We start from the raw sequence: 235398 nt of genomic DNA, 5'->3' as shown, positions 1-235398 counted from the left end.
GCCTCTCACTGTTGTGGCCTCTCCCGTCGCGGAGCACAGGCTCCGGACGCGCAGGCTCAGCGGCCATGGCTCACGGGCCCAGCCACTCCGCGGCATGTGGGATCTTCCTGGATCGGGGCACGAACCCGTGTCCCCTGCATCGGCAGGCGGACTCTCAACTACTGCGCCACCAGGGAAGCCCTGGCAGGCAGATTCTTAACCACTGCGCCACAAGGGAAGCCCGTGAATGTTTTTAATATTACTGAACTGTACACTTAAAAATGGCCAAGATGGTGAATTTTATGTTATGTGTATTTTAATACAATTTTTTAAAAAGTCAGCTCTAGTCAGGCCACTCCCCTGCTCAAGTATCAGCTGGTTGCAGAGCCTGGAACTTGCACTGAAGGTCATTACCATGTGGCCAACTGGCCCCCTGGATTCTGGCTTCCTCTGTTCCTCACCCTGATCCCTGGGCCCTGCTCTAGGCCAGGGCGGACACTACTGGAGGAACTCAGAGAGTGGCTTTAGAACCAGTGAATGCATGTAAACAAGCAAGTACCTGGCCCCTGCCCAGCACCTGGCCCAGCGGCCAGCCCTCAAGCCCTTGGCCGCCCCGCACCCTTGCTCCTGTCACCCACCCCCCTCCTCAGTGAAAATCAGGAAAGAAAAAAAAAAAAGGTACCCAGAAAAAAGAAAATAATAGAGACGTACAGCTTGATCTCTTTTTTAGACGGTATATTCATGGAGAAAGTTCCTTCAAGGTGTTATTCAGCAGTTACTCCCTGGTGGTGGAAGCTTCTCAGATTTTTACTTTGTAACCATAGGCACCGTTTGAACTTTTTCAAGGAGCATATACATACAATACTAGGTTTACAATGAAAACAAAGAAACCAAACCAACAAACAAACCAACCCCTCTGCAAATGACTCCTTGTTCAAGAAGTCTTTCCTGACCCCTCACTGAACTCCTCTGCCCTGTGCCTTTCTCATGACATTGAATAATTATGGTTGTAACTACTGTAAGTAATGGGCCAGGCACTAAACTCTCCAAATCTGTTTCCTAATCTGTAAAAGGGGGGATAGTCAGAGATCCCATGGGATAGAATTGCTGAGATGACTCAAGCAAATAATTGCATGTTAAATGCTGACCATAGTATCTGCCACAATAAGAACTCAATAAACTTTTGCTGCTGTTACTATTATTACAATTTTCTCTAATTCCAAACAACCATCCAAGGTAGGCATTATCAACAATATAAATAATGAATTCTCTTGCTTCATTTTATATGAGGTAAACCCCTCTGTAATGCTTTCCAAGGGAAGACAAGAGGAAGGAACCAGCACTGAGGAAAGACAGAGAGTACTAGGCAGCTTACTGTAAGAACACATTCATTCTGGCCGTCGTTGCTGCTGACCCGGGGCAGGTTAGAGCAGCTCTCGAAGTTTTTATAAAACGGAGATAATAATATCGCTCCCCAACTTGTATGGATTCAACGAGACGACTCATGTAAATCACTTAGCACCGCTGCTACAACTATTGCCATTTCTGTTGCTGCCCAAACTATAGCCATTAATTATCCTCACTACAATTCTGCGAGGTGGGTAAGATCACCAACGTTTTTAAGACGGAAAGTGGGGAAACCCGCGCTCCTGTCACTCCGCAGACTTCCACTAGAGGGAGGCCGAGGCAGGGGATGCGTGAAGGAGCCAGGGCTTTGGGTAGCTTTGTAAGCCGGAACAAGCAGCAACAGTGGGGAATAAAAGCAAACACTGATGCTCTTACTGAGTAAGTGTGAGGCCCCAGAGTTTTAAAAGTACTAGCCAGAGGGCTTCCCTGGTGGCGCAGTGGTTGAGAGTCCGCCTGCCGATGCAGGGGACGCGTGTTCGTGCCCCGGTCCGGGAAGATCCGTGAGCCATGGCCGCTGAGCCATGGCCGCTGAGCCTGCGCGTCTGGAGCCTGTGCTCCGCAATGGGAGACGCCGCAACAGTGAGAGGCCCGCGTACTGCAGAAAGGAAAAAAAAAAAAAGGACTAGCCAGGGCTCCATGTCTTTCTCCCTATCTCTCTGGTCCTGAAGTCTGTCCTGCCCAAGGTCTCTTGTGGTCTTCCCTTCTCTCCCGATGACTCAGCTCACAGTGACACCTAAATCCGCCCCCTCTCATCCTTTCTTCTCTCCATACTTTCTCTCCCTCACCCTCATATTTCTTTCACTCCAGTAAGTGAGAGACGATGCCGCCGAATCCCACCCTGGGGCAACTCAGATTTCTCCTTTAGGCTGAGCAGCGCAAATAACATGCACCATTCCCTGCTGCAGAGCCTTAGATCCACGGGCTCTTTTGATTCTCACCAAGATAATTCTGGTGATGACCCCTGTCTGGAGCCCCGCTCCTTCCTCTCCCCCCCCCCACACACTCTCCAAGCCGTAAGGGCAGTCCCTACGGAGAACCTTCTGGCAATGTAAGCAAAGCAGTCCGGCGAGCTGGGGCGGGCTTGAGGAAGGAGCGGTGCCCTTCCGGGGGCAGGACCCGCAACCCCGACATTTAGAAAGTTACCACTGCTGTATGCTAAACACAATTTTAAATGTACCAATAGTTACTCTTTCAGTCCTGGATTCTATTCGTAAAAATTTCTGTGAACGCACACTATTTCACTTCTAAATGTCTCAGGCAACAGAAGGCATCACAGATCCTTCAGATCCACTGAGGAAGCCCTGTGCTGTCCATTTAGCAAGAGGACATTTCAAGAGGGGACATCAGGCCCAAGTGGATTCTGGCCAGTTTGGTCCCCAGCCTCCTAAACACTGGAGCCCAGTGAGAATCCAGCACAGGAAGTTTGGTTCTGTGAGCAGAGCAAGGAAAGGGCTTTTTTTTTTTTCCAGGAGGAACAGCTATTCCTGTGTTGGTTTGCAAAGATCACATCTACACAAATGCCACTGCTGCAGAAGAAGGAAGACACTCGGCCTCACGAGGAGGGTAAACCCATTTACCGTCTTGTCTACACCAGGCACAAACCGGGGGTGACTTGCTCTATTACTGGCTTATGTACTAGTACAGAGACATAACCTACTGTGCTCTAAGTACAATTCTATGAACGCACGTTATTTCACTTTCTGAATGTCTCAGACAACAGAAGGCACGCTATTTCACTGTGAACGCACGCCATTTCACTTCTAAATGTGAAGTGGACATTTAGAAGTGAATGCATGCTATTTCTGTGAACGCACGCCATTTCACTTCTAAATGTCTCAGACAACAGAAAGCGTCACAGCTTCTCTACCTGCAGAATGTAGAATCCCGAGTGTTGCTCTGAGATTTCACACACCCTCCAGAATCCCCTTCAGATTTCTGAGTGTGAAGGAAACATGATTAGACACAAAGCTGTGCAAACAAAATGTTCTCAATGAACAGGGCTTTTCCTTGAGGTGGGCTCTACTATTTGGGCAAATAAAAACACTATGTTCTTTCTAGAAAAGTGAAACCTTGATGTATTCATCAGTTATGTTTCTGCTGAAAGTGGCAGAAATCTGACTCAGGCTTGTCAAAGGGCAAGTCATTGTCTTACTGAACAAACTAAAGAAAAGCAGGGGAGCAAGTGAACCTCAAGTACAGCTAGAACCAGGGGCTTGAATGCAACTAAGACTCCCCACCTCTTGTTTCCTCTTGTCTCTGTATTGGCTCCTTTTTCAGGCCAATTACCTGTATAAGCTGTAACCTTGCCATGTCTAGGTTCATATCTCTTATCTCCGCCTCTGCTCTTCCCTCGGTTCAGCCTCGTCTCTGTGTCCCAGTCCACCCACCTTTCCATGCACACTGGTGGCATTCTCCGGAGTCCTGGTGTGTTGGGCAGAGTCACCTGTGGTGTGTCATGGATGTTTCCTGGTTGCAGATGGAAGGGGGGAGAGACAAAGGCAGCTTTTCACTCCTCCGTGTGGCTGATGTGCCTCCTCCAGGTCGCAGTTTTATGTCCAGAATCAGCTGATTCTGTTCAGCTGGAAGCCTGGCTCAGCTGCAGCCTGTGGGGCCCTAGGGAACCTCCCCTGACCCCTGACCCCGAAGTCCTGGGTCAACATCAGCGCCAGAAATTAGATCTGAGTCCAGGACCACAGGGCCTTTAAGTTCAGGTTGGGAAGTGGCTGGAGGGATCCAGACAGCAGGTCCCTGTCTATTATTAGGTCCACGGAGGGGAAGAAGAGGCAGGACACTGGGGTGTCCCGGGCTCTGGGGACTGGGGAGGAGCGGAGAGGACCCTTGAGGCTTCAAACGGTGGCGGATTTCATGCCTGGACAGGAGGGGCCATGCTTGGTGTCCTTGGGTACGGTGTTGGGACGCCTGGGTCCTGTAGGGCTGGGGAGGGGGGAGGTCATTTTTGTGTCTCAGGGAAATGTTAGGGGGACCCCCGGGCCCAGATTCATGGCTGATCTCCTTGTCCCACTGTGGTCTCCAGGCTCCACTCCATGTCCTGTCCTCTGCTCTCCTGTCCTCTGCTCTCCACCTCCACCAGCTGGGCCCATCTTTTTCCAAAGGTCTTTAGCCAGTCTTTTTGGCACAGTGGTCACCGCTGTCTTAGCTCACAGGGAGACGATGTCCAGGTAGCCCCGGGCTGTGAGCTGGGATGCACTCTCCCTTCCTTGAGTCTCCCTGCTGCCCCCAGCACCATGTGTGTGTGGGGTGGAGTGAGGACTGGGGGTGAGGTTATTTCTCTGGAAGAGAGGAATTCCTTTAACCACCTCCCCTCTCTCCTTTTCTCTTTTCTCTTTCTTCCAGGTGTATTTGAGTTATACCATACCTGTAAGGACAGGAAAACACCGAAAACATAAGCATAGTTTACCAGCAAAATAGAGAGCTGACACCTGTGTACTTATCATCCAGGTGAAAAACAGAGCCTCTACCAGCGCCCAGGCCAGAAGCCCCTGAGCCTCTCCCCACACAGACCCCACCCTCCCCGCATACGTGTCCACTGAGTGACCCGCCCTGCCCCCTCCCCACCCATTCCTCCCCCTCCGCTCCTGTTGGCCTCCATCCCCTAATGTCACTGTTTCCTTCCTCTCATCACTTCTCACTTCTTAATAGGCTGTTACCTTGGGGATTCCCTCCTCCTCTGCCCCCTTTTCCACCCCATCTTAGGGATGGAGGTTCCAGAGTTGATTCCTTGGAGGAAGAGCCTATACCCCTGTCAGCAGCCGGAAGAAGTGACAGGGACTTGGGGTTCCAGGTCCCACGCCAGGAGGCTGAGGACACCCAGTATGTTTGTGGGGTCCACCCTGGACTGGGGAATCAGCTGTTATGGCCTTGAGATCTGATCCTCCCTGGGGCCAAAATCTTTAGTCATTTAATGGGGAGAAAAACGTCCATGTCAGCGTGTATTTTGGGTAACAATTCAAACTTCAAACTTGACACTGGATGGGATGCCAACTTGTGTGCCCAGCCCTGGCCTGCTGCTGGGAGCCCAAGGAGACCCTGGGCAGGTGGTAAGGAGCTCAAAGGGGAGCTCAGGTCTCCTGTCATCAGCACTGTGGCCACACGGGGCGCCACCACTCTGCTCTCTCCTATTCAGCACAGCGCGGGAGAGGATGGGCTGTGGTCTGTCAGAAAGAGATGGCTGCCCTGGAGGCTGGACAGCAATGGGGGGATGAAGATGCCTTCTGAGCAGCTCCTGGGGGTGAGGCAGAGATTGGAGGGGAGGAGGGCCCTGGAGCCCTGCTGTGTCTGAGGTTTCCATCTTTTCTCTCCACAACTCCTCTCTCCAGCTCATTCATGAAAACACCCTGGAAAACTCAAAGTCAATAATTGTTTCTTCCACTCCCTGTTTGTTTCTGGTGGATATCTGAAAAAATATATATTTTTAAATTTTACTATAGTTCGAGATTTACAAAAAAGTAGCAGAGTTAGTAGAGAGTTCCTGTAAATCCCACGCTCAGTTTCTCCGTGTTAACATCTTACACCACCATCATACATGTGTCACAGCTAATGAAGCAATATTGATACAATATTACTAAAAACACCCGAATTTATTTGGATTTCATTAGTTTTTCTTTTTCCTGATCCAGGATCCTATCAAAGACACATTATATTAAGTCCCAATCATGTCTCCTTCAGGTTCCTGTGGTTGTGACAGTCCCTCAGAGGTCCCTTGTGTTTGATGACCTTGATGTTCTTGAGTATTCCTCAGGGATATTGTAGAATGTCTCTCTATCTGAGTTGGGTTTTGGGGAAGAATACCACGGAGATGAAGTGACATTCTCCACATATAAAGGGTATATACTGTCCACTGGAATGTCACTAATAAGTTCACCTCATCACCCAGCTAAGGTACATTTCCCAGGTCTCTCCTTGTGAACTTCTATTTTTACTTCCCTACTTTCTGTACTGCAGCCTTTAGAAGGAAGTCACTACGTGCAGCCCACACTTGAGGGGCGCTCTGCTATAAACTTTGGTGTGCCGGGGTTTGTGCATATATAAGTTTTCAGATGAGTTGCATGAGGACTAGAGCGCTCAGTAGACTGGATGGAGGGTCTATGTGCAGCTTTATAAGAAACTGCTGACCATCATTTCTAGGGGCTGTGCTGCTTCGTATTCCTGCCCCAGTGAGTGAGGGTTTCTGTCGCTCCACATCCTGGACAGCACTTGGTATCACCAGTTCTTGGATTCTAGCTATTCTAATAGGTGTAATGATACATCATTTTTTAAAATTTACATTTCCTAATAATATATGATGTTGAGCATCTTTTCATATGCAGTTCCATGGATAGATCTTCTTGAAGAGGTGTGTGTTCAGACTTTCCTTCATTTTTAAATTGTTTTCATATTATTGAGTTTAAGCGTTCTATGTGTATTCTAAAACAAGTCCTTCATCAGATATGTGAATTTGCAAATAATTTCTCCCAGTCTGTGGCCTGAGCTCTTTTACTGACATAACAGTATTCATTAATGCAGAGATATATTTGGGGAGAAGGAAAATGAGAAATTGCCAACCGCAGTGGTTTCCAAGTAGAGGACTTGGGCAAATGGGGGACGAGAGGGAGAACATGAATTATTTATTTTGTATACCCCTGAGTACCTTTTCAGTCCCCTTCTGTGTAGGTAAATATGCTTTCAAAAATTACATTAAAATCCCTTGCACTTGTAAAACACCTGACAGATCCTCTTAAGATCATGCATTAGGACACACATTCTCTACTTTGGCACCCAAAGTCTTTTAACTGAGCTATTCTGCCACAGAAATTCCATTACTGGAGAAGATGGGCTGGATTGTAGGGAGCATTCTGCTCACTGAAAATAGCTGAAAATGCCATGTAAAATATAAAAACCATCTTAGAAGCATCAAAGAGGTGACAAGGTCCTAATAAGTGACCACCCTGAAAAAAGAAGGGAAAAATCCTGCTTGGCCTCCAAGGAAAACACGGTCCTGAGAAAAGGAGAAAAGGCTGTGTGAGTTCACTGCCCAGAGCTCAGGCACGGAGCCCGGCACGTCCAGCTCTGTGCCCACAGCTCTTCACTTTTTCTGCCCACTTGCCTTCCTTTTAAAAATTTAAGCAAAGCTTTTTAATTCTTATCATGATGTATATGTGTAACGTATAATATAGGATATAATGTATGTTCACTGTAAAGCAAGTAATAAAGTGTCGAAAGTGATAAATGACAAAGTAAAAAGAATGTAATCCTCACATTTGCAGATATTTTGTTGCATTTTTCTTTCGTTTCTTATACATCCTCCTGTTGTTGCCCAAGAACTGGAAATTTCTCTAAGCTGAACAGCCCAGACCTCAGTGGCCCCCACCCTGCACTCTGCAGATGCCATTTCCCAGTCAGCTCACCCTCACACCCCTGAGAGGGCGATTTCTCATTTCCTCCTTTCCCCTCAGACCCCTCCACTCATCCCTCACTCCCTGTTCTTAATGATGAGCTTTTCTTTTTTAACTCAGAAAAAAAAAGCACTCAGGTGAGAATTACATCCTCCTTCTCCACTATTCCCACATCTGCACCTGTATCTCACCTTCCCACCAGTGATGATGGATGGTCCCCTACTGTCTACGCCTGCCCCTCAGCGTGGGTACAGGATCCGACTCCATCCTCCCCTGTGTCATCAGTTTCCCACTCTCTATTGCTCCTTCATCCCTGCCTACAAACATGCTGCAATTCCTCCCATTAAAATTAATCAAACAAAAATAAATAAATCAAAACAAAATTCTCCCATAAACATCCACCACTCTGTGTACAGTTTCCTTCCAACTGCTGCTCCATTTCTGTGACTCTTCTTAACAGAACAATTCCTAAGGCCAAAGGCCATTCTCTAATCTACTAGGTTGTCTTTTTTATTTTTAGCTAATGGATATGTGCACATAGTTTTAAAAAGTAAAATACTTCTACAAGACTTGATATCTAGACCGATGTCCCCAATCTTCCATGTCCCCCATCTCTTGAATCTCAGAGAGAAGCTCTTTTAGTTCTTAAGCTGGTTCTCTAATTGTTTCTTCTATGTCTCTAAAATGCATGCCTTTAATACTCCTTTGCTTTCAGTTTTATGTATCATCTTTAGTTAATTGGTTTTTCTTTCACACACCCCTGTCTTCCCAAAATAGTTATAACTTACAATTATAAATCTATCAGTTTTGTAATTTTGATTAGCTCGCTGTGCAATATTTGCCTTATGATGATGACGGAAATGCTAGTCACAAGTGAGCATTTAGTAGACTGTGATTACTTTTCTTGAATGGATATTTAAGATTTCGCTGGAATAAATAATGTCTTACTTTGGTTGTACTGATTTTTTTTTTTTTTTTTAGTTTATTTGCCTGCTTTGGGTCTTCATTGCTGCATGTGGGCTTTCTCTAGTTGCAGCGAGCGGGGCTACTCTTCGTTGCGGTGCGCGGGCTTCTCATTGCAGTGGCTTCTCTTGTTGTGGAGCATGGGCTCTAGGTGCGCGGGCTTCAGTGGTTGCAGCAGGCGGGCTCAGTAGTTGTGGCTCACGGGCTTAGTTGCTCCGCAGCACGTGGGATCTTCCCGGACCAGGGCTCAAACCCTTGTCCCCTGCACTGGCAGGCGGATTCTTAACCACTTCGCCACCAGGGAAGCCCCATATTGTACTCATTTTAAATCATTCTAAAACTCTGCACAGAATCTAAGTCTTTCTGAATACATTCAAGCACATCGGATATTCCACCAACTTCACTTCTTTGCACAGACTCTCCCACAGCCCTCCGTGCTGCCACACGGAGACTGGTTCCCTGCACACCTGGGGCAGAGCTGACGTCCCGGATCTCCTTCTCATTCTGGGCAGCCCTCTGCCTCTCTCTCCTACTGTATAATTTTACAAGGCTTCCCTGTTGCCTGGATCCCATGTTTCCCTGCTGTTGGTTTTCTCCATCATTTCCCCCGCACTTTGTCTAACAGTATCCTGAAGAAGGGAACATGGAAAGGAAAACATTGTAACTCTGAAATGTCTTAGGCTACCCTAGGACTTACTCTCATCTTGACTCAATATAGAACTCTGTGTTGGAAATACTGATTTTTTTCCTTAGAATTCGGAAGGCATTGCTTCACTGTCTTCTAGCCTCCAGGCCCATGTTTTTTGCCTCTTGAAGTTTTCAAGGTCTCTCTTCTTTTCCATCCTTTCTGCAATTTCACTGTGATGTTTCTTAGCATCTGTCTGTTTTCATCTACTGCAGTTAAGAGTTTGCTTAGGCCATTTCAGATGTAAATTTTTGTCTGTAAACTCCGAGAGGTTTTCTTGAAAAATTTTTTTTATTATTTCCTACTCTCCCTTATTTTTGAAACTGGTATTGCTTACTCACTGGAATCTCTTGATTGATAGAGGAATATTCTTATAGGTCTTCTCTCCTCCTTGCCATTACTTTTCTATTCCTATTACTTACTGTGAGTATGACTGTAATTTTTCAATTCATCTACTGAATTATACACTTCTATGACATTATTTTTAATTTCAAAGAGCCCTTTTTTGGTTCTATGATTGTATATAATTGTATAGAATTCTGTTTTGTTTTATATACCATATATCTTTTACATCTTTCAAATATTATTGCTAACAGTGGTAGGGGAGCTGTCAGGTCTCTTGGTTATCTACTTTCATGATATCATGAACTTCTTCCTCACAGCACTTAGCTCAGTAGTGATTTACATTTATCTTTGTCATTTCTGTCCATCTCCCTCACCACAGTGCCTGTCGCACATCATCCAGGTCCTAACTGTTGTTCTTCATTTTTTCTCCAGTGTCTCCAGATCCTGATTGAAGGTGGCCTTGAAATATACACTCCTTAACCTCTCTGAGTCTCCACTTCTGTGTCTCCTCTCTCTGAGTCTCTCTCTCTGTGTCTGTACAAAGGGATCACATGTTGGGTGCCTCATGGGTTTGCTTTTTGTTTTAATTAATTAATTAATTTATTTATTGGCTGCACCAGGTCTTCATTGTGGCATGTGGGATCTACTTCCCTGACCAGGGATCGAACCCGGGCCCCTGCATTGGGAGCTTGGAGTCTTAGCCTCTGGACCACCAGGGAAGTCCCCTCATGGGTTTGCTTTGAGGAATAAATTTGACCCACTATGTAAATCACATGGCATTATTGCTTTAATTCTTATTAAGTGTTCCCCTATTCATAGTTACCATCATTACAATGACTATAGCATTAGGTTGTTTCCATTCTTTGCTTTTATAAACCACAATTCAAGAACATCCTTGAATATATATTTTTGAGAACATGTGTGATTATCTTCGCAGGATAAATTTCTGAAAGAGAAATTTCTATGTCATAATGTAAACATATTGAAGGCAACCCTCCTACACTGTTGGTGGGAATGTAAATTGGTACATCCACTAGGGAGAACAGTATGGAGGTTGATTAAAAAAGTAAACATACAAGTACCATGTGACCCAGCAATCCCAATCCTGGGCCTAGATCCGGAGAAAACCATAGTTTTAAGAGACACGGGCACCCCAACGATCCTGGCAGCACTATGTACAATAGCCAAGACATGGAAGCAACCTTAGTGTATAAGGACAGATGAATGCATAATGAAGATAGGATACATATACACAATGGAATATTACTCAGCCATAAAAAGGATGAAATAATGCCATTTCCAGCCACAAGGAAGGAAGCGAAACTGGAAAAGACAAGTATCCTATGATATCACTTATAGGTGGAATCTAAAAATGGATACAAATGAACTTCTTTACAAAAGAGAAACAGCCTCACAGACTTAGAAAAGAAACTTACGGTTACCAAAAGGGAAAGGTGGTGGGCAGGGAAAAATGAGCAGGTTGAGATGAACATATACACACTACTATTTATAAAATAATCAACAAGGACCCACTGTATAGCACAAGGAACCCTACTCAACACTCTATAATAACCTATATGGGAAGAGAACCCAAAAAAGGACATATATACGTCTATGCATAAGTGAGTCAAGTTGCTGTACACCTAAAAAAAACAAAACACCCCGCAACATTGTAAATTACCTATACACCAATACAAAATAAAAAAAAAATTTAAATGTAAATATACTGAAATTGAGACGTTTTGCATACTGACCTTTAAAATTTTTGTACCAGTTTTCAATCCCATCAATCTTTATGACAGTATATTCTCCCTAAATTCCTGTCAATACTCTCCTCATACTATTATCTTTGCCAAGATGATAGATTTTAACTTATTCCCATTTCTTATTCCAGATTTGCATTTTTCTTTACATTTATTTGTTATATATTTGTTTGACATTTGCATTTCTTATTTTCCAAATTGTTTTCTAATACACTTTAATTATGTTTTGTTTGGGATTTAGTTATTTTAAACACTGAATTCAGGAAGGACAAAGCAGCCTCCAACATCAGAAGCTGGTCTGACGTTTACCTTAGGCCTCAGCGTTGCCAGAAGCTGGGCTGGTGCTCACCACGCAGCCGTGCTCTTCTCCTGTTGGACATATGTCACCCCACAGAACATCAACATCAGACAAGGACACCTGAGACCATGATACGGTGTGACAAAACAAGACCACAACATCATTTTGTCCAAGCACAGACCAAACAAGGCAGCACTATGCACCTCACAATGTATCAAACCTCTCCCTGTGCTGATACCAGCGACCACGGCTTCTTTCCAATCACAGCTGCATCCTCACTCTAGTCTTTCCTCCTTACAGGGAAGATTCACCGACATGCCCAGTCACAGAATTGCCCCCACTTCCTGACAACACCCAATGTAGAGTGAGCCCCTCCTCCATTCACCCTCCTCAAAATCACCTAACCAGTGCCCACATCCTGTATATGTTCTATCTAGATAGGTGTTCTATCTAACACCTCACACTAAGACACCGTGGTCCCCGATGGTGTGTCATCTCCCTCGCTGCATCCAGTAATAAATCCAACTTGTTTGCCCACAGATTTCCTCCTGGTGGTCTTTGGCTGAAAAACATTGCTACCTGTTTGTCAATGGTTTTGTCTTTGAGTTTGATAAGGGCATGTGTTAGTATCTTTGTGAATGTCTGGTTGACATAAAGAAAATTTATGATTTTTTAGCGGTTTTTCACCTTTGGGTCATACAACTCTTCATTCCCCAAATGTAAAAAATTCAAGTATTTTTTTTGTCTAGGAGAGAGGGGTCCAAGGGTGAAGGGAAACAGAACTGATTGAATTTGGGGGGAACGAATAGCAGGAGCAGTCAGTAAAGAATTCTAAGCTGGTGGATTCTAAGGTTTACATCTCCTGCTTTATCATTTCATAAGTATGTACAGGTCCTGCAAGGTATTTGATATCTGCTGTGTTCAGTGAATACTTTCTCTTGGGCTAAGTGAAGACTTCAGTGTCTGCTTATATTTACCAGGTTAATGAAAAGAACAGCAAGAGCTCAAGGTTATAAAGACAAGAATTAGCCCAGCGATGGGCAGTCTTGAACACATATGACCTTAAGGTTATAAACCATGATGTCCTTAATGTGTGAACACTCTAGTTGTTAAAATACATGTTAATGAAACTTTCTGCGCATGCTGCATTTTAAGGATATATCTAAGACCCACATAGACAAATCCATGATTTCCATGTGAAGGTTATTTTAATATGCATCAACTTATGAGTCACACAGTATCTTTTTGGGGGAAGAGACTGGAAATTAAGAACATTATAGATATGCAATGCCCAATAGGCTAGCTACTAGCCACATATTTAATGTTATTTAAACTAAATAACATTAAGGTGCTCAGCACAGTAGCCACTTCTGAGGTGCTAAATAGCGACCTGTAGCTAGTGGCTACCTGATTTTGACAGTACAGATATAGAACAATTCCTTCACCACAGAACATTCTATTGGACAGGACTGCTCTTCATGTTTTCTGGGCCTCAAGTCAGATATAATGGACCCATGAAATGGCCAATATTATTTCTCTTAGAGATGATGTCAGATTTCTGTCTGGGATATGAATACATACTTAGCTGGTGTGTAACAAAACCAAACTAGGTTATGAGTGGGTACGGTGCCTTCAGGCACAAACTGTTTCCAGGTTCAAAGGGGAAACACCTGTCCCCCTACCTCCCTTCCCAGACTGAGGACACTCTCTGGGATCAATTTCCAAGGGGTGAGTTCTCTCCTAGAGGAGCCCTGGGGGCAGGGCCCTCAGCTAAGTGTGGGGAGGCAGGGAGTCCAGCTCAGGGAGAGGGATTCTCCAAAACGAAGAGGAGGCAAAAGCAAGGGTCAGTTAGGAGATTTTTCCAGGTTTATTCGAACAGCAGTTCTCAGAGTGTGATCTGTGGAACCCTTGAAGTCACTGAGACCCTTTCATGAGATCCATGAGGTGAAACCTACTTTCATAGCATTACTAAGATATTATTTGACTTTCCACTATGTTGACATTTGCTTTGAGGTATAACTTAGCAGTGATGGAGACTACTGTAGCAAACTGCAATATAATTATTTTCACCACAACTTACTTGCAGAAAAAAAAAAAGCAGGTTTGCTTTAAAACATTCTGGTTGATGCATTACAAATTTTTATCTTTCCTTAATAAGCTATAATGGAAAAGAAAATGAAAAAGAATGTATATACACATGTATAGCTGAATCACTTTGCTGTACAGCAGAAATTAACACAACATTGTAAATCAACTATACCTCATTAAAAAAAACTTTAAAAAATACATAAAAATTCTTTTGTTTCCTAAATCATCCTTAAATCCACTTTTTTTTTTTGGCCACGCCCCACAGCATGTGGGATCTTAGTTCCCTGAACAGGGATTGAACCCTTGAACCCAGGCCATGGCAGTGACAGCTCTGAGTCCTAACCACTGGACGGCCAGGGAACTCCCTTAAATCCATTTTAAAAGTACCTTCTAAGATGACATGGGAAGTACCCATCAAGCCCTTCTGCTACATTTCAAAGTACTATGTCCCAAGGAAAATAATTTGTGTGACCTGAACTACCCTCCTCTTCATGGAATACAATGTTTACTTGAAAGAATGAATGACACTGGAAGATCTATATAACTTAGTGAAACAACGTATTACTTTTTTAAAATCTTACCTTAGTACAAGAGACATTCAATGTGCAAAATAGGGTTATGGAGTTTAACGTAACAGAATAGGGAATAGTTAATAATATTGTTTCAGGTCCACTTTGAAAATAACCTTTGAGAAACTACCACTTGTGTAGTTTTCGTTTTGTATCAAAGACTAACATCCATGACTGTCTGAAAAGGTTTTTGAAAATACTACTCCTACATCTGTGTGGGCCTGTTTATTTTCATAGACTTCAATCAAAAGAACGGATTCATTGAAGAAGCAAACATGAACATCCAGGGGTCTTCTAATGAGACAGACAAGAAACAGAGAGACTTGCAAAAATATAAAAATCTGAAAAGCTCCACTTTTCCCACTACCGTGTTTATTTTGGGAAGTAGTTATTTTTCATATTAAATCATGGGTTATTAATATTATTCTAAATAAATTAATTTAAAAGTTTTAAACTCTATTATTTCTACTTTGGAAAGTACCGATAGAAGTAACCACATAAAATTATCTGTGGGGTCGTCACTAGTTTGTAAGACTGTATAAATATTCTGACCACAATGCTGTGAAAATCGCTGACTACACAGTCCCTGGGCCAGGACTCAGGGAGACACTGTGACAAAGAGCTCTCGGTGCAGGAGGGGAGGGATCAGGCAGAGTCCCAGGTCCCGGGAGGGGCAGGCTCTCAGGCTCTCAGGGTGTCAGGCGGTCTCTGGGGCGGGGACGCTCCGCGGGGGGATTCCCAGTCTCCCGGAGTTTCACTTTTTCCTCTCACAACCAGTGTCGGGCCCTCCTGCCTGGACACTCGTGACGCGACCCCACTTCTCACTCCCATTGCGTGTCCGGTTTCTAGAAGCCAGTCAGCGTCCCCGCGGTTCCCGGTTATAAAGTCTCCACCGACCCGCCGCAGTTTCTCCCCAGACGCCGAGGTTGTGGGTCATGTCACCGCGAACCCTCCTCTTGCTCCTCTCCGGGGCCCTGGCTCTGACCGAGACCTGGGCGGGTGAGTGCGGGGTCGGGAGTGAACGGCCTCTGCGGGGAGGAGCGAGGAGACCCCGGGGGTCGGGGGTCAGGACTCCCAGGGAAGGAGCCACGCCTCTGCCCCCCCCACCCGGTCCAGACCCGCCCCCTCACCCCGGTCCCCGCCTGTCCCTCCCTTGCTTCCCGCCCCCTCTTCTCTCCCCACGGGGTGCCGGCCCTTCTCCGACCTCCACACCTTTTCCGTCTCACGAGCCCCTCGCCCCCTCCCCCCTGCCGGCCCCGTCACCTCGGACCCGGGGACCCGCGCCGGGAGGAGGGTCGGACCGGGTCTCACCCCTCCCCGCCCCCAGGCTCCCACTCCCTGAGGTATTTCTACACCGGGGTGTCCCGGCCGGGCAGCGGGGAGCCCCGCTTCATCGCCGTCGGCTACGTGGACGACACGCAGTTCGTGCGGTTCGACGGCGACGCCCCGAATCCGAGGTGTGAGCCGCGGGCGCCGTGGGTGGAGCAGGAGGGGCCGGAGTACTGGGAAGAGCAGACGCGGAACTTCAAGGACGCCGCACAGATGTACCGAGTGAGCCTGGACATACTGCGCGGCTACTACAACCAGAGCGAGGCCGGTGAGCGACGCGGGCCCGGGTCCGGGTCACGACCCCCATTCCCAGGGACGGGCCGGCGTCGCCCCGAGTCTCCGGGTCCGAGGGTCACCCCAACATTGCGGGACCCGCCCGGCCCCGCGACTCGGGAGGAAACGGCGGGCCTTTACCCGGTTTCATTTTCGGTTTGGGTTTAATCGCTGCGGCTGGTCGGGGCGGGGTCAGGGTCTCACACCCTCCAGGGGGTGTACGGCTGCGACGTGGGGCCGGACGGTCGCCTCCTCCGCGGGTACAGACAGTTAGCCTACGACGGCGCCGATTACATCGCCCTGAACGAGGACCTGCGCTCCTGGACCGCGGCCGACGCGGCGGCTCAGAACACCAAGCGCAAGTGGGAGGCGGCCGGTGAAGCGGAGCACTACAGGAACTACGTGGAGGGCAGGTGTGTGGAGTGTCTCCTCAGATACCTGGAGAACGGGAAGGACACGCTGCAGCGCGCAGGTACGAGGGGCCGCGGGGCCTCCCTGGTGTCCCCTCGGGCTGGAGCTGGCTTCCCACAAGGGGAGGAAATGGGGTCCCTGTGGGAACACCGCCCCAACTTCTTGTCGAGAGAGGGAGGAATCCGCCCAGGTTTTCATATTCGGTACAAGACAGTGACTCGCCGGTGGCCTCACTTCTCTGAAAGACAGTGAAGGAATCCAGTCTCTTTGGGGAAGAAGCAGGAAACCATCCCTGAAATAACTGACCAGCGGCGCCCTTTGACCCTGACCCCCATCTTGTGAACCATGACTTTCTCTCTCAAGCCTGTTCTCAGCCTAAGAACATCTTAGGAGGCCTGACTCCAGCTTTTCTGAGTCATTCAGCCTCCACCAAAGTCAGGATCATTGCTCTGTATTCTCCCCTTTACATGAAGCCTCCTATCTTGGCTTTCATCCTTATCATAGAACTTGACAAGGACTGGGAGATCTTCCCAGACCCCGGAGTCCAGGCTGGTGTCTGGTGTTTTTGCTGCTTCTTTTCAAACCTGTTGTGCTGTTCATTCTCAGGATGGTCACATGATGTTGCTTCAGTGGCCCATGAAGGTAACACTAAGTGTGAATTTTCTGATTCTTCCTCCTCAGACCCTCCAAAGACACACGTGACCCACCATCCCATCTCTGACCGTGAGGTCACCCTGAGGTGCTGGGCCCTGGGCTTCTACCCTAAGGAGATCTCACTGACCTGGCAGCGTGATGGGGAGGATCAGACCCAGGACATGGAGCTTGTGGAGACCAGGCCTTCAGGGGACAGAACCTTCCAGAATTGGGCGGCCCTGGTGGTGCCTTCTGGAGAGGAGCAGAGATACACGTGCCACGTGCAGCACGAGGGGCTTCAGGAGCCCCTCACCCTGAGATGGGGTAAGGAGGGACATGTGGGGTGGAGCTTCCTCTCAGATAAAGCAGGAGCCTTTCTGGACACGTTCAGCAAGGTCGGGATTCAGGCCTGAAGTCAGGGCCCCTTCCCTTTCCTCCACAGAACCTCCTCAGCCCACCATCGCCATCATAGGCCTCATTGTTGGCCTGGTTCTCTTGGTGGTCACTGGAGCCGTGGTGGCTGGAGCTGTGATCTGGAGGAAGAAGCACTCAGGTAGGGAAGGGGGGAAGGATCTGAGTTTTCTTGTGTCACTGGGGGGTTCAAGCCCAGGTGGAAGCTTGCCTGCGTGTGTATTGGGCAGCACCACTCAGAGACATTGCTTGTCAGTCTGCAGACTGGCACTTACCCTTTTGTAAAGCACGTGTGGAAATGAAAGACACGTTTTTCACCTTCATAATTCCAGTTGGGGACCAGGTTACCAGCACTTGAAGGTCAGAGAGAGAATGTTCCTACTGACAGACCCCCAGGAGGGAAGAAGTTGATCCAGTCCCCGCACATCTCCTTTCTTCATGTTCCTGATCCTATCATGGATTTTGGTCAGCAGTTCTGGAAAGTTCTCTGTGGTCCAGGACTAGAGGGTTCCTCTAGGATCTCACAACTCAGTCTTCTCCCTGGCCTCTCACGTGATGTTTTCTTCTTACAGGTGAAAAAGGAGGGAGCTACGCTCAGGCTGCAAGTAAGTGTGGAGGGGCTGTGATTCCTGAGACCCTTGTGAGGGTGCAGAGAGGAGGCCATGGGGGGCTCACCCTCCTAAAGTTCCTTCTCTAGTTTCTCTCCTGTGTGTTCTGACCACATCCAGGTTTTGTTCTCCGCTAGGCAGTGACAGTGCCCAAGGCTCTGATGTGTCTCTCAGGCATCCTAAGGGTGAGGCTCTGGAGGGTCTAGATTAGGACGGGGGATGGGGCAGAGGGGATGCCCTGGGAGACGGGGATTCTTTGAGTGGGACATTTGAGCAGGTGGGGGGCTGTCAGAAGGTCAGCACTTACGTGACTGCCCTGAATTTGTTCATGATTATTTTCTTCTATAGTTTGAGACAGCTGCCTTGTGGGGACTGAGTGATGCAGGATTCCGCATCCCACCCCTGCATTGTGACTTCAAGATCTTCTGACTTTCTGCAAACGTCATCTGAATGTGTCTGTGTTCCTGTTAGCATAAAATGAAGAGGTGGGGAGCCTGGCCCACCACTGCCCACCACGACCCCTCCCCACACTGGCCTGTGTTCTCTTCCCTGATGGCCTTTCCTGACCGAACAGAGGCGGGGCTGGGCCGTCTCCATCTTTGTCTTAACTTCATTTTGCGCTGAAAAGTAATGTCTTTCATATCCTATTGAAAATCAGGATCCAAACTACAGCTCTCCCCCTACTATATAGATGGGTCCTCATCGGTCTTGTCCCCCAGTGTTTGGTTGTTTGGGTCTTTTTCCTAAAACTGTACAAATGTTAGATATTTAATCTTTGGTAATATGACATTACAAAGAAATGGCTTCCTTCTGTTATTGTTCAGCTTAGTCATCTTCATATATGCTTAATCATTACTAGTTACTTCTGTTATTTCGTTTCCTTCTGGTTTTTTTTTTTAATTCATTTCCCTTGGCATTATCAACGTCTTTGTTACTGGCTCCTAAGAACTAATTTATGACTAAGGATGTTAACAATTTGTCATGCAATGTAAATGAAATACCATGTTTTACTGCCATCAGTTTACTATGGTGTTTTGTATTTTGGTTGTGTATTAAAATATACTCATGTTGTGCCTTAAAAAAAATCAGGATATGAATTTGTTTTTTGCTATTTATGCCATGAGGGGTTGATGGGATAATAAAGGTGAGGATTCCTAAAGTTTGAGAGGAAATAAATGGAAGCACGGAGACCCTTCCAGATTCCATGTGCTTGCTGTGCTGAGTCTGCTGCAGGTGGGACAGGAGGAGGCTGTGAGGAGCTGAGCGTGGACGCGGCCTGTGCCCACTCCATGCTCACCGCATCGTGGGCTTTGAGGTGGTCACTCCTGGTCACATCTCCTCAGCTCTTTTGTCCTTGTCACTTCAGTAGAACCTTGTCCCACCAGCAGCTGTGATCTCAGAAGAAGTCACCAGGTCAGCCTCGGCTCAGGCCTGTGTCCAGTCCTCAGCCCCTATCTTTTGGGTGTTATTTGTTGTTTCTTTAGAGGTTCTTGCCTGAGTCTGTGTTTTATTCTCCTCTGGGTGTCCCCCACCTCTGACAGCTGGAGGAGTTGTTTGGCCTGTCGTGGTCCCCACAAGGCCCAAGGCTGCCCCTGCACACAGGAGAGTCTGTGGTCCAGAGGTGGATTTTCAGATTCATCCAGCTCTTGCCCTTTGTCTAGGGTTTGATTGTTCTTTCCATATTTCCCCCAACCTTCTCAAAGGATCCAGATTCTGGAATTAGCAGAAAGGCGGGAAACCATAATGTCTCGTCTTAGGTAAGTTCCTGTCGGAATTCTGCTCTGCTCGCCTACCCACTCTCCCTGCCCTTAGCTCTAGTAATCCCAGTGCTGGCTCCAGTACAAACTCATGGACTTATAAAGCAGAGTCTAATTTAGGTTTATATTTGGTTGGAAAATAGGACCCATAAGTCAAGGATCATTGTTTTCTGAAAAGAAAAATATACTTGTGTGAGGCAGTGTGGAGGAGGGTTGGTTGGGGGGGAAGGGGAGAACAGCACTTGTGAGACAAACACCGGCAGCACTGATGTCAATGTGAGTAGATGTTGTGCTGTAGCTGCCACAAAACAGCATTTGGCCTTAGGTCACATTAGTAAAGATGCTGTCTAGAATAGGGAGGTGCTTTACATTGAACATTCACTCAGCTGATACCGGTTGTGTGCCAGATACATGACACAATGTTTTGCATCTAGGAAACTTCACTGAAGTTAAAACAAAAAAATTGCTGGCCTTGTGGAGCATGTATTCTAGTGGGAAGAGACAGACTATGTGCTATCAGCATAGTAAATAAGGAAAATGTTCTGTTACTAGGGGATACGTACAATGGAAAAGATGCAGTGGAGAAGGTGATTCAGAGTGTGAGTATGGGGACAGGGAAAATGGGTGTTTTACTAGGGCGGTCAGGGTGGGCCTCACTGGGAAGGTGACCTTTGAGGAAAGATTTGAAGGACATGAGGAATTATCCCTGAGGATGTCTGGAGGAGGTTCTTTCCAGGCAGAGGGAACCTCCAGGCAAATGCACCAGGGCAGAAGCATGTCTGTGTGTCCCAGTTAAAGTGAGGAGGCCAGTATGGCAGGAGCAGAGATTAATTGAGATGGGATCAGAGGTACAGCCAGACCATGTAAGGCCTGGAGGATGCTGGGAGGGTTTCGACTTTTGCTCTGAGTGGGATGGGCGTTATAAGATTGTTTTGAGCAGAAGAGGGACATGGTATGACTTCTTTCTTTATTTTTTAATAGGTTTTATCTCTCTTATTTATTTAAGCTGAGTTGGGTCTTCGTTGCGGCGTGCTGGTTTTCTCTAGTTGTGGCTAGCAGGGACTACCCTTCATTGCAGTGCGTGGGCTCTAGGCGCGTGGGCTTCAGTAGTTGCGCAGTGTGGGCCCAGTAGTTGTGGCTCATGGACTCCAGAGTGCAGGCTCAATAGTTGTGGCGCACAGGCTCAGTTGCTCCGCGGCATGTGGGATCTTCCTGGACCAGGGATCGAACTGTGTCCCCTGCACTGGCAGGCGGATTCATAACCACTGCTCCAACAGGGAAGTCCCTATTTTTTTTTAATATTTAAATTTTATTGTATAGTTGATTTACAATGTTGTGTTAGTTTCAGGTGTATAGCAAAGTGATTCAGTTATACATATATTTGTTCTTTTTTAGTTTCTTTTCTCATATAGGTTATCACAGAATACTGAGTAGAGTTCCCTTTGCTATATATACAGTAGGTCCTTGTTGGTTATCTGTCTTACACATAGTAGTGTGTATGTGTTCATCCCAACCTCCTGATTTATCCCTCCCCTCCACGTTTCCCCTTTGGTAACCATAAGTTTTTTTCAATTTCTGTTAAGTCTGTTTCTGTTTTGTAAATAAGTTTATTTGTACCTTTTTAAAAAAATTAGATTCCACATTTGAGTGATATCATATGATATTTGTCTTTCTCTGTCTCACTTACTTCACTTAGTATGATAATCTCTAGGGCCATCCATGCTGCTGAAAATGACATTACTTCATTCTTTTTTATGGCTGAGTATATTCCATTGGACTTCACCTTTAAAAGCATCACTTTAGCTGCTGTGCTAAGAACAGAACTGTGAGGCAAGGAGGGAGTGAAGCCATAGGGAAGCAGTGGGAAACTAGTGCAGTGTCCAGGCTGGAGATGGCCGTTGCTTCGACTGGCGTGTGAGCAGTGGATGTAATGGGAAGTAATTAGATTCTGGACACGTCCTGAAGGTGGGTTTTACAGCATTTGCTAAAGGATTAAATCTGGGGTATGAGAAAGAGGAGTTAAGGAGGACACCCTAAAGTTTGGACTATGTAAGTAAAAAGATGGCATTACTCTCACCAGAGATGGGGAAGACGAAGGAGCAAATTTTGGGGGAGAGGGGGTATTATGGGCATTTGGTTTAAGAGATGTTGGAGCTGAGATTTTGTTAGAAATACAAGCCAGGTAGTTGGATTGGCAGTTGGACAAATGAGTCTGGAGTTTAAGAGCAATGTCTGGGCTGGAGAAATAGATTTGGGAGGCGATGCCACATCATGATATTTAAAGCCTTGAGAACTGATGAGGTCTCCAAGGGAGGGAGTGATGGCTGTAGAAGAGGAAGGACAAGGACTGAACCCTGGACTCCCCAGTGCTATGCAATCGGATCAGATCACACAGCTGAGCAGACTGCGTGGTTCTGACACTGTGTCTAGACGGCACAGAGACCCGGGAGTCTGATCTTTGCTTTGTACAGGAAAGCCCTGGACATCTTTTTAAGATTCAGGAAGTCAGAAAGCATGAAATTCTGGGTTTAGAACAAGGTTGGTGTTGATGCTGCTGGTCTTCAGATCACACGTTTTAAAAAATTTATTTATTTATTTATTATTTTTGTCTGCATCGGGTCTTAGTTGTGGCATGTGGGATCTTTGCTGAGCATGCAGGATCTTTCGTTGGTGTTCGTGGGCTCTTTTTTTTTTTTTTAGAGAATTGATATCTTTTTATTTATTTATTTGAGGCTGTGTTGGGTCTTCGTTTCTGTGCGAGGGCTTTCTCTAGTTGCGGCGAGCGGGGGCCACTCTTCATCGTGGTGTGCGGGCCTCTCACTGTCGCGGCCTTCTCTTGTGGAGCATAGCCTCCAGACGCGCAGGCTCAGTAGCTGTGGCGCACGGGCTTAGTTGCTCCGTGGCATGTGGGATCTTCCCAGACCAGGTCTCGAACCCGTGTCCCCTGCATTGGCAGGCAGATTCTCAACCACTGCGCCACCAGGGAAGCCCCTCGTGGGCTCTTTGTTGCAGCGTGCAGGTGTCTCTCTAGTTGTGGCATGAGGGCTTAGTTGCTCCGCCGCACGTGGGGTCTTAGTTCCCCGACCAGGGATTGAACCTGAGCGCCCTGCATTGGAAGGGAGATTCTTTACCACTGGACCACCAGGGAAGTCCCCAGATCACACTTCTGGTAGCAAGAACGTTCGTAGACCAGGATTCCCACATGGCTGTGCATCAGCCTTACGCATAGGACTTGCTGAATAAGCTTTTCCTTGATCTTGTGCCTAATACTCTGAGAAGGTGGTCCTGGGGAGAGGCCTGAGCATTTTGGAAGAAGCCCCACAAGCAATCCTGATGCTCAGCCACTTTGGGAACCACCAAGGTCAGCGACAGAGAGTGGCCAGAGAAGGGTCTTAAATCCACATTTAAAAGTGTTTTGTTGTTTTTTTCAGAAAGAAAAGGGAGAACCTATATTGTCCATTATGAGATGTGATGTTGGGAAATACATGTAGTTCTCTCTACTATGGGGTGTAGTCGGGTGGGAGACTTAGGAAGTGGTTCACAGTTCAGCATAATGAAATCCGTGCTCTCTGAAGTTGTTCTCCAGACTGAGTTCTCACTCACTCTTGGAGCAAACAATAGGATCCAAAATTTTTCTAATTTAGGCCTAAAGTACCATATATATATGATATGGGGGCTCATATCATTTTGGGAAGGCTACAGAACCAGGCTTGAGGCTCCACGGGAACAGAACCCACAGCGTCCACCCTAGGCCAGGTCCCACATAGGAACATTCGCCCCTGTTGCTGGGCACAGATGTCACTGCTCACACAGTGAGCCCCGCATGCTGGACGTGGACCCTGCGGCGAGGACGGCTGTCACTGCGGTTGCTGACAGCTGGAGGTTGTGTAACTCCCACTCACACCAGCCTTGCCAAATGCATTCTGCTCAGTCCCAGCCTCTCTGTGTCACCACATCCTGAGTAGAGCCTGAAATGTGGTCTCCTGAGTGGTGAGGCCTGAGCTCCATGCTGTGTCCACCTGCAAGAATGTTTGGGAAAGTGGGTTTTCCTCTTTTATGGAGGAAGGTGGTCTCTGCGTCCTACCAAGACTCTTTTAGTGTGGAATTCTCCTAATCTAGGAATTGTCCTAATCAGGTAAGGGGGTGGTGAGGGATGGAAAAAGAATGTCAAATTTCAATTCTTAGAGCAAAGATCTGAGACTGGAACTGGATCTGGTACATTGTAGGCACTCGGGTTTGGTTGAAAGAACAAGTGACTAATAAATGACATCCAAGGTAGAGATTTACTTGCTTACTACTCTTACTCTGAATTTCTTTGTGAGCTGGTGAGGGATTTTTTCCTTCACGCAACCAATTTTCTGATTCTCAGACGCCAACTGGGTGTCCTACAATTCAACTCAATTCTGACACGAGCTGCCTGGAATTAGCATCAGACCCCACAGGTGTCAGGGCTCAGTCCCGCAGACTTCCTTTACTTCAGAAGCAAGTTGCAAGCCTCAAGTCCCTGTGTTACCTGCACTTCTGTCTGACTTGACTACAAAGCTAGGGGTTCCCCCCAAGTCTGATAATTTGGTAGAACAAGTCATAGAGCTCAGGAAAATGCTATGCTTACCATTACAGTCTATAGTAAATGACACAAGTGAGCAGCCAGATGAAGAGGTACCTAAGTCGAGGTCTGGAAAGGTCCCGAGTGTAGGAGCCTCAGTCACCGTGGAGTTGAAGTGTGCTACTCTCCCAGCATGTGGATGTGTTCACCAATTTGGAAGGTCTCCAAATTCTGTCATTTTAGGGTTTGTAATGAAAGTTTCATGATGTAGCCATGATTGATTAAATCATTGACCATTACTGATTGACCTCATCCTCCAGCCCCCCTCTCCCCAGAGGTCAGGGAGTGAGGCTGCAAGTTCCAACCCTCTGATCATGGCTTGTTTTTCTGGTGACCAGACCCCATCCTGAAGCTTCTAGGACCTTTCAGCCAAGAGTCATCGTCCTAGCACCCCAAAGATGCTTTTATCACTCAGATAGCCCCTGTCTTTGACCACAGATCCCTTAGAGCAGAAGGACCATAACAGTTAAAAGATGCTGACACATGACTAGAGTCCCATTCAGTCATTAACAAGTAGTCCAGTCCATCTTCCTATCAAGGATATTTACATGGCAAATAAATTCATGAAAAATGGCTCAACATTTTTAGTCAGAGGGGGAATTCAAATTAACCGTAATATGACATCGCTGCACACTGCCCAGAGTTGTTAAAATGAAAAAACCACGCCAAATCAGTTGCTGGCAAGAATTTGGGCTAATTATCTCTCATATATTGCTAGTGGGAGAGTAAATTGATTCAAATACTTTGAAAACGTCTTTGGTGGTAACCAAACATTCACTCACCAGCATTTCCACTCTTAGTTATATACTCAATAAATATGCATGCATATGTGTGCCAAATATATGAAACTATTATTCATAGCGGCTCGATTTGTAAAATCTGGATATAACACAAATGCCCATGAACAGTAGAGGACGAGAAATGTGGTCTATTCCTATAATGGAACACCACAAGAGTAAATAAATTACAACCACACACAGCAATAGGGGTGAGGCCCGGTGACATAATGTTGAGTGAGAGAGCCAGACACAGGGGGGCATCCACTGCATAATTCTTTCCAATCAGAAACTGGCAGAACTCACCTATGTATGGCGTTAAAAATCAAGATAATGATTACTCTGAGGGGTGGGATGGGCAGGTTCCTTTATGACTGAATAGGATGCAAGAGGGTTTCTTGGGATGCTGGAAAGGTTACTTGTGAGTGTTGTTTACCCCAGTGTTCACTTGGTGAAAATCCACTGCACACTTATGAGCTGCCCACTTCTCTATGGGTGTTGTCCTTCATGCAAGTATGATTTTCTTGGATTTTTGAAATAATTCTTTCTAAGAATTCTTAGAATAACATAGAATTCTTCTTACTGAAAGCCCTCAGAAATGCTGAATTGAAAAAAAATCACTACAATTTTTAGAAACTCAAGGAAATACATGCCTGTGATTCAGATATAAAGAAGAGAAGCTAAAGTGAGAGCAGTGAGCCTGGGAGCCGACACAAGAATAGTTTGGGGCTTTTGCCTTGTTGCAGCCGAGAAAGCAACATGGGGCACCAGCAGCTTTACCGGAGCCATCCGAGAAAATTCGGCCAGGGTTCTCGTTCTTGCCCCGTCTGCTCAAACCGGCACGGTCTGATCCGGAAATACGGCCTCAATATGTGCCACTGGTGTTTCCGCCAGTACTCGAAGGACATCGGCTTCATTAAGTTGGACTAAGTGTGAACTTCTCGAATGGGTCATCACGCATATCTACCTTCCTCAGAAACAATACTAACTCTTCGTATATAAAATAAAAATTTTAAAACTTCAAAAAAAAAAAAAAAAAGAACAGTTTGGGGAATGGCCGTCAAGCCAGGAAGTAGGAATCAAAACCCAAGCAGATCCATTGTAAAGCAATTATACCCCAATAAAGATGTTAAAAAAAAAAAATTAAAAAAAAATAAAAATAAAATAAAAACAAAAAAAACCCAAGCAGACTCTCTCCTCAGCATCAACACGTGGATCCAAGAGAGTGAGGCCCCATCCCAGCCCCTCCTCCTGCCCGGCTGAAGGAACGGGGCCCCAGGGTGCATAGCAGACTTGGAGCAGGTCTGCGGTGGACGAGGGCTCAGCCAGAGGTGGAGCGTGTTCTCTCCGTCTCCCTTAGAGGGAGCAGGGCTTGACCCCGGGCTTCACTGGCTCTGTGCTTTCTCCCCCAGGGGCCCCAGCCGTGAACGTGACCCACAGCCAGGACTTGGAGGGCACAGTCAACCTCACATGCTGGGCTTTCGGCTTTTTTCCCCAGAATATCTCAGTGGCCTGGTTTCCAGATGAGGAACCCATGTGCCGGCATGCCCAGCAGACCTCCGTGACCATAAGTGTTCTCCAAGGAGAGGAGCAGCGGGTCTAGTGTCACGTGGAACACAGCGGGAATCACAGTGCACATCCTGCGCCCCCTGGTGATCCTGGGGTGATCCTGGAGGGGGTTGTGACCTTGGGAGGGTCAGAGGCCAAGGTCAGGGAGAGGAGAGCAGGCCTGTGGCTCTGGGGTGCCTGGGTTATATATAATAAGTCCCTCTCTCAGGAGAGACCCTGGTGTATCAGAGTCAATGGTGGACCATCCTGGGTGTTGCTGCCTTTGCTCTTGTTTTTGTCATCGGGCTTTGTGTCCTTTGCTACTCGAAGAAGAAGAAGAAGACAGCATTAGCTGTGGGGAGCCCAGGTGAGAAATCTGGGCGCGGGTGGGGATGGGAGGGGCTCTGCCTGGGATGTAGGGTCCCCCTCGTGTCCCTCTGCACAGATGTGAGAGGATGACAAGCCTCTGTTCCAAGAGTTGGACATTGGGGTATTTGTGAGGGGAATGGGAGCCACGTCTGCTCTAACCCCTTGGTTCTGCCTAAAGCCAGGGCCAGGCTGGGGCCCTTAGTGTCCTGCGAAGTCTTCTCCTTGCTCTGGGTGAGACTGGGTGGCAGTGAGAGTTGCAACTCCCTGCTCCGTTCTGATTTCTGTCCACTCTCAGGCTCATCAGGCCTCATCTAGGGGGGATGTGTTGGATCATGTGCTGGTTGGGAGAGTCTAGAGGTGATCATGGATTGATTCAGAGGGAACCTGCAGTAAAGTGTCTATGACTGGGTTGGGTTAAAAACTGAGGAAGAATTCAGATGGAAGGCGATGGCTCTTATCTCTTCCTGAATTTCTATTCCCCAATTTTTTAGCCCTTCTTAAAAATCCAAGGAAAAGAACCACAGGCTCAAACTAGAGGTCAGTGGATGGTGCTGGAGCCCTGACCGCGGTGTCCCTTTGGGTGGCCCCACTTAAAAAGAGATGTTTACATCTCTGGGAAGGCACAGTAAAATATCTATGATCTGGTGGGGAGGTGTTAAAAACTGAGGAGGAATTCAGACAAAAGTCCTGAAATCTGGAGAGCCTGAGAAGGGGGTATCCCTGAGAGCATACAAGGGTTTCCCACCCAATTAACTCATTTTTGTTGGTCATTTTTTCTTTTACGTTTTCCCCCAGAACTTGTGAAGCTACAAGTCCAGTGATAACACAGATGGCACCAACAGACTGTAATGTCCCCCTTCAGCTGTGAATCAGTCTCCTTGGTCAGCTCCCCACTCCACTGATTCAACTAGGGGAGCTCAGAATCTGCAGCCAGGTGACCAGGATTCAACTCGCTGCTCTGGTCTTCCTAGCACTTTCCCTCTTTTTTTTTTTCCCTCACGGATTAGAAGAATTACATTAAAATTTTTTTTTTAAATTTAGTTTTTTGTTGTTAAAGTATAGTTTGTTTACAGTGTTGTGCCGGTCTCTGCTGTACAGCAAAGTGACTCAGTTATACACATAGAGACATTCTTTTATATATATATATTCTTTTCCATTATGGTTTATCACAGGATATTGAATATAGTTCCCTGTGCTATACAGTAGGACCTTGTTGTTTATCCGTCCTATATATAATAGTTTACATCTGCTAAGCCCACACTCCCGGTCCTTCCCTCCCCCACCCTGCTCTTCCTTGACAACCACAAGTCTGTTCTCTGTGTCTGTAGCACTTTCCCTCTTGATGCCTCCGTTTCTTCATCTGAGAAGTGATGAGGACATTGCAGCACTAACCTCTAGGACAGGGTTTCTCACCATTGGCACCATTAACTTATTGGGCCAGAGAGTTCTTGGCTGTGGGGTGCTGTCCCGTGCCCTGTGGGATGTTTAGCCGTAGCCCTGGCGTCTATCCGCTAGAGGGCAGTATTTCCTCACTTTACAACACCTGCTTCTGCCAAGTTAGACAACGAATAATGATCCAGACATTTCAAAATGTCTCCTGGGGTCCAAATCTCCCACGATTAGGACCCACGGAGGTGCGGCCAGGTCAGGAGCTCTGCTTGCCTGGGTCTCCTCTGGGTCCAGGGCAGGGTTAGGTCAGGCATTTGCCCACCTGGGTAGGTGAGCTCGTCTTTTGCTTTGGTCCAAATAAGGCCTTTGCCCCCCTATTTTTTTGTCCTGAAGACTTCTATCCATCTTTAAAACAAATCAATTCCCCCTTATCTCTGCATTCAATGAATCCTTCCCCACACTTGCTTTCGCTGCCTTCTGGTCTGTATCAATTCAATCCTAGTAATTGGCATATTTGACATATATGATACATGATATTGCCCTAAGTAGAGTTCTGATTCCTTTAAGGCAGAGAATGTGTTCTCGATTCTGCTATCCAGAGGGCCTAATTTAGTTTATTTTACTTTACTTCACGAGGATGTTGCCTCTCCTCTTTAAAATATGGATAGCACTTGAATTACTGGCCACTTCTTTTTGACCACATGGCTTGTGGGATCTTAGTTCCCCGACCAGGAATTGGACCTGGGCCCAGAGCAACGAAAGTACCGAGTCCTAACCACTGGACCGCCAGGGAAGTCCTGAATTATAGGCACTTTATTCCTTCATTCAATGTGCACTTATTGCACACTGTATCAAATATGTGGCATTACATTGTCTCAAGGATCTCATCAGGTAAATAAACTATATTAAAGATGCTGTAAACTGTATACATGTACTTTATGTCCAAGGAGATTCATGTCCTGCGGTCTTTCTAAGGAGTATCTCTGTGTGGTTTCTCATCAATGTCTGTATGGCATTTCTTTTTTCCATCCTTTTACCTTCAACATTTCTGTAACCTGCTACTGACATTGTGTCTTTTGTAAACAGCATATTAGCTATTCATTTATTTTTACCCACTTGACCATCTTTGTCCTTCATTGTAGTGTTTGAGTTCATTTACATTTAATGTGATTACTGACACCCTTGTGTTTACTACCACCTGGCCACTTACTATCTTTTAATTCATTTATTCTCTGCTTCATTGTTTTTCTTTGTTGCCTTCTTTTGGATTATCCAAAAACTTTTCAGTATTGTAGTCTTCTTAATTAGCTTTCTAGTTACACATTCCTTTATTTTTCCATTAGTTACCCTAGAAATCACAGTATTAATTTGAGACTTATTATATGATCACTTTCATAGCTTTCTGGCCTAACCATCAGACAAACCAAGGGAAGAAGAGGCCCTCTGACTCGGAGACGTAATGGGATGGAAGTAGGAGAATCAGATGACAGAGCTGTAGATGCACGCCTGCCAAACGTCAGGCTGCGGGCACTGAGTCGCCTGCCATCCAGAGGGGATGGGTGGGATTGGAAGGACCCTGTGGCAGCTCTTTCCCTTGTTTCCCTCCCCAACCAGGGAAGGCAGGACCCAGTCTACCCAGCGCCCTGTGCATATTCCCTTCTCTCTGAGGCATCGGGACTTTTGTTTCTGGTGCACATGAGGCAGAATCTTCTGGGCACCAGTATGGATTTTAAACACCTGTGAGTCTGAAAGGACGACATGTTTTTGTTTGTTTGTTTTTATTGACCATGGGTTTTTCTGCAGCTCTTTGCTAGCATTTGCCAGCCCCTGTGCCTGGGCTGATTTGAATACTCTTTCTTCCTGTGCCACTTCCCCTTCCAGCCTTCCACCACCCTTGGAAGAGTGGATTTTTCTAATTCTAGCTGTTGTATTTTGTGGACCTGTTATTCTTGTTTTTCTGTGAAGTACCTATATTGGACGTAAGAGGTAAAGGAGAATCTGTTGCTCCTGGTCACTCCCTTTATACCCATCACTGTCTTGTTTCTTGTAACTCAGGTTAGATTTTGGCCTCTTGCTCCACTGCCTGAAGAGCTGGGACAGGAGGAGAGATCTCACAGCCCGATCTGCTGGGTTTTGAGGAATGATTTTCTTTCTTCCCCTTGAACAGGAAAAAGCTTTTTTCACTAGTACATTTAAAGTTCCCCAACTATACGGAAGTACCAGTTTTGGACAAGTGCCACTCCAACGCAGAATGGTTGGAGAACCTGAACTTTGAAACTCTGGAGGTCTGAACTTTACTGTTGGCCATTGCTGGGTCTGTCTGGTATTTCCAAGGAATATTGGGTGTTGTAAATAGGAACTGAAGGGGTAAACTTATTAAACCCATTAAACCTGTGGGGGAAAATCAGTTGTAGATGCAGAGGCATCTGAGGCCTCTTCCTCTTGAACCCCAGCCCCAAAGACCCTCTCCTGCTACGGCTGTACCTGGCCTAGAACTGAGATGCTCCAGACCCAGCCGAAGGTCACCTCCCTGGTCACACCGGGGTCATGCGCAGTGACCTGAGGATGATCTGGGTTCTGAGGCTTGTCTTTAAAAAGGAATCCACTATTTTGCCTGTGCAGTGAATATTTATTACAGATTTTTATATATCATGCCTGTTATTTGCTAGTGCACTCCTGTATGCTTTTAGGAAACTATGATATACCACCCGGATACAGCCAGGAGGGCTGTTGATCAATACTGATTGCTTCTTTTAATGAAGGAGTGGATAGCAGGCCCAAGCTAGACCGACTGGATATGCTGTCACGGGAATGTGAACCCTGAGCTAGTGCAAGAGTGTGAACATTGTGCAGTATTATATTTTTTATCTCAATGGTCGTTCCTTAATGAGACTGAGGACCAGTAGTTGCCGCCCCTGTCCCAGCACTGCCCTGGCCCCCACCGCCCTGAGCCTTACTTCTTCGGCTGCACCTATGAGTCTATAATCTATATCCGTTATTCCCAACACATTCCCTTTTCCCACAGAGTAAGACAGCTTTTGTTTTTTACAAATAACCCAACTGATGACTTCACAAAGTACACAATGCTGTGGGGATGTGACCTCAGATATACAGAGATGTTATTGGAAAATTTTTATCTTAAAAATAGGAAAAATGATGAGTGATTGAAAACAAAAACACATGTTTATTACCTGTTCCATATAATTCCTAGTGTCAGGTGGAACTTGTAGGGTTGTGAAGAGGTTTTCCAAATGAAAATCTAACAGATGAGTATACGTGATCCTTGTAGAATTTAAAGCATATAAGTGAAGGCAAACACAAGATTCGTCAGGAACATAAAACACATGTTAAATAAGTATTCAATGGGACAAGCAGGTTAGCTCAGGGCCACGACTTTTTAGGGGGAAGAACTCAAGGGGAGTTAACAGTCCCTTTTTCCAGCAGGTTAATACCTACAGGCCATGAGCTCTCATGTGCTAGTAGAATCTGAGGGACCCACTCTCATTTACCACCATGACCTTGGTCTCTAGGCTTACGCTCTGATACACATCCCACGAAATGAACATAGGTCCCTTTTAAGTGGTTGTCCAGCCTGTGTTTGTCCATCCTGATTAATGGAGACCTCATCACCTTCTGGCTTTGGAGATAGTTCTTCTTCATGAATATCTGTAGCTATTTCCTCTCCCTTTCACTTAGACATAACCCATGGGGCCATATAGAATAAGCCTAATGTCTGTCATTTTTCCAACATTTATTCTTATCATTGAAGACACACATCTTGTCTTTAATTTCACAGAACCTGCATAATCTCGACATCCTAACTGTTCTTTGTCTACTCTCTAGGTTCTGAACCGCTTGTGGAGCATCACTTATATTTCCTGTTATTCTCATAGAACACGTCACCTGGGGGCTTTGCTCTCTGGCTTCTGGTTGGGTTTGCCATTAGCAGGCACTGCAGGGACCACTGTGTGGGAGGAGAGAATCCAAGGCATCGATGGCCACTCTCTCCTCCAGGGCTGCGCTACAGTAATGCCTGCATTCCTCTCCCTTCACTCCTCTCCCTATCACTTGTTCGGTGACCCCTCTCAGAGGCTACAGCTCTGCTGGGTTCTAGAAACAAATTCCTTCTGCCCTCTAGACTGTCCCTTCAGTCTAGAGGTGGTAACAGCTTCCGGCTTTTTCTGGTTCCGGGACCTCTGCCTTCTATTGCTATTAGCTGCCTACAGCTCTGTAAATAGCATGGTCATTACACTCTCTCCACTTATCTCTTTGATTCGGCCAACTGTTTCCTTCCAGGACCCTACCAGAGTTTGGGCACTCAAAGGGATAAAATATCAACAAGAATTTACTCATATTACAACATTGACCCATCATACTAATGACAAATTTGGCTTTACTGTAATATAGTGAGTTAAGAAGTGCTCTGGTGACAGTGCTAGACGGAAGGCAGGGCAGAGAGGCTGGTAATTAATGTGTGAAATTCAGAGACCTCATGAGCAGCTGCTGCCCTGCTGTCTTCTCTCTCTCCCTCTGTCTCTCTCTATTTCTTCAAAAGAAGAAAGAAAAACATGGAGCAGTGCCTCCAAATTTCAGCCAAACTATTCATCAAGCCGAAGAATAATACACTTTGAAACATGTAACATGTACTTCAAACATTTGCTGATAAGAAACTACTAAAATATTAATTCCACCAAAAGGAGAGAGGGTATAAAACAGAGAAAGTGTGCACATCCATGTTCACTGCAGCATTATTCACAAAAGCCAAGAGGCAGAAGCAAACTGTGCACTGACAGATATATGGGTAAAGATTATGTGATACATACATATAACTGAACATTATTCAGCTTTAAAAAGGAAGGAAATCTTGTCATTTGCTACAGCATGGATGAACGCTGAAGACCTTATGCTGAGTGAAATAAGCCAGTCACAAAAAGACACATACTGCATGATTCTACTTACATGAAGGGTCAAAAGCAGTCAAACTCTTAGAGACACAAAAGAGAACGGTGGCTGCCAGGGCCAGCGGGGAGAGAGAATTGTCGTTTTTGTTCAGTGGGTATAAAGTTTCAGTTTTGCAAGATGAAGAAGTTCTAATGCTCTATTGCACAACAATGTGCATATATTTAACACCACTGTACTGGACATTAGAAAATGGTGAAGCTGGTAAATTTTCTGTTATACGTTTTTTTACTACAATAAAATTAATTAAGCCTAACTCATTGAGAAACAAAACACATTACTTCCTTAATTAAAATGTATTAGTAAGGCCTATATTAAAAAAAGAGAGAAAGGTGTAGGCTACAGAAAACTGGACATACAGCACGGGAGAAAGACAAAGAGATCCTTTCTGCCTCATCTATCATCCATGAGCCGGCAGAATCAGCATCATACTTACTGGATAGAAAACCAAGCTCACAGGTCCCATCCTTGACATCCTTACACAGTCTGCATTTTAGCAGGATGCTCAGGTGGCTCCACAGCACTTTACTTATTTAAAAAAATGTTTATTAGAGTATAGTTGATTTAAAATGTTGTGTTCGTTTCAGGAGTACAGCAATGGGATTCATTTATACATATACGTATATCCACTCTTTTTTTCTTTTTTAGGTTCTTTTCCCATATAGGCCATTACAGAGTATTGAGCAGAGTTCCCTGTGCTGTACAGTATCCACAGCACTTTAAAGCACTGCCCAGATGGTGGTGGAGGGATATCCTGGGAGGGTGGCTCTGCTCCAGATGTAGAAGATTCCAGTCCAGGTGGGAGCACATCAGAAGGGCCCAGGAGGTTATCTCCAAAAAGGAAAAATTGATAGAATGCCCAAAGTATCCTCACTTCTTGAAAGAATCATATAAATATGAGAAACATCAAAGTTCAATTAGTGAGAGCTACATAGGAAAGAATCAGACAAAAACAAAGGCAATTATTAACTCAGGGAGAACAAGAGGTTGTGCAGAAAGTGAGAAGTAGTAGAGTTTACACGAGTGTATTAGTCATGCAAAAGAAAAAGCTGAATGAACTAAACACGATCACTATATAAATAACCTGGGAAAGTGAAGGAATGGGAAGCGTGAAAGAAAGCAATGACTATTAACTATTGCATCAGCCACTATGTGATGCGACAGTGTCTGCGGCAGAAAAATCAAGCATCAGTTCTAACAAGGCATTTTGTTTAGAGACTTGGAAGTAAAAGCCAAAAGAATCAGCTAAAAAATATGGAAAGTGGTCACCTCTGGGAAGTAGAAATTGAGGAGAATCAGAGAGGAATACAATAATAGTCTATTTTATGAGAAAACTAGCACAGATATTTGACCTCTTAATTTACAGATTAAATTAACCACACTGGGAATTCCCTGGCAGTCCAGCAGTTAGGACTCAGCACTTTCAGTGCTGTGGGCCCGGGTTCAATCCCTGGTCGGGGAACTAAGAGCCCGCAAGCTGTGTGGCACGGCAAACAAACAAACCACAAAAATGAACGAGTATGAAAGTTTATGCTTAGTGACAACTGAGTACAACAAATGACACTTGAGAGCTGACTAAAATGCAAGAATACTCGAATGGAAACATGCAGCCACAAGTGTGTGAACGACATCAACCCTGAATAAAAACATGAAAGAATACGTCAGTATACACCTATCTGGATAAATAGATGCATGAATGAATTCTCTTTCCCTGTTACCTTACTGGGCACCCTGTGGACCAGGCACGGAGGGAACAGTACCTGACTAGAGCCCCTCATTATCCTCTTGCTTCCAGGCAGGTCCTGCTGCAGAAAGCGCTCCTGTCAGCTGCCTCGAGTCTGTGGGAGGCGCCCCCTAGTACACTCGGCCAGCAGTGCTTTACCCGGGCGGGGCTAAGGTTGTCCTGAAGAAGAAGAGCACCACTCACCTGTGTGCCCCAAGACCAGAAGTCAGGAAGGACTGAGGATCAGATGGAGAAATCTCACCTCCCCATCTGCCCTGCAGAAATCAGTCTGAACTGGTGGAGATGCTGATGCTTGATTGATTCCTCCACCTTCTGGGTTCCTTTTCTCTCTCACCTCCACCCAAGGGTCCCCAGCAGTCTCATCACCCTAGAAGCAGACCGATCCCTATTCCTCATAATCAGGAGACCCCAAAGCCCTGTCCCTGTCCCCCTCCCGTGATATCACCCTTCAGCTCTGCTCTGCTCCATCACATAAAGGTTACAACTGTTCAGGGGAGATTCCCCCACCCAGGGCCAGCCCCTGAACACTGGTCCCAGGTGCATTTTCTCCCAGCCCTTTGTGCTTTGCTGTGAATCTGTCAGTCACTGGGAGCTGGAGGGGAGAGAGAGGTGGAGAATTTTTAGTGCCGCGTCAAGGCAGAGAGATAGACCTCTCCTTCTCCCCAGAATCTTACTCGCTGTCCCTTCCCAGACACGTGAAATAAAGCACAGACCAGACATGCGCATTTAAAGAGCAATTAAAACTCCTGATGTGAAATTATACAGATATTGCAGACATGAAGTAATGCATGTACACGTGTGACAGGGTGTGAAGGGAGCCTCAAGTTTCCAGAAATCTGCTATTAGTCATTTTGGGAGAAGCCACAGTGAGGAAACTTCCTGATAAAGCTTATTTGTAATAACTGAATTATTATCCATGTATTCTATTATAACATAAAAAAACAAAAATAGTTAGTGACTAGTGTAGTGCAGCTGCAGCCACCTCATATATAGGAACGGTTTTAATCGTCCCCACCACAACGGGAAATAAACACTAGTTTTCTCATTTCATAGATGAAGAAACTGAGGCTTCAAGAGGGAAAGTGCTCAGGGACATAGAGAACAGTCTAGTGGTTGCCAAGGGGGAGGGGGGTGGGAGAGGGATGGAGTGGGAGTTTGGGATTAACAGATGCAAACTGGCATATATAGGATGGATAAACAACAAGGTCCCACTGTATAGCACAGGGAACTATATTCAATAACCTGTGATAAATCATAATGGAAAAGAATATGAAAAAGAATGTATATATATGTATAACTGAGTTACTCTGCTGTACAGCAGTAATTAGCACAGCATTGTGTTCAATAATTCAACTATACTTCAATAAAAAATTAAAAAAGAGGGAAAGTGCTATATTGTAAATCAACTACACCTTAAAAAAATAACAAATAAAACATAAAAATAATAAAATAAATAACAGAACACACACAAAAGGGAAAGTGCTAGTAAGACCAGAAGAGGGAGCTGAATTCAGGGCTCTGGCGGCAGATTCTAAGCTCCTCCCGTCAAACTGATGGACGCAGGGTCTGACAACGAGGACTGAAATCCCAGTTGTGTGAGGCCATTATGGTCACTTGGCTGCATCTGGCATTGATCCAGGTCTTGTAGGCTAACGGCTCTGGGGAAAAGGAAAAACCAATAAATAAATGACCAATTGGCTGCAGAATATTGCTCTTTATTCCTCCAGAGATTCTCCTTCAGTTGCTCCAAAGTCAGGTTCTGCCTTTCTCTGAGGGAAGAAAACACCGCGCCTATTTTGCTACCTTTTCGCCCAGCCCTTGCTGGGCTCCTCCCCTGACTCCCCAACATCATCACCTGTCCCTGCTTCCACCACCGTCCACGACAGGGACAAAGGTCGGCAGGACGAAAGGACAAGATCCAGGAGTGGAAACCCAAAGCCCTCCCACCTTAAGCCCGGACCCATCCCTGACACAGTGCGAGGCTCCATCACAGATGGGTCCCGACTCCGCGTTCCTCCAGGCCTGGGAGTGGACACACACACAACTCCTTCCTCTCCTCCGTTCTCGGGCCTCCTCACCCGCACAAGCACCTGTTCCACTGCCCGGCTCCACCTCAGGCCCTGACCTCCACCTGCAGCACAGCCTCCTGCCCGCCCCCAGCCCTGAGCCAGCAGCTCCTAACTGGAAAGCCCATTGGGAAGCCCAGGTGACAGCAGCCCCATCTAGAAAAACTGGGCTGCCACAGGCCCTGCCCCTGACCTGCCCCTGGAGCACCCCTGGCTTGCAGAGGCCTGGCCTTCCCTGCTCCTTCCTGGTCCACTGGCTCCTGGAATCCCAGCTCCACCCCGAGTGCTGCTGCTAGGCTGAGGCTACACAGTCCCTTCTGCCCTGTTCCAGGCAAGGATTCAACCAGGACCGCCCTCCCTTCCTGTAGGGATCTGCTGCTCAATGTGGATGGGGGGGACACCCCCAGCCCAAGGCTGTACCTGGCCCCCTCTGCACCCTGCGACTGCCACTGCCACCCTCCACCTCCCACAGGGAGCACCCCATTTGAATTCCTCTTTCATTTAATATGCACCGCAAGATCAGTATTGGAGGAAATCCTACTGAGCTTTGCCACCTGAAATCATAAACATTTTTATTGGACATCAAAAATTTAAAAAGTAATTTTGAGAAGTTAGCACATGATCTTCACACTGTTTTCCCAGCAAATGCTCCAGTGACATACAAGACAACCGTTTCTGCTCCAAGGGAACCAGAACTCACGTTCCCTGGGGGTGGGGTGGGTGGGGAGGGGTCGGGGGTGCCCCAGGTGAGAACAGGAGCAACTACAGAGCTGCCTGGTCCCCCGCTCTGGGTGCTGCATGGACAGAGCCTCTCGCTGTGGGGCAGGGTGACTAACCATCCCTGTATGCCCAGGCTGAAGGCCAAATGATAAGGGAATTAGGCTCGTGGATGAGAAACCGCGTCCCCAAGCACGCCAGTGACACAAAGAGGTGGCATCAACAGAAGGAGCTGAGCCTGCACACGTCACCCTTTCACTGTTCCACGCTCTGCCTTTGCTCTTTGCCAAACACAAAGCTCTGCTGCTCTTTTCCTCTCCCCTCAAGCAACCTGATTATGGGGAAATTAGTGTGACCATCCCCTTGTCCAAATCTACAGGGCAGTGACCACCGTGAGCAAGGGAACTGGCTCAGGGAGGGCAGGGTGAGGCCACAGAACGCAGACCCAGTGCCCTCCTCTAAAGAGCCCTTGGACTGTGTCCTGAGGGGCTGGACAGGAAAGAACCTGGAGGTAAGATAAAATCAGTGACCCCAGGTGTCCAAGGATTGGCTGGTCTCCTCTCCCTAAACGGTCACGCGGTATCTGCTCACTACTCCTCCATATGAAGGAAATCCCAGCAAGCATGGGGGCAAGTGATGGGAACTTGAGAAGGATGCAGGCTGGGGGTGACCCAGAGGAATCGAAACTCAGAAGACAGCTCATGGAGGAGGAACTGGAGAGGTTGCAAAACATTTTTAGGTGGGGCCTCACAAGGGAGCATCACAGGCAGGGCTCTGGCACCATCCACTGAACCCTAGTTTGAGCCTTATGATTCTTCTACTTGGATTCTTAATACTGGCGAAAAATTGGGGGAGAGAAATGCAGACAGGAAATCACCTTTCCTCTGAATTCCTCCTCAGTTTTTAACCCCTCCTCACCAGGTCACAAACACTTTACTTCAGGTTCCCTCTGATTCCAGGATCACCTAGACCCTCCCAACCAGCACATGATCCAACACATGCTCCCCAGACAAGCCCTGGTGAGCCTGAGAGTAGAGAAAAAGAGATGAGAACAAAAGGAGCTGCAACCCTCACTGCTGCCCAGTCTCACCCGAGCAAGGAGAGGCCTCGCTGGACACTAAGGGCCCCAGCCTGGCCCTGGCTTTAGGCAGAACCAAGGGGTTAGAGCAGACGTGGCTCCCATTCCCCTCACAAATACCCCAATGTCCAACTCTTGGAACAGAGGCTTGTCATCCTCTCACATCTGTGCAGAGGGACACGAGGGGGACCCTACATCCCAGGCAGAGCCCCTCCCATCCCCACCCGCGCCCAGATTTCTCACCTGGGCTCCCCACAGCTAATGCTGTCTTCTTCTTCTTCTTCGAGTAGCAAAGGACACAAAGCCCGATGATAAAAACAAGAGCAAAGGCAGCAACACCCAGGATGGTCCACTATTGACTCTGATGCAACAGGGTCTCTCCTGAGAGAGGGACTTATTATATATAACCCAGGCACCCCAGAGCCACAGGCCTGCTCTCCTCTCCCTGACCCTGGCCTCTGATCCAGGGTCACAAGCCCCTCCAGGATCACCCCAGGCTCAGCAGAGGGCACAGTGTGTGCACTGTGATTCCCGCTGTGTTCCAGTGGCACTGGACCCGCTGCTCCTCTCCTTGGGGAACACTTTTGGTCACCCAGGTCCGGTAGGCCCCGTTCCCATCAGGCAGGGCACCCCCAGACCGCTGGGCCTCCTGGCTCATGGGTTCCTCATCCCAAAACCAGGCCACAGAGATATTTTGGGGAAAGAAGCCGAAAGCCCAGCATGTGAGGTTGACTGTGCCCTCCAAGTCCTGGCTGTGGGTCACGTTCACGGCTGGGGGCCCTGTGGGAGAAAGCACAGAGCCAGTGAGGCCCGGGGCCAAGCCCTGCTCCCTCTAAGGGAGACGGAGAGAACACGCTCCACCTCTGGCTGAGCCCTCGTCCACCGCAGACCTGCTCCAAGTCTGCTCTGCACCCTGGGGCCCCGTTCCTTCAGCCGGGCAGGAGGAGCGGCTGGGATGGGGCCTCACTCTCTTGGATCCACGTGTTGATGCTGAGGAGGGGGCCGTGCAGGGTGGGCTCCTGGGGACCAGGAGGGAACTTTCTGGGACGGGCAGGCTGGGAGCCAGGGGCGCCCACCCTGGTCTAGGGGCTTCCTCTCCTGCCTGACACCCCTCTTCCCTGGTGCAGTTTCTGTCGGAGGGCCCACTGCTCCCCTGGGTGATCGTCACTGGTGCGGTTCATTCCCCTCCCGACCTGCCCGTCTTTCTACAGTGGATTTAACGGAGCAGGAGATTGCAGGACACCACGCCAGCAGAGCAAATGTGCACCCAGAGGACAGGGAGGGTCTCCGTGTGCAGAGTCACGGCGGGGAGGCTCTAGGGCTCTGGGGGAGAGGAAGGGCCCTGGCCCAGGAGCAGTACCTGTTCTCTCCCTGAAGCCTGTCCAGGATTCCAGATAGCCCTGCAGTCTTCCACAAAGCTCTCCCTGCACGGGGGCCTGGTAATACTTGCTTTGAAAGCCATCTGTGTCCCAGGACTTCTCCATTTCCATGGCCAAGTTCCGAACCAAGGACTGGGGCGCTGTACATCCGTGGGTCTCTGGGTGACAGGAGAGGAGGAGCTCCCCATCATAGTAGCGAAACCTGAAGCCCCAGGCGTGGTTGTCTTCTCGGATTTCACAGCCCAGATCTCCTGGAGGGAATTCACACCTGCATCCCACCCCACCAGCAGTGACTCCTCCAGTCCCCGTGTCCCTCTGTCCTCACACCCAAGTGAGAAATTCCAGCCAGAGGGCCCCCTCCCTGCTCCCCTCATGTCTTCCCAGGGCTGCTGAGTCACGGCCACCCCCCTGCTGAACTCACAGACCCCTATCCTCTGGCCCCTGCCCCCAAATCCAGTGAAAGGCCTCCCAGCACTCTCGGACCCTCCCCACTCTCACCTCCTTTCTCCTCCTGCAGGGCCAGGATTTCTGCTAGAAGCTCTCTGAGGTCCTTCCACGTCTCTGTCAAGTCCTTGGACTCTGTGTCCCACGTCTCAGCTCCCAGCTCGTCTGCCCACAGCCCCCGGGGTTCTACCTGCCTGTCTCACGGTCATAGTGCAGGAAGGCCTGGCCATCCAAGTGTCCCCCAGCGAAAAAGCTGGACTGCACAGATCCATCCCGGGACAGCGCCGTGAGGTTGTAATGAAGACTGTGTGATCCTGGGGAAGGGGGAACCGCAGATGAAAGAGCTTTCCGGAAACAAGTGCACATCAAATGTTTACCAGACAAGTTCTGCTGTCCTGACCTGCTCCAGGACTGAGGATGCAGAACATGCACATGTACAAGGGACCACAATGAGAATTTTTCCAACACAGGGGAAAAAAGAAAAAGAGAAGGGAAGGAGAGGGGAATTGAGGAGTGGAGGGAGGGGTGGAGATGGGCAAACAAGCAGGACAAGTGCCAGGACAGGGAGGCACCGGCTCCCTAAGGGTCCAGGCAGGAGGCCAAGGGGAGAAGCTGGTCTGCAGGGGGCAAGGGAGAGGCAGGAAGACCAGGGTGAGGGGAGGTGGAGTCAGAGGGGAGGGAGGGGCAGTGTCAGGCCCAGGATCAGAGGCATCCCTGGTCAGAGGCGGGTCAGGTGAGATGGAGAGCGAGGGCTGCTGCCCGTGGGGCAGGCTCATCATGGACAAGGTGGGCTCAAGGGAGGGTGAGGCACGAGGCAGAGGGCCCTGAGGGGCTGGGCTGTGGCCCTAAGAGAGTGGAAGGTGGGCCAGTACCCCTGGTGGAGGTGAAGCAGTCTGGGCCCAGAGTGCAAGAGGCATGGTGAGGCCCCAGGTGGGGAGGTGGCTGGACCTGCCAGTGTCCCCTGGGAGAGGTGGGTGTTGGGGGCCTGAGTCAGTGCCATGTGCCCAAGGGTCATGGAGAATTAGAAGGAGGGTTGGCAAGAGAAAATAGAACTGGAAAGCGAAGGTGCACATTGGGAGGGACCTGCATGGTGGGAGTGGTTGGGGGCAGGTCACACCTCCACAGAGGGCGTGGGTCAGGCAGCCAGCACAGGAGGGGCAGGGCTGGGGGAAGACCCCCTGTAGGGAAAGGCCAACTGACCAAGTGGCATCAACAAGGATTTTGGATACATGGTTGATGTAGTGAGAGCCCACTGGGGTCAGTGAACCCAAGAGAGGGTGATGAAGGCCAAGGAGGTGGGCAGTTGGACCAAGGGTAGTATTCCTATTGGGGAGGGAGGAAGGGCAAGGGGCTGCAGAGGAGACAGTGTTGAGGGTGGATTGGGGGGCAGGGGATGAGCATGCCTCAGGGGTGACTCTGGGGGCTCTTGGGTTAGGGTGAAGACAGGAGAGGAGGGGTGCTCTGGTTGAGGGAGGGTGAGGATGGCGTGGTGATTCCTGGGAGGAAGCTTGTGATTGATGAGAACGTGGTGAGGGCCCACGGCAGGTGGACACGGCGTGCGAGCTGGGCAAGGTGCCATGGGGGTAGGTGCAGAGGGACCAGGGCAAGTGGAGTCCAGCACCTGAGGCCTGGAGAGTGGAAGCCTCCAGAGGGTGACGTTTAGGATGCAGGAGTGGGGAAGGGGCAGTGCTGGGTGAAAGGCCCACAGTTAATGAGGGCCAAGAGCTGGTGCCTGCACTGCGGCGGAGGTAGGAGGATGGGTGCCAAGACCGGGGGAGAGGTCCTCCCACAGGGGCTGTGCACTGTGCTCAGGGTACAATTGTCAAGGTCCATCACCACAGCTCCCCCTGGTGTTGAAACTAGTGGGGATGTAGGGAATTCATACTGGGCAAAAGTGAGTGTGGGCAAAAGTCAATCCCAGAAATGTAAGGTCAGTGAAAGCTGGGGGAAGGTAGGAGCCATGCAGGTGACTGATCCTTGCAGGTAAAGACCCATGAGGGACGAGAGGATGAGGGTGAGGACGCCCTAGGAAGGGATCAGAGAACCGCAGGGAGGAGGGAACAGCAGGGAGGGTGAGGGCAAATCCTGAGGGGGCGCAAGAGATGGCAGGGGAGGAGGCAAGGAGAGAATCAGGGGTGGGAACAGGGGCACAGCAGAAAATAAGAATTAACATTGGTGGCGGGGGCAGTGGAGACCACAGAAATCACAGGAAGAATCCCTTGGCTCCAAAATGGTCAGACCCTAACTTCTCTCAGTGAAAATAATGAATAAACAATCTATAATAAGAGTAGAGGGTGTGATGAATTGGGAGATTGGGATTGACATATATACACTGATGTGTATAAAATGGGTGACTAATAAGAACCTGCTGTATAAAAAAATAAATAAAATAAAATTCAAAAATTCAAAAAATAAAAAATATAGTAAAAAAAAAAAAGAAAAAGAGTGGAGTGTTTTCTTTGAGCCAAATTAAGGACTAGCCGGGATGCCAGCTTCCCAGATAACTCTGAGAAACTGCTCTGGAGAAGCAGGGTTTTCAGCACAGTCGTTTTTTGTTGTTGTTGTTGTTTTTTTGGGGGGGTAGTTTTTTGGCTGCCTCGCACCAGAATCTTAGTTCCCAGACCAGAGATTGAACTCCGGCCAACGGCAGCGAAAGCTCTGAGTCCTAACCACTGGACCGCCAGGGAATTCCCCTTCAGCACAGTTTTATAACTTGTCAGAACAAACATTGAACAAGTCAGGGCTACATTTCTCCAAGGTTTAAAAAAAACAAACAGACCAGCACGCACACGTGCAGCACATACTGTATGGCCTTGGCACCTGGGAAGGGAGTCTTATCATCAAAGGTGAACCAGCGTTGGAGTCCCAGGAAGAGGGGCATTTAGTCTTTTGTTTTTTTTTTTTTGCGGTATGCGGGCCTCTCACTGTTGTGGCCTCTCCCGTTGCGGAGCACAGGCTCCGCACGCGCAGGCTCAGCGGCCATGGCCCACGGGCCCAGCCGCTCCGCAGCATGCGGGATCCTCCCGGACCAGGGCACGAACCCGCGTCCCCTGCATCAGCAGGCAGACTCTCAACCACGGCGCCACCAGGGAAGCCCTAGTCTTTATTTTTAACATGGACATTCTTTACTTCTGGTCAATGTGCCCTTTCCTTTAATAATTAAAGCAGATGTACAATGTATGTCTGACAGGCCACAAAGAGGCAAGTTACTTAGCCCAAAATTGAACTTAGTTCATGTATAAGACAGAATGACTTTTCTGTATCTGAATATGTGCAAACATTTTTTGTCGCTTCCCTCAGTGAAAGCCAGGATCGGCCACGGTGCCCACAGCAGTAGGAAATGTGGTTCAGGGCCCTTGGGCCCTTCCTAGAGCTCCAGTCACTAGAAAGAGACCCTCAACTCCAAGGCCTGAGGCCCTTGAGCGCTGCCTGCCTGGAAGCCCCCTGATTCCCGAGGCCAGAAACGGGAAGAGGGCAGAGCTGAGAACAGGAGGAGAGGACAGCGCTCAGGGGCCTAAGAGGGCGTCCCACACACCGGTGGGAAGTGGCCGCCTGAGCGTCGGACCTCCAAGAGCCCTTGATCGCCTCTGACGGGAGCAACCCGGGCTTGGGGGCAGCCTTCCCACCCAGGGCAGTCAGAGGACGCGGATGTGTGAGGAAGAGGAAAGCAGGGAGGGCGGGTGCAGCAGGGGGAGCAGAGGGTGGGAGTCGGAAAGAGACTGAAAAGCCGGAACGTTATTTGGTGGCCACAGGCCGCGAGCCGCTCCCGGCCCCTCCCCGGCCTCACCCCGCCCCCGACTCCCCCCACTCCCCCGCCCCCACTCCCCACCCCGCTGCACCGCAAGTGAGACGGTCCCCGCGACGCTCACCGAATCCCACCCGGACCCTGAAACCGCCCCAGGCTCCCGGCTGAGGACCTCAATGAACGCCACTCACCAGCGGCGGTAGCCGGGAGCACAGAAAGGGCAGCGCCGGCTGGAAACGGTAGGACAAAGAGAAGCCCTGGCAAGCCGCGCGGAGCTGGACAGCTGGGTGGCGCTGTTTCTCCCCGGGAGATGCCGCCTCCTGGCCTGTGGTCGTTTCACTGACCGGCCCTGCTCCGTTCCTTTGCAACTTGCTTCTCCTTCCTCGCCGCTGCGCCTTCTTCCTTCTCGCCTGCTCTCCTTATTCTCCTTTTCTTTCCTTCCACTCTCACCCTCAGCGGTTTAGGGGTTTTAGCTGTGCTGCCCCAGGACCTGGGGATTTTATCGTTTGTGTGGCAGCTTCTAGAGGGCCTATCGCTGAGGCTGAGGTGTGAGGCCGTGATGAGGATGACGGAGGAGAAAACGGGGCCTCCTCTCAGCTCGCTGCCTTGGGGGCTTCTCCGCAGGGACCCCTAAGGCTAACGCCCCTCCTGGAGTCTTAACCACTGGACCACCAGGGAAATCCGCGGGTTGAATTCCTGGGTTTCTGCACCCATCTTCTTAAAAGAGAATGGTATATCTCTTCAGAAGGGACTTCATCCAGGAAAAGTAGGTGGATTACCCTCAGGGCCAGGAAAATACTGATGTTTCTTCTGTTTTAATGATGTTTTCCACCACCTAAACTCATTAGGAAACCCATTGAGGTGAGAAATGTCTCTCATTAAAAACAATCCAGATAACTTCTCCAATAACCACCTGCATTGGCCGTTTAGCTCTCCCCGCTGCTGAGGACCCATCCCCGGATTATCTTCTAACATCCATCAGTTCCGCTCTCTCTGGTGACAATCTGCAGGAACATTTCCATTTTTTTGATGCTCCAGCGAATCTCAGCTCTTCACAAACAAACTAGACCAGAAAACTGCAGAGTCTTGTGCCTCAAGCATTGGCTTGGATTGGACTCAAAGCACTTCCTCTTCAAAGGGCAGCACCTTGAAAACTATAAACCTGTTTTGTTAGTCATGATGGAAAGACATTTCTGGAGTTTCAAGTACCAAATCTACCTGAGGAAAAAAAGTGCGTTGACTCCTGGTTTTGGCAACGTACTACAGTACGTGAGATGCTTTCATTGGGGTAAGATGGCTGTAGGTTGTGTGGGACATATCTGAACTATTTTTGTAATTGTTTTGGTGAGTCTAGAATTATTGCAAAATGAAAAGAAGGAGGAGGAGGAGGAGTGGGGGGAGGGGAAGAAAAGGAAGAAAAGGAGGAGGATGAGGAGGGACATTAAAAAATGTCCTTAATGAGAAATTGAGGACATTCCAGGAAAGGGGACTCTTTATTCCTGAGGTTTGGCCCTAACTCTATTGTGGCTTCTGACCTTAGTAAGCTGGATTAGTGAACATGTCTAATCGCAATGACTCTTTGCCTAGACAAGAGGCACGGTTGTGTAGAAGCCCGCCTCACCATGCCCTGTCACATGTCCCATGAGTCCTTCACTCTTGGGCCTTCAAAAGAGGGGCGAAGTGTCCCTCACCAGCAGGAGGGGGCTCTGAGTAATTCCCATGGACCATCCTTAAAGAGTGATTTTGCCTGGAGTATGTTTCACACTTATCTCCCTCAGGACCCCAGCAGGGCCATTGGAGCTCATAGGTGACTGATGGAGGATTTTGGGATTTAGATCTTGATTAAGTCAACTTTGAAGACTTGCCCAACATCTGGCACGGTCTGGAAGATGACATCAAGGAGGGTATACGCAGAACCCTGGGAATTGGAGAGTTGAGTCACTTGAGAGTCTGAAAGTTCAAGAGCAGCTGCCTTCTCTTGGGCACAAACCAAGATTGAGGGGATTGAAAATACATTGAATCTCCTTGGTCCCCACAGGCACAAGCTTATTTGTGACCGCAGCTGCTTCATTGGCACGAAGCTAAGGAAGCCTTGGGTTTCTGCAGGGTGTAGAGGAGAGCAGTAGATGGAAAGGTGGAGAATATAGGGCCCTGAAATTTATTTGATATCTGCTAGAAATGCGAGGTGCCGCATTCACTAAAAAGTGTAAGGATACCAATCTCAGGATACCAGGGGAAAGGGATAAATGAAGACAACCTGTAATATGTTGTCAGGAAAAACTGAGAGGCATATACATTTAGGAGAGGTGTCCTTATCATACATTTGTAAATGTTCCAAGATGTGGGAATGTTTCAGACACGACTTTTAAAGAAACAACACAGTCTGCATGGATGGTGGAGCTTATTTTTTAAACCCAGTATATGTCTTACTGTATATTATTTCCTAAATGTGTTCTTTTCATTTGACTATTTTAAATTTTTACCAAATTTATACATGTATATAATTTTAAAAGGCAGAAGGTCCTACAAGACTTATAACAAAAAGCTGTGGTCCTTATTACCACTTTCCCAATCTTTAGTTCTCTTTCGCTAGTTGCAAACATTTCAATACTCAGTTGGCTTTTATCTTCCTATTTTTAATAACAAGTTGTATCAGTCAAGGTTGAGTGAAGGAACTAGAGATTATTCTAGGTTTATTAAACAGGAAGGGATTTTACAAAGGCTGTTAGGAGCTTTTGAAATCTTTAGAAGGGCTGAAGGAGCAAGTTCTCAGCTGAGCCTTATGGAATGACAGCCAGAACAATGTAGATATATTTGGTGTTCCTTTAATGGCTTGTATATAAATTTATCACTAATCTGTCACCAAATTCTCCTTCAACAGTGTAGTTTTCCTCTCCATTCAAATGCATGACAATTAATCAATTTTATCTTTTTCTTGGACATAGACTTCTGTAGCCAGGTGAAGTAATTCTCTTTATTCCTGAGGTCTTGGCCCCAAACTCCTGTTTCAGTCTGGACCTGTTGATCCTTTATTGTCCCACATAGGTGCCTCTTGGGATGTTCCTTTAGCATTTGTGTATATATATATATATATATATATATATATATATATATATATTAAAAAAACATTTATATATATATATAAAACATTTATATATATAGCATTTATATATATATAGCATTTGTATATATATATACATAAAACATTTATATATATAGCATTTGTGTATATATATATAGCATATTTATATATACACATAAATATATATACATATGTACAAATATATATACAAATAGTAATATATATATATACAAATATATGCAAATATAATACATATCTATTATGTATACAAAAATATATATATATATACATATATATATAAAATGATACTGTTTAACACCTGAAGGTGACAAATTATTCTGGATTAGACATTTATGTATATAAAACAATACTGCTTAACACCTGAAAATGACAAGAGAAACTCTGGAACTTTTTTGACCCAGGGACAGGAAAGAATGACCGGACCATTGGTTGCCATGGACACTGTTTCCACAGCTGCATTGCTGTTTTGACTGTCATTACATGTAGTTTGAAGGACTGTGCTATGAGAAAAAATATAGCTTTTTCTTGATTTAACAATGATCTAGGCAGGACAGACAATAATAACCCCACTTAATTAATGGATAAACTAAGGCTGAGAGAGATTACACACTCTATAAAGGGGAAGAACTAGATTGGAACCCAGGTTTTTTGACTTTTTCTTTTCTGGTGTCTGTTTTCAGTCTGTAACTCATCTATGGTCAAAAAAGGAGGAACTCATTTGTGGCAAAAATCATCAGACATCCTACAGTCACTAGAACAGAAACCCCACAAAGGTAGGACACCTGTTCACTACTGTAGCCTCAGTGCTGAAGTCAATGCTTGTCCCAGAGCTGGCATTTAGTAAATATGTGTAGAATGAATGAACGGGTAAATGAATGAACGGTGTAGCTGTTTATAAGTAGGGAAACACAGCTCCAAAATGTTAAGCGACTCACCAAAAGTCACTTATCATATTTTATAAATTACAAGACATATGTGGACATATGCTGTGCTCAGTGCCCAGCAAGTGCAAGACAAGGAGGGAGCTGGTGTGTGACACTGTGAGATGGTAATGCAAGCCAACTTCCCCTGAGATACTCCAGGCGATCAATTTCCAAGAGAGGCTCATCTCTCAGAGGACCACTACCCAGCCATTGCCACTAGAGGGCTCATCAAGACATTTAATCAGGAAGATACAGGCAGTCTGGGAGCCTCTTTTTGTTCAGGCCATTTGTCTCCACAGTTTCTTTTCATTGCATTCCCCCCGCCCCCCCCCCCCCCCCCCGTTATCTCTTTTCCCATGCTAGCTCTGTATTCAGATTAAATCTTCATTCATGTCAATGTAACAATTTTACCACATCCAAATTTTTCTAATGCCAGTTTTCATCAATCCTGACATTTATGTTATTTGTCTGACTTCACTAGTGAGTTCTGCTTCTTTTTTTTTTTTTTTTGAGTTCTGCTTTTTAAACACTTGCAGCTCTGTGATCCAGTATCCAACGATGCGTTATACTTCAGCTCCATTCACAAATCGGGTATCAACTGCAAGCAGCTAAACACAAGCAGTGAATACTAATCAGAACAAGGAAGAATGTGTCTGTTGTGGTCTCAGTGTGAGAGAAAATGCCTCTGCTCAGGGGTGCATCTGTACCTCACTTTGCTTGCTGCCCCATGTGGTTACATGACCGATGGTAAATGTCACTGCTGAAAGCTCCATGAGTTTTTTTTAAGGTTCCCAAAGAGGGTGTAGAACACTAAAATATTTCATAACTTTTGCATCTACATGACAGCAATGTCCACGAGCTTCCGCCAGGCACGTTGAAGGCAGAAGCTGTTTATATGGCTCTCCACTGTGTCCTCAGAGCCACACATAGTAACTGGCATATGTGTCCTATGTAAAGATCTGATGGATGGTTAAGTGAATCGTCACACACCATCTCTCCCATGGGTAGAGCAGAGGAGCTGAAAAACTCTCCTGGGTGGAGAAAATCAAAAATACCTTGAAGCTGCCCTGATTCAGGGATGCTGCCTTAAAAACTCTTGGGTGGGGTCCTAAGCCAAAAATGGAGCAACTCTGCTTGTGTCGTCTTCAAATTCTTTCAAGGGTGAGGCCTGAGATGCTGCAAATATTTTAAAAAGCAGAATGCACCTGTCAGGGCAAATTAATGCCATAAATGTCAAAACTGATGACACATTTCCTACTGTTCATTGTACACACAGATGGGTTTATTTGTGTCTGCATGTCCAAAATTCGTTTTCAGGCTGGGGGCTCCCCAAGAATGGGGAGGGTGTCTGGTTTCTCTTGCTTGGCTCAAAACTCAAAACAGATTAAAGGCTAGGTCCAAGGACCTGTCATTGAAAGCCTAGAGAAGAAAAAGCTGAAGGATAAAGGTTTTATGAGGAGGGTGCTGAGCAGTTATTCATCACTTGAGATTCAGCTCTAATGAGGTAAACAGTGAATGAAGACCCGAGTTTAACTCCACCTCTTCCACCTCTTCCACTTCCACTCTGCCACTCTGAGCGGGAGCTACTCTTCGTTGCGGTGTGCGGGCTTCTCATTGCGGTGGCTCCTCTTGTTGAAGAGCATGGGCTCTAGGGGCATGGACTTCAGTAGTTGTAGCTCGCCGGCTCTAAAGTGCAGGCTGAGTAGTTGTGGCACATGTGCTTAGTTGCTCCGCAGCATGTGGGATCTTCCCAGACCGGGGCACGAACCCGTGTCCCCTGCATTGGCAGGCGGACTCTCAACCACTGCGCCACCAGGGAAGCCCGGCAGGCAGATTCTTAACCACTGCGCCACCAGGGAAGCCCCATTGAATTGAAACTTTTAAGATGAGACTATTTTTTTTTTGAATTGAGGTGTAGTTGATGTACAATATAAGTTTCAAGTGTACAACATAGTGATTCACAATTTTTAGGTTTATAGTTATTATAAAATATTGGCTCTATTCCCTGTGTTGTACAATATACCTTTGTAGCTTATTTATTTTATACATAGTAGTTTGCACTTCTTAATCCCTAACCCCTATCTTGCCTCTCCCCCCGCCCCTCTCCCCACTGGTAACTACTAAGTTTGTTCTCTATATCTGTGAGTCTGTTTCTTTTTTGTTATATTTACTAGTTTGTTCTATTTTTTAGATTCCGCATATGTTATAGCATACAGTATTTGTCTTTCTCTGACTTATTTCACTCAGCATCATACCCTCCAAGTCCATCCATGTTGTTGCAAAAGGCAAAATTTTCTTCTTTTTTTGTGGTTGAGTAATACTCCATTGTATATGTGTACTACATCTTCTTTATCCATTCATCTGTTGGATACTTTTGTATCCAACTGATACCTTTGTCAGTTGCTTCCATATCTTAGCTATTGTAAATAGTGCTGCTCTGAACTTTGGGATGCATATATCTTTTCGAATTAGTGTTTTTGTTTTTTTCAGATATATACCCAGGAGTAGAATTGCTGGGTCATATGGTACTTCTATTTTCAATTTTTTGAGAAACCTCCATACTGTTTTCCACAAGAGGCTGCACCAATTTACATTCCCACCAACACTGTACAAGGGTTCCCTTTTCTCCACATCCTGGCCAACATTTGTTATTTGTGTTCTTTTTCTGTGGGGGTGGGGGTCTGATTCATAATTTAATAGGTGTGCAGGTCTGGGTCCCTTATTTCTGCTGCTCACGGGTCCACTGCTCTGGGGTCACGGTTTTCTGCTCAAAGGCATGGATGTGCAGGAGCTCTTCTGCTAGGCAAGTGTTCACAAGACGGTGTCTCTGAAGCAGCGGCTTCCCCTCGAACTTGGCCGACACCACCAGGACCGGAAGCTGGACGCACAAAGGCTGGGAGTCATGTCCTGCATTTCCACCCCCAGGTCCCACTGCAGCTTCTCCCGGCGGTACTCGGCGCCGAGTTCCATTGTGGCAGCCCAACGGGGGCGGCAGCCCAGCAGGGACAGAACCCCTGCTCGGACGCCTGCCACACTTATTTGTGTTCTTTTTGATGACAACCATTTATTTATTTATTTATTTATTATCGGAGTATAATTGCTTTACAATGGTGTTTTAGTTTCTGCTTTATAACAAAGTGAATCAGTTATACATATACATATGTTCCCATACCTCTTCCCTCTTGCGTCTCCCTCCCTCCCACCCTCCCTATCCCACCCCTCTAGGTGGTCACAAAGCACCGAGCTGATCTCCCTGTGCTATGTGGCTGCTTCCCACTACCTATCTATTTTACGTTTGGTAGTGTATATATGCCCATGCCTCTCTCTCGCTTTGTCACAGCTTACCCTCCCCACTCCCCATATCCTCAAGTCCATGCTCTAGTAGATCTGTGTCTTTATTCCCATCTTACCCCTAGGTTCTCTTCATGAATTTTTTTTCTTAAATTCCATATATGTGTGTTAGCATACAGTATTTGTTTTTCTCTTTCTGACTTACTTCACTGTGTATGACAGACTCTAGGTCCATCCACCTCACTACAAATAACTCAATTTCGTTTCTTTTTATGGCTGACTAATATTCCATTGTATATATGTACCACATCTTCTTTATCCATTCATCCAATGATGGACACTTAGGTTGCTTCCATGCCCTGGCTATTGTAAATAGAGCTGCAATGAACATTTTGGTACATGACTCTTTTTGAATTATGGTTTTCTCAGGGTATATGCCCAGTAGTGGGATTGCTGGGTCGTATGGTAATTCTATTTGTAGTTTTTTAAGGAACCTCCATACCGTTCTCCATAGTGGCTGTATCAATTTACATTCCCACCAACAGTGCAAGAGGGTTCCCTTTTCTCCACACCCTCCCCAGCATTTATTGTTTGTAGATTTTTTGATGATGGCCATTCTGACTGGTGTGAGGTGATATCTCATTGTAGTTTTGTTTTGCATTTCTCTAATGATTAATGATGTTGAGCATTCTTTCATGTGTTTGTTGGCAATCTGTATGTCTTCTCTGGAGAAATGTCTGTTTAGGTCTTCTGCCCATTTTTGGACTGGGTTGTTTGTTTTTTTGTTATTGAGCTGCATGAGCTGCTTGTAAATTTTGGAGATTAATCCTTTGTCAGTTACTTCATTTGCAAATATTTTCTCCCATTCTGAGGGTTGTCTTTTGGTCTTGTTTATGGTTTCCTTTGCAAGGAGAATGTTGAATCACTATTGCTGGACAACTTCACCAAACATTCTCGTTTGTAAAGATGGGAGACTGGACGGGAATGTGCATTCGCAGACATTTTTGTGGGAGGTGACAAATGGGCGTAAATCCTGTTCGGGAACAATTCTTTAAGGGGTGTGCTTGCTCAGTTTCCTCAATCTGGGCAGCACAGTAACAGCAGGTGCCAGTTGGGGTCACTTGGATTTTGTACTGCCCTTTAACAATACCTAAAGAAAGACATCCTCTAAACATTGGGCTTTATAAAGAAGAAAGGAGGATTAGATGAGTGTGGCTGGACTCACATGCTGGAGTGAGCTGTATACAGTCACTAAATAGATGACACACATAGATATATGTAGCAAATTATAAGTGTCACAATGAGTATGATGAGTAATATGACTTGGAAGCCAACTACCAAATCTTGTAGTTCAGGATTCCAAGACTAAGGGCGGGATTTCCCTGACTCTTTTTTTTTTTTTTTTTTTTGCGGTACGCGGGCCTCTCAGTTCTGTGGCCTCTCCCGTTGCGGAGCACAGGCTCCGGAAGCACAGGCTCAGCGGCCATGGCTCACGGGCCTAGCTGCTTCGCGGCATGTGGGATCTTCTCGGACCGGGGCACAAACACGTCTCCCCTGCATCGGCAGGCGGACTCCCAACCACTGCGCCACCAGGGAATTCCTCCCTTACTCTTTAAGGCTTCATTTTTTTCCTTGGGATGTTTCTGCAGCATCTTCACCTTGTCGTTTTCTACCTTCAGTACTGTCCAGAGACCAGATGGCCATGCATCTCTCTGTGGGTCCTTAAAGGCAGGAACCATGCCCCCGTTCCTAGCAGCACCTTGCAGAGGTGGCCACATTCTGGAGATGGAGGCTACATGGTAAGATGAGGGAGGTGGACTCAGCAAAGCCCCTGCACTTTTGGCAGAACTGCTGACCCAGAGGGACATGGGTGTCTTGGGGGTAATTAGTATGGGCCAGTTGACTTTAAGAGTTTCCCTTATCCTATGTTCCTTTATGCCACTATCCTATGTACAACCCCAGGATCTGTGGAAGCAGCAAAAAGAACTGAGACTGAATTTCCCTCTAGTCCAACTGGTACTCAATTCATACTTGATGAGTGACCAGTGGGCTACCTCCTGTAGACATGGTCTTTTGGCCTGGGTGTTGGGATGACTTGGATGTGGTGCTTTCGAGAGAACAGAAACCTGTATCCCTCAGCTAGACAGACGGAGATGAACAGACAAAAAGGCATGGAGTGTTTGACCCCTGCTGGGCACTTAATAACTGTGTTGTTAAATGAATGGATTTAGATATGTGACCTAGACTGGAACAAATATTTGCTTTATTTCTTTGATAATACTTAATGAATATCTCTTATATTTGAATTGTACGTATCTCCCCCAAATAGTTTTTATGACTAAACCTGGTAGATAAGTAAAGGCAATTCTCCTGAGGGCGTAATCACGGCCAGAATTAGGTGATACTCAGAGAAGACAGGCATTCTGAGTGTCCCTAACATGTTTATTCCCAGGGCCAGCCACCTTCCTCATCTGGTGATTCCAGGGCTCCAGACTGGGGGAGGGGAGTGGAGGCCTGAGGACAACACACATCATACTTCATGGTCCTTTACAGGCTGAGGAGGCTGGTTTGCTCTAGAACCAACTGTAGCCACTGCTGGGATCCTCTTTATGGTGCCTGCCAATCCATGGCATGGGGATGATAAACAACTCTGGTGGATGGATTTAATGGATGAAGGAAACAATTTTCCTAGGGAGAAAGAAAGTGGTTTGTTTTTAAGACTTGGTTCCTCTCTTAGTCCCGGTGGTTTGTGATTTATAAAGATCTATTCAGCTCATCTCTATGGCTCCTTCCTGTTTACCACTTTCTTCAGATCCTGATACCACTAAAGATACAGAATTTCCAAAAATGTTGAAGTAATATAGGAAAAATAAAATTATTTTGATCAGTGGAATTGGGGGAGGGATGGAAATACAGATAATTCTTTTTTAAAAACTTTTTTTGGTCAAATATTTAAAAGTTAAAAATTTAGCAAGTTTGGTAATACAAACTTTCCTCTTACTTTCTGTACACTGAGTCTTTTGAATCATCTCTCGGTTTTAGTCTCTATAAGAGGTTAAGAAGGTGCCATTGCCAGGACTTAGAGTCCTGGTTTGGAGTGAGAAAAGACTCCACCAACCTGGAGCGAGAGTATCTGACTTTTCATCACGAGCCACATGATCAAAAAGCCACTTGTTTGTGATTACAGTGAAGTCCAGAAGGGCCTCCCTCTACTGATGAATACTGAACGTGATTCATGCGTGTGTCAAGTACATATGAAGGCTTTCATCCCCTTTTTCCTTTTCTTAGCCATCCTTCAGAGTGCCCTAGTTTCATGGTGTGCTTTTGGTGGAATTAAACTGAACACTTCAACTGAATAAAGCATTACTTTCGGCTTAATCACACTTACAAACGGATCCTGCACTGTGGGTTTGCCTCTTGGGGCAGAGGTCAGTGCACAATGGCATCAGTGACCAACAGGAATGAATGAGGTTTTAATGACCTGCATGAGCTGGCTAATCATGTAAGCGCCCCTGCTGAGATTCCAACATGCACTTCATGCTTCAGTCAGGATGGCCCCAAAGGGCCGGCCCTTCCATGTCCAGCAGAGGCCAGAAGTTGAAGGCTTGGATTGTAGACTGAAAGTCAGCAAGAGGAAGTCACAGGGTTGGCATGGAGTCCTTTTATCTCCCTTTTTAGAAACAAGGCCCCTCAGAGACAGAGAAACACCTAGAGCCCCCCTTTGAGAGCTGTCACCCATTGTCTCTCCAAGACAGAGTAGCCCTGCTCATAAAAACCTACCCAATCCTGGTTTAAAAAAATCTTCTGCAGAATTCCAGAGTGGGTAGTAGTTAATACAAAATAACATAATTTCTGACATGAGTGGATGTCCAAAAATGTTTCCATTTTCTCCTCTTCTCTTACCCGACCAATTTCTCATCTTATAAAAATTTCCAAAGTTTTACATCTGTATTTATTTAATAGTTTAAGCCTCACTCCAGCTCTCACCATGTCTTACTATATTTGTGTTTTTATGCTCCTCTTTCTGTCTGCTTTATCTCTCTCCATACTGTCTTTCCCTTCCCTCCTCTCTCCTTTTCCCTCTGTCTCTCACACCTTCCTTTGTCCCTCAGTTCTGCCCTCAATTTTTATGCTTCTTGCCCCTTTTCTTTCCATCTCTGTGTCTCTCTGCGTCTTTGCAGAGCTCTCTCTGTGTACGTTTCCTCGCCTTTGACAATTTCTTATGCCTCAGCTCCCCTTGCCCACCTCATCCTCCTCAGGTGCCCTTATTCCCATAATGTCCTGCACATTTCAGAGCCAGGTGCTCACCACTAGGAAGCCGAATCCAACAAAGAGTGCAACAGTGGTGGCAGCCAGGGAAATGAAGGGGATTCTGATGGGTGTCAGGAGCCCAGGGGGTTTCACTGCGGTTACTGAATCTGTTCCCTCTGGTTTAGTGTCTGGATGTTCAGTGGTATAATCTTCTGTGGTGCCCGGGTCTGGGGTGGTGTAGTCCTCCGTGGTTCCTGGGTCTGGGGTGGTATAGTCCTCTGTGGTGCCCGGGTCTGGGGTGGTGTAGTCCTCTGTGGTGCCTGGGCCCTCAGTGACATGATCCTTAGTGGTCTCTGGGTCAAAAGTGATAGAGTTTTCAGGGCTGGTCTCTGGGTCTTTAGTGGAAACATTTTGGCTTGTTCCTACTCAAAAATAATCTCTTTTAATGTGGATCATTGATGGCCCATCATCATCTGCTTTGCTTACTAGTCTTTTTTTTTTTTTTTTTTTTTTTTTTTGCCGTACGCGGGCCTCTCACTGTTGTGGCCTCTCCCATTGTGGAGCACAGGCTCCAGATGCGCAGGCTCAGCAGCCATGGCTCACGAGCCCAGCCGCTCCGTGGCATGTGGGATCTTCCAGGACCGGGGCGCGAACACGTGTCCCCTGCATTGGCAGGCAAACTCTCAACCACTGCGCCACCAGGGAAGCCCTGCTTACTATTCTTCACAAGTATCTTGCCCATTCAAATGACACTTCTCCCCATATAATGTGATTTTATTTATTTGAGCTAAGGATCATTTGATATTTTAGGTTTAATTCTGATAAAACATTCTACAACATGCACTACAATATGGAGTACCCAGAGCTAAGTCATGTCCTTAGAAGATCTTCTCACCCAGCCTTTGATTCTGCCCTTGGTGGTTCTGGTCTCTTTCCATGGAAAAGTAAGCCTGACTCTTTCTAAACCTCCCTTCCCCCTGGGTTGGTATTTCAGTATCCCGGGTATTCAGACTCCATGTTTCTTTGTGTCACCTCTCATCCAGTTATGCCTGGGTCTCTGGTAAACAATTGAGGCAGGAGCCATGATTTTTATTAGAGATTGAATTCAGGTCGTGGCTTGGTATATGTTTTAGAATGAGGCAGCTCCTGGGTCAGATCTGGGGCCAAAGTGTCAAGATTGAGGGCAGGTAATATTCAAGGTGGTTTGAGGGTAGGAGAAGTCACAAGGGGCTGTGGATGTGGTCTGGTTGGGGTTGATAGAAGCACTGAATTGGGTATAAGTAGAAGGAAGAGATGGATCTTTCCACCTCCCACCACCTCCACCTGCAGGGCATCAGGACTGAGAGTGTTTATCCTTATGAATAAGTGCAGCCCACATGGCATAAATTTTGGGATTTTCGGCTCCTCTGCTCAAAACAATTCCCCCCTACCTGCTGCCGATTCCTCAAATAGGGCTCAAATATTTCATTTCCCAAGGAGGGATGAAATACAGAAAGTTAAGGTCTAAATAATGAAAAGCAGAACATTTCCTTAAAAGAGGACGTAAGAAAGATAATGAACAGGACCATCGGAACCTACTCCCCTGTGACAGGGAACTGGGGGTAGGTACCAGGGTGTGGAGCTCCCCAAGGATGTCTCACCTATTCCACACCTTCTCTCAAGACTGGCCCTGCCTGAGTCCTAAGAGGTTCCTTCTCCAGGGATCCCGGCCCCTACCTCTCCAGACCCTGGGGAACCTTTGCACTCTTCTCTCCAAAAATAGTTCACTCACCCAGTTCCAAACACCGGAACAGAAGCAGCAGCAGGAGAAGGGATGAGGCAGCACATTTTCTTTTTTCATCTCAAGAGAATCCAAATGGGCTGGAACCCAGGATGCTTTTTCCTCCCTCCTTCTCTCTACTTTTTCTATCTCTCCTTCTCCTTAAGCACAGAGTGGCTGTGGGGTTCATATGTGCTGCTACAAAGGAATCCAGGATGCCTGGGTCTTCCTTCCTTCTTTCAGGGAGGAACAGCCTGCTTCTTTACTCTCTGTCAATCAAGGGAAGAAGAATTTGATGCAGAGGAGGGCCAGGGCAGAAGGGAGATGTCATAAGTGCAAGAAGGGGATCTTGGCTCTGCCCAGAGCCCAGAGTTGAGCATAACAGGGGATCAAACTTGTCAGCGTGGGTGGCATCACTTTCTGATGCAGAGCCCTAGATGAAAGCTGTCCACCACACAACGTCTCAGTGCTCAGGGAGGGGCTTGGGCTTCCTTTTCCACAGGTGGGAGTGGTAAGGTTGGGGCGACCAAGGAGGGTTTCTGGCAGGCCTGCCTGGGGGGTAGTGCATGGTGAGAAGAGGGCTAGATGTCAGAGGGCACAGAGCACCTTGGTCCTTAACAGAAAGGAGGAACGTTGATGAGGGGGGAGAAATACCCTATCTCTCTATCTTTTAAAAATGTTTACTTATTAATTTGGCTGCGCCGCACCTTAGCTGCAGCACACGGGATCTAGCTCCCTGACCAGGGACTGAACCCCGGCCCCCTGCATTGGGAGCATGGAGCTTTAGCCACTGGACCACCAGGAAGGTCCCCCAATCTCTATCTTAGAACTGCCCTCTTCTCTCAGTCATCCACCCAAGTCCTTGTCAGTGGCTCATCTCCTACCTGCAGATTCATCTCCTTGCTGCTATTACTTGAATGCCCTCAACCCACCAAGATTTCCTCAGTGACCAGATGAAATGAGTTCACCTCCAAGAGTCCCATCGGGCTTGGAATGAGAATACCCATATTCCTTCCTTTGCGGATTCCCACCCCTGCATCGTTCAAGATTGTCCAGAAAATTATAGCTGCTTGTTTTCATTCAGAGTCAGGAGGTTTCCTGCCATTCGTGGGGCCTCCCTCTTTCCCAGTATCCTCTTAAGTGGAAGAGGAACTCGGGAATTACAGGACGGCTGGAACCACGTTCCCCTCTCAGATGGCGGCTGATTCCCTGAAAGTCAACTTAGTGAATGGCTGGTTTACCAAATTTAATTGATTACTTCAACTACTAATTTTATTTGAGTGGATTAAATATTATTTAGATGAATTAAGAAGGTATTTGTATATATTTAATATAACTAATGAATATATTTTAAAGGACTATCATAAGGAATAGATATTATTTTTAAGTCAGGAGGCACAATTTGCATATAATGAAATTAACCTTTTTTCATGTATAGATCTATAAAGCTTTTTGTTTTGTTTTATTGTAAAATTTTTTATTTTGAGATAATTTTAGACTTATAGGAGAGTTGCAAAGATAGTACAGAGAAATTATAAAATTTATACAATTATAGAAACTAAGAAATTAACTTTGGCATAATACTATTCACTAAATTACAGAATTTATTCAGATTTCATGTGTTTTTCCATTGATGTCCTTTTTCTGTTCCAGGATCCAATCCAGGGTTCCACATGGCATTTATTTATAGGTCCCCTCAGTCTCCTCCAATCTGTGACAGTTCCTCTGTCTTTGTCTTTCATGATGTTGACACTTTTGAAGAGTATCAATATTTTATAGAGTGTCCTGAAACTTTGTTTCTTTTAAAAAATTTTTATTATAGTTGACTTACAGTGTTGCATTAGTTTCTGCTGTACAACAAAGTGTATCAGTTATACATATACATATATCCACTCTTTTTTAGATTCTTTTCCCATATAGGTCATTACAGAACATTGAGAAGAGTTCTCTGTGCTATACAGTAGGTCCTTATTAGTTATCTATTTTATATATAGTAGTATGTATATGTCAATCCCAGTCTCCCAATTTCCGCCCCCCACCGAGACATTTCCCCCCCAGGTAACCATAAGTTTGTTTTCTACATTTGTGACTCTGTTTCTGTTTTGTAAATAAGTTCATTTGTACGATTTTTTTAGATTCCACATGTAAATGATATTATATGATATTTGTCTTTCTCTGTCTGACTTACTTCACTCAATATGACAATCTCTAGGCCCATCCATGTTGCTGCAAATGACATTATTTCAGTCTTTTTTTATGGCTGAGTAATATTGCACTGTATATATGTACCACATCTTCTTTATCCATTCTTCTGTCGATGGACATTTAGGTTGCTTCCGTGTCCTGGCTATTGTAAATAGTGCTGCAATGAACATTGGGGTGCATGTATTATTTCCAGTTATGGTTTTCTCTGGATATATACCCAGGATCATATGGTGATTCTGTTTTTAGTTTTTTGTTGTTTTTGTTGTTGTTTTGTTTTTAGTTTTTTAAGGAACCTCCACACTGTTCTCCATAGTGGCTGCACCAATTTACATTCCCCTGAAACTTTGGTTTGTTTGATTCCTTTTTTTTTTTTTTACATCTTTATTGGAGTATAATTGCTTTACAGTGGTGTGTTAGTTTCTGCTTTATAACAAAGTGAATCAGTTATGCATATACATATGTTCCCATATCTCTTGCCTCTTGCGTCTCCCTCCCTCCCACCCTCCCTATCCCACCCCTCCAGGCGGTCACAAAGCACCGAGCTGGTCTCCCTGTGCTATGCGGCTGCTTCCCACTAGCTATCTTTACTTTTGGTAGTGTATATATGTCCATGCCTCTCTCTTGCTTTGTCTTGTTTGATTTCTTATCACTAATTTGTTTTTGTGGTTAAATCAGGGTCATGACTTATTGGCAAGGATACTGCTGAGATGATGTTCCCTTCTTAGTGCAGCACATCAGGGAGCTCGTGGTATCAACGTGCCTTATCACTGTGATGCTAACCTTGATCACTTGGTTAAGGTGGTGTCTGAAAGAATTCTCCACTGTGAAGTTATTATTTGTCCCTTGGTAATTACTAAATATTTGGGGAGGGGTATTGAGACTCTGCAAATATCCTATTTTTGCTTAAACTTTCATGCACTAATTTTGGCAACCATTGGCGCATCTTGCCTGCAGCTATTATTATTGTGGGTTTGTCCCTCCTTCCTTCTATATTTATGAATTGGAATTCTTCTGTAAGGAAAGTTGTGCCTTCTCCCCACTTTATTTGTGCAGTTATTTACATCAGTGTGGACTCACAGGTATTTATTGTGTTCTGTGGGTTTTGATATAATACTATCACAATTTATTTTGTTGCTCAAATTTTGGCCATTGTGAGCTCTCTCAGGCTGGCTCCAGTGCCTTTTTAATATTCCCCATCCTTTTTTCAAAGTACTTTTCTCTACTTTGGCATCACAAGATGCCCCATGCTCATTTTGGATTTTCTCTGCCCAGGCCCTGGAATCAACCATTTCTATTAAATCTTTTTTCTTAAATAAGCTTACAGACAGTGAAATGCACAGGTCTTAAGTATTCAGTTAGGTGTGTTTGACAGATGTCTATTTACCTGTGTAACTAGCAGCCCAACCGAGATATAAGACATTTCTATCATCCAGAATGTTCCCCCTTCCTAAAAATTCTCACCCCTGTGGGAAATTAGTGATCTGCTCTCTGTCACTGTCGATTAGTTTTGTCTATTCTAGAATTTCAGACAGATGGAATCATACCGTAGGTTCTCTTTTGCGTTTGGCTTCTGTAGAGCTGTTTAAAGCTGTTTTGTTAATAGTATTGCAAAAGGTACATCAATGGCCTTGGTCCTGTTAAGAAGGCTCTGGCAAAGGCCCAGACTATGAGAACCATGGCAAGGGCCAAGTTGATGAAACAAAGGTGAGTGATTCATTTGCCCAAGGAAGGATCAGCAAATGCATGTGATGAGCAAGTGACACCAGAACCCTTGACAAGGGCTTGACTTTCAGCAAGAGTCCAGTGCTGACACACAGGCTTTTTGTACCTGTTCTGAGGCCTGGTTTTTCAGGGACTGCTGAGAGCCTGGCTCCTGGCAGCACAGGCTGGGCCCGCCCTTGCAGAAACTCGCAGCACGTTCTCCCTGCCCAGGACTGCCACTGGGGCTGCGAGCCCACAGGAGAGCAGGAGAGAAAGGAGGTGGCTTACACCTGTCTTCCCAGTGAAGAGCAGACCTGTGTGGCCAGGAAACCAGAGAATGTGCCACGCCTGGGTACAGCCCCATTAGCAAGACCTTCTCTGCTTCACAACTGGTGTGATCACTCCCCAGCCCCCTTGTGCTCTAATCTTGCATAGACTTTCTTGTTGTGCAACACAAACTTGTGAAGTCCAGCATCTGCCTTCCCCCATCTTTCCTGATTCCATTCTTCCGTCAGCCCGGAGGCCTTCAGGGAATGGAGATAGAATGGGGAAGAAAATGGGACAGATATAAAGTCTGGATTTCACTCTAGGGATTTGAGAGCTGGGAGAACACAGGGAAGAGGGGTCTTTAGGATATAAGGAACCTCCATTCACAGTGATAAATAAACACACACCCACAGTCTGGTTCCGCATATATTAGATGCATTTATTTAATAATTCAGTCACAGGACTGTCAGAGGCTGAAGCAGAGCTGGGAGGAGCAGCCCTGGGGGCAGGAGGGGCAGACACTCAGAATCGCAATCCAGGTCAGCTCCCTCTCTGCCCCCGAGGACGGTGATGCTTCTGCCTTCAGGGATGCTCAGGCCACTTGTGTCTCGCAGTCAGCTCCATAGCTGCAGGAGGAGACAGCTCTCCTCTGCAGTCAGTTACAGTGGCCCTTGACCCTTCTGGAACTTCATAACAGCCGTGAGTGCATGGCCATGGGGTGGTAAGAGATCTACGTTGAAGAGGTTTCTTAGGCACAGAGAGTTTCTCTAGAAACAAGAGGCTGAATAGCTTCAGAGTCTTGCCCCCCTCTTCAGTGCTGTCCGATCCCAAGCATCTCCCCTCCTGCCAGCTCTCTCCCTCCTCGTTACTTCTTCTGGTCTCCTTCTTCCCCTCATCAGTTTCCTCTGAATATGTCTTGGCTTTTTGACTCTCTGTCTTGCTGACTCTAACCTGCTGTTTCTGTCTTTCCTGATTTTCTCATCCTTGTTACTCCCACAGTGACTCTGCTCTCTCTAGCTTAGTTCCTTCCTCACTTGCCTGCTCTCTTTCCCTCAGAAAAAGGGTTTCCTATACATCAGGCACTCATGAAATGGAAGAGGAGTCCAGTGAGGAGAATCACAGCCACCGCAACCAAGGCCAGGGTAACTAGCATGACTTCCCACGGCCTCAGGTGTCCGCTAGGGTTTTCCTCTTTCATTGGAGGAGCAGTACTTGTGCTGGTGACACTGGAGATAGTAGCTGTTGTGTTAGTTCCACTGGACAGTGTGGTTGATCCAAGGGAGGTGGCTGTAGTGTTAACATTAAAGTTAAGGAAGGATGGCTGATTAGTTCCACTGGAAATTTTGTTTCCAGGTGTTGTGCTAAGTGCCACATATGAATTAGTACTTCAAATACTCACAATACCTCCATGAGGTAGGAACTGCTACTACCCAATTTTATAGATAGGGACATTGAGGTTTAGAGAAATTAAGCCTGGTCCCAGGTTAGAGAGCTAGCAGGTCATGTAACAGGGATTTAAACCAAGGCAGCCTGACATGAGAGCCAGCCCTTAACCCATATACTACTCCACATTCTAAGTCACATGACCTGGGGAATCACATGACCCAGGGTCACAGGTATTAATCCTTCTCTAACTATTCATGATACTCTTCAGATAAAGAATATAAAAGAGATAGCTGAAGGGCCCATGTGTATATATTGAGCTACCCTCCAAACAGAATTGTACCCTTCTTCCAGAGGACAAATAATCAAGGGGAAATTTGGGAGGGGAAATAATGTGCATTTTCACTATCAGGTAATTCTTATGCACACAGAAGTTTTGGAGCCACCAGGTACAGGATCCCACATGACCTTGGCACCTGGCCTGGCAGAGAACTAGCCACAGGTAGCTGGAGGAGATAAGGTCTCCCAGGATTCCAGGAAGGGACCCAACCTCCTTGCTTAGTGAATCAGAGTTAAGGTGAGGCCCATGCTTTTTCCCTCTATCTCATGCCTCTTTCCTACCTGTTCTGATTTTCCATCCCAATAACAACCAAGCTCTTGGCTTCCCAGATGCCTAAATACTCTCACCTCATCTGTGACTCTATTCTTCTGCTGGGATATATGTTTTCTTCCCCTTACCTATTCCTTTCTTAGTATTATCTGGACTAACATAAATATTGCAAATTTAGGCAGAAGACCTAAATAGACATTTCTCCAGAGAAGACATACAGATTGCCAACAAACACATGAAAGAATGCTCAACATCATTAATCATTAGAGAAATGCAAATCAAAACTACAATGAGATATCACCTCACACCAGTCAGAATGGCCATCATCAAAAAATCTAGAAACAATAAATGCTGGGGAGGGTGTGGAGAAAAGGGAACCCTCTTGCACTGTTGGTGGGAATGTAAATTGATACAGCCACTATGGAGAACGGTATGGAGGTTCCTTAAAAAACTGAACATAGAATTACCATATAACCCAGCAATCCCACTACTGGGCATATACCCAGAGAAAACCATAGTTCAAAAAGACACATACACCCCAATGTTCATTGCAGCACTATTTACAATAGCCAGGGCATGGAAGCAACCTAAGTGTCCATCGACAGATGAATGGATAAAGAAGATGTAGCACATATGTACAATGGAATATTAGTCAGCCATAAAAAGAAACGAAATTGAGTTATTTGTAGTGAGGTGGTTGGACGTAGAGTGTGTCATACACAGTGAAGTAAGTCAGAAAGAGAAAAACAAATACTGTATGCTAACACATATATATGGAATCTAAAAAAAAAGGTCATGAAGAACCTAGGGGCAGGACGGGAATAAAGACACAGACCTACTAGAGAATGGACTTGAGGATACGGGGAGGGGGAAGGGTAAGCCGTGACAAAGTGAGAGAGTGGCATGGACATATATACACTACCAAATGTAAAACCGATAGATAGTGGGAAGCAGCTGCATAGCACAGGAAGATCAGCTCGGTGCTTTGTGACCACCTAGAGGGGTGGGATAGACAGGGTGGGAGGAATGGAGACTCAAGAGGGAAGAGATATGAGGATATATGTATATGTCTAGCTGATTCACTTTGTTATAAAGCAGAAACTAACACACAACTGTAAAGCAATTATACTCCAGTAAAGATGTTAAAAAAATATATTACAAATTTAGATTTAGGGGAAGAGTCCAAAAACTTCTTGTTAATGCCTCTGATTAGGGTTATGGTCAGAGTCAAGAGAGAAACTAGGGGAATTACCTGGCAGTTCAGTGGTTAGGACTCTGTGCTTTCACTGCCAAGGACATGGGTTCAATTCGTGGTCCGGGAACTAAGATCCTACAAACTGCGTGGTGCAGCAAAAAAAAAAAAAAAAAAAGAGAGAGAGAGAGAGAGAAACTTAGTGAGAAATTGAGATGGGAAGCTGGCCTATGGACAGGGAATAGATTTGTTTTGTTTTGTTCAGGGGCATAAACAAATGAGTCAAAGTCAAGAAGGGGCAAATTCTAGAAAAAATTCAATCTGTGCAAGTGTTGAACAGCCCCGACAAGTTTAATTAGAGGGAAGGTGACTGCTGTCAGAGATGTTGGAAATGGATTCTTGCCTACTGTGGGTTATCAGGCATTAACTTTAAGATCCCTTCCAACTCCAATGCATCTGTATTTGGGATTGGTTGATTACAGAAGAAATAGTCCAGACTTATGGGCAGAAGAGTTGTTACTGGGAACAGAATAGAGAACAAATGCTGGGTTGGATTGAAGAGAATAGAGCAAAATATTGGTCCTTACTTCTTTGATGAGAATGAGAGCTAACAGGAAGAGTGTGCATCCCAGGACTGGACAACACTTCCCACAAACACTACTCAAACTTCAAGATTATCTTCTTTTAAACAAAATTACTCACTATTTCCTAAAAGTAATAGAAGATGAAACAACAACCAGCATTCAAGGGAAAATGTTTTTCTCTTCATCTTGAGATTCTCTGCCTTGCAAGCCTGGAAAGGAGCGTTCTTGAGTCCCAGATATGATTAGGCCTAGAAAGGAAAGAAAAAGAACTGAGGGTCTTGAAAAAGAAGAGTCTCAAGCTGGAGATCTGAGACTGGAGTTCTGGGGGTTTTGGTCTCCAAAGAATGGGCCCACAATGGGAAGAAAAACACCAGTAGGCAGAACCTGGGGTTGCAGACTGGGGACGCTGGATGCCTGGTCCCTTAGGATCCCTCCACAGAATGTCACCTCTTTCTTTCTCTTTCAAAGGTCTTTATAGCGTCATCTGGGTTGAGCCGGAGCTGGGTATATGACCTGTTGTTCTTTCAGCTGTGGGCAGGTAACAGAATACCTGAACTCAGAGAGGAGAGGTATAGAGGCCAGGAGATCCGTGAGAATGAAGAGTGACATGGTCGCATTAGGCAGGGCCTCGGGAGGAGCAGGAAGTGGTACAGTTCAAAGGGATCATGTTGTCAAAGTGGAGGGGACTCATCCTCTGAGGCAGGGATGGGGCTAAAAACCTGTTCTAGCTCAAGACCTTGTTTCCTGGAGAGAAGTCCTGAGTAACTGGGATAACTGTGTGGGGGCAGGGTGTGGGAAGGTAGACTTGATGAGCAAACCTTAGTTGGAAGGACACATAAAGTGAGTTTCACTTTATGGGGAATGGGGATGGCGGCCCGGACCTCTGGGTGCTGGTGAGCATGTGGTAGGCACACATCTTGGATGAGGTGGGAAGAGAGACTCACGGATAGACTCTGGGATCTCTGAGGTATGGGAGGTGGGGGTGGGGAGAGTGGGGCTTGGGCTGTTGAGGAGATGGGACCAGTGGTGTATCACTGTCAGTGTATACCTGTTTGCAAGGACCCCAAATTGTTAAAATTTCAGGATTTCTGCAGCATAGCCATTATTAAAAATTTGAGTTCTAATTTGATACTATGTGTAATCAAAACAAGGTGTCTCTACCCCCTCCAGCCATGGAGGCTTCCTGGAAGAGGAACCATTTCAGATTCTTTTTTTTTTTTTTGGAGCACCATGCAGCTTGTGGGATTTTAGTTCCCTGACCAGGGATCAAACTCAGGCCCTCGGCAGTGAGAGCACATAGTCCTAACCACTGGATGCCAGGGAATTCCCCTGAATTCCCCTGAATTTCAGATTCTTTAAATGTTTGGGTGAAAGAATATTCACTGCTTGTGAGGCCTGATGAAAGTGAGCTGACAAGCAGGAGATGAAGATTCATCCCACAGATATTTAGTGATTTCCTACTATGTGCCAGACACTGTACTCCAGTAAACAAAGCAAATAAATTTGTGTTATTTTGGAGCTTATATCTAAGATATGAGAGAACTGTGAATGACTGAGTTTTAAAAGCAGGAAGAGAATGGAATGTGGTAGAAAATGTGGTGTTGGATGGGGAGTGGTCAGGAATCTAGATTCTAGGATGCCCTAGGAAAGGGCTTGGTAGTTGATCTGCCCACTGTCTGCGATAGGAAGTCCCATGTGGGGGATGGATGAGGAGTGTGGTCAGTAACAAGTCAGTATTGGGATCTCAGCACCCTGCTCTAAGGGTAAACATCCCAATAACATTTCTAAGTAGAAAGATGTTTTCTCTACAACCAATTAGAGTTACAGGATTTGTTTTATAGTGCAGGTTTACTCATATATTAGCACTTTTCTCATCTTTTTAGTGGGGATTACAATCTGAACTTCATAGGGTTGTTGTGAAGATTAAATGGTGGTATATTAAAAAACTCACAGAAGTCACTCAGAAGCAAAGTACAATAGCAAAACAAACACAAAGTTTAAAAGATAAGCATTTCATCTGGTTACAACATACATTAATAAACTTTTATTTTTTAGAGTATCTTCATTTCTTAGACTGTCTAGTAATTTTCTTCTTCATCACACAACATCTGGAGGAGACACAAGCAGGGAGGAAGACTCTTCTTAAGGACAAAGTCAAGCTCTGGAGGGCATTGAAGTGACCTGGGTGGAGGGAAGATGAGGAAGCAGCTGCCATAAGAGTAGTCACTGTGCCCATCCCCACGCCCTGTCAAGCAGCCTCCTTGATCCTGGGATTCTGAGTTATGGGGAGAGCCAAGGGAATACATTTACTTGACATCACTCTAAGCCTGATGAGGCTGTGGGTCTTCCAAAACAATACGCTGCCTGAGTAACCTTGTTGGTCAGACATGCAGAGGCTTTCCTTGGTCCTGTCCTTGACCCAGGCCATAACCTATGGCCATTCTCTGGGAACATTCTGGTCTCCCATCTTGACTCACTCCCCCATCATTGTTCTTTGTCTTCTCCTCCATGACCCTTTCCTCCGCCAAGGTTTCCTCCCTTAGAATGTCTCCCATTATCCAGTGTCCATAGCCATGCCCTCTTCAATGACCTCCTCTAAGGTCTGCCCTGTGGTTGTCACTGGTGTGGCCTTTTCCATGGTCTCTTTCATGGCCCCAGGCCTGTGGTTTCCATCATGGCTTCCACAGAAGACACCTTGATGACTCATTTCCACAATCATCTTCATGACTGTGGCTCATTTCATGGCCCACATTGTAGCTTTCTTCATGGCCAAGGCCACAGGCCCCTCCATGGCTCAGTTTATTGTAGAGGCTGCAGAACAACGGACCCAGGCCAAGGTCATGGGTGTAATAAGTGTCAATGTTTCTTAGAGGCAGAAGAGTATCCCTCTAAAAGAGAAAGATGTGGATATTTTAAGAGAGTACTCCTCTCACATTTCACAATCCACCTGGTTGACTAAAATCACAGACTTTCACTTTTTTTTCAGGTATATATCTTTATTTTACTGAAACTGAAATTAAAATTAATAACAGTAAGCAAAGCAAAGCACAGCAAATGTATTGTAGAAGATGTATATTAAAAGGTCAGAGGTATAAAACTGAATGGTTTATCCTTTTCCATATTGTTCCTGCTTCGAGGATTTTTAAAAATTGAAGTATAGTTCATTTACAATGTTGAGTTTGTTTCAAGTGTACAGAAAATTGATTCAGTTATACCTATATATATAATATATACTATATATATTCTTTATCAGATTCTTTTCCATTCTAGGTTATTACAAGATATTGAATATAGTTCCCTGTGCTATACAGTAGGTCCTTGTTGTTTGCCTGTTTTATATATAGTAGTGTGTATATGTTAATCCAAACTTCTAATTTATCTCCCTCCCCCTGACTGTTCCCTTTGGTAATGATAAGTCTGTTAGTCTATTTCTGTTTTGTAAATAAGTTCGCTTGTGTCATTTTTTTAGACTCCACATATAAGTGATATCATATGATATTTGTCTTTCTCTGTCTGACTTAACTTCACTTAATATGATAATCTCTAGGTCCATCCATGTTGCTGCAAAGGGTATTATTTCATTCTTTTTTATGGCTGAGTAATAGTCCACTGTGTGTGTGTGTGTGTGTGTGTGTGTGCGTGTGTGTGTGTGTGTGTGTATATATATATATATATATATATATACCATCTTCTTTAACCATTTATCTGTGATAGACATTTAGGTTGCTTCCATGCCTTGGCTATTGTAAATAGCATTGCTATGAACATTAGGGTGCATGTATCTTTTCGAATCAGAGTTTTCTCCAGGTATATGCCCAGGAGTGGGATTGCAGGATCATATGGTAACTGCCTTTTTAGTTTTTTAAGGAACCTCCATACTCTTTTCCATAGTGGCTGTACCAATTACATTCCCACCAACAGCGTAAGAGGGTTCCTTTTTCTCCACACCCTCTCCAGCATTTATTATTTGTAGACTTTTTAATGATGGCCATTCTGACTGGTGTGAGCTGACACCTCATTGTAGTTCTGATTTGCTTTTCTCTACGAATTAACAATGTGAGCATCTTTTCATGTACCTATTGGCCATCTGTATGTCTTCTTTGAGAAATATCTATTTAAGTCTTCTGCCCATTTTTTGATTAAGTTGTTTGTTTTTTGATATTAAGTTGGATGAGCTGTTTGTATATTTTGGAAATTAACCCCTTGTTGGTAGTATTGTTTGCAAATATTTTCTCCTAATCTGTAGGTTATTTTTTTGTTTTGTTTATGGTTCCTTTTTCTGTGCAAAAGCTTTTAAGTTTAATAGAGACTAAAAAAAATAGAAAAGATCAATGAAACTAAAAGATGGTTCTTTGAAAAGGTAAACAAAATTGATAAACCTTTAGCCAGACTCATCAAGAAAAAAAAGGGAGAGGCCCCAAATCAATAAAATCAGAAATGAAACAGAAAAGTTACAACTGACACCATAGAAATACGAAGGATCATAAGAGATTACTAAGAGCAATTATAAGCCAATAAAATGGACAACCTAGAAGAAATGGACAAATTCTTAGAAAGGTACAATCTCCCAAGACTGAACCAGGAAGATATAGAAAATATGAACAGACCAATTACTGGTACTGAAATTGAATCAGTAATTAAAAAACTCCCAACAAGCAAAAGTTCAGGACCAGATTGCTTCACAGGTGAGTTCTACCAAACATTTAGAGAAGAGTTAACACCTATTCTTCTAAAACTTTTCCAAAAAATTGCAGAGGAAAGAACACTTCTGAACCCATGCTATGAGGCCATCATCACCCTGATACCAAAACCAGACAAAGATATCACACAAAAAGAAAATTACAGGCCAGTGTCACTGATGAACATAGATGCAAAGATGCAAGTGGGATTTATCCCAGGTACGCAAAGATTTTTCAATATCAGCAAATCAATCAATGTGGTACACCACATTAACAAACTGAAGCATAAGAACCATATGATTATCTCAACAGATGCAGAAAAAGCTTTTGATAAAATTCAACCATTTATGATTAAAAAATCTCTTCAGAAAGTGGGCATAGAGGGAATATATCTCAACATAATAAAGGGTATATGTGACAAACTCACAGCTAACATCATACTCAAAGGTGAAAAGCTGAAAGCATTTTCTCAAAGATCAGGAACAAGACAAGGATGCCCATTCTAGCCACTTTTATTCAACATAGTTTTGGAAGTCCTAGCCACAGCAATCAGAGGAGGGAAAGAAATAAAAGGAATCCAAATTGAAGAAGAAGAAGTAAAACTGTCACTGTTTGCAGCTGACATGATGCTATACATAGAAAATCCTAAAGACGCTACCAGAAAACTACTAGAGCTCATCGATGAATTTGATAAAGTTGCTGGATACAAAATTAATATACAGAAATCTGTTGCATTTCTATGCACTAACAATGAAAGATCAGAAAGGGAAATTAAGCAAACAATCCCATTTACCATTGCATCAAAAAGAATAAAATACCTAGGAATAAACCTACTTAAGGAGGCAAAAGACCTGTACTTCGAAAACTGTAAGACACAATGAAAGAAATTGAAGATGACACAAACAGATGGAAATATATACCGTGTTCTTGGATTGGAAGAATCAGTATTGTTAAAATGATCACACTACCCAAGGCAATCTACAGATTCATGCAATCCCTATCAAATTACCACTGGCATTTTTCACAGAACTAGAACAAAAAATTTTTAAATTTGTATGGAAACACAAAAGACCCTGAATAGCCAAAACAATCTTTTTAATTTTATTTTATTTTTTATTTTTGACTGCATTGGGTCTTCATTGCTGCACGTGGGCTTTTTCTAGTCGTGGCGAGCAGGGGCTACTCTTCGTTGCGGTGCACGGGCTTCTCATTTGGTGGCTGTTGTTGCAGAACATGGGCTCTAGGCACACGGGCTTCAGTAGTTGTGGCATGCAAGCTCAGTAGTTGTGGCTTGTGGGCTCTAGAGTGCAGGCTCAGTATTTGTGGTGCACGGGCTTAGTTGCTCCACGACATGTGAGATCTTCCCAGACCAGGGATCAAACCCCTGTCCCCTGCATTGGCAGGCAGATTCTTAACCACTGCGCCACCAGGGAAGCCCACCAAAACAATCTTGAGAAAGAAGAATGGGGCTGGAGTAATTAGACTCCCTGACTTCAGACTATACTACAAACCTACACTAATCAAAACAGTATGGTACTGGCACAAAAACAAACATAGATCAATGGAACAGGATAGAAAGCCTAGAAATAAACCCACATTTATATGGTCAATTAATCTATGACAAAGGAAGCAAGAATATACAATGGAGAAAAGACAGTCTCTTCATAAGTGGTGCTGGGAAAACTGGACAGCTACATGTAAAGAATGAAATTAGAACATTCTCTAACACTATATACAAAAATACACTCAAAATGGATTAAAGATGTAAATGTAAGACCAGCTACTATAAAACTCCTAGAGGAGAACATAGGCAGAACACTCTTTGGTGTAAATCGCAGCAATATTTTTTTTTGGATACATAACATAGAGTAATGGAAATAAAGACAAAAATAAACAAATGTGACCTAATTAAACTTAAAAGCTTTTGCACAGCAAAGGAAACAGATTTTCACTTTTTAAGAGAACCCATTAAATTTTTTTTCTTCCTAATCTTTTTACTTCTCTGTGTCTCTCTTCATATCCATGTGTTATCTTTTATTTCTTTCCTTGTGAAAACATCAAAATAAGGAAAAAATCAAATAAAATAATAACCTCACTGTGTCTATATTCCAATTTACTATGCTGTACCAATATAATGTGGTAGAATTTGCAAAGCAAAAATAAATCAACATCCCAGTGTTCAGGGGATGGGCCACCAAAGAACAGGAATCCGTCATTGTATTACTAAGGAAATGCATGTTTGTGAGACCAGGTATAACTTTTCTGGATGAGCCACAGTTTTCAAATCCAACATATAGCCTTTCAGTTAAAAACATGGATTCCTGAAATTAAAAGATCCTGGGTTGAGTTCTCTGCTGTGTGCCCTTCAGTAAGTTTGTTAACCTCTTTATATCTCCTTGCATATGAAATGTGAATAGTGTCCTTATGTATGAATAGTGTCCTTGTATATGAAATGAAGATAATAATAACACTTTCCCCGTAGTGTTATTGGGGGTATAAAATGAAATACCACATGTAAAATGCTCGCATAGTACCTGCCACAAAGTAAGTGCTTAATGAATATTAGCTACCATTATTATTGCTATTACCTCTTGGTTTTGAATAAGAGAGTGCCAGCATGTTTAGGAGAAAACCAGTGGAAGTGAGTCTGTATGTGGTGCCCTATAATTCGAGGACATTTTAGAGTTTAAAAGGAATAATGTATAGTTGGAGTGGTCTTCATCATTTATACCCTGCCATCTTCCACACATTGTTTAAGGTACCTCTCTATAACAAAAAATGTAAAATAAAAAATTCAGAACAAAAAGAAAATACAGGGCTTCCCTGGTAGCACAGTGGTTGAGAGTCCGCCTGGCGATGCAGGGGACACGGGTTCGTGCCCCGGTCCGGGAAGATCCCACATGCTGCGGAGCAGCTGGGCCCGTGAGCCATGGCCGCTGAGCCTGCGCGTCCGGAGCCTGTGCTCCGCAGCAGGAGAGGCCACAACAGTGAGAGGCCCACGTACCGCAAAAAAAGAAAATACATCGGAATAGGGGAGCAAGTCCAGGTGAAAATCTGAATGTAGAATGCAGTCTGGAACCGGTGTGCGAGGACAGCTCTCTCAGCCTCCACAAGGAATGTTAGGAAGCCTGTGAGCTCTGGCTGAGCTCTGGAAACCTCTGCACCTCATCAGGCCGTTTTTGTCTCCTATCCTCTCTGGTTTCTACCCCTGTTATTCTGCCTTGATATTACTTCCCCTACATTATTCTACTGTAATATTTTTTGCTTGTAAGATTTTTGTTGATCACCCTACCATGCTTCTCTGCACCAAAAGATATGTTTATAAACATAAAAAAAATTTCCTGTGGCTTGTGTTAAATTTCTCAGTCCTCAATAACATTTTGGTGAAAAGTAAATGAAAATGTTTTTCTTATGCAATGTTTTTATCTTTCCTCCAACTCCGCAATGTTTTTCCATATTTTCAAGAAAATGTGCAACATGAACCTTCCCAATATAAAAAATAATAACATAATTTATAGAGTGCTACCAAATGTACTATTCTAGGCTTCACAGCAATCTCATGAATTGAGGTACTGTTATCACCCTCAGTTTTACAGATAAGCAAACTGAGACCCAGGAAAGTGAAGAAATTTGTGGGAGGCCACGCTGAGCTTAGATTTAAAACCGGAAATTCTAGTTCTTCAATCTGTGCTCTTAGCAGGTATGCTGTACAGCTTCTGGATCTTCCTTTCGTCTTAAGATAAAACATTAGGGACTTCCCTGGCGGCACAGTGGTTAAGATTCTGCCCTCCCAGTGCAGCGGGGCCGGGTTCGTTCCCTCATCAGGGAACTAGATCCCACATGCATGCTACAACTAAGAGTTCGCATGCCACAACTAAAGAGCCGGCAAGCCACAATTAATGAGCCCGCCTGCCACAACTAAAGACCCAGCACAAATAAATAAATAGTTTTTAAAAAAGATATAACATTAATCAGGAAGTAAATGTACAACTTATAATGTCTTCCTCCTTGAAAATCATGCAAAATATCCAACTGTGATCTAAACCAGGAAACTCTTGAATGAGACAGAGTTTCTCCTTATGGAGAACGGTGTATAAGCCAGGGACGCGTGCTTCATAGTAAGTTGCTATTTCCCAGCAAAGTTTTTACAAATCTTGAATATTCTAAAATAGGTAGACAGACAGATAAGGGTTTTCTATAGGGTTTGCTATAGGGTTTTCTCCTGGGTTAAACGAGGGACTGCCACTCTTATTATTTCATACTGATGACAGCATACTGATGACAGCTCTGCTTTCATGAGTTGCTCCCCCCAGAAGGATGTATTCTTTGACAGGAGATGAAAGAGAAGAGATTGTTAAGCAGAAATCTTTATCACCCCTGCTACCTCACTCTACAATATATCTGAATAAATAACATCTTAACATGTCCAAAAATTCCCCGTTTATTACACTTCTTTTAGCCCCTAATAGGAATTTATGTGAGGCAAGGGAAAACATGAAGCCCTACTCTGGGTATACAATGACTAAATTAGAAGAGATTTTGAGTTATCCCTTTATTTGCACCCTGGAATTTTTTGCACCTAGGGAAATCCACCATAATAATATAGGAGCTAGAATGTAAAAGGTGGGTGGGTGGCTATAGAAGGAAAGCTAGAAAAGTATAACTAGCAGATGCTTTGACCACAGCCACAAAATACCTATCGAGGTTGAAGTTCTGGAAGATGATTCCCATAAGATATCCCACACCTGCATAATACTCTTTAGAAAGTCTTCATATACCTCCAAGGGTATGGGCAGACTCCATTTAAAGATCATTGCACTAGGCCAACAGTGCAAAAGCGCTTAATCCTGTCAACTTCCTAGACCTCTGCTTGGGTCAAACTTCCTTGGTGAGATGGGGCTTTGTTGGGTTAAAACATGTTTCATCCATGTAAGCAGATCCCATGATAAAAGTTGAGTCATGATGCTTCCTAACTCTATGTACACACTCCAGTTTCTGGGAGTAGCGAGATGTTCACAGTGTAACCATGTCAATTAACCACAAGCTGAATTACTTACTCACCGTGGTTTCATCTCTTTTCATCTCCCACTGTCTCAAAGTGCCCATTGCTGTTTATCTTTGGAATTCAAAATTTTTATTTACACGATATGCCTGCTGGGTACTAATATTTTTACAGCTTTATTGAGATATAATTTATATAGCATATTCTCCTGTTTAAAATAGATGTTAATGGGGTTTAGTATATTTACAGAGTTGTTATTAATAAGCCCTTTCAACTTGCAGACTAAAATCTTTCTTCCCTGTTGTTCTTTTACTTCCTCTGGTCTATCTCTTCCTTTTTTCTCTGTTCTGAATCTTACTACTTGTTTGTTAGTCCTCCTGAATCAATCCTCCAAGTGTCTTCTATTCTCTATGTCAGTGATTTTCATCTCTGGTTTGTTGTATCTAATTGAGCTACTTTCTCCACTTGCTCTTCTAAATAACTAACTTTATTCTCAACCAGCATCTTTGAATTTATCTATTACAATTTTAAACTTGAAAATGCATGTTTTACATTTTAAAATTATCTAAATGGACTCCCTTGCTTTATTTTCACGTTTTTCACATTATGCTTTCCACAGTTCACACCAGTGGGAGGCAACTTTCTAGGGGGTTCAACTCAGCTTCTCTTTCCGGTTGCTGGATCCCTGTAGGTAAGATAATGATGATGATGATGATGGGCCTGTACATGGCTCAGCATGGCCTCACTGACTAGGATCAACCGTCTGGTTTGCTGACACTTGAGAAACCCAATGAATGGTGGAAGGCAGAGCAGTTTCCACTGCTGTGAGTTGGGGTGAACCCACCAACAACCTGCTAATTCTCTCCTGAGGCCTCTGTCCCCGGTGGAAGTCGTGTTACTGGCCTCATGGATTCAGAGCAACCCAGCCTTTCAAAGCAGCTCGCCTCTGTCCTCCAAGACCTGTAGGATCAGAGAGCCTTCTATCCTAGACCATGAAAGGGGTATGTGCAGCCTTTGTGGGAGGGGAATTCATGAGAATCTCAGGCTTTACCCCAGGTGTCTCTGCCATGACCCTCTTGAAAGGAAATCTTAGCAGGCTAGGAAGTGTTTCCCTTGATAAAAACAGGAAGCACTTTCTCTCTGCTTCCAAAGGCAGCACTGAGAGTGAGAGTTATCAACCAACACCTTCATTCTTACAAGTAACCCAGGTCTAGAGCAAATGTAAACGGCCTGGAAACTGTGGCTTTGAGTGACCTCCCTCCCCGCCCCTCCCCCCACCCAACAGCATACCTCCTCCTGTCATGCTCTGGGTTCTGCATGTGCTACAACATAATCTCTACCTACCACAGGCTTAATCCATGAGCCTGTAGGATCTGGGCACCTGCCCTCCCTTCTCATCTCTCCCAATTCAATTCCCCTCTCAGTCTGGGAGATTCTTGGGGGCACAGGGTTCCTGCTTGGGGCAAGAAGCATTAGAAAAAGGGGACAGATATGGATGACGTCTCTGGATTTTACTGTGGAGATTCTGAATGCCAAGTGGATTCTAGCATGGGGTTCTCTCATACAACCGGGAAATTCAGCTCGGCGCAGCAGACACCACTCGTGTGCACACACAGGTTCTCTCTGTGATACAGTTTGTATGTGTTTATTTCTTAGCTAAATGACCAGCAGAGTCTCCTCTTTCCAGTGTCTGGCAAAAGCAAGAGAGAGGGAGGAAGTGTCTTTCCCAATACTGGCAGAGACCCAAACAAAGCTGGGAGGGGACTCCTGGGGACGAATGAAAGGACACTCAGATCTCTGGTCCCCCAGGCTGGCTTCCTCTGTGAGAAATGTGGCTCTCTGGCTTCAGCAGCCACTTAGAGCCCATTGTGGCTCTCTCTCAGCTCCATGGCCACTGAGGATACCGGTCTCCTCCAGAATCCATTAGGGCTCCACCTAGACCGGTGGTGGACTGTGTGATTCCCTCCAGGGCCTGGGCCGAGGTTTGGGCCATGGAGTGGATAGACAGCTGTGTCAAAGACATTTCTCAGGGACAGGGAGTTTCTCTAGAAAAAGAAGGCAGAATCATTTCAGAATTGGATTCTCCTCCACTCCCGAGAAGCCTTCACCAGGGACTCCTTCTGGAATCTTCTCCCCCTTTAAACCATTTCCCTCATTCAGCAGTCCTTCCACCAGTCTTTATTTCTTCTTTTGCTTCCCTTTCCCACAAGTCAATAGCTTCCTCTGCACATTGATTGGCTCCTCTGGTTCTAACTTGCTATGTCTCTTTCGTAACTTTCTCCTGATTTTTCTTTCCTCCCTACTCATCCCTAACTTGGTGGCCCTACTATTCATACCTTATTTCCCTATGTTCCCTATTCCTTCCCCCCAGGCAATTTCCTATATATTAGGCACTCACCACACAGAAGTAGAGCCCAACAAAGAATCCCACAGCCACTGTAACCGAGACCAGAGAGATGAGGAAGATTTCCCATGGCTTCAGGGACCCACTGGGCCCTTCATTCACTGTAGTTCCAGCACTTGTGCTAGTACTGTTGGAAGTTGTGATTATTCCAGTTGTCAAGGGTGTACCAGAGCCTCCTGCAGTTGCACTGGGTCCAGTGTTGGAGGCCGTGGTGGTCCCACTGGAGGTTGTGCTGGATCCAGTACTGGAGGTTATGCTGGTCTCACTGGAGGTCATACTGGAAGCAATATTGGCAGGTGTGCTGGTCTCACCAGAGGTCACGCTGGATCCAGTATTGAAGGCTGTACTGGTCCCCCCAGGGGTTGTGCTGGATCCAGTGTTGGAGGTTGCGCTGCTCCCTCCAGAGGTCAGGCTGGATCCAGTATTGGAGGCTGTGCTGGTCCCCCCAGAGGTTGCGCTGGATCCAGTGTTGACAGGTGTGCTGGTCCCTCCAGAGGTCAGGCTGGATCCAGTATTGGAAGTTGCGCTGGTCCCTCCAGAGGTCATGCTGGTTTCAGTATTGGAGGTTATGCTGGATCCACTGGAGGTCACTTGAGATCCAGAGTTGGTGGCTGTGCTGGTACCACCATAGGTCGTGCTGGCTATAGTGTTGGAGGCTGTCCTAGTCCCACTGGAGGTTGTGCTGGATCCAGTGTTGACAGGTGTGCTGGTCCCTCCAGAGGTCAGGCTGGATCCAGTGTTGGAGGTTGCGCTGCTCCCTCCAGAGGTCAGGCTGGATCCAGTATTGGAGGCTGTGCTGGTCCCCCCAGAGGTTGCGCCGGATCCAGTGTTGACAGGTGTGCTGGTTCCTCCAGAGGTCAGGCTGGATCCAGTATTGGAGGTTGTGCTGCTCCCTCCTGAGGTCAGGCTGGATCCAGTATTGGAGGCTGTGCTGGTCCCCCCAGGGGTTGTGCTGGATCCAGTGTTGGAGGTTGCGCTGCTCCCTCCAGAGGTCAGGCTGGATCCAGTATTGGAGGCTGTGCTGGTCCCCCCAGAGGTTGCACTGGATCCAGTGTTGACAGGTGTGCTGGTTCCTCCAGAGGTCAGGCTGGATCCAGTATTGGAATTTGCGCTGGTCCCTCCAGAGGTCATGCTGGTTTCAGTATTGGAGGTTGTGCTGGATCCACTGGAGGTCACTTGGGATCCAGAGTTGGTGGCTGTGCTGGTACCACCATAGGTCGTGCTGGCTATAGTGTTGGAGGCTGTCCTAGTCCCACTGGAGGTTGCACTGGATCCAGTGTTGACAGGTGTGCTGGTCCCTCCAGAGGTCATGCTGGTTTCAGTATTGGAGGTTGTGCTGGATCCACTGGAGGTCACTTGGGATCCAGAGTTGGTGGCTGTGCTGGTACCACCATAGGTCGTGCTGGCTATAGTGTTGGAGGCTGTCCTAGTCCCACTGGAGGTTGTGCTGGATCCAGTGTTGACAGGTGTGCTGGTCCCTCCAGAGGTCAGGCTAGATCCAGTATTGGAGGTTGTGCTGCTCCCTCCAGAGATCATGCTGGATCCAGTATTGGAGGCTGTGCTGGTCCCCCCAGGGGTTGTGCTGGATCCAGTGTTGGAGGTTGCGCTGCTCCCTCCAGAGGTCAGGCTGGATCCAGTATTGGAGGCTGTGCTGGTCCCCCCAGAGGTTGCGCTGGATCCAGTGTTGACAGGTATGCTGGTTCCTCCAGAGGTCAGGCTGGATCCGGTATTGGAAGTTGCGCTGGTCCCTCCAGAGGTCATGCTGGTTTCAGTATTGGAGGTTGTGCTGGATCCACTGGAGGTCACTTGAGATCCAGAGTTGGTGGCTGTGCTGGTACCACCATAGGTCGTGCTGGCTATAGTGTTGGAGGCTGTCCTAGTCCCACTGGAGGTTGCACTGGGTCCAGTGTTGGCTGTGGAGGGTTCACTGGAAGTTGGGCTAGGTGTGCTCCCACTAATGGAGGTTATGCCTAATGATAATCATAGATGATGACATATATTGAGCATATCTACTTTCTGTTCAATGGTTGGTTAAACTCATTACATGGATAATTCTTTTTAACGCTCACTACAGCCCAATGAAATAGATATTATTATTATCAACAGCTAAGATGAAAAAATTGAGGCTTAGAAATGTTGACACTTGCCCAAGTTTGTACAGCTAGTAAGTAGTAGAACAGGAATTTGAACCCAGGCCATTGAATCTGCACTTTTAGCTACCATGCTAAGTCACCCTCCACATCCACCCCCAACACCAGGGTTACATGACCTAATTTCACTGATAGTAAGCTTATTCCATCATCTGCTGTACAATATTCAACACAGATAAAAAGTATTATAAAGGAGTTGTAGAACCCAGGTGAAACTAGTGTATATTGATTAATTCATTATTAAAGTGGTATTGCTTCTTTCTTGGAAAATATTTCTGAGTGTTATTCAGAAAACACCTATATTAGAATTATCTGGGGACCTTGTTGAAAATAAAGATTTCTAGGCAAACAACTCCAGACTAAATGAATCAGAGTCTGAGATAGGCCTAGGTATCTGGGTGATTACATATGCATTAAAGTTCCACGGGCTCCTGATTACAAGGCAAAGGTTAGAAAAGAGCAAGTTATATGTAACTTAAATATATAAGATCTCCCAGGATTAAGGTCTGCAAACCAAGATCTACAGGTATAGGGAAGCACTTCCCCCTTCTTGAAGGCTCAGCTAGAGTTAAGGTTGTGCCTATTCTTTGCCTCTCACTACCTTGAAGGACAAAGATGCTTAGCCTCCCCAGATAAACAAAATTTATCTCATTTGTGGCTCATTTTACTATTAATTTGGACATGAGCACCTAGCACCTCACCACACACGTGTGTAGCTTATTTGAACTAACATAGTATTAGAGTTTAGCTCTATTTGGGGAAGGCCCCCTAAAATCTGCAATGGGGTACAAATTGGAGTTAAGGTTAGAATCATGAGTAAAACTAAATAAGAAACTGAGATGAACAACAGTAAGGGTGATGTGAAAGAGGGAGTGGATTTGATTTGAGAAGTTTTGGAGAATAGAATAGTTGAGTCAAAATTGTATGAGGGTGGGGCTTCCCTGGTGGCGCCGTGGTTGAGAGTCCGCCTGCCGATGCAGGGGACACGGGTTCATGCCCCAGTCCAGGAAGATCCCACATGCTGCAGCTGGGCCTGTGAGCCATGAGCCATGGCCGCTGAGCCTGCGCGTCCGGAGCCTGTGCTCCGCAACGAGAGAGACCACAACAGTGAGAGGCCCGCGTGCCACAAAAAAAAAAAAAAAAAATTCTATGAGGGCTAATTTTGATTCAAAATGATGAATTCTCGGGGAAGTACCCTGATGGCCTAATGGTTAGGATTTGGCACTTTCACTGTCGTGGCCCGGGTTCAATCCCTGGTTGGGGAATTGAGATTGTGCAAGCCGTGTGGCACTGCGCCCCCCAAAAAGAAAAAGAATTCTCTAAGAAGTCATGCTTCCTAGTTGCACAATAGGAGACGGCCCGAGGAGTGTTTAATAGAGTGTCAGAGGTGCGGAGCAGAGTGGGAGTTAGTTTTGACTTAAATCCTTTTCTCCTTGGCCTGAGGCTGACTGAGGCTGATTGTGGAATAGGGGTTAAGGACACGAGAAAAATTAAGATTTTATAATATAGAAGAGTGATATTTTAAAATAACAGTCAACTCTTCTTGTTATTAATATTTAAACCCCAGCCATATCTCAACGGTTATTACCATTTTATAGATGCAGAAATGGAGGCACAGAGAAGTTAACTCACCCAAAGTGTACCAGTAACAGATGGAGCCATGATTCAAACGTAGGCAATTGGAGACCAGAGTCCACAGTTTTAACCACTGTGCTCTGACTGCCTCCCAGGTGATACCTTATTAGACTGAAGCGATTGGGGTGAAATGATGACCCTCACTCTATGGCAGAGAACCAGTTATTCCTAGTGCCGGTCATCATCTCCCACAATCCCTCAAAAGTTCACAGACCATCCACCTTTAAAGAAAAGCACTCACCATATTCCAAAAGTAGGAGATGCAACAGCAACCAGTACATAAGGCAAATGTTTCTTTTCTGCATCTTGATCTGCCTCTTTGTGGCTGGTAAAAAAGACGCTTGGATCCCAAATGTGGCCAAGACCTAGAAGACAAAGAACAATATTCTTGAGAAAGGAGAGTTCAAGGTGAAGAGGTAAAGGCTGGAGCTTCCAGGAGCTTGGTTCTCCTACGTATGTGTTCTTGGAAAGAATCTGGAGCCTAGCGGGGTGGGAGACTGGATGCCTGGCTTCTTGAGCTTCTTCCACACAATGTTGTTGCCTCTTTCTTTATCATGGAAGAGCTGCAGGAGCCTTTATAGCTTCATAAAAGGGAGGGGTTGGGAAGTTGCCTTCTTCTTCTGCCAACTATGAGCAGGTAACAAAACAATAATGAGCCTGGGAAGGAATAGACTGGGGTTCAACAGGAAGGTGAGAAAGGAGAATGACATGATCATACTAGGCAGGGCACTGGGATGGGTTTGAGCAGGAAGTAGAATGTGATAAGGGGATCAAGGTTGTCAGAGTGGAAGAGACCCACCCTTGAGGCAAAAATAGGGCCAGAAACCTGTTCCAGTTCAAGACTTTGTTTCCTGGTCAGGAAGTCCTGTGTGCCTGCTTTTAGTATGGAAGAAGCCCTAATAGACTGAGCTGAAGGGTAGGACCTGACATCTTTAAATCAAAAAAAAAAGAAAAAAAGAAAAAGAGACCTCAAAGAGAGCAGTAACTAGGGATCTGGGCTCCTGGGATATGGGCAGAAGACAGACGGTATATTGCTGAGCATGCAGTAGACACTCAACAATGCACAATGACTGAACAGGAAAAGAGAGATCCATGGGTAGTGTAGCCATCTTTGGGGTCTCTGGCACATGGGGGATGAGGGTGGGGGAGAGTGTTGAATATGCAGGAACAAGCCACCTGTCACACTCATAGCAGGTAAAGCGGTGGTATAGGGCCCCCCTTTTAAAAAATTTTATTGAAGTATACTTGATTTACAATGTTGTGTTACTTTCTGCTGCACAGCAAAGTGATTCAGTTATATATATATATATATATATATATATATATGTATATATATTCTTTTTCATATTCTTTTCCATTATGGTTTATCACAGGATATTGAATATAGTTCCCTGTGCTATACAGTAGGACTTTGTTGTTTATCCATCTTATATATAATAGTTTGCATCTGCTAATCCCAAAGTCCCAATCCTTCCCTCCCCCACTCCCACAAGGGCCACCTTTTGATTCTCAACCATAGGGGTTCCTGTCTTGTTTGTTTTCGGAGTAATTCATAGGACCTTTTCTTCCCTGAGATCCTTCAGATGTTCCTTCTCATCAGCCTTAATGAAACATCTCTCAGCAAGGTATACCACGGGCACCACATTAGGAGACTTCAGGTCTGTTGGGGGAGGGAGATACTTAGTCCAAGTCCTCTAGGAACTTCGAGTTGGGTCTGGATGCAGATATAGCAGCAGAAAGGACACACAGTCAGCTAAATGAGCATGACTGAAGAGACCCAAATGAGTGGAGGGTTGGGGAGTTTATGGGGAAAGCTTCTTGTGACCAGGGTAAGGGGAGTGGGATTGAAGGGAGTTCCAGTGCATAGTCTATATGACCGAAGTCAGCTGTCTCCATTCCCTGTCAATGAGGAGAAGCTTCGTGGAAGAAACGACATCTCAGGTAGTTTATTTATAGGTGAATGGGTATCCCCGACATGTAAGACCTGCTAGAAAGAAGCTGCAAGCAGGAGGTGGCTGGAGGCATGAAGGAGCTTGGAATAAGTCAGTCTGAGAGTCTGGAGGGACAGAGTGTGCTAAGAAAGGCTTACATGCCTAGCGGCTGTAATGGGTGGTTCCTGAGGTTGAGGTGTGAGGGGCCAGTCAGTGACAGATGGGGTCTTGAACTCCCAGCAATCCTAATCTGTGGCTGTAAAGCCAATAGCACTCTAAGAAAGAAAACTTTTCTTCCCTCTAGAATTAATTGGAGGCAGAGGTCCTGAATTCAAATCCAGATTTCACCTTTTAGAGATATCCTAAAAAAATTTTACATGCATACTTATCAGTCTAAATGTAATTAATATCTTTATGCTCCTTCAAAACAATACAAGGACCTTGGAACTCTTTCATTCTTATTACCTGTCTCCCAGCTCAAACCCTAACATTATCAAGTATGTTAATTCTATCTTGTTTTTTAACTTCATGAGAAGTTATTGCTATCTGCTAACACACCATAAGAATATAGTCACACAGCTACAGTAAGCTGCAAGAGAGACTGGGAAATATAGTCCTTTGCTGGGTGGACATGTGCTCAACTAAAACTTGAGAATTCTATTTTCAAAGATGGATAATGGATATTAGTAGACAACCATAAAGCTATGACAATATCTATAGTTTTTGCGGATCTGATCCTGTTGTCTATTTGTTTTGTTTTGTTTCTTGCTGGCTTTCACTCATGGTGCCTCATTTGTGATTTGAGATTTATGACTGTAAATTTATTTTTCTTGGGTTGTTATCTATATAAGTCCTTTGAAACCCAAGGTGAGTTCTGATCTTCCACAGTGAATTTGCATGTTTTTGCCAAGCATAGGGAGGCAATACCACTTGTAGATTCCTTTAAATTAAATTATAGGCTTGAGCTCTTTTGAATTACCTAGGTTACATGATTTTGGGCTGCAAACCATGTAAAGTATTGTGGTTACAAGTTATTTCTCAAGAGGTACTTCCCCCATCCTCCCTTCCCTTGCACTGAGTTTAGAGACAGGCAATTTTGCTTGCATTTCCTTAGAGGAGGGGTGGGTTTGTTTTTGTTTGTGTTTTTTAATATTTATTTGGCTGCGCCAGGTCTTAGTTGCAGCACGCGGGATCTTCGTTGCGGCATGCAGGATCTTTAATTGTGATATGCAGAATCTTTAGTTGCGGCACTTGGGATCTAGTTCCCTGACCAGGGATTGAACCTGGGCCCCCTGTATTGGGAGCGTGGAATCTTAGCCACTGTACCAGCAGGGAAGTCCCGGGGTGGGTTTGGTTTTAGTTTACACTCTCCCTGAAGGTTTCAGATTTATGTGAAGGTCTACTACAAGAGTCCTCACCTGGGTTGGTCTGACTGAGGTTGTGCTACCTGAAGCTTAAATTCACTGGTTGGGCAAAAGTTGGCTTGAGTACTCTTACCTCCTTAAGTTCCTACCTTAACTTAGTCTTTACTTTTAGCATTCCTTACTGTCCTGCTGAATCAATGATACTTTTAAGAAGAATTTTTAGTACACCATTTTTAGTTTTTCAGCAGATTTTAAGACACCTAGCCCATTATAGAGCCAGAAATTTAAGTCCTCATTGGATTGTTCTGAGAAATAAATGATCGTGTATTTAAAGGCACAGCACAGTGTTTGGTGCATAATAAGCATGCAACAATAAAGGACAAAGGAAGAGCATAAATATATAGATGCCAAGTGTATTTTGCGATTTTAATAGTAGCACGTTGCAGTGATTTTCTCCTTACTTGTCATATAGCATTTGGAAGAGACAAAGAAGTGGGGAGGGAGAATCTTCCCAAAGATGAAGGAGACCTGGAGGACATGTGTAGGTCAAAGATGGCTTTCTGTCTACCTAGTTTGTATGATTTGAAGCTACAAACCCAAATGAAGAATGTTATGCAATTACAAATTCTCAAGGGAGGTTTTTACTCCCCTCCACTCAGTGTCAAGTTTAGAGACAGACATTTGTCTCAGTCACCAATGTGCAAGGTGGGCAATACAATTTCATTCTAGTTTAACCACTGAAACCTTAACCCTTTTAGGTCCCAGCTTTCTTTAGTCTCCTATTAGACTCCACCCCTTATGCAGGTCCTGGACTTTGTCTCCTGTACCCTAAGTGCTAAGAGGCTGTGAGAAGGTAAGCTTAAATTCACCAGATACGGCAAATGCCCTCAGTGTGACAGCTGGTTCAGAGCTCTCCTTCAGCCTCTCTGAGTCTCTGCCTTCTCTTGGTTGTTGATCTAAATATTACCTACTATCTACCCAGCTAATTGATACTATCTACCCAGCTGATTGATATAGTTACAAAGATTTTTTTCAATATTTTATCCAGTAATTTTTGTTGCTTTCATTAAGAGGGGTGGTTAATGCATCTTGTCCACTATGTTGCCAGAAAAGTAGAAATTCTCAAAAGATTGTTTTAAGATTACAAATTTCAAAATTGTTAAATGATAGTGCATTTAAAATTACGTAGTACAATGCTTAGCACGTAGCAAGCACTCAGTAACAAAGGGGAAAAGGGGGGGAAAGAATGCTCAAACAGATAAACAAGGAAGCAAGTCATCTTGCCACCACAAATAGTATGAGCTGTGCTTTTTAAGGCTGTAATCATATCTTCCTTCTTCCTACTGGTCACACCGCGTCATGAGGAAATAAAAAAGAATTCCAAAGTGAAAGGGCACAGGTTATTACTTGTGCATTAGGAGAGCAAAGAGAAATTGTTGTGCAGTTGGTCACTATGACTTCCTAAGAGGTTCTGAACTGTGGTTAAGCTTAGGGAGAATCTTTACTTGAGCTCAGGTCCAAATCTGATGAGGCTGCAGGCCTCCTCCAGAAACACTCTCTGTTTTTCTGGCTGCCCTGTTGGTCAAACTCTATGATCTCTACCTTGCTCATGACCGTCTCCATGGCCAATTCCCTAAAGACCTTTTGGAAGCCCATCTTGACCCACTTTATGGCCACTGCCTTCTCCTCCATGATCGCCTTCTTCTGCGATATTTCCTTTACCAGAGTGCCCTGCATTATCCAGTCTATGTCCATACTCCCCCTTCCTCTATGTCTTCCTTGGCAGCCTCTTCTGTGATCTACTTCATGGCTCTTGTCATGGCATCCTCCATGTCCATGACTCCTGCCAGGATTCATGCCATAACCACCCCCTTGGCTGTGGCTTAATTCATGGTGCACTCCATGGCCTACCCTGTGTCCAGAGCCATATGCTCTTCCATGAACCAGTTCATTTTCTAGGCTATAGAACATTCCAGAGCCCAGTCCTGAGTCCAGGTCCAGACCATGGAGGTTATAAATGGCTCTGTTTATCAGGGGAAAAGAAAAGTCATTCTAAAAGAGAAAAAAATATACTTTTAGAGTTAAATCCTTTTCTTTCAGATCATTAAAACTTGGATTATCAAAAATCACAAAATTTCGCTTTTCGTCCATTCTCTGTGTGTGTCTCTCTTCCTCTCATTTATTTATTTATTCACTTCTCTGAGAAAACAGACTTCCTGATTATTGCACTTGCATACTCTCTACGTGAATGCTACGATCATTGCTCTGTACGTTGGCAAATCCACATCCTGTACCTAGAGTAGAGTCTCCCAGAAATAGGGAGTCTTTCATTGAGTTAATCAGCCAAGAAAGTTGCATGTCTATGAGGAAAAGTAAAAACAAGAAACTTATGAAAGTTCATAAAATAGAAGTCAGAATAGTAGTTACCTTTGGCTGGGCAGGTATTGACAGGGAGGGGACACCAGAAACTACTCAGATGATAGGAATGTTCAATATTTTGAACGGGATGGTGGTTATTTGGGTGTGTACACATTTTTAAATGAATCAAGCTGTACACTTGAGATCTGTGTACTTCTTATAAGTTATACTTCAAATTTTTTTTTTTAAGATAAAGGAAGGCCCATTAAGAACTAGAGGTTGGAGAACCAGCTTTAAACACTGTGGCTAAGAGAACAGGCTCTCCTGTGAAGCAGACTTGGATTAGAGCCCCAGTTCTGTCACCACCTCACCCTGTGATCTTCAGCAAGCTACTTCAGTCTCTGACTCCAGTGTCCAAGCCTGTAAAATGGGATAATAAGAGTACATGCCCCAAAGGTGGTTAAGCAGAGTTAAGGAGAAACAATGCTCTCTTGCACTTCTAGTTCTGGACCTTGCACCTAGTAAACAGTTAATAAAATGCTAGTTATTATTATTACATGTTTATCTTAAACAATTAGAGGATTGTTCATGGCTGGTGAGTCACATTTTGTTCTTGCCACAGGGAGGGATCAGAGGATCTGAAATAAGAAACACAAGTAAGTTGATTATAAATTTTGCCAGCCATGGGGCTTCCCTGGTGGCGCAGTGGTTGAGAGTCCGCCTGCCGATGCAGGGGACACGGGTTTGTGCCCCGGTCTGGGAAGACCCCACATGCCGCGGAGCGGCTGGGCCCGTGAGCCATGCCACTGAGCCTGTGCGTCCGGAGCCTGTGATCCGCAAAGGGAGAGGCCACAGCAGTGAGAGGCCCGCGTACCGCAACAAACAAACAAATTATGCCAGCCGTTTGTGGCTCGTGTGTGAATTTTTCATTGATTTATTGTGTATTTACTCGGGCTCATCCTACACATGCTGAAGACCACTTCTGGAATACATACTGCCAAAATGGGAAAGTATAAGTATATGTTTTAAAAATAGAACAAGAAAGATATATTAGAATCGGAGATTAAGACCAGGATGTAGAATAGAATGCAGAAATGAAGTCTGCTGCTGGCATGTGGCTGTCACCCCTCCCCTGTCCCCAGAGAACTGCGGGGGGCTTTAGGCCTTGAAACAGGCGAGCTCTCAGAGCATCAGAAGCCTCGCCTACTCAAGGGCAGGAGTTTCTGGGGCTTCTGTCCTTGCTAAGGGTATTTTCTTGTTATCCTCCCTCACTGCGTAGTCGAGTATTTTGAAATGGCCAGCCTATCTGAGCTGTGCTAAGGGTTACCTACAAAAGTGAATTTCTTTTCACTTGGGTAAAATCATAAAAAGAGGGGGAAAGAGCCCCGTACTCTCACCCCAGGAAGTAGCATGTGGTAATATCTATGATCGTGAAAAATCTGTTGGGGGCCCGAATGATCATCACTTTCTAGAGATCCTTTTTCTGGTGCTATATAGTTCCAGCTATTTTATAATAGATATGCTTTCCCTTATCCTTGCTTCTATCCACACCACATAGACCCATACACGTACCTCTCTCTTGGGCCCCCACTTCACATTTGTTTTCTTTTTTTTCCATTTCTTGCTATATAATCTATTGTTTATATTTTCTGTTTTGCTCCCTCTCGCGGTCTTTGTATTATGCTATGTGAGAAAGTAAAAATCAGACTGAGAAAGTAACAATCTACCCTGCTGTTCACCAGGCTGGGATATAACAATGTGGATCAAACCAGATGCAAAGATTACTGGGAAGAATATTTTCCCCAAGGACACGCTGCAGCCGTAAAACATCAAAACAGCCCCCTTCGTTGAGTGACTTACTCACTTCCAGTGATTTCGTCAGTGAAAAATTTGGTTCTCTAAATAATAGACTATAGCAAATTTGCTGTTTGAAATTATATCAGTAAGAAGGAAATATCCCATTCTTGTCTGGAGAATCTAAGTTACTTTGGCACAGAGAAGCAGCCTGGATTTCCTACCCAGAGGCAGATGAGTTTCTGAATAACATTCCACATCTCTTGTAACTTTGTACTTTCCAAGGAAACCAGGTCCACGTCACAGTCTAGAGCTGCTGTGGATCCTTGTACACACAGCCCTGCTTTGTTCTGAGCTTATTAAAACTCTGCTTCATTTAACTTTCGCCCAAACTCCACACTTCCCTCAATACTGTAATGACTCTTTTCCTTAGTTGGTAAGAAGCTCCTTAGTCCCTCTAGTGTACAGTCTCCTTTGGTGCAACAAGCCAATAAATCTGACTTTGTGAGACTGCGACTTTACTCCTGCTGCTCTTATGTCGATTGGGTTAGCATATGTGTGACTCGCCACGCACTGACTGCTTTCTCGTTCTGAATATCTTGCTGGTCCCATTCCCATTATTCTATTCCCATTCATGATCCATCTTCTAGGTGGGTTCCCCCCATCTCCATGTACAATAACTCACCAGGCAAAACTCAGTCTACTAACAGTCCAACGCCAACCATGACTGCAGCCCAAGAGATGAGGATGATGCCTCAGAGCTGCAAATATCCACTTGGTTTAATCACATGTGCTGGTGTGTGGCTCACGCTAACTGTGCTTGTGCCCATGGAGACTGGGCTTGTTTTACGGGAGATGGTGCTGGTTCCAGGAGTGGTGGTTGGCTCATGGGTAGATCCTGTCCTGGTGGTCCTAGTACCTGGCACTGATGTGGTGGATGATGTGCCAATAATGGATGTGCCCAGGGCAGAGGTATTTGGGGCTCTCCCAGGGACAATATTCCTGGCAGCAGGGGATGTGGAGTCCGTTCCAGGAGCTGTGGAGACAGAGATGGGGGTAGTTGGTTTGGTACCAGTGATCCTAGTGTCTAGGAAACATGTCACACAATATGATGCATTGGTAGTGGAGATAATTAACAGGGGGGCAGGTGTCCTTAGAGCAGAGGGGTTGATCTAACACATCTCTGGTGCTGGTGGTTTGAGGAGAGGTGTTGTGGTGGGACGAGAGATGGTAGAAAGTGATTCGCCTGAGGCCACGGTCCCCAGAATAAAGGTGAGTGTCTTACAGAAGAGGAGGTAGAATACGTGCATGGATGGTGCTGTTGATGGTGGAAGCAGAAGATTGAGGAAATGGGACCATGACGCATGTGGACGTGGGAGATCTATTCAATTATGGAAGTGGTCACCCACAGAGAAGAGCGTGGGTTGGGATGAAAGGAATAGGGTCTGACAGTCTTGTGATGTAGTCACTGGGTATAAGGATGGTGCTGGAGGAAGAGATGACAGAATAAGGTTTTTCCATGGATGAGGCAGTGCTCATGGCTTGGAGCAGAGGTGACATAAGCTAACACAATCGTGGTGATCAACAAAGTCGAGCTGAGTGTGCTCGGAACAGATGACCCACGTGAAGAGGCTGGCGACCCCAGGGACGGAGGCGGGGTGGGGGCGGGGGACTCAGACAAGGTGGGAGGACAGGAGAGGCAGTAGAGATGGTGCTGTTGGCAGCAATGGTTGTGTTTAGATGAGACGTGGCTACACTGATACAAGAACAGTGTCCGTCACTGGAATAGCAGAGGGTGGCTCAGAACAAAGTGGGTAGAATCAGTTCCAGTACGAGTGCTGATGGCAAGTGCAGAGGTGGTTTTATTCAGAGCAAGTGCCAGAGTATGAAACAAAAATAGTTTGGTCTTGGACTAGAGCAAGGATTGGCAAACTTTTCCTGTAAAGGGCCAGGTGGTAAAATTTTAAGCTGTTTGGTCACAGTCTCTGTTACAGTTACGCAAAGTACCTGGAAAGCAGCTATAGATGTAAACAAACAGGTGTGACTGTGTTCCAACAGCACTTTATTTGGAAAGACAGGTAACAGGCCAGAGCTGTCTTGTGAATTACCGTTTGCATCCCCTGGACCAGGGGTCGGTACGTTGAGGCCACAGTAGTTTCAGAGGCTTTGGTGGGCACAGACTCCATAGTGGTTCCTGAGGCTGTGGTAGAAGCTATGGTGAGTGGTCTCAAAGCCTGTGGTGGTTTCATTGGTGGAGACTGTGGTGGGCACAGATGTCATCATGGAGGCTGAGGTGCTATCAGAGGCTGTGGTGGTCTCAGCAGGCACTGTGGTAGCTGTGGAGGGCACAGAGCTGTAGCTGTCACAGAGATTTTAGTGGAGACTGTTGTGGTATCAGAGGCTAGGCTGTGCTGGCAGCTGTCCTGGTCTCAGAGTTGGTGGTGGAGACCATGGTGGTCTCAGAAGACGTTGTCGTACTCCTAGAGCCGGTGGTGGACGCTGTGGTGGACACATATGCAATTGCTGAGGACGGGTAGTCTCAGACGCTTTGGTGGAGGCCTCGGTGGACTCAGAGATCAAAGTAGAGGGTGTTGTGGGCACGGATGTTATCGTGGAGGTTGTGATGCTCTCAGAGACTGTGGCTGAGGCCAGGACGGGGGACTCGCCCAAAACTCCGCCCCCGCATCAGAGTGGCTTCAGGGTGGGAGGAGGGCATCGGCTGGGGCCCAGGCGGGCCGCTCCTCGGGGGGACGTGGGGACCTGGTGGGATCCTCAGATGAGCCTACTGTCGCCCTCAGCCAGACTCTGCTCTGTTAGGGAGTGAGATTCAGGAGCCACAGGTCAAGTGGAGCCTCCAGGGAGGGAGGGCCACGGACTGGGGAACCCAGAGCCCCCACTGCCCGGCCCCGGGCCGCCCTGCTCAGGCTTCCCCTCTGCTCTCGCACCTGGAGCCTGCTCTAGCCCTAGGGATCTTGGGTGCCTGCTGCTAGGACGTGCTCTCTCTTCCCCGGGAAGGTGGCTGGGGAGCATTCCCTGCCTTGCCACTCACTCATTAAGTAATTTTTCCTAATGAGAGCCCAGCTCCAGAGCTTGTTAAAGGATTTCCCCTTAGATATCAAAGTGATCACTAGCCCGGGAGAGAGAAGTGGGAAGGGAGACATTCAGGGCCGTGCCCTGGGGCCCATGGCACCCGCTGTCCCCGTTTGCTTTGGGGAGATGTAGAACCTCCCCCACTCCCCCAAGCACACGCTCTTTGACCCCCAGTGCTCCCTTTTGGTGCCTTGGCAGGGAGACGTTGGTCGAGTTGGATGTTTTGCTTCATTTTGTTTTGGTTTTTTAATTAGGGTCCAGGCTGGGGAAATTCATGGTTAGAGGCTGGGGTTAGGGGGTATCTGCTTTCCTCCCGGAGCGAGTGACTCTCCTGTCATGGCAGCTGCCACATGCTGCATCACCATCTGCCCAGAGACTAAAAGCCGGGCAGCTTCCTCTTGTGTCCTATGGCACTCCAGCCCTCTTCCAGAGCCCAGGTGTCCTTCTCTGCCTCAAGGCTCTCTCCAGGGACCTAAGTCTGGGGTCCCTCTGGCACCTGGCTTGCCTCCTTTCTGGCACTCACGCTACAATTCTGCCCTTAGCAGAGCAGATCTGCAGCGGAAGATTCAGAGAGCCCCTCAGGCCTCAGGGCCCTCCCAGCCCAGGGCTGGGTCCTGGCAGATAATCCACTGACATGAGTGTCCGGGTTCGGATCACTGTCCGTGATGGGCTTCCAGCTTCCTGCAAATGGAGATGCCAAAAGTGGCAAAAAGCTGCTCGCGGCCCTGCTGTTTGATTCTGGATAGAGTCAAGGTTGGAAGGCCTGTGGCAAACTGGAGTGCCTTTCTGGTCAGCAGAGATGCTGATGCTATCCTCTTCCACTAAGAGTGAGACCCAAGGCTACGTGGATGATGGGCGGTGGTTTGGTTGGGACTGACATTTGGGCACGGAATGGTTTTGGAGCAGGGCTGCTCTCCTACCATGCGTATGGAACATGGCAGATGTGCATAAGTATTGGGCTTAATTCGTTAGAGTCTTGTTTTATTCTGTGTAGTGCTGCCTTGTGATAACTCGTACTGAATTATTTAATTTTAATTTTCCTGTATTTGTGTCTCAGATGAGAACTATGTCTTATACTTCTTTGTAATCCTCAACAGAATGTATAATAGGTGCTTAGAAATACTTGCTTATTAATTAACCCATTTTCTCCTCATTTTGTCACCATGCAAATGAGCCAGGCATGAACTCAGGCTGGCTCTTCTGGAAATCCAGGAACGAGCCATTTTAGGAACAGTGGAAATTCAGCCTCCTCTTCCTCGACCCTCCAAAGAATTCCTGTCTTCCAGCCACTCCTGCTCAAGGTCATCTGTAAGGTCACAGCCAGAGCCAGGAACACCAGTCAGGACTTTCTCCCAACTGATAGCCCAGTAATTATGATGCCTTACTTTATAAATATTTTACACTTTATTGTAAAAAGGCCAATAGATAGAAAGAAGTTATCTGTCATCAGCTAACTCTCCCTTACTCCCTCTGCCCAATCAGTAATAAGTGAAAGGGCTTTAGTAAATTGGAGAGAAAATCCAGAAAACATACACAGATGAAATGTCTGCAAGGAGAAAAATCAGAATCTGGGGTGAAGGTGTGGAGAGAATAGGGGCAGTAGAGAAGATGGATGACTCCTACAGAAAAAAAGCCAAGACTCTGGGGCTTTGCGGGGAGAGAGGAAAATAAATGATGAGTGGGGAACACCGTCAAGGAGGGTCTGGGGTGGGGATCCATGAATGAGACTGCAGGCCAAACAAAAATCCCTCCCTGTGTGCCCACACACAGTCCAGCAAGGCAAGCCAACAGGATGCCCACTGCAGACGTTTAGGAAAACTAAGGGACACAGGAGGGAGCGGGAAGAGCCGTCTGGGTGACAGATATTTATGATCTTTTCTGGAATTTTTCTGAGAATGGAGAGGGTGGAGAAGGAAATCCTCTTTTCTTCTCAGATCCTATATTTTCATTAAAAAAAAAACAAAAACAGTCAAGGGCCCTGGGAACTCAGAGACAAGCCGGTTTCCCACAAACTCTAAGTAATAGTAGATGGAAATAATATAGGTTGGTCCTGAAACCCAGAAACTCTGTCTTTCGACTCGCCCTGCCCATAACCCTGACTCACAGTCAGTCTGGAGCATTGCCTTCTAAGGCTCCCGAACTTCCCTTCACTGTGCTGTCCCTCCCAAAACTCAGAGTCCTATATTGATCCCCACTCTGTACATCCATCAGATGCCTTTTCATTTTCAGATCATCATCTTCTCTAGAGAACACTTGCCTGTATTATTCGTTCTTTCTTTTCTATACCCCAAACTCATATCCTTTTTGCTTATCACTTCACCCCTTGACCAGTTTCAATAACACAGCAGTTGAAGGGTTGAAGTGTTAACCATCAGTACTTTGCCCTTCCTGGAGTCCAGGAAATAGGAATTGTGGGTTTCATTTTCCATCCAGGAAAGGGGTAAGGCATGGAAGAGCTGGGGGTTGGCGAGTTCTGAAAGATCATTGTGGGGAAGAGATCTGGGTCATGCCGAGAGTCCGTTGCTCCATCAGGTGGACTGGATAGGAAATGGGGCCCCCATCATCCTCTGGGTCATTGTCCTCAGTGTTCTGGGTCAGTGCACGGTGTGTTCGTGCCAAATAGGAGACCTGTGATTGGGAAGAGAAAGGAGGAGTGAGTACCATCTGCCATGCCATTTACTTTCCTCGACACCCATATCTCAGGTCCTTTGATTCTATTCTCCCTGACCCTGGACGTTGGCTTGCTCCTTTCCCAAGATTCCGTTCAAACCCTAATCCTTATTCCAGCCCCAGATCCAGTACATTGAGTTCCAGACTTCATCTCCAGTTCCTTCCTCTGTCTTATTTTCCTTATTCTAATATCCCCCATTCTCACACCCCAGACTCTATCTCCAACTCCAAAATTTTCCCTACTTTACACCCTTTTGTTCTCAGCCACTGCTTTCTTCCCAATTCCACTTTTCATGTCGCACGCATCTATTTTCTTTTTCCATAGTTTCCACCACCACAATCCCTCTATTACCATCCTCCACACTATGCCTCTTTTCCTAGACTTATTAGTCCCTCCAGTTCTGATCCATAACATCTCCTCAACTCCTTATCCCATGGGTTCACTCCCCTGGGCGTCACTCTCCCTTACCAAGAAAATCAGGCCAAGGAACACCAGGAGGAGAATCACTATCAACAGGACCACGATAACTATGGCCCATGCAGGGAAGGAATCATTCTCCCCCCTCTCTCCAGCATGGAAATCTCCTTGTGAGCCAGCTTTGTTCTGGTGTGGATGGCTCTTGTCAGGGGCTTCCGACATGATAGAGCTGGTGGCTGTAGAAGAACCAACTGACACATGACGGGAAACCTCAGGTTTTTTTGGACAAGGAGAGGTAGTACTGATAGACGTGTCTCCTGTGACCTTCACTGGAGGTCTTATACTCTCTGTGGCTGCTGTGACTTTTGTTGAATTTTCTGTGTGTTTAATTGGGGATTTTATGGTCTCAGTGGCCAATGTGGTCTTTCCTTGGTGTCTAGTAGATTCTGCTGGAGCTCCTGAGTTCTTGTAATGGGTCCATTTGGTCTTTCCTCCATGTCCTGTGGGCTTTGCAGGGGCTCCAGTGCTTCCCTCATGGATCGATGTGGTCTTTCCTTCATGTCCCATGGGTTTTCCTGGGGCTCCACTGGTCCTCTCATGGCCTGATGTGGTGCTTCCTCCAGGTGCTGTGGGCCTTTCTGGGGCCCCCATGGTCCTCTCATGGCCTGACACAGTGCTTCCTCCATGTCCCGTGGATGTTTCTGGGGGCCCCGTGGTCCTCTCATGGCCCGATGTGGTCTTTCCTTCGTGTCCTGTGGGTGTTTCTGGGGGCCCCGTGGTCCTCTTGTGGTCTGACAAGGTGCTTCCCCTGTGTCCCGTGGGTGTTTCTGGGGCCCCCGTGGTCCTCTCATGACCTGATGTGGTCTTTCCTCCATGTCCCGTGGATGTTTCTGGGGGCCCCGTGGTCCTCTCGTGGCCCGATGTGGTCTTTCCTCCATGTCCTGTGGGTGTTTCTGGGGCCCCCGTGGTCCTCTCATGGCCTGATGTGGTCTTTCCTCCATGTCCCGTGGATGTTTCTGGGGGCCCTGTGGTCCTCTCATGGCCTGATGTGGTCTTTCCTCTGTGTCCTGTGGGTGTTTCTGGGGGCCCCGTGGTCCTCTTGTGGCCTGACAAGGTGCTTCCCCTGTGTCCCGTGGGTGTTTCTGGGGCCCCCGTGGTCCTCTTGTGGCACGATGTGGTCTTTACTCCGTGTCCCGTGGGTGTTTCTGGGGGCCCCGTGGTCCTCTCGTGGCCTGATGTGGTCTTTCCTCCATGTCCTGTGGGTGTTTCTGGGGACCCTGTGGTCCTCTCGTGGCCTGACAAGGTGCTTCCCCTGTGTCCCATAGGTGTTTCTGGGGCCCCCGTGGTCCTCTCATGGCCTGATGTGGTCTTTCCTCCATGTCCTGTGGGTGTTTCTGGGGGTCCCATGGTCCTCTTGTGGCACGATGTGGTCTTTACTCCGTGTCCTGTGGGTGTTTCTGGGGGCCCCGTGGTCCTCTTGTGGCCTGACAAGGTGCTTCCCCTGTGTCCGCTGGGCATTTCTGTGGCCCCTGAGGTCCTCTTGTGGCCTGACACGGTGCTTCCCCTGTGTCCCATGGGTGTTTCTGGGGCCCCCGTGGTCCTCTCGTGGCACGATGTGGTCTTTCCTCCATGTCTTGTGGGATTTTCTGAGGCTCCTGTGGTCCTCTCATGACTTGACGTGGTTGTTTGTTTTTGTTCTTTAGGTTTTCCTGGCTTTTGTGTGGTCTTTTCAGTGGTTTTGTCTGAGGTGGTACATGGTGTTGTAGTTTTAGCTGGGTTACTTGTTACTGTTGGTCTCTTTGTTGTGCTCTTAAGACAAGTTGTCTTGCTCTTGGGCGCTGGGGTTGGATGTTTTTTGTGAACCGATCCTTTATCTGTGTTAGTGGAGTCATTAGTATTGTTGTGTTTGTTCCCGGTAATTAGGTCTTTTCCTTGAATGCTGGGTTTTTGTTCAGATGTGTGAGGAGGATCTTGAGTTGCAGAGCTTTGGGAGTTATCTACATCCTGGTGAAGCAGCTTGGAGTGGTGTGTGGTATTGCATTGGTGTTTTTGCTTATGGGTTTCTGTAGATTTTGAGCGGTCTGGGGAGCTGTGTTCTGAATGAAGAGCAGTGTGGTCAGAGCGGTTAATAGAAACAGGGCCTTGAGCCAGAGAGGAAAAATGATCAGATGTTGGGTGTTCACGAGTTTTCTGGTGTTCTTGAAGTGTGGTAGCACCTGTGAAGGGAGAGAGGCAAATAAGAAACTTCCTCCATGCTCTTCCCTGCTTCCCTTCTCACCTCATCTCTCGGGGTCCCTTTGTTACCCAAGATGTATCTCCCCAGCCAGTCTCTTCAGAATACTCCGGTATCTAATCCCCATTCTCACCTCCAGTCTCTGGACCTTTGTTGAGGCTGTCCTTTCAGCAACAATGCCACCTCTCTCCTCTCCACCTCTACTCCTCAGTTCTCAAGTTCAGATCTTTCTAGCTGTATGGCATCTTTCCTGATCTTTCTAAGCAGATAAGATCCAGCTTCATTTCAGTGCTCAAAAAATTCTTTGTTAGTTACTCTTTCCTGCTACCTTCAACGTGACATTACAGTTGTTTGTGTGCCTGTCAACCTCCCTGTCCGGCTTATCACATTGTAAGATTTTGAGAGGAGATATTGACTAGCCTTTTGCTCTGCAAGTGCTGTTTTAGAGTTTATATACTTATGGAATGGAGCTGCCTTTCCACTGCAGAGCTGAGAGGAAAGGGAATAAATGTCAGAATCTCTATCTTTCCTTAATAGTCCAGCTCCATCCCAAATGTGACTGTGTGAGAGACTGCGGTGAGACCTCTGGCAAAACTTCCCACAGAGATTAGTAAGTAGACACAGGTGATGCGTGAGAGGATAAGAAGAGGGATGGACGGTAGGTAGAGGAGGGGGATGGGAACCTTTCATTTTGGTGATGAAGATTGACCTGGATGCAGGGAAGCGGATGAGATGACTCAACCCTTATGGTTCCCCACTGGCTCCCCCTCTTCACACACCTGAAGCCATCTGAGATAGATGAAGGTGATCCTTCTGAAAGAAAAGGATATCGACTTGGGGGTCCTGGGAGGTGTGAACAAGGCAGCTGGATTCTGGCAGGGACCGACTATGTTTATGAACAGGGAGTGAGGGAAAACACCCCTATCAATGAACAGATGTGGGCCTTAATTCCATGGAAGAACAACCAGTGGGAACAGAGGAGATGTCTCTGATATCTAACCAGGACAGTAAGAGCCAGCAGAGCGGGAAAAGTGAGAGAGATAGCGTCGTTACATAACTGAGCTTTCCAGACTCTGTTAACTCAAGGTGGCAACCAGAGCCTGGACACACTCCCAGTCACCGGAAACCACAATCCATCCACCTCCCTGCTGACTCCTTAAGAGGGTTGAGGGTTGGGGAACTTAGTCCTTGAAAGAAATACGGGTGGACGAGAAGGGGGTGAGGGTAGGAGGGAAGCCCAAGTCCCTGATGGGATTCAAGGTTGGGGAGAGAGAGGAGGGCTGAACTGCCAGGCCCTCACTTCACCAGGCCGGGTCCATTCTCTGATTCCCTCGGCAGCAATACCGACCGTGGCCCTTGTTTATTGGGCCCCTTCTTGGGGCCAGGAGCTCAGCTAATTGCCTCATAGTCACTCTCTTTCTGGGTTGTCTTCTAAGGTGATTGATCTCCCAGCTCGCCACAAGGCATCTTAGAATCTGTCAATGTCCCTATTTTACAGCCAAGAAACTTGAATTTCTTGGAGCAATGGTGACTTGCACACAATCCCACAGCCACAGCAATGGCCAACCTTTCTGGAACACTTACTGGGAGACAGGCAGGTCCTACGAAGGAGGGCATGTATTAACTCATTTACTTTTTACAACAACCATTTGAGGTTGAGAACTATTTGTTATTCTCCCTTTTTATAGATGAGGAAACAAGGTTCAGAGAGGTTAAGTAATCTCCCCAAGGACACTCAGCAAGAGGTTGAGACAGAACTGGAACATGCATTCTGGGCTCCCAGGACCAGGCTTTAATCGGTTAAGACCACACTATACAGCCTATAGGTCAGCCCAGTCTCTTGGGGAAGGAAGAACACTGACATTTGTGGAACCTCTGAAAGATGATGTTCATATATTTGTTTAGGTACTTCCCTGGTGGTGCAGTGGATAAGACTCGGCGCTCCCAATGCAGGGGGCCTGGGTTCGATCCTTAGTCAGGGAACTAGATCCCACATGCATGCCACAACTAAGAGTTCTCATGCCACAACTAAGGAGCCCGTGAGCCGCGACTAAGACCCAGTGCAACCAAATAAATAAATAAAGTGTACCACTCAGTGGGTTAAAAAAAAAAAGACCAAAAACATATATTTGTTTATTTAATCTTCACCACGAACTTGTGAGGCAAGTGTACGATCTTACTCTTTTACAGGTGAGGAAAGGAAGTTCAAAGAAGGTGAGTGATTGGCAGAGGCTTTTCACTACACCCCAGATGCTTTTAAATGTGATAGGAGATGACTAAGTATCCATGGAGTGAATAAATGTGCAGGCGGCAGCCCGGAGTGGCAAATTCCACGGGCCTTAAAGAATCAGAGGAGAGGACAGAGTCCAGGCACTATCCCTCACTAGGTTTGCATCCTTACTCAGGTCACTTAAATGCTCCGAAGCCCCATGCCCTCAACAGTAAATAACGATGATGTCAACCTACCAGTTTAGTGTGAGGACTAAAGGAAGTATGGAGCATAGAAGACTCTTTAAAGTGTTTGCTGAATTCAGGTTGTAGTCTTTGAAACAATCTCATACTTTGCTCTGCTCTTCTCCTGGTAGTAAGGGGAGCCTGAGCCTGTGGCCTTGCCCTCCTGTCTTCTGCAGCTCCAGGTGTCTCTCCTGGCTTCCCCACCCCCACCCCATATACTTCTGCGTCTACCTTGACCACACCTTCAATACCCCCCCACCCCCCACTCCCCCACCCCACCCCCAACCCCCCACACACATTCCTGAGCCACTTCCCCTTGCTGTGTTTTATCAGCATTGCACTCACCAGTTTCTAATGTATTACAAGTGCGGTTTACTTCCCCCAGTGGCAGGGACTTTTATGTGTTTTATTCATTGCCTAGGTCTCCAGGCCAGAGCAATGTTTGACCCATAGGAGGCACTTCATAAGTATTTGTTGAATGGATGAATGAGACAATATTTTAAGACTGATGAAAACTCTTCAGAAGCCATGCCAACAACCTTTCATTATGCGTATTAAGTAAGAAAACAAACATAATTGTGGCCTCCAAAGGTTGGGAGACCAAGGGTAACTTCTGCTATGTTAAGTAATTGAGCCCTGAGATGAAAAGATGTTGAAAGAAGGTCTCTCGCCCACCCGTTTTGGGATATTGGTCGTTATTTAATCACAGGAGCCACATAGTCAATAACTAGACTCAGATAATTAGATTTTAGAATTCCAGCATCACATAGTTGTGGAACCATTGATTATAAAATCTGGAGTTGAAGCTCAAGGGATTCCTTGGTCCTGAGCCTTGAGGCAAATCAGTGACCTAACCCCCAGGTTGAGATGACCATCTCTTCTCCCCAGTAGATCTGTCATTGGTAGCAACTTTCTTTTCCTAGGAAGTTTCCACCATAAGATATTCATTTCACTGACTATAATAATGGTCAGAAAAGAACTGTTTTGGTCACTGAGGTATAGGTAGAGAGCAAAACCTGGCTTTAGCACAAGACACTGGTAGTAGATACTCAGCCTGGATAAAAGAGTAAAAACAAATCCCACAGCATCAAAACTATGTACAGTTCCAAGGGTCTGTTCTATCTGCTTCATGCACTGGTTTGAAAAGAAGATGGATATCCTACTAAGTGACTCGTGCTATGGAGTCTCTGTTAGAGCAGCCTCACGCAAAAGAGTCCCTCAAAAATGGCTTACTCCATTTGCAATAATGTGCATAAATGTTTGTTAAAGTGTCTATACAGTTTAAGTTCAATATGTGACCTAAAACACAGACATAGTAAAAAAAGATGAAAGGGAAAAACACTCAAGTGTTTGCATGGACAACTACAGAGTATTAGAAAAGATTTTCTTTTTCTTTCTAATTTTTTCCATTTTTCAGCTTCTAGATTGAGCATATATTATTTTTGTCATAGAAATTAAATCAAATAACATTTACTATAGGAAAATGTCTTTTTTTAGATTCTCCTCAGGCAGGACCTCAGCCCCGTCTGTGCTTTCTTCAGTGATGATTTAATCTAGATGCTGCACCTGTGGTTCTGTGGCTGCATGATGCCGACTCTGGGGTTCTAGGATCTAGTTATCTGAGTCTGGGTATTGACTGGTCCTGTGGATAAGTGACAGGGCATACCCCAGACCTGTGGGCTAAAGGTCTTCATCCACTCCTCTTGTCACTCTTCCCTCCCTACCCTGGCCGCACCGTCTGCTGGACACACTTATGTGTCAGCCCTGACTCACACTCCACTTGCACCCTGACTCCATTCCAACCCCACCCCAGACTCAAGCCCTCCCTCACCTATCACCCCCTTGCTCTTCTCTGCAGAATCTGAGCGCCCAGCGGCTCTTCCCTCCCCACCCGTCCCCTGCATCCCAGCCAGCCAAGCTCTAGCGTGACTGTCTCCCACACCACACACACAGAGCCCAGAGTGTCCTGCTCCAGAATTCGGATCTTGAGTGTGCCCTGTGCCTGTCCTGTGCCTCAGAGAAAATCTGCCTCAAAAGTGAATGTGAAGAGGGACTTCCCTGGTGGTGCAGTGGTTGAGAATCCACCTGCCAATGCAGGGGGCACATGTTCAATCCCTGGTCTGGGAAGATCCCACATGCCTCGGAGCAACTAAGCCCCCGCGCCACAACTACTGAGCCTGAGCTCTATAGCCCGGGAGCAACAACTACTGAGCCTGTGTGCCACAGCTACTGAAGCTCGTGCACTCTAGGGCCTGTGCTCCGCAACAAGAGAAGCCCCCACAATGAGAAGCCTGCGCACTGCAGCGAAGAGCAGCCCCCGCTCGCTGCAACTAGAGAAAAGCTCGCATGCAGCAACGAAGACCCGACACAGCGAAAAATAAATAAAATTTAAAAAATAAAAATAAAATAAACTGTAAAAAAAAAGTGAATGTGAGGGAAAAAAGTGAATGTGTGTGGAAATGATTCAGGACTCATCCCCTTCTGACCCCTACGAGTTCCTCTTCCTCAGCAGCAGCAGGACAAGAGAGGAGGGAGAGCGGCAGGTGAGACAATCAGCCTGACAGGAAGGGGAAGAGAAGGTGCGCGGGACTGGGTGGTGGGCGGCTCAGGGCGGCTCTGATGCCTCTGTCCCCAGACCCTCGAGGTGGGGGGAAGGGCATCAAATCAAGACACTGCTGAGACCCAGCAGAGACAACTTAGAGATTCCTCAGCCCCTGCCCCTGCCCCTGCCGTCCACCATCTGCCCAGTCACCAGCTCGCATCCCCTCCGGCCCCAGCGTGACCCTGAGCTCAGGGAAGGAGAAACTCCCTCTAACATCACCCTCGATCAAATACCATTGGAAGGATAAGCTGCTGCTTCCCCTGCCCACAGTGCTGCCCAGAGCACCCAGACTCACAACCTTCCCGGGCCTGGTTTGGGATCATCGACACTGTTACCGTGGATGACCCTATGCAGTAAGTAGAGAGTCTCTCTGAATCTATTTTTGCCAAGTGTCTACCTTGTAAGACCCTCCTCTGAATTGCCCAGGCCCCTCCAAGCTGCCCCTGTGTTTGGGCATCTCTGCTCCCCAAGTTCAGTCACAAAACTCTCTTAACTAAGTGAACTAATTTTGCAATTTCACTTTATCTTATAGGGTCTATTTTGCTTGTCAAATTTTCTTTTCTTTCTTTTTTTTTTTTTTAATGATTCAGCACCTCTTTTTTTTTTTTTTAATTTACTTAATTTTATTTATTTTTGGCTGTGTTGTGTCTTCGTTGTTGTACTCTGGCCCTCTCCAGCTGCAGTGAGCAGGGGTCACCCTTCGCTGCAGTGTGCGGGCCTCTCATTGCGGTGGCCTCTCTAGCTGCGGAGCACAAGCCCTAGGCCTGGGCACCCCAGCAGCCATGGCTCGCGGGCTCTAGAGCGCAGGCTCAGCAGCTGCGGCGCGTGGGCCCAGTTGCTCCGCAGCATGCGGGATCTTCCCGGACCAGGGCCCGAACCCGCGTCCCCTGCATCGGCAGGTGGACTCTTAACCACTGTGCCACCAGGGAAGCCCTCTTTTCTTAAATTTTTATTGGAGTATAGTTGATATACAATGTTGTGTTCATTTCAGGTGTACAGCAAAGTGAATCAGTTATACATATATGTATATCCACTTTTTTAAAACAATTTTTCCCCCTATAGGCCACCGTCAAACTTTTCTATATTCACTTTCTTACCAAAGCCTTGGGATGTTTCCCAATTGTAAAACGGGGATAAAACCATACACACCTTATCGAGTTGTCGTGCGGATTAAATAAGTAAACACAGACGAAGTGCCTAGAACAACGCCAAGCACATAGTAACTTCATGTCAGCCAGGCGGCATCCTTCCCATTTTACAGAAGCCCAGACTAAGTACATGGGCCAGAGTCAGGGCTGGAACCCAGATCAGAACTGAGCAGGGCTCTTGGGAAAGAAATGCACCTTATGCCCCCTGAGGACAGCGGTGGGGGTGGCATGGTGGAACCCCAGCTTGCCTCTGTGACTTTGGACAAGCCCTTTACCTCTCTGAGTCTCATTCGCCTCACTATAAAATGGAACATTACTAACCACCTCAGGGGATTTGAGGACATGAAATGAGATGAAGTACCTCCCTCGAGCGCCTGTGAATTCCCTGCAGGGGCTCAGGGAGTGTAAGATCCCTGCCGCTGCCTACCCAGGACTGCCAGCCCAGCCAGCGTCTTTATCCAGACTAAAAGAAGTCCCCCTCTGGTGGCTGCAGCCTTGCAGGCCATGTCTTGAGGAGCAGCGCATAGGCTGTAATTCACCTCCGACATGCCCCTTAGATGGCGAACTTGAGCAATGTACACCCCAGGCAGCTGTATGTAGTAGCTCCGAACCCACCCCCTTTCCCACCACATAGTCGCTTGCTGTTCATTTCTGTGATCGGTCGTTCAACCGTATGAATGCTAAGAAACAACGCCTCTCTATTTTCTATCCCCCCAAGTGATGATGACCCCTTCGTCTCTGAGGGCACCTTACCTGCCTCCCAGGAAGCTAGAAGGAAGAGGAAGCAGCACTGGAGGCGAAAGATGGAATGGATGCAGTGGGCCGGCTGAGCCATGTTGGAGATGGATGGCTGCTTGAGGCCATGGGCTGGAGTCCCCTCAGCTTATATGGGCCCAGGTTTGACGTCATTGGGGCTGGGGCCCCTCAGGCCTAAATCTTAAACAAATGGAACTGCCCCACCCCACAGGGGTGCCCTGATAACGGGAGACCGCAGCTGCTTCGTCATGAAGTGAGGTACGTGGATGCCTACTGAAAGGGTGGGATCTGGGGGCAGGGAAAGGCAACTGGGAGGGACAGACTCCTGCCCCAGCCCCAGTGGAAGGTGAGGGGTTGGGTGGGCAGCCTCCAGGGTTCTGGGCAGGTGGGGAGCAGATGATGGGTTCCAGAAGGACTGAGTTCTGCCTGGGGCCAGATGGGGAGGGGGCTGGTTGAATGCCTGGATTCTGGGAGGAGGTTCAAATTCTGGTTCTTCTCCAGCTGCACATTCCCCCTCCCACTTCTCTCGTGTCAGCCCAGCTCTCCACACCCCTTACTCACACAAGGTCACTCTTTTTGCCCTGGGTGGAGCTGTCCATGAGTATCAGGTGAAAGAGCAGAGAAGGGGGAAAGCCCTCACATAGCAGAGACAGGTGCTTCCAGGTGTCCAGAGATGACACAAGAAGTGGGGACAGTGGGGGCAGTGGCGGAGACAAGACAGCTATGGAACCCCAGGGACTGACATTCCTCACCAGGGATGCCAGCAGGTCCAGGCCACCCAGAGGCACTGAAGGCAAGATCTTTGGCAGAGATGCTCAGTGGACAGGGGCTCTGCCTTCCCTCTCCCCCCACCCCGTCCTCTCCCACCTCAGCCCAGTGACAGTCTCTTTGCCTGCAAGCCCCCATCCACCCCTAAACAGAAAAGCAGACCTCTCATTTCTAGGAGCTCCCTGGAGTCTCTCTCTCCCCTTTGTCCTGATTCCATGCCTGAAGCAAACATTAGCTCAGAGACTGTCAAAATTCATACACTGCGTTCCCAAGAGACAGTGGCTGAGGCTGGAGTAAGGGGAGGACAGGCTACCTGGGACTCTAAGGAGAGAGAAAGCCATGGGTCCAGGTGTCTCAGTCACTGCCCCTATCGCCCACTTAATTTGTTCACTGTGGGTCTCCGCTACTGGAAGTCAGCACCCTGCAGGTGAGGTCTGCTGCATCCCCAGCACCTGGGACAGGGCCTGGCACACAGGAGACAATCAATAGTGTTGACTCGGCCGAATGGAGTGGAAGCCAGGGCTGGCTACTGCCTCTAGGGGGACGTGGAACAGGCAGAGGGAGTGGAGAGGGCTGGACCCAGAGGGCAGGAGGCCAGGGCCCTGGGGCAGTGGGGCTCATGGGAGGACTAGAGGGCCAATATGTGAATCCGTCTCAGTACTTGGCATGACTGGTCCCTAAGCCCTAGGCAGGGCTGGAATGGGAGGGAAGAGGAGCGGCCAACTGCTCGTTAATGCAATTAATGGGAGATTAATTAAGCTCCATGGAGTCAGGCGCCTAACTGCTCAGAACTGGGCAGCCTTCCTCCCAGGCAAAGCGTCCTGAAGGATGGGGAGACTGAGGCAGAGGCAGACCCCCTCCCCTGCGGCTTCATCTAGACGCAGGGCTGACTGACAACTCCTGTTTCCACTAGTCTGCTACCCCACGCTTTCCCCCAAGGACCCAGGCCTTAGTAGAATAAGGGACAGTAATACTGCTTATATCACAGGGCTGCTGTGAACTAAAATATGTACAGTACCTGGCACATAATAAGTGTTATTTAAGTGTTGTTATTATTATACATTATTAGTTATTATTAATGAGGAATATGGAGCACAGAAAGGTTAAGTAACTTGCACGAGGTCACACAGCTATAATGACAAAGCCAGGATTCAAAACCCAGGTTATAAACTAACTTCACAGAGTTGATTCTTCACTGCCTAGAGCTGAATTTAGCACCTCCATGGGCTGGTCAGCCCACAGTGCTCCCAAGCCTCTCTTTCAGTGGCCCCAAACCCCCATTCCTGCTCGGTCAGTGTTTCCTCTCAGCCACCCAAACTGCGGTTCCCTTTTCCCCTCATCCCTCCCTAAGTGTGGCAAGCTGTCATCTTTTACCCTGAAGCCCCTGTTCTTCTCAGAGTTCTGGGGCACCAGGTCCCAGCTCCACTGGCCTCAGGGACCCACACATTTGGACCATAGCTTCACTCACCTTTTTTTTTTTTAAGATTTTTTTGATGTGGACCATTTTTAAAGTCTTTATTGAATTGTTTACAATATTGCTTCTGTTTTGTGTTTTGGTTTTTTGGCTGTGAGGCATGTGGGATCTTAGCTCCCCTGCCAGGGATTGAACCTGTACCCCCTGCATTGGAAGGCGAAGTCTTAACCACTGGACTGCCAGGGAAGTCCCCACTCACCTTTTTTTTTTTGCAGTATGTGGGCCTCTCACTGTTGTGGCCTCTCCCGTTGCGGAGCACAGGCTCCGGACGCGCAGGCTCAGCGGCCATGGCTCACGGGCCCAGCCGCTCCGCGGCATGTGGGATCCTCCCGGACCGGGGCACGAACCCGTGTCCCCTGCATCGGCAGGCGGACTCTCAACCACTGCGCCACCAGGGAAGCCCCCCACTCACCTTTTTGATACCATACAGTAGGCTGACAGTTGCTGCCACCAAAGTGAGAGTGATCAACACAATGGCCCAGTCAGGGACAGAGCCCTTCTCCTGTGGCTTTGGGCCTGAGGAACACAAGGAGACTTCAACCCCCTGACCCCCACTGCCCTCTGTGACTTTCCATCCTTCCTTCTGTGACTCTGACATCTATGTAACTCTAAGACCACGTTTCTCTGTGGAGTTCTGTCTTGTCATCTCGGGAACAGAATCTCAGTGGAGGGGGTTTTAAAGGGCTTCACTCCAAGCCCCAGTCAGCTCTTCCCAACACCTGTGGACATGTCTGTCAGTGTCTAAAGTCCTCACTGACATCCACGTCTCTCCATCTTTCTGAACCTTCCTCCATATCGCAGGCTCTATTGTCCGCGTCTCTCTCCATCTGTGATGTCTCTGCACTGTGAGGGTCCCTGGGTGGGTCTCTCTCCTTCTTCTGAGCCCCCCGTCCTCCCACCGCCCCACACTAACTCTGATCTCTAAGGGGAGCCAGAGTCGGTTGTGTGTTTTCCCTCCACTCATTTCCTGCCCTCGGACTGCCTGATGGGGAGACTAGGATTGAAGGGGAGGGGAGGAGGGAGACAGAGGGAGGAGGGAGGACAGAATCTGTGCAGGGGATGCTTGTTGCCCTGGAAAGACAGATTGGGCCACGAGGAGTAAAGTTGAAAACCTTTTGAGGAAGCAATCAGGTAACCAGACATCTGGCTGCTGGTCGAACCAGAGGCTTGAGGGGGAACCGAAACCCTTTTAAGTATTGGAGACATCCTCAGACATACTCAAAACACAGTTGAAAGCAGGTCCTAATGCCTGTCCCTACACTCCTGTCCAGGAGCCGAGCTGCCTGCAGGTCAATGACCCAATGCAAACAAGAGCACCTTACAGGTCGGGACGCTGAGCTCAGGTCGGGACGCTGAGCTGGTGGCCGCCCCAGCTGTGGTGGCAGTGGAACTTCCTGAGACAGCTCCACTTGGTGTGGAAGTCCCAGGCACAGGTGAAGCAGTTCCAGGGGCTGTTGTGGCCGAGAAAGATCCCAGAAAGGCAGAGGGGAAAACAGCTAGAGGAGATGTGAGTGAGAACAGAAGCAGAAATTCCATCCAGTGCCCCCTCAATTGAAATCCTAGCAAGTTTTTGGTAGAAATTGACAAACTGATTCAATGAAAATGAAAGGACTGAGAATAGCTAAGACAGTCTTAAAGAAAAACAAAAGTGGAAGACTTACACTAGCAGACCTCAAGTCTTGCTGCAAAGCTGCAGACATTAAGGACTGTGGCACTGGAGTAAGAACAGACAGAACAGGAGAGAGTCCGGAAATAGACCCACACATACATGGTCACTTGACTTTTAATAAAGGGACTCACACATTTCAATGGTGGGGAGAGAGGGAGGGTCTTTGAAATGAATTGTTCTGGGGCAACTGGTTATCTGTAAGGGGAGAAAAGGAATCTTGACCCCTACCTCACTCCATACACAGAAATTAATCTGAGATGCATAATAGGTTTAAATTTGAAAGCAAAAATAATAAAGTTTCTGGAAGAACATGTAGTAGAATATCTTCATGACCTTGAAGTAGGCAAAAAAATGTCTTAGGCAGGATACAAAAGGCACTAAGAGAAAAAGTTGATGAGTTGAAAAGCAGAAGGGGAGCCTTTTTATAGCCACCAAGGCCAGGATACTGCTTCAGTGAGGTTCCGGAGAACTAACAACTTACTCAGGGCTGAACACAGGAAGCCCCCACCCAACGCCATGGACCAAGCCAAAGAGTTCTTCAGAGATGGACTGAGCAACAGAAGTATCACCTGGCAAAGCTGATACCACTCCTGTCGTGCTCCCCAAAATGGTCAGATCTAAAGTCTGAGGACTGCTGGGCAAAGCCCCAGATGTTGAAGAAACTGAGAAGCTCACAGAGATGGTAGGGAGACCTGCAGAGTTATCCCCAGAGGCAGTTGGGAGACCAGCAGAGACATCCCCAGAGGTGATGGAGATGCCTCCAGAGTTAGAGGTCCCCAATGGGATCAGCTGAGCTGTTGGGAGAAGAAGAAAGACGATAAGATGGTGTTAGAAGAGTTGGTCATCTCCCTGGGTCCAGAGTCCACATCTTGATCCCAGTGCCTCACGTCAGAGCCTAGGTGCTCACCGTAGCCAGCCAAGGCCTGCAGGCCCAAGAGTAGCACCAGTGCAGCGTCCATGATGCCCACTGAGGTGCGTTTCCAGGACTGTCTCTCCGCCTCTTTAAAGGCCTTGAGGCCTTATTACAAGTTTCGGGAGAGCCAGGTGTGCCGGGGCCTCCATCAACACCAGGATCTCCATCCCCAGGGAGAGGCCACCAAGCTGTCCCTAGGGGACTAACCTGTCCCAGCCTGATCCCAGGAAGCCCTGGGTGAGGGGGAGAGTGAGTAAGATCCTGAGGACTCCCCTACCAGGCTCTCAGGCTCTTTCCGGATTAGGGATCTAACCCCCAGGCCCAAGTCAGTCCCCAGCCGAGGCCCTCTTCAAAGGGAAGAGACCCAGGTGTCCTATTTCCCAAGGTCCTCTTGCTCCTAGAAGTATAACCATTGCGGGTGAGGATATACGGGTCCCTTGTGGAAGCAGGATTTGGGAGCTGGGTGTGGGTGGAGAACGTCACTATCTGGGGACTGCATCTGACTCTTAGGAGAGCCCAAGGCAGGGCAGGAGGGTGAACACCTGAGTCATCCTTCATTCCCAATGGCTGCAGCCCACAGAGCTTTCCATTTGTTTGGCTGAGAAGGGGTGACTGGAGAAGAGAGACACCTGGTAAGACAATCATCATGTTCAGAGACAGTGCAATGAGCAAGTTCAGAACCCAGCTCTAAATCCACCGCACTGGAATCCACCACTTCTAAGCTGTGCAGGCTTGGGCAAGTCACATGACCTATCGAAGTCTTTGTTTCTTCACCCCTAAAACTGGGACTTCAAAGGGCCATAATAAGCATTAAAGGAAATAATGTTTCTAAGGTGCCTAGCACGCAGAAGCCTCAGCTATGATTACATGGAAAGAAGAGGGCCAGCTGAGAAAGACATGGGCATGCTCCCACTCTCCTCTTAAGAGGACTCGGATGCCCCAAGGCATCTCTCTATGTTCCCACCTTCTCGCCCTTGCTCTTACCTCCTATGTCTGATGATCTTTTTGTCTATTAATTCTTCCCACTCTGGGCTTCCTGCTCTCCAGTACAAGTCTGGGAGCCCTGGGATCACACTTTGTTTACTTTTATGGGATAGACAGTGTCTCCCTCCATCTCTCCATTTCCCTGGTCCTGCTTTTTTTTTGTGTGTGTAACATTTTTTTTTTTTTTTTTTTTTTTTTTTTTGGCGGTACTCAGGCCTCTTACTGTTGTGGCCTCTCCCGTTGCGGAGCACAGGCTCCGGATGCGCAGGCTCAGCGACCATGGCTCACGGGCTCAGCCGCTCCACGGCATGTGGAATCTTCCCGGACCGGGGCACGAACCCGTGTCCCCTGCATCGGCAGGTGGACTCTCAACCGCTGCGCCACCAGGGAAGCCCTGTAACATCTTTATTGGAGTATAATTGCTTTACAATGGTGTGTTAGTTTCTGCTTTATAACAAAGTGAATCAGTTATACATATACATATATTCCCATATCTCTTCCCTCTTGCGTCTCCCTCCCTCCCACCCTCCCTATCCCACCCCTCTAGGTGGTCACAAAGCACCGAGCTGATCTCCCTGTGCTATGCAGCTGCTTCCCACTATCTATCGGTTTTACATTTGATAGTGTATATATGTCCATGCCACTCTCTCACTTTGTCACAACTTACTCTTCCCCCTCCCCGTATCCTCAAGTCCATTCTCTAGTAGGTCTGTGTCTTTATTCCCGTCCTGCCCCTAGGTTCTTCACGACCTTTTTTTTTTTTTTAGATTCCATATATATATGTTAGCATACAGCATTTGTTTTTCTCTTTCTGACTTACTTCACTGTGTATGACTCACTCTAGGTCCATCCACCTCACTACAAATAACTCAAATTTCGTTTCTTTTTATGGCTGACTAATATTCCATTGTACATATGTGCTACATCTTCTTTATCCATTCATCTGTCGATGGACACTTAGGTTGCTTCCATGCCCTGGCTATTGTAAATAGTGCTGCAATGAACATTGGGGTGCATGTGTCTTTTTGAACTATGGTTTTCTCTGGGTATATGCCCAGTAGTGGGATTGCTGGGTTATATGGTAATTCTATGTTCAGTTTTTTAAGGAACCTCCATACCGTTCTCCATAGTGGCTGTATCAATTTACATTCCCACCAACAGTGCAAGAGGGTTCCCTTTTCTCCACACCCTCTCCAGCATTTATTGTTTCTAGATTTTTTGATGATGGCCATTCTGACTGGTGTGAGGTGATATCTCATTGTAGTTTTGATTTGCATTTCTCTAATGATTAATGATGTTGAGCATTCTTGTGTTTGTTGGCAATCTGTATATCTTCTTTGGAGAAATGTCTGTCTAGGTCTTCTGCCCATTTTTGGACTGGGTTGTTTGTTTTTTTTGATATTGAGCTGCATGAGCTGCTTGTAAATTTTGGAGATTAATCCTTTGTCAGTTGCTTCATTTGCAAATATTTTATCCCATTCTGAGGGTTGTCTTTTCATCTTGTTTATGGTTTCCTTTGCTGTACAAAAGCTTTTAAGTTTCATTAGATCCCATTTGTTTATTTTTGTTTTTATTTCCATTTCCCCAGGAGGTGGGTCAAAAAGGATCTTGCTGTGATTTATGTCATAGAGTGTTCTGCCTATGTTTTCCTCTAAGAGTTTGATAGTGTCCGGCCTTACATTTAGATCTTTAATCCATTTTGAGTTTATTTTTGTGTATGGTGTTAGGGAGTGTTCTAATTTCGTTCTTTTACATGTAGCTGTCCAGTTTGCCCAGCACCACTTATTGAAGAGGCTGTCTTTTCTCCACTGTATATTCTTGCCTCCTTTATCAAAGGTAAGGTGCCTGGTCCTGCTTTTGACTTTTCTCTCTGACTCTGCCCAGGGTCCTCTCTGCCTCCATCCCTCTGTACAGGGGCCCATTGGTTTTGGGGGGAAGAGGGAGAAGATGAAAAGGGAGGCAGCTAAGAAGACAAAGGGCATGTGCCTTTGTGCATTCTAGAGGGTTTACATGACAAGTTTATCAGTCTGTTGAGCTTACCCCTGTGTCTGGCAGAATGACGGATGGGTTCTAATCTTTCTGCTACTGACTGTGTGACCTTAGTAAGTCATTTACCCTCTTTGAGCCTTTGTTTCCCAGTTTTTAAAGAAAGAGGGTAAAGTAGATGGGCTCCAAATTCCCTCTACAAATCTGTCCTTGTGTTTGCCATTCTGAGTGCCTTATGAAAGGGTGTTGGCTGGGAGGATGAGGGAGTCCCTTTTGCCGTGAGTGCACAAGGCAGGGGGTGGGGCGGATATCTGATGAAATTCGTGTCCCTGCCTGAGTAGCTAGGATATTTTAGAACAACTAAAACAAAATATTCAAAGACGAAAGTTCCCCCTTACCCAGATTTCTCACCTAGAAGGCCACTGTGGCTGCGGTAACAGAACACCTGGGTTTGGGAAGAACTTGTCCTAATCCACCCCTCCATTTTGGGCCCACATTCCTGAGCTTTTCGGTGACATGGATGATAGAAATTAATTGCAGTTAATAATTAATCCCTAAAGAGCAATGAGAGGCCCAGGCTTGGGTGGGGCCCAGACACCTGCACAGAGGGACACCCTCAGCTTCCCTCTCTGTGTGACCAGGGACCCACCCCCTCAAGCCTCGAGACATGGGGGAGAAGTGGGGCGCAGGATCGAGGAAAGGGGACCACCCTCTATTTCCCCAGCAGCCCAGTGAATGGCCCTCTCCTGGGTCCTTAGAGCCAAACTGAGAGAACTGGCAAGTCCAGTTACCCAGCTTCCCCCTCCCATCTCCACACACACCTGTGCTAAGGATTGAGTGGGGAGTAGGAAGGCAGGCCAGTTAAGGAGAGACCAGCAGGCCTTCAGACATCTCTTCTGTCCATCTGAGAAGCAAGAAGCGGTAGAGCCGCGATGGGGGCTGGGCTGTCCCTCTTCATCCTCCTGACCCTCCTCGCCAGCTCACAGGGAACAGGTAAGGTCTGGAAGGCTAGACACCTGGGTGCCCAAGACAAGGGTCCGAGAAAGGGAATGAGAGAGATGGAGGCACCCTAGTCCTGAGCTCCTGAGTGTTCGGGGCTGAACTCCTGCAGCGAGAGGGTCTGGAAGGGCCTTGTCAGGGAAGAGGAGCTCGGGTGGGCGTGGGGCAGGAGGGGTTGCCCGCATCTCTGAGGGAATCCAGCCCTGGTGGCTGGGCCCTAAGCTGTGCTTTTGGATCCCTAGGGTCAGAAATGACTTTGCAACTGAAGATGAAGGACTCCTTTCTGGCAAATTCCTCCTATGATTCCAGCTTCCTGGGACTGCTCGAGAAGGTAGTCCTTGGGGAGGGAAAAGGATGGGGCCGTGTGAACTTGGAGTGCATTTGTGAGTCAGCTTGGGCCTCTGGCTGTCTCCGGGGTGTGAGTGAGACCATCTCACACCTCGCCCTCTATCCCTTTCTCTCCCTCAGCTCTGCTCCCTCCTCCACCTCCCATCAGGGACCAATGTCACCCTGCATCATGCAGGATCCCCACACCACGTCACCTGCAAAGTCTGAGAGCGGTCGAAGCCTGTGCCCTTCTTGGCTGGGGCATCCCGTCCCCGGGGTGCAGGTGCAGTGCCTGACCCCGTCTTCCAGCAGGCCCGCACCCTGCTGAGTGGCAGTAAATATGCTGAGCTCAGCGACTTGACTTTGTGGGTTCATGAGCAGAGGGGCCGGCAGCAAAATGGAATTGGACACTCAAGTCTCTGACTCTCCCTTGTTAAGCAGAGGGTTTCCAGGGTGGGTGCTCTCTCCTAACACCAGTGTCAAAGGCCAGAAGGAATCTGGGGAATTAACTGCTTGGACGCACACACACACACACGCCACACACACATACACATGTGCATATACACACACCCTTCAAGCTGAGTTCTTCAGAACACCTGGGAATAAAGAAAAGGAACATTTATTGAAGTCCTGCTTTGTTCCAGGCGTGAGGCTTTCCCATTTCAATGCTTGCAACAATCTTCCTGTAGCATAATAGGTTTCATTATCCGATTTTACAGATGAAGAAATTGAGGCTTAGCGAGTGTAAGTCACTCACTGAGGTCCATTAGCAGTGGAGAGATCTGACACCAGACAAATGCCTTGGCTTAAGCAAGGTTTTAATTTCATCTCCCCCTGCTTAAACTTTGGGACTGGGGGCTCAGGAACCTCAGACAGGGAGGTGAGCAGAACACCCCCAGGATATGGGCCGCCTGACCAAGGGATCCACACAGGTCAGTCTGGGTAGGAGGTGGCGTGGGGGGCCGTTCAGGTGAGAGATGAGGGGTTCAGCTTGTGGGAGGATGGCCAGCCTGGCAGAGTGGTGGGGAGAAGAGGATGGGTGCTCTTGTGCTGGTAACTATGGGAACGTGTAGTCCCACAGGCCCACTCTTAAATCCTAGGTGAGTTTCTCGTTCTCTTAGAGCCTCCATTTTTTTACCTGCCAGATGAGGATAATGAAAGTACCTGCTTCCTAGGATAGGTCTGAGGATGACCTGGATAAGTTACCTAGGGCACTTGCCATGGTACCTGTCAGAGAGTGGACCTGGGAGGTAAGGATCGTTATTAGGGTGGAAACCTGGTCCCAGCACATAAATCCTAGTCCCCCAGGGGTCCTCATTCTCCTGCCTTTTTTTTTTTTTTTTTTTTGGCTGCCCAGCTTGCCGGATCCCAGTTCCCCGACCAGGGATTGAACCCATGCTCCCTGCAGTAGAAGTGCAGACTCCCAATCACTGGGCCGCCAGGAAATTCCCATCTCCTGCTTTTCTTGAGGCAGGTACACATCTGACTCCACACTCAAGATGATCTTGACTTCTTACCGGCTGTCTCAAAATGCAAGCATGCTGCCCAGACTTGACCATGTGGAGGGCATTGGTATGATTGCCTCCTGTTGTCCACAATACCTGTCCTACCAACCCCGCTCCCCCTCCCCCGCACACCATCACCACCATATGAAACTAGAGACTGACTCCTTCGGAGGGAGGGGAAGACAACAGTTCCATATGGAGTATCCCTGAAAATGAGAAAGCATAGTAAAACAAAATTCCTTTAGTTTCCTTGACAATTGTCCTGAGACTATTGGCCTGGAGGAGAGGTAGCTGGGGGCTCCAAAGGGCCCCAATATTTCATGACTGGCCCCTAGCCTGCACTGGTGGGCAGGTGACACCCATGGGTCAAGTGAATAGGCCCCAAACAAATCAAGGGATTAAATGTCTGGATCTCCAAAAGGCTGGAGGAGCAGACAGCTAACTGCTTCTTTTAATTTTTTTTAATTTTTATTTTATATTGGAGTATAGTTGATTAACAATGTTGTATTAGTTTCAGGTGTAAAGCAAAGTGATTCATCCATACATATACATGTATCTATTCTTTTTCAAATTCTTTTCCCATTTAGGTTATCAGAGAATATTGAGCAGAGTTTCCTGTGCTACACAGTAGGTCCTTGTTGGTTATCTATTTTAAATATAGCAATGTGTACATGTCAGTCCCGAACTCCCAAGCTAACTGCTTCTTAACCTGGTTCTCGAATCTCAGGGCCTGGGATCACAGGGCTGTGATTTCCAGATTCTTTTCTCAAAGAATTCTCTTCCCAGACTCAAGGCAGAGCGGGGCAGTAAAAAGAATGCTTTGGGGTTCACTAGACCTAGGGGTGGCAGAGGCTGCTAACTTTCCCCTAATAGTCATTCCCCTCCTTTTGGATAGTCATGTAAATATTAGCTGAGCACATGGCTATGTTACATTTCCCAGCCTCCCTTGCAGCTAGGAATGGCCTTGTGATCAGGTTCTGTCCAACAGGTTGCAAGTAGAAAGGAAGTATGTATACAACTTCCTGGTAATATCTTTGACAGGAAAGTCACTTCCTTTCCTTTCCCTTCTCCCAGAGGGAAGAAAACAAAGTCTTTACAAAGGCCTACAAGGTCCTAGACCAGCACTTTACAATAGAACTTCTCATCATGATGGAAATGTTTTATATTATAACCTGCACTGACCAATATGGTAGCCACTAGCCACACGTGGCTATCAAATACTTGAAACGTGGCTAGTGTGACTGAAAAACTGAATGTTTAGTTTTATTTAATTGAGATAGTCAAGTGGCTACCATTTTGGACAGCACAGGTCTAGATGATTGCCTTGAGCCTTCCCTGATCCCTACCACATCCCTTACCTTCCTGAGTTCACCTCTCACTCTCCCCACCGCCCCCTACCACCTCCTTGCTACTCTTTGAGCTCTCCAGGTGTACTCCCATCTTACTGTTTTGCTCTAGCTCTTCCCTCTACCTGGAACACTCTTCTCCCAGACATCCACTTGGATGTCTTTACTTAAACCCCAAGTCTTTACTCCTGCAAGTCTCTACTTAAACCTCACCTTTATAATGAGTTCCGCCCTGACCCATTTCATATTACAACCTGCCTCCCCGCAACACACATATGCACCGGAGCCCCCTACCTTATTTCACCCTTTTCCCCCCTTGCATTTATGACGTTCAGACACACTAGTTTATTTATTTACATGTGTTATTTCTGACTCTCCCTGCTAGAATGAAAGAACTACAGTGGCAGAGATGTTTGTTTCATTCATTGATGAATCCAACGGTCCAGAATACGGCCCAGCATATAATAGGTGCTCAAGAAATACTTGTTGAACTGGGGGAAGGGAAAAAGGAAGGTGCTCACTCCCTCCTTTTCCTTTCCCTCTGGGTGGGATGTGGATATAGTGGTGGGAGAAGATCTTAGACCCAGAGTTGGGAAGTGTATCAAAATGTCAGGAAAGTAAGATCAAAAGGGGTATGGGACCCTCTATCTCAGTCCTGCACTGCTTCTGCCCAGCAAAAGAAACACCCATCTCGTCTGAGCCATTTTCTTTGTTGTTTTTTCTAAAATAACTTTTTTAATTTTTGAGTTGAAGTATAGTTGATTTACAATATTAGTTTCAGGTGTACAACACAGTGATTCAGTATTTTTATAGATTGGCCACCATTATCTTTAAAGCTTGGTTACAGCAGTTAGAAAACTTGCACCTAACTTACTGGGTTGAATCCCAGTTGACACTTCGGACTAGTTACTTTTATTCCCTGAGCGCGTTTCTTCAACTCTAAAATGGAGCAAATATCCACCTCGTGAGGTTCTTGGGAGGATTCAGTGGCACCACAGAGGACCCAGCCCAGTACAGGCCCGCACATACAGCAGTTTCTCAGAGCTGCTGGACAGAATGTCACTTGGGTGTGGAAGGGCCAGGCCCCTGAATTCCACCAATGAGACAAGGTGCTGGAGGTGGAGGTGGCTAGGTGGGCATCTGCGCATGTGTATATCCCTGCCTGGGGCTGGGCGGTGTGTCCCTGGCACTCTGGTTTCAGGTACACAGAAGCAGGGGGGAACTCAATCCCCAGCACAACCTACAGCTCCCCTGAGGCCTGCAGGAAGTCCCAGATCCTCTCAGAACCCTTGGCGATAAGGCCAAGAAGCAGGGAAGCTTCCTTCTGGTGAGAAGCAGAAGAGGAACGGCCTGCAGAAGTCGGGCCATTGTCAGTAAGTGCAGGAAGTAGGTGGAAGCCAGGTCACTGTTCCCAGGCCCTACCGAGAGCTCCTCCTTCCTCCAGTGAGGGAGCCCCGCCCAGCACCCACACTCCCACTGTGGCCCAGAACCCAGCGCTAAGAGGCCACCCGCCTCTCTCCCAGACCAAAGTGTCAGGGAACAACCAAGAGGCAGAAAGTCACCGCTGGGGGAAAGAGGGACAAAAGGACCACAAGCAGACATGTTTGGGTTTTTTAGTTTATCTGAATTTCCTCATTCCTAAACTTCCAGGTGGGACTGCATAGGACGGAGGCTGGGGCAAAAACGTGAGCGTCTCGAGGACACCCAGTCACTCTGACCAAACCAGTCTGTTTTCTCATTGACGAAGGAGGGAACTGGACCACATGGTCTCTGAGGCTCCACGGCACCAGGACAGCTGCCGAATCTGTCCTCAAAGGCGGGTCTGGGAGGGAGGAAAGCTACCAGGGATGGTTAGAGCTCAAAGCTCCCCAGGGCTGGGAGACACATCCATCAAGTGCCGGAGGTGAGAGGCCGCCTTGTCCAGTTTTGACAGTTCCAACTGGAGGGAAGAAAGCTGGGCAAGGAGAGAAGCAGGTGAGGACAGAGGTAATAGCCTCCCCCCACCACCCCTGTCCCCAGCCCACATTCCCTTAGGGAGTCAGGCATCCTGGGTGGCCTGCCCCAGACTCACCCTCTGCTGCCTCTGAGTCTCTGCCTCTCCCTCTGATGGGGTCCGGGCTATGAGGCCATCAAGCTGCTTCTGCAACTTGTGTCTTCGGGCAGCTAGCCGAGGTAGGTGGGTCTGGGGGTCCACCAGGCCCTGCAGAAGAACAGAGAGAAGGCTCAGACATCTACAGTCCACCCAGCATGCCCTTCCCCCCATTCTAAGATCTCTCCTCACTTCCCCCCCCCCCCGCCCACCTCACTTTTATAGAACCCGCCCCTTGCCCTCCTCCCAACATCCTTTTCAACCCCACCCCTCCCTCCTCCAGCCTCCTCTGGTCACCTGCAGCTCCATGTAGACCTGAACGGTGTCACTGAGAGCGGCCTGGGCCCAGCCCGAGGGAGCTGCTGCAGCTGGGGGTAGAAGGCCCACGGCCCCACAGTGGCCCAGGGTGCCCAAGGGCTCCAGGAAGGCCTCAAAGAGGCCCTGCTCTCCTGGCTCTGAGCTCTGCAGCAGCACTGGGGAGGAAAGGAAACTGTCAGGGTCAAGAGAGCAGCTCCTCATCCTGCACCTCCCAACTCTGGGCTCTGTCCTCCAGGCTCCCCCTCTTCCCCACCAGCCCCTCCTGTCTGCAGAGACTCAGGAGCCCAGGGCCCGCCTCACCTCGGGGCCGGGCCTTGGTGAGCTGGTACGTGGCACGGAGAGCCCTCAGCGCCTGCACAGCCTCCTGGACCTGGGAGAAGTGCCGCTCCAGCTCGGGCTGGTGCCAGTGCTCCTGGAGATGGGCACCCAGAGTGGGTAAGCAGGCACCTGGGGGACTCGGTCTCAACTCTCCTGGCTCTAACCTCCACCCGCCCACCCCTATCTCCTTAGAGCAACGATCTGCTCTCTCCACCACACACATAATTCACCACCTCAAGGAACGGAACATGGCAAAAACCGGGGTGTCATCTAAGAAGGTCTTAGATGATCGCTGGTTAATGTCTGTTTAGTCGCTCTGACTGGAGATGACAAACAACCAAAAATCAGAATTTAAAAGGTATTATTCAAAACTCACAAAACCAAGTAAGTAAAAAAGAAATTGAGTTAAACTTTAGAATTACTTTTTGGGTGAGTTTGTAGCATTTTATCCTTCTCAAGTTATTAAAGCTTAACACTGCACTAAGATTTTTGGGATATCCTATCACTACCAACTAATCTCATCACAACCATGACATGTACTATTACGAACCGATACACGGTCACACGGCTAGTGTCAGTCTGGTGACAACATCCTACTCTAACCACTTGCTAATACTGCCCCCAACACCCTGGAGTTATCCCAGCCCTACAGGAACAATCCATCCTCCCAAAGACTCCACGGCAAAATACAGACCACCACTGTCAACGACCCCACAGCAGCAAGCCCTTCTAGAAGACTGCTCCCCAAGCCTTGACCAGAAGTCCCACTCCAAGACTCCATGGACGTGACTCACCAAGCTGAGGGCACTGGGGTAGGGGGCAACACAGATGCTGGGGGCAGGGGCGCCACCAGGCCTGGGGGGCAGCCTCTGCCAGAGCTCTTCAGCCAGGAAGGGCATCAGCGGGGCGAGGAGGCGGAGACCGATGTCAGCGCAGGAGAACAGGACCTGAAGAGGCCCCAGGGGGCGGGGCAAGTGCAACAGCACTGGCTTCACAGCCTCCTAGGGAGGAGGCCAAGGGGTCAGGGGCCGTCCACGGCCATGTCCTTCCTCCACACGCTCGCCGCCCTATCAGTGGGGATGCTGTGGGTAAACACGGGCAGGAGCACCCAGCATCTCTGAGACCATCAACTGTCCCTGGACACAGTGTGGAGCGTGTGACAACGGGAAATCTAGGACAGCGACTCTCAGGGATGGGTGGGGAATAAAATTGTTAGGGAGGTTTGTGTCGTTTAGGATGAAAAGCACTGAGTTTTTTTTCATCAAAAAGAGACAGAAATTTTTTTAAAAGTTGAGAAACAGAAATCTAGGGCAGTGGTCCTGGGCCATCAGTGTCAGCATCACCTGGGACAAGAAATGAACATTCTTGCCAGCCACCCCCCAACCTGCTGGCTGAGCTGCTCTGGGGGTGGGACTGACACTCCGCAGTTAACAAGCCCTCCCTCTGAGAGAAGCCCTTGGTCTAAAGACCCCTACTCTTCCTCCCTGTCTGCTCCCAGCTCCCAGCCTGCCCGGGATCCAAACTCAGCAATCACAGGGACTAAAAAAAATCTCCATCTGCCTCCCAATCCTGCTTTGTCAGACTTGGTTTTCTAGAAATCTCCCCTCCTCCTCCTCTCTCTTCTGGTGACAGGCAGGGAACAGCGCCCGGGCCAGTCCCAGGGAAGAGGGGAATTAGGATTTCCCCATCTCATCTGTCTTCCTGTCCGGGGGGAAGAATTAGGAACCCAGTTCAGAGCTCTCCGCCAGGGCACAGGAAGCAGGTCTGCAGGGGGAGTGCCCTCGCCTCACTCACCAAGTAGACGTCACAGAGGTTGTGAAGCCAGAAGTGGTGCAGGGCGTGGGTGACGAGCGCGAGCTCGCGGGTGAGGAAGCCCCGCTCGCAGTCCCGGGCAGTGCGGGCCAGGCAGCTGAGGATCCAGGCATCCATGGGGGAGGCGGGGGACAGCTGCGGGCAGAAGGGGCTTCAGGGTGGGACAGCTTGACTCCCACTCCGCTGCCTCTTCTCCTTCTAGACGCCTCCACCAAGCCTCAGATGTCGGACTACCCAGTTCCCAAGCACCCCTTTTTTCTCTCTTACCTCCTCTGCAGGCTGGGGTATGAATTTCTCCCCAAGAGCATTCAGGATAAAGCGCAGGGCATTCCAGATCTTATTGCAGAAATGTCTGAAGCTCAGGACCTCAGAGACAGACAGGTGCAAGTCGCCCCCTGGGAGGGAGACGCAGGAGGGAGCATGCACTGGTGGTGGCTGCACGGGGAGTCCTTGGCCCTGACCCACCCTGCCCCACTGCACAGGGGCTGCCACCGGCTGCCCTCACCCGGGCTTACCCAGGGCCCCATGGGAGCACAGGGCGAATCTCAGGGCATCTGTCCCACACTCGGGGATCCCATGAGGAAAGTCCTTTCTCTGCAACCAGAAAGAGAAGAGGGGTGGCAGCTGCCTATGAGGCTGCAGGGCCAGAAGCTGGGTTGCAGAGGAAACCAGTGGCCACGAGCTAGAGGCTGGGATGGGTCAGACACTGGCGACTCACCTGTGCTGAGGCCGCGATCACCAGCTCTGCGGGGTCCAAGTTCCCATCCCTCAGCTTCTCCTGCAGCACCTGGGGTGGGTGAGTAATTCACTGGCCTCAGTGTAAGACCCTGCCCCTACAAGGGTCCCGCCTACTGACCCTCCCAGCTCCAGCCCACCCTGCCGGCCCCTCCCCTGCCTTCCTCTCTCCTGAAAACTCCATCCCTCTTCGGGCCCTTCATCCTGACCTGCAGCTCCACCCCATTGATGATGTCCCGTGGGTCCAGCACATTCCCCAGTGACTTGCTCATCTTCCGGCCCTGCCTGTCCCGAACCATGGAGTGCAGCAACACCTGGGGGCATGGAGGAGGTCAGCAGAGGGGGGCCTGGAGAACTTTCCCCTGGAGGATCCCCTGGCTGTCCTCCAGGCTTTAGGGGTTAGGCTGGGAAGTGAATCAGGACAAAGGAACTGGGAACACAGAAAACCCCACATTAGGGGTTAGAATGGACAACAAGGCTTGGGGAAGACTGGGGAGTCACAGAGAGGGGCAGGGCACCAAAGGGCCGGGCCGTTACCTTGCTGAAGGGGAGCTGCCCTGTGAGCTGGGTCCCCAACATGACCATGCGGCCCACCCAGAACAGCAAGAGGTCACCACCCGTTTCCAAAAGTGACAGGGGGTAGAAACGAGCCAGGTCTGGGGTCTAGGAGAAAAAGATAAGCAGTGAGAGGCCTAAGCCCAGGGCCTCCAGCTCTTCTCGAGACTCCCTGGAGGCCCTGGGGCCCACTTCCTCATCCCTACCTTCACTCTCTTCCTCTCAACCCACCTCACCTCTTGGGGCCAGCCCAGGGCAGAAAAGGGGAAAAGAGCCGAGGAGAACCAGGTATCCAGGACATCAGGGTCTGGGAAACAGAATGGGGAATGGGAACAATTGGAACCTCAGCTTCAGAACCTCAGCCCACTGCTACCCACCTTTCCAGCCCAAGCCCCACCCACAGAGACCAGGGGTCGAGCCCTCTGCCCCATTCCCAGCTTTCCCGACCCTACCTTCTCTACCTCAGTACCTGTTCCCTCAGTACCCAGAAGCCCTCCCCTGCCCTCCCCAGCTCCGGTACCCACCCCTCTCCAGGGTCAGCTCCGCCCCTGGTCTCCCTGTCAATTCTGCAGCTACTTCTCTGGCCTCAGCCTCTGTCCGCCCGACCACCCAACAGTCCTTCGCGTCGCCCTGCAGAAGTAAGGGGTAGGGAAGAGTGAGGAAGACCAGCACCTGATGGGTGTGAAACACCACTGAGTTTTCATGTTCTCAGGTGGTCTGAGAATGGCTGGCACCCTCTGGTGGTGAGATGAAGAATCGCCAGCCCAGGAGCTCTGATCACACAACAGATGTTTACATGACCAAGACCAGAAAGCACAGCGAAGGCAGAGAGCTGGGACGGGCACTGGAAGTCCTTGGACTCCTGTGCTAAGGCTCTTTCAGCCACACCCAGCCCTCCCCTCCACTTCTTCCTACCAACCTGTGTGTGCTCCTCTACAACCAGGTAGGCTGGAATCTGATGACCCCACCACAGCTGCCGGGAGACACACCAGTCCCTGCCGGGAGGACACGAGTGATTTCCTAGCATAACCAGTGGGCCCCTCCCCATCTCCTGAGAGCCCCCCTTCTCCTTACCCAGTGTGGGAAAACCAGTGCTGCCAGTTCTTCTGGTGGAAGGAGGGACTGAGCTCCAGGGCCCCTGACTCCACAGCCTGGAGGGAAAGGACCTTTAGACAGTGCTTCCCTACCTGCACCCCTCAACCCCCCAAGAATGGGACAAGTGGTCTCTGAAGTGGTTCTAAAACTCAGGAAGAACCTCCCAAGCCTCCTGAGAAGATTCTGGGCTTGAGTGAGGATGCAAGCCAGCCCTTTCTGGGCACCAGGCCTCCATCCCCACAGCTCTCCTCTCAACAGCACAGCTAGAGAGGTCTGGGGGGCAGAAGGGCCCCCAGCCTCCCTGTTTCTTCATTCCACTGCTCAGGGAGTCCCCCAGGCCAGGCCCCAGGCCCTCCTCACACTGCAGCCTCACCTTGGCAGCTCTGTCCCCCATTTCCCGGCAGCAGACAAACCACTGGCTCTTCGGTAGGTATTCTACCACATCCCCGGAACGGCTGAAAGGCACACAGGACTCGACTACGTGCCAGGCCCTCAAGCGCTGAGGGTACAGCAGCAAACAACACTGACACAGAGCTCGTATCCTAGCATAAGGGGTGCACAGCTCACCCTGTGGTCACTCTTAAGCTTCATCCATTCCCATCTGGGGGTGGTCCCTATGGAAAGGAGTGAAAATGAGGTTACCTGCAAATGGGCAGCACCATAGGGTGGTCCTGGAATCCCCGGAACAGGCCCCGTTCCCTCAGTGCTGACAGAATCTTTTCCCGGGCCACAAATCGGTGCAGACCCTGGGGAAAAGCAGCAACAGGAAAGCTTAAAGGCTGCTAGGAAAACAAGAAAGTGGGAGAGGGGAGATGGGGCAGAGGGTGCCCCCAAAGAACGGGCTATCACTGAGCTGGCACTACCTGCAGCCAGTCCCCGCAGAGGGAGGTCATGGTCCCATCCTCCGCAATGACACTCAGGGGGCTCAAGCCGTGTCGGGCCCCCAGCTCAGCATCGGCAGGGCTGTGAGCTGGAGTCACCTTCACTGCCCCTAGGGGAGCAGAACTGATGTAAGCACTGAACCCTGACCTTGGCTTTTCCAGATGTATCGTCATCGCCCACGCTACCCTATCCCTCCCTCCTGTCCCCCAGGAGCCCTGACTTCCTCTCTCTCCCCTGCCCCCACTCACCTGTGCCCAGGTGTGGCTGAACAGCACAGTCTGTGATAAGGGGGAGAAGCTGCCCCGTCAAGGGATGACGAAGTTGTCGTCCATGTAGATGCTGAAGGGAAGGGAGAGGGAGCAAGGACAGGCACGTGTGTGGGATGGAAGGGCCTGGGGTGGGCATGAGAATCCTGGGAATATGAGCCCCAGAGCAGGGCTCCGTAAACTTTTTCTTAAGGGGCCTTAAGCTTTACAGGCCAAGAGGCAAATTCAGTCTCTGTACAACAACTCCACTCCACCACCATGGCCGAGTTAGATAATACATGATGTAGGTGCAGACAATACACAGGGAACGAGGGTGGCTCGTACAAAAACCGGCAGCAGGTGGATCTGGCCCACGGGCCATAGTTTGTCAGCCCCTGAGCTGAAGTGTAACATCAGGAAGAGAAGGGAGTAGACTCAGAGCCACTGGAGAACTGAGATAAGGTAAATTTTAGGAAAAGGAAGAGAAAGCGGAGAGGAGGAGCTGCCATTCTAAAAGGAAGGGAAGGGCTTCCCTGGTGGCGCAGTGGTTGAGAGTCCGCCTGCTGATGCAGGGGACACGGGTTCGTGCCCCGGCCCGGGAAGATCCCACATGCCGCGGAGCAGCCGGGCCGGTGAGCCATGGCTGCTGAGCCTGTGCGTGCGGAGCCTGTGCTCCGCAATGGGAGAGGCCACAACAGTGAGAGGCCCGTGTACAGCAAAAAAAAATAAAAGGAAGGGAAGAGGATGGGGGTGGGAAGGCCACGTGGCAGAGCGCGCGCTGTGTATTACTGTGTATCGGGAGTCATCGGGATGGATGGCCACAGCCACGTCTCCAGGCAACGTCTCTGGCCTCGTGGTTCCTACCACAACCTCTGCATCTGAAGACAAAATTCAAGCACTTCAAGTTGGTCCTCACCCTCACCCCACACTCGTGACAAAGCTAAAGCCAGGAGAACTGGCAAAGGGAGGGGACAGGGATGGTCAAAGTTGAGCAGGCCCCCAGGAGTAACTAGAAAAAACTAGGACCAGTGTCTACGGGAGCCTGAGGTTTCCCCCAAGCTAATGACCAGAGGCCTGAGGGGGTGTCGGGTGCTGCGGAATTCCTCAATAACTTGCTTGCGAGACAAGGACAGAATGTTAATAAATACAACTAGAATCCTTGCTGGGTGCACAGAGGACACTGGGAGTTCTCGGTGCCCTGATCATAAATACTGTGCATTCTTTGGGGCAAGCAGCAGCCCCTCCTACAAGAAACCTCCTCTGACTATTCCAGCTCATCTATCTTCCCCTTCTCCAAACTCTTGGGAACAGTTATTGTTCAAACCACACTTCAGAACTGATCTTTTGTCTCTTCTGGGGGTAGCAGCCTCCTGCAGAATTATGCTAAGCTCCCACAGGGCAGTGACCACGTGCACTTTTCTTACATGGCCCGGGATACCCAGGGTGAGTGCCCATGAGGACGCAACACTACCAAGGTTCCTTATGTCATGTGCGAGACAGGCTGGTGGGTTCCCTCCATCAGCCCAACATGGGCTTGAGAAAACGGGAAGCAGAGGCAAGTGCGTGACCTTTCCGAGGACTACCCTCACCAGGCTCTCCATCCACGGGGAAGGCCACGGAAAAGAGGAGGCCAAAAGACACAGGGGTGGGGGAGTCAGGCAACCGAAGCTCCGTGCAGCCAGGGAGGGGCCGGCTCTCCACCTGGAGGCGTGGAAAAAGCAGGGTCAGAGAGCAGCCTTTCTGCAAGGCTTGCACCCGGCTTCCCACCTCCATTCATCCACGGCCCCGCCTCCCTGCAACCCATCTAAAAGCCACTCGGAGGATTCAGGAGCCACCTCCCTTCCCTCACCTAATCCTTGTGCAGCCACAGTTACAGAAAATATTCACCAAGCACTGAAACCACGCACAGGTGTTGTGCCGAGCACCTTCCAGGAGTTCTCACTGAATTCTCCCAACACCCCCAGGACACAGGCATTTACATCACCCCTAATTTACAGACTGAGGAAACTGAGGCTGACAGAAGCTAACAGCCTGCCAGGAGCCACACAGCTGGGAGGTGGCCAGACTCAGATGTGAATCCAGGAAGTCTGGCTCCAAAGTCCAAGCTCTCCCCCTGCCTCAGAGCTCTCACAAACCCGCCTCTCCTTCTCTGCCTCACCTCAATATCCGAGATGGCAGAGCGTAACGCACACGACCAGTTGACAAGTTGCCGGCTCCGGTACAACAACCCAGCCTTGTAGAGCCGCACGAAAGCTTCTGTCACAGCCACTGAGGAGGCCTAGAATGATCTGAGTGTCCACATCCAACCGCCCCTTGTCAGCCCATCACCCCACTCAGGGACCCAGGCATCCCACCCTGCTACCCCAACACACACAGCAAGCCGCCTCCCTGCACAGAGCTCTAAACACCTCCCCGACACCCACAGGAACCACGGCACGGAACACTCACGGCATCCATGGTAAAACACTCTCGGTCCCAGTCCAGGGAGGCCCCCAGCACTCGGAGCTGCTCACATATCTCTCCACCTTTCCTGGAGTGAGTATGACATTGGTTTAGCCTCTAGAAGCTAATGGACACAGACAAACCCAGTATGGGGCCTTCCATGACACTGAAAGAAGCATAAAGTTCTACAGTAACAGGGGAAGGGGCAGCCGATTTGTGAGAAACCCAGAGAAGCTTTACAGAGAAGATGGCACATGTTAACAGACCTGGAAGCAAGAGGGTAATTTCAGGGGGATGGAAAGTGGGAATGGCTGAGGAGAGATGATGAAATCTAAGCAAGGGAAAATGGGATAAATAGAGGGAAAAACATACATATATACATACACATATATACGTACATATACACAAGTATCTACATTTTAACGTATACAATACACACACACACACATATACACAAAGCTTGGAGACCCCACCAAATGCTAAGGGGCTTCAGAGCTTAAGTCACCACAGGAAGTTAGGACTGAATGGAAAAAACCTGGACTACATGTTAGGAGAGAGGGGCTGGGAAGCAAGGACCCAAACCTGCTGTCTCGGCCCCTCCAGTCCTGCCCACCATACTCACTCCTCCTTCCACTTCCACACCTCCCTAAGGAAGTCTTCCCGGCTCAGCTCGTGTCTCCTCACTCCTCGCTCCTTCCACAGCTGTTTCTCCACCACAGCCTACAGCAAGATGAGAGGGCAAACAGAGAATCAGGTCGCTTTGGGGGAAGAACTCTCTCACCCAAGAAAAGGAAAAGTGGCGAAAGACATACTTGAGTAGCAATCCCTGCATGATCTGATCCAGGGACCCACAGCACCTGATCCCCACGCATCCGGTGCCTGCAAAAGAAATACCGTCATGGGACTTCCCTGGTGGCACAGTGGTTAAGACTCTGCGCTCCCAATGCAGGGGGCCGGGGTTCGATCCCTGGTCAGGGAACTAGATCCCACATGCATGCCACAATTAAAAGTTCGCGTGCCGCAACTAAGGAGCTGGCAAGTGCAACTAAGGAGCCCGCGAGCCGCAACTAAGGAGCCCACCTGCCGCAACTAAGATCCGGAGCAACCAAATAAGTAAATAAAATATTTTTAAAAAGAAAAGAAAAGAAAAACCCTCACAGGAATCCCTGGTCTTACATGTTTGTTTATCCTCACTCCTTCCCACTTTCTCCTTCCCCTCCAAGAACTCAAGCAGCCCCATTCCCGTCTCACCAGCGCACGAGGGCGTCCTGTATGGCTACGGTCAGCGCATGCCCAATATGCAGGGAGCCCGTGACATTGGGAGGTGGGATACACATGGAAAAGGTCTCCCGTGTGGCCTGGGGCAGCCTGGCCTAGAGGAAGGGAAAGTCAAAGGGCAAGACAGGGCTGCATGTTCCCTGGGGAAATAGCACACTCTGGTGTCTCCAAGGCAGAAAGAACTGCATGAAAAACAGTCGGGCAAATAACAGGGAAGGGGAAAACCTGTGGACACCTTGGAGGCACCAGAGGGAGAAGGCAAGCTCTCCCTGCTTTTGGCAGCCTCTGCAGTGTGGCTGGTTGCGAGCTCCAGACTCATGCCCACCAACCTCATGGGCCATTCTGCCCTGAGGACCATTTAGCACCCCTCCCTACCAGGTACTAACCTGATATTCTGGTTTGAAGAAGCCCTCTCGCACCCACCAAGGGTACCAGGCAGCCTCAACATATTGGGGACTGTATGCAGGAGGCAGGGGCCGGGAGACATCTATGGAGGAAGAGGAGAGCTCCACTAACTCCCGAGTTTTGTTTCCAGGTTGCATTTCGGCAGACCAAATGGGCAACCAAAATGTGAGGGAAAAGGCCTTCAAGCGTCCTAGTTACCTTTCTTTTCACCATGTTCCGTGGGGATTTCATACAACACTATCTCCTTAGGGGTCCAGGCCTTACTGGATTCGGCAGGTGACTGCGGAGAGGAGGAACCAGAAGGCGGGATGCAATTCGAATATACCTCAGGTATCTGGATCCAGCCAGTCTCTCCTCCAGCTCCCTCCCAAGATTTCTCAGAGAACCAAGGACCAGCTGTCTGACCCCTAACCTTGCTCTTCTGAGCGATTCCAGCCTCCAGCGCCGCCTGCTTCTGTCGCAGGCGCTTCTGTTTGGCTTCACGGTTCCTCTGGGAGATGGCTGATCCATTGGGCTCTGACTGGGTGGAAATGGGATGGGACCTGGGGAGTCCCCTTGAGGGCCTCAACCCCCAGAGTGGTGGTCGAAAAGAGGCCAAAGGCAAATGAGGCATCTGGAGTACTTGGAAAGGGGCCAAGGTCTGTTCCAGAGAGAACACACTAGGAAGTTAGGGGGGTGAGGGAGGGTCACACCTCCCAAAATCACATCCTCCTCCTTAGTCTCTGCCTCCCTCCAAGCACTGGTCTGTTATTTTAAGTATCTATCCCATCCGTCACAACCCCTCCTCTGTGAAGACTAGATTGCATGGTGTCGACAGGGCTCTTCCAGGACAGGGTAGGACTCTCAGGCCCTCAACCTACTCATCTGCGACGTGGGGGTGACCGCGGACACAGAGGAGGAGAAAGGACTCAGGGATCCTGGCAGATGATGGACATTTGCGCTCCCGAGAGCCAGCAAGGAGTCCCGCCAGGGTTATTACTTGTCCGCCTGCCCCAGAGGCCGTCCGCACTGCCCCCAGCCAGCGCGTGCCAGGCCTTCCCGCCCGTCCCGCCGCGTGGGTCCTGACCCTGCAGCACCTCCCACTCCCCGAAGGCCGGCCCGCCGCGCGCTCACCCGGTGAGCCCGCCGCTATCCCAGGGCGCCCCGCGGCTGCGGGCGATTAGGGCGGCGACAGCAGGCGCTCGAGCACCAGCTAACGGGACCCCGGAACTTGACTCGCGGTCACCGCGGCGCTGGGAGGCGGGTCCCCGCCCGGGCGCATGCGCGGTAACTAGCCTCGGCCCCACCTCCTTCCCCTCCAGGTCCAATGGCTGTCGACACGGAGAGGAGGGCGTTCTCCGCGGAGCTGGGTAGCCTCTCGGGGAGGCGCCGGGGGTTGCATGGTTCACTTTAACAACTTTATTAAACAAGAAGAGTCCCGACGTGTGAATAAAAAAACTCCTGAGTTCCGAGGCCGCGCCCGCTTCCACGCGGCCCGCCCTCCCGGGTCCGGTCCCCCACTCTCAGGAGTTGTGCTTCTGCCGCTTCCAGAAGCGCTTGACGTCGCCGTGCCCGGCCGGGGTCACCACCATGAGCCGCTTGGCCGAGTTCTCGAACACCAGGACGCCCAGCTCCCGAGCGTGGGCCAGCAGCAGCTCAAAGTCCACTTGCGACAGGAACTGGTTATACAGGACGCCTGGGGTCCGCAGGTCAGGAGCGACAGGGGAGAGAGAGGAGGTGAGAAACTGAGGCGCGGCGCCCCTGGGTGGCAGCCTCAGGGCAGCGGTCTGGGCTTGCCATCCACCACGTTTAAATACTAATCTATGTTTGCCTCCTCCAGGGCTCATTCTAACACTAGTGTGATCCAGGCATATTCAGGAAAGCAATATAATACAATAAGAAAACCCATTAATGCTTACCAAAACCAGAGAAATTACTATGAATTATCCCTCCCAATTTCCCTCTTCTAGCTAAATCTAAATTGCACTGATTTGAGACAATTTATTTACTGCCACCGACTCACCCCAAAATAAAAAGTGCATGCGTTTACCAGCCCATGCAGTAAACAAAAATTAAAATGCATGAATAGCTTTTTCAGTTCATCAAGACTGAATTGTCCTTCCTCTGGCCAATGACCAAGAATCAACCGCCAAAAGCCACTCACCTTCGGTGAACCGGAGTCTGTCCCTTTCCAGCTCCCACAGCCGAATCTGGTCCGTGATGGTGGGGGGCAGCACAGGTGTCTGCAGGGGCAAGGGATGGCTGTAAGATTCAGGAATACTACTCCAGACAACCCTAGCCCTCCACTCATTCCCCAGATTTAGGTGCCCCTTTCTCTTTTCCATCACTTCATCGCCAGATGCCAAGAGCTGTCAGCCTCCAGCAGCTGTCTGTACCTCCAGTCTCCTGTTTGTACCTGTTTAAGCATCACTGGGTGGGCCCTTGTCCTTAGGAAATGGATGATCTAGGAAAACAGACAAGAACTGGGATCAAGGGCTTAAGAAAGCAGGAAAGCTAGCTAAGCTGTCACCTAATGTCACTGAATAGCAACTGTTTAAAAAGTCATGGGCACATGCCTGTCAACAGTTCAACCCATCCCAGTTTAGCTGTTGTCCCCAGGTGCTGTTCCCACTGGTGATGTCTGCTACTCCTTCTTTGACACATCTGTCCTTTCTATAGTCTTGTTTTTCATTTTTTTATCTTTAAAATAACAACAACTATTATTTCTGAGCACTTACTGCATGGCAGGCTCTGAGCTAAATTATTTACCTTTATTTCACTGAATCCTTCCAACAGCCCTATGAGGTGAGAACTCTCATTATTTCCAGATGAGGAAACTGAGACTCAGAGAAGAGAAACAACTAGGCCATCTATGCATCTAGGAAGTGGTGGTGTCCTTCTTCCGTGTCTTTTCCCCTCGCCGGTCTACCTATTCCCACACCTAGCGCCTTGATTTCTCGTGCGCCTGATGCTCAAACATAGACAACTCACCACCACCTACTGTAACAGACCCCATGCTAGCCTTCCATGAGGTGACCACCCTGTACCCCACAGGCCAGGTGCAGCCTTTCTTCCCACCTGCACCTTCCCCAAGAGGCAATACCTGTTGGGCTGTGATGCCACTAGCAATGGCCTGCTGCACACTCTCCCGGGTCACCTGTGCCACCACCATGTTGGGGAAGCGATAGAGCATCTCAGAGAAAAGGGCAATGAGGGCGATCTGCAGCTCCGACTCTGACCCGAGGATAGGAAGAGAGTAATGATTAGGAGGCTCCTCTACACCCAGAGCTCAAGCCTCAGAGAACTCTGTAAACCACCAAGTTTACATGACCAGAAACTGGCAGTCCCTCCTCCTTTCCCCTTCCCCACTCCCCTCCCCAGCCTGCTCTCCCAGGGGCCCTCTGTCCAGCCTCACCCGTGTAGGCATACAGCCGGTAATTGGTTTCCACGACAATGAACCCAGGATGATGTGCAGTGCCCCCAGCCCCAGAAACACCTGACGAGAGATTGATGGCCAGTCGCGTGGGGTAGTAACGCCGAGATTTCCTCTGGAAAGGAGAAAGGAAAGGCAATAGGCCCTCTCTCCGGCGTCACTGCCCTTCATCTTCCTCCTCAGACAGTATAGATTCCTTCCAGTGCACAGAACCTCAACTCCCAATTTCTCTCCCGAGGGACCCAAACATTCAGTCCTGGCAACTGCTTCCTGCCTCCCGAGACCCCGCTCCTTTTTAAGGCCAAGGCACCATACCACCCTGCCTCTTCCCTAGAAGCCATGTATCTGGGTGCTCATACCTTCCTCTGGAAAACAAGCCCAAACTCACGCAGATGTTGCAGGAAGTTCAACAGAGAATCACTCATACCTTCCACAGAGTAATCCTAGGGAAGAGAGATGGCCAGCTGGGGTCCAAAACATATCTCATCCTCCCTTTCCCAACCCCATACACTCACTCCCTCTTTCCCCATCTTTGTTCATTCTTATCTTTCACTGTTTTGCCCCATAACCTCATTTCCCTTTCCCATCTCTCTACTCTTTTCCCATCTTGCCCACCCAAGCCCCCAGCTTACCTTGCCCAGAGTAGAGAAGCTGAGCTGGAAGAGAAAGGAGAGAATCTCCACAAGGTCCATGCCCCGACTCTAGGGAGGAATGGGCAGAGACAAAGGGGGAGGGATGGGAGGGAGGAAATGAGGAGAAAAAATCAGGGAACAGAGTCTACGGGCAGCAGTCTCTCAGTGGGTCCTGGGAAGAGCAGAGCATGCCGGCAGGCAGCCCCTGACCTGCTCACCTGTGCTGTCTGCAGATACTGTAACATAAAGTACCAGAGCTGGGCCGGGGTGTCCAGCAACAGGAACTGGAAGCCGGCAGAGGTAATGCAGGGCGGCTCTCCAGGTTCAGCACTAGAGACAGAGAGGGCCCATGGCAGAGGTGTGCAGAGAAAGGCCACCATCCCACCTGTGTGATCACATTTTTGGGGGTTTATCTCTGGCCGTGCTCTGCTCAGCTCTCCTTTTACAGCCAACCCTCTGCAATCCTGACCCGATGTGGACACTCAATTTAGCAGGCACCCAAGCAGACGGCAAAACAGAGCCGCTGTACCTCTGGCTTCCTCACCTCTTCATGAGCCCAGCCTGGCTAAGGAGCTGAGCCAAGTCCTGGCTGACGGCTGCGCTGGGGGATCCCACCATGAAGTGCAGGACCACCTGAGGAACGGAAGAGAACAGAGAGTCGGACGCCTCTAAAGGCCGTGGGAAGTAGGAGCACAAGCAGAGACACACACAGAGTCCCAAGTCCTCACCTCCCATCGCTCCTCGGCATACTTGTCAAGTGAGGGGACATCCCGGGCGTGCTTGTCTGGTCCCAGCTGACTTGTGTCATCAGACCAGGCCTTGCCCCTATGCCAGGACGGTCGAGAGTAAGGAACCCTGCCTGTGTTCGCCGCCAACCCTTCTGCCCTTTTTCCACCTTCGTCCCCAGGGGCCATGAGTGGGAGACATTTCCTACACCACGTAGCTATGTCTGGTCCAACTTATTCCTAAAGGAGCTTCCAAAGTGGAGCCCACAAGCTTCCAGAGAGGCCCCCTCAGGAGCTTCCCCTCCAGCAGTTTAATGAGCAGTTTAATCACTATTTCCCCTGCCCATCTTAGGAAAAGGTGTGACATACCCACCCAGAAGGGCGATGCGGAGGTTTTGGCGGAATATGGGGTTGAGGATGAGGCCCTGGAGCCCACCAGGGAGCAGCTGGGTGTGCCAGATACGGAGGCCGCTCAGCAGCCCCGTGCTTTCCTCCTGAGCTCTGGAACAGAAGCAGAGAGGTGAGGGGGATGTCTGGAGAACAGAAAGAAGGAGGCCCATAAAGGCTTCCATTTCTGCCTGTTCTGAACTGGTGATCTTTGGAACACTGTTTCACAGAGTAAGATCAGTGTCTTCTTAAGGCAAATTTCTTTACTGTAACACCTACCAGAGCCTTCTTACAGACCTCAGAACTCTCCAAGAGGCAAAATACAGTAAACGGAATTTCCCAAAACTTGCTTAATTACAAGTTTTGTGGTGTTCCCATCAGTATTTCTTGGAAGTGTCCCAAGAACAGCAGTTTGGGAAACTTGGCTATTAAGAAATTTGTATCTGACTGAGAATGCCGGAGACACTCACTTGCTGAATTCCTTCTTCACCCACAGGGCTACAGCAGCTTGCGGCAAAGGCTGCTCCAGAAAGAGCATCCGCATCACCCAGTTCTTAGCCAAAGATGGGAGCTCCCTGTAAGGCAGGAGAGGGAAACTGTTAATATCAGAGCTGCCTGAGAACTGCATCCCTGCTCTCAATGGCCTCAAACACCTCACCTCACCCCCCACACTTTCACCAGTCTTGCTGCCCCCACTACCTCCATCTGGTTTGGCACACTTCAATCTCCAAGCCCACCAGGGCTAAGCTTCTACCCACGAGAACTTATTCCAGTCTGCAGGCCTTATTACATTTCCCCACCATGGTCCCTGCCATGAAGGGTGTCCTCACCTGAAGACAGCCAGACAGGTGGCAGGGTGCCCATACAATCGGTCCAATACCCCAGGGCTCAGGCTCCCTAGGAATTCCTGCAGGTTCCTGCATTGTAGGTGTACTCGACTCAGTCCACCCCTGGAAGGGGTGCTCTCCATCACCTGAAAAGTGCAAGTGTTAGCGTTCCCCCACAGTCCATGCCAGTATTGCCCCTCAACTTTCTCACTCCGGCTCCAGAGCCACTGGCCCCCACAAAAACGCATCTTTTCTATGGTTTCCTTTCTCATGTCACTCATCTCCTCTTGTTTCTCCCAAATCTGACCAACCTCCCCTCTTTCCTGCCTCCTCGCCCCACTGCTGGCCTCAACTCCAGTCTTCTCTAAATTTCTAGATGGCAGAATTGTTAACTGTCCCATATTTGCAAACTTTGTATTTCAGTGACTGGTCTCATCTTTACCTAAGCAGTGACAAAGAGACTTGCTGGAGCCCAACCCTCTCTCCCTTCTACCTCTCCTGGTCTGAGCAGCCTATAAGCTCCAAATCTGTCCGTTCTTCCCATCTATTTCTTGGCCCCATTTCTCGTGCTGGGCACGGCAATAACTACCTTACCCCTCCATGTCTCCCAAATCCAATTCCACCTCTTTCCTCTTCCCGCCCCCAAGACTACTTCACCCCATTCAGCCTGACCCACACCGCTTGATCTCCTAACTTGTCCCCTACTTTCCTCCCAGTCCTCGCCTCTCATTCAACTCTCTCCCTCTTATACCTCCGCCACCGCTTCTCTCCCAGCCCCCTTACCACTCAGTGTCGATCCTCCCTCGTGCACTCCAAGTCTCGTCGCTTAAACGGAGCCAATGTCTCTCATTGGCTCCGGGGAATAGGGAAAAGGATGGCGGAAAATGAGAGGAAAAAATGGGAGAGGGACGAAGGATTTCACCGACAGGAGACCAGAGTGGAGGATGCAGAAAAGAAGGGAAGGAGTGGAGAAGCAGGGAGGACAAGAGTCGGCGCTGCGCCCGCCGGCCGCAGGGCATACTGGGAATTGGAGTCTTGTCTTTCCCCACCCGGGGGCAAGCTGAAGCGCCTCTGACTACAACTCCCAAGAGGCACCGCGGGGAAGCCTAGAGGGGAGAGGCTGGCTTTTACTTCAGAGAGTCGAGGGCACCAGAGGTTGGGCCGCTTTGTTCCGCGTAGCTCTCCGCCTTCTCGGCCAACGGCAAATCTAACCGACCTGAGCTGGAGTGGGGACGCTGGGAGTAGAAATGCCCTGAGAGCTTCCTGGCGGAGGTGCAGAAAAGACATGGTGGTGAGGCGCTTGAGTTTGGAGACGCACGAAACTGGGTTCTTTGAGCTCAGTTGCTCCCCGTGAAATCGGAATAATGCACTTTCCAGAGCATTTTCTCGAATTAGGAGTTAATTCGATCCAGTGCGCTTTCCTCGGCACGTAAGTACTCAATAAATCTTAATTGTCACGTCCTCCATGCTTCCACCCACCTCCCCACCTCCCGTTTAATTAGAAGATCCTAATAAATGCAGATTTAAAAAGAAACCAATTGTTTGGTCTGATTTGATTTATGAAACTACTGCGGGGTAAGGGAAGGGAACGTCTTCAGCAAAGCCAGAGCTACACGTTTCCCCACATTCCTATAAGGCAAGTTTTGTTATTCCCACTTTGCAGACTAGAAGACGAAAGCTCAATGAGATTAAGAAATTTGCCCACAGCCAGACATCTAGAAAGTGCCCGAACTGGGAGTTGAAGTTCATTTGCCAGTGACCAGGAATCAAAATGGTAAGAACTAAGACTTTGTTATAATTTGTAGCCCACCCATGCTTGTTTTGTTGGTCCGTTTCTTTAGCAATGTTTAAAATCCTCAAAGAATGAATGACACAAAACTGACAAAGTTTCCTTACGACAAACGTTGGGTAAGGTTAGAAGACAAATTGCAATCTGGGAAGAAATATTTCATAAAATAGACAAAATACAAAGAGCTCTTATAAAGCAATAAGAAAAAGAACACAGTAGAAATATTAAGAAATAACAGGCAATAAACAGAAGAAATACAAGTGCCTTGTAACCAAATGAAGAAACTCTCAACTTCATTCTTAATTAAGGAAAAGTAAATTAAAGAAATAATAAAAAGTCCAATTAGAAAAAAAAAAAAGGATTGACAACCTCATTGTTGGCTTGAGTATACATGAGCACTTAACCATACTCATATTTTTTTTTCATACTCATTTTTGTGGAGGGTTGACATAGGCACACCTTTCTAAGGGTAATTTGGCGGTATGTACCAGTGATTTTAATGTAATTACCCTTTGACCTAGCAACTCCCCCATTAGGAAAGTAGCATTCTGAAATTCTGCCACATGGGTACAAAGGTATACATGCAAAGATGTTTATTGAAGTGTGTTTGTTGTTGTAGCATGAAAACAATGGAAACAGTCCAAATGTCCATCATTGGGAGCTGGTTAGATAAAATGTGGGTAGAGTGCAATGTAGAATACTGGGCAGCGCTTGCAGAGGAGGTCACTGTCTGCACACTGGCCTGAGCTATGTGCCACCTATCATGACGGGGACAAGAGCAGATTACAAAATGGCATGCCTAATCCAGTGCCATCTCTGTAAAAGAGGCTTTTACGTGTGTGTTAAACTCAAATAGGCCATATGCTTCATTTTGACTAGAGCAAGCAAGGGGGAGCTGGGCAGACTGGTTGCAGTTCCCTACAGTGTAGGGAAAACTAGGGCTACACTTCCAGAACAGGAGCTGCTAGTCACCTGTGGCTATTTAAATTTAAATTAACTGAAGTAAAGTTTTCAGTTTAGTTCCTTGGTCACATTAGCCCCATTTCAAATACTCAACAGCTACATGTGGCTAGTGGCTACCTATTGGACAGTGCAGATATAGACCATTTCCATGATCACAGAGTTCTCTTGGAGAGCCCTGCCCTAAGGGATGCAAGGTGTCTGATGTCAGGCTGAGCGCAGGCTGAGTTCCTGGAACTGGCCTTCAGAAAGAAAATCAGCCTGGGCTCCTAGGAGCTGAGATTGTGGAACGAGCTCCCTGACATAGGGCTATCCACCCTGTGCTTGAAAACGTCCTATGTTGGGTAATGGAGAGCTCATGCCCTCCTCCCCTCGGGTAGCATCCTGGAGAGAAAGAACAGAGCCAGGAGCTGACGGGCCTGTTTTCCACCAGCTTCTCCATTTCCCGGCTGTGCTGCCTTGGGCATGTTGCTAACCTAACAAGAGAGGTTTTCTTCTCTGTGAAATGGCAATAAGTTTAACTACTTCCTGTGTTGTATTAAATAAGATACAATATGTAATAAGTATGGTACCTGGCACAGAGAGGGTGCTCAGTAAATAGCATCATTTTATAAAAAACCAGTCAGGGCTTCCCTGGTGGCGCAATGGTTGAGAGTCCGCCTGCCGATGCAGGGGACACGGATTCGTGCCCCGGTCCGGGAAGATCCCACATGCCGCGGAGCGGCTAGGCCCGTGAGCCATGGCCGCTGAGCCTGCGCGTGCGGAGCCTGTGCTCCGCGGCGGGAGAGGCCACAACAGTGAGAGGCCCGCGTACCGCAAAAAAAAAAAAAAACCAGCCAAACAAAAAACATGTAAATTTGCACCTGTAGTATGTCCTACAAATAAGAGAGTCGTGCTCAGAGAGCATCAAGGGCATTTGACCTGATCGGGCAAGTCAGGGAAGATTGCTGAAGGACCAGCAGGAGTTAACAAGGCAAAAACAGCAGGGAATTATGTCCCAGGTGGAGGAACAGCAAGCTATAAATGCCATGTGGCAGGAAGGACTGAAAGAAGGCCAGTGGTGCACAAAGCGGGAGGAGGGGCAAACTTGACCAAGAACATTTTGTTCATTTTAAGGTCAATGGGAAGCCATTAAAGGGTTTAGAATAAAGGAGTGGGGTCAGATTTGTGTGTTTAAAGATCACACTGGCTGTAGGGCTGTAAACAAACCAGAGAGGAACAGAAACAGATCCTGGGAGACTACTGCAGTGGTCCAAGCAAGATGGAGGTGGCGTGTGCTCCGATGGGGATGGAGACAGAAATGATGAATTTAAGGGAAATATGGAATCAAAGGCAACAGAGCTTCTTGATAGACTGGACTTCGGAGGTGAGCGTAAGGGAGAAGGGGTGTCAACGATGATGCCCAGGTTTCTGGCTTGCGCAGCTGAGCTGCCATTCAGTGAGTCAGAGAACCATGGAGGAGTAGCAGGTTTGAACATGCTGAGACTGAAATTCAAATGAACCCTAGGTGGTTGTGCAGGTCTAGAGCTTAAGAGTTCTAAGCTCAGAAATTTGGGAGTTCTCGGCTCACTGCCATGGCTTCTTTTGCTCACCATTGTGGGTTCTGGCCTCTAAACTATTGTCAGTGCTTGTCTTAAATTGTGGGTCACAGTGGTCTGACCTGTGTAGGTTCCAGCAGGACTCAGACCTGTGACCTGGAACCCCAAGGGCCTATCAATACAACTGAAGATTAAATTATCTTTATTGCCATCCTCATTACCCAGTTGGCTCATTTTGTAAATGTCATCAACTGAGACCCCAGGGTCTTTATTTCACATGAACTGCCATCAGTATGGGTCTGCCTTTTCCCATACTTGCAACTGATTTTTTTTTTTTCATTACAACCAAATTTGAACTCTGTTAAATGTTTTCCTGGCAGCTGTGGCTCATCCTTCCAAGCCTCTGAGATAATTTAGGGTCTTGGCTTGGCTCTCAAACAATTCAAACCTATTGGTTATTTGAACACTTGATCAGTCTAATACAGGGATTCTCCTCCTGGGACTTCCAGACCCTGGGGTGCAGACAGCGGGAGAGGGTTTCCTAGAATTTGGGCAAGAAGAGAATTACATCTCTATTTTTATTAACTTCTAACTGAAATTTAGTATTTCCTCCAAGTATGAGTATGAGCAAAACCCCCAGTATATTAGCAGTACCTGTGACTTGTCACTAACAGACACCACAGCTACTCTCACATCCCACTACAGCTGTAGAAATCTCAGAATATCATTTATGCTCATTACTTTCTGAAAATATCAGTAATTATTACACCTGCTACTAGGTCTTATTATTAAATATATTTAAAAGAAGCACATGTTACTATATCATTTTTTTAAAATTTTGGTAAATGCTTTGATTTCCTGTTACACATGTGTAATCATAATTGTATATTATATATATATATGAAATATTTTTAAACGGGTTTTAAAACATAATTCTGAGGAGGAATCAGTAGACCTCTCCACACTGCCAAAGGGGTCCATGGGTCAGACAAGATTAGGACCGCTGGCCTAATCCACCTCCTTCCAGGTCTCCTGCAGAGCTCCATATTCATGTGGGACCTTAGGTCCCACAGGCGAGGGCCTGGCTTATGCAGAAACAGAACGCTATGCTGGGAAAAACACATGTTAGGAAATGGAATGGGAAGAAGAGGGAAAAAGAGGGGAAGGAAGAAAGGAAATGGGTTTGGGGGGGGCAGGAGGCAGATTTCACCAAAACCCCAAGAAACCCACTCATAGCTGTGGAAAACTCAACCTTTATTATTACCTGCCTAGTGCAGGGGATTAAAATAGCATTGAGCTAGATCCATATATTAGTGTAAAAATCTGTGTCTCTCCCCCCCAAAAAATGTACAAACCCCAAGTGATTATAGAAAAACCAATGTGGCAGCTACCATAGAGATGTCCAACCCCAGGGCCATGGGCCATTGCTCTCTTTCCCCCCTAACCCCAATACTTATTCCACAGAAACATACAGGCTTAGAGAAGTTCTACCTACAACAGGGCAGATGGGAAGTGGGTAGGCTGGCAGGGGTAGGGATCACCCCCAAGTCCAGTGTTTCATAGGATGGAGGAGGGAGGCCAAAGCTGAGGGCAATCCCAGGAGGAGGCACAAGGGAACCCCTTTCTCCCTTTCTTGTCCTCCTCACTCCCCAGATTCTCAGCCAGTGGGGTCCAGTGTGTGACGGAGAGAGAGAGAGGCTGGGGGCAACAGCCTTCTCTCCAGGCACCAGTGTTGTCCAGGGAGGCCCAGGTGCTCCAATGGGCCAGGTCCAGTGTCTGCCCTATATTTTCTCCCACCTCCCCCAAGAGATGGCTAGAGGAGGTCAGAGAGGATCCCATCCACAGGGCCAGCTGGGTGGGTGGCAGGGGCTTTTAAGAGGAGCAGGAAGGGGGCATGAGAGCGTATCTGGGGAAGGGAGGGCGTCAGCTCCCTGGCAGGCCCAGCCCACCTTCAGCCACACTGCCTCTCTCAGAGGTGAAGGGCGGTCAGGAGGGGGAATGGAGTGGGGTGCGCTTAGCTCCTCTTGTTTAGTGCCGCTGGCCTCCCCTGAATCCTCCCTGAGGGAGGGGCGGCTGGGTGTTGCGATTCACACTGTGTTGAGCGCATCTTCTGCCAGGAACCGATGCAGTTGGGAAAAGGGTGGTCGCTGCTCAGGCTCCCGGCTCCAGCACCGAAGCATCAGCTCATACAGGCCCAGTGGGCAGGCTGGGGGCCGGGACAGGTACACCTGCATTGTGGCAGCGTGGATGAAAGGCAGGCAAATGTTCTTTAGTCCCCAAGATGACAGGCTCTGGCCCTCCTGGGCCCCCAGACCCATCTTCCCTCCACTCTGCTCTGACCTGCCGGCCCTGGTCCCGGAAGAACTCCCCCGCGTTCTCGATGACTTGCTCATCGGTGAGCTGCCCAAACGGCTGGGCCCTGCAGAGCATCAGCACCTCCCACAGGGTCACCCCAAAGGCCCACACGTCACTGGCAGTCGTGAACTTCCCCTGGTGCGTGGATAAGGCAACAGAGGCAGAGAAAGGCATCAGTCAACAGAGACCCTCCTCCTCTCCCCACTGGGACCCCACATCCACTCAGCATCATCCTCACACCCACCTGACTCCCTCCCAACCCCCGGCGGTCCACCCTCCTTAGCTGGCCCTCTTTCCCACTAAGCCTGCTCCTCTCCTCTGGCTCTGCCTTCTTTCTTGTGCTCTAGTCCTCTCCTCACCTCTTCCCGATTCTACCCATCCTTCCCCCCATTTTCTGGTCCTGACTCTCCCAACTCAACGCCTTCTATCTCTAGCCTCCTTATCTCTCTTTCTCTCTGCTACCCTGACTCCATCTCTCACACTCACCCTTGGCTCCTGGACCCTTTCCAATCACACCATAACTCTCTGCTTTCTCCAGTCCCTTGAGCCAGAAGGAACCTTATAGAGCACTGGTCCAAACCCTCATTTCAGAGATGAGAACTGCAGTCCAGGGAAGGCAAGTGACTGAACAAGATCCCAGAGCTTAAGTGGCAGTCAGTGCTCCCCTAACCGCCCCTCCCTTCCCGCCTCTCTCAGGGCCTCTCACCATGAGGATGCACTCCCAGGCCATCCACCGGATGGGCAGCACCGCCCGGCCCTGCACACGGTAATAGTCCCCGGCGTAGAGGTTCCGGCTCATGCCAAAGTCGGCGATTTTGATGGTGAAATTCTCCCCAACCAGGCAGTTCCTTGTGGCCAGGTCCCGATGCACAAAGTTGAGTGTGGCCAGATAGCGCATGCCCGAGGCAATCTGGGCCGCCACATGCAGCAGCATCGGGTAGCTGAGTGTAGAAGCCGACACCCGCGGGTCATAGGGGCAGCCCTAGACTCGCCCCCACCTCACAGATTCCTGGGAGATGAAGGAGAGCCCTCTTCCCAGGACTGGGTTACCCTCCTCCTGGTGCACAGATGGAAAGTCCTGGTGGAGGCCAGCGGGTAGATGCCCAATCAACCTTTCTTTAGCTCATCCGACCCCAGGAAGCTACCGCTTTTGTTATGCTCCACAATCTGGACTCAGGGACAGTGAGGGCGAGAGAGCACAGGGAAGTTCCTGACAGGGTCCAAGTCCCTTCACCACCCTCATTGTCGTAATCTCCAGCCTTTCTTCCCCTCAAATTCTAGACGAACATGGCCACATGTGTCTCATGCCAGGCCCCCTCCCGGAACCTCTACCTGCCTGCCCACCCCACGTTCCCCCTTTCCCTCTAAGCTGGAGTGAGGGGAATGGAGGAGACCCCCTTGTGTACCTGATGGTGGGCCCCTGGGCCGCCTCCCCATCTCTGTCCTCCTCCACCGCCTTGTCCTCTAGCTGGTGGGCACTGAGGAACTGGTTGAGGTCGCCATTCTCCATGTAATCAGTTATCATGCAGAGGGGGTCGTCCTGCACACACACGCCCAGGAGCCGGATGATGTTTGGGTCCTTTAGCCTCGACATGATCTTCACCTCCTTCAGGAAATCATTCCTGGAGAAGCAGGGAGAAGGTGGTGGGATGCCGAGGGGCTGACCTGCAGCTTCCCTCCAGCTCCCACAAACCAGTGCCCCACTCCCTGACCTCTACTCACTAGTCCCCAGACACTCCCCCACTGTTGGTCTCCACCATGTTTCTCTCTAGATCGCTCCCCTCTCTTCATGGCCTCCCCCCCTCCCTTCTTCCAGATGCCATCCCTGGTCCTCACCTGGCATTCTTGGTGGCATCTGGCCGTAGGATCTTGACAGCTACAAGTAAAGGGTGTTCCTTGCGCACACTAAGGGGGAAATCAAGACTGACCAGATCTTGAGGGTTCTCTACCTCACACAGGTGCACCTGGAGAAAGAAGGTGATTTGGTAGGGGGTCACAAGGTTCACCAAGGAGACACGGTCAATTGGGACAACACAGATGATGGTTTCCCAGCCAAAGGGGATATCTGGGCATGGCATGAAGAGAGGCAGAGAGAGGCAGACACTGCTGATGGCTGGGCAGGAATCCTTCTTACCTCCCCAAACTGGCCCTCGCCAAGCTTCTCCTTGAAGCGGAGCCTCGACCGAGGGAAATCCACTCTGGGGGGCCCATCCCCAGCTGCCCCTGGGGGCAGCGCGGGCACAGCATAGGTGTTGCCTCCAGTGACACCCTGCAGGGTGACAATGTCAGCCTCGGCGTAATGGGGGACGCTGTTCTGGGGAGGTGGGGGCAGAAGCGGGGCACCCGGCTTCTCCGGCTCCATGTAGTCCCCACTGCAGGCTACAGGATGAGGGAAAAGAAGACAGGACGAGGCATCAGGAACAGCCCCCGAGAGCCACGGTTCTCCACACCCCTGTCTCCCAGAGGCGCCCCGTCTCCCAGGTGGGTGAGAGACTGGGTCTACCCTCCTCTCCTTGGCATTCCACCCGCCAGCCTCAAAACAGAGAAGGCGCCGGCGTGGGTGAGAGCCAGCTGCTACAGAGCTTTCGAGGCAGTGGAGATGGCTGAGCAAAGAATGTCATAAAGTCTTGACCTCTAGGGATCCCAGCACAGTCCAAGACCATGAAAGAAGTCTTGGCTGCAAGTGGAATTCCTCTACCCACCATTGGAAGAAGGATGGTCCCAGCCATCCGGTCACCCTCCAATTTCCAAACCCATGACCCACTCACCGCCAGCCACTGCCATTCACGTAGCCGTTCTACCGGTTGCTTTCATCCTTTCATCCTCCCTGCCATGGTTACCCAAGCCCTCCCTGACCCAACATACCAAGCTCAAAGACAAGCAGAGACAGGGGCACACAGAGGGAGAGGAAAACAATTCCTCACAGCCCGCGCAACATGGAGTCTACAGACAGAGGAGAGGAAGCAGAGCTGTCCCCCCTTGGCCCTGGGGAAGGGGTGACGAGAAGAAGGTAACACAGAAGGGAAGAGCAGACAGGAAGGGCGGGGGCGTGAGCAGAGAGAGGACATGTTGGGGGAGAGGGCAAGCACTGGGGGAGAGGCCCTCCTTGCAGCTCTAGAGAGAGGGGAGAGTGAAGGAAGGGTTGTAAGAGAGCCTGGAGCCACCATAGCAACCTCCTCTCCGGCTCTGGAGAGCTCAAGAGATGGGGTGGAACAGGAGGAGGGGAACAGAGCTGAGAACCAGCGAGCTTTCTACTCCTCAGCTCAAGGGGGAGGCCTTAAAAAGGAGCCAGCAGCAGCAGAGGAGAGCTAAGGGCACAAGAGCTTCCTCCTTGGGAGCTCAGGAGAGCAGAAGAGGCCACAGTGGGGAGAGGAGGGAGTGCAAGGTGTGAGGACTTTTCCCTGCCCCATAGAGGTACGGGGAGCCTGGCGGAGACTAGGGGCAGAGGGGCTTACCCTGGGTGTTGGTGGGTTTGGCCCAGGCGGGTGTGGGGGGGCCCGGGCCTCGAGGGGGGCGGGCGTAAGTGGCCAGAAGGAGACGGTAGGCTGGATTGGAGAGCAGCAACGCTGTCGGGAGAAGGAGGGGGGGAAACACGGGGAAGGGATGAGACTCAAGGCTAGACAGACAGGGAGACACAGAATAGGGCAAGACTAGGGCTGATGAGAACGAACGTACTAAGAGACAGAAATGGAATAAAACAAGCATCTGGAGAGTGCTGGATAACTGGATGGATAGGTGATAGATGGACGAACAGATGATGGATGGATGATGAATGATTGGATGGATGGATAGTGAATGCATGGATAGATGATGGATGGACAAACAGATGATGGATGGACGATGGATGGATGAATGGACGTATGAATTTATATGGATGGATGAACAAACAGATGGATGAATGATGAATGGATACATAAATATAGGTAGATGGATGGAATGAACATGGTGAGTCTAGGAGAGAGGGGAGGAGCCAGAAAGACACAATGAGAGGGCACAACAGAGATGAGAGAGGGAAGTGTGTGGGACACAGAAACAAGATGAGAGCACTGGGGACTGTGCGTAATGCATGGAAAATTCCTGAGGGAGATTATATGGTAAGGACATGGAGTAATGTAGAAGGCTGTGACCAGGGACACAGAAATAAGAAAATGAGTTGAAACTGGGGAAGACAGTAAAAGAAAGGAATGGTAAAGGAGAGGAAAAAGGATACACTGAGAAGACAGGCAGAGGACGGAGGTGGGACTGGAACAAGGAAGGTCTTACCAGAGCCGTTGGGGACACTGGGAGCAGAGTGGGGCGGATTCCCACGAGGCCGGGGCTCCTGGTAAGGGGGTGGTTCTCGAGGGCCTGGGCGGTTGTTGATGAGGATGGTGTCCCCAGGGACAGAGAGGTGAACCGTCAGCTCCTCTTCTAACACCCGACGCTCGGCCTTGTCATGGGGAACGGGAAATATTAAGTGCAGCTACCGCTCGGCGCACACTTCCCAGCTCTTGGTTAAATCCTACACCCGTGTTCCCTCCTTCAGTCCTCACAAAGTCCTGTAGTCGTATGTACTACTAACTCATCTTTCAGGTAAAGAAAGACTCAAGGGCATTTAAGTGGGTTCCCTGATGTCCCACAATGGGATTCCAACCCAAATCCTACCAGTTCATAACTATTAACTGTAACGTGTATCCCCACCACTGGACTCTGGCCTGGAAGACATGGGCTTAGGGTGTGCCGCACTTCTTCCAGTCGCTCCTCTAGCTCCACTCGCCACCTTCTCCCGCTGGGCTTCTGCCCCAATAGGTCGATCAATGTGGACTGCGTCAACGGGCTGGGTCTGGCTTGGCCAGATAGGAGCCCCAGCAGGAGTTTGGAGGGCAGACAGGAAGTGAGGTCAGGGTGTTTATTCTCCCAGCCCCTCCCCAAGGGATGGACCCAGGTGAGCTGCATCCTGGAACCAAAGTCCATTGCCCCTCTCAGGCGCCCTCTCCACACACTCCTCCTAGATTCCTCCCGCCTTCCAGTAACTGCCTCCTTCTCTCACCCCACAGACCCAGGGATGGTACCCGCTCTGCAGTGACCAGGCCTGGGGAACTGCACTGCTTCTCGTGATGTACGTACACCCTGCCCACATCTTTCTACGTGGTCTCCTTACTAAGCCTCCCTCAAATTATTCTCATCCGACTGTGCTCTATGGTCCCTGCTGGATCCTAACTAAGGCAGGAGTCCCAACACACGCTGGCCTCACTCTCCACGCCCACATCCTGCCCATCCCTCCCCAGGCTGCCCCACCCCCAGTAGCCCAAGGGTCCCCACGCCACTCTGCCCACCTTGCTGAGGAGCTTGCGCCAGTGCAGGCGCCACAGCATGAGGGCGATGATGAGCAGCAGCAGGAGGATGATGGCCACCAGGCAGCCAATGAGGATGGCGGTCGGGCTCCCCTCGGCCTTGGCCACAGGCTGCTGGCCCCTGGGCTCCAGCTCTGGTGGAGGCAGAAGGGTCAGGACCACGGGTGGCTTCCCACCCAGGCTGAGGGGGCCCAGGGAGGACTGGTGACACAGGACCCACATACCCTGGCGGGGGCCCCAGGTCAGCTCACCCAAGCTGCTGAAGTTGGTGGGAGGTGGGCCGGGTGGCCACCAGGGGGCTGGTGCGAAGGTGCCCCCCAAAGCCAGGGAGGAGTCATTCACAACATCTGGGGAGAAGGAAGAAAAAAGGGGAGGTCAGATAGGGAGGAGGCGACGAAAGGGAGGCACGCCTGCATGAGACCGAGGGAATTCTATTATTGGGTGGGGAGTAAAAGCAGGGCTGATACTCAGTATATGTACCAACCAACCAGGATAGGCGGTGGGACAGGATCCTGGAGGGTCCTGGACGGTTGTGGCGGTGCTGGATGTTAATCTTTTAGTTGCTGGGTTGTGGGGAGAAGCGGGACTCCTGAGGAGAGCCCGGGGTGCGGGGGGATCCTGGCTGTCAGGAGGCTTAGAGAAGAGGCTATTTCTCAACCAGCACAGAATATTTCAATATTTTAACAACCACAGTCATACTGCTCAACATCAGTCGTGAGTGAGGGGCTCATAAACGAAAGACTGAGACAGGCAGGGGGAAAGGGGGAGGGAAGTGTTCAAATTATTTAGGGCAGCCTTACTTGTAAAGTCTCACTGGTGCCGGGAGTGGTTATTCGAGGGCACTATGGGTTAGTAATCCCAGAGGCTGGGAACTGGGCAGAGACCAGGGGCTTACCAGAGATGAAGGAGATTTCGCTGAAGAGTAACCACGGCCCAGCAAAGAGGAAGCGACACTGCAGAAAGCGGCCCACTCGGCTGCCCAGGGGCACTGACACAGTCCGGGCTCTGGGGTCCCCCAGGCTGCCCCCCAGGGCATGGCGCACGGGCTCCCCCTCCCAGGCCATGGCAGGGCCCCTCTTGAAGCGACACTCCACCCCGCCAGGCAGGCGGGCTCCCAGCGTGTGCATGTTGTTACAGTGGACCTGGGGGAAGGAAGGAAGGACACAAGGTCAAGTCCAGGAGAGCCCGAGCGAGCACCCCAGGGCACTCACCCTGGTCCCAGAGCCCTCCCTGGGAGTTGGCCGCACTTAACCTGCATGGCATTGAAGGTCCTCAGCCGGTCAAACTCAAACTCCATCTCCACGTAGCCGCTGGGGAAGCTGTGATTGCTCCATCCCACATAGTCATAGCCTGGCCAGACCCGCAGCTCCTGGCTCTTCCTAAAGTCATCCAGCCCCACCACGCCATCTGCCAGCTGGCCCAGACCTCCGTACTGCAGCCTGGAGAGGAGGGGAGCCGAGGAAGAAGAGGGTGGAAGAGAAGAAAGTGTCACCTATCTGGGTGCTCTACAACCCCCATCCTCCAGTGGCCTGGCCAGCGTAGCCCAGCAACCCCCACCCCGCCCCAACCTCACACAGCTCTCTCTTACCCCCACCCAGGACTCTCTAGGGCACCTTGAAGTCACATGCTATACAAAGGCACCGCCCCTAAGGGACACCGCTCAACCTACGATGTATTTATTGTGACAATTTGCAACAGATTTAAGTGTCTTAGCAGAGGCAGGCCTTTCTCTAATTCGCACAAAGGGTCACATTAGCTAGTGGTCACCGTGCTATCCCTCAATCCTGGTCCTGTCCCTTGAGCCCCACCTAAGCCATCGCTCTCTGCAGTTCTTCCCTCTCGCTGCCCAGACAACCCCCTCCCCCACCCACTCCATCCACTCTCCCACCCCAGGCTCCATGTCCTGCGGGGCCCGCTTCTTTCACCCGCCAACGGTGTGTGTGGTGTGTCCATCGTAGGTGGAGTCGTTGAGGTGCACAGCCTCAGATAAGTACATCGTCTGCCCCACAGGGGCCATGTAAGACAGGAGTCCATCTGGGGCAGGGGGAGGAGGGGCGTTAGGGGCACGGAGCCTCCATCCCCCACCCCTGCATCAGGCCTGGGCAGGTTTCAGGTCCCTCTCTCGTAACCCCTCCACAGGCCGCTGGCATGGAGGAGGCAATGCTGGCCAGTCCCCTCCTCACTCAGAGTGACAGATTCCCAACAGGACAGAGGATCCTGGATGCCCCTCTCCCCCATTCCCACTCCCCAGTCCCCAGGACAGGAATGAATCCTCAGGGGTCTGAATGACTCACCCTTCCAGAGGCAGCCATAGAGCTCCACCCGTAGACAGACGCTCATGACTCGGTCCGCCCGGGGATAGAAGCGAACCAGTCGGGCCACCATGGGGGGCCCAAGGTCCTTCAGCACCACTCCCCCAGGATCCTCATTACCTAAGATCACCTGTGGGCCAGGATGCAGGGGTGGATGGGGGAGGAAGGCTCCAGATCGGATGTAATTTCCCAGCCACCAGCTGCTCCCTGGCCCAGCCCACAATGGCCACAAAGAGACCCATGAAGGGTGGCACTGAGCACCCGAGGCATGGAGTACAGCCAGGCATTTGTAAGACAAGGGGCTGCAGCAGAGCCCTGACACCTCTCTGGGCCTGATGGTCTGTCCTGACCTCTAAGTCTCGCATCCTGTTGTGCCCAGATTCTCTCCAGTCCCTCACGGCTCTGCACCCCTGCTCTGGCTTCCCCTCTTCCTTCACCCATTCCCTCTGTTCACTCAGCAGATGCTGGCTGAGCACCCACTCTGCACCAGCCAGGCACATTCCTGGGGGTGAGCATCAGTCCCTCTCCTGTAGGACAGTCCAGTAGGAGAAACAGCTGTGACAAACAAGAGGCAGCTGGGGGTGGGGAGTCAGAAAAGGCTCTATGAGGAGGTGATACCTTCGGGGAGAACTGAATGGAGGGAGGAGAGCCTGTGGACAGCTCGGGGAGGAGCTTTCCAGGCACAGAGAACAGCAGGTGCAGGTGTCCTGAGGCTGTGGGGTGAGCCCTAGCATGTACCAGGAACAGCAAGAAAACCAGCATGGCCCGGGTGGAGCGAGAATGGGGAGAGGGGTAAGGGATGTGGACAGGAGCCGGCACAGGCTAAGCTTCTGCACCCACAAAGGACCTCAGCTTTTGTTCTGGCAGCAGGAAAGCCAGCAGAGGGCTGTGAGCCAGGTGTGAGGCATCTGCTTTGCATTTTCTCAGGTACCCTAGATGTAGCCTCCAGGTGGAGATTTGACTTCAGGAGAGAAAGAAGCAAGGAGAACAGTTTGGAGACTACTGCATTCATCTAGCTGGGGATGGTGGGGGCCTGGCCTAGGGGTAGAGGTGGAGGTGGTAAGAAGTGGGCAGATTCAGGAAATATCATGGAGGTGGAACAGACTGGCCTTGCTGATGCTTTGGAAGTAGGAGGTGGGAGAAAAAGAGGAATCAGGGATATCATCTTAGCTTATGGTGGTACCATTTCCTGAGCTGGAGAATGCTGGGGGAGGAGCAGGTCTGGGATGAGAATGGGGCTCAAGTTCAGCTTGAGAACTTTATGGTAAGTTTGAGTTGACCATAATACATCTAGGTGGAAAGTGGTCAGGTTTGCAACACTAGATGGAGCTCAGGGGAGATGTCTGGGCTAGAGAGGGCGTACACTGCAGAGTCATCAGTGGATAGGTGGTACAGCGGGGGGACAGAGGAGAGCCAGCCTTCCCTGGGCACTGTCGCTGCCAGCCTCACCTCCTGGCCCCAGCGGTCCCTCCAATCCATCCAGCGGTGGCCGTCCCGGGAGTAGCGCAGCCGGTAGCTGGGGGAGAACTCCTTGCCCAGGCCCCCTGCGTGCCGCCCCTGGGTGCCCACCAGCGCCACCAGGTGCAGCCGCCGCAGGTCCACCTGCAGGTACTCCTCCTCCTTGGGAAACACCGGCACCGCAGGGCACCATGCCCCATCTCCATCGCTGCTTTCCAGCCTGGGAGGGCGCAGGAAGTCACAGGGAACATCTGGCCGTAGGTCTGCCTCTGTCTCCAGTATTTAACACCCCCGCCCAGTACTATGGGGGGCTTCATTGGCATCGACCCTCTCAGAAGCCTCTTGGCTTGGGCAGAGTGTCGGAAGGGCAAGTAGAGTCCCCAGGGGTTCCCTCCGGGACAGCCCAGGTGTGCCAGCTACCTGCTGTGGCGAGCCGCAGTGGAGTCTGACCAGGAGCTGGAAGCAGAGATGTCACCATCCGGGATGGTCCGGTCCTGCATGCCCAGGGCATAGCGGCACTTGGCTGGGTGAACACAGGCATACGGAGGGTCAAAGCTCCCAACTCGGTCTCCCAAGCCCCATCCCTCAGGGACCCAAGAGCCAGTCTCCTCACCAGGGTCAAAATGTCCCTTCATGTCAGCATCTCCTGTTGCCACCAAGAGCAGCAGCAGCAGCAGTAGAAATGAGAGGGCCCCTGGCCCCATTGCTCTTGATCCCTTGGGCCTACGGGGGTGGGGGCAACATCTCTGCAGGGGACATAATGAGGGGGGAGGTTAGTTAAAGGGCAGTCAAGGAGACTGGCTCACAGCCAATAATGAAGAGACAGGATGGGCTGCTTTGGGGATAATAGCAGTGAAATGACAACAACAGTCACCGTTTAACAGCATCAGCTATATTTTTAGAATGCTTCCCATGTGCCAGACACCGAGCTAAATTCTGGTCCCCTCCCCACCTAGGAGACCAGAATTCTAAGCGAAGCGGGGGACCCCAGCAACCTTCCAATCTCAGTGTCCTCTGTAGCCCTGCTGGCCCCCGACCCAGCAGCCTCAGCCACACCTGGGAGCTTGGGAGAAATGCAGAATCTCAGGTCCCAACCTAGACCTGCTGAATCAGTCTGCATTTTAACACAATCACCAGGTGACCTGTGCCTATGAAAGCGTGAGAATCCCTGCTTTTTTTCTCCCTCACTGGGCCCCTGGCAGCTTGCCCCCTGAAAACCATTCCAACTACAACTCCCTATGAACGCAGGTATCTACCCTCCCCAGCCTTAACCCCAGCCCCAGCCCCAGCCCCAGGAAAATCGATCCTGACCTGTCTTCTTCCCAGCAGAGGTCTGCTCTGAGTTCTCCAGGCCCTGGAATCCTTTGGGATCCCTAGTGCCACCCCTCAAACCCTGATCCTCTCTGCCATCAGGTCCAAAGTATTCCATCCCCTCTCCCTGCTCTGCCTTCCCTTCCTAAGACCTCGACATCCTACCCCCCCAGTTCCCAGTTTCTGAAGGGGGCTGCTTCAGAAGGAAGAGCCCAGGGCTGAGGAAAAGGCTGAGTTGCCTTGGAGATGAGGGCGGATCTAAAGACGGGGAAGCCAGGTCACCCCAGGAGGTAGGAGGAGTGGGGGGATACTCCCCCATCCCTTTGTCCTCCTCCAGCTGCTCCCACAATGCTCTAGGGCAGGAATGTAAGAGGCAGCTGAGACCCCACAGCTCCAAAGCAGCAGCTGAGGGGGCTGACTGAGTTATGGGGGGACCCAGGTATCAAAGGAGAGCTGGAACCGGAAGCATCACGCCTGGTCCCTTGGGGGTCTGGGAGCTGGCACAGGGGAGCAAGCTGCCGGAGCCCCAGGCAGCCGGCCTGGAATTCCTGGGTGCTGCTCTCCACCCCCACCTCTCTCGGGAACAGCAGGGCCCTTGTTCCCCTGGGTAACCTTCATGCCTATCCCAGATGAGTCATCAGAGCCAGACGGAGCAAGCAAGAGGAGCCCGGGGCAGACATACAAAGACAGGCAGAAGATAGAAGGCAGGGGGAGACAGGGCGAGAAACACAAAGCAAGAGGTAAACAGAGCGGGCTTCGAAGCGCAGGGCACAGAGCCAAGCAGAGAAACACACAGAGAGACGTCTGGGGCAATCTGTTCGCTGACACCCTGTCACCCCATTTCTCTCCACTGGGTCACAAACACCAAGGACAGGCCCAGAAGACCTACCCCAACCCCACTACAATCAATCAGTCAATCAGGCCCCCCATGTGCCGCCCCAGGGTGCAGCAGGAGGCTGGAAGCCAGGGGCTGGAACACTCTGCCACAAGCCCTTCGCTCTCTTCTCCCAACCCCCAACCCTCACCCCAGACAACACTCACACAGCTCTGTACACATGTGCACGCACACACACACAACTGTCTTACAGACTTTCAGAGACAGACACATGTGACATCCTCATAAATCCATTACACACACAGACTCCCCAGCCAAGGCAAACACGGACGGACACTCAAGCACACATCACCTCCATCCACACCTCGGCATTCTTTCAAGTTCAATCCCATCACTTAGTTAATAGTCACCTTCAGACACCTGTGAACATGAAATGACAAACATGCTCCTACAGAGGACAGTGTGAGACACACACTCAGGTCCTCAGCCACAGGATCCCAAGAGAACTGAGGCCCACCCCTAATACTCAAGGTGACCAAGCCAGAGGGAAGTCAAGAGAGTGGGGAACAGAAGGAAACTTGGGTGGCTGGAGTGACCAAAAAAAAGTCATTTCTCTATTTTCCCATATGCTCAGCTTTCATCTCCACTGCACCACTCAATTCTGGACACACTATGTACCCTCAGCAACAGTGAGTCTGAGCACCAGACTCTGGCTGGGGGTAGAGGTGCTGGAAAGGAATGTCCAGCCAGCAGGGGACCTGTAGGGTGAAGGCTGGAGAGAAGGGAGTGGGGGAGGGTCACTGAGGATGGTGCTCCCTGGGCAATGACAGTAACTCCTGGCAGAACTAACTGACCATCCAACCGTGGATGAACGACTGTCACTGACAGGTTATGGTGTCAGGCCCTCTCTCTGCTGGGCTGAGGCCAGGCTGCCCAACTGGGAGCTGGCTGGATGGAGGCTTAACAGTTCGTAGATGCCCGCAGAGACTGGCCAAGTAGGAGGACAGGCCCACTTCTCCAGGAGGCCGGGAGATGATTCAGTAGGACCACATATGCGCACCTGTCTTCCTGGGGTTCAGTTCCTCCATACTGGGTAAAGGGGGTCCTTCCTCAAGGCTGGAACACACTTTCTCAGAGGTCAGGGGGTTCCCCACCCCCCATTTTCAGACAGTAAACCAGAGCACTGTGGAGGCGGGCAGGGACAGACTTAGCGGCGCTGGACAACTAAGTCCAGTCCGGGAACATCTTGCCTCCCGGCCAGGCCCTCATCCTTCGGCCACCGCGCGTCCCCGGAGCCCCAGGCCGCCGCCCCCGACCCTCCGTCCGCAGGGGTCCTCCCGCCGCTCTTCTGACCTCTCATCGCTCTTCACGGCAGACCCCGGCGTCCGACCCCGAAGCGGGGCCTCCTTGGTGGCGGCGGGGCGCGCGGAGGGGGAGGCGGAGGGAGCCAAGAGCCGGGAGCGGGAGGCGCCGGCGGGGCTCGGGTGTCGGGAGGCGGCTCCCGAGAGCAGCTGTCGGGGGCCTGTTCCGGGGAGAGGAGCCAGGGCTGGGGCGGCTCGGACCCAGGCGCCGCCTCCCCCTCCCTGCTCCCCCCTCCGCCCGCTCGCCGGGCGCTCGGGCCGCTGCCCTCCCTTCCCCCTCCCGGGCTGAACCGGCCCCGCCGCTCCCACGCCCGGCGCCGCCCTCCCGGCCCCGCGCTCCTCTCTGCCCCGCCACCCCGCATTCCCCCGCGCGCCCCGGCCTCCCCCAGGTAACCGTGCCTCAGTCCCCGCCGCGGGCTCGGCGCTGCGTGCCCATCCCCCTCCACCCGCCCACGGCCCACCCCCCCCCAGGATCCCCACAAAGAAGAACGGCCCAAGCAGGGGGCCAGCGGCTAACCGCTCAGGGCCTCCCCCACTCCCAGGCCCCACGAGGGGATGGCCCGCCTCCCTACTCCCCCTTTTCTGGGCTCAGTTCCTGGAGAGGGAGGTGAAGGGGAGCAGCCCCAGGGCACAGGGAAGGAGCACGTTCCCACAGGCCCGGCGCCCGGTCCGGCAGCAGGAGTTTGAATGGGGGAAGGGAGCAGGGCTCACCTGTCCAACCCGGCCTCCTAGACCTACTCTCTTCACACCGCCAACCTTGCTTCTCTCTGGCACCCTCTGAGCCTCTGGTTCTCTACACCCCAACCCAGCCGTAGGAACAGACCCCTCTCTCTACGTCCACCTCCAGTTCCTCCCCATAATTCCACAAGGCCCTCCCCAGTCCTCTCAAGGACCCTGGGGTCCAGACTCCGAGGTCCTGGTTCCCCTGGGCTCCCTGCTCAAAGCCCGGGAGTTCTCTTCAGGGCAGCCAGCTCTGCCCTAGTGGGGTCGGAGGTTCTGACCGCTGGCAAAGATAGGCCCGGACAAGGTGAGTGGTGGGGATGAGGAGGAGGAGAGGGGGGCAAAGAGAAAATCACGCACAGACAAAAAGTAACAGTACACGAGACCCAGAGAAGTTGGGTGCAGAGAGACTAGGTACAAACCCAATGTGAGAGAAAGAGAGCGGGAGAGCTGCTGGCTGAGGTGGGCAGGACAGAAGGGCTGTGGTGGGAACTGTGCCACCCCGCTCAGCGCTACCTGGGGCCCCACCACCTCTCTCCACACCCCACACCTACCAATCACCTGCAGGGTAAGGTCTCACGCCACTGCAGATCTCTGCCCCATTGCACCTCACAGTAGATAGATATAAACTCACCCTACGTGCAGTCCCAGACAACAGTCCCAAGAAAGAAACACGAAGTCCCAGACAAGTACACAAAAGCACTGCCAGGAAGAGGCTGGCCCTTAGGAGAGGCCAAGGCACATATGGGCACGTACTCCAACTCACGGGTCAACACACAAACCCTAGGGCGCCCCAACTGCTAAGGGACTCACTAACAGACAGCCTCATGGCCACCCTGAGAATTGCCTCTTCCCACCGTCCCCTCCCACCAAATCCCCAGGGTTCCCCCGGTGCACCTACCCCTCCGGAGAGGGCAGCTGAGGAAGCTGGGCCCGGAGAGGCTGGGTCGGGGGTGGAGCCAGGCCGGGGGTGGGGCGAAGGTTTCCCAAGTAACCTCACCTGGGCGGACTCTCAGCCCCTCCTTCCAGGGGCTGTGCTCCCGGGAAGCCCCGGGCAGGCGGCCCGGCTGAGCTGCAGCCAGACCCCTCAGGGAAGGAGGAACAGCCCCTCACACCCCAGTGGGACATTCCACAGCCCAGGCCCACGCTGACCCCGGCCAGGTGGCATGGCGGTGCCAGACAGAGGGGTCGACTGCGGAGAGTATAAGAAACCATAGACTCCTGAAACCCTTGCTCCCTCTTCTCCCCCAGGAGAAATTCCTAGTCGGTGATGCCCACCTCAACCCAGCCCAGAGCCGGAGGAGTGGGAGGGATGCAGGGCTGGGGCCCTGTGGAGTCAAGTGACAGCGGAAAGGGGGCTGGAGCCGGCTGGAATGCCAGGCTCTGAGCCGAGACTCTCAGGGGCCAGAGAGGGAAATCCCAGCCATTCAGGAGCCCCCAAAGTAGTACCAAAGACCTAGTGTATCCAGCCACCCATCCGTGGTCCCCAGAGCCCATCCCACATCTCCTGAATCACTCACAGCTCCAGAGGCCCCCATGTCCTCCTGAGCCCCCAAAGGACCCTCTACCCCTCCCCCATCCGTGTCTTCCAATTCAGGGCTTCCCTCCCCTTCAAGCCAATGGCCTTCTGCTGCCCAGGAAAGAGGAGGAGGAACAGCTGAAAAAATGTGAGGAGAGGCATGTAGAAGAGAGCAGCTTCTAGCCTGCAGACTACTGGGCCACTACAGGGAAGCCCAGCAGGACCAGTGAGAGAGAGGATGGGCCAGATGGGTCCCCCACACAAGCTGCTGTCCCCTTCCTGGGAGATGCAGCTGCCTCTGAGTCAGCAGCTGGGGAGAGTGAGAATCCACTGGGGGGTGGGGGGCAGAGTGAGGGGGTGGACAAGGCCCCGGGTGTGAGTTGGGCCTGATACCACCAAGTCCACATGGGAAACTGAGGCCCAGGAGCAGGAGGAGGAAGAGATGATACAGCACAGGGAGGAAGACGAGGCAGAGCTCAGCTGTGGGCAGCCTGGGGGATGGAAAGAGATGGGGCCATAGTGATGGAACTCAGAGAGGCAGGAGATAAACTGAGGCTGAGGCAGAGGGGTACTGGGGATCAGACAGAGGAAAGGGATGAGAGGGCACACGGCAAAAGGTGGGAAGTGTGGAGTTTGGGGAAAAGGGCTGGGTGAGCAAGTGAACTGGAGTGGAGACGATGGGGAAAGGGTGGGGGGACACTCAGAGAGGAGGGCAGGAAAGAGAAGGGCCTCAAGGGGATGCCAAACAAGGACAAAGGGGAGAAGAAGCGGTTGGAATGAAACCCAGAGATGGGAGAAGAGGAAGACGGAGGCACGGGGATTGAAACGAAGGGACTGGGGAGAAGAGAAGAGTTAGGGCTGAGAAGGGGAGGGACAGACCAGGGGAGACAGAGGCCCCAACTCCAGAGATTGAAGCAAACCTGCTTCTGAAGGCAGGACACAGAGGCCCCAGACCTCTTGGTTGGTTACTTGGATACATCCTAGTCCTCGGCCCATCTGCCACACCACGGCCCCCAACTCTATTCCCCATCCTTTCCCTCCTCCCCACCCCTCTGGCTCAGGTACACTCCCCTCCTCCCACCACACCTCCAGCCTGGACCGCCCGGTCCCTCCCCAAGAGGGGAGGGCCCAACTCCACTCCCCACTCCTGCCCTCCCTGTTCCCGCTCTCGCTTTCTCCCTCTCACCTCCAGCTCAGGGTTATCCTGGGACCCAGTCCCCCCAGTCTCAGGCCTTTAGGGTTCCGGCTCTGGGGCTGCCAAGGCCGCCTGGCTTTGTCCGCCCATCCGGAGCCCCGGGAGCAGCTGCCCTGGCCAGCTGCGGCGGGCTTCGACGTGACCATGGCAACCCAGCCCGCTCCCCTCGCCGAGCCTCCCGGCCCCCGCAGAGAGGGAGGGAGCAGCAAGGCCAGGGAGAAAGGGAGGGGAGGCGGAGGACTGTGAACCGCAGGGAGACCGCAGACAAAGACCCTAGACAAAGGGAGATGAAGGGAAGCAGCGCGGGAGAAAGCAGCAGCGGCTGGCTGTGGCTGAGAGCTTAGGCAGCAGGCATTAGGTCCTGCTGAGGGGGAGAATCCAGGCAAGAGGGACAAACAGACAGGAGGTGGGAGAAGAGATTAACAGTGGTCCTTAAGAGGTCTCCTTCTGCGTCCTTAACAATTCATTTCTTCCGTCAGGGTTTTGCACTCCGGGGAGAACCAGAATACCGGTTTCCTAGTTGGTGAGTGCCCCCCCCCCGCAAGTTGTACCAAAGCATAGGAAGTACCCAAGGCCAAGAGGCACCCTCAGTTTTCCAGAACAATCCCAATTCAAACATATTCTGACCTGTCACCTCTGAAGTACAAATATCATTGTCAGACAATGTACGCCAATTCTTGATTTGGAAAATATGCTTCCCAAAGCCAAAGGGGACTGATTAGGCTTGGAGAAAGTAGGGCCAGGAGGGAGCAGTAACGAGGCCTCACATGAGAGGAAGCAAAGTACCAAAAGATGGCGCTAATAGACCCCCGGGGGTCTGTTGGGATGATAATGTGAGATGGCATACAGGCCCCATTGATGGAAACAACCATCCAAACCCCACTAACATGATCTCCATCTGTGGCTTTCTCATGTGTCACTTGGGTCCCTGAGTTCCATGTCCCAATTCATTCCACAGTTATGAAGGGTTTGTGCAGGGCAGGGTTCTGACAGTAAGAGCTATGAAGGATACATACAGGAACACAACCCACTCTGGGCATTTACAGTCTAGAGGGGGAGCAAGGCATGTATATGTATATGTGTGTATAAATATGTATGTATGTATGTATATGTATAAATACACATGTGTATGTGTATATGTGTTTGTATATGTATATAATCAGAGAAGACAGCCTTACCCATACTATAGTCAGAGCTGGAAGAGGCTGTGGGAACCCAGAGGAGGGGCAGGCCAGGTCCTCCTGAGTGGGGGCGAGGCAAGATCAAGGACAGCATCATGGAAGAGTTGGAGCTGGAACTGGGTTTTAAGTCAGACAAAGATTTGCAGAAAGGAAGCAAGGCCATTCCTGGCTAATAGCAGGGAGCCGTAAACATGGTTATGTGAGAACGCAGCTGTGGCTGGAAAACAGAGCCTGTATGTGTTAACCCCAGAGAGGCAGAGTGAGGTGGGGTAATCTCATTAGTAGTTTCATTTATTCTGAAGGTGAGGAGGAAGGGCCTTGGGCCTTTGAGCTGGGAAACGCATGATTAGATGGGTGTTATTTTAAAAGTGGTTTCTGGCAGCAGCACGTTGGATACACAGTGCAGAGCAATGGCTGAGGAGGGAGGAGTTCATTCCCCCTTTATCTCGTCCACATCCGCCCGGGGTTTTCCCCCCCGCCCCCGCCCTCCAACCAGCAAAGCCGTGATGAAATGGTGAGATCCTACAGAAAAGCACATGCTCGGTTCTCTCCCGGTGTTTTCACCTATCATTTGGTTGTTTCCTTGGGGCCTCTGAGGTGGATGGGGCAGGGCTCTTCTTAAAAAGGTAATCAGGGGCTTCCCTGGTGGCGCAGTGGTTGAGAGTCCGCCTGCCGATGCAGGGGACACGGGTTCATGCCCCGGTCCGGGAAGATCCCATATGCCGCGGAGCGGCTGGGCCCGTGAGCCATGGCCGCTGAGCCTGCGCGTCCGGAGCCTGTGCTCCGCAACGGGAGAGGCCACAACAGTGAGAGGCCCGCGTACCGCAAAAAAAAAAAAAAAAAAAGGGAATCAGGCCCGGAGAGGTTGTAACTTGCCTTAGATTTGTGGCAAGTTACTGCTTTCCACCCAGGACTTCTATCCGCCTCTCTCTTCCGAAAGGGGGCGGGGGCTAGGAGGGAGATCCAGAACGGCTTCCTGAGTGGCTGGACTAGGCAAAGGCCTGAGCCTCTTGAGTCCTGCCCCCTTGGAAACCGCGCCTTTCTTCAGTCTTTTGTAGGCCCCACGGTCCCTGTAATGAACAGAAAGACCACTGGGGGGCGCTCGCTGCACAGGTGACCAACACTACGATAATTACTGGAGAAAGTGAAAACCTGGAGGGAAGGAGCTTCAAGCCTGGACGTGGAACCGGGGCGGGCAGAGCTCTGGAGAGGCAGCCAGGGAGGGAGAAAAGAGAAAGGCTGAGCGGAAGCTTAGGGTAGCTGCGGGGCTCATTAGTGTGAAATACGCTGACAGTCACATAACAGAAATACTGTTATTTATGGACAGAATCTTAGAATCTTCACTTTCTCTTTTCTATCATTCTTTGCCAAAGCCTGTGGCATTCTCAGCAACCTTTGGCCTCTTCCTGATAAAGGCTGCCGATTACTGAGCCTTGCTAGGTGCCAGGCTCTGCCCTCAGCACTTGCCCAAGTCATCGCATTTGGCCCTCACTGCAGCTCTGGCAGCAGTATTTTGAGATACTTCCACTTTTACAGGGGCAGAAACTGAGGGTCAGAGAAATCAAGTAACTTGCCCACAGACACATACACAGCAATTGGCAGATCTGGAGTTCAAACACAAGTCCTTCTGACTCCAAAGTCAAAGCTGGACTGGAGTGTCTGAGCTATCGTTATTTGTCCAACTCTAGGGATCTGTCATAAATCCTCACCCCTTCCTTTAAAGTCCTTGAAGATCTTGGGACATTGTCCTTAACTCCTCTAACTTCCTTCATCTCCCAAGAATAGTAGTGGTCCAAATTATTCTTGTTTGTACACAATGTACAGAGATTGAACGATGGCTAACAGTTCGCCCAAGGTCACACCAGAAGTCAAGGTCAGTGCTAGGATAGTGTTTCTCAAACTGAGGTTCCATGAATGCTCTGTGAAAGTTATTAAATTCCATGTTTTTGTTTCATTGGTAATTTTTTGGAAAGTATTTTAAGCATGTTCTGGATCCTGTGTAACTGATCTAGGGACCTGCATGTGAGTGCCTGCATTTGTGTTGTGTGTTTACCTACTTGTGGTCAAGTTAGCACTTCTTTAATTGTCTGGCTTGCGTTCGTACCAAGTGAAGTCCAGGGGACACGTACTGACAAAGATTTCTTGATTATTTGAACAGACACAAGTAGGGGGAGAACTGAATCATGCTGGGCACACAGTGGAATATTGTGTCAACTTCAAAAGAGCCAGTTAGGTATTATGTGTTCACGTTGCCAGCACCAACTTCATTTCAGAAAAAACGACACTATTCATCACATCAAATTACTTTTAGTTTAAATTGTCTTTCCACTTTTCTTTGTACTTATTGCAACTTTGTTTTGGGTTTATGACTGCTTAAGTACTGAAGCACGAAGAGTTCATAGTTAGCTGTGTTTGCACACATTTGTTATAAAAATAATTTAGGTCAAGTCCATGAGAATTGTATGTCTTCCAAAAGGATCCATACGTTACTCAAGTTCTAGCCCTCAGTGCAGGGCTAAACTCGACCTGGGCCTTCAGGAGTCTCCAAAGGAAACCTGTAGTGTTGGAATCTCTGTTAAAGTCCAAATCCCCACCCTCCCCCAAAGATCCAGCGCAAGGAAGTTAGAGCTGGGGACCTCGGGGCTGCTGAGACTGAGGGAGGGAAGGAGGGGTCACAAAGTGAAGCGGTCATAGGGCAGCACCTGGGGAAAACTCCAAGAAGAATTTACATGACAGAACCAAAAACTGAGGTGAGAGTGTATAGAATGTGAAGGTGTGAGAGAGACCGCAGCAGGATTTAAGTAGAAGGAAAGGTGAATTATAAAAGATGATGTTGGGCAGGTTTATCAGTGAGAATGCTTGTGGCTGCAAGTACCAGAAAAGGCTTAAACAAACAAATGAAAAAAAAAACAGAAGGAAAAAAAAAAGTTCTGGGTGAAGAAGTTTCCTGGGAAAGAAAGGTTCTTGGTTAATTTGGTGGCTTTATGATGTCATCAGGGACCAGCTTCTTTCCAACTTTCTGCTCTCCCATCCTCAGTGTGTCAGGACTCAGTCTCATAGACTTTGGTTGGCTGCCTCAGCTGCAGACACCACATCCCACATCCTCCACAGCAATGTACAGAGGTAGAAAGCTTTTCCCAGAAGTACCCCCGCCGACTCCCCACTAACACCCCCCCCATGTCTCACTGGGCCCAGAGCCCCACTCCTAAATCCATCATGGGAAAAGGAATGGAAATGGTGTGGCTGATTTAAAGCAATCATAGTAATATATCTCTTTCGGCCGTGAAGGGACCGTCTTCTCTGAATATATGGGAGGGCAGCACTGAAACAATAAATAAATAAAATTTGAAAAGCTTTGCCAGCAAGGAAGTAGGGATGGCCGTTTTGTGATGCCAAAAGTGTCCTCTACAAAATGCTTTCATGAGATTGGACAGGCTTTCTTGAAGGGACTTGCCTGCCATGCCGAGGGGTTTGGGTCTTATCCAGTAGGTTCTGGAAAGTGTTTTTAAAAATTGAGTCTGGGCATGATTAGATTTGCATAATGCTATAAAGAATTATATGAAGGCAAAGTGGAATTAGAGGCAGAGGTCCCAGTAATAAGGCTATTTTTTATGTGCTTCTAATTCTAAATCATATACATACTAGGAAACCAGAACTGGTAGATGGCTGGTTAACTTATCATGCCCGCTGAATCACAGGGGCAGCGAAGACCGCCCTCTTGGAGATCTTCCACCGTGAACTTCACAGCTCTTCAGCCATGGGTGGAGCTAAGCTGAGTACCAACAGCAGACTCTTAATGCCTGCCTAGGACCCAGAACCACCCTGTGTGTGTGGGTGGGGGGGGTGATCAGAGGTCGGGGTGGGAGGGGGCTGATAATGTTTTAATCAAAGGAGGCTCACACAAGTGCTAAATTCTGCCACTGTGCTCCTGAAATGGACCACTGTGTCCCATTTAGGGTGTCAAAAGTGATATTCTCGATAATTTTAAGCATCATGCTGTAAACTGTACTCCCATCTATGACACATCCATGGGTGTGGGACATCTCATGTGTCTCTCACCTAGACTCCAGGGAACCCACTGGCAAGGGCTTCATAATGACCTGCCCCCTGACCCGAGGGCAATAGTGATACAGACAACATGGCCCATGTCATCCTCTGCACTGCCTGAGTCCTTCCATTCATGAAATAAATAGTCTGCCACCACCACACAACCACGTGACCGTCAGCTGAGGCTTGAAGTTCACATCATGTCTCTGGAAAATAGCCTTCAAACTTTGCCTGTCCACTTGCCACTGCCCACAACCAGGGGCCAAATGCAGTGTATTAGTCACCTTCTGGAGGCTTTCCTCCAGCCTCAGCAGGGCTCCCACCTGGAGTGAGGCTTGTGCTTCATGAAAACCCTGGTCTGAGGAGTAGGGGTTGGAGGTGGGAGGTGGAGGAAGAAACTTTTCTGCGGAGATCTATCCTCCCCATCATGGAATCAGCCATTTAATTTATTGAACTGACGTCATAACATGAGTTCCAAAACATTCTACATACAAACAGAGTGAAATTTTTCAAACTGTGAAAGAATCTCTCACTTGATAAAAGAATCACATGAGGGACTTCCCTGGTGGTGCAGTGGTTAAGAACACGGGTTCGAGCCCTGGTCCAGGAAGATCCCACGTGCCACGGAGCAACTAAGCCCGTGCGCCACAACTACTGAGCCTGGGCTCTAGAGCCCATGAGCCACAACTACTGAAGCCCATGTGCCTAGAGGCCATACTCCGCAACAAAGAGAAGCCACCACAATGAGGACCCCACGCACTGCAACGAAGAGTAGCCCCCGCTCGCCGCAACTAGAGAAAGCCCGTGCACAGCAACGAAGACCCAACACAGCCAAAGATAAATTAATTAATTAATTTTAAAAAGAAAAGAGGGGGCTTCCCTGGTGGCACAGTGGTTAAGACTCCACACTCCCAATGCAGGGGGCCCGGGGTTCAGTCCCTGGTCCGGGAACTAGATTCCCACATGCATGCAGCAACTAAGAGTTTGCATGCCACAAATAAGGAGCTGGCGAGCTGCAACTAAGGCACCTGCGTACTGCAAGTGAGGAGCCAGTGAGCCACAACTGAGGAGCCCACCTCCTGCAACTAAGACCCAGCGTAACCAAATGGATAAATAAATAAATAAATATTTTTTTAAAAATAGAGACTTGGGCTTCCCTGGTTGCACAGTGGTTAAGAATCCGCCTGCCAATGCAGGGGACATGGGTTCGAGCCCTGTTCCGGGAAGATCCCACATGCTGCAGAGCAACTGAGCCCGTGTGCCGCAACTACTGAGGCTGAGCTCTAGAGCCTGCAAGCCACAACTACTGAGCCTGCGTGCCACAACTACTGAAGCCTGCACACCTAGAGCCCATGCTCCGCAATAAGAGAAGCCACCGCAGTGAGAAGCCCGCGCACCGCAACGAAGAATAGCCCCTACTCACCACAACTAGAGAAAGCCCATGCGTAGCAATGAAGACCCAACGCAGCCAAAAATAAATAAATTTTTAAAAAAGGATTTGAGGGCTTCCCTGGTGGTGCAGTGGTTGAGAGTCCGCCTGCCGATGCAGGGGACGCGGGTTCGTGCCCCGGTCCGGGAAGATCCCACATGCCGCGGAGCGGCTGGGCCCGTGAGCCATGGCCGCTGGGCCTGCACGTCTGGAGCCTGTGCTCCGCAACGGGAGAGGCCACAACAGTGAGAGGCCCGCGTACCGCAAAAAAAACCAAAAAAATCAAAAAAAGGATTTGAACATTTCACTATACATAAATTATATCTCCATTTTAAAAAAGAAGAAAAAAAATAAAGACTTAACAGAGGCAGGGACTGAAAATTTCTGTCTTCCAAACAATGGAACAATTAGAAAGTAAGCAAATGAAAATGGAAATCTGAAATTCTAATAGTTTAAAATTAAAAAAAAAATTATGTACCTTGTTTTCCTGGACAGGAAGCTGAAATTCTGGGCTGGTATTCAACTCTGGATGACCTTCAAACCAAGCAGGAGCCTCAGCTGGGTGTGTCTGGACTGCACAGCTGGAGGGCGGTGTGCAGTGAGGAAGGCCCAGGACAGGGTGAGAGGCAGGCAAGGGGCCGGGCCTTGCTGTTTGTTCACTGGGGTGTTCTTCACGAGATCCTTTCCTCACCTGGAGCAAGTGGGGCAAGGACACATCTCCTTTAGGTGCCATTTGGGAGTTGAGGAGACTTTTTACCTTCACAGAAAACCCTGAGGAAGGTTGGTTCTGAAGGTTTTCAAGGCCAAATATAAACAGCACCAAGTCTCTGGGTGTGCACTAGTTACCCCCTCCCAGGCACCTGCCGCCCAGGACTTGGGGCTATCTCCGTTCTAAGTGACAGATGATATTTTGATATGGTTTTCACATCATCAAGATACAGGCAAATCCCTTTCTCTTTTTTTTTTTTTTTTAAATCCCTTTCTCAATCTTAAAATTCCTAAGATGGACCTCCTGACCCTATTTAGTTCTGGAGTTTTCTTCCCTGCTTGTGTATAGAAAGCTCCCTGGGAGTAAGAATTGGAAGTGGGTTGTCTTTACCCACATCTAACGTGTACTTACCTTTGCTCCAAACTCCTCGCTATTGAGCCATTGAATTTCTGAGTGGATGAAGAGATCGATGAGGAATTAGTGCTAATATTAACATTATTGGACTAAAATATGCATCCCATTCTGTGATGAGAATTGCTAAGTGTTCTGTGGGAGTCTGAAGCCAAGTAAAGTTGATCCCTGAGTATTAGGCTGTCCCTTTTGGTTGCATCTGGATGTGATTTGGCGCTTGTGGGGTATGGAGTCCGAGGTAAGGCGTGCCCAAGAGTCTGCTGTGGGTTTTTGAAGCTGAGGAGGTGGGAGGAGGAGACATGACAGCGGTTATGACAAGAAGGAACTGAGAAAAGTAAGAACATTCAGTTCTTGTTTTGTGCTTCTAACATTTTTGACCCTGGGGAATTTTAAAGGACTTTTTCTAATATTTATCTTAGATGGAGGAGTCATTCATTCAATAAATATCCCAGGTACTATGTAGGGTAAATGAGACGAAGTTCCAGCCTTCAAGGAGCTTTCTAAGTTTGTTTTTTAGCCCCACAAGGGCAAGGTGGAAATCCCAAGAGAGGCACTTTGACTGAGGCCCCAGGCAACACCCAATGCCCAGATGTGTGGACAGAGACACAACTCCCAGCAAAAGCAGAATTCCTTTAGAACTCTGCTGATCGTGAGGAATAAGTCAAAATGGCAAACCTGCAGCATAACATCCTGGCTCATTTCCTTTTTTATTTTAGCCTCGCCACGCTGCTTGGGGATCTCAGTTCCCCGACCAGGGATTGAACCCGGGCCATAGCAGTGAAAGTACTGAATCCTAACCACTATACCACCAGAGAACTCCCATTGGCTCATTTCTTATACAAAGGAAAACACGGAGGGTTTGCTGAAGAAAGGAGGAGAAAGCAGCATAATGGGAACCATGTTGCAAAAATGTAAATTGCTCCCTGGCGATTGCTAAGATCTTGATGACCTGATAAAATGGTGTATAAGGCAGAGCAAACACACCCTTGTGATGAAGCCAGAAATTTCATCCACAGTGAAGGATGCTACCAGAGGCAGGGTCGGGGTGGGTTGGGGAGGATCAAGATTGGTGTCTGGAAAATTAGTTGGGAGGCTGTTGAAACTGTTTCAGTGAGCAGTGTTGAACGTTTGAAAGAAGACAGCCACCAAGGAGCAGGTAGGGACAGACGGGACACAGATTTCAAGGCAGGAAGGACTGATGTAAGGGGAGAGTGAGGAAGATGACTGTGTTCTTTCCTCACATACCGTGTTGCCTTGGCATGGAATGAAGACCCCACTTCAGTCCAACTCTTTCACTTTATAGCAAAAGGAAGGCATTAAAACCCAGGAAATGGAAACCCTCATCTACGGCTGAGCTGAAATTTGGGGGAGGAGCCCAAGTAGAAACGAAGTCTCCCTTCCCTGGTCCCACCCCTTCCACAGGTGCACATTAGAGCCAGCCAGTCCCTTTCCACACATCTGTGCCTAGGCCACACCCCCTCCAGTGAATCAGAATCCCAGGGCTGGGACCATGAGCTATTCCAGGGCAGTGCACAAGTTTCTCTTCCTGCCGTGACGATGATAGCACATCCTGTCTAGACCACACTTTTTCTCTGTTTCATAACTGCATTACATAATTGCAGTACATTACATATTCCTACTGATAATTGGAAAGGCGCTGAGTGTTGGATGGAGAACTATGTGCAAACAAAATCCTTCTTCATAGGCCCTTTAGCGGTAATAATCTAGAACTGATTTGCAAACATTTCATTGAAACTGCAGGAGAGAGATGCCTTTGGAGGCTGCTCTCCAGTAAAGAAGGGTTAATCATCGTTCAGTCAGCAGTTACCAATCTAAGTTTTGTAAAATTGATCATCTCTTTATAAGTTTATTTTAGTAAAAATAAAGAATATATTTTTTAAAGATATATATAGTTTTTTTTTTAATGAATTTATTTATTTATTTTTGGCTGTGTTGGGTCTTCGTTTCTGTGCGAGGGCTTTCTCTAGTTGCAGTGAGCGGGGTCCACTCTTCATCGCGGTACGCGGGCCTCTCGCTGTCGCGGCCTTCTCTTGTTGCGGAGCACAGGCTCCAGACGCGCAGGCTCAGTAGCTGTGGTGCGCGGGCTTAGTTGCTCTGCGGCATGTGGGATTTTCCCAGACCAGGGCTCGAACCCATGTCCCCTGCATTGGCAGGCAGATTCTCAACCACTGCACCACCAGGGAAGCCCAAGAATATTTTTTAACATAAAACACAAATCTTAAAATTAAAAAAAAATTGTGGTAAAATGCACATAGTATGAAATTTACCATTTTTACCATTTTTAAGGGTCCAGTTCAGTAGTGTTAAGTACATTCACGTTGCTGTGCAGCCATCACCACCATCCATCTCCAGAACTCTTTTCATCTTGCATGACAAGCTCTGTACCCATGAAACAACAACTCCATTCCCACTTCCCCAGCCCCTGGTAACCACCATCCTACTTTCTCTCTCTACAACTTTGACTATTTTCCTTTTCTAATTTTATTTTTTTTACTTTTATTTATTTTTTTGGCTGTGCCACGCAACGTGTAAGATCTTAGTTCCCTGACCAGGGATCAAACCCACACCCCCTGCAGTGGAAGCACGGAGTCTTAACCACTGGACCGCCAGGGGAGTCCCTTGACTTTCTTTCTTCCTTTCTTTTTGGCTCTGTTGGGTCTTCGTTGCTGCGCGTGGGCTTTCTCTAGTTGTGGCGAGCAGGGGCTACTCTTCGTTGCAGTGCCACAGGTTTCTTGTTGCGGAGCTCGGGCTCTAGGCGCACGGGCTCAGTAGTTGTGGTTCGCGGGCTCTAGAGCACAGGCTCAGTAGTTGTGGTGCACGGGCCTAGCTGCTCTGCAGCATGTAGGATCTTCTCGGACCAAGGCTCGAACATGTGTCCCTTGCACTGGCAGGTGGATTCTTAACCACTGCACCACCTGGGAAGCCCTTGACTACTTCTTATAAGTGGAATCTTACGTTTTTGTGGCAGCTTATTTCACTGAACATAATATACTCAAGGTTCATCCATGTTGTAGCATGCATTAGAATTTCCTTTCCAGTTGAATAATATTTCATTTTATATATAGACCACGTTCTGATTATTCATTCATTCACTGATGGACTCTTGGGTTGCTTTCATCTTTTGGCTATTGTGAATAATGCTGCTATGAACATGGGTGTATAAATATCTCTCTGAGGCTCTGTTTTCAATTATTTTGGGTATATCCCCAAAAGTGGAATTGCTGGATCATATAGTAATTCTGTTTTTAATTTCTTAAGGAACCACTACACTGTTTCCCATAGCGGCTCCACTATTTTACATTCCCGCCAAAAGTGCCCAAGGGTTCTAATTGCTTCATATCTTCGCCAACACTTGTTATTTTCTGTTTTGATAGTAGCTATCCTAATGGTGAGGTGGCATAAAACCTTTTTAGGACATAGGTTTACTAAAGGTTTTGATCTCTCCTACCCCTAACTTTGCATAAAGTCCTAAATTCCTTAATCACAATGTTTTCATCCAAGGAAGTTTTTTGGAACATAACCCCCATGGTTAGAGAAGGAATATTCTATTGTCATCTTAAAGTCTTTACCAACTAGAAAGGTAAAATTTGAATTGTTTTAATTTTCATTCATTATTAGTGAAGTTGAACTTTTCACTAAATTGTTATTTATGGTTTCTCTGTTGTGAATTGTTTGTGTCTGAATTTCTTACATGGTACAAAATAAAATAGAAATAGCTATTGACTGCTTTCCATGTGTCAACTACTGTTCTAAGAGCTTTACATGTAGTAACTTGGTAACTCGCTTAATCCTGACCCACTGTGAGGCAGGTGCAATTATTATTTTATAGAAGAAACAGAAGCATGGAGAGGTCAATGAACTTGCCCAAGGTCCTACCTAAGGAGTCTGGATTCAGAGCCTGTGTCCTTACATACAGAATGGCCAATATTTTCTTAATTTATTTGTTTGCTTTTAATTTTTTTCCATTAACTATAAAAATGAAAACAAAATTGTGGTTAAATTTATCAGTCTACTCCTTTCTTTTATTGGACAATTTTATTCTTTTAGCCAGCTTAGAACATCCTCTTTTCAGATAATAGAAAATATTTGGATTTTTGTTACATTAGATGTTTTACATGTATGTATTTTCCCAAATAATCATTTCTCCCAAACTGTTTATTGAATTATATTATTCTTCAGTTGTTTAGCGATGGCACCTTTCTGCTGGTTTTTATTTCCTAATTGCTGTTTTCTTTTAATGAACATTATATGTTCAGTCATCTCTTGGAGGATACTGAAGCGTCTTTCTTGTTGTTCTGTTCTTTTCACTTCATCCGGCATGAATCTGTCTCTGGAGTGTTGGTGTTGCTGGCTGCCTTCCTCAGTGTTACTTTTTGTGTATTTTGGAATTTTAGTTTCCAGGTTCATTTCCAGGTTTTCTCCCTCTCATCTCTGGTTCCCTAGACCAGCAGAAGATGGGCTTCCAAGACTGCCCTCCATTCCTCCAATACCTCCTTCTTCAACCCAACCCCTCTCTCTCCACAAATAGCCCTTCCCTTTACCTTCTCTCAAAGTTTTTCACCTTTCCATGTCTGGTCTGCACTGGCCTGACCCCTCTTACCCCAGGATTAACAGATCCCTGGCCTCCTCTTATATTTTTGAAGTTATCACAGTGGCCTGTCCAGTCTCTTAACCAGTTTTGCTGCAGGGAATGGAAAGTTTGGAAACCATGGTGTGGGATGGGGGAGGTACCATAAGTGTTTTCCTTTGGTTGTTGCTGAGTGTAAAAAAAAAAAAAAAAATCAGACACTTGCAGCACAGTAAGGGTTAACCTCCAGCCCTGGGCCCCAGTGGATCCCTGTAGCAGCATGGTGAGGAGGGGTGGTGCTGCCCTAGGTAAGGCCGGCTGTCCGGCTGTCAGCGTCTATTTGCCTGAAGGTTGACGGGTTTCATGCACAGAACTCACCCAGGCAGAAGCAGTAGCCAAGTACAATGAACTTGACCCAATAATAACAAAGTCTTGAACATTAAATTTTAAGTGCCTTTTGTGGCTCTGTGAGTATGTGTGTGTGTGTGTGTGTGTGTGTGTGTGTGTGTGTGTGTGTTTGGTTTGGTTTTTGGTCTTGCATCAGGCTGTAAACTCCTTGGTTGCAGAGACCACATTTATCTTGTTCACCGTGTGACTAGCATGGAAGAGGAATTCAGGAAATATCTGTTGACTAAAGGAGTAAGTGGATGTTGTTTGCCACCATCCCTAGTCCAGTCCTGCCTCCATCCCAGTCAGGAAGAAGGCTGAATGTCAATCCGGAAGCTGTGGTCCTACAAGCTCTGCAAGACCTTGGGGCCTACAGGCATTGCTTGGATGCCCCACTAATGAAATGGATCACAAAAGAGAGGAAAGGCATCTGACCACTGGGCAGAGACACCCCCCACACCCTGCAGATTTGGTGTCTCGAGGGTTCCAGTTCAGTGCGTGTGATGCTCAGCAGGAGATGGAGACAGTTACAATATCCCTGGATGGCTAAATTTATGAGCACATGTGAGACTTCCCTCAGATCCCCAGAAATACTTCGGCAGAGAAGGGGACTTTGCAGGGGTTGGGAAGAGACGCTAAAATTTGGGTTATTACCTTAAGATGACCCCATCTGCATGTCCTTGCAGGCTAGTGAGACCCAGGGAAACTCAGGTTACATTTTTGAACTAACCTTGAGATACTACTTGCACCACAGACTAATTACTACGGCTGGGGTGAGAGCCCCTTGCTCTGTTGGGGATAGTGGCAGTGACAGTGGCTCCGGTGGAGTCACTGCAGGTGGCCTTGGGTAAGGTAGACTGGAAGTTCAAACAGAAGGAGAATAGAATGCAGTTTCACTAGAGCTTCTGGGCATGTTAATTCCTCTGTGATGCCCTGGAAGATATGAGGTAAGTGGGTGAGGTTGGTATTTGGAAAGCAAACAGACAAGACAAATGAGCTCTTATTCAAGAGAAATGACTTCTAAAGAGTTTGAATCTCTTTCTCAAGAGGAGAATCATGAGGGAAGGTGCCAGAGCACCGTTACAGTGCCAAGCCTGGGAATGTCCCCATAAAGGTGGGACCATGGATGGGAGTAGGAACAGGGTAGCTATTCAGCCTCTTGAGGAAATCTGAGGCAGGCATTTCTTTCCCTTCAAGCCCAGGGAAAGGGGCTTCATAGTATCCTTCAGAGAGTTTACTGCGTGTTCCCTGCAGTGTGGAGGACTGGGAGAGCTGGTGGCTGGCTCATTCTGAAAATCAAAAACCAAATTGGCTAGCTGCCCTGATGGTGGAACAAGAGAGGCTGCTGGGCTGAGAGGCTGCCAGCCTTCCCAGATACCAGCACTGGATTTATGATATTTCCTGTGGACCAGATGTGGGGCCTGACACAGGGTGATGTTAGATCCTGTCCAAAAGTGTCACCTGGAGGGACTGGTGAGCTTAATAGAGTCCTGCCAGACTTGTAGAGGCTGGAGAAAGAAATATAGTTGACTAGCCTAAGCAGGGCATTTGACCACATGGAACAATCAGGAAGTGAGAAATCTTAGCAAAGGGAAGGAGTTGTCTCCAAAAGTATCCACAAAAGTGCCTAATGAAAGGAAGGATCACCTATTCCTAAAAACCCAGGGATGACTTATGCCATCTCACAGGAGTTCTAGCCAAATAAATCCTCCCCTGGCACCTTTCGGCCTCTCCCTCTCACCACTGCAACCCTGTTGGGGTCCAAGGTCCAAGCTGAGTTAGCAAGATGATGGAGGAAAGACAGAAGCACGCATAAAAGATGACCTGTATAGTAAGTATACAGGAGCAGCTGCTGGGGGAAAAAACTCTATGTTAAAAAGAGACAAAAGTTAAAGTATTTCTCATGGAATAGTTCCAGCATAAGGACTCCTGGGCTGGATATGGTAATTCCACTATGTTGGGGACCCTGGGTCCTTCTGTCTTGCTGTTTTGCCCTTCCCTGGAATGCTGCTCTCACCTGAAATGTTGAAATGACCCATCACCACATCCGCTGGGTCCTTATTCCAGCCAGCAGGAAGAGGGAAACGGGAATTGGAGCACCATCCCGGCCATCCAGAGCATTATCAAAAAGTTCCTCACTCACTTCACTCAGACCCTTCTGCTGAAGTTAGTCACATGGTCACACATAGCTTCAAGGGATGCTGGGAAATGTAGTCTTTATTCAGGGTGGCTACAAGTCCACTAAAAATTTGGGAGTTTTATTAGTAAGGAAGAAGAGGTGAATGAATATTGGGAGACAACAGCAGTTTCTGCCACAAAGCAAGAAATGGGAAGTGAGAGATCACTACACACTTCAATTCCCAGTGAAGGCAGCTGGTCTGTATATGGCACAAAGAAAGGGAAGAAGCCTTGTGTTTAAATAAAGTTTGAAGTTTTACCATTACATGAAACCAGACCATTTAATTACTAAACTTTTGGGGAAATTAGACCAGGTGAGCTTGGATTACATACAATGACCAGAAGGTCATGGAACCTGTTTTAAATGTCCATCAAGGAGCAGAAGGAGAATGGGTCCCACAAAATGGGCTTAAAGGGACAAAGAGAAATGAAAATAAAATTGCTTCCTGATCTCACCTTCTATTAGTTAGAGTAGGCTAGGCTGTGGTAATTAAAACACACACACACAAGTTTCAGCCTTCACATAATACAAGTTTATTTCTTATATAACACTGCTGAGAAGGTTTGCATTCCAAGAGCAGCTCTCCTCCTCATGGTCTATCAGGAACTTGGATTGATAGTGTCTTTGCCAATTTCAATTTATGGCTTCCAAGGTCACCCTTGGTGTCAAGCTGCCAATCAGCCAGAAGAAGGGGGAAGAGAAAGGAGGAGGAACATGGGGGCTTTTTAATAGACCAGGCCTGGAGTTTGGTATGTACACTTCTGCTCACATTCCACTGGAGGTAACTTGGTCTCCGTTGGAGATACCTTGGTCATGTGACCAAACCTGTTTAGAAGGGTGTCTGGGAAATGTAGTGTGTGTACCCCAAGAAGAGAGGAGCTTGGTGTGTAGCTGGTGGTCTCCGCCATTATGCCCCATGATTTTTCTTACTCAGTTTATAGTTGTACCAATGCAATGGTTATAATGAGTCACCAAAAATCCAAAGCCTTTGGACCAAAGATGATTTCTCGTAGTCTTGTGCCAGGTCTAGAGAATTAGCCATTTAATATGCTGGCTGGAACTTTCCTCTGATACACTGGAGGAATAACAGAGTCATGAAAGGAGAAAGAGAAGGAGGCTGATACAAAGCTTATAGGTCCTGCACCAGCAATATCCCTGGCATCCATGCAGACTGGGCTCTGGGGCAGGATGCTTGGGGTGGCACCTACACAGGGGTTAGAATTGTGGAGAGCTCCAGAACCATGCCAGTAAGTTTCATAGCAAATGTTAGAATGCAAAGGAGAATATCCATGTGTAAGTGTTAGAGATCTCCCTCAGGGGGTCACATGAAGAGACGGCAGTTCCGGCTCACCCCCTCAAGTCAGGAGCAGTGGACTGGAGCAGTCCACCCATCTCCCATGATTAGTGACACCAAGGAAGAGAGAACAAAAAGAGGAAGCCTAGAACATTTGCAAGAATGATCAGGAACTTGGGCCAGGGGTGTAGTGCTCAGTAAGGCTGAGGACCCTCAGAGCAGCATCCAGGCAGCGGCTTTAAAGTCTGCCACTACTGTATAGCACAGGGAACTCTATTCAGTGCTCTGTGGTGACCTAAATGAGAAGGAAATCCAAAAAGAGGGGATATATGTATATGTATAGCTGATTCACTTTGCTGTACGTATAGACTAACACAATATTGTAAAGCAACTATACCCCAATAAAAAGAAAAATAAGTAAAAATCTATGTCGAGGAAGAAAAAAAAGTCTGCCATGACTAATGGGGCATCAGCCCCACTAGGGGAGCACTGGACCCACTGTCTAATTACTGTTGTGGTCAGGCTTTTCCTGGCAAAGTGAAACAATGCCATGAACAACTCCCAGTGACAGAGAAAATAATGATCTGCTGAGAGATACGGAAATACCAGACGACCATTAGTAGGAGCCACCAGGATCTTTTTAGGATCAAGCATCATGGCCATCACCAAATACTAGGGGCATGGGAAATTGTGACCCAATGATAAGGGCTTTATGAAACAGCCCCCCACCCCAAGCGCCCAGAACTCTTCAGAGTCTTCCCCTGGTGACTCTAAGGGAGCCACAGCCCAGCAGCAGGAGTGTGAGTGGGGCTCACCCTGCCTCTGTAGCTCCAAACCAGCTTTCCCCCCTCATGAATGATGCTCCGATGGCCTGTAGATATAGTGGCACAAGCCACAGACTGTTCAGAGCAACCATCCTCCCATCTTCCATTTTGTTCCCAAATTGCTCCTCTCCTGGTTGGTCCTGACTGAGCTCCTTCTACCATCCTAGACTTGCATGGGAACTCGGGCTCCCTGGCTTGGCTCTCAGCTCTCTCCCAGGCCTTATCTGGGGCCCACCCTTCCAGCCCTTCCAACTTCCATTGTCTAGGGTAAGATACCCCTTCTAGTCAGCCCCTGAGGACTGACTCAAGTCTAGACTGGTACTTCAACCATCCTCCAAAGGTGGAGGATGCAGCAGTAGTCTTCTGCATTTCTCAGGAGAACCTCAAGCCCCTCAGGCATGAGGAAGAAGCTCAGGGCAGGTAGGATTGGGCAACTCATGCCAACCCTGGGCAACCCCAATGTTTCCCAGTGGGAGAAATGGAGGACTTGAGATGGGACTGCAAAGCATAAAGGGGCAAGACTCTAGTAATGGAAACACCTGGACTTGTCAATGGGGTGTGGTTCCTCTGAAGCAGCCTGTTAGGTAAGTAGGTAGAAACCAGCAAGAGCAGCCTTCCCTCTACCCACGTGCATTGAGCCACCACTTGGACCAATTTGTCATACAAAAATTGGTCAATCCTTCCTGAAATTTCAGTTGTCCAGGTTGGAGTCCCGAGCTGACAGCAAAATTCTAGATCGTAGTGACTGGCTGGCATCTTCTCCCGCCTGATGGCTAAATTCCACTAGACACCCAATGCAATTCTTGGTGGGATTTGGGTACCAGATAATTCCCATGCCCATTTTGGGGTTTTTTTTTTTAGCTTCTATATTTAGCTACCAAGCCAGAAACAAACACACCGTGTTCTCAGCTTCACCTGAGCATGACAAGGTCCAGGTACACAAAAAATGTCCTGTTGCTTTAAGAAGCTGGCAGCTTTATCAGACTGCTCGCAGAACACCTGGGAGAGCCTTGGAGGCAAGGACTATATCTCCAGGGTAGTCTTTTGAGCCAGCAGGGCTCACATCTCCACCCTTGACTCAACCAACTGGCTGCTTAGGACTCTATAACCAAAGAGCAGTTTATGAACCCAAAGAGTGCATAATTTCCTTAATTTGTGGGCTCATAGATGTCAGCTCTCAGACTCCTGTCTCTTCTTATTGTGAGTTACCCTTGTGATCCGGACCTGGAGCATCTCTGAAATGGCATCTACTTTCCACTACTCTGCCCTTTGGCTATTCTTTTTTTTTTTTAATATATATATATTTATTTATTTATTTATTATTTTTGGCTGCACTGGGTCTTCGTTGCTGCGCGGGCTTTCCCTAGTTGCAGCGAGCGGGGGCTACTCTTCGTTGCGGTGCACGGGCTTCTCATTGCGGTGGCTTCTCTTGTTGCGGAGCACAGGCTCTAGGCACGCGGGCTCCAGTAGTTGTGGCTCGCAGGCTCTAGAGCGCAGGCTCAGTAGTTGTGGTGCACGGGCTTAGTTGCTTCGCAGCATGTGGGATCTTCCCAGACCAGGGCTCAAACCCGTATCCCCTGCAGTGGCAGTCAGATTCTTAACCACTGGACCACCAGGGAAGTCCCTATTCTTTTTTTTTTTTTTTTTTTTTGCGCCATTTCTTAGTTGCCGCATGCGGGATCTTTGTTGTGGCAGGCGGGATCTTCACTGCAGCGTGCGGGATCTTCGTTGCGGCATGCAAGATATAGTTCCCTGACCAGGGATAGAACCTGGGCCCCCAGCATTGGGAGCGTGGAGTCTTAACCACTGGACCACCAGGGAAATCCCTTGGCTATTCGTTTTAAAAAATATATTTATGAAGGTATAATTGACAAAAAATAAACTGCACAGATTTAAAGGGTGGACTTCAATAAGTTTTGTCAAATGTATACACCCGTGAAACCATCATCACAATCCCATAAAGTTTTCTCTTGTTCTGTGTAATTCCCTTTCTCCTCCCCCTCCCCACCCCCATTCCCAAACAACCACTGTCCTACTTACTGTCGCTATAGGTTAATAAGCATTTTCTAGACTTTGATATAAATGAAATCATAAGAAGGTACTTTGGGAGTAGATGGGATGTGGCTTCTTTCGCTCTGGCTGTCCACTTTTAAGAGACACCATTCTGATAAAAGACAGTTCATCTCAGAGAATCCTGCCAAGAGCTCAAGTCACTTGCCTGTGCAGTGACTAGGTGTTATGAATTCTGGTTAGGCTATATAATTTCTCTACAAGATACTAAGTCTACTTTCTGCTTAATGGATCTCTCTTAACCAACAAGAATAATTTGCACTCTTAAGTTTTTGCCAGAATACATAACCTTGAACATCACTCCCTCCCTCCCAATTCTTATCAGAAACTCAGTTAAGTGAAACAAAGTCCATGTAGGATTCTTCGAAGAGTATGTATTTCCTCCAGTTCTGTAGATTGTGTAATTACATTCACTGCCCTGTGAATTTGGATTGCATTGCTTTAAACCTTTATAGAATCTCTTATAGGAACTTCCCGGGTGGCGCAGGGGACACAGGTTTGATCCCTGATCTGGGAAGATCCCACATGCCGCGGAGCAACTAAGCCCCTGTGCCACAACTCCTGAGCCTGCGCTCTAGACCCTGCGAGCCACAACTACTGAAGCCCGCGAGCCTAGAGCCCGTGCTCGGTAACAAGAGAAGCCCCCGCAATAAGAAGCCCCAGCACTACAACCAAGAGTAGCCCCCGCTCGCCGCAACTAGAGAAAGCCCACATGCAGCCAAAAATAAATAAATAAATAAATAAATTTATTTTTTAAAAAAAGAATCTCTTATAATGAATTGCGCTTTAGCATTATGCTGTCAGCTTGCAGGGACTCAATATGAGTTGGGTATAATGTTGAAGAATTTATAAATGAAATGGTACAATGTTTGGAATTTGTTTTAAAAGATACCCAGGGGGGAAAATGTGGTCTGGGTAGATTAAATGAGTATGACCAAATTTTGTCAGTTGTTGAAGCTTTGCGACAGATACAAGAAGACTCACTATGCTCTTCTCATTACTTTTGTGTAGGTTTGAAAATTATCATTGTAAGCAGAGTTTTTTTTTTTTTAACACAGCTCGTCTCAGGACTTAATGAAGCTCAGGTTCTTTATGTCTTGGCACAGAAGGAATTCAGCGAGAGGCAAAGTGATAGGTAAGTAGATTTATTAATATTTTTTGTAAAGCATCTGCAGGAAAATGGGGCACGAGAGGATGGTCATGTCCCAGGTCTCAGGCAAGTTCCTGGGAAGGGCCGCCAAGTGAGGGTCCTTGGCTTCGGGCAGGAAAGAATTCAAGTACAGAGCCATAGTAAAGTGAAAGCAGGGGTACACATTCCATAGACAGAATGCGGTCTGTCTCAGGAGGTGCGCATGGCCCGGAAATATGGGGTGCTTAGTTTTTATGGGCTGGGTAATTTCATTGGCTAATGAGTGGGAGGAATATTCCAGCTATTTGGAGAAGGTGCAGGGATTTCCAGGAATTGGGCCACTCTTTGGCCTTTTATGGTTGGCCTTGGAACTGTCATAGCACCTCTGGGTGTGTCATTTTGTTGCCAAAAGTGGGGTCCGGCTGGGCTGCTTGTCTCTCTAAAGCCAATACTAGAGGGGCAATGTTGATGGAAAGGAAAGTTTGCTTTATTTCGGAGGCTGACAACGAGGGCAGGGGGTTGAGGGGCAGACTCCTGCCCAAAGGCCAACCCCCTCCCCCATCAGTGGGCAAGAGCTTTTTTTTTTTTTTAAGCTTTACTTTTTTGGTAACTTTTCTCTTTTTTTCTTGTTGGTTAGGTAATGGTCTATCTTAAGAAACTTTTCAACAAACCAGCTTTTGGATTTTGTTAATATTCTCTATTATATAAGTTGTTGTTCTCTATTTCATCTTAGTGTTTCATTCTTTCTTGCTTCTTTGAGTTTGTTCTGTTGGTCTAAGTATTGCTTTAGCTATGTCCAATTTCAGCCTGTTGTGTTTTCATTATCAGTCAGTTTTCAGTATCTTTTTTTTTTTCTTTTCATTTATTTATTTGGTCTTGCTGGGTCTTAGTTGCGGCATGTGAACTCTTAGTTGCAGCATGCATGTGGGATCTAGTTCCCTGACCAGGGATCGAACCCCGGCCCCCTGCATTGGGAGCTTACAGTCTTAACTGCTGCACTGCCAGGGAAGTCCCGGCAAGAGCTTTTATAGGCAGAGGGAGGGGGCTACATGCAGAAACAGCACAGTCAGCTCTGACAGTCATCTTGAAATTGGTCATGCGGTCGTCTAATCAGCGTCATCTTGATTTGTTTTAAATACAGTTAGCCTTCCGTTCCAGGGTGGGTTTGTTCCCATTTCTTTGAGGCCAGTTCTCGGAATTGTGGCCACTTATGTCATGGCTACAGTCTGGTCATTATGTAGTTAAATTCTTCTCCCTGGTGGGGTTTTCAGTATTTACAAGACAGCTCAAAGAATATGGCTCAGAATATTACCTATAGCCCTTGAGGAGGAACTAAAAGTCCTTGACTTTGCTTAATGACTAAACTATTATTGTTTTGTCCTGTTTGACTACTTTCCTTTGCTTCTTCATTTTTCTCACTTCTCTGATTAAACTTATTCTTTGGCTAAAGTTTTTCTACAGACAAAAGGCAGACTGAGGACATGGGGTAGGAGTGGGTGTGGGGGAAGGGCCATAGGGTCCTACTCCATTTAGCAGCCTAGTGTATTACAGTGAGCCTATAATGAGGCTCAAGGTCTACTGGAAGTTGAATCTTGCTGCCATCTTGGGCCTATTAGGTTCTAACCAATTTTTGTCATATCTTCAATGGCTATGTCATTCTTTTAAAGGTTGTGCTCTGTCCCCTTCCCTCCTGTCTCAACTACAGTATACTTTTGATGAGAAACTAAGGGTAATTTTAAGGCTTAAGTAAAATATTTATCTTAATCCAATGCCTAGCACCGAGTAATCACTTAGTAAACAACAGTCACTTATTGTATGATGATTTTATCAGAATTGATTTGTGTGTATTAGTAGCCTGACCTACTTGGAATTTGGAGGTTCCCTTTGATATTGGACTAAGAACAAAGGGGAAAAAATGTCTTCTTTTTGAGAGGTTAGTTATAGGAGGTTTTCTGGGAGCTGACTGGATATATAGAATTTCTGGAAGAAATTTTAAGGTTTCCAGAGTCCTGATCCAGAAGATGAAATTTTAGTATGAGATGTTTTAACCAAGAATTCAAAGATAGCTTAATATTTTTAAATATATACAAATTTGTCACACCTGTAAGCCAAAGGAGATAAACCACATGATCATCTAGATTACTGATAGTTAATAAAATTGAATAAGTAATCCTATAAGTATATAAAAAAAGAATTCTTAGAACCTAAGAATAGAAAGATACTTCCTTATCATGCTTAAGAATCAACAAACAACATAACACATACTGAAACATTCCTATGATTAGGCAAATTTCCCACTATGGCCACTATCATTAACTATTATTTACACTTCCTAGGCAATCATATCCAATACAATAAGATAATATAAAATTAAAGAGCTTAAATATATATTGGATATATTGGAAAGGAGGAAAAGATCAAAGTATTCTTACTTGCAGACTTGATTATCTTCCTAAAAAATCAAAGAGTATCAACTGTAAAACTATTAAGGGCAGATACGTGGACAATTGCAAAATGACATATAAAAGCAATAGATTTTCTATTTATCAGCAACAGCCTGTTGGAATATATAATTAGAAAATTCACATTCACAATATTGATATAGAAAATACTTAAGAAACACACTCAAAAGAAACACATCCATTCACATCCCTGGAAAGAAGATTACAAATGTTTTTGAAGGACCATAAACATTAATGCAAATACCCCTAGTTCTTGAATGTGAATCCTCATTATTGTAAATATATCAATTTTCCCAAGTTATCTATGAATATAAGGCAATTACAATAATAATAGGATTTTTAATGTAATAAATGTTCAAGAGATTTTTTGGGAAAAAAAAAAAGAATGAAAGGGTATCAGACCTACTAGATGTTAAAATGTAATGGAAAGACCCAATAATTAAAATCAAGTGTTGCTGGTACTAAAACAGCTTAATCAATGAAACAGAACGTAAAGCCCAGAAGGAGACCTAAGTTGTATATAAGAATTTGGTATATAAAAATTGAGGGCTGGGCTTCCCTGGTGGCGCAGTGGTTGGGAGTCCGCCTGCCGATGCAGGGACACGGGTTCGTGCCCCGGTCCGGGAGGATCCCACGTGCCGCGGAGCAGCTGGGCCCGTGGGCCATGGCCGCTGGACCTGCGCGTCCGGAGCCTGTTGCTCCGCAACGGGAGAGGCCGCAGCGGTGAGAGGCCCGCGTATCGCAAAAAAAAAAAAAAAAAATTGATAAACGGAAACCTCAATTAAAATAGTCAGGAGGCCAGAAGGGGGAGCTCTCACACCCTGTGACAATAGCAAAGCCCAACAGGAAAAAGAAAGACTTCCTCTTCTTCCCGGCAAGAGCTCAGCCAATGAGAGGCTGTCACAACTCAACCAATGACAAGCCACTGTACTTTGAAATCTCAATTCCTCCAGTGGACTGCTTACTATAGCCCTCCCAACTTCCTTTTCCCCTTTTTAAAAGAGGTTTTCCTCTCCTTCCTGTGCAGGGACTTGCTCTCCTCTTGCTGTGGTTACAGGCTCTGAATTGCAATTTTTTGCTGATCCAGAGTAAACTTACTTTTGCTGGAGAAGTACCTGGCAGTCTGTTTTAGGTCAGCAGGTGTACGGTAAAATACGCATTTCAAGCTAGAGGGAAAAGAAAGCTTTATTACATTACATAAATGATACATTGGTTCTAACCATATGAAATACATTAATGATTAGGATTGTCTCTCTCTACTCAAAATCAATTCCATATGAATATAAATGTGGAATATGTTTAATGTGGAATTGTACAAGGGAGGAAGCCAACTTTACTATATGCTTCCTGGGTTAATCTTTAGTCTTGTTCCATCCCTAAGAGAAAGCAAAGGATAAGTAAATTGTGACAAATCTTTCGTTTTTGCATCTTGACATAGTCCTCAACTTCTCTCATCTTTTGTAATACTAATTCCTTTACAATGTCTGAGCCTTTATTACAACCAATTTCAATTCCTACAATAACTGGATGCTTGGATCCTATGCTTCCATGATAAGACACTGCACTTGGCTGATTTCTTTTCATAATGCACTTGCTAAATACTTAAGCTCTTGTGATAGATTTCTCAAGATATGTCAGGATTTCTCATCTCTATTTTATAATACAGTCATATCTCAGTAGCTGCAGGGGATTGGTTCCAGGACCCACAAGGAATACCAAAATCTGGCGATGCTCAAATCCCGTAGTCAGCTCTCTGTATTTGCCAGTTCCACATCTGCAAATTCAACCAACCTCTGGTGGTAAACATAGCACACGATCCGCAGTCGGTTGAATCCGCGGATGCAGAACTCGAAGATATGGAGGGCCAACTAAATTATATGTCCCTATTGTACAATAAAGAATTTGCCCTTTGTCCCTGGGTCCTGGAAAAGACCCCAATTCCTTGGCATTTCTTCAGTAATAGGAGTATCTTTATTATTCATGAGTCCCTTGGATCACACCTGAGTTCATGCCAATGAGATGACTTTGGATGAAAGGCTGGTCATCAGAAAAATCAACCATGTGATTAAAGGGTTGGGGCTTTGAGCCATGCCAGCCTCCAGGGATGGAAGGGGACCTGGATATTGAATTCAATCATGGGGCCAATGATTCAATCAGTCATGCCTACAGAAGAAAACCCCGGACACTGAAGTTTGGTGGAGCTTCCTGGTTGGTGAGCACAAGGATGTGTGGGGAAGGTGATGCCCCCTGATTCCACAGGGAGAGCACATGGCAGCTCTGTGTTTAGGACCCTCCCAGGCTTTGCCCTATGTGTCTTTTCATTTGGCTGGTCCTCCTGATTTGTATCCTTTACTGTAATTGCAAGTATGACATTTTCCTGAGTTCTGTGAGTTGTTCTAGCAAATTATCAAACCTGAGGGGGTGTCATTGGAACTCCCCAGATGTGTAGCCATTTGGAGCAAGTGGCCAAACTTGTGACTGGCATCTGAAGTGAGGGTTGTCTTGTTGAGGACTGTGCCCTTAACCTGGGAGTCTAATGCTAACTCCGGGTGACTAGTGTCAGAATTGTGCTGCAGTATTCCAGTCATTTGTGTTATTTCCTTGTCAGGGCATTGCTGGGATGCCCCCATCTGTGTGATCTCATAAAGGTTGGAGACAAAGGAAAGGCAGATTTACCCAAAGAAACAAATTCCAATGCTTTTTGTTACACATTCCTACATTTTTACAATTTCTTGCTTATTGATTCTCTGATTTTTGTTTCTCTGATTTTCCTAGATTATCTAGATTTTGGCAAATGCTAACAGTATAATTGCATAAGTTTAACCTATATGCCTTAAGGATACATTTCCTACTGCCTCCATTTTTTTCCGGAACTTCCTCCATTGTGTGTATGAGTGTGTGTGTGATATTCATTAACCTGAGTTTTCATCAGAAGTTTGCCATCTTGATGTTTCCTTTACCATGAACAAAACAATGAATGGATTCTGCGTAACAAATAAGCGAGTGACTATTGTACAATACAGATCCCTGCTACAGGCTCAAATATACATTGCTTAAATGCTCTGAATTGGAGAGAACATTCTACTTTCCCATTTTTATTTTGTGCTGGGAAAAACTGCTCCTCCCCTAGGCTGTATGGAACTGAGCTACAAATGCCTAGTACTACCCACCTACCAACAGATTTTCGTTGCTCTGGGGATTCTTGTTATCACTGGAACATCCTATCTCTTTCACGCACTGCAGTACTTCTCAGCAATCGTCCCAGCCTGAGATAGTTCCTTTCTCAGTAGGGCTTCCTTTCTCGCCTCACAGATGTCCTTTAGTTGATTCTCACCGTGGCTTTAGTTGACTGCTGGCTTCTTGCCACCCACCAGCCAGGACAGTGCAATGATGCAATTATCAGCCACATTTCCAATTTTATTTTAGCTCGTTCAGGAGCAAAGTGATCATAACCTCCAGCTCTTAGTGGGGGGTTTTAACTTCCTTATTTAATTTTATGGAAATGTTCATGAAAAGGAGCCAGGTCTGATCTACGTCCTCCTGATCAGAATTGAAGGCCACCCACCCTCTGCTACTGTATAATTATCTGCATTACATGAAAAAGGAAAGAATCTGTTTATATCCTGGAATCTTACTTCAAGGGGGTTCCTCTGATGGAAACTTGCTGAGTAATGCTTCTCCCCCAGGATGGCAGAGGACGGTGCTGACACCAGGTACCCTTATCATTGACATATGGCTTCATAGCATCTCCATCCCTCCTGCATTTCTTCTATTTGCCTGGTGTATAGTGTGGCCTCAGACATCCTGTTCCCTCCCAGACCCTCCAACTCATCCTATAGATATTGAATATCAGACCAAAATGGAAACATTGTCTTTAATCTAAGTTTTCAAAATAGTCATTAATTCCGAGAAAGAAAAAGTTTATCTAAGTGGACTCTAGGTCTGATGCATCAGCATGAGAGGCTGACCCAGGCATTCTCAACTGAGTCCTCTGATGGGGTTTTTACACCCTGGCTATTACCCTTTGTATTAATTTTGTATGTCAACTTGCCTGGGATAAGAGATGCCCAGATAGCGGCTACATTTCTGGGTGTGTGTTTCTAGGAGATATTAGCATTTGAATCAGTAGACTCAGTAAAGCAAATTGCCCTCCCCAATATTGGTAGGCATTATCCAATCTATTGAGGGCCTGAATAGAATGAAAAGAAGGAGGAGGGGCAAATTCATTCTCTGTTTGATCTGGGACATCCGTCTTCTCCTGCCCTTAGACACCTGCACTCCTGGTTCTTGGGCCTCCAGACTCAGACCAAATTACATCACCAGCTTTCCTGGTTCTCCAGCTGCAGACAGCAAATCATGGGACTTCTCAGCCTCCATAACTGTGCCATACATACATATATATATATATATATATATATATATATATATATATATATACACACCAATACAGAATATATAGAGAGAATATATATATTTCTGTTTCTCTGGAACAGAGAATCCTGACTACTACACTCCTGAATCAGGTCATGTTATCTTAATGCCCACCACACACCCACAGCCCTGCGCAATCATCAGAAACTCCTGTCACTCTGGAGGAAAAGACGGAAATTCAGACTTATTAATCTGCTATAAAAGACTCCTTTAAAATGTATATATGGCATCTCATCTCCAAAGTGAAAACAGCTCCTCCATTCCAGACAGGTGAGCCTTCTGCTGCTCACCACCTCCCGGCCTCCAAATTCTCCTGCTCCAGCCGCTTCGGGCTCACCCCCACCCCCAGCCATGCATAAACTGCTGTGGGGAATCAGTTCTGCCTTGTATTTTAACGCTAATTGATTAGAGTTCTTTATATCATATATAAGACAACTTTTTTTTTTTTTTTTACAATAAGGAATTCATTTAAATGAACAAATCTTGTGACCAGTCGGAGGAGTAGGCCAAACAAGAGAGGAAGCAGCCTCTCTACTGCCAATGCCTTGGCTGAAAGGTACCCCAGCGTAATAGGGTTCATTTGTATCCTAAACAATACAACAGAGAGCCTACTGGAGGGGGATGGAGTCTACCAAAGACATGGCTGTGATGGAGGCCTTTCTTTTCCTTTTAATATTTCAACTTTTATTCAAGAAGGCTTGGACTTTCTGTTTACAAAATATTTTAATTTTGTTTTATTAAATATTAAATAAATGCAAATATTTATACAAATATTTCATAAAAGATATTTAAGCTTAGAAAGTAATGATACAAAGAGTGACAAAATAACATTATTTTTTTTTAACCTGAGGTCAATTCCATCTAAAACAATTCAAGCCACCTGTAGCTATTGATTTTATTGCAATAACCAACAGAGACCATGGTTACTCAACCTACCACCCCTGGCAGAAATCTTTCATAACTGTGATGATAGTGAAGGAAATATAAAAACGGCCAACCTCTTGAAAAGATGGAGCTAATTAAGGGGTCTGATGTGAAAGAAAAGTCTGAGGATGTTCTTAGGGAAATGCAGGAAGGAGAATTAGTCCAAGTGCATACATGTTAAGCTTACATGAATCTTTCATCGGTTGGGAAAAATTCAAAAGTTTGACATCCCACTGTGTGAGTGAGGCCAGGAAGAAACAGACGCCTCCATATATCGCTAGCAACAGTGCAAACAGCACAATCCTGTGCGGCAGAACCTACAGTATGTACCAGAATTAGAAATGCATTTACCCTTCGACCCAGAAGACCCCTTCTGGGAATCCATCCCATAGATTTGCCCACACAAACGTAAACTTGCTTAGGTATAAGATTATTCATTGTGGCATTATCTGTAATAATAACTAACCAAAAACAACCCAAGTGTTTAGCAATGGGGGACTTATTAAACAGCCAACTCTGGTATATCTACCAATGGAACACTGTCAAAAAAACAGAGGAAGAGTTTTATGTGCTCTGGCATGGAAGGATATCCAGAGTAAGTAGTTAAAATTTTAAGAGGAAGGAGCAGAACATGTATAATATGCTTTTTTGAGTAAGAAAGGAAAAAATAAAGGTACATTTGCATAAAGAAACATCAGAAGGATAAATACATCACTATTATTATTATTTTTTTTTTTTTTTTGCGATACGCGGGCCTCTCACTGTTGTGGCCTCTCCGGTTGCTGAGCACAGGCTCCAGACGTGCAGGCTCAGTGTCTAGGGCTCATGGGCCCAGCCGCTCTGCGGCATGTGGGATCTTCCCGGGCCGGGGCACGAACCTGTGTCCCCTGCCTCGGCAGGCGGACTCTCAACCACTGCGCCACCAGGGAAGCCCCACTTCACTATTCTAATAAAAATGGTTACTTTCAGGGGCAAAGTGAGAGAAAACAGAGGGTGGGAACGGAGTGAGAGTGACATTTCTCATGTACCTTTTGATGTAATTTTCATTTTAAACTATATAAATGTAATAGCTACTAAAAAGATTAGAAATTTTAAAAATCCATACATGATTTGTTAAAATCAAAGAATACAGAGAGCAGATATTCAGTAAGTGAGAAATAAAGAACATGCATCAACAATATTTGGGGTTTATTTTTCTGAGCAAGCCCCTCCTCTGTTTCCATGCCCTTCTTTTTATTTAAAAAGAAAAAAAAATCCAAACCTTGGAGATATTTCACGAAAATCCTGCCAAGGAAAATACCAACAGTTCAATGGGCACGGGAGCCCACGATGCAATAAAGAGAAAGCCATTAAATGTTCTGGATGGCTTGAGAAGCATGTTACATTTATTATTTTGGGTTATAAAATGTGCATGAAATATCACATTCCTTATTTTTTTCTCAATTAAATGGAATCTGCTCTGTGTCCCAAACTGCCAGACTGGAAGGAAATTGAGCCCTGGTCATTAGTGGGGTTCCCTCCTCCCTTCATGAGACTATAAACTCTCAGGGGTTTATGCAGTGCCAGAAAAGCTGAGAGCAAGACAGGTCCTTACTAACTAGTGGTAGCTGTCAGCTCAGGCTGCTGTAACAGAATACCACAGACTAGGTGGCTTCAACAACAAACATCTCTTTATCACAGTTCTGGAGGCTGGGAAGTCCAAGATCGGGTGCTGGTAGATTCAGTGTCTGGTAAGAGTTCTCTTCATGGTTTGCAGATGACCCCCTTCTCACTGTGTCCTCACAAGATGGTGGGTGGCGGCGGGGGGACACACCTCTGGTCTCTTCTTCTTCTTTTAAGGGCTCCACCCTCATGACCTCATCTAAACTTAAGTACCTCCCATCCATTACAATACCATTGCATTGGGGTTTCAGGTTTCAATATATGACTTTGAGGGTGACACAAACATTCAGTCCATAGCAGCAGCCATTGTTTCTGTTGCTGACGCTGATTTCAGAGGCTGCTGTCAACCCTGGAGGCCTCTGGGTCAGGCCCAGCACTGCCCCTTACAGATGTCCATATCACTGACTGCAGAGTCTCCCCTGGGGACCCTGGCCTATATGGCCCAGCCTAGGAGAAACCATGCCTATCCTCTCTGGGCATTTGCTAGCAGTTGTTCAGCCTGGGTGTGCTCTGAGCAAAAATTAGGGGCCTGGGTCTCTACTACTCACTGGCGGGAGGGCACCAAATTTCCAGATCTCAGAGATTCTCAGTCTCTGCTCAGCACATGCTCACAGCCCACTTCTGTCTCTCTTAGCCTAGGTGTTTGCACATAATCCAAATGCCAACACTCACCCACTCTCTCCATACCCAAAACAGAAGCTCAGAATTGAGAACAAGAGCTTCATAACTTTCTCAGTGAGGGAAATATACATAGAGCAACAAAAACAGAACAAAAAAGTAATTCCACAATAAATTATCTTGCCACAAGCCTGGCAGCTAAAAGAATTCTAATGGAATGAAGAGTTGTCAAATGCCATAGCCACATTGGCAAAGTGAGTTAAGGAGATGGATTCTTACAGAGCCAAGGACACAAAGGCTGTGGTCCAGGTAGAAATTCAAATGTTCCAGTTACCTATTTCTTCATAACTACTCCAAACCTAGTGGCTTAAAACAGCAATCATTGCCTCATATCTCATGATTTTATCTGTCATTTCAGCAGTTCTACTCCTATCAGTGTCTACTGGGGTCACACTCAGTTGGCAGAGGGGCTGGGCCAAAGTGTCCAAGACAGCTTTCCTCACATTTCTGTCTCCTTGGTGGGGATAACCGGGCTGTGCTTATGGTGACCACAGTGCTGGGCATGGCTGCTCCAGCATGCAGCCTCAAGGGAATTTGGACTTCCTGCGTGGCGGCTCACGGCTTCCAGAGAGTGTTCCAAGAGACAGGAAGTGGAAGTTGCCTAGGTCTGGAAACTGGCTCAGCATCACCTCCACCAATTTTTGTTGATCAAAAAGCCACAGAACCCACCCAGATTCAAGGAGACCCCACTTCTCAGTGGGAGAAGTGACCAAAAGGGTTTGTGACCATCTTTATTTAATCTCTAGCAGTGGATAGAATTAGTCCCCTTCCTCCAGGTGAGTCCAGGTGAGTTGAGACCTGCCGCAGCAATGGCACCAGTGAAACTGGGGGCTCTGGAGATGATACCAAGAAGACCTCAGACTCGATCAGCAGTGTCTGCCAGGTTGATGTGAGCAGCCCACAGGTCTTGCCTCTGGCTTTACAGATGCTGATGCTCATATACAAGAGTCCAGCTAGTATTTTATGAAGGAGGCAGCAAATTGGGAGCTCACAGTAACACAAACCCCATCTAATCCCTTTGAGTTTTTGCAGGAGCTGAAAAATGCATGAGATAAATTTAGGATGCCATGGAACAGTTGATCAAAGAAAAATATTGATTCACAGAAGATGTCAGGAATGAAGGAGCTGAAAGTCCTTCATGATTTAAATTCTGCCCTGCCTCCCCTCCTCTTGATAAGACAAGAGCAAAGATCCTATTAGGAAGGCATGGAGCACCGTGGGCACTGAAATAATAGTAGACCATTCCCATCTCCTCACTCCATTCTGTAGTCTCATTTTTTGCACTTAAATCTCAAAAAATGTTTTACACAAATATAACATCCATACAGAAAGGCACACAAATCCCAATGAACTTTCACACAGAGCACATCTGTGCAAACAGCACCTAGATTAAGGAACAGAACATTCTCAGGATGCCAGGGGCCTCCCTCATGTCCCCTTTTAGTCGCTACCCGCCCCTAAGGGTAAGCACTCTCCTGACCTCTGGAGTTGGGCTTTTTATAGATGTAATGGTACCCTGTGTGCCCTTGTGGGTCTGGCTTCTTCCACTCAACTTCTTGTCTGCAGCTTCACTGCATTGTCACATGGGGCTGTAGGATGACTTGTTTTCTTCACCGAGAAGTGTCCCACTGCATGAATCTGCTACAACTTTCCCTCCCGCTCTCCTGCGGAAGGGTATTGGGGTGGTTTCCAGTGTAGGCTGCAGCATGCTCCCTGGGGGATGTGGTGCATCTGTGTGGGGTGCAATCTGGACGCCCCCCATCTCCTGCCTCTGGCTGAGGCACAGGACTTCGCTGTGAGGTGACCGAGGCCCCGCCTTGCTGACAGCTCGTGCTGACATGGTGCTTCCTTCTCAGGGGCTACAGGCCCAAAGAAGCACGACAGAGGTCTCCCTCTGACGCCACAAGCCTTTCTGCCATTTCTGCCCCTTCCCCAGGGCTCAGCCCAAGGACCCCCATCCTCTAGGACCCACAAATGTCCACAGCCTCAGTGAGTCCCCTCCGCCCTCCAGTCCAAGGGAATCCCTTCGCATCGGGTTAAGAAGGTGGCTCTTAGTGTCTAGGTGCCGGGCTTATGTCATGAATCCATTCATTTCCCTCAGGGGACTAGGGTTTGAAACTTAGGAGCCAGAGAGGACCAGCAGGCCATACCTCTCACCCTCTCTCTCCACTTCGATCCCTCCTTTCTCCCATCTCTTACCTACAACGTGGGCAGCACTATGTTGAACATGGTTCTTTTTCTAGAAGGGCCTGGCATTTTCTCAGCCTGCACCAGAGAATAATAAGGCCCCCAAGACCCTGAAATTCCTTCCAACTTACTTGATGGCCTCTAATGGCAACACCCTCCAGTGTTGTGACCCAGGCAGGGAGCATGAGGTGCTCCACAGGGAGCTTTACAGTGGTGTTTGTGGCATTCAAGCTGGAAAGGCCCCCTTGGCCTCACCTTTCCCCCTCAGCCTCTCTGCCTCACCCCGCTCCCCAGTCTCCCTCCTGTGGACCCGAAGCTTGGTCAGCACCGCCCTCCTCAGATGCGGCCACACTCTCTCCTCACCCGGCAGTGTCTTCCCTGAGCCTCCTTGAACCACTTGCAGCCCCACCTCCCATGTCCAGAGCACCCAAAGGGAACAGGAAGGATTTGCTGGCAGCCAGGCCTCTCCATCCTAGTGGAGGTACCCGCTGGAGGACGGTGCAGCCAATCTAGACGCCCCACACACAGACGCCACCTCTGTGCCCCTCTCCGCCCGCTGCCTGGGCCTCTGAAGCTTCAGGACAATCTCAGGACCTTGGTTGCCAGGTGAGGTGGACAGAGTGGCATCTGGGGGGTGAAGACACACATTACCCCTCCCGTTTCTCCCCAACCCCACACTGTGATTGTGACTACAGTGTTACATAACTACATCTGAAGCAAGACAGAACCTGAACCATGGCAGGAGATGAGGTTGACTACATAAATTGCGAAAATGGAGGCATGATTCAATCCGTAAACTAAGTCATGTGTGTAGACACCAACATTCTGGAGGCTGAACGCAGACCCAGACGCCCAAGATGTAGAGAGGGCTCCCCCTGGTGGCACTCCCAGAGGTTCCCCACGGAGCTGCAAGTCCCAGCTCAGGCCCAGAGCCCAAGCACAACCTGCTGTCTCAGGCTGGATTGGCAGACTTCAGTTGCTGCAGGGCCAAGTTAGGACTCGTGGCATTCTCTGTCCTGAGGTGACACCCCGTCCCAGGAAGAAAGGGTTTCTGGGGCAAACTTGCACGGGCACCTCAGGAGACGGTCTGGCCAAGCGGGGAGCCCAGTGTGTCTGGTTCTAGGGAAGCCTGCCCGTGTCTGCTCCTCAGCCCCACTGGGCCTGATCACAGGCCGAGCCTTTGGAAAGGGAGCCAGGGCCTCTGGGTGGGGCAGAGGCTGCTTCTCCCTACCCCTGAATTCATAGCCGAGAGAGCACTCAAGCCGCAGATCTGGTTCTGTTTATATCGCAAAAGAGGCACCACTTTGTACGCAGCTCCGTGTTTAGATCACCGTGCCCATGGCACTGAGAAATATTCTGGTGCAGCAGGAGAGGGGGCAGGAGCTGGGGCCATGTATTTGCCCTGCCTGCAGGCAGGGGTGCGTGTGGAATGTTGGACGAATTACTCATGGAGTCCTAAGGACATGGTGCATAATGCCCCAGATGCATCCTGGCTACCATATACACCAATATGTTGTGCAGGGATCCTACCACAGCTGAAACTTCTGGTTGTCCATCTAGGGACCATGTCAAGCCACCAATGTTTGCTCTCATATACTCCCTGGTACTGGATCTACCCTGGCTTGAGACCCCTGATGACATGGTGGCATGGAGCTCTCAAAGAGAAACCTTCCTCCTGTTCCAGAGCAGCTACCCCAGGGCTCCTCTGATGCGCCCTCACATTGGGTGGGGGACAGTAGCACTTCCTCCACTCTCATCTCAGGTAATGGCTGTAGAGCCTCCTACCTGATCCAGCCTCAAGAAATCTATCAGGACGTGATTGGAGGAACTTGTGAGAATGGCTTCCTAACTCATAGCAGAGAGCTACAATGAATGCTTGTACATAAAGACACAGGCACACGACTGAAACAGAATAGACAGCCTGAGGCTTCCCGTACAAAGCAATGGTGGATAAACTATTAGAGAAAATACAAAATCCATATTCAACAAGTGGAGAATATCCCCATGGATATTCCCAAAAATTGAATATAAATGCAAAAGATGAACAGGGCTGATGCTGTGGCCTTTTGGAGTCTGGATACAGTCAAAGGCAGCTGCTAATTCAAGTCCTGTTGAATGATGAGAAAGAATTGAATTGCCCGCTTGAGGTGGGGGAACAGAGTCATCAATTCAGGTAAAAAATCCAGGAGCTGTGACTGGCCTCTCCCCACCTTCTTCAAGAAAATAGATTGAAATAAATTGCTGCTGACTTTGCCTGGGACTGTGGCCTATGGAGCAAATGGCACAACACATGACCTTAACCCAGCCTCTTCTGTCATGGGGCCGGACCTGAGTCATCCTCAGGGTCAGGCCAGGGCAGGGGCCCTGGCTGCCATATAAGACCTCACTCTGGACAGGGCTCCGAGGAGGGCAACTGCTCAGTCACTGGACAGGGAGGAGTGAGGAACCAGAGAAGAGAGAGAGAAAACCTGGAAATGACCTGGAAACTAAAATTCCAAAATACACAAAAACTAACACTGAGGAAGGGAGTCAGCAACATCAACTCTCCAGAGACAGATTCATGCCAGGTGAAGTGAAAAGAATGTGAAAACCAGAAAGAGACTTCAGCATCCTCAGAGCGATGATTGAACGTATAATGTTCATTAAAAAATCAAGCAGTTAGGAAATAAAGACCAGTAGAAAGATACCATCACAAAACAATGGGACAAAAAATATAATTCAATAAATAGTTTGAGATAAATGTTTGGAAAATACATACATATGTAAAACATATATTAAAAATTTTTGTTTTTCTATTATCTGAAAAGGACAGGATGTTCTAGCCTGGCTGAAAGAAAAAAAAAAAGTGCCGGGAATTCCCTGGCGATCCAGTGGTTAGGACTCTGCGCTTTCATTGCAAAGGGTACAGGTTCAATTCCTGGTCGGGGAATCCCACAAGCCACGCGGCATGGCCAAAAAAAAAAAAAGTGCCAACAAAAGAAAGGAGCAGACTGATAAATGTTTTTAAAATTTTATAGTTAATAGAAAACAAATCAAATAGGTTAGGAAAATATTGGCCATTTTGTATTTAAGGGCACAGGCTCTGAATCCAGACTTCCTGGGTAGGACCTTGGATAAGTTCACTGACCTCTCCGTGTTTCTGTTTCCTCCATAAAATGAGACTAATCATTGCACCTGCCTCATGGTGGTGGGTCAGGATTAACTGAGTTACTACATGTAAAACTCTTAGAACACTAGCTGGCACATAGAAAGCACTCAATAGTTATTTCTATTTTTATATTGTACCATGTAAGAAATTCAGACACAATTCACAGCAGAGAAACTATAACTAATTAACAATTATAGTGAAAAGTTCAACTTCACTAATAATGAAAGAAAATTAAAATAAATTAAAATTTTTACCTTTCTAGTTGGTAAAGACTGATAAAATGACTATACAGTATTCCTTCTCTAGCCAGGGGGGCGGTCATTTCCTAAAAATATTCATGAATGAAAATATTGTGATTAAGGAACTTAGGACTTTATGAAAAGTTAAGGGTTTGGGAGATCAAAATCATTAGCAAACCTGTGCTTTAGAAAGGTTTTATGTCACCTCACCATTAGGATGGCTACTATCAGAACAGAAAATAAGTGTTGGTGAGGATATGAAGCAATTAGAACGCTTGTGCGCTGTTGGTGGGAATGTAAAGTAGTGGAGCAAAAGAGTGTGGTGGTTCCTTAACAAATTAAAAACAGAATTACCATATGATCCAGCAATTCCACTTTTGGGGATATACCCAAAATAACTGAAGCAGAATTTCAAAGAGATATTTATACACCCATGTTCATAGCAGCACAATTCACAATAGCTAAAAGGTGAAAGCAACCCAAGTGTCTATCAATGAACGAATGAGTAAACAAAACATGGTCTCTACATATACAATGAAATATTATTCAGCCTTAAAAGAAAACAAAATTCTAATACATGCTACAACATGGATGAACCTTGAGGATATTACGTTCTGTGAAATAAGCTGCCACAAAAAGACAAATACTGTAAGATTCCACCTCTAAGAAGTAGGCAAATTTGTAGAGACAGAAAGTAGGATGGTGATTGCCAGGGGCTAGGGGTAATGGGAATGGGGAGTTGTTTCATGGGTACAGAGCTTCAGTCATGCAAGATGAAAAGAGTTCTGGAGATGCATGGTGGTGATGGTCACACAGCAATGTGAACGTGCTTAACACTACTGAACTGTACACTTAAAAAGAGTAAAGATGGTAAATTTCATGTTACGTGTATTTTACCACAATTTTTTTTAATTTTAATATTTTGTTTTTTAAAAATATTCTTGGGACTTCCCTGGTGGCGTAGTGGTTGGGAATCTGCCTACTAATGCAGGGGACACGGGTTCGAGCCCTGGTCCCGGAGGATCCCACATGCCGCGGAGCATCTGGGCCCGTGTGCCACAAGTGCTGAGCCTGAGCTCTGGAGCCCGCGAACTACAGCTACTGAAGCCCGTGCACCTAGAGCCTGTGCTCCGCAACAAGAGAAAGCCCGTGCACAACAATGAAGAGCCAATGCAGCCAAAAATAAATAAATTTATAAAAATATTCTTTATTTTTACTAAAATAAACTCATAAAGAGATGATCAATTTTACAAAACATAGATTGGTAACTGCTGACTGAACAATGATTGATTGTCCATTAACCCTTTTTTACTGGAGAGCAGCCTCCAAAGTCTTCCCTCTCCTGCAGTTGCAATGAGATGTTTACAAATTAGTTCTAGTTTATTACCACTAATGGGCCTATGAAGAAGGATTTTGTTTGCATATAGTTCTCTATCCAAGCACTCAGCACCTCTCCAATTATCGGTAGTAATACGTAATGTATTGCAATTATGTAATGCAGTTATGAATCAGAGAAAAAGTGTGGTCCAGGCAGAACGTGCTATCATGGTCACAGCAGGCAGAGAAACTTGTGCCCTGCCCTGGAATAGCTCATGGTCCCAGCCCTGGGATTCTGATTCACTGGAGGGGGTGTGGCCTAGGCACAGGTGTGTGGAAAGGACCTGGCTGGCTCTAATGTGCACCAGTGGAAGGGGTAGGATCAGGAAAGGAAGACTTGGCTTCTACTTGGGCTCCTCCCCCAACTTTCAGTTCAGCCATAGATGAGGGTTTCCATTTCCTGGGTTTTTAAATAATTAATTAATTATTTAATTCTTTTATTTTTGGCTGCGTTGGGTCTTCGTTGCTGTGCGTGGGTTTTCTCTAGTTGCCGCGAGTGGGCTTCTCGTCGAGGTGGCTTCTGTTTGCTGTGGAGCGTGGACTCTAGGCACTCGGGCTTTAGTAGTTATGGCACGCGGGCTTAGTAGTTGTGGCTCATGGGCTCTAGAGCACAGGCTCAGTAGTTGTGGCACACGGGCTTAGTTGCTCCGCGGCATGTGGGATCTTCCCAGACCAGGGATCGAACACATGTCCCCTGCATTGGCAGGTGGATTCTTAACAACTGCGCCACCAGGGAAGTCCCCATTTCCTGGGTTTTAATGTCCTCGTTTTGTTATAAAGTGGAAGAGTTGGACTGAGGTGGGGTCCCCATTCCATGGGAAGGCAACATGGTATGTGGGGAAAGAACACAGGCCTTAGGTATTCTCTCCAGAGTCATCTTCCACTCCTTCACCCTTACATCAGTCCTTCCTGCCTGGAAATCTGTCTCCTATCTGTCCCCACATGCCCTTGGCAGCTGTCTTCATTCAAACGTTCATCACCACTCACTGGGACAGTTTCAGTAGCCTCCCAGCTATTTTTCCAGACACCAATCTTGTAATAGGAAAGAACCTTTGTATTCTCTTACAAGTTAATCACTAAAGGGATGTTGCCTACGAGCTTAAATTATGCCTACGAGCTTAAATTATACACAATGGCCCATCTCTGGGAACTCTGCCTCCCAGGTAAGCTAAAATACCTTAAAATACCTTTGTTTAGCTCATAGGAAACATCCTGATCTGATCCACCTGTGAAGGGCTACAGGAAGGACAAGTTAACACATCCCCACCCTCCCTACCCCCCACTCCACCCCCCAAGTCTGGCTGGAACCAGGACTTAACTCCCTCCCCTTTTAGTATAAAAGAAGCCTGAATTCTAATTCTGGTAAGGTGGTTCTTTGGGACACCAGTCCGCCATCTTCTCGGTCTGCTGGCTTTCTTTTTTTTTTTTTTTTGTGGTACGCGGGCCTCTCCCTGTTGTGGCCTCTCCCTTTGCGGAGCACAGGCTCCTGACGCGCAGGCTCAGCGGCCATGGCTCACGGGCCCAGCCGCTCCGCGGCATGTGGGATCTTCCCGGACCGGGGCACGAACCCGTGTCCCCTGCATCGGCAGGTGGACTCTCAACCACTGCGCCACCCGGGAAGCCCCTGGCTTTTTTTATAAAGTCGCTATGCCTTGCCCCAGCAACTCATCTCTCGATTTATTAGCCTGTTGTGCAGCAAGCAGTAGGAGCTTGGACTCAGTAACAGTCTTTTGTTGTTGTTGTTGTTGAAGTATAGTTGATTTACAATGTTGTGGCAGTCTCTGCTGTACAGTAAAGTGACTCAGTTATACACATAGAGACATTCTTTTTTATTCTTTTCCATTATGGTTTATCACAGGATATTGAATATAGTTCCCTGTGTTATACAGTAGGACCTTGTTGTTTATACACGGTAACAATCTTGATCCTCTCCAACCCACACTGGCACTGCCTCTGGTAGCATCCTTCACTGTGGATGAAATTTCTGGCTTCATTACAAGGGTGTGTTTGCTCTGCCTTATACACCATTTTATCAGGTCATCAAGATCTTAGCAATTGCCAGGGAGCAATTTACATTTTTGCGACATTGTTCCCAATAAGCTGCTTTCTCCTCCTGTCTTCAGCAAACCCTCTGTGTTTTCCTTTGTATAAGAAATGAGCCAATGGGAGTTCCCTGGTGGTCTAGCAGTTAGGATCTGGTGCTTTCACTGCTATGGCCCAGGTTCAATCCCTGGTCAGGGATCTGAGATCCCGCAAACCGTGTGGCGCAGCTAAAATTTAAAAAAAAAAAAGAAAAAGAAAGAAATGAGCCAGGATGTTATGCTGCAGGTTTGCCATTTTGACTAATTCCTCACAATCAGCAGAGTTCTAAAGGAATTCTGCTTTTGCTGGATGTTGTGTCTCTGTCTACACGTCTGCATTGGGTGTTCTAGGGCCTCAGTCAAAACACCTTCCTGGGTTTTCCACCTTGTCCTTGTGGGGTTAAAAAACAAACTTAGAAAGCTCCTTGAAGGGGAATTCCCTGCGGTCTAGTGATTAGGACTCAGTGCTTTCACTGCTGGGGCCCAGGTTCAATCCCTGGTCGGAGAACTAAGATCCCAAATGCTGCGCAGTGCGGCCAAATAAAACAAAATTAAAAACGGAAACAAACAAAAAAACTCCCTGAAGGCTGGAACTCTGTAGCATTTACTGTTTATTCCCAACCCCTACATAGTGCCTGGGATACTTATCAAATGACTCCATCCATCTAAGATAAATATTAGAAAAAGTCCTTTAAAATTCCCCAGGGTCAAAAGTGTACAGAAGCACAAAACAAGCACTGAATGTTCTTACTTTTCTCAGTTCCCTCTTCCCATAATCGCTCTCACGTCCCCTCCTCCCACCTCCTCAGCTTCAAAAACCCACAGCAGATTCTTGGGCACCCGTTACCTCGGACTCCATACCCCACAAGCGCCAGAGTATATACAGATGCAACTAAAGGGACAGCCTAATCATCAGGGATCAACTCTAGTTGTCATCAGACTCCCACGGGACAGATGCCCAGACCAGATTGAGGTTCCATTGCTGGGGGAGAGGAGGATAATGGAGTTTGAAGCGCAATCAGCTCTGCCTCCCAGAGTATGTTGAGATCCACGGCCAGATGATGAGATGGACGAGGCTGCTGAGAAAGGACGTTCCGAGTAGACTTAGACGAGGAGGAGGTATTTCTGAGTAATTCCCCATTTGAACTTCGGGCTCCTGCATGACTTGTTCTGTTCCCGTGGGTCACATGAGGCTGACATGAGAGACTGGGCTGTTTCACTTGCCCTAGGCCACGAAACAAGAACTCATGCCATTTCCTAAGTCCAAGCCTGGGTCCTTTCCACTACCTATACATTTGCAAATCATGCTCAACAGATCCTTGGAGAACCACAGAGGCACCTGAGGGGCTCTTACGAGTATCTGGGTGGATGCACTGTGGGGAGGGCTCATCTCCTTCACCCTCTTCACCCAGAGAAGCTCCACCTTCACGTTTTTGTTATACAGCGAGCTTCTCTATGAGACTTAATTTGATACACAGGTTAACCTGTCACTTTTTAAAAACCAGGCTGCTCTATAACTATTCTGTACTTTCCTTATTTATTGAGCATTTTACGATCAGATTATTTCATACATTCACAGGTTCTCCAAGTTGGAAGTTGTGGCTAGTACACAGGGGCTCCAGAAACAGCTCATCCCACTTTGGTGCTAGCATCAGAAGATGCCACTCTCTAAAATAGAACTAAGATGAGGGAGGCTGAGGTCAGACACCTGCAGAGGTGACTTGGAAATGAGTGTGAACTAGGCTGGGATATTCCTCCCCACTCAGTGGAGCACAGCATAGGCTGTACCGCATGTGAGCTCGGCTGGATCTCAGTCACGGCAGCACACGGGGAGATGGTTTTTTAATAGAAGGTGTTGGTCTGAAGAGAAGAATAGAATGTGTCTGTCTTCAGATTACTTTCATTCAGTAGTCCGACATTGACTAGATGGAGGAAAGAAGGAAGTGGGGGACGGCAGTGGTCACAGATCTCTGGCTTTCAGAATAAGCAGGGGCGAAATCTACTGACCTCCATACAGGAGAGAATGCTGAAGCCAGCCCACAGGGAGCCTTTGGATGCATTTTAAAGACTCCTCCTCTGAATGAATTAAATAGGAAAAGGCACGTCCTCTGGGCACAAGCAGATGATAAGCATACACGCTTGGCAACGAAGAGCACATTTTTCATAAACGAGAAAAAAAAGGCCCCTTCCTCTGGGCAAACAGCCCTTGCACTATGCCGTGGTGAGAGGCCAAGGGAGCTGAGCACAAACTGGAATTCAGCCCTCCTCATCACCTTTGTGAGCTCATAGGCAGGGCCCTAGGCGCCAACTCTCCCTGCTCCTCCAGTTACCTGTTGGGGTACATAAGCCTGCATTCAACACATGAAAGCATTTTCAGTTCCAGACATCGGCAGCCCCTAAGGGAGGAGGAAGGGGTGTGGAGAGGCTGCCACCCTCTTCTTTTTTGTGATGTGTGGACACAGGTTCATGTACACACACAGGCACACATGCGCACTTGTGCGCACATATGCAGTCAGGGACCTGTAGGGTAGAGCTTAAGCCACTGAATGTTTCAGTAAGAATAATGGTGCCTAAAAAAATAGAATAGTTGACAGATTTGGGGGAGGGGGTTCTTACTACTCACAGTTCCTGGAATTATGTGTAATTACGTCTTAGAAACCCAACAAATAATCAGTAAGTATAGAATTAAGGAATCGCAGTGTGGTGAAGTTCAAGGAAGCTGATGTTACTCATAAGAGTAAATAAAGTAGAAAGTCCAGGGCCTAGGGTCACGGTGAAGAGCCCCGTGATCTCTGGAGCTCCAGGCATTCAGAGAGGGCAGCTTGCAGAGACCTGATATGCATTCTCCCATTCCTCCTTCTAACAGAACTCCAGTTTTATTTCGCTTATCCATATTCCTCTGCTTTAAACAAATTTTTTTTTCTCAATGTCCCGTCCAGGTAGGAGTGACGGCATGACACAGTTCTGGCCAAGGGGGTGTCAGCCTAAGTCACTAAGTGGACTTGCAGAAGAGTTCTTTTCTGAAGCCAACTCTCTGGTCTTGGGTCCCCTTTTCTCCTTCACTATCCCACTTCTTCCTGCCAGAAACATAAACGTGGTAGTCTGAGTTCTAGCAGTCACCCTGAGAGCATTGATTCATTTACTCAACAAATACATGCTATTCTCCATGCTGGGGTTTCAGGGTGAAGAAAACAGACAATGATGCCTATGCTCAAGGAGCTTACAGATCATAAACAAATAGATACATAGTATGTCCGAATGTGGTCAGTGTCAAGGAGGAAAATAAATTAAGAAATGAGGTACTAGATGCAGGACAGAGTCAGCCCTATAGATGATGGCTCAGGAGGCTAGAGGGAGCCAGGTTCCTATTAGGAGCCCTGTTCTCACCTTGAGAGTTATTTTAAATGCAGAAAAATTGAACCCTTAATTCGTTTATGTCACTGTTTTTCAGGTTTCTAATACTACCCTCTGAATGCCATCCCCCAGCCGATAATGACCCTAAAAGAAAGCTGTGTTTGGCCAGGCTCCGTGAGTTTCTCAGATTTCATCCATATGAATAGGTTGTTAGCTGATGACACAAACAGCAAGACAAGTGATAGATTCTTTTTTTTTTTTAATTGAAGTATACTTGATTTACAGTGTTGTGCCAGATAGATTCTTGATAAAGTAACTTCTCTCATCTTCTACGTACACACACGGAATACTATTGCAAAAATGCGATGACTTTCCACAGACCGTTTCTGAAGACTGAGGATTGGAACAGTTTCAGTAGTGGTCCTGAAGTTATTTAACCTTACAGCAGTTCATTAAATACTAATCTTCATATGAACAAAAGGTGGGAGGAGGGAGAAAGAAGGGGTGAGAGGGAGAAAGAAGGGGTGAGAGGGAGAGAAAGCGGGAGGGAGACCTGAGCCTTTGTCTCTAGCAAAAGTTGTAAACTCAGCCCCCACGGGGTCGGAGCAGGAAATGTGAATGACATCATAGCATGCTGGGGGTGAGAAAACCAAGGCTCTTGCTGTTTCTTTGTTTTCCAGCTTTGGAGTAAACATGTGGGTAGGGACTAAAATTTTTCTACTAGAGGAAAAACAGCTGCTCAGGCTAAATAATAAATGCCAGTTGACATTTCCCCAGTGTTAGGGAAGCCAGGGGACACCGACCGAGTAGACTCTAGTGACCTGAGAGGGACAGCTACCATCCAGCTCCATTGTTACCAGCAATGACTGTGGGCCCCTTGATACCAGATAGTCTGAATTTTGAAAATCTAGAAATCTGGATTTTTATGTGCAATCTTCCATTTTAAAAATGTTTGGAATGCATTCAACAGTTTTTATAAACATTCTGTTAGCAAATTACATGTTTCTGCAGATATTCAGGCAGCAGTCCATCAGTTTGCACCCTCTTGTATGCTGAATGGTTGGGGTACGAAGCTGTTGGAAAGAAAAGTAGGGGGAAAGCAAGGAGCTGTCTGAAAGTACGTAAGGAAGCGAGGGAGGTGGAAAAGAAAAGACTAAAGATGGTGGAAACAAGAAACATGGATCATCAACAAAAACTGAGCGACCGGGCTTCCCTGGTGGCGCAGTGGTTGAGAGTCTGCCTGCCAATGCAGGGGACACGGGTTCGAGCCCGGTCTGGGAAGATCCCACATGCCGCGGAGCAATTAGGCCCGTGAGCCACAACTACCGAGCCTGCGCGTCTGGAGCCTGTGCTCCGCAACAAGAGAGGCCGCGATAATGAGACGCCTGCGCACCGCGATAAAGAGTGGCCCCCGCTTGCCACAACAGGAGAAAGCCCTCGCACAGAAATGAAGACCCAACACAGCCATAAATAAATAAATTAAAAAAAAAAAAAAACTGAGCTACCACGTGCTTCACGCCTGCAAGCACCCCTCCACCCACCCCCCACTCCATGAAGCCATTTTCTACCCCACCCCCAAGCAGAGAAGCCCCTCCTGGGTGTCTGCACAACCTGCTCCAGCTTGAATCACTCGCTGGACAGGTCTTTAGTCTACTCTTCCTGAAGCCTGAAAGGTCATAACTTCCTTGAATTGCTGGAAAAACACTGTGCAGAAATCACAGAGTCCAGGAAAGAAAAACAGCAAAATGAAAACAAATGCAGGGAGTTGAACAGACGTTTATTTTGATCCATGTCCAGTTTTGGAAAACCTCGAAAAGAATAAAATGTCCAGGAAAAGACAAGCTGAAGGGAGGCTGGGGGAAGGAGCTAATAATATCAGATTTGAAACTCTATATGAACAAAATAATTGTGTCCATTTATCATACAAAAGGATAAATTCCATATAGAATTTTTTTTAAGTGAAACCATGTAAGTATGGGGGGTGGGGCGGAATGAGTGAATCTCGCTATTACTTGGGAGTGGAGAATACTTTCATAGCTATGACTGAAAGTCCAGCTGCCATTGAGGGAAAAGATTGATACATTTGACCACATAAAAATCTAAAAGCAAAAACTTTTACAAGAGAAAACATTATCATAAGCAAAGTAAAATGACAAACATATCACATACGAATGGCTAACATACTTAATGTATAAAGAGCTTCTAAAAGCAGAGGGAAAAGAACCAACAACTTGAAGGGGAGCAAAATAGGCCACCCCAAAATGTGCCACTTTGGCATATGGACCATTGAGCTGAAGGCAATCAGGATCCAGCAGGCTTGGGAACAGCTTTTTACATCTCCCTTAACTGCCTAAATAATTTAGGTAGGGGCTTCCCTGGTGGCGCAGTGGTTGAGAGTCCGCCTGCCGATGCAGGGGACACAGGTTCGTGCCCTGGTCCGGGAAGATCCCACATGCCGCGGAGCGGCTGGGCCCGTGAGCCATGGCCACTGAGCCTGCGCGTCTGGAGCCTGTGCTCCGCAGCGGGAGAGGCCACAACAGTGAGAGGCCCGCGTACTCTAAAAAAAAAAAAAAAAAAAAGCAAGATAAAACAAAAGAATCTATCTGCACAGTGATTCAGTGGTATAATCACAGAGAGAACTATTTCAAACAACTTTAAACCACAGTAATTTGACTGTATATCCATAGTGAGATATACGTAATCAATTAATGGTGACAGTACTGAGAGATAAAGCAGATGTTGGTGTGTTTGGGGACTGAGATATTTGGTTGGGAGAAAGAACAGATGTAAGATATATGAAGTTACATAAAACACTGAGAGTCTCTATTTGGAATTGAAAGTATTAGTGTAAACAAAGGATGATATCTTTAAATATATGTGTATATATTCCTTTCCATTAGAAGGCTGTAGAAACAAGGACCAACCCAGTAGCAATGAACATCTCTAGCACCCTGACTACAGTCTCTAATTGGCATTCCGATCAATAGAATCCTTGAAGAAATGTTTGGTTCTCAGCCTGGAAAAGGAAATGTATAAGGTGTGCTTGGATATCTTGTCATATCAGAAATTCAAAGACTATCAAAATCTCTTAAGACTACATCAAAAGGAGGTGATGTTGCCAAAGACGGGACAATTTAAACATTCATAAGAATAATAACTACAATGGACTACAGTGAACTAAAGTACATCAAATATGTTTAAACCCGTGACTTTATAACGATTTTTTTAATTGGTCACTTTTGGAGGGTTCTAGGTAGCAAACTCAATAATTTGAAGACTGCAAATAAAGAGAAATCAACATTTATCCTGCCTCTCCTGTAGGAACCATACCTGACCATGTGGTTGATGAGGGAATTTCTCTTACAGAAGTAATGAGCAGAATGATAGAATTTCAATATCACCATTTTGCAACCCCTAATGAAATCATGGATTAGTCAATAATGATTAAGGACTGATAACATCACCAAAAGAGAGACAAGCAGACATTATGCACATTCTGTTGGAAGTTCACAGCACTCTCTGAGGAGTCCTGCAAATATAAACACTGAACCAGGAAATTACCAATGAAATTACCAATTTACAGGGAATTCGTTGGACAGAGGAGCGTGTTACATAGTACCTCAAGCATATAATCAACCAAAACCAGATTGTGGGAAACTCTACAGGAAACCACGCCCTACACACATGCGCACACAGTTTCCTCAACAAATACATTTCAAGGGGAAAAAAAAAGTGGAATTGGAAAGAGAACCTACATGTTAAAAGAAACATAAGAAAAAATATCGACCAGTATAATGTATGGACTTTATTTTAATCCTGATTCAGAAAAAGTAAACTCATAAAAAGGATATGAGACATTTGAGGGAATCTGAAAAAAAAATCTGAGGCTCCTAGATTCCAGGCTATTTTCCCACTGGCATGAGCCTGGGCATTGCTGCTATTATAAGTAAAAACCACTTCAGAGCTCAGAACCACGGGGTTGGGACAACTCCTCCAATTGGCTCTTTATGTGTCAGAAGAAGAGTCTAACGAACAAGGCCACCTCTCCCATTCTCTCCCAGCCCCGAAGACTCCCCTGCTCCCAGGCCAACCCACCGCAGAGGGTAGAACATTCAACTACTCAGAATGAGGCTCCAGGCAGGCAATTTTCTTGAGGTGCTTCTCATTCAGGCTCTTGCCCATCTGGAGCACAGCTTTTGGCATCATTCAGAATGTGCCAAATGAATGAGTTCTGCTTGTGTGCAGTGAGTTGATGTCCCTGATCCCGACTGGGCCTGCGATTTGGAAAGGGAGGTGGTGTGATGCTCCATCAAATTCCACCACCAGCCACACCACGGACGGGAGTAACTGGAAACTATGCAGTACGGGATTCCATTTCGAAAAAGGTAAACCCTGTCCCCAGGGCCTGGATGTTCTTAAGTCAAAAGACCTGGGAATTAGCCACTATCCCTATCTATTACTACACCTACACCTTCAGCTCCGAGCTCTTTAACCCTAGATGTGATGTGGAGAGGACACTCATTATTTCAGGGGAGAGAAGAACTTTTAAGATAAACAAAAGGACCCCAAGAAGGGCAAGAAATGAACAAGTCAGGAAGTGTTGCTGACACATGAAGCCAACAGTGCTATAACTGCTAAGTAGATAATAATAATTTAATATTTATTGAGTTCTTAATACCTGCCATGTGCTGGGCTAGGTCCTTTTCTCTTTTTTAAAAAATTTTATTGAAGTATAGTTGATTTATAATCTTGTGTTAATTTCTTCTGTACAGCAATGTGATTCAGTGATATATATACAACTGAATATATATATATATTCTTTTCATATTCTTATCCATTCTGGTTTATCACAGGATATTGAATATAGTTCCTTGTGCTACACAGTAGAACCTTGTTGTTTATCCATCCTATATATAATAGTTTGCTTCTGCTAATCCCAAACTCCCAATCCTTCCCTCTCCCTCCCCCCAACCCCTGGCAACCACAAGTCTGTTCTCTATATCTGTGAGTCTGTTTCTGTCTCGCAGATAGTCATTTGTGTCATATTTTAGATTCCAAATATAAGTGATATCATATGGTTTTTGTCTTTCTCTTTCTGACTCACTTTGCTTAGTATGATAATTTCTAGGTTCATCCATGTTACTGCAAATGGCATTATTTCATTCTTTCTTACGGCTGAGTAATATTCCATTGTGTACATATACCACATCGTCTTTATCCATTCCTCTGTCGATGGACATGTAGGTTGTTTCCATGTCTTGGCTATTGTAAATAGTGCCACTGTGAACACTAGCGTGCATGTATGTTTGCAAATTATAGTTTTGTCTGGATATATGGCCAGCAGTGGGATTGCTGGATCATACGGCAACTCTGGGCTAGGTCCTTTTCATACATCATCCCTTTTCATATGCTCAAAAACCTACCAGGTAATGCTCTCAACTTCCTGCTCTCAAGGGCAACCTCACTCCCTCTTCTCAGGAACACATACATCTCTTGCCTATTTCCTATTTCAACAACTGGCATTTATATGGAATAGCTGCAGTTTCATACGTGTAGCAAAGATGCTGAAGGGGCAGTCTCAGTTCAACTTGGGGGGTCTGAGGTCACTGGAGGACGAAAGACCTCCATGACACAATCAACAAAGCTTCTTCCATGCAATGTTTAAACAGAGGCCTATCTAAAGAAATTTGTCATCTTTGCAAAAAATGTCGAAAAAATGCCAAGCTCTTCCAGTCAGGGCTTTGTCTTTGACGTGAGCAATGGAAAACCATTGCTCCCTTCACAGCGAGTCATCTGGCCATCCACTATTTTGGATCCTTTTCCAGGAAATCCAGCTGAAGAAAGGCTGTTGGACCTCTTACAGTTTTATCATAAGTAAATGAGACCGAAAGTTGGGTGCATTTACATGCAAGAAGTCACAATGTAATTGGTGATTATAGAGCCATTGCCTTTTTTTCCATCATTTCCTAACAAGGGTCATGCCCTGAAGATTCAATAATGACATAATGATAATTACAGAAAAGGGAGAGGAATTTACACAAGAGGCAAAGATGCCCACTATGTTGCATGGGTTCTGTCTGTCCTCAGTGAAGGAGCAACATTTGAATTGTGTTCCTATTAAGTTGTCCCCCCAAAACATAATTAACAATAGGGCTTAACTCTGTAGCTATAATACAACTAATCATGTCTAGAATTATTTCAGTGAATCAATGAAGCAATAATGCAGCACTTGGCTTTATTACTTGTTTGTGTTTCCTCGATATGGATATTCGGCACAGTAAACATGTGGCATCTGCAAATCTGACATTCCGGCTGCTTCAGTTGTCGGTGAAGACCCCTGATGTGTGGGAACACACAGTTTTGCTGAGGCACGGGCAAGAATGGTGCTGCCCAGCTGGGGGTGGGAGATGAGAGCTGACCACCCAGCCAAAGCAGCTTTGTGTTTCTCAGCAAGCGGTCGAGTAGGCAGAAACCTACCAGAAAAAAAACTGTTCTAAAAACTCGGTTTCTGGGAATTCCCTGGCAGTCCAGTGGTTAGGACTTGGCGCTCTCACTGCCAGGGACCCGGGTTCAATCCCCTGGCTGGGGAACTAAGATCCCACATGCTGCGAGGTGCGGCCAAAAACCAAACAAACAAAATAGAAAAACAAAAAACTTTGTTTCTTTGCATAAATTGCCTCCCCGCCACCCCGCAAGAAAAATCCAGTCATTAACACTGGTGATGGCCGCAATGAAAATGTGAAGAGTTGTGGGAAAGTAATGGTTTTTAGGAATTGTAATTTGTGGTAAATTAAAGGTGGGTGTTTTGGTCTTGATGGCAGTTCAGCTTTCTTAATCCACAATAAATGCAGCTTTTTGAAAAGAGACTTGAGAAACCATTTCAGGAAATGTTTTCAGGCAGCTCAAAAATTTCTCACAGAGTAAGATACAAAGTGAAAGTAAAAACAGTGGTTAACTTGTGGTAAGAGAATATAGCAGGAAGCAGCAGCCTCTCCACGTAAATATGATTAAGAAAGTCCCAGAAAATCTGGATAAAGTACTTATGTATCATCTAATTTGGAGATACACAAAGATCTCTGTAAAGGCCAAAAGGGTCTGCTCTCCTTTCTGGAAGCATGGCCAATGGCTGAATACACATCAATCTCCCTTTCATTTCAGTATCCCTCACCCAAAACTTGCTACAAATGTGCCTTGGAGGTTGAAAAATTCTGAACTCCCTGAAACAAGATTGTCTTGTGGGGAGGGAGGTTGGTGAAGCAGCCAGCATGCCTAGCGTAGCAGCCCCTCCCCAGTAGGAAAGGCTTCTGATTTATCTTCCAAGGGCTCATCCTCTTTCTACACAGATATTATCTAGCACTGCATACCCATCCTCCCTTCCCTTCCTACTTGATTTATTATTTTACTCTTGTTTAACGATATCCAGATTTATCATGTTTATGTCTCATAACTATCAAAGTCCCTTTGGATATGAGCTTGATATATATAAATAATAACAGTGACTACCAAGTATTATAGTTATTAATTATGTTAATAGTTGTCATTATACCATACTATATATAAAATATATAATATACTATATATGATCTATAGTATAATATCTATAATAGTTATACTATAGTAACAGTTATATAGTATTAATGTTATAATATACTATAACATTCCAATTCACATACATTGTCTTTTATCCTCACAATGCTGGAAGATAGAACTTACATAAGACAAGGCACCAGAGTGGCGGGCAACTAGCTCATGTTGTCATAGCTAGTAAGTGGTAGATTCAGGGTTCAAACTCAAGTGGCAAGGAATCTATGTCAGGGCTTGTTCTATTACTAAGTTGCCTCTAATGGTGCACATCTCCTTAGTATCCCTCTCTGACCTATCATTAATCAGACAGAGCGTCAGCAGTTTTATAAAAGCTGTTTACTAAGCTGAGCTAAAGCAGGGTTAACTACACATAGACACACACACACACACACACACACACACACACACTCCCTTTATTCAGTTAGATTCTTTCATCCTCTCAACCAAAGCTATCCATGCCTATTCCATGCCAGACACGGGCACTAGTACACAAGCCAGGCATGGTCCCTGCCCTCATGGAGCTTCCATTTTCAGTCCTACTAATTCCTCAGGTATATCTTAAATGATATCCTCTTCAGTAGGCATCCCTTGTCGCCCCAGACTTAATTAGGTACCTCATTATACTTTTCCTGGACTTTTCCTTCATAACACCTGTCTCCCTTTAATTACTTGTTTAGTGTCTTTCATCCCTCTGTCCTGTGACCTCCATGGGGGCGAGATGGCTGTCCTGTTCCTGCTCTATCCAGTAGCACCGGGCACCTAAGAGAAACTTAGTAAATATTTGTTGAATGAACGGATGTGAACAAGCGGTGGGAGCAGGCTCTCTCAGAGGTTAGGGAAGGTGGTGCACCAGCCAATAGTTAGCTGACTGTCAGTTTCCATGGGTGCCAACCTCTCCTTAACAGAAACTAGTAGTCTCCCTCCCAATGCACATCCTTTCCGGTGTCCACCTTGCCAGTGAGGTCTGCCCAGGCCCGCCTTGCCTGGGAGCTGTACCAGCAGGTGGAAGTCTGTCCTGCAGAAAGGACTAATTAATCCTCACTGTCACATCAGTCTCACAGCTCTTGCCCCGTGCACACCCATCCAATCTGGGTGTCCCTTTGACCACAATCTCTAGTCTTGGGTTGGACCTCAAGAGAGTCAACAACACCTGGAAGGAATGACTACACCCTCACTCCACCCCGGCTATGTGGGGATTACCTGGAGACCGTGCTTTCTGTGCTCTGTAGGATCAGGTCACACACCTGGCAGTAACGTGGTCTCTAAAAGAGATAGACATTCTGGCATCAGGCAGCATAGGTGAGGGGGGCCTCAGGGTGGGACGTGGAACGCAGAAAGGGAGACTTGAGCAGGCAGGGGTGGGAACTTCCATGTTTCTCTCAAGACTCAGGGAATGTCTTTGAGAGGGAGGCAGCAAGTCAGGAGCCAGGAAGGAGCAATCCCTGCCATCGGCTGTGGACTGAAGATAAATCAGCTGCATCTGTCTTGTCAACCAGATTATCGGGTTACCTTCTGCTCAGTTCTTTGCTTTCCCTTCTCTTACTTAACTCTAAGCCTTTAGGGGAGTCCTATTTAATTGTTTCAGTTCTCTGCAGTGCTGATGACTTCAGCTGTGGTTGTTCATAAGCATATAAAGGGACAGGGACAAGGGGACCTCTGGGATGTGGCAGGGCTGGGAAGTCCCTTCCTCTCCCCATGGAGATGCTCCCTTCCACTGCCTCCCCTCAGAGGATGTACCTCATCTTATTACAGGAGGTGGCTGTTTCTTTGCAGCATCTGAACCAGCTGAGGAAGTCCCCTGACTCCAGCCCTCACAAAGAGAGAGTCCTCAAATAGAAGCCCAAAGCACCCAGAGCGGGCGCTGGAGATACAGTTCCCTGGTGCTTAGTGATATTCTGCTCATCACAGATCTCTGTAACCCTGGTAATCTGGGGGGCCTGCCAGAGGAAGGTCACTGCTGGGCAGGCAAAATGATCCCACTGTAGTCTCATGGTCAGGAATATAGTCCATCAATTGCATCCTACCCAAGGCCTCATCTCAAGGCTTAAAGTCATCTTTCCTTCCACAGAAGAGATCTCCCTTCCTCTGTGTTGTGTAGAGCCCCCCACTCTCAATCCAGGGCACTTTTCTAGTTTCTGGATGAAATAGATCTCCTCTTCCACTGCTCTGAAAGAAAACGACTCTTAATGACAAACTACAACCCTTCCCCCCAAATCCATGTGACTATAAACAGTGGTACTTTGTGGTGATTATTTTGTAATGTATAAAAATATTGAATCCCGGGCTTCCCTGGTGGCACAGTGGTTGAGAGTCCGCCTGCCGATGCAGGGGACGCAGGTTCGTGCCCTGGTCCGGAGGGATCCCACATGCTGCGGAGCGGCTGGGCCCGTGAGCCATGGCCGCTGAGCCTGCGCATCCGGAGTCTTTGCTCCATAATGGGAGAGGCCACAACAGTGAGAGGCCCGCGTACCGCAAAAAAAAAAAAAATTGAGTCCCTATGTTGGTTCATCTGAAATTAATTTCATGTTGTAAGTCAATTATACTTCATTTTTTAAAAGTATAATGAATAAAAAATAAATAAATAAAAGTAAAGTTACAGTTTCAGTTAAAATAAAAGTGGTACTTTGCCCACATGTGAATAGCCAATATTCTACAGCCTCATTTCTCTCTCCCATGAGCCCACACTTCCTCATCTCCCAACCCATCCTCAATCCTTCCTCAGTCTGCCGCTGAAATTTATGACCACTGAGGGTAGACCCTGTTGTCCTCAGCCCTCAGTCTGGGCCTCAAAGTTAATGCTCTGTTAGGGAGAGGAGAGGTCGGTTACAGTGGTGTGCTGGTAAATCCTATGGCGGGCTTGGGGTAGGGGGGACATCCCTGATTTGTAGGGGTTACCAGTTTCCACAGTGTAAACGCTTCCTCCTACCATGACTGATTTCCAACTACCAACAGTTTCACAACCAGCTTGGAAAATTCCTAAATATTTAACAATTACTCTCACTAGCCAGTCTGAGCTGGCTCCAGCATACCACCAATTCAGGAGGATTCCCAGAGCGTCTCTGGGCCCCTAAGATGTCTTGACAAAGTAAAATGAAGGTAGAGAGGGGCCCTCACGTGCCATTTCTACCTACTGGCTCCCTTGGCTCAGAGCCCTGGAAAGAGTATGACTTTAGGGATTCAGGAGACCTCTGGGTTCGAATCCTTGTGTGACTTTGGGCAAGTTTCAGCTTCCAACTCTGCAAATTAGGATTGATAAAACCTACCTGTAGGATTGCTTTGAGGGTGAAATGAAATGCCTAAGTAAAATGCTTAATATATAGCAAGTCTCGATAAATGTTCTTTCTTTTGCCCCTCCCATCTTTGTCTTAATTTTTCCTGTACTAGTTCAAATAATTATTTTTCAAAGGGTCCAACAGGGGGAGCTCAAACTCAGCACTGTCAGGGTGGGGGCTGGTAATTCAACCCAACTCTCATCCCAGTTTAGAGCTAAACTTCGGAAACTTTGAAGGGCACAGCTCTTTCTCTCTCTTTAGGGCTCTCCCTTGTCCCCATCCCAAAAGATGTGAGTCCATCTAAATGTTCCATAACTGGTGCTTATGCCGCCTGGCTTCATTCTCCTCTAAGACGGCAAGCTACACCCAGAATCAGAAGCCACATTCCACAAAGGGGGCGCCATGTCAGGACCAGAGCAAGGACACTGGGCTTCCCTAAGGCTGTGCTTCACACAGTCCAGAGCACTCAAAGCTTCCCGCGCACCCAACATGCCTCCCACATCAAAGCAGGTCCAGGTCCCATAATATACAGTTAACCAATCACTCATGAGGATTTATGTTAACATTGTGCAGCAGGAGGCTGTAGTTAGATATCTAGAAAAACGACTGTAGAAGGAAGTGGAGTCTTTGGTTCTGTGGCTGGGGGAAGGGAGGCAGAGGCAGAAGGGACATGAGGCTTGCTAGATTTGAGAAGTTTGGCTGCTCACAAACAGTGGAATTATTGGAATGCTACAGGGAGAGGCGGCAAAGGAAACTTTGAGAAAATCTGGTTTCTTGTGATAAAGAGCTTTTGGTAACCTGAGAAAGTTTCAGAAATTTAGACACACGAAATCGCTTCATTTGAAATGAATGAAAAGCCTTGGGTTTGAACAATGTATGGCCACTTTCCAGCTGACTGACCTATACAAGTTATTTAACCTCCCTGAGATTCAATCACTCATATATTTATTCACTCAGCCTATTATTTATTGAGCATCTTGTATGTATCAGGTATGGCGTTAAGTGAATCCTGAGGAGACAATGGTGGCCAAAACCAGGCACTGTCCTTTTTCTCACAGACCTTGCAATTTATTCAACTGTAAAAAGGCATAGTGGGAATTCCCTGGCCGTCCAGTGGTTAGGACTCTGTGCTCTCACTGCCGAGGGCCCAGATTCAATCCCTGGTCAGGGAATTAAGATCCCACAAGCCACGCAGCTCGGCCAAACAAAACAAAACAAAATACAAAGGCATACTAATGCTGGGACAACTGGATATCCACATGCAAAAGAATGAAGTTGGATTCCTATCTCACACCATATAAGAAAATTAACTCAGAATGGATGAAAGACCTACATGTGAAAGCAAATCTATTAAGTTCCTGGAAGAAAACAGGCTCAAATCTTTGTGACTGTGGATTAGGTAATGGTTTCTTGGCTATGAAACCAAATGCACAAGTAACAAAAGAAAAAATAGATAAATTGGACTTCATCAAAATTTAAAACTTTTGTGCTTTGAAGGACACCATCAAGAAAGTGAAAAGAGGGACCTCCCTCGTGGTCCAGTGGTTGAGACTCCATGGTCCCATTTCAGGGGGCCCAGGTTCAATCCCTGGTCAGGGACCTAGATCTTGCATGCCGCAACTAAAGATCCCACATGCCACAACTAAAGATCCCACATGCTGCAATGAAGATCCCACACATGGCAGCAAAGATCCCGCGTGCTGCAACATAGCCAAATAAATAAATAAATAAACAAGTAACTATTTAAAAAAAGAAAGAAAGTGAAAAGATGCCAAGATATGGAAGCAACCTAAGTGTCCATCAACAGATGAATGGATAAAGAAGATATGGTATATATATATGCAATGGAATATTACTCAGGCATAAAAAGAGTGAAATTTTGCCATTTACAGCAACATGGATGGACTTGGAGGGCATTATGCTAAGTGAAATAAGTCAGACAGAGAAAGACAAATACTGTACGATATCACATGTGAAATCTAAAAACTACAACAAACTAGTGACTATAACAAAAAAAGAAGCAAAAAAAAATCTCCCAGTCATAGCCCTGGATCCTCCCCATCTTGCTCCAAGAAAGACCCCAGACCCCACACAGAGGGGCTCCTGCTCATTCCTAGCCAGTGTCCTCTGAACTCCTCTTCCCCATTTTTACCTCCTTCCCTATAGCAAAACCCTCCCTGAGATCTAATTTAAAGTCTCTCACCTTGCAAACTGAAAAGTCTGCCTTTCGAGGAGGCCAGAGACGGCTGGGAGCCTGGCCGGAAGTCAGTTTCCTGGGTGGGAGAACACTGGCGGAAATCCAGACGGCTGACGTCACCTGGTCCAGATGGCGGAAGCCATTGCCCAATCAGAGGGAATTGATGCCAGCAACACACTTCTCTATGACTCTCTTACCCAGTTCAGAAAAACATTTTCCTCGACAGGAGGCAGTTGGGTAGGAGTGGAAAATGCCCTGGCCTTTGAACCACATGGCATGTTGACCGGGAGGCTGACCGGGAGGCTGACCGCGGCATCAACTGACAATGAACGTGAGACCCGACACTAGACTCGGGGTCAGAAGACACAAGTCTGGGTCTCTGCCACCTAAATCCTAACCTTTAACAAATCACTTTGGTTGGTTTTCTTAGCTATGAGTAATAATACCTACTCACAGAAGCTACTGTTGCATGGTGGAATGAGGTCATTCATGTGAAAGATTTCATAAACTTGAAGCAGGATGCCAATACAATATTCTGCCTCTGTGAGAGCCTTCCAAAGGACAGTGGACCCGGAGGAGGCAAGATGGAGAGTGATTACAGGCTGATCCTGGAGCCAGGCAGCCTGCACTGGAATGTGCAGCTGGGACACATAAGTTAACTTCTCTGTGCCCAGTCACCTCGTGGTCATAGTGGGGGGTGATAAGAATACCATCCTCATCACAGGGTTCTCGGGAGGGTGAAGTAGTTACTCTACTTGGAGCACATAGAACACTGCCCGGCTTGTGGCAGCACTCACTAAGACTGGGCTGGGATGATTATTCCCAAGGCCATCTTGTACACCTGCAGGCCCTGGGCTGGGCATTCAGCCCAATCCCAAGAGATCTTGTGAAAAGAGATTCTGGGAATTCCTTGGCGGTCCAGTGGTTAGGACTCCATGTTTTTACTGCCAAGGGCCCAGTTCGGGGAACTAAGATCCTGCAAGCCACGCAGCACAACACCCCCACCCCCCCCAAAAAAAGACAGATTCTGCCCCCACCCACAGTCCACACAGCAGGCAGAGCTATTTAGCTAAAATCTAACCATGTCAATTCTCTGCTTAACCACCCAAATCTGCCCCAGTCCCACTCCCACCCCCAGGTAAAGACATCAAACCCCTGTCATAGGCCCTTGAGCCCCTCTCCAGCCTCTCCTGATGCCCACTGCCTCTCATCAAGGCTCCAGCAACACCAAACTGCCTGTCGCTTCTCACCTCCACCAGCTGGCTCCTGCTGCCCCTCTGCCCAGCATGCCCTCACCAACCCTGCCTTTGCTAACTCCTAGTTACCCTTCAGGACCCTTAGACTCATGTCTCCCAGAAAGCGCTTTCTGACCCCGCCTGAGCAGAACCTGGTTCCCCCTTTCCTATATCCCTTGTGGGCACCTCCATCAGGCCAAATTGTATCCTAACTGTTCAGGTGACTGCTTCACACCAGACTGGGGGATCCTTGAAGGGAAAGGCCAGCACTGGGTCTTGCACATCTCGGTAAACTTAGCACGAGCACAGTGCCAGGCACACAGTAGGTGATCAGTAATGGTTGAGTGGAAAAACTGATGAGTGGATGACCAGGAACTAATAGAGCCCTAGCTTGTTTTGGCCACGCCGCGCAGCTTGTGGGATCTTAGTTCCCTGACGAGGGATTAAACCCGGGCCCTTGGCAGTGAGAGCGTGGAGTCCTAACCACTGGACCTCCAGGGAATTCCCTGTTCAGCTACTTTTTTTTTTTTTTTTTTTTGCGGTATGTGGGCCTCTCACTGTTGTGGCCTCTCCCGTTGCGGAGCACAGGCTCCGGACACACAGGCTCAGCGGCCATGGCTCACGGGCCCAGCCGCTCCGCGGCATGTGGGATCCTCCCGGACCGGGGCAGGAACCCGCGTCCCCTGCATCTGCAGGCAGACTCTCAACCACTGTGCCACCAGGGAAGCCCTCTTCAGCTACTTTAACAGATGATGTTGTTTGCCTGGGATTGGGATGAGCATCTCAAAACAGATATAGTTTCCATTTGCCTCAGCCATTGTTTTCCTCAGAATCACCTCTGTCTGTGTCTCAGGCATCCTCTGTACCTCTCTCTTTTCCCTGCTCTTACACTTTTTTCTCTCCTTCCTTAACACTTTGTTTCTCTTCCTTGCTCTGTGTCGTATTTCTATACCCTTTGTTGCTTTGTATCCTTTTCCTCTCATCCTTCTTTTGTGCTTGAGTGGTGGTGGTCTGTTCTCTTGCCTCAAGGGTTTTAGGTGGTTAGAGTACCCCTGGGTTCAGAAGAAAAAGAAGGAGATTTTGAAAGGCAGGAAATCAATCCTTATTGTGTGTCCAGAAGTTCCATACATTTTATTTCATATAATCTTAGTAATAAACTTATAGTACGGTATATCATCCAAGCAAGCTGGGTTATACTTCTGTAACAAACAGCCTCAAAAGCTCAGGGGCTTTATGCAGCAAAGATTGATTTATTACTCCTGCCACTTATCAATGGTGGGTTGACTGAGGCTCTGCTCTGAGCCATCATTGTCCTAACCTCAGGACCTAGGTTGACAGAGCAGTCACTACCTAGAACGTCGCCATTTGCCATAGTAGAAGAAAGAGAGAATGTGAAAAAGCACAGCACACACTGGCTTTTAACACTTCCATGTAGAAGAGACACGTTTTAATTGGTCAAAATAAGTCACATAGCCATTCCTGGGTTAATTGGTAGGAGTTAAACGAGGTGGCGAAGTACAATCTTCCTAGGTATCTGGAAGGAAAGAGAGACTCACATATTGGTGAACAGGCCTGATAACCATGGTAGGTATTACTGCTCCCATTTTACAGATGAGGTGGCTGAGGCACAGGAAGCTTATGTAGTTTGTTCAAGGACATGCAGTAAATGCCAGGGGTAGGGGGAGCTGAACCCATGCCTTTTGATTCCTGGGACAGTACCCTTGCCACTTCACGGGAGCTTTAGGATGCCTAAGCCTTGTCTACCCTTTTCTACCAGGTTTTTGGACTCTGCTGTGAAGACTGGTTTGCTGGTATGCCAGAGGCAAGATGCTAAGAAGCCCAGCTTTGGTCACCAACTTTTGCATCACATCTGGTGAGGGGCGTTGGAGTCTCTCCCCAAGGTGGGGTTTGGGAGGCTTCTAATTTCCAAGACAAAACCAGGTAGGTCACAAAACTTGGAGCACAGTCATTAGAAACCTTCTAGACAAAATTATCTGTGGTGATAGAAGTCAGAATAGCGGTTATTTCAGAGACGGGCAAGAAAGGGGTTTTGCATATTGACTAGATAGATGTTTAAAGGAACCTTCTGGGGTGATACTATCTCGATCTGGATGGTGGTTAAATGGGTGAATACAAATGCAAAAATTTATCAAGCTGTACACTTAAGATTTGTACACTTTGCTATATGTCATTTATATCTCAATAAAAATGAGTAATAAAAAGAAATATTCTTCATCAAAATAAAAATATTTACTGTGCCAAAGATCCTATTAAGAGAATGAAAAGACAAGGTACCGAGTGAGAGAAAATATTTGCAAGTTATGTATTCAACAATGGATATGTATCCAGAATATATAAAGAACTCTCAAAACTCAACAGCAAGTAAACAGACAACCCAATTTAAAAAGTAGGCAAAAGACTTGAAGGGACACTTCACCAAAGGGGATAAAAGGAAAGCAAATAAGCATATAAAAAGTTGTTCAACGTTATTGGCCATTAAGGAAATGCAAATTAAAACCAGGATAAGGGACTTCCTTGGTGGCGCAGTGGTTAAGAATCTGCCTGCCAACGCAGGGCACATGGGTTCGAGCCCTGGTCCAGGAAAATCACACATGCTGCGGAGCAACTAAGCCAATGCACCGCAACTACTGAGACTGCGCTCTAGAGCCCGCGAGTCACAACTACTGAGCCCGCGTGCGCAACTACTGAAGCCCGAGTGCCTAGAGACCGTGCTCCGTAGCAAAGAGAAGCCACCGCAATGAGAAGCCTGCGCACCACAACAAAGAGTAGCCCCCGCTTGCCGCAACTAGAGAAAGCCCAGCGAGCAGCAACGAAGACCCAACGTAGACATAAGTAAAGAAATAAATTTATTTTTTTAAGTAAATGTAATTTAAAAAAAAAAAAGGACGAATTACCACTACAAATCTGTTAGAGTAGCAAAAAAATTTTTTAAATATTGACAGTGCTACCAAGCGTTGGCAAAAAGGCAGCAACAGGAGCTCTCGTTCATTACTGGTGGAATTCAAAATCATCCTCTGGAACATAGTCTGGCAATTTCTTATAAAGTTAATACACTTACTGCACAAGTCAATAATCCCTTAGGTATTTACCTGAGAGAAATAAAAACATGTTCACACAAAAACCTATACACTGTATGCTCATTAGCAGCCTACATTTGTAATTACCAAAAACTAGTTAAAATGGGTAAATGCATTACTTGGCTTATCCGTGCCATGGCACACAATCCAAAAACAAAAAGAAAGAAATTATTCATGCAACAGCTGAGGTGAATCTCAAAGGCATTATGCTGAGTGAAAAAATCCGGTCTCAAAAAGGTTACATGCTATATGATTCCATTTATGTGACATTTTAAAAAGACAAGGCTAAAGTGACAGAGAATAGATCAAAATAGCAAGAGGTTTGGTGGGGGTGGGGCGGGCGGGAAGATGTGACTACAGAGGAATAGCACAGGGGAGTCTTGGGGGCAGTAGACCTGTTCCATATCTTGATTGTGGTTGTGATTAGACTCCAAATCCAGGGGCCAAGGAGCCCCATCTGCTTTGTTCACTCCTACACTCTCAGTGCCTGGGACTTAGGTACGATGTGCGTGCTCATGGACGCAGTGAAGGAGTTTTCTAGCTCCAGCCCTGATTCATCTTGGCACACTTCGCAGGCTAGTCTATATTTAGCTACCTCTCCAGCTGCCTAATGGACACGCCACAGCTGGAAGGCATCACTAATCCCCCTTCACAACCCAGGCCTGGGTCACAAGATCTCCCTCCTGGAAAGCAGAGTCTCCAGCTGTCCTGTAGTTTGAAATTTGTAGATATTAGCAATCTAATGAGTCATTTTAATTTTTGAAGTACATTTTTATTGTAAAAGTAACATTTGTTCAATGTTTAAAAAAAAACTGTCTCAAAAAAAAAAAAAAGTAGACCCCACCCTATTTCCCAGAAGCCATAATTGTTACTAGTTCCTTCTCCGTCTATCTAGAAACATTTATGTGTAAATAAGCATGTATATCTCTATATATGTAATAGATATGAATGAATTGATCCACAGCTCTTGGGGCACATGTAATGTCCTGTTTCTGTACGGACTCACTCGTATCAAATCTGGCTTCCACCCTGCCCATCACTGATGGTATTCTAGTGTCTGACAGTTTTCAGACTCCCTCCCTTGGATCAAACAAGGAAGTCGAGGCTTCTGCAATCCTGAGGAAACAGATGAGAGTCTGCTCCTCTGGCCACCTGGTCAGCATTGCCTTGCTCCTCATCCAGGCCTCGGGGGTCCAACAGAAACAGACCACTAGGCTGGCCTGAACATTCCTAATCGCCCAAGCATAGCATCAGCAAAGCTAGGAGAGAGGGAAAAAAGCATCAACTTTGGAAATTTGATGTTTAAGAAGAAGAAGAAAGAGGAGGAGGAGATGGAGAGAGCAGGAGGGAGTCAAAATAATCAGGCATCTAGGAAAAATCACAAATCTATAGTACATCCTTAAAGCCGTTTTTGGTTTCATGTAGTTCTTTTATTTTTAATTACGCTGGGGGGGCAACATAACATTTTCTGTTTTTCTCTATAGTCTTGATCTGGCCTTACCTGGGGGCAGTTGTTGAAGTTCTGAAAATACCCAGTACAGAGCACCTGGGCGCAGTTCTCACGGATGCCGGCAGCCAATACCGTCCGAGAGGCTGCTCTTGAAAAGGCCCAGCTCTCCACATGTCCTGGAGAAACTGGATCCCCTCTTTTTTCTCTGAGTCCCCAGAGGTCCAAGCGCCATCCAAGAGGTAGGTTACTGCCTGCCTCTTCATCCTTCCCTTTCAGACCAGACATCCAGCACCTTCCAAAACCAAGGCCTACGTTGGTGTGGGCTTCCTATAAACCCCCACCCAGTCTGATTCTTACTTTTCTTTCTAAAACACACAAAAAAGCCAAACCGCTCAACGGTCAGGAAACCCACAACTTCAAGGACGCAAAGTCCTGACTACGCAGAAGAGGAAGAGAAGAATTCCTTTATTCCTTGTTAATTCTCAATAGATTATTGTTACAATAAATTCATAATAGATGGTTCTGCTATATAACATATTGTTTAAATTTTCTTATTTCTTCAAATATGATGCCTGTGGGGAAAGTTATTGTAGGGAGATCAATTAATAATCATTGATGAAATGTTTCTTGGATGAAGAAACCCATAATGGTCATAGTGTGGGAGACTTAAAGAAAGGAAAAGAGGATTCTTCTGAGAAATTTTAGTCCACTTTAGAAAACAAAATGCATACACTATCTGAGAAACTCTTTGAGGACAATGCAGGCCAGTGGGTACTTATGGAGCATCTACTAATAAAAGCTAATATTTGCTGATATCCTACTAGGTGTCAGGCACTGTACTAGCCCTCGGGATACCACAACCAACCAGATGGAGATGCCTCCTGCCCTACAGAGCTCAGAAGGACAGACATGAAACATATAGAAACGAGGTGGTAACTCTTAAAAAAGGGAGAGTACAGGCTGCCATAGGAATGCAGAGCCAGAGAACTAAACACAGGATGGGGTGTCAGGGAAGACCTCCCTTAGAGACAGACCTTTAAACCGAGACTTGCAAGTGACAAACCAAAATAGAAAGACATCAGGGCTGGGGGAGGGGAAGCTGAGTTTATTGCTTAACAGGCAAGGGAGAGCCATGTCCCTCAAGAAATGAGTCCAGTGGGTCTCCCTAAGAAGAAACTGAAAGGCCAAAATATAGATCCAAAAGGAGGAAGCTCACCAATAAAGCAGGAATTGAATTCTGGTTTCTGTCTTACAAAGGGGGTTGTACACTCTACCATCTTCAGTTCTCAGTTCTCAAAAGAGTAGGTGATTCTCAAAGAGGTCCAAGACAGGTCCTGTGATGCCTCGATGGACTCGGGTCAAAAGGGGGCAAAACCATATCTGTTTATTCTAAAGCTAGATAGATTTCTTCTTATAAAGACCCAATAGCAGTGGGGCAGGCAGAGGACGAAAGGAAGGTGATGGAGGGGTTAGCTTTGCAAGAGATCTGGACAAGTTTGAGGAACCAAGAGAAATTCAAGTTACAGAAGCATGGGGGCAGAGAGAAGAGTGGTGCTTAGAGGATGCTTGTGAGATGGGCTAATCAAGAAAGACCTGGTAGGCCATATGCTATGGACTGAATTGTGCTCCTCAAAACTCATATGTTGAAGCCCTAAACCCCAATGTGACTATATTTGAAGATAGGGTCTCTAGGAGGTAATTAAGGTTAAATGAGGTCCTAAGGGTGGGGCCCTAATCTGATGGGATGGGTGTCCTTATAAAAGATGCAAGAGGGGCTTCCCTGGTGGCGCAGTGGTTGAGAGTCCGCCTGCCGCTCCAGGGGACATGGGTTCGTGCCCTGGTCTGGGAAGATCCCACATGCCGCGGAGCGGCTGGACCCGTGCGCCATGGCCGCTGAGCCTGCGCGTCCGGAGCCTGTGCTCCGCAACGGGAGAGGCCACAGCAGTGAGAGGCCCGCGTACCGAAAAAAAAAAAAAAAGATACAAGAGAGCTGTCTCTGCCCATGTGTGCACAGAGAAGAAAGAGGCCATATGAGCACACAGGGAGATGGTGGCCACCTACAAGTCAGGAGAATATGCCTCAGAATTAGATCTACCTTGCTGGCACCTTGATCTTGGGCTTCCAGCCTCTAGGACTATGAGAAATAAATTTTTGTTGTTTAAGCCACTTAGTCTGTGGTATGTTGTTATGTTGCCTGAGCAGATTAATATACCATATTAAGAATTCTGAACTCAACATCAAAAAAAAATTTTTTTTAATGGGCAGAGAATCCAATAGACATTTTTCCAAAGAAGATATACAGATGGCCAAGAGGCACGTGAAAGGATGTTCAACATTGCTGATCAGGGAAATGCATATCAAAACCACAATCACCACATACCTGTCAGAATAACGATTATCAAAAAGACCACAAATAGCAAGTGTTGGCCAAGATGTAAAGAAAAGGGAACCTAGTGCTCTGTTGATGGGAATATAAATTGGTGCAGCCACTATGGAGAACAGTGTGGATTCCTCAGAAAGTTAAAAGTAGAACCATTATATGATCCAGCAATCCTACTTCTGGGAATTTATCCAAAGAAAACAAAAACATTAATTTGAAAAGATATATGCACCCATATGTTCATTGCAGAAATTATTGACAATAGCCAAGATATGGAAGTAACCTAAGTGCCCATCAATAGATGAATGGATAAAGAAGATGTGTCACACACACACACACACACACACACACACACACACACACACACAATGGAATATTACTCAGCCATAAAAAGAATGAAATCTTGCCATTTGCAACAACATGGATGGACCTAGAGTATGTTATGCTAAGTGAAATAAGTCAGAGAAAAACAAATACTGTATGATTTTACTTATATGTGGAATCTAAAAAACAAAACAAATGAACAAACAGAACTGAACAGAAACAGAGTCATAGACGCAGAGAACAAGCAGGTGCCAGAGGGGAGGTAGGTGGGAGAATAAGAGGAATAGGTGACAGAGACTAAGAGGTACGAAAAGTGCAAACTTTCAGTTATAAAATAAATGAGTCACAGGTACAAATGTGCAGCGTGAGGATTATAGTTAATAATGATGTAATATCTTTGTATGGTGACAGATGACAACTAGACTTACCATGGTGATCATTTTGAAATGTATAGAAATATCAAATCACTATGCTTCGCATCAGGAATTAACATAGTGTTATAGGTCAGTTATAGGTCAAAAACAAACAAACAAACTCATAGAAAAAAAAGATCGGATTTGCAGTTACCAGAGGCAGGGAGTGGGAGGGAGGGGGAATCAGATGAAGGCAGTCAAAAGGTATAAACTTCCAGTTATAAGTTCTAGGGATGTAATGTACAGCATGATAAATACAGTTAACACTATGGTCCATTATATATGAAAGTTGTTAGAGAGTAAGTCCTAAGAGTTCTCATCACAAGGAAAAATATTTTTCTCCATTTCTTTAATGTATCTGTATGAGATGATGGATATTCACTAAACCTATTGTAATCATTTCATGTCGTACATATGTCAAATCATTATGTTGTACACCTTAAACTTATAGAGTGCTGTATGTCAATTATATTTCAGTAAAATGGAAGAGAAAAACAGAAGACTTTTGAACATATTCCTAAAAGCTTGGTGGCAAGCCTCTGGGGCTTTAAGCAAGGGATAGACATGCTCACACTCAGATCTGGGAAGGCTCACTCTGGCTGAAACTCGGAGAAGGGATCTGAGCAGGGCAAGACTGGAGGCAGTGAGATAAGGTAAGAGGTGGGGTAGGCACGCAGGATGGAGGTGATGGAGACTTGGAGCGTGGTGACAGGGAGGTGAGGGAAAGTGGAAAGACTGGAGAGATCTTTACAAGGGAAAATCAATGGGACTTGGGGGCTGATGAAGGAAGGGGGTGCTCCAGAGGCCCCCAAGGCACAGTGGAAAAGAGCACTGGGCTGGGAATCTCAAGATCGAGGTCTAATTCCCAATCAACCACCAGTCAACTACCCAGTGGCTTTGGCCAAGTCACTTTACTGCCCTTCACTGCTTTCGTTTCCTCATCTTGTAGGACGAGATAAGGCCTGTTGATCTTATGGTACCACTCAATTCTACTGTCCTCTGATTCTACAAAGTAAATGCATTACTAAGGACAAAATAAAACCATGGTGTCACCTCCCCCCAAGGTTTAAGGACCCTTCCTCTATGTGTTACTCAATACCATTGATCATCATATACTTAAAGATGTACTCAAATGTTGCATTTACTGGTCTGTCTCCTTCAGAAGGCTAAGTGCTCCTTGAGGGCAAGAACTGGGTATCCTGTACCTGGAACCAGGTCAGGCATATGGTAATTGATTCACTGTATCTGTGAAATTGACTATTTTGAAGTGCAGAGAGAACAGACACACAGTTATTCAAGAAGGCATCTTGGTGCCATGTATTGTGTTTTTTCTGTATCTAGAGCACTGTGGTGGATGCTAGGGTCATCTGAATAAACAAGAAAGCCAGTCATGGACCTTACGTCAAGTCAAGTGGCCAAGACAGACGTTAAACACACGAGGACAAAAATTATGGTTTATTTCTAGTTGTGGCAAGTGCCACAAGGAAAAGTACTGGGTATTGTGAATGTGTAATAGGGAGACCTAACTGAGAGAGTGACCTTTATGATAATAAGGGTGAGTTGAGTGACTCACAGAACTAGGAAAGGAAGAGAGAAAGAGAGGGGGACAGAGGGAGAGACTTTTAGGAATAATAAGGAATAATAAAAAGGAATAATAAGCATGCATGGAGGCCTGAAGCAGGAAGGAGTTCTGATGAGAATACGGGAAGGAAATCCGCTGGGATGGTAACGTTAGCTACACTGGGATTGTGGAATTTTGGGTACTTTTTATTTTCTTTTGTTTGTATACATTTTGCATTTCACAGATTTTCCACAACAAACACACGTTATTTTAATCATTGGAGGGGAAAAAAAACATTGTTAGTTTAAACAAAATAATAAAGGATGTGGGGAGAATGGGTGTCATGGAGGAGGGGGCACATTCCAGAGGGACTGGTGACTTAAGCGGTGAGTAATCCCTACGTGGGGGAGAGCACAGGCATGTTGATGGGGCTAGAACAAAAGAGCAGGGGTGACTCACGAATGATACAGTTGAAGCTGGGCCGCCAAGGTCCATGAAGGTGAGGCTGAAGAGTTGGGGGTGATATGAAAAGTCATAGTGAGCTACTCTCAAAGGGCCTGAGCAGGGGAGGTAAGCATTTTAGCAAAGGGGAGCAGGATGGGGAGAAACCAGAGAGTGAAGGAGTCTAAGAGGTCCCTTCGGGGCTGGTGGGGGAGAGCGGGGACCTGGTAAGGCCAGTAGTCCTACAACACAGAGTAGTTGGTCCTTTGTTACTTCACGGGCATCGAGGGGTTAGGCTGCCCTATGCTTTCTGCCCCACAGTGGAAGTGGAAATTGTGTTTTCTGAAGGTCCTTCCTGATCTGCAACCTCTGAGAAATAAACTGCTAGCCTGGGGACATTTCTAAAGAGATAAAGTCAAAAATTGGTTTTCGGGGGCAGAGGTGGCAGGGCACAGGCAGGATTTGGAAAATTGGGGCCTGATATAAGTTCTAAGATGTCCTCCCACCCACTCCTGATCTAGATAAGCACCCCTGCTTATCCACCCACACTGGATACTTGGCCAGGATTTCCTCCTGAGGCTGTGAAGCATTTTTAGGGCTGGGATGTGAGTTGGGGAGGGGGCGGAAATTGGCTCCCCACTCCCCTCTGAGCTGAACCTACAGGAACTACCTCAGCCACTTCCCTTCTAGGCTTTTCCCCCCTCTTCCCATGTGGTTCCCTCAGATCACCATCTGATTGCCCCAACAGAACTCTTCTTGGCATCTCCTCTCACCCCACACTGCTGACATGGGTGCTGCCCACTCAGAGAGATGAGGACCAACTTCGTCCTGGCTTTCTACCCAGCCCGGAAGCTGAGTGCAGCACCAGAGTCTGTGCCCTAGCCCTCTCCTGCTCTCTTGAGAAAAGAGATGCAAAATCATATTAAATAATGATATTAAATCACCATGTTAGATCAGTGTATCAAGTGCAGGACTGGTCAGTCAGCAGCTGAGGGATCACTATCCGTTGCCCTGTAGTTGGCCCTGGGCTACTGTGAGGATGGAGGAGACAGGGGCACTGAAGGAGCAGTCCCGCTGTTTGGAGGCATCAAGTTCTTAATAAAAGTAACTTCAACCCAGAAGACCTGGGTTCATGTCACAGCTGAGCTCTTGCTAGCCTAGTCATCTGAAGGGTAGCCCACTTACCCCTCTAAGCCCCGTAGTTTCTTCAACTGTGAAATGGTCGTGATAGCTAGTTTAGGATCAAATGATGCAGTGTCTGAGAAAAATAGACTTAAAAGGAGTTCTTCCTTCCACAGGAATCTATTGTGAGCCTATCAGTGCTCAAAATGTTCAGGATATAAAGATAAAGAAGACAATCGTAACAGGCCAGTCCCCTGCCCTCAGGAAGTTCCTCCAGTTGCTGTTATTACTGATGACTGTTGAATAAATGGGGCCACTCATAAGAAGCAAATGGAGAGTTCTGACAGAGGATGAAAGGCTATATTTTCCAAAGATGGGTATCCTCCTCCGATACCCTTCTTATCCCATGACTGACACGCCAGGGTGGATCGTGTTCCTTCCCCTTGAATCTGGGTGGGGCTGTGACTGCCGTGACCAATGGAGTAGGGGGAAAGCAATGTAGATCATAAAAAAGTGAAGTCATCAAAAGTATATAGTTCATGCCTGGTTCTCTTTCTCAGTAACCCAGACACCATGCAAGAGAGGCCCAATCTAGACCAAGGGAGAGGAACCGAGGCCCCCAGCCAATAGCCAGCATCCACTGCCAGACGTGTGAATGAAGGATCCTGCAGACGGATGGTTCCAGTCTCCAGCTTTCGAGTCTTCCAGCTTCGACCCCAGACATCATGGAGCAGAGGCAAGCCATCTCCACCCCCACTGCACTCCATCCAAACTCCTGATCCACAGAGCCCATAAAGGTAACAAAGAGTGTCATGCCCGCTAAGTCTTGGGGTAATCTTTTAGGCAACATTAGATAACCAGAACATAGAGTGACCTTAGGAGGAGCAAGAATGAGCAGCATAGAAACTGAAGGAGAAAGTACCCTAGACGAGCTGAGTTAGTCAGATGGAATGACATTAAATGTGGAAAGCGTTACTAGCCTCGACCACATGGTTTCTAACCTCGTCCTGCTGTGAAATTGTTCCCTCAAAGACCACCAACAACCTCCCAGCTGACTAAAGTCAAAAACACCTCACCTTTTTCTCCATACTCATTCTCCTTCAACTTCTTTCCTTGACTTCCAGTCTTAATATAAGGTCAACTACCACACGGACATGCTTCTCTACCGGTCTCTGCTTTGCTTTACTCATTGGTTCCTCTTCTCCCTCCCACCTTCCCACTAGGCTGTAAGCAACTTACTTTCCAAAGGCTTGCTCCCCTCTCTCCATCCATGGCCCTCAAAGAGCTCCTCCTTCTTCTTCTTCTTCTTTTAAATATTTATTTATTTGGCTGCGCCTGGTCCTACTTGCAGCACACAGGATCTTCGTTGCTGCCGTGTGGGATCTTCCTTGTGGCATGCAGGCTCTTTAGTTGCGGCATGCGGGCTCTAGCTCCCTGACCAGGGATTGAACCCAGGGCCCCTGCATTGGGAGCACGGAGTCTTAACCACTGGACCACCAGGGAAGCCCCGGGCTCACTCCTTCTTGACGAAACTATCACCTGTGTGCAGAGTCTCCCACTCCAATACCTCCATAACCAGTCCTGTTCATCGACATGAACGCCTATCTTGTATTGCCAGTTTCCCTCTAGTCATGTGCCAATACCTTATTTCTTTGCCACCTCAAGTCCAACACATCCAAAATGGACCCACTGTAATGGATGCTATCTGGGCCTCACCCAGATCATCTTTACCAGCTGGTCTACTCATCCCCCAGGTACCAGGCGTGTTGTCTGATAACCACACACAGCTGTCCCCTTTTCTGGAGAATTGGCCTGGACCGAATGGGAGACAAGCCATCCCCACAACACACACTTTGGACAGATCTCAGCCACTGACTGCCTGGTGCGCAGCTGTAAAACACCAACCCCCTTCTCTCAAGGTGGAGCCGACTCTGGTGTGATTTGCGCCGAGAGTCTCACTGTGGACTCGGATTACAGCTTAGCCCACATCCTTGCTTAGCTTCTTGGCTTTGCCATCTTGTTCCCCTCGCTCTTCTCCTCCCCGCATCAATCCCTTGGACAAAAGTTCTGTGCCACCCAACCTAAAACACCTATCAAGGCAGGTTCACTTGTTTACTCGTTTCTTGGCCTCCCCAACCTGAAACTCCCTATCAGGCCAGCCATCAATCCTAACATATTTTCTAGCAAATGCCTCTCAGATTTATTTCTTCCTCCTTGTTCCCATTGCCCCCACATAATCACCTCACACCTGGATTGTGAAATTGGTCTCCTCTCCAACCTCCCTGCCCTTTCCTGTTTTTCCTTCCCCCCACCCAACATGACTCGCACGTAAACGCCAGATTAAAATCTCTTTAATGCCTTTGATCATACAGCTCCCCTACCCAAAAGTTGAATGCCTCCTGTTTCTAATGGCACTAGATAAAGATTCTTTTGTCTGCTTTCCTGGACCCTCACTGAGATCTGGCTTTCCCCTTGTTTACTTAACCTCATTTTCCAGTATTTCTAATTTTCTATTCCAGCCAGCTCCTTCAAAATTCCACAAAGCACACTTATTCCCATCACACCAGCCCCACTTTCCCCTCCTACACTTTCCTAAACCCTGCCCATCAGTGGGAGGGCCACCCAGCTGTCTCCCAGTATCCACCCTTCCCTTCTTCTCAGTTTCCAGCTGGGCACAGGGGTGCCTGGAGTAAATAACACATATCCCAGCCTCCCTTGCAGCTGGATATGGTTAAATGACTTCACTTCAGCCTATTTCATATAAGCAGAAATGCTGTGCATTACTTCTGTCAATGGATTAAGAGGAAAGGATGTGTTTCTTTGCCCTTCTCTGTCCTACTGGCTGGAATGTGCAGCTTGGACAGCCATCTTAGATCATGAAGTAAAAACCATGTACTGAGGACGTGAGGCAACAAAGTGAGCTTCTAGCCAAGCCTGAACTGCCAGCCTTGAGCTAGACTTTCTATCAGAGAGAATGAATTTATATCTAGTAAACCACTATTCTAATTTTTTGTCTCTCACAGCTGAATCTAATCCTAACTGACACACATACTCAACTTTTCTGTTTGTTAGCCATAATGAGCTTCTGTGGCTCACAACCAAAGGAAACCAAATGCTAAGGAAGGAAGGTAAAAGCTTTAGAAAAATTAAAGGAAGCTGAGGCAAAGTGCACAGGACTTTAGAAAGACATTTCTAAATTATTACTGGCAGGGAAGTGACTACGATTATGTAAGGAGAAACTAGGCAAGCCCAGGCAAAATGCAGGGCTGGATTTTCATGCATTGTACACTGCAGAAATTATGGGCAGAGCGGATCTAATATAACTCTGAGCGTTAATAAGGTGGTTGAGCTGTACTTTGGTTCTGCTCACATCTTGTGAAGGGAGGAAAGAAGTGGATGCAAGGCTGAGCTGAGAAATATTTAACAACTGCCTGGAGGTTGGGGGGAGTCTAATTAGCTGCATTTCCAGTTTCCGTGGTGTAAATATTCCCAACAAGGTCAACTTCAAGCTACCGACGTTATGTCAGTTGGCTCACAAAATTCCTGAAAGTATCACAATCTGCTCTCATGAGCTGCTCCAGCACAGAAGGGGGCGGTGAGGGGCGCTGAAGTGGCAATGCATGTGATGAACCTCACTAGGCGCCAGGCACTGTGGGAGCCATTGTGCATATATTATCTTCCTTAATCCTTCCACGCAACACTGAGGGGTAAGGCCAACCGTCCCCAACCATTAATCCTTTAGGGGAAAGTTCCAATACATGTGGATTTATATTTATATATCTTCTCCACAACCCTGGAAGATGCATTGGTCATTCCTATTATGGATAATTAGAAAAAGTAGGAAATGGAGGTTAGGAAGGAAAGCTAGGGTGTAGTGGATATTATTTGGGTTTTGACAATGCAGCAATGACTCTCTCCTCCTCCTCTGACAATAGTCATTGGATTCTTTGGGGAATTACCTGTGCACAGTCCTACTGAGCTTTCAGTTAAGATGTCCGTTCTTCCCCAGGCCCCTACCTAAACCAGACTAATCAGACTCTCTCTGCTGGAGCTTTGAATGATGAACATGAATGTGAGGGATGGAAAAAAACTAGCTGTCATTCATTCATTTCAGCAGGTAGTGAGGGCAAGACTTGATTCCTGCTATGGAGTCCCCAGAGCTGCCCTAGTTCCTATGTTCCCTGAGCCTAGCTCTCTAGCCTTCCTTTCAGGCTGTGAGCTCTTCAATATCCTCCCAATGCTCAGCTTTTCTAAGTTAGCCATAATGAGTTTCTGTGGCTTGAAACCAAAGAAATCCAAATGCTAAGAAAGGAAGGTAAAAGTTTTAGAAAAATTAAAGGAAGCTGAGGCAAATGCAGAGGGCTTTAGAAAGGCATTTCTAAATCACTACTGGCAGAGAAATGGCTACAATTATGTAAGGAGAACCTAGGAAAGCCCAGTCAAAATGCAGGGCTAGGGCTTCCCTGCTGGCGCAGTGGTTGAGAGTCCGCCTGCCGGTGCAGGGGACACGGGTTCGTGCCCCGGTCCGCGAAGATCTCACATGCCGCGGAGCGGCTAGGCCCGTGAGCCATGGCCGCTGAGCCTGCGCGTCTAGAGCCTGTGCTCCGCAACGGGAGAGGCCACAACAGTGAGAGGCCCGCGTACCGCAAAAAAAAAAAAAATGCAGGGCTGGATTTTCATGCATTTCACTGCAGAAATTATGGGCAGAGCTGACCTTATATAACTCCAGGTGTTAATAAGGTGTTTGAGCTGTACCATCCAGATGCTCATCACAGGGGTTTTTTTTTTTTTTAGCTTTTTTTTTTTTTTTTGCGGTTCGCAGGCCTCTCACTGTTGTGGCCTCTCCCGTTGCGGAGCACAGGCTCGGGACGCTCAGGCTCGGCGGCCACGGCTCACGGGCCCAGACGCTCCGCGGCATGTGGGATCTTCCCGGACCAGGGCACGAACCCGTGTCCCCTGCATTGGCAGGCGGACTCTCAACCACTGCGCCACCAGGGAAGCCCTTAAGCTTTTTTTTTTTTTGTAAATTTATTTATTTATTTATTTAGACTGCACTGGGTCTTCGTTCCTGTGCGCAGGCTCTTTGTTCTGACGCGCGGGCTTCTCTAGCTGCAGCTCATGGGCTCAGTAGTTGCAGCATGAGGGCTTAGTTCCCCAACCAGGGATTGAACCCGGGCCCCCTGCACTGGGAGTGCAGAGTCTTAACCACTGGACCACCAGGGAAGTGCCCTGGGTTAATAATCACAGGGTTTTTAAGTAAAGGCAACTCAAACCATTTCACATCTAAAGTATCCAGGTTACCCTGTGTTTTTAGAATCACTATGAAACAGATGGGAGTATTTTTTTTTTTAAATATTTTGATCATTTGGGTGGAGGACCAGAGAGAAAACACAGACCACTAAGCACTCTTAGTTAGCATTTTATCTTCTAGAAAGTAAGATGAATTTACAATTATCTCCTTTAAAACTATTAGCAGTAGAGATCCTGGCAGGTTTCTAGTAGGGAAGCCAGGAGTTGTATTCGGGTTTGTGTGACTGCCCAGCATTTCTACTAGTTCTATGCCTCAGCTAAAATTTTTCCCATCACCCCTTCCTGCAGTGATCTCACCCTGCTCTGAATTCCTAAAATGCTCGCTTTCTGTCTCAACATTCCATTCATTTCACATTCAACATGGTGATTTGCTGGGTCTTCAGATGAGGAAAAGTACTTGCTAAGCTCTAATATACCAAACAAATGTTAGTTATTATGTTACTGCGTATGTGCATATATTAGTGTGTACATGTATAAAATATACACATATACTTGTACATATATGTGTATATGTATGTACAGTTATATAATTATTATATGTCTCTTATTTTCCCTTAACTAGGTTATTATAAACTTCTTGAGGCCCATTTATCCATCTTTCTGCCTTCCACTGCTCATAGTTGGAACACATTTGACAGTCAATCTACTGATGATTTGAGTGCAGGGACTAGCCTCCATCATTTCTATGACTTTCAGCCACTTACCTCCACTGCCCTCCTGTGTCCTACAGGGCTGCTGGGAGGACTGAATGAGATAATGGGTGCAGAGCACCCTGGATTGGTTGGTTCCGTGTGGACTATGACAGAAAAAAACTCTCTTAGTTCCCCCTTCAACCTCTTGTATTCCTTTTCACAGAAGTTTGGGTCATGGCTATGATCAGAAACACGTTTCCGTTTTTCAGTAATAGATTTCTGAAGAAGTTGTTTCTAGAGCTCTGAATGGGCGGTAGGAGACCTCATCCAACCAGAGCAGACTGATCTTGACTGCTTTAAAAGTGTTGAAAGCAAATGAAAGCCATCAGCTCGCAGTGAATGTTTTCACAATGCAGCAGTTTTCCTTCTCTCACCCCACTCATCATCTAGCCCGGTGCTGTCCAATAGAACTTTCTGTGATGACGGAAATGCACTATACCTGCGCTTTCCAATATAGTAACCACCGGCTACATGAGGTTTTTGTACACTTAAAATGTGGCTGATGCAAATGAGGAACTGAATTTTTTTTCATTATTATTTCTTTTTTTAAAATAAATTTATTCATTTGTTTATTTTTAGCTGCGTTGGGTCTTCGGTGCTGTGCCTGGGCTTTCTCTAGTTGCGGCAAGCAGGCGCTACTCTTCATTGCGGTGCACGGGCTTCTGATTGCGGTGGCTTCTCTTGTTGCAGAGCATGGGCTCTAGGACGCGTGGGCTCAGTAGCTGTGGCTCATGGGCTCTAGAGCACAGGCTCAGTAGTTGTGGCGCACAGGCTTAGTTGCTCCGCGGCATGGGGGATCTTCCCGGACCAGGGCTCGAACCCGTGTTCCCTGCATTGGCAGGCGGATTCTTAACCACTGTGCCACCAGGGAAGTCCCTAGGAACTGAATTTTAAATTGAATTTAATTTTAATCAATTAAAATTTAAATAGCCACATGCTACCATATGCGACAGCACAGAGCTAACTTAAGAGAATCTGGGTCTTTTTGTTCATTCATTAATTTATCATTCAATCAAAATCTACTGAGTACCTAATATAAGTTAGGCACAGTACTCAGCCCTGACAGGGGGTTCAATGGTTAGTCTCATCTGAAAGAGCTCAAAATTTCTTTGAGGAAGGGACTTTCCTGGTGGTCCAGTGGTTAAGTCTCTGTGCTCCCACTGCAGGGGGCATGGGTTTGATCCCTGGTCAGGGAACTAAGATCCCACATGTGGCATGGCCAAAAACTTGTTTGAGGAAACAAATGATCTTTTGAGATGACCTCAAGACCTTCATTTGTCTTCTGACTATACCATGTCCTCTTGAAAAAAGTAGCTGGAGATTTCTTAGGCGTGGGTCACCCTGCAGAGGTCCTTACCTCCCCGACTTCCCCTGCTGGATTAGGATCCTTGCCTGAGCTAGAGGCAACTCCCAAGGGCTGGCAAGAGTCCAGCGATATGACCAGAGGAGAGAATGCCCAACAGGGCTGCCCAACAAGGTTATTCTACCCTGGGGCATGTGTGCATAACCCATTCAGAGTTTGAAAGTGAGACACAAGCGAGGACGCAAATATCAGAGCAGCGTAAAACCCCAAAGACAACGAGCGAGGGCAGTGAGCCAAATGCTGATGTTAATAATGAGGATTGTTAAGAGGCAGGGAAGCGTAGAGGTCGGTTGCTTTGTCTCTGGAGCCAAACTTCCTGGAATTCAATCCCAGCTCTAGCCCTTGCTGCCGTGCAAAGTTTCTGTGCTGAATCCTCACCCGTGAGAGGGATGTTGTAAAGGCCTTCTTCTCAGAGACTGACCACGAAAATTAGATGAATAGAACATGGAATTGAACCAGAGTAAGCTGGTTCCAGCGTCCACTCTCTGACCGACGTGGTACACTGCTGGATTTGGGATGAGGTAGACTAGGGTTCGAATCTAACTCCCGCTATGTAATCTTGAGAAAGTGAGCTGCCTCATGGAACTTCTCATTTTCCTCTTTGGTGAAATGAGGATACAGACAATGATGACAGTGGAGGTTTGTGAAGGTTTAATGGATTGATTCCTAGGTAGTGCTCAGATTAGTGCCTCCAGGGCACTGTGTGTGCCCAAGCAGTGTGGGCCTATGTTACTTCACACTATGCACCGGGGCCCACGCAGGGCCACGCGGCAGACACTGAGGCTGGGGAGAGCGGCAGACAGAGAGATACTGAGCCACAGGGTGCGCTGGGTGGGCCGGGAGGTGGGGTGTGCTCCTGGAGCTGCTTGAACAGCAGCGTGGCTTGAAACCGCTGTGGCCTCCTGAAGACATGACATGCCAGTTCTTCAGGTGCAGATTGCCGGATTCCAGCCTATCCCTGTCCCCCGAGGTAACCTGCATGTCAACCTGTTCTCTGACAAGGAAGACGTTCTGACTTGACAGATTTGATGCAGGAACTCACAACAGGGACATTTTGATGCAACTTCCTTAGAACAGTCCTGTCAGAGGGTAAAATGGTAAACCACGGCCATTTCTTATAAAGTTAAATATCTTCTGAGTTATACTACTCCTAGATATTTACTCAAGAGGAAAACACACGTCCACAAAAAAAGTTGTATGTGACTCTTCATAGCAGTTTTATTCGTAATAGCCAAAATCAAGAAAAAAACACAAATGTCCTTCAATGGTGAATGAATAAGCCAACTGTATCATATTTATACAATGAAATACTATTCAGAAATCAAAAGGAAAGAACTACTGATTCGTGCAAGAATATGGATGAATCACAGAAATATTATACTGAGCAAAAGAATCCAGACACAAAAGAGTGCCTACTGTAGTTTTATTTATATGACATTCTAGAACAGGCAAAACTACAGGAACAGAAATCAGGTCAGTTGTCAGTAGGGGCTAGGAGCGAAGAGAGGGTATTGATTCCAAAGGGGCATAAGGAACTTTCTGGGGCAATGGAAATATTCTATATCATGATTGCAGTGGCATTTACACAACTATATGAATTTGTCAAAACTCATCAAACTGTACTCCTAAAAAGGATGGATTTTACCGTATATAAGCTATACTTCAATATACCTGGCTTTTTTCGGCTGTGTCGCGAGGCTTGTGGGATCTTAGTCCCCTGACCAGGGACCGAACCTGGTCCCTCGGCAGTGAAAGCGCAGAGTCCTAACCACTGGACTGCCAGGGAATTCCACAATATACCTGGCTTAAAAAAAAAAAAAATGATATCACCAAGCACTACCAAATTCTATGTGAAAGGGTGGGAGTCAGAGAGAGACGGGATGAGCACAACCCACAGGGATGGGCTGAGAGTATCTGGTTTGTACATTTCTCTTTTTTTGTTTTTGTTTTTTTGGCTCCTCCGTGCGGCATACAGGATCTTCATTTCCCAACCAGGGACCAAACCCGTGCCCACAAAGTCCATTAACCACTGGACTGGCAGAGAAGTCCCTAAATGCTGACAATTTAATAACTTTAGGGGGCCTTGTCAGAAAGTCCCTGGCATCAAAATGGCTGCATCACAATGCCGTGTGCACTTCTAAGCAATCAGAAAGATCAACAGACAAATATCTATAATATACTGTGTTTGGTGCCTCAAGAGACTTACGTACAAAGTAGATGGACTAATTCTACATGGAGGAGTCACGGGCACGGTTTCCCCAGGAGGTTGGAGAGAAAACAGCATGTGAAGAGTCCAATGGGTAAGAGTTTGGCATGAATGAGAAAAAGCACAAAATCGTATATGGTGCCCTAGCTCAGGGAGCAGGGAAAGCAGTCAGGGAGTTGAGAGAGAAGCCTGTAAAGTTGCCTGATTCGGGTTGGGAGGCCAGTGTCAGCCCCACTAGAGAGTTCAGAGGCACTGAAGTTACCAACCCAGACACTGACTTGGTCAAGTCCTTCTTTTAACAAGAAAGCTCTGGGGAGGGAATTCCCTGGTGGTCCAGTGGTTAGGACTCTGCGCTTCCACAGCAGGGGGCACGGGTTCGGGGGAACAAGATCCTGCGTGCCATGCAGCATGGCCAAAAAAAAGAAAAAAGAATAAAAAAAGAAAGCTCTGGGGAAGG

At 47.6% G+C, this 235398-nt stretch overlaps 9 protein-coding genes, 2 long non-coding RNA genes and 2 pseudogenes across 29 annotated transcripts; 4 read left to right on the top strand and 9 right to left on the bottom strand.

The window, feature by feature from the left end:
* The first annotated feature begins 15272 nt into the window (after positions 1-15272).
* LOC137231777 (BOLA class I histocompatibility antigen, alpha chain BL3-7-like) lies at positions 15273-19344 on the top strand. Of its 6 annotated transcripts, none has more exons than XM_067752421.1 (8): positions 15273-15488; positions 15817-16086; positions 16288-16563; positions 17184-17459; positions 17578-17688; positions 18119-18151; positions 18292-18339; positions 18503-19344. In XM_067752421.1, exons 1-8 carry the CDS (start codon positions 15425-15427, stop codon positions 18505-18507), a joined length of 1083 nt encoding a protein of 360 aa, XP_067608522.1. In that variant the 5' UTR covers positions 15273-15424; the 3' UTR covers positions 18508-19344. The 6 variants fall into 6 exon arrangements, with proteins under 6 accessions (XP_067608522.1, XP_067608528.1, XP_067608526.1 ...); XM_067752427.1 differs by having other exon boundaries at positions 18119-18186; XM_067752425.1 differs by lacking the exon at positions 18292-18339.
* Positions 19345-26015: 6671 nt separating this feature from the next.
* LOC137231797 (small ribosomal subunit protein uS14-like) lies at positions 26016-26335 on the top strand. The gene has a single exon (XM_067752473.1). The coding sequence runs from the start codon at positions 26053-26055 to the stop codon at positions 26221-26223; it is 171 nt and encodes a 56-aa protein (XP_067608574.1). The 5' UTR covers positions 26016-26052; the 3' UTR covers positions 26224-26335.
* Positions 26336-39537: 13202 nt separating this feature from the next.
* On the bottom strand, positions 39538-41352 carry LOC137231788 (MHC class I polypeptide-related sequence B-like). Its single transcript, XM_067752450.1, is given in 4 exon segments — positions 39538-39943; positions 40524-40793; positions 41041-41175; positions 41178-41352. Coding segments are annotated over 4 exon segments (873 nt in total). The 3' UTR covers positions 39538-39650.
* A 3455-nt stretch (positions 41353-44807) lies between these two features.
* SFTA2 (surfactant associated 2) lies at positions 44808-114430 on the top strand. The gene is made up of 7 exons (XM_067752472.1): positions 44808-46019; positions 48515-48607; positions 104651-104946; positions 110711-110928; positions 112256-113475; positions 113724-113812; positions 113950-114430. Exons 5-7 carry the CDS (start codon positions 113415-113417, stop codon positions 114034-114036), a joined length of 237 nt encoding a protein of 78 aa, XP_067608573.1. The 5' UTR covers positions 44808-46019; positions 48515-48607; positions 104651-104946; positions 110711-110928; positions 112256-113414; the 3' UTR covers positions 114037-114430.
* LOC137231795 (bolA-like protein 2 pseudogene) lies at positions 51435-51771 on the bottom strand (annotated as a pseudogene).
* Positions 56339-58626, bottom strand: LOC137232876 (protein PBMUCL2-like; annotated as a pseudogene).
* On the bottom strand, positions 77299-82482 carry MUC21 (mucin 21, cell surface associated). 2 transcript variants are annotated; one of them, XM_067752337.1, is made up of 3 exons: positions 82112-82476; positions 78080-80055; positions 77299-77726 (listed from the first exon to the last, which is right to left on the bottom strand). In XM_067752337.1, the coding sequence occupies exons 1-3, from the start codon at positions 82173-82175 to the stop codon at positions 77538-77540; spliced, it is 2229 nt and encodes a 742-aa protein (XP_067608438.1). In that variant the 5' UTR covers positions 82176-82476; the 3' UTR covers positions 77299-77537. The 2 variants fall into 2 exon arrangements, with proteins under 2 accessions (XP_067608438.1, XP_067608437.1); XM_067752336.1 differs by having other exon boundaries at positions 77555-80055; positions 82112-82235; positions 82324-82482.
* Positions 94889-104889, bottom strand: MUCL3 (mucin like 3). The gene is made up of 3 exons (XM_067755745.1): positions 104686-104889; positions 95547-96436; positions 94889-95035 (listed from the first exon to the last, which is right to left on the bottom strand). The coding sequence occupies exons 1-3, from the start codon at positions 104765-104767 to the stop codon at positions 94889-94891; spliced, it is 1119 nt and encodes a 372-aa protein (XP_067611846.1). The 5' UTR covers positions 104768-104889.
* Positions 114431-118262: 3832 nt separating the features above from the next.
* VARS2 (valyl-tRNA synthetase 2, mitochondrial) lies at positions 118263-130094 on the bottom strand. Of its 5 annotated transcripts, none has more exons than XM_067752346.1 (30): positions 129947-130092; positions 129246-129473; positions 129032-129113; positions 128815-128915; positions 128402-128523; positions 127963-128029; positions 127773-127870; positions 127157-127238; positions 126867-126986; positions 126298-126409; positions 125498-125586; positions 124712-124802; positions 124445-124572; positions 124224-124327; positions 123955-124036; positions 123561-123637; positions 123406-123481; positions 123011-123116; positions 122723-122793; positions 122469-122594; positions 122141-122245; positions 121915-121983; positions 121712-121790; positions 121464-121591; positions 121179-121331; positions 120179-120385; positions 119367-119478; positions 119046-119221; positions 118731-118859; positions 118263-118613 (listed from the first exon to the last, which is right to left on the bottom strand). In XM_067752346.1, the coding sequence occupies exons 2-30, from the start codon at positions 129444-129446 to the stop codon at positions 118518-118520; spliced, it is 3189 nt and encodes a 1062-aa protein (XP_067608447.1). In that variant the 5' UTR covers positions 129447-129473; positions 129947-130092; the 3' UTR covers positions 118263-118517. The 5 variants fall into 5 exon arrangements, 4 of the variants coding, with proteins under 4 accessions (XP_067608447.1, XP_067608448.1, XP_067608449.1 ...); XM_067752347.1 differs by lacking the exon at positions 129947-130092 and adding an exon at positions 129694-129924; XM_067752348.1 differs by lacking the exon at positions 120179-120385.
* Positions 130095-130216: 122 nt separating this feature from the next.
* GTF2H4 (general transcription factor IIH subunit 4) lies at positions 130217-135752 on the bottom strand. Of its 2 annotated transcripts, none has more exons than XM_067752409.1 (14): positions 135600-135752; positions 134820-134962; positions 134460-134564; positions 133972-134103; positions 133606-133702; positions 133422-133510; positions 133096-133207; positions 132878-132946; positions 132605-132688; positions 132228-132360; positions 131916-132046; positions 131229-131276; positions 130977-131055; positions 130217-130508 (listed from the first exon to the last, which is right to left on the bottom strand). In XM_067752409.1, exons 2-14 carry the CDS (start codon positions 134957-134959, stop codon positions 130336-130338), a joined length of 1392 nt encoding a protein of 463 aa, XP_067608510.1. In that variant the 5' UTR covers positions 134960-134962; positions 135600-135752; the 3' UTR covers positions 130217-130335. The 2 variants fall into 2 exon arrangements, with proteins under 2 accessions (XP_067608510.1, XP_067608511.1); XM_067752410.1 differs by having other exon boundaries at positions 132878-132901.
* Positions 135753-135968: 216 nt separating this feature from the next.
* Positions 135969-229817, top strand: LOC137231799 (uncharacterized). The gene is made up of 10 exons (XR_010946732.1): positions 135969-136245; positions 136480-136590; positions 146495-146556; positions 157982-158025; positions 177680-177756; positions 216359-216522; positions 219164-219368; positions 222724-222899; positions 223588-223716; positions 225931-229817. It is a non-coding gene; the product is annotated as an uncharacterized lncRNA (long non-coding RNA).
* Positions 140341-157634, bottom strand: DDR1 (discoidin domain receptor tyrosine kinase 1). 8 transcript variants are annotated; one of them, XM_067752354.1, is made up of 18 exons: positions 157494-157634; positions 151175-151307; positions 150982-151084; positions 150553-150781; positions 149086-149233; positions 148717-148825; positions 148044-148230; positions 147687-147933; positions 147043-147138; positions 146774-146925; positions 145722-145887; positions 144914-145024; positions 143593-143837; positions 143295-143422; positions 142865-143080; positions 142165-142399; positions 141444-141593; positions 140341-141331 (listed from the first exon to the last, which is right to left on the bottom strand). In XM_067752354.1, exons 2-18 carry the CDS (start codon positions 151263-151265, stop codon positions 141191-141193), a joined length of 2754 nt encoding a protein of 917 aa, XP_067608455.1. In that variant the 5' UTR covers positions 151266-151307; positions 157494-157634; the 3' UTR covers positions 140341-141190. The 8 variants fall into 8 exon arrangements, with proteins under 8 accessions (XP_067608455.1, XP_067608458.1, XP_067608454.1 ...); XM_067752357.1 differs by lacking the exon at positions 157494-157634 and adding an exon at positions 155690-155714; XM_067752353.1 differs by lacking the exon at positions 157494-157634 and adding an exon at positions 155423-155581.
* LOC137231801 (uncharacterized) lies at positions 201888-213914 on the bottom strand. The gene is made up of 3 exons (XR_010946734.1): positions 213353-213914; positions 209078-209137; positions 201888-204567 (listed from the first exon to the last, which is right to left on the bottom strand). It is a non-coding gene; the product is annotated as an uncharacterized lncRNA (long non-coding RNA).
* Positions 229818-235398: the final 5581 nt, after the last annotated feature.

This window comes from Pseudorca crassidens, chromosome 10 (assembly GCF_039906515.1).
Source record: "Pseudorca crassidens isolate mPseCra1 chromosome 10, mPseCra1.hap1, whole genome shotgun sequence".
NCBI classification, from domain to species: domain Eukaryota; kingdom Metazoa; phylum Chordata; class Mammalia; order Artiodactyla; family Delphinidae; genus Pseudorca; species Pseudorca crassidens.
This window is presented reverse-complemented; position numbering and strand designations above follow the sequence as displayed.

Coding starts and splice junctions, on each gene's coding strand:
- LOC137231777 (XM_067752427.1), top strand. CDS start 15,425: ATGTCACCGCGAACCCTCCTCTTGCTCCTCTCCGGGGCCCTGGCTCTG. Junction 15,489..15,816: donor TCTGACCGAGACCTGGGCGG/GTGAGTGCGGGG, acceptor CCCCGCCCCCAG/GCTCCCACTCCCTGAGGTAT. Junction 16,087..16,287: donor CTACAACCAGAGCGAGGCCG/GTGAGCGACGCG, acceptor GGGCGGGGTCAG/GGTCTCACACCCTCCAGGGG.
- LOC137231797 (XM_067752473.1), top strand. CDS start 26,053: ATGGGGCACCAGCAGCTTTACCGGAGCCATCCGAGAAAATTCGGCCAG.
- MUC21 (XM_067752337.1), bottom strand. CDS start 82,175: ATGCAGAAAAGAAACATTTGCCTTATGTACTGGTTGCTGTTGCATCTC. Junction 80,056..82,111: donor TCTCCTACTTTTGGAATATG/GTGAGTGCTTTT, acceptor GATTATCATTAG/GCATAACCTCCATTAGTGGG. Junction 77,727..78,079: donor TTGGGCTCTACTTCTGTGTG/GTGAGTGCCTAA, acceptor TTCTTTTTCTAG/AGAAACTCCCTGTCCCTGAG.
- MUCL3 (XM_067755745.1), bottom strand. CDS start 104,767: ATGGCTCAGCCGGCCCACTGCATCCATTCCATCTTTCGCCTCCAGTGC. Junction 96,437..104,685: donor TCTAGCTTCCTGGGAGGCAG/GTAAGGTGCCCT, acceptor AAACACCCACAG/GACATGGAGGAAAGACCACA. Junction 95,036..95,546: donor TCCTTGGCCTGATTTTCTTG/GTAAGGGAGAGT, acceptor TCCCAATCACAG/GTCTCCTATTTGGCACGAAC.
- SFTA2 (XM_067752472.1), top strand. CDS start 113,415: ATGGGGGCTGGGCTGTCCCTCTTCATCCTCCTGACCCTCCTCGCCAGC. Junction 113,476..113,723: donor CGCCAGCTCACAGGGAACAG/GTAAGGTCTGGA, acceptor TTGGATCCCTAG/GGTCAGAAATGACTTTGCAA. Junction 113,813..113,949: donor TCCTGGGACTGCTCGAGAAG/GTAGTCCTTGGG, acceptor TCTCTCCCTCAG/CTCTGCTCCCTCCTCCACCT.
- VARS2 (XM_067752346.1), bottom strand. CDS start 129,446: ATGCCTCATTTGCCTTTGGCCTCTTTTCGACCACCACTCTGGGGGTTG. Junction 121,332..121,463: donor TACCCCAGCCTGCAGAGGAG/GTAAGAGAGAAA, acceptor TTCTGCCCGCAG/CTGTCCCCCGCCTCCCCCAT. Junction 118,860..119,045: donor AGGTCTACATGGAGCTGCAG/GTGACCAGAGGA, acceptor GTTCTTCTGCAG/GGCCTGGTGGACCCCCAGAC.
- GTF2H4 (XM_067752409.1), bottom strand. CDS start 134,959: ATGGAGAGCACCCCTTCCAGGGGTGGACTGAGTCGAGTACACCTACAA. Junction 134,565..134,819: donor ACCTGTCTGGCTGTCTTCAG/GTGAGGACACCC, acceptor CCTGCCTTACAG/GGAGCTCCCATCTTTGGCTA. Junction 131,277..131,915: donor GTGGCATCACAGCCCAACAG/GTATTGCCTCTT, acceptor CTGTTTTCCTAG/ATCATCCATTTCCTAAGGAC.
- DDR1 (XM_067752354.1), bottom strand. CDS start 151,265: ATGGGGCCAGGGGCCCTCTCATTTCTACTGCTGCTGCTGCTGCTCTTG. Junction 147,139..147,686: donor CGAAATCTCCTTCATCTCTG/GTAAGCCCCTGG, acceptor CCTTCTCCCCAG/ATGTTGTGAATGACTCCTCC. Junction 142,400..142,864: donor GCCCAGGGGCCCACCATCAG/GTACACAAGGGG, acceptor TTCTACACTCAG/CTACCCGATGCTGCTGCATG.